Raw genomic sequence first — 244,536 nt, 5'->3', positions numbered from 1 at the left:
CAGATCTAGGCGGAATTAATCTTTTACTTAGATGTGATTTTGACATGAAAAAAACTCCCCATAAAGCCCTCTTCCTTTCACCAGCAAGTTTTATTATACTGGAAATTAATGTACAAACATAACTACAGCCCACACAACACTCCCCTATGGAACTGTCGCTACATAAACGTTGGAAACAAATCAATCTTTATAAAAAAAAATGGTACAATAAGGGCATCTGGTCAGTGATGCATTTGTTAAATGATAGAGGCAAAATTTTATTAGAAGATTTCACCACCAATTATAATCTGCAAATAAATAACAAAGAATTTCAAAAAATTACTAAGGCTATCCCTCAAAACATTCTATGTACAGCATATAATCTTTTTCAAAACCCTGACTATAGATCCCCTGACCTCCCTGAACTCTTGGTAAATGGGCATAACATTACAGCTAACAGTCTAAAAAACTCCCAAATTAGGGAATTATTTACTAATGTTTTTTTCCCTTATAGATCCAATCCAAATTCCATCTCACATCTGTTCTCCGGTGATCAAAAGAAAGAGATCAGAAAAAATTACCTAAAACTTCCCATTCCTCCCAAAGCTAAGGAGGTCCACTACAAAATCCTTTCTGGTATTTACCCTTCCAAAGAATTTCTCAGACGTCGCTTTGCTATTGATAATAATTCTTGCTCTTTTTGTGATGGGGATATTGAATCAACAGAACATTTATTTTATGATTGTATATTCTGTAAAGCCCTGTGGAACGATGTGCACTACTGGCTCTTTCCAAAGATTCCAAACTTACTTGAATTTTCTAAAAATGATATTATCTTTGGTTCTCTAAGAAAAGAAAAGAAGCTTGAAAATGTTTTAAATGTAATAATTATTATGGGGAAATTCTTCATTCACAAATGTTGTTTTCTGAAAACAAAGCCGTCCTTTTTTACTTTTCACAAAGAACTCTGCCTCTTCCTCTCATCTGTTAAATTTATGGACAAAAAACAAGCTCTGGTTCTGAATCATATGATTATTGAACTAGATCTGCTAGAAAACCCCTAAGGTATAATGTCTTTTTTTTCTTTGTTTGTTTTTTTTGTTGTTGTTTTGTTTTGTTTGTTTGCTTTGATTCTTTTTGGGGTTTGATTTTATTTATTTATTTGTTGTTGTTTGTACTTCCTGTTCATTATCTATCTTCTATATGCTGGAATTCAGCCTGTTCTGATACTATTTCATGTTGGAAAAATAGAATCTTTGTAGAGATTGCCATAATTGTTGTACATTTCTGTGCAAAAAAAAAAAAAGTTGGCAAAGAGAGGAAGTGCGCATGCGGGGTACCGATCTGACCCCCTCCCTCCTGGCTAACAGCTTCTTCTACTTCTTGGTTGGCAACCAATGTTAAGGCGCATTACCGCCCCCAGGCTCACATTTCAGTGGACATTTAGATGAGAAAATATATATTTAACACATTTAAGGAAAATACTAATAAAATAAAATAAAATAAAATAAATGTTTATTAAGCAATTTTGATAGGAAATTGCTTAATTTTAGAAATGTTTTTGCTCTTTTTTGCTCTATAAAATAGTTGCTTTCTTTTAGAATCATTCATCTTAGCAGTAGGATTTACATGAAAAGAGAAACAAATTAAGTTTGAGTGAAAATATACATTTTTTGTACTCTCTGGTCAACTGACTCAGTGAATCAAATGATTCAAAAAACCCGAGTCACTTTGGTGAGTGACTCATTAAAACTCGATTCAGTAAAAAGAATCAAATTTACCATCACTAATGACGACAGTTGGTCCAGTGATGGGTTAAAAACAGATGAGGCGTTCAGGTGGTGCTTGGAAATTTGAGCATTGAACATGTCTGTGTGTTGGTCTCTGTGTGTGAGAGATAGAGGGAAAAAATAAACTAGACTAGTGTACAAATTGGTACTTTTTGCCCGAGTATAAGCGAATGAGTGACATACAGAAAAACACGGCAACTGGCATTACATGAGCAAATAAGAAGTATTTCATCTTGAACTGTTTTGTGGGTTTCATTTTAAGACTACTTTAAGTGTGTTAGTGGGGAGATAAACTATACAGACTATAAACAGAGACATTAAATGAGATTAGATTAGTTAAACGTTAATTAAAATGTGGGAAAATCAACTACAGACAGGTAGATGCTGTGAGCTTTAATTATCCAGTCAGAAAGGATGATTTTAACGTCATCAACTGACTCCAACTGCCCAGATCTGAAAAACCTGTGTGCCAATCACAATGCTCTACTTAGTTGGCATATACTAACTACTAGGGGTGGGTTTTTATAATCAATTTATCGATTAAAATCGATTCTGGCTTGGATAACGTAAAATCGATTCATTAAAATCCTGAATCGATTTTTTAATATAAATTTATTTTGCCCGAAATGCCAGAATCTCTGGTGAAATCTCAACAACCACCAAACAGCTAAGACAGTAAATGAGAGCAGGAACATGGATTCTGCACAAAGATGTAAACACACAGCGCAACCCGCAGATCAGAATCAGTTAGATATCGCCTTTCTCACGGTCGGGGCTGAAAGCCGACAGCTCGTTGATTCTGATCTGTCGGCGGGTCCGCGCTTTGTGTTCACGCCCTTTATGCGCTGATTCTAAAGCTGTTAGTTTGATGTCTCTCCAAACAATATTGACCGAACCAGCAGCAAAAGAAGATCCAAACTACGCTTCACATAAACATCGTCATGTATTCACTCTGACTTTTACTGTTTTGCTTCCACCACGATGCACAGCTCTCTCTCTCTCTGTACTGTTTTCTTCATTATTTGCTTGCTTGTTACGCACAAGTCTACCGTTGTTTACAACGCTGTCGGCCAACGTTTTTTTTTTTTTCGTTTTATATACTTCCGAAAAGAAAACCTAATTTCTGCCGTTCAATACTGAACAAATTTAAACTTTTTAAAATTATGCAAAATGCAAAACGCTCAGCAGTGTCTCTAATAAAACCGCTGTAACTTCAGAGGTAATGTTCATATGTTGATTAATGGTTTTCTTTCGTTTTTGATGTACTGCAGAATATTTTTATAAAATCCCAGGCCAGGAAAATCGCCTTCATGTTTTTCTGTGTTTTATCCTCAGCTACTTTGACACAAAGGCATCTGCTGTGATGCTTACACCATTGATAAAGTCTTGCGTGTGTCAGCTTCCTTTTTATAGATACAAAAATATGTAAATGTACTGATCTGAATTATAATATTTCTGACTGTCAAAATTTCCCAGATTCAAATCGAAGTGAATCGAATCGAATCGAATTAAATCGAATCGTGGATCGAATCGATTCAGGACCTTGTGAATCGGAATTGAATCGATTCTAAAAATCAGTGACGATACCCAGCCCTACTAACTACTGACAAACTATTAATCTGTGGGAAAACCCTGGTCGTGTCCAAATTCATGGGCTGCATCCTCCTGAGGCCGCATTTGTAGACCGATTGCGTCACAGCGACGCGCCGAAGGCTGTCCAAATTCGTAGACTCCTCCGAATGCAGCCGACAAATGCGTCCCCCTTTTCCCCGAATTTGAAGGATGGGTCGGGTGTGTCCTTCGTGGCCTACCATATCCCAGAATTCATAGCGCGGCCCAGCCAAACTCCAGTTTCCAACAATGGCGGCCGCTACTAAGTTTTAAAATTACTCTTACTAATCTTTCTGGGTCACAAAATAAACTTTTAACATATTTTCAGGCGGGAAAGTAGCTGTGTAAACATCAAATATCTGCTCGGTTTATCAAGATATCGCATATTTGCAAAAGTGCTTCAACGTTTTCGGAGACGTCTGCCACCACCAGCTCGATAGCTAGCCGGGAGCTCGAGGGTCACTGATGCGGCCGAGAACGGCACAACTCCCGGCACATCATTTTCAGATCACCGCGGACTTTCGCTACTCAGGTTAAACGTAATATATAAGGCACTTAGACAACCTAAAAATGTTATTGTTGGGCTTTTTTCAGTGTTTTGTTTGTTCATGAGTAAATCGGCTTGGCTGAGATTAAAGTTATTAGATTAGATAAAATAAAACTTTATTAATCCCCCGGGTGGGTTCCTCCTTGGTTTTTACACAGCTGAATAAACGTCAAATAGAAAACTGATTAAACAGAAGTATGAGACGGTCAAGAATTTACGCCAGTGTCCTGTTATATTTTAGATAGCAAGGAGCAGACGGCTGAGACAGCGGTGACGCTAATCAGAAGGCTAGGCCGTCCAATTTCCCCAGCTGTTTACTTCTGGCCTACCCGACCTTCTGAGGACCCGGCCCAAGTAGACCGGCCGGGTCCTCAGGAGGATGCAGCCCATGAATTTGGACACGACACCTGTCAAATCTGTCTTATTGTACCTATTGAAAAAGTTAATCTTACTACAACTGCTTAGATGCAGCAGACATTTTTAGGTTTAACCTTGGCAGCGTGAGAGAGAGCTCGTTAAGCAGGCAGGTGTGAGCCTGGTTGCTATAGTGACTGCACCCAATGGCACGCACACAGACATGTGCCTCACTTCTACTGCTTAAAATGAACAGAAAAGTCAGCCCAAAACAAATCATTCCCAAATGAAAAGTACAAGTCGTATTGACAAAATTCTTTCACCGTGAGCACCAGCAATGTCTAGTCTACTGATTTCTCAGTTTTCATGCCTGTGGAGTTTATTATATGGACATGGTGACAGTGTAAAGACAGCCTGTACTTCTGATTTTCAAACAAACTTTCTGAGCCATTTTAACATTGGAGTCTATGGAAGAGTTGGAGGGAGGAGACTGTGCATTGGTGACATTTATGAAAGAACCATAACACCTATTACAATAATACACGCATTGGATGAAAGAGGACAGCGATGGCTACGGTTTGAGGGTAAAATGATGGCTGTAGAGCAAACATTGTGGACACAGCAGCAGTTTTAAGAAAAGATTTTAAGATTAATTCCCCCCCTCCTCTCACTCTGGCAGTTGAGCTGTCTCACTCTAGCGCCAACATTCCGTCCCATACACACCCATTATAAACTCTGAAACGGCTGAAAAAAAAGGATGAAACTTAAACTGGAACTGAAGAAAAAGTATAATAGATATTGAAAATATAAATGCAAGTTGAATAGTTGAATGTTTTGGCTTCGTTTTAAAGTTTGAATGGTGGCTCTATGTCAACGTATGTGGAAGTGGTAAGAGTTTAAAGAGGAGTAAGTTGAATGAGAATTTGAAGGGTCTTTCCACTGAAATACATGGGAAATTTTTGTTGAATAAAGTTGAATAATTTTAAAAATATAAATGTTAAAAATGAGAAAAATAGAAGCTAAAAGCTAAAAATAACAGAATAAAACTTGACTCACCTAAAAAAAAAGAATCCTCATTCAATTATGTCATGTGACAGCCTAACTCCTATGACATCATACTACGATGGTTCTATGCCTTTGATCTGAAAGCCTTAAATAGGGGTGCAATCCTAAACATTTAGTCAGTTTATACGCAGCACTCGTGTTCGCAGCATTCAAACGTACGCCTTAGAAACATTTTTAAACAGTTTTACACAGTCATTATATCAAGACTACAACATGTCTGAAAGAAAACACAGCTGTCTAGAGGACAGGATTAAACAAATCCAAGCAGAGAAGATTCAACTTGAAGAGCAGTGCAGACAAATGGAGACCCATAATAAACAGCTGGAAGAAAGGCACAATGGGTTTGTCAAGAACCAACAAGTCTTGCAAGTAAAGCTTAATGAAGCACTGCACAGAAATGCAGAAATGGTTCATGAGAATAAACAATTGGACACTAAATACAGAGAACTGGAGGCCCGAAATAAAGACTTGGAAGAAAGGCACAATGGGTTTGTCAAGAACCAACAAGTCTTGCAAGTAAAGCTTAATGAAGCACTGCACAGAAATGCAGAAATGGTTCATGAGAATAAACAATTGGACACTAAATACAGAGAACTGGAGGCCCGAAATAAAGACTTGGAAGAAAGGCACAAGGAAAGTCTCATGAACCAACAGAAGCAGCCCAACGTGGATAACATAAATGAGGGCTGGGGAATAATGTTTAATCAAGCAAAGCAGCGCATTGCAAGTTTGATGACAGAAAAGAAGCAGAACAGGCATGAGTTAAGAACAATGTCCTGCCAGCTTCAACAAGCACAAGCTGTTAATCTGGAGATCTATGGGAATCTCCAACACGCTGTCAACTTGAAACAGCAGCTGCAAGTACAGCTTGATGAATCCCTGGAGGAAAACCAAGAGCTTCTTCAAGAGAAGAAACAGCAGGACATAAAGGACAAAGACATGGAATGCAAACTTCACAACATGAAGAAACAAAATGATGTCTTGCAAGTAAAGATTAATGAAGCACTGCACAGAAATGCACAAGTGCTTCATGACAAGAAACAACTGGACACTAAATACAGAGAACTGGAGGCCCGAAATAAAGACTTGGAAGAAAGGCACAAGGAAATGCTGGTGAACCAACAGAAGCAGCCCAACGTGGATAACATAAATGAGGGCTGGGGAATAATGTTTAATCAAGCAAAGCAGCGCATTGCAAGTCTGATGACAGAAAAGAAGCAGAACAGGCATGAGTTAAGAACAATGTCCCGCCAGCTTCAACAAGCACAAGCTGTTAATCTGGAGATCTATGGGAAACTCCAAGACGCTGTCAACTTGAAACAGCAGCTGCAAGTACAGCTTGATGAAGCCCTGGAGGAAAACCAAGAGTTTCTTCAAGAGAAGAAACAGCAGGACACTAAATACAGAGAACTGGAAGGCCGAAATAAAGACTTGGAAGAAAGGCACAAGGAAATGCTGGTGAACCAACAGAATCTTCAACACGCTGTCAACCTGAATCAGCAGCTGCAAGTACAGCTTGATGAAGCCCTGGAGGAAAACCAAGAGTTTCTTCAAGAGAAGAAACAGCAGGACATAAAGGACAAAGACATGGAATGCAAACTTCACAACATGAAGAAACAAAATGATGTCTTGCAAGTAAAGATTAATGAAGCACTGCACAGAAATGCACAAGTGCTTCATGAAAAGAAACAACTGGAAACTAAATACAGAGAACTGGAAGGCCGAAATAAAGACTTGGAAGAAAGGCACAAGGAAATGCTGGTGAACCAACAGAAGCAGCCCAACGTGGATAACATAAATGAGGGCTGGGGAATAATGTTTAATCAAGCTAAGCAGCGCATTGCAAGCCTGATGACAGAAAAGAAGCACAACAGGCATGAGTTAAGAACAATGTCCTGCCAGCTTCAACAAGCACAAGCTGTTAATCTGGAGATCTATGGGAAACTCCAAGATGCTGTCAACTTGAAACAGCAGCTGCAAGTACAGCTTGATGAAGCCCTGGAGGAAAACCAAGAGCTTCTTCAAGAGAAGAAACAGCAGGACATAAAGGACAAAGACATGGAATGCAAGCTTCACAACATGAAGAAACAAAATGATGTCTTGCAAGTAAAGATTAATGAAGCACTGCACAGAAATGCACAAGTGCTTCATGAGAAGAAACAACTGGACACTAAGTACAGAGAACTGGAAGGCCGAAATAAAGACTTGGAAGAAAGGCACAATGGGTTTGTCAAGAACCAACAAGTCTTGCAAGTAAAGCTTAATGAAGCACTGCACAGAAATGCAGAAATGGTTCATGAGAATAAACAATTGGACACTAAATACAGAGAGCTGGAGGCCCGAAATAAAGACTTGGAAGAAAGGCACAAGGAAATTCTCATGAACCAACAGAAGCAGCCCAACGTGGATAACATAAATGAGGGCTGGGGAATAATGTTTAATCAAGCTAAGCAGCGCATTGCAAGCCTGATGACAGAAAAGAAGCAGAATAGGCATGAGTTAAGAACAATGTCCTGCCAGCTTCAACAAGCACAAGCTGTTAATCTGGAGATCTATGGGAAACTCCAAGACGCTGTCAACTTGAAACAGCAGCTGCAAGTACAGCTTGATGAAGCCCTGGAGGAAAACCAAGAGCTTCTTCAAGAGAAGAAACAGCAGGACATAAAGGAGAAAGACATGGAATGCAAGCTTCACAACATGAAGAAACAAAATGATGTCTTGCAAGTAAAGATTAATGAAGCACTGCACAGAAATGCACAAGTGCTTCATGAGAAGAAACAACTGGACACTAAGTACAGAGAACTGGAAGGCCAAAATAAAGACTTGGAAGAAAGGCACAAGGAAATGCTGGTGAACCAACAGAAGCAGCCCAACGTGGATAACATAAATGAGGGCTGGGGAATAATGTTTAATCAAGCAAAGCAGCGCATTGCAAGCCTGATGACAGAAAAGAAGCAGAACAGGCATGAGTTAAGAACAATGTCCTGCCAGCTTCAACAAGCGCAAGCTGTTAATCTGGAGATCTATGGGAATCTCCAACACGCTGTCAACTTGAAACAGCAGCTGCAAGTACAGCTTGATGAAGCCCTGGAGGAAAACCAAGAGCTTCTTCAGGAAAAAGAGCAACTGGAAAAAATACAGGAGAAGAAAAACAAGCACAATTAGAAGAACTGGAGAAAAAATGCAAGAAACTTGAGGAGGAAATTACAGTAACAACCGAAGAACTGAAAACCCTCATCCTACAGAAAAAAAAACGCTTTTCTCATCTCCTCACCCCTATACCTCCCGTCTTGCCCTTTCTCTCCTTCCACCTCTCCATCATTCTCCATTTTTTCTTTCTCCCCTCCCCTCTTCATCCTTTCCCCCCCCCCCCCCAACTAGTCAAGGCAGATGACCCTCCCTGAGCCTGGTTCTGCAATAGGTTTCTTCCTTTAAAGGGAGTTTTTCCTATCCACTGTCGCCAAGTGCTTGCTCAGAGGGGATTGTTGGGGTTTTCTCTCCTCCTTTCTATCCCTTTCTTTTCACCTCCCCTCTTCTCCCTTTCTCTCGTACCACCTCTCTCCATCACTCTCCATTTTTCTTTCTCCCCTCCCTTCTTCATCCTTTTTCTTTTCTTTTTTCCCCCCTCACCCCCGCAACTAGTCAAGGCAAATGACCCTCCCTGAGCCTGGTTCTGCAATAGGTTTCTTCCTTTAAAGGGAGTTTTTCCTATCCACCGTCGCCGAGTGGATTTAACCCGGATTTACGGTCAGATCCTGCTGTTTATGTCAGTGGAAAAATGACAACCACAAAAAACCTTCGACGCATGGTCTCTCTTGCAGCCTCGTGTTTGGAAAAATGTGCAGGTAAGCTACACACACACACACACACACACACACACACACACACACACACACACTACAATGCTTCTTTAAAGATCTCGAAGCATTCAATAATTTATTCAAAAACAATGTAATTGGCCAACAGAAGTATATTTCATCTTGTCTCCCTATATTGTCTCTCCATCACCCCCAACCGGTCGCAGCAGATGGCCGCCCCTTCTTGAGCCTGGTTCTGCTGGAGGTTTCTTCCTGTTAAAAGGGAGTTTTTCCTCCCCACTGTCGCCTAGTGCTTGCTCAAAGGGGATCTTTTGATTGTTGGGTATTTTCCTGCTAATACTGTAGGGTTTTCACCTTACATTATAAAGCACCTTGAGGAGACTCTTGTTTTGCTGCGATGCTATATAATCTTAGATTTAACTGAATTTTAAAATCATCTATTATAGCATCAAAGTAAAACAAAATGAAATGTAAAAAAACCTGACATAAAAAAATAGATTTACCATCCAATAAAAATCCTAATCTCAAACATATTCTGATATTTCTTGTGTTTTATTGTGTTGTCAAGTATGAGGATTTTTAGTAGATCAGACTCTACTGTATTAGAGAAAAGAGAAGCAGGTAGAACTGGGTTAATTTACTGTCATTGTCTTTGGCAAACGTAATTAAAAGTTAATTACAAAACTCTTACTGCCTATATTCTACTCAATAAAGTTTATCTTATCTTATTCTGTTTTCATTGCGCCATTCTCTCTATACAGTTTTTGAATTTACACACTATAACGTACACGGCAGTTTGTTTCTGTGCTTCTGCAACCTTTTCTTAGCTTTTCCTATAAGGTATTTGTAATTAATTAAAAAATATATATATTATTTTTTTGGCTTTAGTGGACACCCGCCTAGCCAGCCAGATCAGGCTTTAAAGTATCTGGTTGTTTGATCATTGTTGTCCTCTGAACACCGGAGGACCACAGGAGGACGGGGGTGTGCACATATTTTGTGGTTGTCATTGTGAAGAGTCAAAGATCTGAACACAAACAGGAATTGTTAAGTATTAAAAACACCAGGACAGATTACGTACTGTTTTATTTTCATTTTCCTGACTCGATTTGATATGATGTGAAAACGTGTGGAACAATGTGTGTTTTCTGTTTTTATTTCACTTTGTAAGACGAGTCAGTCAGAAACTAAATGAGACTAATGACAGCAATAAATGTTGCCATACACTCCTGTGTGTTTGAGTCTGTTACTAAGAACTTTGATGGCTTCACACTGTGAGAGGATGATAAAGGTGTCTCATTAGACTTTAACTTACATTGCAGCGCCATCTGCTGGCTGAGTCACTAATAAATATAATTTTTATTTTGCATTCTTTTTCTGAATATCCAGTTAACAAAGCTATAGTCATTTAGAAAGAACCTGAAATATGTGCACAGATGTGCAATAAAATAAAACAACTTTCTTGATACCCACACTCACTGGACCATAAATGCAACAGAAATTATTTTTACTACAGAGTAGCAGTTAAAAGAAAAAAAGGCCTGAAACACCTGCTGTCTGTACAATTTACTGATATTTAAATATGTCATTTGCAGGTTTTATAAATAAAATTTTAAAAAGAAAAACTAAAAATAAATAAATGGTTCTTTGATCATTCTTCTTCTCTGAACACCAGCCAGATCCGTTTGACAAAGGTGATGCCAGCATTACCTGCTTTATATTACCAAGAAATCCAAGTTATATTACAATGGTATTGTATAAACTGTTGTTTTCTTATGGATGTTATTTAATAAATCAACATTTTCTCAATTTTGAGTTAGAAATTCAGTGATAATTACTGGAAATATTGTGTTGTGAAGGGCAAAAAATGATTTGTTTGTTTTTTGTACTTTAGTGGCTTGCAAGCTTCAATAATAGAAGAAGTAGAACTGTGGCAGCTACTTATTTTCTACAAGTGTTTGTTTTCACCACTCAAAAAAACATGATTTTCTTTGTGAATGTAAAACAACAACAAAAAATATGCATTTCAAAAGAAAAATATTTGAAAAATATTTATTTTATATTCCAAAGTGGTTAGCATTTGAATTTGCCTTATTAAAACTATTAAATGATATCAAGTTGCTTTCATGATGCCACTTGGGAGAACCATACACCATTTATATTAGGCAAATACATGCAATGCCAATGAGCTGGCATATGAGAATTTGGGAGAAAATCAAGTTATTGTATTTTGAAAAAAAGGAAAAAAAGAGTCTATAATTTAGAATGGTGGGAAAATATTCTTAATATATATATTTTAAAAATTCCCCTCTCGCCCCTGCGTGTGGTCTATCCATTAAGCTCGGGTCCTCTACAAGAGGCCTGGGAGCTTGAGGGTATCTTAGCTGTTGCTAGGACTGGGCTCTTCTGGACAGAGATCTCCGATGTTGTTCCGGGAATCTGCTGGAGCTACTCGAAGAGCTTGGGAGTCACTGCACCTAGTGCTCCGATTACCACTGGGACCACCGTTACCTTCACCCTCCACATCTTCTTGAGCTCTTCTCTGAGCCCTTGGTATTTCTCGAGCTTCTCGTGTTCCTTCTTCCTGATGTTGCTGTTATTTGGAACCGCTACATCATTATTTCATCTTCTTCTGTTTGTCTACCACCACTGTGCCCAGTTGGTTAGCCACCACCATTTTCTCCACCTGTATCTGGAAGTCCCACAGGATCTTAGCTTGGTCAGTCTCCACCAATCTTGGGGCATCTCACATTTTGACCTCAGGACTTCCAGGCCATATTCGACACAGATGTTTCTGTATACTATGCACTTGGTTATGGCGTTCCATGTATGCCCTGCCTGCTAGCAAACATTTGCAAACACACATGGAAATACTGTATAAAGTAATACATAAAGTTTAGCTGACTCTGTCAGGTTTGCAATTCTAACAAGCTTGAAAGTCAGTTGAACATTATTCTTCATCACACTGTGGCGCTCAACTAACATGCCAAGTCCTGGGGAGGCCAATCCATGACTAAAGTAACATCTTTAGTGTGTGTTTTTCTATCTCGCATACCTTTGACTCCATTGCCATTGTGTTTGCTGTGTCATGCTGAAAAATGAAGCCATTACCAATCTGCTTTCCACATGGAATTGAATGGTGTATCAAAATCTAATGGTACATTTCTGTGTTCACAATTCCATCAGTTTTAACAAGATCTCCAACACCATTGACTGAAATGCAGCCTCACAATTTCATCACTACATCAGACCTGCCACTCATTTTCAGTCCAGTTCTGGGTAATCTGGGTAAGCTTCTTGACTCCCACTTAGACTATTTCAGATGGGATTTCATTGAAGAGTAGATGGATCCGCTGAAGGGCCAGATGCAATGCATAGACATTCTTGGAAACAAAATAAAACAAAATGAGATGTGACTATAGACGTTTATACAATATTGTACAGAAGAAAATAACTAAAAACTAACAGATTTTAATTGTATTGTTTATTTTCATTTTACTTTATGCGCATAGGTCTTCTGGATTGGCTTTTTACAAATCAAAACAAAAACCCTTTGAAGCGCCAGTTCCAAAATATTTTACTTTGAAAAGTTATTATTGTTTGAAAACGTGATCCGGAAACGCTGCGCTTCCGGTGGGCAAGTTGACGGCATCACTGCGATAACGAGGCGCAGCTGCGGTACTTGAAGACGTCTGAGCCGCGGACTGCACAGCAGACTGGGCCGTGAGGCGGTCAGCATCAATGGCTCCGGTGCTTGCGGAGTAAGGAATGGGCTCCACGGCATCGCAGCCATGGCCAGATCCACTAACAGAAGCGGCGAGGATAGGGACCCACGGGTGACCGCCCCCACGGACCGCGACGCTTCCCGGGACCTGGCGGAGCCCCGGGAACTGTCTCTGGAGGAGGTGCTGAAGTCCTACGAGCAGCCCATCAACGAGGAGCAGGCATGGGCGGTGTGCTACCAGTGCTGCAGCGGGCTCAGGGTGCCCCGCCCGCCGGCAGGGAGAGTCAGCCGGGTGAAGGACCCGTCCTCCATCCTCCTCCACAGGGACGGAACCGTATCGTTACAGCGGGAGCAAGGATATGACGGTAGGACAGACGGCCGCGGTTACTCCCAACTTTCCGCTATCTTGATAACTAAAAGCAAGTGCGGAAAAAGTGCACTTTAACAGGATAGACCAGTTGCCAGAAGCAGCATGGCCTTTGCAGGTTTACCTGTGGTTAGTTTTAAATATTAAAACCCACTTTTGAATTCGGCGTAGTTTAATTTCCATTTTTGTAAAAAATAAATAAATAAATAAATTACCGCTTTTTTTCATCCGCACCGCAATGATTTCTCCCAGTAAACTACTCCGCCTCAGTGAGCAGCGCTTGTGTTTATATCCAGAAGTGTCCTAAAGTGCTCCATGCTTTGTTCACAATAATAACGCGGAACTGAAGAGTGTCTAATATTGTTTCATATAGTATCATTATGTCGTATTTTATCTACCAGGAACACAAATCTAAAGCATTTTGTCCTAAGTTATTCGCATTTAATACAGAGTTTGGCTCACAACGTCTTGCTCAGTAACGGACGCCGCGGTGCTAACCTGTCCCGTCTCAAACAGCATCGATCCCTACACTGCTGACCCTCAGCTGGATTATTTGGTCATTTGCGCAACCCCGAGCTTCACTTACTCAAACTGCCTTTGTGTTTTTATATTTTACACCATCTAGATTTTGTCGCACTACTCGTGCCAGCAAGGATGACTCGTATTATGCCGGTAAATGATAAATTATTCATGGAGCACCGCTTTCCCCTAGCATCTCCTTATGCAAAGACTGTTTTGGAGACATCAAAGGGTGGCTAGAAGCCCAGAGGATTTTAGGCAGCCTTCCTCTTGTCCCCTCCGTGCTGAAATTAGCCCGTACCTGCATAATATCCTGCTGCATGTAAAGTATTTATGTCCTCACTGCAGCTCAAGAGGAGGCTGCACGGAGACACTTAAGTCAAAACTCAATTTAATCCGAAAAAAAGGCAAATTTGTGCTCAAACTTTTTTCACCTCTTACTCCAAAAATCTGATCTTAGGCAATGGCGACACAATATCTCCAGAAATTCATATTTTGTGCTTAAAGTCATGTCTGTAACCTGTTTATTTTGCAATTAGGCAAAATACAGCCAGGATATTTCTTGCCAGCAGCCCTGAGAGAAGATAGACTTTTACATTTTAAAATATGACTGAGAAATGTGGGCAAAAGAAAAGAATATTGTATATCAAATCTCAGGAAAAACTGTGAAATGCTGAGCTCCTTTTTTGATAAAGTCTCCAGGTGAATATACAGTAGCAGCTGTTGTAACAGCTGTTCAGAGATCAAACAGGAAGGGTCTGTGTGCATGTTTGAGGATGGCACTTTACTTTTCTTTCTGCCATTTGTTCACATGTCATATAACATGCTTATTAGTTAATCATGGGTCAGTCATGGTTCTCATGTTTACATGAGAAATGATCATAAAGAAAAAGTAAAGTTAATGTAACCTTTTTAAAAAACACAGCATTGATTTGCATAAAATGGTTACACTGTTTCAAGGAACACCTTTTAAATATGAGCTCATTACACATTACACCATCATCCTGAACTGTGACCTCGATAATAAACATAAAGTAGGATTATGGCTTTTTTATCAGATGTTATGACAGTGTTGTTGGAGTGAACTGCTTTAGATTTAGCAGCTGTCATACAGGTGTGGGGAACAGGCAATCAGCGGAATGTGTCATAAATAACAAATAGCAAGCCTTAAACTGGTTGAAAATTGACTTCTAATGATTGTTACTGTGGACAGATCTTGATGACGAGGCATTAGAAGATGTGACTGCAGTAAAACAATAAGGGAGAAAACTTTTTAAGACAAGATTCCTCCTGTTGCTAATGGAGCTAACAAAATGCAGTGTAGTTACTGTTAAGAGACACGTTTACGAAGCAGATTTCAAACTCCAGGCTGTCAGTCACGCAGTAGAAGTTGGGAACAGAGCAGCTGCAAAATCTGCCTTTGTTGTTATGCTCAGGGTCTGTTAGTTAACATTTTGACTGTACAATTGTGAGCTTTTTGTTATGCACAAAAACAACATTGTTTTCTTTTATTTATGGAGCATTATTATTTAATAAATGCTGATAATTTATTTTTCAGTAATTTCTTCATGTACATCGACGCTGTATGTTAATAAAAGTGCCTGTGTGACATCTGGGACACAGCTTTGACTAAGAACTCTTTTTGTTCTTACCTTACGGCTTAAAAAAATATCGAGATATAAATCGTATATCGCCATCCAGCTAAAAAATATCGAGATATGAATTTTGGGTCATATCGCCCAGCCCTATGTCTGACCCATCGTTAGTTTTAAGTTTGATGTTGCAAAGTACAGGATTTGGCAGGCAGTGGACCAAACTACTGATAGGCATATAATGCATTGTTTTACATCTCTAATCTACAATAAGCACATGACTTTTCAATATTGTTATTTAGCATTACACGGTTATATTTACAATAGTTCATTGAGGAGGAAAACTATGTTTTTAATCAGAATAAGGGAATAAGGAGTCTTTTGGCCACCCAATAACTTCCTCTCATTGCTTGACTCATATGACAGTGCAGCTTTTTGGCTTCAGGATAGACCAGCTAATCGAATCTCAAGGTGGGGCTGTTTTAGAAACTAAAGACGACCCGTGGCAACACTAGTCAGTCTAGAAGATTGTTAACTGTTGTTGTGATATGACGCTATATAAATACAATTAGATAAAATCTATGTCTGCAAAGGACAAAGCTGAAAATCGGTATTGGATATGATCCTTGAGGCCAACACTGCATCAAAAGCAGGCGTGATTCTGTCATGAAAATCACTGCCTCGGCTCATGAACACTTACAGAAATCACTGACCATGAACATGGTTCACCAAGCTGTGTACAATGCAGGTTAAGTTTCTGCCATGCAAAGAAGAAGCCATATGGGAACATGAAGTGAGACAAAATTTGAAATTCTCTTTGGAAAACATGGATACCACGTTCTCCAGACTAAAGGGAGAAAGGCCATCCGGCTTGTTATCAACAATCATTTCAAAAGTGCATTAGTGCCTATAGAATTGTCAGCTTGCATATCTGGATAGGCATCATCAATCCTGAAAGATATAAACACATTTTAGAGCAACATGTGCTCCCATCTAGATGATGTCAGGGAAGGCCCTGCATATTTCAGCAAGAAAATATTAAACTGCCTACAGCATCTACTGCAACAGCGTGGCTTTGTAGTAGGAAGGTCCAGGTGCTAAACTGGCCAGATGTTCACAGCCTGCTGCTAAAAGAAGAGAGGATGCTGCACAGTGGTAAACTTGACTTTTTAGAGTCTTTTCTTTTCTTGAAATGGGGAATTTTTCGGTTTAAACTTATGTTTTCTATGTTCTGTTTCTTTTAATAAAAATATGGGTTTATGAGATCTGCACATCACTTTATTTTGTTTTTATTTGACACAACAGCAGTTCCAACTTTGGCATCATGAACCCTCAGATGTTTAGCTCTCATTAACTGAGAGCTGGCTATCCTTGCAGCCTGTGTTGGTTTACGCTCTGCTAGTCCATAAGTAAACGGTCTAAATCAAAGCAGTGATGCAAATCCCTAAACCAGCATGAGGTGGTGAGTTTATTATAGTCTGTCTGCATTATTAATGCAGCTCATTGGCTACAGGGACATTTTCCTTTCTTTATGTGGCCGTATTCACCCAGAACAGCATACTGCACCATCTGAAGTCCAAACTTTACTTTGTAATACTGCCCTTCAGATATGGAAAGCTGCAGCAAAGCATCCTGACTACATTATAGTACCATCTCCATGCTTGGCAATTACTGCCATGTTGTTGTTGCTGCTGCTTTTGTTTTACTCCAGATGTGATGAGGCCTCTGACATCTAATCTGTTGCACTATTAACTCTTCTGTCAAAATTTAGATGACAAAATTTACTTGATATTCTTTTTTTTTCTTTCTGCAATATACAAGAAAATGTCAAAAACAAACTGCTTTGATTTCTGAGAGGTTTAGTTTGTTTTATGTATTTCAATAGTCACCTGATTCCTTGACTGTGAAAAGTGTTTGGTTTTAATTTGATGGGTAATTTATGTGGGCATAATTTAAGTAATCTACCCCTTTGCTTTTAGCAATGTCAAATTGTTTCCATTTTATTTCTTTCCGGTAAATGTCAGCCTGCTATTTGCTCGTTGAGTAAGTTGTGTATAAATGTCATTTTATACTTTGATATCAGATATTTGATATATACTTTGATATTCAGCTCTATATATCATTTACATTTATCTTTTGAAATACATTTTGAGAAGCAGTGACTGGGATGCCTACTGGTGAGGTGATTCGGGCATGCCCAGCTAAGAGCAGGCTACAAGCGAGACCGAGGGTGCACTTGAGAGATTATGTCTCTGGCTGGCTTTTATGACCTCGGTGTTCCCCAGAGGAACTAGAGGCGGTGACTGGGGAGAGGAGAGGTGTGGACATCTCTGCTAAGACTGCAGCCCTCGTGAATTATACTTGGATAAGCATGGATGGAACAGTGAAGAACACTGATCACTGAATGGTTTTCAGAGGCATTATTGTGCCTATGTGATGATTTCCTTGAAGAATTATGTATATTTTTTGTGCAGTGCTATCTGAGGGCCCAACCTTGTCTGCATTCCCTGTAGTTGAATGGGCAGTGTTGGGAAGGTTACTTTTAAAATGTATTCCATTACAGAATACAGAATACATGCCCCGTAACGTATTCCATTACGTTACTCAATGAGAGTAACGTATTCTGAATACTTTGGATTACTTAACATATTATCATGCTGTTTACAACTACGTGAATCTACTATTGCTGTGATTTATTACTGTTACTGAAGGTCCGCGGCTCCGAACCGTAGTAAAGGGACCTCTAGCTAATAAGTCGGGTTCTGTGTCGGCTCGTAGCCGAAAACTAGCTTTACTTTGTTGTCTGGGTCAACTTTGCTAGCGAGAGACAGAGAGAGGCGTTGAAAGGCTGCTCCAACAGAACTTATTGTTTCAGAGGAAAACACGAACACGGTGTACAGTCAAGTCTTAATAGCTTACTTACAACTGGGCTCGTCAGGCTCTCTTCTTGGCTGCAGTGGTTATTATTATATTTACATGCTTCCAGCTCCCGTTTCTGCTCGATGACAGCTCGTACTTTTCCTTTTTCTCCCTCCCTCGCTCACAGACACATAACGTGTATGGCAGTCCATTCTCCCTGCAGCACGGACTACACTGCCTATGATGCTACATTCTTTAGAGATATACCTGTAGCATTCTGCCTATTAGCTTAGCACAACAACAACAAAAATGCCTCTCTCACCCAGGAAACACGCAGAGAGAGCGTCACCCTGTAACCATGGCAACCGTAACGCTGCCGCCTGGAACAACAGAACGTAGCTGTCAAACAAAACCCAAACAGTCCTGACCCGCCACAATATGAAACAGGGAAGTACCGCCATGTAATCCATTTATTTCAACAAAGTAACTGTATTCTAAATACCACCTTTTTAAACGGTAACTGTAACGGAATACAGTTACTCATATTTTGTATTTTAAATACGTAACGGCGGTACATGTATTCCGTTACTCCCCAACACTGTTAATGGGACATAATTAAATAAATTATACAATCCTCAAATTGTTTGCAGTTGTACATTGAGACACATTACAACTAAAATGTGGCACTATTTACTCACACAGTCTTCCTGATCCCAAACCCTTCCTATTCCTTACCTGTCAAAGATGCTGTCTATCTGGAATTCTCTTTTTCTACGCAATAAAGTTTGCTTGTTTGTTAGTTTCTTTTTCTAACATTAAACTACTTTTCCAGTGTTCTTTCCTTTCCTACCTTTTCTGAAACCTATCACTGGATTCAATTTATTATGAGTAGTGTTTTTAGGAATAAAAAAAACAATAAAATACCTCTTTCAGCAGCTCATATGTGATCATCACCCCAACTTCTTGTAGTTTGTAGTTGAAATACTCTGCATTCCTTTCAACTAACCCCACACCCCACCCTGGGACCTAAAATTACACCTGGACTTAAGAACCACTGCCTTCAAATATTTGGCCCCAGTAAATGGAAATTGTGATTTTGTCATCTTCTCTGTGTTGCCTTGAAAACTTGAGGTTTGTTCTTGGCCTTAAACTCAATCACTTAAAAACAGGAATGTCAGTTTAGTAGCTGTTCGGGAGATTTTTATCTTCATTAGTCAAACTCTATTTTCAGAACTAGCTGATTCACCTTGAGACAGGAAAAACTGGTGAAATCCAATAGAAAGCTATTTGGATTTGATGAATCCGATGCCTGCCAGACACAAGAAAAAATAGTTGAGCTAAAGAACATTGTCTCTGAACGGATCTGCTTTGATAGTCAGACTGTTTTACCTGCTTCTGTGTGCTGGAAATATAAATGTACAGTACCGTTAGCATTCACGGCGCACGGCCTCAGCTGTCTCAAATAACAATTTCCTGGAAATCTAAACCCCATCAGGTAGTGCGGCAATCTGCAGAGGAGGAGGTTAATGTGAATCCTGATATGAACTCAGACTGATGTTGTGCTACACAGCATTTTAATGTAAACACGCACCTGATGTAAAAAAAACCTGAGACAGTGAGACTGCAACGGAGGAAAACATCCTCGCTGATATGCTGCAAATTCACTCTGTTTATCAAATTCAGTTCTGACATCTGATACGAACGGCGAGAGGAAAATTAAAACCCGCTTCCCTCTCCTGACCTCGACCTTTAGTTGAAACGTCATTGGTGGCTCCTGTTGGTGAGCTGTTGCACCGACTATCCCTGCAGAAGCACAAATGTAAAGTGAAACACCCAGAAGATGAACTGACTCATGGTACTGCAGCAAGCTGATGTCAGACTGAAATGTTCTTTTCCAAATGCATGAGGAGTGTTCATGAACCAGCTGCCATCTGGAACGCAATTATTGCTGACATGTTGGGGAGAGCTCTGCAGTTTGGGTGGAAAATCCTTGTTTGGCTTATTATAATTGTGCTGGCAGATATCTTAGTTACAGCTTGAAGTTCTTTTGAATTGAGTAGCAAGAGTGTGAGATTGTAAGAATATAAGTAGGTTTTTGGTAACTTCTGCATCTTATTCTGGTCAAATGCTTCTGCACTCTCCTCATGGACTCGTAGTCCTTGTCCATCGCCCAATCGACAGGAATCATCCATCCATCCATCCATCCATCTTCATCCGCTTTATCCGAGGCCGGGTCGCGGGGGCAGCAGCCTAAGCAGAGAGGCCCAGACCTCCCTCTCCCCAGCCACCTCCTCCAGCTTATCCGGGGGGACACCAAGGCGTTCCCAGGCCAGCCGAGAGATATAATCTCTCCAGCATGTCCTGGGTCTGCCCCGGGGCCTCCTCCCGGTGGGACATGCCCGGAACACCGCGCCCAAGAGGCGCCCAGGAGGCATCCTTGTCAGATGCCCGAACCACCTCAGCTGGCTCCTTTCAATGTGGAGCAGCAGCGGCTCTACTCTGAGCCCCTCCCTGATGGCTGAACTTCTCACCCTATCTCTAAGGGAGAGGCCAGCCACCCTTCGGAGGAAGCTCATTTCCGCCGCTTGTATCCGCGATCTCGTTCTTTCGGTCACTACCCACAGCTCGTGGCCATAGGTGAGGGTAGGGACGTAGATCGACCGGTAAATTGAGAGCTTCGCTTTTACACTCAGCTCCCTCTTCACCACGACGGACCGGTGCAGCGTCCGCATTACTGCAGCCGCAGCCCCAATCCGTCTGTCGATCTCCGGCTCCCTTCTCCCATCACTCGCGAACAAGACCCCGAGATACTTGAACTCCTCCACTTGGGGCAGGAACTCATCCCCGACCCGGAGTGGGCACTCCACCCTTTTCCGGCTGAGAACCATGGCCTCAGATTTGGAGGTCCTGATCCTCATTCCCGCTGCTTCACACTCGGCTGCGAACCGTTCCAGTGCGAGCTGGAGGCCATCACCCGATGAAGCCAACAGAACCACATCATCCTCAAAAAGCAGAGATGAGATTCTGAGGCCACCGAAGCAAAAGCCCTCCGCCACTTGGCTGCGCCTAGAAATCCTGTCCATAAAAATTATGAACAGAACCGGTGACAAAGGGCAGCCCTGGCGGAGCCCATCACCCACCGGGAACGAGTCCGACAGGAATCAAATGGGCATAATTTGCACTGGAGGCAACACAGCCCCAGAGCATGATGCTACCACCACTGTGCTTAAGAGTTTAACGGTGTAGTTTTTTCTAAACACACAGTGTATTTTTAACGTTTAAGGTAGTTTTAATGTCAATTTTAATTTTAATTGTAGTTTAACACACACATGTATATTTATACAGAGATGGGCAGTACTGTAATCCGATTACTTACTATTGCAAAAAAACTAATTAGATTACGGTTTCCCATAAGCAGGCTTCGTTACTGCTTCACTAAACTGTGATTTTGTTTGTTTGTGAGTGTCTCAAATAAGGCTGCCACGAATGATTATTTTGATAGTTGACTAGTCACCAATTATTTTTACGATTAGTCGACTAGTCAGATCATGCATCCATTGGACGTGAAACGTACCGCTTATTGACTATTAAATTAGTCGTCTACGATTTTGATAGTCGACATAATCGTGAGTAGTCGACTAATCGTGGCAGCCCTAATCTCATAACTATATATATGTATATATGTGTATGTGTATACATACAGTGTCTTGCAAAGTATTCGGCCCCCCCTAAATCAATTTTATTGGAATTCCACGTGAAAGACCAACACAAAGTGGTGCACACGTGAGAAGTGGAACAAAAATAATTCATGATTCCAAACATTTTTTACAAATAAATAACTGAAAAGTGGGGTGTCAATACTTTGTAGAACCACCTTTTGCTGCGATTACAGCTGCCAGTCTTTTAGGGTCTGTCTCTACCAGCTTTGCAAATCTAGAGACTGAAATCCTTGCCCATTCTTCTTTGCAAAACAGCTCCAGCTCAGTCAGATCAGATGGACAGCGTTTGTGAACAGCAGAATTCCAATAAAATTGATTCATGTTTGTGGCTGTAATGTGACAAAATGTGGAAAAGTTCAAGCGGGCCGAATACTTTTGCAAGCCACTGTATATATGTGCATGTGTGTGTGTGTGTGTGTGTGTGTGTGTGTATATAGTCAGAAGGTCTTCATATAATGGCTGTTGAAAGACATTCAAGGGTCAGGCTACAGGGTGAGATTAAGAGGGATTCACTAAGTGTACTTAAGGCCAGCTCATAGTCAAAGTCCACATATTGCTCTTGTCAGATAAAAAGGTTGCACCACTCAAATGTTTAACTACACTTTTCAAGAAGTGAAACAAAAGGCCGTTTTTCAGCTTTCTGACCATGCGCTGTTGAAACATGAAACACGCAGTCCTCCCATTATAGTGCTCACTCTGCCCTTCATGCTTTAGAGCATGCACCTGATATTACCTCAGTTCTTTGTACACATGTAGAGTTACTTCAGTGATTCATAAAGGGGCTTTATAAATAAAACAGAGTTGCACTGACGTGATTTTCCCGTGTTGGTTATTGTACTGTAATAAATCCACTTTTAATGATTTGAAAAGTACAAAGGACAACAGAGTGCTACACCCTACTACACCTGACAGCATTATAGTTGGTAGTCCTTGAAGACTGCTGGTCCTAATCAAAGTTAGGATTATACCATCTGGTTACCAGGCTCCAGGATGTAGTCGGTGTGTCTGGTCTGGCTCTGGAGTGGTTTCAGTTATACCTTTCCAATAGAAATTTTAGTATTTTTGAAAATCAGTTTATGTCATACTCTAAGGACCTGGCATACGGGGTGCCGCAGGGTTCAGTTCTGGGACCTATTCTTTTTCTCCTGTACATGTTACCTCTAGGACTTATAATTAAGCAGTTTCCCTTATCACTTCTATGCTGATGATATTCAGCTCTACTGCTCGTTTAAGCAGATGGAAGTCCAAAAACTTTTCTCTTTAATAAAATGTTTAGCTTCCATTGAACAGTGGCTTGGAGACAACTACTTGCAGCTGAACTCTGAGAAGTCAGAAACATTCATTATTGCCCCCGACAGCCAAATAGCTACAATCAAACAGCATCTTGGTTCTCTTGGCTCCTCTGTTCAGCCGAGTCTCGGGTATTTTGGTGTTATTTTTTTATTCCGCCAGGTCCCTAGAGCAACACTCTCGTCAGTTACTTAGGAACTGCCTTTTTCAGCTAAGAACTATCTCCAATCTACGAACTTTGTTGTCTAAATCAGTTAGAAATGGTTATTCATGCTTTTATTTTATCTTGCTTAGATTACTGTAACAGTCTTTTTCTCTGTTTGAGCAAAAAGAATCTTGATCGTTTCCAGTCAGTCCAGAATGCTGCTGCAAAGCTCTAAACAAAGACACGAAAAAGAGAGCACATTACACCAGTTTTATGCTCATTACATTGGCTTCCAGTAAATTTTAGAATTCAAAATCTTAGTATTGACTTTTAAAGCTCTGAATCATGATGCTCCTGCCTACATTTCTGATCTTTTAGAACCCCACGCCCCTCTCCGGAACCATGAGAACATCTAAGGCTGTTGGTAGTCCTACGAACACATTTTAAGACCAGAGGAAATAGATCTTTTAGATAGTCTTTTAGTGGTCTTAAATGCCATTAATCTGTTAGGCCTCGTCTTTTAACAGTTAACACTGTTAGAATGAGATTGTGGATACAAGCAAAAGAAATGAGCTTAGTATGAGGGGTGGGCAGGCTTTTCCTTAGCGATAAGGGGAGGAATTCAGTCATTTGGGAGGGGCTCAGAGTAGAGAACGCTAGTCCTTCACATCAAAAGGAGCCAGATGAGGCCGTCACCTTCTGGGTAAGGTGTTCCAGTCAGGTATGTCCTACCGGGAGGAGGCCTCAGTGTAGACCCAGGAGAGATTACATCTATCAGCTGGATGATTTATTATTTTTAATGTTATATTTTAACTTTTATTGAAATCGTTTCATTCATTTTCAAGCAATGTGCATCATTCATAATGCACGGCACAATGCACCACACTTTTCAGTCACGATTTAGTCGTTTTTCTAAAGTTATTTTTTGTCATATTTTAGTTATGCGTGAACATCTTTTGTAGTGGCTTGTTTTATTATGATATTTAACGTCAGTTTATTTTAAGTGTTTTTCTTCTTCTTCGCTGTCTGTCTGGAGTATGTTCATAATGCATGATGCGAGGTGAGGCATGATTAATTATTGAAGAATGTAATTAACGGTTCCAGTGCCTTTGGTCAAAGTAAACTTTATTGTTATCTCCGCTATATCCAATGCAGCATATAGAGAGACAAGATGACGAGGCTCCGGTTACATCAGTGCAAAAAGCCTAATAAATAGATATAAAAGAAGTAAGAAAATAAATATATTTGTTATTACAGAGGTGTGTTATTAGTTTTTGATGTTGTTCATTAAGTCGTTCTCAAATTTAACTTGATATCTAAGTATTTCTTAGCTTTAGACTAGTCAGTTAGTCTATTTTTCCCCCCACTTATTTAGTTGAATAAGAAATAAGTCGCCAGGAATATCCCTATTTATAATATACAGTATAAAATCATCACCATAAAAAAGGATGCAATGTTGGTCATAAAAGTTATAATCTAATAAAATTTGACAAGTGTTTTGGCGCTCCATTGTAGCCCTCCGTACAGCACAGGAACCATGTAATAAATAAAATTTGAATAATCAAATGTGTCATTAATTAATTAAAATTTGAAATACATAATTACCCAAGTTTTCCCCACGTTTGCATCGGTTCTCTCCAGGTACTCCGGCTTCCTCCCACAGTCCAAAGACATGCTGGTAGTGGGAGCCCACTACCCTGACAAAGATAAGTGGAAGAGAACGGATGAATAATTATCGAATTTATTTATATTTATTATTTAATTTGTTTTTCAATTTTAATTAACAATTGTCAGATTTAATTAATTATTCCAAATATGAAAAAAATGAAACTATGACAGTGAAACACTAACTCAGCTAATGTGTACAGAAACATTAGGTATTGGTGATTGCATCCATCTTTAATATACAGTCTGTTTTATGTCTAGTAGCAATCTTGGAAAAGATTCACGTCTAACGTAAACAGTTCTACATTAAATATCTCGACAATGATTCAGAGCTGCATGAGGACCAGGTGATAAACATGTGAGGACTGGTCAATAAGCTAACAGCTTCACTCCTGAGGTGACCAGCTGATCAGCGTCAGTTATCAGTTGTGCAAAATATAAGATTTATTAATGCCAAACATGTAGATATTGTGGTCTTTATGCAGTTTTACTATATAATCTTTACGCATTGGATAACAGGTATGTGGTGCGCGTTGTTTTGTTGTTTTGTTTTGGGGTTTTTTATTGCTGTCTGTTTTCCAAAAGCAAATTTTAGGCTGCATCTGTAAATTTCATATTTCAAATGTACTTTATGCATTTATAATAAGCCCTGCTCTTCCTAACCCAGCTGTCTTTCTGTCATTTTGTGGTTTCTTTTGAATTTGGTCTCTCAGACCTTATTTCTATGGCAACAGATGGCAAAGTCCATCTTTGCAGAGTGTGTGTGTTTGTGTGTGAGTGCATGTCTCTGTTTGTATGCGACTGGGAGTGTGGGTATCAGGCCTTTTTTTTAGGAGATATTTTCCATCATTAGCTATGAGACCATGTGTGACTTACAGCTAATGAGAAAGAACACTGTGGGTTCACCTTATGGCAGTTAGACACCACAATAACATGATCTAATAGTTGTGGTAGTTAACTGGAAATGTCTAGGATGTCGCGTGTAAGTATATCTGTTTGTCTAACATCTAATTATTGATTTCATGTGCTTTCACTAACTTTATTTATCCAGGTAAAAATCGCATTGAGATTAAAAATCTCATTTCCGAGAGAGTATGTATATATATATATATATATATGTATCAGTCATGTACTTGTTTTGAGGCTGTGGCTCAGGTGGTCGAGATGGTCTACGAAAGATTACCAGTGCCAAAGGAAAATCCCCAGCATCCCCTGATTCATCCATCAGAATGCGAGTGTGTGTGCATGAATCAAAGTTTGTTTTCCTTGACCACGAGCATTTGAACAAGCTTACAAATCCAGTAGCATTGCTGAAGACTGATGGTCTGAGTTTCAGCTGTCATGATGTGGCCATTAACTAACATGAACTTGTAGCTAAAGCCGTTCAGGTAAACATGGGAGGCAACGGGTTATTTGATTTGATTTGATATTAGTCCCACAAGGGGAAATTTCATAAGGCTGCCGACCTATTGCACGCAATGGCGGCGCCATCTTACCCTCCTACCGTACATACATTACACAAAACATCACATGGGGAAGACAGGTCAGAGAGGTATAACAATAGAAAATGCACCACATGAGGAAAGATAAGGAGAGAAAAAATAACTCCCCCCAGACTGAGCTCCAACAGGGAGATCAGTTTGAGAACAGAAAGAAACACCTCTGCACATGAAAAAACTCTTAATACACCAAAGAAACACACGACAAGCAACAGGGGTGGGCAAAGGGTGAGAGACAGCCGATTTAGACAGTGCATCCGGGCCTGCAGCCTGTGCTCTGGTCTCCTTGATCCACCGTCAGCATCGGAAGGGAATAAGCGTCGAAGGCGTTTGGAGGGGGGATGAGTGTCTGTCTGCATGTGTATATATGTCTGTGCGTGTGTGTGTATGTGTCCAGAGTTCAGCTGAGACAGTGTCCTTCGCCCTGCCAGGCTAAGTAAACAGTCTTCCAGCCAACCCAGGTGGCCTTGCATAGAATGGGAAGAACAGTCGAAACACAGTCGTTATCAGCAAGCCCAAACTTCTCATTGAGAAAGGGGTGTCAATTGCATTCAGAGACCAGTTGATCAAATCCATAATTCTCTTTTAGGTTTTAGAGAACAGACTGTGAGAGAGTGTTCCAGGGAAAAGTAACACAAAAAACACGACACTAGACAAGGACACAAGAGGCTAAGCAGGGAAGCTAAGGGAGATGAGGAGGAGGAGAAAAGTGCGACCGCCTTCGTCAAGAGCAAGAGCAAGAACCTATTGCATAACATATTGTTATGGCTAAAGCTGATGCTAACCATAACCAAGCCCCAGAGCCAAGAATTTGTAATGCCCCGTCTCTGCTATATGCATATGGCTAACTGGGTTATTGCATTTCCCTGAATCTAAGCTGGAGGGCTCTTGGAAGCGATTTCAATGCACAATTATCTCCCCTTTTGTGTTTATTGGGTTGTAACTGTGGGAAACAGATGGAGGTATCATTGGTTACACGGTGTGACCCCGGTCAAGTATTATGCAAACCTGTCTGACGGGTTTACTGGGCTTCGTGCTATCGTCTCACCCCTGCAGATAGGCGGTGGTGTGGGGTGTGCATCACAATGGAGAGTTTCTTTTGTCGCCAAATGGAAGCAGCATCTATGTCTGCTCAAAGGAACAGAGAAACTCTCTGTTTGTCTAAGGTTCACATCACGCTCTAAGGGCTCTTTGTTGTTGATATCAGTGGATGCTGTGGCATGCTGACTCGCCCCTCCCACGCATCGACGCCAATACTGCAAAAACATCCCTGAAAGTCGCGCCGTAAAATAAAAAGCTGAAAAGTTGGTTTTAATATTTTATAACAAAATAATAACTTCCAACCTTGACTTGAAACATGATTTAATAAACATTCACTGGGAAGAAAGCAGGGCTTGTTAAACCAGAAACAACAAAAACTATTGTGAGCACTACTACAATGTGCTCCTTTCAACCCATTAGGTTAAGCAATGGCTAGGTGGTGTAGTGCTTTTGGTGGCAATTGGCCATCCGTTTCCTATTTAACCTGTTTACAATGCACTTTTGTTACTTATTTTTATTTACATGTTGAAAATAAAGCCATCAAAAGACTTACAAGCCACTTTCTCCGACATTTAGGCTCATAAACATTTTTCTTTCAAAATTTTTTGGTGAACTTTAACCTAATTTTGCTCTTTAACAAAATATCTTCAGGAATAACATGCTCTCACTCACAGTTTAAAGAAAACCAGTGGAATTTATTCCTCGACCTGAGATGAATAAAAACAAGCTCCCTGGAAAGTAGTCTAACTGAATCCATCTGGATAATGGGAACTGTGGGTTCCATTACCAGCTTCATCATCTTTCATCTGCTCCATTTAGAAGTTACCACAGTGGCTCATTTGCCTCCACCTCACGCTATCTCCATCGTCCTCCTCTGTCACACCAGCGCTCTGCATGTCCTTCACTACATCCATGAACCTCCTCTGTGGCCTTCCTCTTTTCCTCCTGCCTGGAAGCTTCATCTTCAGCATCTTCCTCTGCACATGTCTAAAAAATCTCAGCTTTGTGTCTCCAAACTGCCCAACCTGAGTGGTCCCACTTATACTCTATCCTTATTGGTTCAGGAATCATTGGCGCTGGAAGCTAAAAAACCTTTCATGTTTCTTGCCATCGTACCTGCATGGAAAACAAAAGCTTATTGGGAAGTGTTTACAGCTTTCAATTATTTTGTGTTACAAACTCAAAGTATTCTTTGTTTGTAGTTTTCAAAAATTACTAATGTGCTCGACTATTATATCATTTTAGCACATTCACCCTTCATGCTGTCCTCAGCAGGGCGGAGGCACAAATAATGTTAGGGAGCTCCAGTCACCTGCTCAAAAAGCTCTTGGGGTAAACTATTGATGCTTTCAGGGTTGGTTAGTGTTTTTGTTCTATTAGGGTTCCCATTAGAATCAGCCTTAACTAAGCAGTGTTCAGTCTTTTTTGTTTCCTAGTCAGAAATGTGACGCTACAGTACTCTCAGTCAAACTGACCCTGCTTAAGAAAGCTCTTAACTGAATTTGTGTCTCTAAGTACTAAAGAAAGGTGCTTCTGTCAGGGTTCCTGGGTCGTTGACCCAGTGCTTTCAGTTTTGTTCATGTTCAGTTTATTTTGCCACTTCCATGTTCTCACTTCCTGCTTTTCCTGTGTCAGCTCGTCTCGTGTCATTAGCCAGATTATGTTCAGCTGTGTACTCACCGGTCTCTCATTATCATCCTCATCAGTCTGTGTATTTAAGTCTTCTGTTTCTACTCGTTCACTGTCGTGTCATCGATGTTGATGTCGTCTCTCCGTATGTATGTTCAGTTCAGTCAGTCAGTCAGCCAGTCCTTCGTTCCTGCCCTGTTCATCCACGATTCATAATAAACCATCTTCAGTTCTTCACTATCCACGAGTCCTGCGTTTGGGTCACTTCCTCGCCTCCACACACGACACTCCTGACAGCTTCAGTGTTTCCTTTATTGTCTCCTTCAGCAAAGGGGGTGCTTCACCATCCTTTATCAGAGGAAAAGCAATAAAGCCATCCCATCTTTTATGCAGCTCATCATGCAAACTGCTCTGCTGCTGTATTTCCCACCTTGTTTGAAACCATCACTAAACTTTGAAAAACTTGATAAACTCACATGGTAATGTTTCTACTATGTTACTTGTTCCCTCGTGTGAAGAGTGGGCGTGGTCTTATGTATTTTCTGTAAATAAAGATCCATCCATCCATCCATTCACTTCCGCTTATCCTTTTCAGGGTCGCGGGGGGCGCTGGAGCCTATCCCAGCTGTCATAGGGCGAGAGGCGGGGTACACCCTGGACAGGTCACCAGTCTGTCACAGGGCCAACACACAGGGACAGACAACCATTCACACTCACTTTCACTCGCACATTCACACCTAGTGGTAATTTGGATTTTCCAATTAACCTATCCCCACAAGCTGCATGTCTTTGGACGGTGGGAGGAAGCCGGAGTACCCGGAGGGAACCCACACAAACACGGGGAGAACATGCAAACTCCACACAGAAAGACCCCGGCCTGATGTTGGAATTGAACTCAGGACCTTCTTGCTGTGCTGCAACAGTGCTAACCACCGTGACACCGTGGTGCCTGTAAATAAAGATCATTAGAAAAAAAAAAATCAAGCTCTAGTGGAAGTCAGATTTCATTTCTTGTCTTAATTTTTGTATTTTCAGATTTCCGAATCATTAATTTTACTCAAAGACACTGGATGCCTTGATAAATGCAGCAGTTAACAGCATCGTCTCTTCAGTAGAAAGTGGACATTTCTTAATATTTTCATTCGCATTTTTGATTAATATATAATTGATAGATATTTTCTCAGGCTTCTCCACATTTCTGTAGTCTGAGAAACAGCTGGACCTTAAAATTGTGCTTTTTCGTAATCAATCTTTGTGACGGTGTAGTTTGAGCAAACTGAAGCAGGGACAGGTGTAAATTGCTTCATGTGCCCATTAACCATGTCTCTGGTGTGATACATGACAAGTGACGAGCATTAAATGGAAGTGAAACAGGGTGAAAAACGGCTGCTGCAGAAAAGAGTCCTATCCATCTCCGTAATCGTACAGCAGAGTGCTTTTAAATATTTATACTGGAAAGGGAAAATTACAAATAATAAGTGAGACTAGTTTGTCCTTTTTTCCTGCCTGAAGGATGTTCCAGAATACTCAAATTTATGTAAAACTAATTTAAATGATAAAATCTGTGCTTTGGGACATTTTAACGAGGCTACATCGGCAGGGGGGGAAACCTGAGGGGTGTATTAAAAAGTGAGATGCGAACTGCTCAGAACAAATCTTAGTTTGGATTCAAGTTTCAAAAGTTAAGCTCGGTCATTAAAGCTAAAAACTGGGGCAGCACCCGAGAAGAGAGGTGGGGGAAAAAGTTTGTAATAGCATAAATCAAATTAACAAATGAGCCAGATCCACGACGCAGAGGAGAATTAGGACAGAACGCCTTAATGTGAATTTACTGGTTTATTTGTTTTACATTTAGGTGGTATATGAGGTGATATTTTTATTTAGTTTGCTGTATATTAAAATATTGTACAAAGGATTTACTTTATACAATTTATTAGCATCTTTTTTTAATCATATTGGAAATGAAACTTTTTTAGATGGGTGAAGTGTATAAATCAATATTACATTTTTTCTCTGTTCTTTAGAGAAAAGGAGTAGATGTAAAAAATTGCAAAATCTTAACCTTTGCAGATTGGTTTTATTGATTTTATCTTTTTGTTTTTGTCTCTTTAGATGACACCGATGGGCCTCCTCGTTCTCCTGCTACAGAGTGCCAGGTGAGAAAGAAACTCTAGACATAAGTGACTGTCAGGCTTTTCAAAGATGTGCAGTACTTTTTTGTCCCTTGTCCTTGGGGTCAAAGTTGGTGTTACTGAAAACAATGGTAGATTCAATTCAAATCAGTTTTATTATATAGCACCAAATCACAACAACAGTCACCTCAAGGCGCTTTCATATTCCAAGGTAAAGGCTCTACAAAGTTAAAAAGAAATTGTAGTGGCAATTCCTTTTGTTTGACAAACCAAACATCCCACAATTAAAAGTCCACAAGCCACTGCTGCACTGAGATACTATTTCGTACGCAGGCAAAAGAAGTCCACTGTCCAAACTTGAAGTTGCATTTTTATGGTTTATTTATCCAGTTTGGCAAGCAATAACAAGATCCATTTTTTTTGTTACTTCCTGCTGCTTCTCCTGCTCTGGTAAAAAACCATAGGCCCACCCCAGTGCATGCTGGTCCTATACCAGTCGCTTTATTTCTAGAAAACAAAATGGCCCTACAGCTCTTCCTGACTAATTTAACAAAGTAACATCAAACAAACTTTGAAACAAAATATTAACCAACAAATAACTTGTAAATAAACCCCAAAATATAAGTAAACTAACAACAAACTTTAACTAATTTCAAAATAATAAAAAATAAGAACAAATAGCTCCAACAGAAATCCTAGCAGGTTGTCTGAATGTTATGGGCAAGCATTTGGCGACAGTGGAAGGGAAAAATCCCTTTCAACAGGAAGGCAGGGATTAGGACCGTGAGACAACATCGCCACCTTCAGGTGAAGTTGTAATCACAATTTTACAGTGGACCCACTGTAAAAAATAAATAAATAGATGATAATAATTACAAATCTATAGTAGTTGGTGGGGGAAAAAGGAAATTTTATTGTCATTAATTGTTTATTTAACACTTAAATAGTTTTGTATAGTATGAATAACACACTAGTGGGGGATGTCTTTACCACGAAAACTGTAAAACTTTAAAAACTGTAAAAAATTCAGTGAAAAGTCCAAAATTGATGCCCCTTTTCACATTTTCCAAAGTCATCCAGTGGGCCAGATTGAGTGTTTGTGGTGCTGCTTCTGGCCTCTGGGCCTTATGTTTGACATCCCAGCTTCACAACACCAACATGGTTGAAGAATGCTTAAAAGGGAGTCTTTTATGTGAATTAGATTATATTTATCTGGACCTGTAAAACAGTTATTAGCAAAACTTTTAACTGACTTTCTGTGGTTCCTCCTCATTCATCCCTCCAGCTGGTCCACCTGCTCGGCGTGGCTATCTACCGAGCCCTGGATTGGGGGCTGGATGACACTGAGGAGCGCGAGCTCAGCCCACAGCTGGAGCGCCTCATCGAACGCATGGCGGCAGGGGACCAAAGCGGAGGGGGCTACAGCACCGCCGGAAACGCGACAACAGATGAGGGGTACAGTGGACAGGAAGAGGAGGAGGAGGTAGAGGAAGAGGAGGACCGGGAGGGCATAATCAGGCCGGTGTGTACGTTCCGCCAGGTGATGGCGCTGTGTGCATCTCGGCTGGCAAACCCAAGTCTGGCTCCGGAGCACTACCAGGCCGTCTGCAGGGCTCTGTTTGTGGAGACCCTGGAGCTGCAGACCTTCCTCGTCAAGATCAGAGATGCAAAGGAGGTACGCTGAGTTTGTTATCATCTCGTCATTTTATGTTTTGTTTTTTGTATTCATAGGATAGACTGGAATGTTAAAAAGAAGGAAAACAATAAAGAGTTGACTCAGCAGCGTAATGCAAGCTCAGGTTTCAGCTGTCCTTGAAAGCATCGGGTATGTGCCACCTGTAAACAGGTGTAAACAAGAATAACTGACACGCCATAGCTGCTGCTTCAGTGGTGTGAACCGTGTAGTGTTTGTGTTTGCCCTCTAAATTTGAAATTCTTACAGCCTTTCTCCATTAATATTCCTGTTTACATCCTGCAGACTGATAAATGACTGAAGAAGCCGCCTCCACAGTTTCCTCCAACTACTCAACCTTAAATCTGACTTGCGGCGTGTCACTGCAATGTTTCTGCTTTTTGATCGATTTTTAGCAGAAACACGGCGCAGAAAACTGTTTACATGAGTAGACTGACACTGTGTCATTCTAGCAGATCCAGATGAGGCAGAGAGCCTTCACTCCAGAGTTGTTGTTAGTTAACGCCTTTCTGTTTCAGCAGCTGTATCTCCACCTGATTTTACTCTCCAACCCAACCCAAATTTTTAAAAAGGCAGGAGACAGGAGTCAGGCAGGAGTCTCCTTGAGCTGAGACTTTTGCAGATGACATTGTGATCTGTAGTGAGAGCAGGGTACGAGGCGCAGAGATGGTGAAGTTTAGATGAGTTTAAACACTTGGAGTTGACCATCCAAAGCAATGGACAGTGCACAAAAGAGGAGAAGAAGAGAGCATGAGAAAGGTGGATTTGGTGGAGTGTCAGGGATGACTTGTGACAGAGGGATATGAGCAAGAGTGAAAAGGGAGGAGGGTTGTCCAGAGAGGGACAGAGCAATAGTGGATATATTGAAAAAAGGGTGTTAAAATTGGAGCTTCCAGGCAGGAGGAAAATAAACCTCAGAGGAGATTCATGAATGTAGAGAAGGAGAACATGCAGAGGGTTGGTGTGCCCGAGGACGATGTGAGAGATGCTAGAATAAGATGGAGGCAGATGTTGCAACCCCTAAAGGGAGCAGCCAAATGAGGAAGAAGAAGAAAACAACTGTCTGAATAATTTACTCAGGCGGGGCAACAAAAATGATATGAATGGCTTCATATGTATTGTTAGCAGCTAACATTAGTGATGGTTTATTAATTATCATTCACCTAAAATGACATGCTCACAGCTGTCCCATCAAGAACATATGGGAACACTGATGAATGTAGACTTTATTCCGAGTCAGTGAGTGCAATATGCTGTAATTCTGGTTTCCACAACTTGATATATTATCAAGTTTTTGACTTGCTTACATCTTGATAGGTTTTTCTGAAAAATTCCCAAAACATCTCTATCACAAATACCTCAATTGATACTTTCATGTACACTTATTAGTACGGGTGCAACGATACACAAAATTCACGGTTCGGTTCGATATTTTTTCGATACAAAAAAAAAAGTTCATTCCTTTTTAATTTGTCATTTATTAAAATTATAAATATATATTTTAACTCAAAAGTACAGTTTTTAAATTTAATGTTGCTGAAACAACAAAGCAATAAAAATAAATCTATCTGATTGAGGAATCACTCATCTTTGGAAAAGAGAGTTTATTACAGAGAAATGTCTCTTTCCAAAATAAAAGCTATACTATACGCTTCTTCTGGGCTATATTCTCAGCAGCATATTAAACATATCAGGTCCCCATAAGGAGAATCATGTTCTAACGGCTGTCTAAATGACTCAGGTAAAGTTTGTAGCATGCGTGCTTGTTGTTTTTGTCTGCTTCCACTTGTCTTTGCACTAGGATGATGTCGGAGTAAATGTACAGTCATATTCGTCGTGTTCCCACTAGTGCTGTCGGCGTTAATCTGAAATGACGTTAAGGTCACAACACGGCAAATCTCCGTTAACGAGCTACCGCGGATCGCCCCGTGCGTGGGGCTGGACGGCGTCAACGTTAACGAGCTAACTGCGCTAACGCAGTAGTTCCCACCAATGTAATTGAGCATTGCGTGGCACATCCAACATACTGTTTTACTTTTGTCCATGACGCGCTTACCTTCAGGGTCATACTTCACATGAAGATGAAAATAGTTCCAAACGCCAGATCTGAATGAGGGTGGGGGAGGTTCAATTTGCCATGTTGCAAGGAGAGCTTAACTGTCTTGCTAGCTTGCCCTGCGCTCAGTGAATCTGTGTTCGACTACTCCGCCTAGGCTGCACTGTCGAGCGCAGATCCACTGAGCGCTCAACACAGACAGCATCGTAAGAAGAAAAGTTGATAAAATAAATTAAAAATGTTGTATTGTTCGATACATATGCGTACCGAACCGAAAGCACTGTATCGAACGGTTCAATATCAATATGAGTATTGTTGCACCCCTACTTACTAGGTGCTAAAACAGTTGAAGTATTAGTGGACTTGCAGATGCTGAAAGCAATTAAAATGTCACATCAGCAGCTGAAGTGTAAACACTTCTGACAAAACACTGACAAATTGATTTGTGGAGGCTTTTAAAATAAGTTAAAGTTATTCAAAGAATTCAGGAGGGGAAGAAGCAGGATGAGCTGGAACGTTTGGTTTTCATGGTCTTTATAAATGAATTTCTGTAAATAAGCTTTGGGTAACTGGATTTGTCTCCAGTGTCATATTTAACCATTTTATACCTTTTCTAAATTTGTAAAGTCAACAGAATCTCTGCAGTAATTTATGTTAGGGCAGGGCTATATGGCCAAAAATATTTATCACGACATACATGTGAAAATTTGCAATAACAATATAATTGATGCGAGACAAAATACAACTGCACAACTTTATTAGTGCAAAAAAAAAAAACCCATCAATGTATTTTCACTCAAACAAGCAGCTGTTTTTTATGTGCATTAAAGCTATATTAAAATTTAACAGTGCAAATGCAAATTCCTTGCCGACAGTTTAACCAAAAGGCATTTCCAGTGGAACTCGTCGACATATCCTCAGCATAACTAGGGCTGGGCGATATGACCCAAAATTCATATCTCGATATTTTTTAGCTGGATGGCGATATAAGATATATATCTCGATATTTTTTTTAAAGCCATAAAGTAAGAACAAAAAGAGAGTTCTTAGTCAAAGCTGTGTCCCAGATGTCACACGGGCACTTTTATTAACATACAGCATAGATGTACATGAAAAAAACTACTCAAAAATAAATTATGAGCATTTATTAAATAATCATGCTCCATAAATAAAAGAAAAGTATGTTGTTTTTGTCCATAACAAAAAGCTCACAACTGTGCAGTCAAAATGTAAACTAAAAGACGCTGAGCATAATAACAAAGACAGATTTCACAGCTGCTCTGTTCAAAACTTCTACTGCGTGACTGACAGCCTGGAGTTTGAAATCCGCTTCAGGTGCCATTTATGGTCCTTATACACACACAATACGGTAATATTACGTTGAAGCACAGTGCGTATTACTACGCGAGGCTCCTCGGTAGCCGTAATGCTCCGACAATCCATCAAGCGCTGCAGCTCCGTAGCTTACCAAAGTCGTACTATAACATTTTTTGACAGATTGCTGAGCGCCGTGTACCACATAAAATCGGTTCGCGGTCATCAAGCACAACCAGAATTCATACATAAGGCGCGCTGTCAACTTTTGAGAAAATGAAAGGGTTTTAGGCTGTGCAGCGCCTGTGGGCTGCATGGCGTTAGCGTGGTTAGCTCGTTAGCGTGGTTAGCTCGTTAACACGTTGACGCCGTCCAGCCCCACACACGAGACGATGCGCAGTAACTCGCTAACGGAGTTAACGTAAATTTATTTATTTATTTAATAACGTAAATTTGCCGTGTTCATCTTGTCGCTGCCTGCAGGTGAAGTGATGGGGGAGGAGGGGGAGTTGTGTTCAGCGAAGGAGAGAGGCGAGGCGGAGTAACGTCGCATAGAGGCAAAAGTGTACGAAAGAGAGTCAAACTTGTGGCTCCACAACTACAATTATAACGTATATATCGATATAAAGGATATGGTCACATCTTATATCTCGTATAAAAATATATCGATATTTTTTTTAAAAAAAACTCGATATATCGCCCAGCTCTAAGCATAACCATGTATAATATCCACAAAACTTAAAAAGAGGTTATACACACACAATACGGGAATATTATGTTGAAGCACAGCACAGGCTTTTTCCACCATGTGCATATGAAAAGAAAGGGACTGCGCATGCGCGTTTTACCCATATTCTATTGCGATATTTCATTTTCTTATTTCCTAACATTATACCGGTATTACCGTGAACGGTATAATATAGCCCAGCCCTAGTTTGTTATGGAAGAAATGATCAGAAACGCATCCAAATGTATTAAATCCACCGCAAAACAAAGACGAACAGTAAAATTATTACTCCAACTGTCTGTAGATGTCAATTAACAAAATCAAAATAAACAAATTAGACCTGCTTTACTTACTATAGGTGGATAGGGCATGTTTTAGAGATAAAAATCAGTCATCATGGACAACTGCTGCTGTTTACAAAAAAATGTTTTTGTTGCCCAGATGCTGAAGAAGATCTCATCAGAGGAATCTCTGGAAGACAGATCCACGGCTGAACTGGACACTCTGAAACACAGAGACTGGGTGAGGGGAGAATTCACTCTGTGACAGGGAGGACAGCAGTGTTGTTGCTCTGACACATGCACATGAGTGGTGTTGTTGTTTGCGTATTGCTTAATGCCAGGCCCGTCTGTGGGTGCAGCTGATGAAGGAGCTCAGGCAGGGAGTGAAGCTGAAGAAGGTGCAGGAGCAGCCGTTCAACCCGCTGCCCACCGAGTTCAGCCTCACGCCGTTCGAGATGCTCATGCAGGACATACGAGCTCGCAAGTTCCAGCTACGCAAAGTTATGGTGAGAGTTCGGACGTGAAAGGTGGTGAAATGTAAAGAAGCTGAAATCAGTGGAGGTGTTTTTGCAGAGTAAGCACTTAAAGCTCTGAAATGTTTTCACTGGAAACTTGATAGGAGTCATCTCAGGGCAGACAGACTAGAGGCCTTTTTCAGGCACCTTACTGCATCATGCATGTATTGTAAATTGGCTTCACTGCAGAAAGAAAATGCTGTATGGGAGGCATGCATGTGGCAGGGAATCATCTCGAGGCCTTCTCCACAGGCAGATGCATAATTCAGCTTTACAATGCAAATATTAATAAAGGCCTTTCTCAGCCTTCTGCTGTTTTGGCAGCAGCTGCAGTTTTTTTGAAAATACCAGCAGATTACAGCATGTGCTGTGATTGTGATTACAATTTCTATTTAACTTCTATACATTATAATGAGTATAGTATGGTGAGAGAGTCGGATATTTCTAATGTTCTGTTATAGTTTATAGGCAGCTTTGGATTCCAGAATATGCTCCTGGATGTGTGGAGTCTGTTTTATCTTTGACTATGTGATGTTTATAACGTGTTGCAATGCACGTGATCAAGAGGCCACAAAAGAGTCGCTGCTATCCATCTTAGCCTTCTTTCTATCTTGACAAAAGTTAGACTTAGGAAGTAAGCTCTGCATTGTTTCCTGGCTTATTCAGGTGGACGGTGATATTCCTACTAGAGTGAAGAGAAATGCTCATGAACTGATCCTGGATTTCATCAGATCAAGACCTCCACTTAAACCAGTAAGTGTGTTTAGGGGTTTTTCCTCTCTCTGCGTTCTTGGCTAGCTTAGTGTTAGCACGCTGTCTGTGCAGCTGCTTGAAGAGAGCCGAAGTAATAAAAATAAAAGTAAAGTTCATATCCACGCTGCAGACTGCGTCACTACTTTCCCTCTCCAACACACAAAATAAAATCAGATGATCGTGGCGCAACTGGAACTGATAAATGGGATCGACAGACAAGCAGACTAACAATTCCAAGGAACTGGACTACTGGGAACCAGGTCTCACTTCGCATCCCTAGTTGCGTCACACTATTGAGTTCCTGTTTCTCTTTATTCTTTATTATTCTGGTTGCTTCCGTACGATTTTTGCCGCTTAACTACTCCCTCAGTTTTCATGCTATTTGCACCGTTCAAACTTTGAAAAATTCTGCTCTTTCTGCTAATTATTGCTATGACTTTTGGTGCTCATAACTTCTATACTTTTTGAGATATTGAAATTTTTATGCAATATTTTTTGCCCATTTCTGCCACATTATCAGTGGGGTCACCAGTTTTCCTTGCCCGGTTGAGCTGTGTTTTAGCTCAGTGAGATGAGCAGCCGTTCTCAGAGCGGGAGGCCGGGGTTCAAATCCCGCTTATGGCAACAATATTTTCAGTTCACAGTTGAACTTTTTTAACTCTTTTCGGCACAGATTTTTGCTTGTTCACCCATTTTCAGCACAAATTCCAGTTCTTTCAGATGTTTTCAGCAAAAACCTATTTTCAGCAGAAATTCTGCTGATTTACCTCTTTTCTGCAAAATTTTCAACCATTTCACTTCTTATCAGCATAATTCTCAGCAGCTTCTGCTCATTTCAGCAGAATTGTCTCTCTCCAAAAGTCTCTCCATCTCTTTTCTTGAGAAAATGAGTTTGGCTCAGTGAGATGACTAGCCGCCTTCAGAACAGGAGGGCCGCGTTCAAATCCTGCTCATGGCAAAATTTCTTTTCAGTACAAATTTCAGCTTCTCTAGAATTTATTGCTTTTCACCACTTTTCAGCAAAAAAATTTCTGCTTCTTCACCTGTTTTCAGCAGAATTTTAAGTTTCTTCACCGCCATACAACTTTTTGCAAGTTTTCAACTTTTTCAGCTTTTTCAGCAGACAGCTTCAGCATTAAGGCATCCACACAGCATTTTCGCAGGAAATGCAAATTTTTCTAGTTCTAAAGTTGATTTTGCTGCACTTTTTGGAAAAAAATCATAGCGGTCCTGATCTCAGTGACCTCGTTTACCCCCAAATGATAAAACCATGACATTACCTGATGCATATCATCAGCCTCCTGTTCCTGCTAACTGTTTGTTTGTTTTTGCTGCATGCGAACAAGGCTGATTGGCTCCCCAACTGGTTTAGATGCACATTTCTTTCTCTTCGTGCTGAAAATTGGAGAAATCCTCTTAGTTTAAATTACTGTTGTCCAGTTTTGTGTGATTTGAGATGTTTTGTCGTTTAGTTATAGAAGTGTGTGTGTTACTCATGTCAGGATTTTTTTTAGGAATAATAAACCTCCTCCAGTGGACAATGTTTAGTTTAGGTTTTTTTTCTTAATGCTGCTCTCTTTGATACATGCTAATAAATAATACTTAGATGTCCAGTAAATGTCTTATTTTTGTTTGGAAGTTTATGAAGCCTCATTTCTAACATTCACTGATATCATAGCACAGTGCTGTTTTCTTCTTTGTGGTTGTGTCATGGTTTTTAAATTTCAACATCTGGACATGGACTGCATAAACTGTACTGAATAATCAAAATTTCTCTTCAAAGTACAAAACTAATATACTTCTATTTATTTCTCACTCGTGGATGTGACCTAATTGCCTCTCTTCTTTAGGTTTCAGAGCGCAGCCTCCCTCCTCCTCCCCCACAGCAGCAGTCGCTCCATGACCAGGTCCTGGCTGAGATCAAGCAGGAGAGGAAGCTTAGACCAGTAGTTCCATCCAGCTCGAGGCGTAAGGGAACAATCTTTGATCCCGGAGTGTCGATAGATAAAACGAAATAAACAGAACAAATCAAAAGGAGGTTCAAAAGCTCTGCGTAGATTTGCATTTAGAGATTGTTGTTAAGACACAAAGTGCCAAAGGAGCCCTGAGAGTCCTGGTTCACAGGCTTAAAGCGTGTGATACAAGTAAACCTAATTTCTGCTGTTTGGTATCCCTCCACTCAGTTTGGATAAGCTGGGAGAAGAGAGTTTGGACAGGTTTCATATTGCACATTTCACCATAGCATTTGCTTTTGCCCAAAAGAGATACCAGGTACCAAGAACTGGGTGATTAGATAAACTTTTATTTTCAGTTTGATGTTTAGCGAAAACCAAACACACGCCATCAGCACAAATACCTCAAACTAACTTCAAGCACGGGATGATTTGTGCTCATTTTGCATCCACATTTTGCCCGGGTACTCTAAAAGTAAAGAATCAAAGTGCTGCGGTGATGGGCAGCAGCAATGCTGTAAAGAAGATTGGGCCAAAATTCTCCCACAATGGTGTAAGAGACTGATAGTCACAAAGACAGCAATTACAGTTATTTGAAGAGGGAAATCCATGTTCTTATAATTAAGACGTAAAAGTAGTGACTGAGGTCAGAAACCAACCAGGAAAGTGCTTACAGGAAGGAGGTTATTGATCAAGTTTTTTCCTTTCCTCATGGAGGCCTGCATATTCTCTAGTTCTTTTTACGGCCACAAGAGTCGCCCCCTGCTGACCATCAGAAAGAATGCAGGTTTAAGGCCTGGACCGACCCAAGGCCTTCTGCAGGTCTTTCCCAACTTTATTTTTCACACTCCACCACCGCACTGTTTAATAAAGGCAATGGGCTGCATCCTCCTGAGGCCGCATTTGTAGACCGATTACGTCACAGCGACGCGCCGAAGGCTGTCCAAATTGGTAGACTCCTCCGAATGCAGCCGACAAATGCATCCTCCTTTTCCCCGAATTTGAAGGATGGGTCGGGTGTGTCCTTCGTGGCCTACCATATCCCAGAATTCATAGCGCGGCCCAGCCAAACTCCAGTTTCCAATAATGGCGGCTGCTACTAAGTTTTAAAATTACTCTTACTAATCTTTCTGGGTCACAAAATAAACTTTTAACATATTTTCAGGCGAGAAAGTAGCTGTGTAAACATCAAATATCTGCTCGGTTTATCGAGATATCGCATATTTGCAAAAGTGCTTCGACGTTTTCGGAGCATCTGCTACCCACCAGCTCGATAACAAGCCGGGAGCTCGAGGGTCACTGAAGCTGCTGAGAAAGGCACAACTCCCGGCACATCATTTTCAGATCACCGCGGAGTTTCGCTACTCAGGTTAAACGTAATATATAAGTCACTTAGACAACGTAAAAATGTTATTGTTGGGCTTTTTTCAGTGTTTTATCGGTTTGGCTGAGATTAAAGTTATTAGATTAGATAAAATAAAACTTTATTAGTCCATCGGGTGGGTTCCTCCGGGATTTTCACACAGCTGACTAAACGTCAAACAGAAAACTGATTAAACAGAAGTGTGAGACGGTCGAGAATTTACGCCAGTGTCCTGTTATATTTTAGACAGCAAGGAGCAGACGGCCGAGTTTATTAAACTCCACCGAGACAGCGGTGACGCTAATCAGAAGACTAGCCGTTTACTTCTGGCCTACCCGACCTTCTGAGGACCCGGCCCACGTAGACCGCGAAGGCTGGGTCCTCAGGAGGATGCAGCCCATGAATTTGGACACGACCATGGTTTAACTTTTTAGACCATCTTTTAGAAGCAATACACTGCTAATAGTCTTTAACAAGTATGTAAATATCATGGAGAGCAAGGGCGTAGATTTGGCATGGACGGAAGGGACATGTCCCCACCAATAATTTGATCTCTTCGAGTAAAGAAAATCAAACCCGATAGAAAGAAAAAAAAAACGATCTGTCAACGTCTCATTCACCTAACGGTGCAGAAAGAGTTAAATTACGTCCTCTACTGGAGTCCTACCTCATGTGACAAATATGGCCAGTGTGATTGGCTGTGCCTTTCAGGGAGCTCTGTTTAGTTTTAGCAGCGGCAAGCCTGCGTTGCGAAGAGGAGAGGAGGACGGCAGCAAAAAGGAAGAACCTGGATATTAGAAAGTCACTTAAAGCCAAGTTCACTCATAAAATGTGTCCGTCATAATAACGTTACAGGCTATGCTAGGCTTTGGCCCACATCAGTCTAAAATTGTATGTAACCACGAATAATGTGTTTTGGAAACTAACTGCACAACATGCAGCACTATTAGTTCTCTCAGTCTCAGAGCAGCATTTCTCATTTTGATTGAAAATGTCAGAGAAAACGGCAGCTTTGAGCAAGCCTGGATATTAGTTTACAGAGGCTGTTAAAATTATATGTCTAACATTAAAATGTTGGTGACACAATAATTTCATCCTAATGGTACTGACATATTCATAGGGTTATTTTTGAGACAAAATGTCATGAGGTAGTCATGATTTTGCAAATATCCACCTTGTAGTGCAGTTTGCACAAATTGTTTTAAAAATGCACTCACCCTACAAACAGTTGTTGTGTGGGACACCAGTAGTCCATGTCTGTTGCTGTAACAGTAGTTCATGTTTGGAATAAAAAATCCCAGCTCACTGATTTGATCGGGGCAACAGTGTGCCTAAACTGTTGGATAATTTTGCTGAGAGATCTTTTACTTTGTGGTAATCTTAGACGAGTAGTTTTATGGACAAAAACCACCAGGTCATTCAGTGTTCCCTTAGTGCCAAAATATAACAGATGTTGGTGTGTTATAACTGAAGTAATGATGTTAAGTCCTTACAGTCATATTCTTTTATTGTCATGACTGTATCTGAAGCTATTTTTATTTTTGGATGACACCTGATTTATATGGAATATGGCTGAAGTTAACTAAAGCCTAAAATACTTTGTTTAATTGACTATTTAATTTAATTACTATTTGTTTAATAGTAATTTAACATTATATAATTCACATATAAAACTATGAATTGTGATTTTAAATGGTTTAAAAGCATGCATAATAGCATATGTAGGCAAGTATATTCTCCTTTTTTTATTAAGAAGCAAAAACAAAACGGGAAAAAAAAAAAGAAACAGGGCAGGGTTCGGTGGTTGAATCATCCATCCCCACCAATGCCAAAACCAAATCTACGCCCTTGATGTAGAGAATGTACGGTCGGGTATTTTATTAGGCATCAGATACTTGATATAAAAAAGGGACCTGTGACTGGGTCATTCCAGCAGTAAAGATAAAACACAGATAGTTTTTACCATGTAAAGTGCCAACATTAAGTTAACTTTAACATTGAGTTTTAAAAAACATTCAAAGTCTCCTTGGACAGGGCTTTAATAACCTGCTGCTATTGTTGGGTCACTCCCTGAGTGTCACCATGAGCCTAAAACCAAGGCACCGAGCAAGTATCAGCTTCTCTGTCAAGCTGGCCCTATTTTCGTTATAAGGACCATCACAGGGGACGAGAGTTGGGACTCTGTAAGGGTTTTTAAACCCTGTCAATGACCTAAAAACTGAGCTCACTTGTGTAGAGTCCAGCTGTACCATGCAAGCTGCAAGCTGCTGAATAGAAAGACCTACAAAGTACTTCTTTGATAAAGTGGTTGCATATTGTGTTTTGTTGTTCTGACTGGATGCACTTGCAGAATAAAGCACTCACAAGTACATATTAAACTACAGCCTAATCTATTGTTTGTATATAGATTAAGTAGTGAAAGTTTATTTATATTGTCAGAAACCTTCTCATCAGTCCTTGCAAGTGCTCAATAATGTTCTCATTATAATGAATATTATATTTAAATTTAAGCCTGTCTACAGCGTGTGTTTGTTGATCTAGTTGCAGCTGCATGCAGTTGCCCTTTCAGAGGTGAATACAGTTGCATTAAATTGATGAAATAATTGCATCATAGTGAGTCTGGACATTCTGTACTTTAGCTTTTGAGAGTCACAACAATACTTTTCTATTTAGAGCTGCAGTACACATGAAGGTCATCTCACGTTTCATAAATATTGACCTGCTATTTTCAGATCAAGGTCAGCGTGTTTTAGTGTGCGGACTGTTTATAAAGCAAGCTGCCTTGCAGAGACTGAAATTAGTCAACTGGGACTGGCATGCTTTTATTCAGAAAGAGGAATCAAATGTCTTGACTTGTAGCTGAAGGGAGTTTTTTAGTAAGCCTCATATATGCTGATATGTCTGTGGGTAAAATACGATTTAAGAATTAAAGTCAATCACTTATGTAATCACGTATGTAAATGCAGACTTTAGAGTTATTTTAGAAACCATCAACCATCAAACCAATGAATTTAGCAGGTTTTGGCTGATCCACACACATTTATTATTATTTTTTTCCTTTAGTTTTTACTTATACCACCTTAAAAGTTTATGGAAGCATGGATTGACTGGCTACTTGGAAAAATCCAGTATTTGTGTTAATTTTTATCCTTTTTTTTGGTCTCCTCAAACTCCTACAGGATTTTTTCAGCCATTTAATAGTGGTCTGCTTCTGCAGGGACTTTGTAAAGAAGTTGTACTCTCAGTTTTGTGACAGAAAGGTGTTGATGCTGTTAATTGTTTTAGCTTGCTTTATTGTATATTTACCTTAAATGGACAACTGTTATGTTATGACAAATACGCATTAGACCTACCGGAGCTGTTTGGACATAAGATCCATGTAGTGAAGCTCCCAGTGGACAGCTTTTGTGCTGATGTTAATGCCACAGGAGGTAGGGCTGCTCAATTAATCGAATTTTAATCACGATTACGATCCGAGCTTTCAACGATCATTAAAAATGACTGAGCCGATTATTAGCACCTCCCTCGTGCTTTACTCTCGCGCTGCTCCGTGTGGCAAATCGAGCGCACCGCTCTGCATTTCGAACACGTGTCACAACAATTAAGAGCAGCGGTCCCCAACCTTTTTTGCGCCACGGACCGGTTTATGCCCGACAATATTTTCATGGACCGGCCTTAAAGGTGTCGCGGATAAATACAAAAAAATAAAACTAGTACAGGTACCGAAAAAAAGAAAATTTATTCATAATACACGTGAAAAGACCCAGGAAAACCGAGTAAACGATAAAAACGATAACAAAATAACGCTGAAAACCGATTAAAAAAACCCCCTGAAAACTATACATTTCACACCTGAGCCTCAACTCTCGCGGCCCGGTACCAAACGACTCACGGACCGGTACCGGTCCGAGGCCTGGTGGTTGGGGACCGCTGATTAAGAGGACCCGAGGGAAGCTCGGAAAGCTAAGCAGAAGTTATTTGGAGAGGAGAGTGACTGCTGTTGGTTGAAAAGAGAGGTAAAAAAAAAAAAAAAAAAAAAACTACTGTGGTGTGGAAACATTGTGGGTTCGCGGAGTAGACATAGTGTGTAAACTTTGCTACTTTGCTGCACCACAGAGCAACACTGCAAAGTTCACTAAACATAGATATTTACATTTTTCATTCATTTTTTATATTGCAAACATTTGCACTGTTATCAGTATTTGCACACTATTTTATATTATTTTTTGACAATCTTTAAAGTCATTATTCAACACATTGTTATTGTTAAATAAATATCGTCAAATAATCGAGATCTCAATTTCAGTGAAAATAATCGTGATTATCATTTTTGCCATAATCGAGCAGCCCTAACAGGAGGTATCTATGAGGGAATAAATCTGTTGCAAGTGTGACGTGCTGTTATAGTATTCAGTGAACTCTTTATAATAACCCATTCTTTCACAAATGGTTTTCAAAGGCAGACTGCAGGTGAGGTGTTTGATCTTATATGCCTGTGCCAATAAGGCTGAAAACACCTGAATTTAAAGATTAAGAGGTGAGGTCCATATAGTGTATTTGTAGGAATTTCAGTGTGAATAAATTTGGATAGGGCTAAAATTTAAATTAATCACATTTAACATGATTCACTGAGGTTTGTGGCAGGTGGTTTAGGGCAAATTGAGCCATAATATTACATCAGAACAGCACGTCTCATGTCATTGTTTGTAACCACTGGCTGTTTTTTTTTTTTTAAATTTTGTTGTTTTTTTGGGGGTTTTTTGTATTTTGAATCAAGGAAGAGCAATTTCAGAATTGGCTCAGAAGGGGACTGTCAAAATTATGAGTTTGGTGCCGGGGCTTTGCTCTGGCCTGGAGCTTTTCACTGAGTCCTCACCAAGAATTTGCTGTTCTTGGAAGTTCGTGATAGACTACCTGTGTGTAGGTAGTTTTTACGTTATTGCAAACACGCACAACACATCCGGAATTTCCCACCATATGCAGCATAGTAGGATGAGGAGAAAATATCAGTAACACTTTTAAATGTATCACAGTCATGTACACCATCATTGCCTATGAATATTAACCCTTTCTGACAATATGAACAAAACTGTGAACAGAACCTTTGTGCAACTTATGGAATAAGGCAGAGCTGCTTCATTGCACTGACTCCAAAGTGGTACACAGGGTGCGTCTGATTACTCCCTTCTGATCTCAGCACACCTGAGATTTTCTGGTTTCTGGTTTCTCTTCCCTCAGCATTTGGCTCTCTGCCCTGTCTGGCTCAGACGTGTCCCTGCAATGTCAAATCCACTTCATGCATCGACCTATCCGTGTCGGAGCCCGGACCCCGGCCACCATCCCGTCCTCGCATCCTGCTCAAGGCCCCAACCCTGGCCGAGATGGAGGAGATGAACATATCAGAGGTGAGCTGGAACTCTGTGATCTTGAAGGGGAATAGGAAAGGAAACTCTGGGAGTTTCTTCTCTGTGGGCTCAGTGTTGTTTTTAACAGCAGCACATGCGCTGTTTCCCAATCTAAGTGGGTTAAGATTCTTCTCTGAGGAGGAAAATGAAACAGTGACTGGGAAGAATTGCTTTCTCTTTTGCACAAAGACTCAGCAACTTGGGAAATTCTTTCTTTCTCTCTTCTTGCTCTTGCTGTGTTACATCAAACATTAAAGCTCCCCTACGCTTCAGCACTTTAAAAAATATCCTCACAAGTGCATGGGGGGAGATATCTGCAGGTCAAAACTGACTGCTGCTTAATCCAGAGGGAATGACATGTTTACAGTCTGCCTCCTCAGTGCTTTCTTTCATTTTCACCTTGCTTTCACATTTCATATTATACCACTGCTACGTGCTGCAAGTTTTTGGTTAGGAAATGTGGCATTGGGTATATGTCATAATCTCTCTCCTGCTTCTTTCCTTGCACCAAGTACATCTGTGACGGTTTAACGAGTCTCTCAAGCATTTTAAACCTCGTCTGTGGCCATCCTGTAAGGCACTGCAGACAGCAACTACTTACTGTAATATCTCAGCTGTTCCAAACTAATTTAAAGTGGATTATAGTTTAAGCTGTGCAAACATTTCCACAGGGGGTGATGTTTTCAATGTTACTCTGTTTGAATTAACCATGAAAATGAGTCAATTTGGATGGGATTAACATTAGCCCGGGATTCTAGGATTCCTGGAAATTTGACTTTTTGTCCAAATCCGGTCGTTAAGTCTGACGTCACTAGCCGTGTCTGGGCCTAAACTCTGCTGCAGGTCCATATATCAAACGATCACTATGGCATTACTGAGAGTTGAAAAACTGTCTAAAGTCTTTCATCTTTAATAAAATGATCAGCGTTCTGCTCTACCAGGTGTAACAATTGAGTTTAACATCCAGGCATCCATGAAAACAGAATTTATGACATTTAACGGAGTTAGAAGTTAGCAGGAAGTTAGCTCGCTAGCTTCTATCTAAATACAATATAGCATGTCCTGACTGCGGGGTTTTGGAAACAAATTCAAACGTACAGCTCTGTTATCACTTCCAACATAAATGAAGACAGAAAACTAAACAGCAGTGACGTTTGTAGGGTTACTGAAGTTTGGCTAGCTGCTATATAATGATGTGCTACGTGACCGCTAGCGACACAGCTATGTTAGCATAATATAAACAAGCTAACTTTTTTTTCCACTCGATAAAAGTTAACGTGAGTGTTCTCGGTGGTCAGGAACAAATGTAATCGCATCACAGGATGCTGTAAAAGGACCAAACTTCAGCCAGGAGAACAACTGAGATAATCCATCCACAATACGAGGTTAGTCATTCATATACTGCTGCATGGGCTGGGCTGTAGTTACATCCTAAGGTTTTAAAAACTGAGCTTAAATAAATGATTAGCGGTAATAAAAGCCGAGGGAGGTCAACAGTGATCACTGACTGTTTTAGGAGCTTTTTGAGATTAAATAGAAGAAAATACAAAATGTTAAACATGTTAACAACACAAAAGCCATATTAAACGCAGACTACTTTAGGCCCAGAAGTAGGTTTCGTCACGTCATCATCACTTAACGACCGGATAGGATTCTAATTTAAAACTACAGGATGTGCTTCAGAGGGGGGCCTCCAGAGGTTCATGCAGCTATTTTGCTCATTTCCAGTTTCTCCCTGTGGCTCTGACAAATGAATGTTTCTTTTTTTTTTTTTTTACTTCTACATTTTCTTAGATGCAGCAAAAATAATGATGTTACTGTAGTGAAAATTCAAAGTAAAAATAGCAAACAATCATAATTATAGCCCATAGTCTGTAGTGGGTTATTTATTGTTGTATTTATATGTTGTAGTGGTTGACACCTGTTTATAATGTTAAATGGTAAATGGCCTGTATTTGTATAGCGCTTTACTAGTCCCTAAGGACCCCATTCACACACACATTCACACACTGGTGACACTAATGTTGTCAGCCTAATTTATGAAAATGTGTTTTGTGGCTCCATGCAAATTGTGTTTTTTGGTCTGGATGTTTTTTTAATGGCAAGTAATTTGACAGTAAAGGTTACTGCCTGCTCTATAGTCTGCATGATCTATAGGAAGGCTAAGGTGGATGTAGCTTAGGCAGTAGTGCAGGGCATCTGCTAATCAGAAGGTTGGTAGTCCAATCTACTTGAGTCGGCATGCCAAAGTATCCTTGGGCAAGATATTAGTCAAAGTTGCTCTCTGGTGCATCCATCGGAGTGTGAATGTTGGCTAGAAAGCACTTGAATGCAGAGAAACATGCTTGTGTGAATGGGTGAATGTGGTATGTTGTATAGCGTGCTCAGGCAGAGAAGAAAAGAGTTACACAAGAACCACTCCATTTACCGTGCCATGATATTGTCCCATTACAGATATTTTTGGTATTATTTTATCTGACATCCTGACACATTGGATTTATTTATGCATGTCCACCAGAGGGCGCCCCAGCACTGTCTGCAGCAGATGTAGAAGCGTAGCATCACAGCTGAGCAGACACAGTTGACAAAGGAAACACCATCTCTTAAACAAGACAAAACCGGACACCAGCTGTATTTGTTATTGTTAAAAAAGGTCAAGTCCACTGTGATCGCTAAATAAGAGGAGTAGAACCTGAACAGAAATTCAGAACAAAGGGCCTCCACCAGCCCCCTGACTGCAGTTTGAGCACCCTGCCCTTAGAGGGAAGACTCACAAGTGTCCACACGATCTGCCAGTGCCACACATCCCATTTACTGTCTATTTAAGCAGTTGTGTTTAGAGCTCCTCCTTTAGCAGTGAGCTCTAGTTTGCAATACCTATATAAACGCATTTTTGTGGCATTGTTTTCCTAAAGTATCATGCTTGTTTGGCTTTAAAACCTGAGAGCAGAAATGTCCACATGACACTTCCATCCAATTACATCAATACATTCCATCATCCTATAATTAAATATTTTGTCCTGATGAAAGTGGAAGAGACCACTGACGCCCACAGGGTACAAGCACACGAGATCCTAACCTAATCAAAGCACCAACTATCAGAATATGTTTTGTAATAGTAGTTTTCCCTCTTTAAGACTTCCATAGACTTATGGCATTGTAGGATTTTGCTTTAATTTATCAAGTGTGTGTATATAAGGTGTGTCAGCTCAGACATTAATATCAGAATGCTTATTTAATCCCACAAAACTGGACCCAATCCTGGCAAGCTCTCTTATGGTCTGTAATTAATACTCAGATTCAGAGAGCAACATTATGTTATTAAATCTCCTTAAGTATATTTAAAAATCGTGTTTTTAGTAACCTGTTGTCAAACTTTAGGGTGCAGCTGTCCTCACAGCTTAAATTTCTTCCCACTCTGGGGTAAATTTCCCAGACAGGCCTGCATAGTGGTGTTAAATTTCTGTTTGACAGGCAAAAACTAATTTTCACTTCCTCCATTTTCACTCAAAAGCTAAATGTCACACTGAACTGATAAAATGCAGGAGAATGAAAGGGGATCCTCCTGCTTAAAAAAAACACAAAGAAAGAAAAAGCAGGTCATTTCAGGTGGAATTGCTACTGAGGAGTCTCCCATATTCCCATGCAATATCTGAGCTTAACGAATTGGTGATGTAAACCAGTACTAAGTTAATAACCCGCTCTTGTGGTGCGTCTATAAAACTTCGCAGACTGTATATTGCTTGGACCCAAATGGGGTCCTGACCTTTAGGTTGAGAAGCTTTGAGGAACACTAAAAGCTTCATAATTAAATTGAATGTTTGAAGGTTTTCGGAGAGAATCTGCTGTTCCTCCGTGTCAGCTGCTTCCTTTTTGGCGTTTTCCAGCCACATATCAAATTCAGTTTCCTAAAAACAGCAAATAACCTATTAGTTAGCTTAGTTTTGCAAGGTACTGGATTTATTCTGTCCTGGGAACACACAGGATCCTGCAGGAAGAGCTGGAAAACACTGCTCAGGATAGATGCATCCTAAACTGTGAAGAAAATTGAGAATTAAAGCTGATAGATCATTATTATCTGGTGACTTCTCTTTACTTTCTTCCTGCTCATCTCCCTGGTCCCTCACTTTTCCTTCCCACCCCGAATCTTTCCTCACCTGCCACCCTTCCACCAAAGGAGGAGGAGTCTCCAGATAACGGGGAGCTGCGGAGGACAGAGAGCTCCCCGATTCCTCTGAAAAGAGATCGGTCCTTCTCGGAGCACGACCTGGCTGTGCTCCGTGGGGAAATGCTTCCTTCGCTCTCTGAGTCGGCCCAGCTGAGCGGGGTGGTCAACCTGAGGGTCGACAGGCCTCGATCCAGGACTCTAACCAGCGTCGGTGCTCCTCCTCATCACAGAGGTCAGGATATCCCCTATGCTAGTACTCAAATGCGTAATTCTTTATATCTCTAGGTGCTCTCTGGGGTTTTTTCCAAGCTATGTTGGTTACACACTAGAAAAACACTAATTGAAATTAAACTTTAAATGAACAGGTGCGTCTGAGTTGACAGGTACTGAGCTGTTACCATATAACGATAGACCCTGACGAGTTGTGCTGTCTCATCCACAGGACTGAAAAGAAGCTGTAATCAGGAGGTTTTCAGTGCAGGACCACAGCTTGTTGTGTATTCAGCCTGCACTGAGCAGTGTGTCAGTGCTTCACAATCACCACCATTCAGAAGTTGTCTGTGGATCAATCCCAGCCAAGCACTGCAGCAGCTCATTTTAGGGGGTTAGAGCTTCCTGTTTGAAATAAAATCACTAGCGATATAAGCTGTTTTAAGAGTCTCCTTGTTATGAAAGTCTTCAGACTCTGATCCAGCCGTGGCTGATGATTCACCTGTCTGCAATGCTAAGTCTCCTCCCATAGGGGGAGACACAGGGCCAGTATTTGAGCCTTCAAGAAGAAGTGGTTGATCAGATATTCCCTTTGGTTTTCAGCAAGTGTCTAAACGTGACAGAGGACAAGTCCTGGGGTCTCATTTGTAAAAGAGTGAATTAGTATCCAGAATAAAAGCATACAAAAGTCAGATACGTGGAAACATTCAGGCAAATACTCCTTAATAAATGTGTGCACTCTAAACACCTACATTCAACCATAAACACCTCATGACTTTTGATACGTAAAAATGAGGCCGCTGATTGGTTCTTAAAATCACATTGACCTCTGGCACTCACCCACCCACGATATCATGTGATCAAAATCATCATTTGTAAATGTGATTTATTCATGTTTGGTTTAACTGTAAACTTAGCCTACGTTACTCATAGTGAGGACGTGAAGTGTAATGATGTGTGAGAACTGCCACTGGCTTTATTTTCAGACTGTGCATATGTGACGTGCTGATGATGAGCCAGGTGAGGATGGCCAGTCTCCACTCGGTCCTGTGGGTCTGTGGGCAGTCACGTCCCCTACAGAGAGTTTTGTTACTGAAGCTAAATGAAAATCTTTGAGTCATTCTAAATCACTCTAAAATACTTTAAAGTTGTGCAATGTTATCTTGCATTTAACCAGTGAAGGTAATTTGACTTGAGGTGAAAAGCACTCTGTGTATTGACATGTCAAGCTGCCAGACTTCCCTGAATCCTGCCATCGTTTCACCTGCTGTGAGCTACACGAGTACATGTGGAGAGCATGCTGTCCGATCAGCTCCTTTTTTTGTGGGATCCGTAGCAAAACATCACCAACTAAACTTCTAGGATTTTGAACTACAACAAGCACTGCTTACCTGGATCTTTTATCTGTTTTCTTATTGGCTAAACATTTAATGTAGGGATGCACCGATACCAATACTGGTATGGGGTATCGGGTCCGATACCAATACTGGTATGGGGTATCGGGTCCGATACCGATACTGGTATCGGGGCCGATACCGATACTGGTATCGGGTATCGGGGCCGATACCGATACTGGTATCGGGTATCGAGGCCGATCTAGGATTTTGAACTACAACAAGCACTGGTTACCTGGATCTTTTATCTGTTTTCTTATTGGCTAAACATTTAATGTAGGGATGCACCGATACCGATACTGGTATCGGGTATCGGGGCCGATACTGTAAAATGTGTGTGTACTCATACTCGTAAAAGTTAACCGATACCATGAACCGATACCAACTTATTTCATTAATCAGAGGGTGGCTTGTCATTTCTGTTGTAGTTTTTTAGATTGGCCACTAGGGGGACATCCCGCGCTAAACAGGCACAGGGTTAGATGAGTCAGACTGGCAGCTCCAGATAAAAGAAGAGAAACTGGAGGCTGCTGTAGCTAGGCTAAACAAAATGTCAGCAGTGTGGACCGGAACAGCCAACTTTAACTCAGGTTTTGGAAAAGCGAAGAAAAATGTCAAGAGAAAATCCACGGGCAGTTAAAATAACAGAGGCTCTGACTCATTTTATTTCTCTGGATGACCAGCCAATGCCGGTCATGGAAAACATAGGATTGCACCGTCTTCTCAGCAGACTCGAGCTGCGATATGAAATATAATAAATAAACAGAAGTGTTTATTTATTATTCTGAAAGCTCGAGACAGTGCCAATAGTTCAGTGATATTTTGTTAAATTACAATGTGGAGACTCCGCAATAATTTAACAGAAGTGCTTATTTTTTACTTGAAATTTTTTTGTGGTCATTTTTATTAAGATTTTATTTTTTATCGGCAGAGAATAAAATAAAACTTGTCTGCATTTGTGTGTGTGTGTGTGTGTGTGTGGTAGAAGTATCGGTTTTTGTACTCTGTATCGGCAAGTACTCAGATCCAAGTATCCGTATCGTATCGGTTTGAAAAAAATTGGTATCGTTGCATCCCTAATTTAATGTCATCATGTGGGATAGGTGGCTCATCAAAACAGGTTATACTATATGAAATTCTCAAACTGAAAACATTTTTCTGCAGTGAATCATCAGGAAACAGAATGCGTCCAAGGAAGCATTGTTTGTTTCTGTTACTCTTCGTCACAGGCATGAAATCTGTGCAGTCCTGCTGTTGAAAAAGACAACAAATCCCATGATATTGATGCTCGGAAAAAAAGTTCTGACCAAAACCTTAATCGTGACACAAATCTGAAAGAGTTTTTCAGCCCTGGAAACTCAATGTGGCTTTGTCTGCTCAATATCTGGCTCACCTCTCTGTATTATAACAATAATACTATATTCAACAATAGGGAACGTGTACACCATACAAGAAATATGAGTGAAGCAGTACAAAATAAGATGTAATTTTGCGTAGTTAAGCGGTTAACAAGCACGACAGAGTTTAGCGCATTGCACAGCGTGGTTGAAACCTGAGATATATCAGGCCTGCCTAACGTATCTGTATACACACGTTAATTTATACATGGGCTCTACTGCTGTTGGTCACCGTAGAGTCTGACCTCCTAAGTCTCTACTTCACACCGTGGGAGGACGTGTGTTGTCTGAAGTTAATATAAATGTATCAGATGGTATCGGATATATTGATAGCTTGTATTCAATTATTATAGTTTAGTTGGATTCACCGCCTCGACATCTGTGTCAGCAGGTTTCAAACGTCTCTGTGCATGGGTCAGATTTGTTGTACTGTACTATTCAATTCAATTAAATTTTATTTATATAGCGCCAAATCACAACAAAAGTCGCCTCAAGGCGCTTCATAGATACAGAGAAAAACCCAACAATCATATGACCCCCTATGAGCAAGCACTTTGGCGACAGTGGGAAGGAAAAACTCCCTTTTAACAGGAAGAAACCTCCGGCAGAACCAGGCTCAGGGAGGGGCGGGGCCATCTGCTGCGACCGGTTGGGGTGAGAGAAGAAAAACAGGATAAAAGACATGCTGTGGAAGAGAGACAGAGATTAATAACTGATATGATTCAATGCAGAGAGGTCTGTTAATACATAGTGAGTGAGAAAGGTGACTGGAATGGAAAAACTCAATGCATCATGGGAATCCCCCGGCAGCCTACGTCTATTGCAGCATAACTAAGGGAGGATTCAGGGTCACCTGGTCCAGCCCTAACTATATGCTTTAGCAAAAAGGAAAGTTTTAAGCCTAATCTTAAAAGTAGAGATAGTGTCTGTCTCCTGAATCCAAACTGGAAGCTGGTTCCACAGAAGAGGGGCCTGAAAACTGAAGGCTCTGCCTCCCATTCTACTTTTAAATACTCTAGGAACAACAAGTAGGCCTGCAGAGCAAGAGCAAAGTGCTCTAATAGGGTGATATGGTACTACAAGGTCATTAAGATAAGATGGGGCCTGATTATTTAAGACCTTGTATGTGAGGAGCAGGATTTTGAATTCAATTCTGGATTTAACAGGAAGCCAGAATTGGATTCCTGTTAAACTTGCATCAAGTTTGTCTTTATAAAAGACCCCGAGACCCTGGTCTGTAATAGATGTGTGAATTCAGAAGGACAAACCAAGCCAAAACCACAAACCTCCCTTGATCACCTTCTATCATTAAAAAAGTTTAAAACTTGGACATTTTTAATGTTTCTTTTAATGTGAATGTACAGACAGTAATAGCTGTCTGTACATTCACAGACATATGAAGAGCCGCAAAGAGATGTGTGTTGATGAGCCTCCTGATGGCTTTCTCTTCATCGCTGTATTTGAATGAAGAACGCCTCCGAGCAGACATCAGACCCAACAAACTGAGTGCAGGGGATACTGAAGTTTCCACCTCTTCTGCCTCGAGGCCTGGAAGGAAAGAAGCAGTAAGCAGTCATGACAAAACTCAGCATCTACTAATTACCGTTACGGCTACAAAACCAAAACTCTAGGAAGAAATGTTTATTCGATTCCCAACCCTCGGGGTAATGAAATGATTTAATGGTTTGGGAGACATTATGTCACCACTGCTTCCAATCTCCAACCTCGCTGAACCACCGTTACCTCACAGAACAGCTGTGTCAGTTCGCCGCAGCCTTGACTTGGATTCACGTCGGCCGTGGAACGGCTCAGAGACTGGTTATGGATTGTAATCAAATCAAGTGATTGGGTGAAGGAGGGTAGAAGCTAATGGCTTTGAATTGTGTGCTGCATGAAAGCCCCGGGAAGGATGTTATGTGTTTGATAGCCATGATTCGTGCATTAGCAGCCTCGGTGTCCATATCCAGAGGTAATTGTTTGAAAAACGATCCTGACTTTAATCCACTCTGCAAAGCCATCCACAGAGCTTATGTGCCATAAATGTTACACTCAGCTGGACGATAGCAGGATTTTTAGTTTGCAGTGCACAGCTCTGCCAATAGAGGACTCTCCGGCCTCAAGTGTGCCAGTGAGAGGAGGTAAGCCTATAAGCCGGCTGTCATCGGCAGCTGATCCAAATTCTATGCGCTGATCATGTTTACTGGCCTGTTCCAGCCCTCCCATTGCCCTGTTTACTTTCCATTAGAGACGAATTGACACCTTCCATTTGCAGGATCGAAGAGGCACCCAGTTTAAACTGTGTGAGGTCTGCTGTGTTAAGAGCAGACCTCTCACCGTGATCTGAGTTACAGATGTAGCAGCATGGGCCAATCACTCCACTGAAATCAGATTAATAATAGATGACGGCGTTCCAGTCGGATCGACAAACTCTCTGAAGGCCCGAGATCCGAGCCGGGCCTGAATGAAAGAGGCTGATGTGTAATTCATGGATTCTTCAGACCGCGACTCGTGGTGTTCTCTCATTCACTTTCTACTGTCCTCAGCTCATTATTCCCTCTCTGTCTCATTCACTTTTCATTCATGTCCACGTGCCAGCCTCCTTCCCGGTTCACGGCTGGGTGCCGCCCTCTCCGGCCCGCCTGTCTCTGAGCTCGGTCGACGAGACTACAGAGGGATCCGAGACCGCGTTCGAGTCCAGAGCTGGAGACGAGCACCAGTGGATGGTGAGATGAAAACACTGCAGAGGCAGAAGATGGTCCTCGGCTTCATGTGACATCACTGCAGAAATATTCATCCTGTCAAGCCAATTTTATCTGTTACTGAGCTTAGATTGGTGGGGTTATATCTCCATTTTTTTACTGTATAAAGTGCTGCAGTATTGATAATATTGATCTAAATCAACAGCAATTACTTTATTTTGAAAGTTGCCATATAATTTTTCAAATGAAGGCTAATCCGTGCAGAAAAATGCCCGCCCCAAAAAACCTTTGCATGGGCGTGCACTGCTCCCTTCACTACGGAGCCCCGCAGGGGACATGGGAGAAAAAAAAAATTAAGACGGACTTTTGCGAGATCTCGCAAAACAAACTCGGGATCTCGCAAAACTTTCGCGAGATCTCGCAAAACAAACTCGGGATCTCGCAAAACTTTTGCGAGATCTCGCAAAAGTTTTAGCCGCATTCTTCCCATTAGCTAGAAGCTAACGGGAGGTCGAGACCTCCCGTTAGCTTCGAGCTATCGGGATGTCGAGACCTACTACAGCCGGGAGGAACACCGCTTTCCCGGCACATCGTGCCTCGACCTCCCGGTCGGCTTCGAGCCAGCGTCCGAAGAATGCGGCTAAAATGTTTGCGAGATCTCACAAAAGTTTTGTGAGATCCCGAGTTTGTTTTGCGAGATCTCGCAAAAGTTTTGCGAGATCCCGAGTTTGTTTTGCGAGATCCCGAGTTTGTTTTGCGAGATCTCGCAAAACAAACTCGGATCTCGCAAAACTTTTGCAAGATCTCGCAAAACAAACTCGGATCTCGCAAAACTTTTGCAAGATCTCGCAAAACAAACTCGGATCTCGCAAAACTTTTGCAAGATCTCGCAAAACAAACTCGGATCTCGCAAAACTTTTGCAAGATCTCGCAAAACAAACTCGGGATCTCGCAAAACGTTTGCGAGATCTCGCAAACGTTTTAGCCGCATTCTTCGGACGCTGGCTCGAAGCCGACCGGGAGGTCGAGGCACGATGTTCCGGGAAAGCGGTGTTCCTCCCGGCTGTAGTAGGTCTTGACCTCCCGATAGCTCGAAGCCAACGGGAGGTCTCGACCTCCCGTTAGCTTCAAGCTAATGGGAAGAATGCGGCTAAAACTTTTGCGAGATCTTGCAAAAGTTTTGCGAGATCCGAGTTTGTTTTGCGAGATCTTGCAAAAGTTTTAGCCGCATTCTTCCCATTAGCTTGAAGCTAACGGGAGGTCGAGACCTCCCGTTAGCTTCGAGCTATCGGGAGGTCAAGACCTACTACAGCCGGGAGGAACACCGCTTTCCCGGCACATCGTGCCTCGACCTCCCGGTCGGCTTCGAGCCAGCGTCCGAAGAATGCGGCTAAAACGTTTGCGAGATCTCGCAAAAGTTTTGCGAGATCCCGAGTTTGTTTTGCGAGATCTTGCAAAAGTTTTGCGAGATCCGAGTTTGTTTTGCGAGATCTTGCAAAAGTTTTGCGAGATCCGAGTTTGTTTTGCGAGATCTCGCAAAACTTTTGCGAGATCTCTTAATTTTTTTTTCTCCCATGTCCCCTGCGGGGCTCCGTACTTCACAGATATGCACAACATGTATCCGTGCAGTAGAAAGGGAAGTTGGAGGCTCAGGTGCGAAACTGTGCAGGAGGACATGAGACTGGCAGATAGTTCAGTTTTGTAAAAGGAGTAGTACATACTCTTGTGTTGAAATTAGGGATGCACCGATACTGGTATCGGGTATCGGGGCCGATACTGTAAAATGTGCGTGTACTCATACTCGTAAAAGTTAACCGATACCATGAACCGATACTAGCTTATTTCATAAATCAGAGGGTGGCTTGTCATTTTTGTTGTAGTTTTTTAGATTGGCCACTAGGGGGACATCCCCTAGAGACAGTGCCAATAGTTCAGTGATATTCTGTTAAATTACAATGTGGAGACTCTGCAATAATTTAACAGAAGTGCTTATTTTTCACTAGAAATTTTTTTGTGGTCATTTTTATTAAGATATTATTTATTATCGGCAGAGAATAAAATAAAACCTGTCTTCCAATTCATTGCATTTGTGTGTGTGTGTGTGGTAGAAGTATCGGATTTGTACTCTGTATCGGCAACTACTCAGATCCAAGTATCGGTATCGTATCGGTTTGAAAAAATTGGTATCGTCGCATCCCTAGTTGAAATGTTACATTTCTGGCAATTTCCTGCAAGGTTTAGTTAATCTTTTGAACACAAGTCTTTCATGTGTATGAAAAGACTTGTGTTCAGGTGATTAAACTTTTCTTTGACTGTTTCACACAAGCATAAAACTGCAGGTGATAACATTTTGGTTTTAGTTTTCCTCTGTAATCTCTTATCTTTAGCTTTTTCTTTAAAATAAACCGTGGACAGGAGCTCAGACTGATGGGTTTCCTCTCTTTAACTGCTCTCGGTTGTGTTCAGGAGGAGTTCAGCCACCCTGTTGAGAGCCTCGCCTTAACCGTGGACGAGGTCATCAACGTGCGGCGAGTACTGGTCAAAGCGGAGATGGAAAAGTATCTCCAGAGCAAAGAGCTGTACAATAACCTGAAGCGGGGGAAGGTAACAGTGCAGAACTTCTCTCAGTGCAGTGTTTCTTTGTGCTGTCAACACTAACGGGATTCACTGACTGTGAGTGTGTGTTCTCAGGTTTGCTGCTGCTGCAGAGTGAAGTTCCCCCTCTTCTCGTGGCCATCTACCTGCTTACTGTGCAAAAGGTATGAAGGAAGTCTTTCATTCTCTTGTTGACGTTTAAACGTTTGTTCCAAGGTTGCAGCTGAAACACGAGTCTCCACAAATCAATACCCGGGCATATTTACAGTCCATGCGGAAAGTATTCACGGCACTTCACTTGTTCCGCATTTTGTCAAATTACAGGCTTATTCCAAAATGCGATTCATTTTTTACCTCAGAAATCTACTCACAATATCTCATAAAGAGAAAGTGAACAAAGTTTGCTGTGATGTATGAAAATAAAAAAACAAAATATAACATGTGCATAAGCATTCAGCCTTTGCGGTACTCAGTTACACGCTTAGCACACGTATATGTGGGCAGTTTCTAACATTCTGCTTTGCAGAGCCTCTCGTGCTCCATCAGGCTGGATGGGGCACGTCGGTGCGCGGTCTTTTTCAGATCTCGCCAACGATGTTCAATTGGCTTCAAGCCTGGGCTCTGACCAGGTCACTCAAGGACATTCACATAGCGGCCTTGAGGCAACTTCTTTGTCTTGGCTGTGTGTTTAGAATGGTTGTCCTGTCAGAACATGAAGCTTTGTCCCAGCCTGAGGTCCAGAGCGCTCTGGAGCTGCTTATCATCTGCTCATTCTTGCATTCATTCTTCTCTACTCTCCCAGTTCCTGCTTCCTGCCATGATGGAGACCACTGACTTTTTTCTGTACCCTTCACATTTATGCTCCCACTAATCACTACTGAATTCAAAGGTTTTCATGCAAGAGATTGGAACCAGGGACCGTGCTGTGACTGTGCTACACCTCCAAATGCTACAATTAGGGATTATTAGAACAAGTAGCATGAGAACAGGTCTTACCGGGGTGGGGGGTTTATAGCCATCAGAGCGGCCTGTTCCCGCTTAAGTAGTAGGAAAGTGTGCAGACATGTGTGCTGTAGGAAAGTGTGCAGACATGTGTGCTGTAGTAGTAAAATCTTTTCTTTTTCTCCCAGATCTGTCTGCAGCTCCTGCAGTGCAAAGGTAACTTTCTAACTTTCAAATCTTTTCTCTTGGCTCTGTTTTTATTCAGCTGTGTATGACTTTGTACTCAGCCTTTTTAGCCTCGCTTTTCATGTCATTACTGTTACTGCTGTAGAGTTTTTAATTTTTCTGTTCATACACGTTATGTCATTTGATACCAGGTGTTTTTAATTAAAGTATATAAAGTTCAACTTTTTCACATCTGAACTGTCATTCTTACACACTGTGAATTGTTAAGTTAAAAAATATTTCTACAAAAAATAAAAAACAGATTTTATTTTTAATATAAAACAGTGTAATAGATATAGATTTAACCGCTCTCTGCATCACTCTGGTGTGAGGACTCTGGCATCTGGACTCCCTTTAAAGCCGTTTTAGTCAACTTTCTTCTTATTGGCTGCTCCTCATAAACAGAAGGTTTTGGCACGGAGTGGGTGGAGCTTCTGCACTCACAGACAGTGCAGTGAGTGTCACCATTATTCATAATAAAATTTGTTGTAATTTTTTTTTCATATAAACACAAAAAGAAAGGCAATGTTAGTTTGGTCGATTACACTCTTGGTTGTATGCTTCTTCTTCTTGGCAAATCTTATGTCTTAAGTCTTAAAATCTTTATTGTTCCGGAGAAAACTTGAAAGAATTGGCTAAAATTATGGTTATTGAAATGAAAAACATTAAAAAATGGTTTGATGTAAATGAGCTATCGCTGAATTTGGAAAAAACAAAGTTTATGATATTCGGAAACCGTGTAAAGGAGGAAGAGATAGTATTATCTATAGAGGGAGTAATAATTGAAAGAGTGACAGAATTCCGTTTTCTGGGTGTAATAGTGGATGACAAGTTAACATGGAAATCACACATTGAACATGTTAAAAAAAAGTTGGCTAAAAGTATTTATGTCTTGGGTAATGTAAGATATATATTAGATTACAAGACACTGAGAATATAATATTTTTCATTGTTTCTACCCTATCTGAGTTATTGTGTTGAAGTATGGGGGAATACATATGTGACTAATATCAAACCATTATATTTATTACAGAAGAGAGCGATTCGAATTATGCATAATGTTAAATATAGAGAACACACTAATAGTTTGTTTATAAAATCAAAATTATTAAAACTAGAAGACATAGTGAAATTACAGACTTTAACTATTATGTTTAGGGCAAAAAATAAAACACTACCTCTTAAGTTACAAAGTTTATTTGTATTGTGTTCAGAAAATGGGGACGGCAGAAGGAAGTTTTATTTTAAGCACCGGTTTGCTCGAACCACACAAAGGCAAATGTGTCCAACAGTCACAGGCATAAGAAACTGGAATTCTCTCAGCGATCATCTTAAGTGTTGTACAAATGTTTCTCAATTTAAAATCTGCTATAAGAATAAAATGATGAACCGATATGTAGAAGTTGAAAATAATAGAATTTAGTTCTAGAAAAACGATCCTTTTAGTTTGAGATTTAGTGGTATTGCTCATTGTTGAGTATATTGTTCTGTTTGTTTTGTTTTGTTTTGTTATGTACAGAATATTGTCAGAGTGTAATTTTGGTTGTAAGTGCCTACTTGTATTATCACAGATAGGGGGCAGGTGTCAATAAGAATTTATTCTTCTTCCTGCTCCTTTTCATGCATGGAAACAGTTTTACTTTAATTGAAAGGAAGGTTGTGTATGGGAAATGAATTACGGCTGTACCATGTGTGAAACAAAAAAAAACAACAAAAAACTGTTGGAAACACGATTGTAGGTCGAGTAGCAGAGTAGAGTATGTGGGTTGGACCTATGAGAAACTTGCTAAATCTTCTCTGCCAATGCCAAACTGCTTATTCTGCCATTAGCTCTTGTTTTGAGCTTCTGGAGACCGTCAGATGTCTGACTGGCGCCTGATTAGTTCAGCATTGAGTTCAGACTCTGCCTACGGCCACTGGATCATCAGAGTGTGGAGTGGACTGATAGAGTAACAGCTTTTAATGGAGGCAGCGTAATGCTGTGGGGTAGTATCTCCCTCACTGGAAATACAAGGCTTGTCATCACTGCAGGCGATCTCAGTTCAGAGAGATATCTAGATGAGATTCTGCAACGTCTATGATGTCTGGGACTCTATGCTCTACAGAGCCGGTTCATCAGAGGCTACCTCTGATAGGGGAGTGGAGAGGATGAAAAGGCCATTTAAGGGGAAATAAGCATTGCCAAGAAGCATTGTTACAACAAAGAAGTTGTATTTAAAGCGCTACATTTTAATGAGAATAAACATATGAAGTCATTTATGCTTCAGGTTGACCTGTTAAGTAAAGCTATGTGGAGCTTTTACATGTAAAAAGAGAAAGAAAGAGGCTGCTGCAGAAAGGGGTTAAATGACATATTTTAGTGCTTATTAACGCATTATTTGAGCCTGGTTGTCATTTCTATTGACGTCACTTCTTCTTTTGTTCTTTTGCTGGTTTTGATTTGTTGCCTCAGTCCCGGGCCGTGTTGGATGTGTGGTTCTGTGCTCTGTAGGTTTGGATTTTGTGTGATTTGTGTGCTGTGGCTAATTTGTGTGTGTTGGGTTAGTTGTGGTTAGTTTTTATTAAAATATGTGCATTTGCTTATTGTTGCTCTGTGACTGTACGGCTCGTGGCCTTGATGTTCGCGTGTTTTGAATCTCTTTTGTCGTAGAGGCTAGAAATACTTGTGATGTGAAAGTCCTCTGCAGTGCCTCCCACCACAGGCTCTCTCGGTTCTCTTTCCTCTGCCTGATTGTTTTTCCTCTTGGTCTGCCTCTTCTGTGCTCCAGATGAAGATACCCTCAAAGAAGATGGCCCACATTCCTGTGTACACTGTGGGCTTTCACAGCACTCCAAAGAGCCATGGACAAAAAAGCCAAGTCTACAAGTGAGTCTGTGTTTGTCTTCAATAGCTGAGTCTGTTTATTGTAGAGAAGATTATAAAGCTGGCTGAAAATAAAACGACAGTTTTCTTCTGAAGTATGCACTGAGGACCAGGAGAAAGATCAAAAGAAATGTGAAAAGCATACCTAACATACCTTCCTTTCCAAATCTAGCTGATGAGTTTCCTATGGAGGCTGTGCCTGTTGCAGAGCTCTTAAAAAGGGGTGCAGTTTGCACCGTCGACAACCACTATCCCCTAAAATCTACATGAGAGGGGCATTTGGGAACGGCTATGATAGCCAAGCAGCAGAGCCCTGGCAGGGGCACACACCACCTCGATCTCTGCCAGAGATGGCCTTTTTTAATTAAAAGCTTCATTTTTCTAACATCAAACTCTCTAAAATGTCCCTAGATGTCGATCTCACATCTTTGGTGTCTGGCACCTTTCACTGGCAGTGACCTGATCTGCTCTTTTATTTATCTATTTATTTATTTATTTATTTATTTTGGAATGGCAGTTCAGACAGACCCGCTGACAGCCACACCATGTGGGGAGAAGAACAACAGGAACCTCTCAGGAACTTAACTCAAAATAGCGAGTCACTGTTTCTCCTTTGTTAGCACAGGGGCTTAATTCTCTTCAAACACTTTTGTGTTTTAGAAAGCAACTAAAATATGCTGCAGATGTTTGCAGCTGCTGCAGATGTTCAAATGTTTGCAGCTGTCGCAGATGTTTGCAGCTGTCGCAGATGTTTGCAGCTGTCACAGCCTTCCACATCTTTCATTTCAAAAAGTAGCATCAAGATGATTTTAGTAAACAAAAAATAAACCAAAAGCTAAAACTGGATGTGAAAAAAACCAAAATAAAAAATAAAAACTAGACTTAACAAGATGATTCCAGTTTGTTTTATTTTGTTAACTTTGAAAACTGACTAAAATAAAATAAAAAATATACCAAGGAAATGTTTTAGTATCTGTCTGATGATGGATGTGTTAATATAGACTCTGGATGTCTATACATGATTATATATATTATAAATATGCTCTTTGTTTTGATTGTGATACCTGCACTGATTTGCCCTCTGTACACGTATAATTAAAAAGACTAAAACTAACTGAAACAAGAAAATCTGCTGTGGCAGATAAACTGAACTTAAAACAAAAATTCTAAATAAAAATAAAAACTAATGAGAAAATTCAAAACTATAATAACTCTGGTTGCCATTTTCTGATAACATTAACTTAGAATTGGAACTTCAAGGCTCCCACTGTCCCAGGCAATGCCTGCTGCCCCTCTGCAGGCTTCAGGAAAGAAAGGAAAGGAAGCCCCGATTCAAATGAGGAGCTGGCAGAAGAGAAAAATGTGTTTCAGGTTTTGTTTTATTTTTAAATGTGAATAATGCAGTGCTACATAGAATACTAAAGGAGTAGAATAGGTCCTCTTTAACATGTTTACAGCCAAGCTGATAAGGAAGTTCAAAGGTTTAATCCCTGTAAGGCCTGGACCCTGAAACAATTGCCCCAAAATTCAAATTTTTAAAAAATAAATTAAATATTAATTTGCATATCTGAGGTTTAATTTGTATCATATCTGCTACTTCTGGCATTTTGGTACAACTTATTGCACAGACAGATACATGGGTCTCAAAAACCCATGTAGCAAATATGAAACACCTGGCGTAGCTAAGCTAGGTTAAATACTACCTTCTGAGCTGCACACCTTTTTGTTTCCAAACCTGAGGCTACCCTGACATTTGGACTCCAACACACCAGTTTCCCCACAGTGTTGTCATCCGCTCACTGCTCAGGTTCAATCCCGAGACAGTGGACACCTAGACGGAAAAACAGGTCAAATCTATTTAAGTCTGCCTCTAACTCGAGCCAATGACTGCTAACCTTCTGGAGCCTAAGCAGCACCAGCCTCTGTGCTTACCTCAACCAATCGCAGATTGCCTACTCAATCCAATCACCAACTTCCACCTACCTCCCCCTCGCTCTCTCTCTCTTTAGTTATGTAATCAGTGCAGTGCCTCTTCCAGGGCCTCTAAGCAGCCATTATGTAATAATTACCCAGCTGTCATCAAAATCCTCGCTGCTTTTGGCCCTGTGAAGACAGAAGTGGAAGAGAGAGTGGACAGAGAGAGCCAAACAGCGAGCTGACGAGAGAAATGGGCCACTGGCGTGGTGCTGTGCTGATCCGCTCTCTAACACCTGTCACCACGCGGCTCCGTGCACAGAAACACACAGAGTTTTGTAACAGCGAGTTGTTTTTGTTTTTGTTTTTTTCAATCAGAGAAGCTGACCTTAATCTCCTCGTTAGTGACTGTGATGCCCCAGCGCTGCTGCATGTCTGTGTTTATATTTCAGCCACTTTGGATAAGCTTGGAAAGATCGAGTGTAGCTCCATCTTTCCAGATGTTCAGCTGATGTGTCTCTGCTGAGCAGTCATTGTTTTCAGTTTGGTTTTAAAAGTGCTGCCAATAAATAGAGAAATAAAAAGAGAAATAAATTAGTGGCTTTTTCTGAAGAAGAAAAACTTAAAGTAGTACCGTAGCTTTTCCACAACATGTGTGATTTATTAAATATTTAAAAAAGAAACAACATTTTATTTTTGTAAGTCATAAGGGAGGGGGGGGGGGGGGGTCAGCCATCAGTTATTTATGGCTTTTGAACTAAAACATTTTTGTTTTGGGTTTTGGGGGTGTGAGGGATGGCCCTGAGTGCTTATTGGATGTGCAGTTAAATCAGGGGTGTCCAACTCCAGGCCTCGAGGACCGGTGTCCTGCAGGTTTTAGATGTGTCTTTGATCCATCACAGCTGATTTAAATGGCTAAGTTACTTCCTCAACATGTCTTGGGCTGTATCCCAATTCAGGGTCTGCAGCCTTAAAGTACGCAGCCTCAACGATCCTCAAGGGGCGCGTACTTAAAGACCGCTAAGGCCGGAAGTGCGAGGCTTGTGAAATGGGACGGTCTAGCCTCCGTTGCGCTGCCCAGGTTGCCTAGCAACCATGATACTAACAGCTGGAAACGTTTCATACAGCTTTGTTTGACAGAAATGAAGGAGAAAATCTTTTGTTCATTTGTTTGTTTGTTTCTACATGAGCTTTGATCATTCTCTGTAAGATTAAGCTCAGCTATTGAACGGCGTATATTTTAAAGTAAAGGCTTTAAAACCAAGTTAGTACAAACGTCACTAATGTCACATAACTTTGCCGACATGTGGCCAACAGCAATGTTTTAATGTTCTTCGTTATTAAACATTCACACATAAATAAGTGACATAATATTCAGTACTTACTTAAAGTTTACTCTTCGGCGCCCCTCATCCGCTGTTTTTTTTTCGGCAAAATTATCCACACCCACCGCCGCGCTATGCATTCTGGGATATGTTGGGCCACGAAGTCGACACCGCCACGTCCTTAAACTTCAGGGAAATGAAGGACGCATTTGAGGGCCGCATTTCGAGCAGCCTTCGAATTGGGACAGCCTTCGTCGCGTCGCTGTGACGTAATCGGCCTTAAAATGCGGCCTTTAAGGCTGCAGACCCTGAATTGGGATACAGCCTTGAAGTTCTCCTGGTAATGAACTCATCATGTGATTCAGGTGTGTTGACCCAGGGTGAGATCTAAAACCTGCAGGACACCGGCCCTCGAGGCCTGGAGTTGGACACCCCTGAGTTAAATTATTGTTAAAGAACCATGTAGTCATTATGGAAATCTCCCTTAGTTTTATATTCGTCTTTCTTTGAGTGCCTCACGTCTGCTCTAATAAAACTGTTCCACCCTCCTCTGCAGGTCGCTGCGCAGCTTATCCCGCCGCTCAGTGGAGGAGGAGTTCCCCCACCTGTACGCTCACGGCTGCACACTGCGGGACGTCTGTGCCGAATGCACCAAATTCGTCGCCGATGTCATTTCCTCCAGTCGCCGGAGCCTGGACATCCTCAACAATACTCCCAAGAGGGAGGCCAAAGCTGCTGCTGCTGCTGCTGCTGCTGCTCAGAGACCACAGCTGCAACGCCAGTCCCAAGTCGAGGCGTTCCCTCAAGCAAACTCTCACCCTCCACCTTTCCCTCAGCCACACTGTCTCCCTCCCCACTCCCAACATTAAGAGCAGCTCCACCATGCCGAGACGATCAACAATGCAAGCCAATGAGCAGACTGATGGACACTGTGCACACATTCACAGACAAACTAGGCTTCATGCACAGCAGTAACGACTCAGCGAGCCATCTGATTGGCTCCAATAAATCGTAATGAGAACACTCGATCCAGTGAGGTGCTTCAAGGTTCTTTAAATATTACTGGGTTGAACGGTTGTGCTATGATATATAAAGCTTAAAAAACGAATTTTCTCGGGCCTTTTTAGTAAGAAACTAGAGACTCCAACACACCACCGCCTCACCCGTCATACAGCTGCATTATCTTCCTTATCTTACCCATCACAAATGCACACATGCACAGAGCTCTTGACCTTTTAAGGTTTGAGTGAGTAGCTCTCTCTGTTTCTGCCTTATCAACAGCACTACGACACTCCCCGACGCTCACAGCTGCAGACTGAGGAGAGGGCAGATCGGGAGAGTGCCGGGGGGAGGGGAGGGGGGGGTGCTGTAAGAGAGAAGAGAGAGGCTGGAGGTGAGGTTGAAAGCTGCACAGCATAGAGTCAGCATCTCATTTTAGCGCTCTGTGGTTGCCTTGTTTTTGTCTTGAATGTAACTTAGAGAAACAGAACTGTAAATTTAAAGCTTGTACACGACCCTCAGCGTTTATGTATAATCATCCAAAAAGTCCCCGTTCCAGCTGGATGAGGCTCCGACGGCGGCGACACTGTGAATGTAACGGGGTGAAGCTGCAGGCTGCACCCTTAACTGACGCAGCGTGACGATGCTCGTGTGAAACTCCCGCCCCCCCCTCCTTCACTCCCCGTGGACGCTTGCAATCTGCTCTGGTTTTGTAAACACTAAGAAAACCTCAGCTGCAATAAAATCTAACGACAAACACGACCAGCGCTGCGTCTCCGAGTTTTTCTGTTTGACGTGTTCAGTAGAGCCGAGCTTCACGAATAAACGCAACACGCTGCTTCATAATTCAGGAGTAAAGTGCCTGTTCTTGAGCAGCAGGTGGGTAAAAAACCTTGTTGACGGATAATTTATACTTTAAAAAATTAAAAATTGACACATCTGTGGTTCTAATGCAGTACGTGAAAGGATTCTGCTGAGGCGCAGGTACTTAGGACTGCATCACCAGCTTGTAAATGCATCCAAACACACATCGTCAGTGTGAACTAACCCTTTTATGTTCAAGTAGTGCTTCCAAGAAATTTAATTTGAACCCATTTAGTGGACTAAAATTGCTACTCTGAGGAATAAATAAAGATCACAGAGCAACTTCACCGTCCTGTCATGTGACCTGAACATGTCCCTGTAAAGCAGTAAACGTCACATGGGTGGAGTTACTTTGATCATACTTAAGTATCAATTTATCTAACCAGCAGTGTTGGGAAGGTTACTTTTAAAATGTATTCCATTACAGATTACAGATTACATGCCCCAAAATGTATTCTGTAACGTATTCCATTACATTACTCAATGAGAGTAACGTATTCTGAATACTTTGATTACTTAATATATTATCATGCTGTTTACAACTACATGAATGTACTATTGCTGTGATTTATTACTGTTACTGAAGGTCCGCGGCTCCGAACCGTAGTAAAGGGACCTCTGGCTAATACGGTGGGTTCTGTGTCGGGCTCGTAGCCGAAAACTAGCTTTACTTTGTTGTCTGGGTCAACTTTGCTAGCAGAGACAGAGAGAGGCGTTGAAAGGCTGCTCCAACAGAACTTATTGTTTTCAGAGGAAAACACGAACACGGTGTACAGTCGAGTCTTAATAGCTTACTTACAACTGGGCTCGTCAGGCTCTCTTCTTGGCTGCAGTGGTTATTATTATATTTACATGCTTCCAGCTCCCGTTTTTGCTCGATGACAGCTCGTACTTTTCCTTTTTCTCCCTCCCTCGCTCACAGACACATAACGAGTATGGCAGTCCAGTCTCCCTGCAGCACGGACTACACTGCCCATGATGCTACATTCTTTAGGGCTATGCTTGTAGCATTCTGCCTATTAGCTTAGCACAACAACAACAACAGGCGCTCTCTCACCCAGGAAACACGCAGAGAGAGAGCGTCACCCTGTAACCATGGCAACCGTAACGCTGCCGCCTGGAACCAGTGTTGCCAAATTAGCGATTTTGTCGCTATATTTAGCGAGTTTTCAGACCCCTAGCGACTTTTTTTCTAAAAAAAAAGTCGCTAAAAAAGACGTAAAAGCGCATATCGCTTTTACTCTCAACAAGCAGCAGGTGCTGTAACGCAGTCAGTTCTTCTTTTACTCTTATGCTGTTTTGTGGATCAGGTTTAAAACTACTTATAAACACACACACACAAAGTAACTCCACCAGAGTGCCTATTTCGGGTCACTGTTGCCGGTCCAAGCCCGGGTAAAGGAGCAGGGTTGGAATTGTGACATTACAAAAAACAATAATTGCTAAAAGAAATTTAATTTGTAGTTCTAAATAAATTCTAAATGCATTTAGGACGTTTTTTGCTCACTTTATGTCTCGTCCACGATGTTATTTCTCTCTCCAACAATGTAGGTTACAATTACATTAGCATGACCAATTATACAAATTAGGTGATGACGTCATTTAGCGACTTCTAGCGACTTTTAGGACAACCAATAGCGATTTTCCTTACTGGGGAGTTGGCAACACTGCCTGGGACAACAGAACGTAGCTGTCAAACAAAACCCAAACAGTCCTGACCCGCCACAATATGAAACAGGGAAGTACCGCCGTGTAATCCATTTATTTCAACAAAGTAACTGTATTCTAAATACCACCTTTTTAAACGGTAACTGTAACAGAATACAGTTACTCATATTTTGTATTTTAAATACGTAACGGCGGTACATGTATTCCGTTAATCCCCAACACTGCTAACCAGTCATCCACTTCAATCCATTCACAGTCACATCCACACCATGAGTGTTTTGAGTCTGTGGGAAGAAACCAGCGCAGATGCAGGCAGACTGGCTGGCAGATGTGCTCCAAAGTTAAACTCTACAAAAAACAAATGCAAGCTACAAAGGAAAGAAAAAAAAATAAGGGCTCCATTGTGGCAGGTAGTTTTCCATTTTTTCTCACAGTTTTCTTTCACCTGCTCATGATGCTCAGCTGTTTACAGTACATACATGTAAATGCTGGCCTTAAAGTGCACCAACTCTCAGACTGCAGTGCATTTGTCTGATTATTCTATCAGACGTCACGAGGAAAAGCTGGAATTGTGGCAGAAGAATCACTGTTGGGGTAACAGAGGACGGGTGAAGCAGTTTGAAGCTGTTTCAATAGGATAATGTGACACGGCCGTGTAGATCTATGGGACAGAAATGAGGAAACAGCTTGTTTCACGACTTTGACGCTCCAGCTTGGAACATGTAAGGGAAAACAGATGGGCGGCTCTTCCTCAGATGCTGTAGAACAATCACTGCTCTTTACAGATGTGGAAAAACTGACAGTCAGCTGAGTCATCCTTCGCTATATTCTAATCAAGCGGGCAAGTGCATGTGAGGTGTACTTCCTGAGGACAGCACAGGCCGGATCCGGTGACTCTGCCGTGCTGTGGGAGGATTGTTCTGGCATGGTTTGGATCCAGCTTTGGGATTGGACAACTTCACCTTCAAACCTTCGGTCCACAGGTGGAGTGTCTCGGGAAAGTTGCAGAGACTCGAAGCTCTAAAAACCTTACCAGAAAACATTTTCTATGTAAGACAAATTTAAATCAAAAATTCAAATGAACAACTTTAGTATTACTTAGCTTTGTATTGTGATGTGTCATAAAGACTGGAACTGCTCAACAACCCACCTGCTAACTGCGGAGATCTCACTTGAATAGAATAACATGCCTGAAGGCAGTCGGTGCAGCAGTCCTACAATAAACCCTGTCTTCATGACGGCTATAATGTTGAACCCTTTTTTGAAAGCGAGCGTGTTGTTGTTTTATCTACACACAGAAAGATCTATGGAAACATGGCTGATGTAGCAGCTGAGCTTCTTTCATTCAAAATTGATGAAGGTAAATCGAGTCACAGATGTGACTCTGCTGGTGGCAAAGAGCACAGACACCAGGGTGGAGAAGTCATGTTGTGACACTGGAGGTCTCACCAACACAAATATTTTTGTATTTACCTACAGTTAGTCCAGCCTCTGCGAAACAGCTGGGAAACCTCATGTAATTTGTGATTATCTTAATAACCAGGAACATCTGATTACAGTAACCGGATTAGCTGCTGTAAAAGGAAAATGTCTTTAATGTACAAACATTAAGAATCCTGTCATACTATCACAAAATCACTCATCTCCATCAGGCCAGAGGGTAATAATGAGAACAGTTAAAATAATAATGATGACTTATCATACTGTGATCACAAGTGATGTGGATATGGAACATGAGAAACAAAAGGTTTTTCCTCCACAGCGCATTAAAAATGTCTTTATAATCGAAACTAATGATGCTCTAATGTGGAGGCCACTTTGGTTCAGATTACGGGTAAAACAGCAGATTGTAAATGAAAAAAGTAGCTATCAAGATAAAATGATGATCTTACCACAGTCTAATTTTAATAATAATAAACAGAGTGCTTTTTAAAAGATAATTAAATTAACGGATTAATAAAGTATTCTGATTCTGTGGGAACCGTAGCCTCAGTTTCCTGTTCTCAGCTGACAGCAGAGGAGTGTGGTCTTCTGTTTCTGTAGCCATCTCCTTCAAGGTTTGACATGTTGTGTCTTCAGGGATGCTCTTCTGCATACCTTGGTTGCAGAGATGGGCAGTAACGTGTAACCGATTACTTTTTTCAAGTAACGAGTAAAGTAAGGGATTACTATTGCAAAAACAGTAATTAGATTATCGTTACTTTAGCGTAAGCACGCTGCGTTACTGTGTTACTAAAACCGTGATTTTTTTTGCGAGAATGTCTCATGACAGTGACGTAAGCAAGTGCAATGTTTGTGACAACAGCTGTGTGCAGATCAACAATGGATCATATATCAAGTGCGGGAGAGAGTATGAGTGTGCAGCGTTTAAAGCGTGGAAGTACTGACCTTACTTTGAGTTTGATTCCATAAAAAGTGACAAAAACATTAGTGTCCGTTGTGCGTGGGAAGAAAACTTCTTTTTACAGCGAAAAAACCCCTAAACTTCCAAGCAAGCACCAAGTGCTCTACGAAGTAATGGGAAACTCACAGAGAAACTCGCGGATTCTTCCACTGACCGCGGCACACCTGCACCAGGGTAACCCTCCGCCTACCTCACTCCTGCTTTACAGGTGAAAATAGAGCAACAGGACCGCTAGTCTTTGACTTTATTTATTTTCTGCTGTGTTTTACTTGCATCTATTTGAAAGAGTGAGTGTAAACACACACACACAAAAAAAAAATTTATGTGCTGGAATGTGCAGAAAATAGGTTTAAGTGTTAAACAAATTTCTTCCAGTCAGAGAATGTTGCAGATAATTAAATTTTTGCTTGATGCATAAAGTTAAAAGATTAAAACTAATAAAACAAGTTTTAAAAAGAGACTTTTCCATTTGATTACATTTTGTATGATGATTATGCAGAAAAAGTAGAATTGGGCTGAAAGATCTATCGCTTTATCACCTATTCAGGTTGTAAATCGTGTTTTTAAAAAGTAACTAAGTAACTAAGTAACTAAATAAAAAAAAACATATCAGGTTTTGATGCATGTTATTTATTGGTGTTGGGGTTTATATAACTTAGTTATATTTTTGCTCCTTCTGTAGTTATGGCTATCTGACTATGTGAGGTAGTACTGGGACTGTCAAAGTAGACATTAGGCAGCAGGATCCATTAATAGAGTCACCGCAGTGAGTGAACTTAAGAAGGCTTTGTCCCCACTACTCAGTGGATCCATAATGGCTTTATGGACTCCCCGCCTCTGCCATCATGAATAAATAATCTACAGGTCTACGTGTCTATTGGCTGCGTGTGCCTGTCATCCAGCTCTGAGTTTACTCTGACAAGCCGCATGAGTCCAAGCTGCTTTATGGGGACTAAAAGAGGAAGGTGGGTGATTATACTTTCAGAATAAAAGCGTTCAAGTATGTGGTCCACCTAATGAAGGCTCTGGGTTTCAGGACACCTTTATTCCACTCTTATCACGACAAGTTTAAACTGTTTTACACGTTTTGTCTTCAGTGGCTTACATTTTTTTATATTTATATAATTCATGCAATTAATTTAAATTATTTTATCTTTCATATTGGCTCCAAAAGCTCCCAAAAAATAACTGAAAACTGACTTTGGACTTTTCAAAGTAAAAATATTAACTATTTTATATTCTGTGCTTATAGTAAAATTTTGAATTTATTGTCAGGTGTTTCTCTCACACAAACTTAAGCTGTAATTTTGACCTAGTAAGTCAGAAATTAGACTGTAAATGACTGATAACTAAATTTGGATTTTAAAAAGTAAAACATTTTTTTAATTCTTGGTTATTTATTATTTAATTATTGTCATGAATATTATTATTGTTAATATTAGTTCATTCAAAATAAAATAAAAATGTAACTTTATACATTAAAACCACCAGTTAAAACCAGTTAAAATACAACATATCAACATCCTCAGTCAAAATGGGACTTAAAATCTCACAGTTTTGACATTAAACACCCTGGGTTGTTTAAAATTGTTTAAAATTCACTTGAAAATCCTGATTTTTTCAATATCAAATAATCCTTTTTTTTAATGGCTCTGTCATGTAGTGGTTTACAAATTCACCTAACAAGTGTAAGATGCCTTGTTTGATCTCAGGTAGAGACACAAATCCCTTCAGAGCTCCATCAGGAAGGACAAATCCTTAGAACATTTGCCAAATCCAACATGCAGAGCTACCCACTGTGACGACCACCTTGTGAACAACGGAGCAGCCGAAAGTAGTTTTGTAAATAATTTCCAGATTTGCATCTAAAAACACCACAAAACCTCTGGATGAATTTCCTCTGGACTGATGAGACTGAGTGACCGGTGCACAGTGGAATTTGGAGAAATTGGAGAAAACCAAATTCAGCTTCTAGGCACAAACACCTCCTGCCAAGTATTAAGCAGGGTGATGGAGGAGTGATGATTTGGGCTTATTTTCCAGCCATGGGGGCCTGGGCTCCTGCCAGCCACAGAGTCGACCATAAACTCAGAGTCAAATGTGAAGCCCAAAGGCCCATCTGGGCCATACGACAGGACAATGACCCCAAACACAGCAGCAAGTATATAACAGGATGACTGAGGGAAAAAAGGGAAAAGAATCGAGGTGTTTCAATGGCCTAGTCCAGACCTCAACCTCAAATTCTATGGTAGGACGTTATGAGAGGTGTGCATAAATAAATGCCCACAAACCTCAATGAAATGAAGCAACACTGTAAAGAAGAGTGGGCTGAAATCTCCCACAATGACGTGACAGACTGAAAGTTATACGCAAAGTTATTTCTTCAAGTTATTAAAGCTAAAGGTGAATCTATGAACTGTGAACGATGGCGCGTTTTTACAAGCTGCTTCTGACATTGTTTCTGGGGTAAATAAATAATGACATCGTGTAGTAAGTCATGTGTTGATGTTCTCCTGCAGTTGTATGACCTGGTGAGGATTATTATTATTATTTAACATTTCCTGATATGCAAAATCTTAAAATTGTCAGTGGGTGTACTTTGTAAATCGTTTTGACTTCAATTTGTTATGTTTTCACTTGGGGTCTTAATTGTGTGATTTATTTTTATGTTTTATATATTTTATTTGAAGAAATATGATGAATTTTAATCTTAATTTCTTGCTTTTTCTTGTGGACTCCTGCCCTTTTTCCTTTATGTCAGTGTTTTTAGTCCATATTGAGCACCGTCTTCTCTTTCTTGGTTTCCTGCACTGGCAGGAGCCGTCTACTCTGACTGCTTTTTTTATTTTGAAAGGGTTGACAGGAAGCTTTCTCGTTTCAGTCGCTCTAACTTCCAGTGGAAGTTGGACACCCTCAGAGCCTGAACTCAACAACAAGCTGGCACATCACAGCCAGTTGTGCTTTTCCTCTTCTCTCCCTGTGTTCTGGGAGTCCTTCTGTCTCCCCCCACCTCTGCCTGCAGTCACGGCGGGAGTGGGTGTGTCAATGCGGGCCCGTGGAGCCTAGTCGCTGCTTGTGCGCACTCTGAAAAAGAGGAAAAAGTTGATGATGAGTTTAGTGTGAAAGCGGCCCGCCTCGGAGCAGGCTAACCGTCCCGGAATGGCAGTTTGGACCCGAGCAGACAAAAACGGACAGCTGGACCTTCTGCTCCGTGACCGCTGGATCCGAGTGACCGCCGAGCTCACCCGAGAAACGCTCACTTTGACGGCCGACGCGGAGGCAACCGGCCCCGGGACCAATCACTGGGACTACAGCAACTCTTCGGCGGGCCTGCGAAATGGCATGTCAAACGGAAACGACCCGGGAACGAGTCCCGGGAACCCCGGCCGCGGTCATTCCTCGGGTCAGGACCAACTCCAGAACCAGAGCCACGGGGGTCGGGGGCGCAGCGGCAGCCCGGGACGCGGGGGGGTCAGTCGGGGTCAGTACGACGGCGGTTACAGCATGAACAGCCCTGGAAAGTACCCGAATAACGGCACTAACTCAGACTTCGGGAGCCCCGGCTCCAGCTACGGCAGCCCCGGGTCCAGTTTCGGGTCGAGACCAGGCGACTTCCACGTCAGCCTGGACGGGTCTTCGGAAGCTGTGCGCAAAGTCCGGGTTGTCAAACAGGAGTCTGGCGGGCTGGGGATCAGCATTAAGGGGGGGCGCGAGAACAGGATGCCCATCCTCATCTCAAAGATCTTCCCGGGGCTCGCCGCAGACCAGAGCCGGGCTCTCCGGGTGGGCGACGCGATCCTGTCGGTGAACGGCAACGACCTCCGGGAGGCAACGCACGACCAGGCGGTCCAGGCGCTCAAGAAGGCAGGCAAAGAAGTCACGCTGGAGGGTAAGTTGGCCCACGCGAGAGCGGGGATTTGAAAGGGCCGAGATTAGAGTCCTGTGGTCAGGCTGCACACCTCTATCACATCTCCAGGAACTTTCACAGGTTTCAGTTCAGCTCCGGGACTTCGTATTCCAGCACGTGTTCGAAAGGTGAGCGCAGTTTCCATACTTGGATTAATAGCTTCAAACCATTTGTGGAAACACGTCACATGTTGGAGCACGCAAGTAAAAAGAAAAGTGCACAAGTCGCCAGTTACACAGCAGGACTGAGTTTTTAAAAAGCACTTCTGGAGTAATACTTTTAATTTAATCTGCACACCACATCGCTCCCTCATGGCACTGCGTGGTGCAGAGTGCCATAAACTCTTTTTGGATCGCTCCACACACGTCCTGTGGGTTTGTAACTTTCACCACACATAATTGTTTGCATAACACATTATAATATAGACATAAACACACACAATCCCAGTTGATCTATGACTAGGAGGCGTGGAGGAGGACGAGGCTGTGGAGGAGCAGGGCTTAAGTAATATCAACAGAACAGAGAGTCTTTGATTAGTGTAAACAGGAATGTAACCACAGCTGTGGTCACAGTCAGAGTTGGATACATTGTACTCTGTGTCTGAACAGTTGTGGATTACTAAAGGATGAGAAATCACAGTAAACACGAGCAGAGATTTGTCTGTGGTTGAAGGTGCTGGTCGGCAGAAAGTGATAAACAGACTTGATCTATATTATTATTATTATTGTAATGACCGCTGTTGCGATTTAGCGATATAAAAATAAAATTAAAAATAAATCAATATTCTATCTCATATAAATGAAAAAATGCATAAATGTAAAGTCTCACAAAGTGCACACACGTCCTCAAATTGGAACACTGAGGAATTTCTCAGTCTAATTCAATTTTTCCACATTTAAAATGTGGAAAACAGGAATAAGGAATTTTCCTAAAACACCATCTGCACCTGTACGAACATGTTATCTGTGCCCACCGAGGCACACGTGTCAGTTAGAAAAGAAAAGGCAAGTACTAGAAATAACATTTCGTGCACCTAAAATAAATACGAAGCTATAATGTATAGATCAGTTTTGATAGATTTGGAAAAATGTGAATAATTTGATGAATAAAATTATGGCAAAATAAATTAAAGGGTAGAAAAAATAAGCTATGTATACATATATTAAAAATAAATATATTTTTGTAGAAGTTTGAATTAAAACATAAAATGTGCATTTTTGGTTTGGCTTAGAAATTTAAATATTTGCATGTACTGTACTTTGCAAAAGTCTTGAGCCACCGTTCAGTTCTTTGTTTTTTGCTGGGAAAATAGGAAATACATGCAAACGTGCACAGTAACACAGTCTATAAGGCTGTGTTATACAATTCTAACAAGTTCGAAAGTCACCATTTTGTGTGACCACCTTTATTTTTCAGCACAGCCTGAACTCTCAGCCAAGCTTTCATGTAATTGCTTTAAGTAGTCTTCAGGAATAGTTCTCCGGGGGTCTCGAAGGACATTCAAAGCTCTTCTTTGGATGTTTGCTTCCTTTTAATTCTTCTGTTCTCCGTTAAGATGATACCACATTGGTTGCCATGCTGAAAAATGAAGCCGTTACCAATCAAATGCCTTCCAGGTCATATCGAATGATTCTTCAAAATTTGACAATGCTTTTTTCTTTTCAGCTGAAGGGTGTGATGCATCGTTCAGGTGCTGTGACAGGTGTTTGCAGGAAGTTTTCCCCTATTTCTTTAAGAACATCTGGTGTAAATTGTTTTTTTAGAACTACCACTTCTTCTTTTGTCCTTCACTTGTCCAGTTTCTTCAAAATCTTTGAGAACAGACTGCACACCATGTTGAGCTATACCAAGTTTTCAGGTTGTAGCTCTTTGGGAATCACCTCGTTGGTGCAAAAGTACAATTTTATGTGTGTCAGACTGTTATCTTGAAATGTTTTTCATAGCGTCAACTAAACAAATGTCACCAAACGATATGGTTTGTGGCGAATGACAAAGTGTCTAAACATACTATTTCAAATTAGTTCTGTGCTAAATAATTTCCCATGTCATTATTCTATCCACAGTTTACTAGGGATGGGTATCGGTATCCGGTTCTGACATAAACGGTAGTAACCAGACCGAAAAGCAGCGCACATTTCGGTGCTTTTTTTTTCCTGAGCTGTGATACACTTTAGATTCTAGCCAATCATTTTACGTTTCTGAGGATAGTAGGCGGGCCCAGGTACGTACGTTCTTTTAGAGCAGAGCTACAGATTAAAAATGCCCAAGGCGAAGCGGTCAAAAGTCTGGCTGTACTTCACAGCAAAAGATGCAAACTCAGCAGCTGCAACAAGTGCTTTAAGCTGATACTGTGATACTGTCAAAGGAGGTAACACCTCAAATCTGATGAAACACCTGGCGATGTATAGCATTTTGTTAAAAGCCGAGAAATGCACCGTATTTGATAGCTTTCTGCGAGACCTCACACCGAGCACATCTACTGTTATCGGACACGGAGTTAGCAACATCCCCCAAGAACTGGAGGAGTAGAGTCCTGGCCCCTAGCCCTGCCAGTGTAGCAGAAATGATAACGGATGATGATGGCAGCAGCTGTTCTTCTCTGCGTGAGTGGCTTAATGTTGTTTGTGTGTAATTTACATTGAGTAGGCTAACCACATTATTACATTAATGCACGTAAGGTGAACTAGCAAATAGAGCAGGGCAATATGACCAAAAATATTTATCACGATATACATTTGAAAATTTGCGATAACGATATAACTGATGATATAATTGACACTAGACAAAATACTTTACAACTCCACAACTTTATTAGTGCAAAAAAAACCATCAATGTATTTTCACTTAAACAAGCAGCTGTTTTTTTTTATGTGCATTAAAGTTATATAAAAATGTAACAGTGCAAATTCCTTGCTGACAGTTTAACCAAAAGGCATTTCCAGTGGAAACTGGCCGACATATCCTCAGCATAACCATGTATAATACCCACAAAACTTAAAAAGAGGTTAAACACACACAATACGGTAATATTATGTTGAAGCGCAGTACGTATCACTCCGCGAGGCGCCTGCCCACGATAGCCGTAATGCTCCGACAATCCATCAAGCGGTGCGGCTTCGTAGCTTAGCAAAGTCGCGCTAAAACATTTGACAGATTTTCGAGCACCGTGTACATAAAATTGTTTCGAGGTCAGTAAACACAACCAGAGTTCACACATAAGGCACACGGGATTATAAGGGGCACTGTCGATTTTCAGAAAAATCAAAGGATTGATTTTACGTGTGCCGTATTATCCAAACAACACGTTAATAACGACGGCCCGCTAGCATGCTCTACCAAAAATAGTGCTTTGTTGTGTATCTGACGGACGAAAGCTAAACCAGTTCCACACCACTGAAGTTGCAGCATTTTAACAAACCAATTCTGGTTCATCTGTTTCATTTAACGATCCGCTTTCGCTCTTCTCATTCTGCGTTGCCGCCATGTGCGTATGTAAACAAAGGCACTGCGCATGCGCGTTTTACCTATATTCTATTGCGATATTTCATTTTCCTATCATTGCCTAAAATTACACCGGTATTACCGTGAACGGTATGATATAGCCCAGCCCTACTAGCAAACACCGTCGTAGTTACATGCGGCTGTCTTCTTGTTTGATGGCAGATACTCCCTTCACCCTGGCAAAAAAGGCTAAAATGACCAAAGAAAAAGTGGAAAACAGCTAAACATGAGAGGTTTTTGGATAAAGTTTGTGTTTTTGTTTTTTTTTTCCATTGTTTAAGTGTTGCTTCCAGCCAAGAGTGATACCATATATGCCCTATAGCTGCAGAAAAGGCTAACATTGTTATCTTTTTACAAAAAACAGCTGAACATGAGAGGTTTTTGGACCAATTTTGTGTTCTCCATTCTTTAAGCACCAGTTCGAGCGCCGTTTCAAAAGTACCGGTTTGGTACTGGTATCGGATAAAACCTAAACGATACCCATCCCTACAGTTTACATACTTTATGTCATTTAATAGGCTGTTATTTTTATTTATATAGTGCACCAGAACAAAAAAAAATGTTTTTATTTAAAAAAAAAATGGTCTGAACCAGTTTCAAACTGCTCTGGCTTTGACTCAAAAGACTGTGTATTGTGACGTGCTGACCGCTGTGTCAGAATCAGAGAGAATTATCAGCTAACACTACAGCTCTGAGCAGCTTTTGTGTCTTTAATCTTTAATGCTTGTTTTAGATTGACAGCCCATTCGGTGTGTTCACTCGTCAGCCTCTGGCAGACAGCCAAAGGCTATAGAAGCTGCACAGCCAGATGTTTCTCCAAGTAGGAGGTGGAGACCAAAACAAAGCTAAAAGAAGAGTAAATGACATTCATTTACATTTGGCGGTCTACTAGAACAATGACTTCAAAGGTGTCAGGCTGCTAGGTGTATATTACGGCTGTGCAATTAATAGAAATGTTTATTCGATTACAATCATGGCTTCCAGATATTAAAAAAATGACATAAGCAGAACAAACCAATCACTGTGCGGGCTTCATTTTCACAGGGGGGGGTCTCATTTCGTTTTGTACTGCAAATCCAGCACACCCAAACTGACTTCCTAACAAGTTTTGGCAACAAGAGGAAGCACTTTAGTTTAGGAGTTAAGCGAGGATCAACAAATACAATTTCAACAAGCACACCACTTTTAAAAATTTTACATTACACTGATCTTAATATTGACCAAGATGATCGAGCTCATTGTCTTTACCATTAAAAAAATATAGGGGTCAGTAACGAGAGTTACATGTAAAATTTTTCTGGTAGTCATGTGACACACAACTCACATGATGTGTGATTTCTATTTGGAAATGTGCTCCCAAGACCAGACTGCAGGAAATAGAAGCATAAACATAGGTATTTGAGTTGCTATTTCATGAAATATGGCATAAAATCACAATTTGGTTATAAAGAGGATCTAAGAATCGTCATGGTGTAGATCACAGGTGTCGAACTCCATGTCCTGCAGGTTTTAGATGTGTCCTTGATCCAATACAGCTGATTTAAATCACTAAATTACCTCCTCAACATGTCTTGAAGTTCTCCAGAGGCCTGGTAATGAACTAATGATTTGTTTCAGGTGTGTTGACCCAGGGTGAGATCTAAAACCTGCAGGACACCGGCCCTCGAGGCCTGGAGTTTGACACCCCTGGTGTAGATGGACACCACTAAAATAGTGTCCTCTGGTGCTGATAAGCTAACAAGGAATAAACACATGTCGAGGAAAACCTAAAGCAGAGTTATTTTAACAAAGAAGTCCATGGCACTTGCAGTATTGGGAATCTAAATGGATTTTAATATGCAGCACGTCAGAACACGCAGATTTGTGTCCAAGCGCTCATTGAAATTAAACTTCTTTTATGCTTCAAACTAAGCGGCTAAAGCAGCACTTTTAATTTTATTTTATTTTCGAATTTAATTACGTTTGAAAACCGCACTTATTTAAAGACTAACCGGTGCCGTCTGATGTGGGAAACAGGTGGTTGAAAAGTTTTTGTATTTATAAGAATGCTTATCACACCTACAGTTTCACAAAAGGTAGGTCTGCTAAAGGTTAGGTGTGCAGACACGCTTTCCTAAAACCTACGCACTTTTCAGCAAGCCTGAACACCCACTAAACTCCAGATAAAAGAGCCTGAACGCACACTGTAGGCAAATGAGAGCTGAGTCAGTCAAACCAACTGACAGGAAATTAGTCTACAGCAATCATATCTGCCAGCTGCAATAGTCTTCAGTGACTCCTGGTTAGACTTCGTTAAACCTTAAAAACATAATTTGTGTAGATGGGGATTTATGGTGTGGGCTGAGAATGTGTTGTTTACTGGCTCATTATGTGGCTCCACAGAGCTTCATTGAGATGCATTCAGAGCCTAAAAGTGCACTGATGTTGAACTGTTCAATCTTTAGAAAAAATGGAAAAAGAATGGATTGCTGGCCACAGAGCCCTTGGGATACGGAAACTTCAAGTTGGGAATGGCTAAATGCAGTGTTTAATGGTTTGGAATGAACGCCGGGTGAATACTGACGAGCAGTGATTGTAGGAACTGATCAATGAGTGACACATTTCCACTAAAGTTAGAATGAGGCCTGTTTTTAAGCTCTCCGCTGTGCCGAATAAAAGCTTAGGCGTCTTTGTGAATGTGGTATCGGGATTTTCTGGTAACAGAAATAATTATTACTTCGAAACCTCTGGTGGAAACCAGCCTTTTGGATCTGATATCAGTATAGAAAGCATTTGCAGTCACCCTTGGGTGCACACAGGAAGATGTGCCGGATGCATGTACAGTCCAGACTGAGAGGTCTTTTTCTAGGAATGTGTCAGCCGCCTGTCACTGTTTGCCAGTTTGACGGCAGTGAGCTGTGTTGTTTGTGGCTCTGCCGCTGCAGCAGTGAGGCTCGAGTTTCCAGACTCTTTCTGCCATGTACACATTACACAAACCTCCAAAATGTTCAGACAATTAGCTCGGGAGCCCCACATTCCTGACCTCCGCTCGCATGTTTGCATGTAGGGCAAAGGTCAAAACTGGTGGGTCCGGCTTGCATGATTCGTGCTGCTCCACATGTTCCACCACACTTTATGTAAGTTGTATCATCTGCACTACAGGGGAGGATGTCCAACTGCATCAATTAGTCAATCAATGAGTAGTTAAATGATCATTTGGGCTATTTTTAAACAAAAACGCAGCACATTTAATGGCTTCCGGTTCTTCAAACATATGGATTTGATGCTTTTCTTTGAACTCTAATGGTTTTGTGTTTTAGACTTACTTTTTAGACAAAATAAGACATCTGATGTAAAACACAAAGTAATTATAACAGAACTATTCTCAATGACAGGAACTTATAGTTGAAGTGGCAATAGCAACCATGGCATTTATTTAACTGTACAAAGTATGCCATCCATCCATTTTTCCACTTATCCAGATTAGGCGGCCTTTCCCAGCCATCATAGGACAGGTAACCAGACTATCACAGGACTCTTGGGCTCTTGGAAAAATCTTGTTTGGTTACTTAGTAACCCCAGGATCCATGATGGAGAAGCTGATGGGACATCCACACAACACCTTAACATGAACTCAGTATACGCTTTCCACCAACAAAGTTTACAGACCACTCAGACACTCTTTTTGGATCACACTGAATATTTTGTAATTTTTTAGCATTCTAAGTGTCAGAATTGAGGATTATCCAGTAGAGGTGGGAATCACCATACATACCACGATACGATATTATCACAATACTTAACGCATGATACGATTATATTGCAATTTTTAAAAATATTTTGCGATATTCAGATTCTGTACATAAAGGTAAACTTTATCAATATTCATTTGATCTAATATCAAAGTCTCGCACTCAGTCTTTCTCTCATTTCAGTTTTATTGTTGACAAACTGAACGGTTTGTATTACAGTCTAGTCCAACTTAACTGAATCAACCATCTGGTACAATTATAGCTATTCTGAACTATGCAGTTTATGAAAACTATGCAGCCCCTTCAGCAACTGAAGAATTTGAAAGTAAATTAAAACAAAATATAATTTTACATTAAATAAAAAAGTTTTAAACTTAATTAAAATAAAACATGTCTTAAATTAAATTAAGTAAACTGTCATGTTTATTGCTGCCAAAACAAGTTAAACACATTTGGACAGTGAAGGAATGTCAGGATTCTTGCTCAGAAAAAGGATCAACATGCTCTGAAGTCAGAGCACAAAAACCTTTTTTGTAACAAAATATCGATTTCTGCTGTCCCTGTATCGATACATTATTAGCAAACAAAATATCACCATACTACACAGTATAGATTTAGATTTAGACCCCTATTATCCAGGGTGTACTCATGAGCGGCATCTTCACAGTCAGATCCGTCCCTCACTTGCCACACCTGGTTTCAAAACACCAAGCTGGCAACAGTGAAAACATTCAGCTTGTAGCTTCAAAACATGACTTGACAAACCTGTGGGTGGTGTCACAGTGGCTACATCCACTTTTAATAGTTTTTTCAGACACTCTTTTTCTACTCTTGGATCTGTGACATCATAGACAGCAGATATGCCTGGTATGGTCTTATGCTGCTGTAGCCTAAGGCTCAATGTGATATGGGTTCAGAGATGCCTTTCGGCATACCTTGGTTGTAATGTGGTTATCTCAGTTACTATCTTCCCATTCTCCTCCAATGCCTGACATCAAAAAGATATTTTCACCCTGAGAACTGGCACTCGCTGGATATTTTTCTCTTTTTTTGACCATTCTCTGTAAACCTCAGAGATGCTTGTGGTGGGAAAGCTCAAGAGACCAGCAGTTTCTAAAACTCTCAGATCGGCCTGTCTGACACCAACAACCATGCCACATTCAACGTCTTTTAAAGCAATTCTTCTTCCCCATTCTGATGCTCAGTTTGTCTTGGCCATGTCTGCATGCCTACATGCATTGAGTCGGTGCCATGCAATATGTGTGCTGTTGATCTGTTGAACGAGTGTTCCTAATAAAGCTCTAGACTACTTGTTCGTTTCTGAGTTTTTGGAAATTCTACTTTGCTTGCATTATTGAGGTCTAAGTGGATCGCAGTGAATTGGACTCCACTGTCACTGAAAATATTAAAGCTTTGTAAAGTAGAATTTATGGAAGAATTTACAATAAATCCTAAGCATCCTGCTTTTCCTTGCGCTGTAGTAACACAGGCTGCATGTGAGTACGAGTTGAGGCCATTTGCTGCACGAGGTTGAATTCACCCTCCAAGGCCACAGGTAGGGAGGTCTCGATAAGCACACTGAAGTTGCCTGACCTTTTAATGCATGACATACATAATCCAGATATGACACGCTGCTGATTAATCCCCCTCCCCTCTGCAGCAGACTGGAAGACACAACATCCCGTATGTCCAAATGATTAGTTGAAGCTTGCTGCAGCAGCCCCTTATTGGGTTAGCCTTCTGCTCGGTGGAAGGAGACACGAGATGAGCCTTTTGTGAGTAACTGAATGGAATAAAAAAAACAGACACAAAGGGCATTGATAAAACGAGGACAGCCTTGATGAGGAACGGTTCTTTTCTTTTCAGCCGACGGTGCGTTTACTGTCCTCACGGGGTGCGATCTGCCACGGAGCATGAGTCTGCACTGCCTGAAATAGGCCACCGCCACTTTCTCGGCTCTGAACTCTGCTGCCTTTGATACCAATCTGAGGATAAGTCTCTGGTTTCCAGCTGCCAAGGGAATTATAAATGACCTTAAAATTAAATTAGGAAGACATGTTTGTATTAGCACTGACAGAGCGACATTGTAAGACATGTTCGAGGCCCCTCACCCTTCCAAGACCCCCAGAGTGACACTAAATTACTACGCATAAGGCAGACATGGTTTCTATCTCTTTGTAGTCGTTGTAGCAGCCCTTGGCATCAAGAACGACAGAAGAGTCTCTAACGGGTGCGGCCATTTATTTCCTCACCACACACGGCTCATTCTCTGGACGTTGAGCACCGTGAAAACTATAAAATAAGAAAAAAATGATAACCGTACAGTCCTTCTGAACTATAACAATGAGCTTAAGTTAATTCAGGTCTGTTCAAAACAAGTAATTCTGAGATATACAGTCACAGATTAAATAAAACAAAAGGGGTTACTTCAAACAGCATCAAGGGGTTACACAGTTCAGTTAAATAAAATATAACAACAGATCACCTCTCATCACATACCTCAGTCCGCTTGCCAAGGGTGCAAACTCCGGTAAACACTTAAACACTTTGGCCCGTTTCTCATGGGGTGCTGCTAGCTTGGATGACACACATGGCTAGCTAAAAAATAGCACATGGATGTAAGTAACGTAAGTAAAGAATAAAAAGGTTTTCAGATAGCTCACAATACAAACGCAGCAACATACCTTACATTAGAAACCCACTTATCATACTTATCAAAGTATTATTGTAACTTACATGGACTTTGTACAACTTATTCCTGCCGCGACAGACCGCTCCGTACACGTTACGGGGCATGCCTCTGAGCACATCTGTCCTTAGTGCGACTGCGCATATGGTACAGACAGTGTTGGGAAGGTTACTTTTTAAATGTATTCCATTACAGAATACAGAATACATGCCCCAAAATGTATTCTGTAACGTATTCCGTTACGTTACTCAATGAGAGTAACGTATTCTGAATACTTTGGATTACTTAATATATTATCATGCTGTTTACAACTACATGAATGTACTATTGCTGTGATTTATTACTGTTACTGAAGGTCCGCGGCTCTGAACCGTAGTAAAGGGACCTCTGGCTAATACGGTGGGTTCTGTGTCGGGCTCGTAGCCGAAAACTAGCTTTACTTTGTTGTCTGGGTCAACTTTGCTAGCGAGAGACAGAGAGAGGCGTTGAAAGGCTGCTCCAACAGAACTTATTGTTTTTGGAGGAAAACACGAACACGGTGTACAGTCGAGTCTTAATAGCTTACTTACAACTGGGCTCGTCAGGCTCTCTTCTTGGCTGCAGTGGTTATTATTATATTTACATGCTTCCAGCTCCCGTTTTTGCTCGATGACAGCTCGTACTTTTCCTTTTTCTCCCTCCCTCGCTCACAGACACATAACGTGTATGGCAGTCCATTCTCCCTGCAGCACAGACTACACTGCCTATGATGCTACATTCTTTAGAGCTATACCTGTAGCATTCTGCCTATTAGCTTAGCACAACAACAACAACAGGCGCTCTCTCACCCAGGAAACACACACAGAGAGAGAGAGCGTCACCATGTAACCATGGCAACCGTAACGCTGCCGCCTGGAGCAACAGAACGTAGCTGTCAAACAAAACCCAAACAGTCCTGACCCGAAACAATATGAAACAGGAAAGTACCGCCGTGTAATCCATTTATTTCAACAAAGTAACTGTATTCTAAATACCACCTTTTTAAACGGTAACTGTAACGGAATACAGTTACTCATATTTTGTATTTTAAATACGTAACGGCGGTACATGTATTCCGTTACTCCCCAACACTGGGTACAGATCAGCGGTTCATTACAGTCGTTTTGCATTTATTTGTGTTTAATTTGTGTGCCTGTTTCTAGATGTTCTGTTTAGCATCCTTTTGAGTCTCACCAAGTGTTTTGGGTGCATTTGGATTGCATTATTTTGAGTCTTTGCAGGTGTTCAGAGTTTATTTGCAGCTCTTTGAATCTCTTTATAGTTGTTTAGAGTCACTTTGTAGCGATTGTTTTTCTTTTTGCAATTGATCAGAGTTTGTAGTTGTTCAGTCTTTGTTTCTTTGTTGTTGTTTTGTGTATTTGTTTTGTAATACTTTGCTTTAAAGTCTATTCTCTTGGCCGTGCAACAACCTGAACCTCTTGGTAACCACTTTTGATTGCAACTACTGATTTGTGTTTTTTGATATACGTAAGTCCCAACTTGGTCCCATTCAATTGTGAACTGGTAGCAGACTGACTCAGTCTTAACTAGGGCTGCACGATTAATCGTTAGAAAATCGCGATCTCAATTCATACTTATGTGCGATCTCGTTTCCAAATGACAACGATTTAAAAAAAAAAAAAAAAAAAAAAAAAAGCCGACGACGATTGTACCGCATTTTGATCCGGGACGTAATCTGCATGAAAACAAGCGCTCACTCTTCCTGCTCAACAAATGACAAGGGCGGAGCCTTATACCACGTGATACAGAAGCTGGCTGCTAAAATTGTCAGAGAAAAAACAACGGGGAGCACGTCAGGGATGACGAGAAAGTGACAGGAGAAAATCCGTCCCGGTCAACCACCCAAACATCAATAACGGGAACCTTATACAGCGCTTCCCTATACCCGTCGAACTCCCGCAGGCACAAAGAAATTACGGAGACTATTACTTATCACCTGACCAAAGATATGGCTCCATCAACACTGTGCACAATGAGGGATTTAGGAAAATGATCAACACCCTAGACAAACACTTTTTCTATTGTTTCACTACCTGCTCTATACACGCAGTGTCGAGCAACGGTGGAGATGGAATTTCAAGCAGTACAACATTTTGCGGCAACGACAAAATGTGAGACATTTGTTGTTTTTATGTTTATTTATTGTTTTTATGTTCAGTCTCAACTGTTACGAAGTTGATGTGCAGTTAGTAAGCGCAATAAATATTTATACTGGAAAAGAAAATCGTGAGAGAATCGTGATCTCAATTCTAAGCAAAAAAATCACGATTCTCATTCTATGCAAAATCGTGAAGCCCTAGTCTTAACGGCTCTTTATTGCAAAGTCCCTTAGAAGATAATATGGTTGCGAGTGATCACAGACATGTCTCCGTCTTCAGAGCAGCCATTTGAGCAGCAATAGGATCCCAAGTGACACACGGTCACAGTAACTTTGGTCATGCTGCAGCGTGACTGTGGCATTAGGACATAAGAGAGCAGCATTTGGTCTGAATGCTGAGCTTCTAACCATAAGCTCTGGTGTGTCTGGTCTCATTGCCCTGCCATTGTGGTTTTCATGCAATTACATCTGCTTTGACAGGCGTTCAATTTTTAGAAAGGTTAGACTTTTTTTCCTCATGTGTGACTGACTTGCATAGCCTAATGCTCCACTACACCAGAAAGCATCCTGCTTGTCCTCTGTAAGAACCTACTACAGCTAAACCAGCATCAGTCTGTGCCCCGCTGCAGCAATGACAGGTAGACATTTGTAATCTTTAGTAGTCGCAAACAATGGTGAATGTGATTATTTTTGTCCATAATCTGCTTTATCCTTGGTAGAAAGTTGACACAGATAAAAATACACTTTCATGCCATACACTGAATGCACTGATCTTTGGGTATGCCAAATAAATTGGAAAACCATTTATAGATAAAATGCCTTAATGGAATGTATTTTGGGATAATCCAGTGTGTTAAATATCCTGCGAATCACGTGATGGATAACACTGCTTTAAAAGAAAAATGCTGTAAATCCAGCATTAGCATAAATGATTGCTGTGTACTGGCAGCATTGCCTCCAATAGCTAAAGGCAACCTTAAATGTTAAAGCAGTACCTATCATCACTGTGGAAATGGCAAATTGAAATCAAAGACTCAAATGTTTCAAATAAACACTAATTCAAATGATTTATGATATAAAAAATTTTCTACTATAACATTTATTATGAGTTTGACTCTTTCATTGGCAAGAATGTGAGTAGGACATCAGCACTTTTGGGACTTTGTTGATATTACATTTTCGAACTCGCTCATCATGACTCTGTTTTTTTTATATTTTACTTGGGACGATTTGTTGGTCCTGACTTTCGCGATGTAATTTGGGCTTTATAGTTCCCCATGGACTAAACTTGTGACCTGTTGTCTTGACTTCACTTTAACTTTTGGTTTGATCGTAGGTTTGAATGGCTCTTTGAACTGTTGGTTTTAACTGTTACTTGACGTGGCACTCTTTCGTATTAGCTGAAGTTTTGGCGCTTTTGTAGTGGGAGTTGACTTGGAGCTTACTGGTTCTTAGCTTGATTTTAAACTTGGATTGTACTCTTAATATACGACTTGACTTCATACTGTTGGGTTTTTGATGTTTTGAAAGAATACTTGCTCTTGACTTGTTTTTTAACTCTGGACTTGACCGTAGATTTAGCTACGACCTTGTTGGTATTGACTTGTTCTTTTAACCCTTTGTACATAACCATCAGCAACTAGTTAAAAAAAAAAGGCCTGCGATAGAATTATTCATACATCAGGGCTCGCAAAATCGCTAGCCCGACGTCTAGCGATTTTTCCAGTCAGGCTACCAAAATCTAACTCAGCCCTGCTATCATAGGAAGGAAAATATATGTCTATGCTTTTGCATTCTTTCGCCAATGTAGCTGAGTAATTATGTCATTGGCATCGATGAGCCACTTTCAATGTGTGACATATTGAAATCGCGTTTGAATTTGCGCTTGCTTTTTGCTTTCACTTTCATTTTGCAATCGCACGAAGGGTGTGTAGAGAGCAGCAGCACTGATTGGTGAGTGACGATTAATTGCGCACCAATTCCTCTGACATCTTATCACTCATTAGCTTACTATTCAAACGCGACAAGTGAAATCTCTCGCAGCAAGCTTAAACACGTGAGAGGTTGAGTGCGCAAAGAATCGCTGACCGTTATGTAAGTACGTGTGTAAAAGCAGCAGGATATATATTTTAGTTCTGCTCAGCTAAATAAGACGGGTCAGGGTGAAGAAGGGGCAGCCAAAGAAAAGCTTACCACAAAACGGAAAAGTTATGACAAATCAGACTATGAGGCAAAAAGAAAGCGCAGGTTTTTTGGTTTCATGGACAAAAGAATTTCTGTGGCTGGAATATGACGAGCTAAATAACATGATGTTCTGCCAGGTGTGTTGTGAGTTTCATTTGATTTCTGAGTCGACAAGCGCCTTTGTTACTGGGACCAGTAATTTTAAGAAAGACCCCATCAGAACCCATGAGAAATGCATTATTGCCCAGTCTGCAGTATCTTTCCCAGAACAAACAGCAATTGCAAAAAAACATACTAAAAATAAACCAAGCACAACAAGAACTCCTGAAAAAGCTGTTTAGAACAGCGTGCTATGTTGCAAAGAGTGAACTACCACTGGCAAAATTTAGCAGTCTTTGCAAACTTCAAAAAGCAAATGGCCTAGATCTTGGTTCCACTTACTTCTTACCCGTGACTTCAGTGGAAATTTCAAATTCAGGATCTGACACAGACTGATTCATGTTCTACACAGTTCTTACAAGTTCATAGAAATTTCTGTTCAATTTGAACCAAGTATTTGAGTTGATGGTTGTAATTTTTATACAGTTGTGATTTGCATTTTAACAATTTTTTTGATTAATTTTTGTTTCCGTTACAATATTATACTTTAATGTATAATATTGTAAAGGAAACAAAACATAAAAAAATTGCTCTCTTTTTTATTCGGGCTACTTAAATTTATTTTGGGCTACCAAAAACTGAAGAATGCCTGCCCGAAGGGCTACCAGAGATTTTGAAATTTTGCGAGCCTTGCAATATTATACTTTAATGTATAATATTGTAAAGGAAAAAAAACATAAAAAAATTGCTCTCTTTTTTATTCGGGCTACTTAAATTTATTTTGGGCTACCAAAAACTGAAGAATGCCTGCCCGAAGGGCTACCAGAGATTTTGAAATTTTGCGAGCCTTGCAATATTATACTTTAATGTATAATATTGTAAAGGAAAAAAAACATAAAAAAATTGCTCTCTTTTTTATTTGGGCTACTTAAATTTATTTTGGGCTACCAAAAATTGAAGAATGCCTGCCCGAAGGGCTACCAGAGATTTTGAAATTTTGCGAGCCTTGTACATGTTAGTGTAACTGCAGCTGTGTGTTCTGGAGACGTGACTGCACGAGAACATCGTACACAGAAACACGCGTGTGCGCACACTCTTTGTTGGATCTGCTTTCTGACACATTGTTCTCATTATGTTTCTGGCAGAAACACTCGAGGGAAGAAATTGAGAGAGAGGGTGAAAGAGTGAGATTAAGAATGAAAAACTAGAGTTGGGACTGTGAAAGATGTGTGGAAAGGAGAATAAGACTGAGGAAAAAGGGACAGACAGAAAGGCAACTTAGCAGCGGAGTTTAGAGAGTAAGAGTGAGTGAGACAAAAGCGAGAGTGGAGAGGTTTTCTGGCCAAAACACAGGGGAATTTCTGGGCAGTTTGGGGGGAAAATCCAGAGGCTGGGGTCTGACTGAGTGACTTGCTGCTCTGTAAGCTATTATTTCAGCCATACCATGAGATGATTACTTTTGTGTGTGTGTGGTAAAGAAGAGTAGTTCTCTGGTAGCTTTGTACCACAACTATTGCCACAACCAAATATGTGTCGAGTCAGACTCTTTCTCTTCTACATGTTATTTTTTCCCGTGCATCCTCTTTCCTTGCAGGCAGCGAGGTATGAAGAGAGGCAGATGAGCCAGACTCACGGGGATGTTGGTCGGCATCTCCGGGGAATTTCCTTCACACACGTTAGTGTAGAAACATACAGACGCACCGATACATGAACAGAGGCGAGAGTCCTCTGTGCATAGGCCTAATTAAAAGCAGAAGTGGAGCTGAGCGACAGGTCTACAGAAGTAATGAGTTCATCCAACAGCACCGAAGCAGAGGCAGACAGCACTGAATCTGCCTGCCACGATAGAAAAGGAAGACTGTGTTTTATCACAAAGTTGCAGACTGTGAAGAGGAAGAGTGATTATTTCTGGCAGAAAAACAGAAGGAGGGGAAAATCTTTTTAACCAATCTATAACAGATACTTGGAAAACCCACCTGTCTCCGCCAAGAGTTTGTACTAGGTGGTCTTGACTTGGAACGTTGATTTAGGAGTTGCTGGTCTTTAATTGGTCTTGGCCATGGACTCTATATAAGGGGTGGAGGTAGCCAGGCTGACATCACCCATCGGTTAGTGAAGTCATAGAAGCTTCGAGCTGAGTGTTTTTGCAGTCACCATTAGGGCTGCCACAAACAATTATTTTGATAGTTGACTAGTCACCGATTATTTTTGCGATTAGTCGACTAATCAGATCATGTATCCATTGGACGTACAGCGTACAGCTTATTGCACCAGCAGCATCTGCTCTTATATAACTATCATTAGCTTATAGCTTTAAGTGTTTAAGGTATGTGCTAACTAAAAATAAAGACAAGATGATAGTTTGTTAAATTTTAATGAAATTTGCAGATTGTTTCGGTGAAGTTTAATAAACTCCTTGCTATCTAAAATATAACAGGACACCGGAGTATATTCTCGAGCATCTCACACTTCTGATAATCAGCTGTCTGTTTGATGTTTATTCAGCTGTGTAAAAACTATAACTTTAATCTCAGCCAAACCGATTTACTCAGGAACAAATAAAATACTAAAAAAAAGCCAAACAATAACATTTTTAAGTTATCTAAGTGACTTATATATCATGTTTAACCTGAGTAACGAAAGACAGCGGTGGGTTTGAAAACGATTTGCCGGGAGTCCGGTGTTCTCACGGCTCTAGTGAGCCTTGCCCCCGGCTAGCTATCGAGCTAGTGGGTAACAGACGTCTCCGAAAACGTCGGAGCGCTTTTGAAAATATGTGGTGTCTTGATAAACTGAGCAGATATTTGAGGTTTACACAGCTACATTCTCGCCTGAAAATATGTTAAATGTTTATTTTGTGACCCAGAAAGAATAATAAGAGTAATATTAAAACTAACTAGCTGCCGCCATTGTTGGAAACTGAGCTGGGCTGCGCTATGAATTCTGGGACACAGCTTCTTCTTCTTCGGGGTTTAACGGCAGTTGGCATCCTTGTACATGCAGTGCTGCCATCTTCTGTTTCAGTCCGGTATTACACTCTTAAATCCTACTACTTATTCCTGCGTCTTTCAGGATCTTACGAAGCTTTAAACGACGCGTCGACTATTAAATTAGTCATCGACGATTTTGATAGTCGACGTAATCGTGGCAGCCCTACTCACATCTTAATATTTTGTAACTGGACTTGCAGAGGTGGCTCACGCGCGCATATTGCAGTGACCTGTTAAAAGCACCATGATTTACAACACAACATTATCAGGACTTGTAATGCACGAGCTTCCACATACACAGTGTGCTGCAGAAAGCTCTCAAAAGATCTCTGAATCTGTTGTCATGCCTCATGTTCAGCTGTATAGTGGATTGCATAATTAGTAGTTCAGAGAAATATGTATCTGCCAGTAGGCTACAGCCAAGAGTAACAACGTGGTGACATCGCAGCAGCTGGAAACGGCACAAGAGGTAAAGCTTGTAGGGTTTGTGGCATCTCAGCTTTAAAGAGAGACAACAACCAGCGATGATGGATTTGATGTCTATGGCTACATCAAAGAGTGCAGCCACTGCAAGGCCTTTCATTTCGGCCAAAAACACACACAAACACACACACACACACAAGGAAAACTGAATAGAAGCAGATGTACAGTGGCCCACAGTGCCAACGTATTACACAACAGAGCATTCACAAGCTTCACTGCAGCCGGACAACAACTTAATTACACACAATGGAGACGGAGATCAGGATTTCAGGTCTATTCCATCGTCATCTATTCGTCCCTTAATATTTGCATGTTTTTCTTTTTCATTTCAAAAGTTCATGGAGAGTAGAGCTGCAACCATTAGTCAAAACAGAATTAAACCACAACTATTTTGGGAATTTGCTGCTTAACTGAATATCTTTGGCTTTGGGAGAGATGGTTGGTCAAAACCAGCATTTTAAGGATGTTGGATTGGGTTCTGGAAAAATATGTGGGGCTTAATGTCTCTTTTTTTGGATTAAACAAAAGTACAGATTCATTAAGACAAAAATTATTATTATTATCTATATAGTGGTTTGTTGCAGCTGAAACATAAGTATGGCTATCTCAGTTGCATTGCTATAATTTTGATGCTTTTTTTCTGTCTCAGAGTGTATCAGATACTCTCAAGTTTATTCCAATATAAAAAATGTGTTAAATTCCTGAAAACATTGGTTATCCTATCCCATCCTACCCTGTCCTGTTATGGCCAACGATCCATGCCCAACACAAGAAGTCTGTCAGAGTGGACTATCTTCAAGTATAAATTTTGGCCCCTGATTTAGTTTTTGATTTTTGGTCATTTGAGAAATTTTAGTCTCTTTTCAGCTTCTGTGTAATTTACGTCTTCTAAACATTTTGGCCGTAGCCGTTGCCATCTTTGTGTGAGGTTCCTGTGGGTAGAGAGTTCGGGTTTCAGGGTGTGTGCCAGCTATTACAAACCCAGCGGTCCGCCAGGTCTCTGCTTACGCACCATCAGCAACATCATTCGTTGCTGAATGGGAATGCCACATACATATATAGATGTAATATGTCAGTAAGTTCTTCAGCCGTTACCCCAGGAATCCACCGGGCACAGCTGCTCTATGCACCGCGTGGCTTAAATTAAAGGTCTATATCTCGTGGAAGTTTTATCAAGCTGCAGGGACAGGCTAGGAGGACAGGAGGGCAGACACACGAATGAGAATCTGGTCAGGTTTTTAAAACGGAGACCTCAAGCAGATTACACACTCTGCATCTAAAATGATTCTGATGGGTTTTTTGTTGTTGTCATTTTGTTTTTAAGCTGTGCTTAAGACAGAACAATACACTGGGGTTAAGCTATCCTAATGTTATGCATTTATATAGACTTTTTCTAATCTTACTGGACACTCAAAGGGCTTTAGACTACAAGCCACATTTTATACTGACTGTCTGATACATTGATTTTTACCAAGGATGTCAGTAATTGTTATTGTTTGTTGTTCATGAAAAATAAAAATGCAAAAAGATAATTAATAATAAGGGAAAATGTATCTGATTTGCATAAGCTGGCTGTCAGACACCTTAAATCCGCTGAAAAGATCAATATTTAGAAGTTCAAGAAAAAGAAAAATGGACAGATCTATTACGTGAACCTTGCTGGTTCTCATGCATAAAGAAGATAAAGATGAACCCTTTAACACAGAGTTGACATCTTTGTGAAACACTCTGATATTGCAAAGGAAACATTTGCTTTCATGTCCCCCATTTTCTTTGTTTGTTTAAAGAGCCAAGAGCAAGATTTTTTATTACTGACAGGGAAAATGGTCTCTGCTGGTCCACAGTACCTTAAACAAATATTGATAAATGAAATGAACTGATCTGAAGAACACTTGAGGTGCGCTGGTCTCGACTTGTTCTGGTCTCGTCTGGTCAACGTGTAGGATGAGTTGACATGACTGACTCGGACAGTTGAAGATATTCTGCCCGTTCGGGCCGAAAAGCTCTTTGGTGACTTTGCTGCGTGTTCTGATCGGATGTCGTCCGGTGTGTTGTTTGTTTGGCTGAATCTGCATTCATCCTGCTGCTTTGGTCTGGAGTGAAATCATTAATAAGAGTTAGTGTGCATGAAGAAGCAGCACCATTTAATTGATGAGATGGGACTTTGGCTTATAAGATTTTCCTCCTCCCGTCACAGAGATCGATGGAGCTGGACGTGAATATTTGCCGTTTGTTGATTAGGTAGTTTCCACCGGTTCGTTCTCTGTTGATTATCTGAGCCTGATTCATGGTGGCTGCAGTCTAAACAGAGATCCAGCACCTCCAGCTCTTCTGGGCTGAGACATGATCTCTCTGGTATGTCCTGGAGCCTTTTCTCTATTGGATATGCCTGAAACGCTTCACCTGGGACGATTCCAGGAGACATCGGGGTTAGATGATCAAACCTTCTGTAGTGGCTCTGTTTGATGTGGATGAGAAGAGGCTACCAAATCACCCAAAAACAAGCCAATTTCCACAGCTTGTATGCTTTCTGTCGCTGTCTACAGTTCAAGAAAGAAAGCTGCTGTTAGGAAACGGAGACGTTCACACAGACAATCACAGCCCGGTGATCCACAGTGAGATGTTCGCATGCAGAGATATAAACATGCAGAACCACAAAGAGACCAGGGTCTGCTGACGGAAAATATCTTGGCTGAACATCTCTGCACCAAATCTGATTATTAGTGTGAGAGTGGGGCTTTGCAGCAGAGACATGCATTTCTCTAGAACTCTCACACATAAACACTGGCATTCAGGAATGCTTTCACACTCCCTTACTTAGTCCAAACCACTTAGGTTTGCAGAAATGGCCCCAGACCGTGTTGGTGTGGGTGGTGTGGTTAGGATGGTTGGTCTTTGCTCTCGCCTTAGCATTACTCCCCACTCCACCCTTCCCTCTGACTCGTACGTGTAATGTACACAGTCACCGTGCAGCATGCTTTGCACCTACGTATCAGTCAATCTGTATCTCACCGAGTGATTCAGGGTCACACACAGGCACTCGAGTGGTTTTCCACCTTCAAGCTTCCGGTACCCCACCACTCTGAAACATGCAGTTTCACTGACAGTGTAAGATCATATCTGTGTTGTCATTTTATTTATTTATGTATTTATTTAGTTTGCAATAGCAGTGAGAGAAGCTGGACATTTTAGCCAGACGTCGAGAACAACTGAAACGACAACTTTAATGATTATTTATACACAACTTTAGCTTTTTCTTGAATATTTTAAGTACTTATTCATTACTTTTAACTTTTTCATAATGCATCCATAAATTTCAGTCATGTATTGCTTTTTAATCTGCAGTCAAACTGTATAACTTATTATTTAAGGTCTTTTGTGTTTATTCTTCAACATTTAAATCCACATCCATTTTTTAGCCAGCTTATTTAAATATCTGTCATACAGTTTTTGCTGCTCGTTTTCTCTTTCAGTTTCTTTTAATTTTTAATTATTTACTACCCATATCTTTAAGCCCATCAACAGTTTATACTTTTAGATAACCAAGTCAGCTGATTACTCTTTACCAGTGTTGGTCAAGTTACTTGAAAAAAGTAATCAGTAACTAATTACCGATTACTTCCCCAAAAAGGTAATCCCGTTACTTACTGATTACTTATTTTCAAAAGTAATTAATTACTTAGTTACTTTTTAAAAACACGATTTACAACCTGAATAGGTGATAAAGCGATAGATCTTTCAGCCCAATTCTACTTTTTCTACATAATCCATCATACAAAATGTAATCAAATGGAAAAGTCTCTTTTTAAAACTTGTTTTATTAGTTTTAATCTTTTAACTTTATGCATCAAGCAAAAATTTAATTATATGCAACATTCTCTGACTGGAAGAAATTTGTTTAACATTTAAACTTATTTTCTGCACATTCCAGCACATAAATTTTTTTTTTTTTGTGTGTGTGTTTAAACTCACTCTTTCAAATAGATGCAAGTAAAACACAGCAGAAAATAAATAAAGTCAAAGACTAGCGGTCCTGTTGCTCTATTTTCACCTGTAAAGCAGGAGTGGGGTAGGCGGAGGTTTACCCTGGTGCAGGTGTGCTGCAGCGGTCAGTGGAAGAATCCGCGAGTTTCTCTGTGAGTTTCCCATTACGTCGTAGCTACTCGGTGCTAGCTTGGAAGTTTAGGGGTTTTTTTCGGTGTAAAAATAAGTTTTCTTCCCACGCACAGCGGACACTAATGTTTTTGTCACTTTTTATGGAATCAAACTCAAAGTAAGGTCAGTACTTCCACGCTTTAAACGCTGCACGCTCATACTCTCTCTGCACTCGATATATGATCCATTGTTGATCTGCACACAGCTGTTGTCACGAACGTCGCACCCACTTACGTCACTGTCGGGAGACATTCTGCAAAAAATCACGGTTTTAGTAACGCAGTAACGCAGCGTTCCTACGGGAAAGTAACGGTAATCTAATTACCGTTTTTGCAATAGTAATCCCTTACTTTACTCGTTACCTGAAAAAAGTAATCAGATTACAGTAACTGCCCATCTCTGCTCTTTACATTTCCTAAAAATCGGACTCATTTATAAAGCTTAAATCTTTGGATGCCTTTCTTAGATGATTGCTAAATAGGTTTACCAGCTTCTCACTGTCAGTGTGTACTGTTCAAGTATTGAAGCTGCCATGAATATTTATTCATACCTCAGTTCATAATTTTGAGCCATTGGATTCACATTCTCTTGAACCGTTGTAGGTCTCTCTTGTGCATGCATACCTTCACAATCCTAATATCCTGGTCTACATTCAAGAATGACCTCACCTCCCGAGAGCCTCGTCTCAGGTTTCATGCAGAGCAGACCGACTCATTGTCCAACATACACACATACCCAGACTCTCTCTTTTAGCTCCCATACTCACTTATTTTGCACACAAATGGACTACGAGAGCATGCACAGGACTGAACACGGAGCAAACGTAGAGTTCATTCGCACAGGAGGATAAAACAGAAGAAGAATAAGTGAAGGCGAGGTGGGGGTGAGAAGGCGGCAAAAGTCCAAATTTGGAAAGCGAATCCATCACATCAGAGCAAAAGTGATTTTTTATTACAAACAGCTGAGCTCGAGGCCGTACGGCCGAGTCAGGTCCTGTTTTTCTAAGATAATTTCATGCAGGAGACCACTTTAAAGAATAAAGGCGGCCTCTGGGTTCTCCGCCAAAATATGATGTTATTATGTTCAAAACATCAGGTTGGATAAATACAGGACCAAACCTGAGGCTGAAAGAAGTGCTCTCCACGCGTGTTCAAAAAGTTCAAACATAACTGGCCCCAAAAGTGTTTTCAGAAGCAGATTAAAAGCTGACTTCTTTCAGAAAACATCCCAGAGATTCCTTATGGTCTGGTTTAAAGATGGCCACTCCAAATATCGCAACCAAGCATCTGTCTTATTTTTGCTTATTTTACATTCAGCTTCTCAAAAACAGCAACATGACTGGTTTATTCGATGATGAAAAAGAAGGGGTAAATGTCCATCTCATGTATTTGACTGAGATCAAGATGAAATAAATAAAAAATATTAAGTAAATGAAACTTAAAGCACAATTAAATCTACCTTAGATAACATAAAAATATAAATGTGCTGAAATAATGTAATAAAAGGGTTACATTTTATAAAAACAACCTCATTGGTTGATGTGCTTCTCCTATTGTTACTCCACAGTGAAGTACATCCGTGAGGTTTCTCCACTGTTCAAGAAGCCATCCCTGGTGGCTGACCTGCCGTGGGACGGCGTCCGCCCACAGTCACCCAGCTACAGCGGCAGCGATGACTCAGGGTCGCCCAAACACATCAGCAGCTCCTCCTCATCCAAAGACAGAAAGGTCATCAGTCTGAAGATGTGCTTCATCTGCAGAAACCTCACCATGCCAGATCTGGAGAACAGGTGTGTGTGTGTGTGTGTGTGAGTGTGAGGGAAATACCTGTGTATGTGGGAGGTTAGGTGTGGTTGGGTGTGTAATCGTTTTCAGTGCCTAACCTCTGTTCATTAGATTGGAATGTTTGTTTTATAAAGAGATAAAAAGCACGACACTCCTGTGTCTTTGTGAATATTCAAGTGTTCCTGCAATGCTTTTCCTTAGTTTTTGTCATATATTTAGCGAAAGGATTCACCATTATTCAGATATATATCAACAGCGGCGAATGCTTTCACCAAACATGGCCAAAGTTTCAAATAAGGAGACCTGCGTATATGCAGAATGCTCCTAACTCTGGCCAACAAGTTCTGTTTTTCTTTGTTGTGCTCCTGGGCCTGGTTAATGTCAAACAGAGGGCATTTCCTTTAGATGGTTATAGAAGGAGCTCAGCTCTCAGCACAGCGGCCTCCATCCACCTGCTCCGTGCGTCTCTGAATGCTTTCTACTCCGTTTGCAAATAGAAGGAAAGTGAAAAGTGAAGAAAAGTTCTAACTATGGATTTGCTGCAGTTTTGGCTGAGCTAATGCTAACACAGGGCTGGTCCATGTAATAAGGCCATTGTTGAGTCAGGTTGGGCAAGTTTAAAAACTAGAAGCCGCTAATATATGTGTGCATGCAGTGCCCCACCCCTGACACTCTTTACTGTATCTACTGAATTGTAAGAAATACATGTGTCAGATTTACAGAAGTAGTTCTGATAGCTGTCCTGTAATTATAAACCGTTTTATTTAATTCACATAAAGTATGGTTGGCAATGGGGGAAGTCTTTATCAGTAAGAAAAGCTGTAAAATTAATGAGTTAAAAGTCCAGAATTTAGTCTTTGATGGGCCAATTATGGCTGCCCAGCTGTTTGACAGCAACACTTGGGGATGAGGTTTGTCATTATACATGGGTAGGCGTCCTGCAGCGTGCAGCTAGTTCAGCGCGGGCTCTGGGATAGCTCGTTAGTTCAGAAAGTTCTCGGACATGGGAACGAGACTTGCACACTGGCTGTTTGTTCTGCATGACTTAGCATCCACCGTATAGTGCCAGTTTTCTGTGTCGCCGCATTCACTATTCATACTGATGAGAATCTCCCGCAACAAAAACTGAGGAGAGACTCTTCCCCGGTGCTGTTCAGCAATTACAATAAGAATTATTACCAGAGTTTAATTCCACAAAATTAGCAAAATAAAAAGTGACAAATCAAGTAACGGACTCACTAATTGTCCAAGAAAGAATGCAGAAATACAAATGTTTCTGTTTTTATCGCATAATAAATAGGACAATGGTGGAAAATGTCCAAGTAAAGCAGCGCCTGCAGAAAAGGCCTATTCCCTTTAAGCAGGTGGGTTATAGTTTAAAAATTGCACCTTAAAAAACACTCCCAGATTCAGCCGGTTACAGCTGCAAATCTGCAGGGCGAATGACAAACGTCTGTCTGTTTGGATAACAGACACTTGGGAGAAATTTGAAACACGATGAGCCTTCTTGGCCGCGTCACCAGGTCAGAGTGAGATGTGAAAACTGCCAAAGTGAAACCACAATGAGTCACTCACACTGATGTTATCGTGGCAGTTCTATAGAGCTCCACCACTACAGCTCCACAGCGTGACACAACAAGTGCTGCGTCCATTTGATTAGTTTGATATTTCAGAAGGACAGACAGGTCTGAGGAAATGGCACACAAGAGAGGCACTGAGGTACATGCACCTGTTACCAAATGCTAAAGGGTATTAGCAATGATAGCTGATTGATTACAAAAGGATTTTAGAGGTTAATGTAGTATCACCTTTCACTAAATGGAGTCACCAATAATAAGTTAATAAAGCATTAAAAAAAAGTCACAAGCGATATCAATCTTCCAAAGAGGACTGTTATCTTCATCTGTCATTTATATTTGGTGGCAGCACAAACAGAACAGTGAGAACAAAGCAAAAACAGACATCCCCTTGATTAGGTATGAAAAGGAGGAACTGAGGTGGAGGGTGCATTGCAAAGCAGCTTGCACATGTGCAGCTTGCAGCGTGCAGCACGGTGGGCAGGCTATAAGAAAGTGCCCAACCAATGAGGGATGGCATTGAGGTGCACTCATTCTCTGGGATTCCTGCTGATCTGTCACCTTCAGCCACATTATGATTCTGTTCAACGCTGTTTTTTAAGCTTGAACTATTCCTGCCACAAAGGTCTTAGCAGGCAAACATACAGGGGGAAGAATTATAATCTGAGTTTTAACAGTTAGTTTCCATAAAGACGATGCAAATCCTAATTGTTGCTCAGATAAACAGTGAGTCGCCCTTTTGCAAATCGGGTCTGCGGGAATCGATTGAAGCGTGTTTGTGAATATAACTGCTGAGTGGGTGGAATTTTATAGCGAGGAGTGAGTTGGATTTCTGAATCATCAGCTTGAAACACAAAACTAAGGAATGCCAGCTGCAGTTAAAAGCTCTAAACTGCAGCATGCAGCAGTTAAATCATTATTTACTGAGGAAATTCGATTTAACTTCATCATGAATAACCCACTAGAAGGTACTTGGTTTTAGTGGCTACCATCACTTCCTCCATTTCCAAACTGCACAGGGGGTTCTATTCTTTTACGGCTCGTTGTTAGGTCATTTTAAAGAAAGTGACCTTTACTTGTTATCATAATTATTGAAGTCTAATCTAGTTGATGATTCCCTTTTCTCTCATCCAGACTGTTAGAGCTCCATTCCCCAGACGGCCAGCACACGGTGGTGCTGCGATGTAAAGACGGCCCCACCGCCAACACCTGGTTCACTGCCATCCACACCAACATTGCCGCCCTGCTGCCACAGACCTTGGCTCACATCAGCGCCTACCTGGGGGCCTCGACCTCAGCCTCCACACACCCCCATCTCAAACACATCGGCTGGCTGGCTGAACAGGTATTTTTTGCGTGCTGTACTGTACATGAGTTACTACATTAAAAAAAGACCAAAAAGCCCCAAAACAACGACACACATGACCAGATGACTTTGAGCTGGAAGACAAGCGGAGAAGTTTTTGTTGCTTAATGGATGAACTGTTTGTTTTGAGGCTTTACTTTCACTTTCTATCACCCTCTCTTTTTGCCCGATGTGCAGCAGCGTGGCTCTTTAACAGGGCAGAATTTCCATAGTTACCCCAACTGTTTCACCACCCACCTTTTAGGTACCTGCGAAAAGCTACCAAAGGCCACTGTGTTGGGGGAAAAAAAATACACTGTTACCCGAGCCTTAGTTTTCCTGGGATATTTTTGTATCCAGCAGCAAAATTGCATCAAAGCTTAAGGAGACCCAGTGTAAATACAGATCCACAATGAATGCACAAAACACAGACTGCATAAGAGGGTAGACAATAGAGGCATGTAAGGAAGAAGAGGTGCTCATTGCATGATGGGAAGTCCCCCTGCAGTGGGAAACTATGTTAGCATAGCTAAAGGGGTCGTTCAGGGTGACAAGAACCAGTCCAAACTAGAAGATTTATCCAAAAAGAAATCATCCAGAGAGGGTGCCTGTCTCCTAAATCCAAATTGAGAGCTGGGCCCTCAGAAGAGGTACTTAATAGCTGAAGGCTCTGCCTCCTACTCTACGTTTAGAAACTCTAGAAATTCCAAATAAGCCTGCATCCTGGAAGCAAAGTGCTCCACAGGGGTAACATTATGCTGTGAAGTCTTTAAGAGCATTCAGGACTTTTTATGCAAGGATCAAAAATGTAATTTAAATTCTGGAATTAACAGGAAGCCAATCTAACTGAAATATTTTTGTATTCATCATCAGTATGTCTACATAGTAGAAAGTGGAAATCCAGTGTATTATTAGTACTGATGATGAGTTGAAGCACAAGTTGCCCTCAAGAGGAAATTGCATCTGTGGTTTTCTTTGTTGCTCGTATGTCACTAAACAAACCTGACGCTCAGACGTGGAGGCTGGCACTTCTGTATGTGAAGCAGCCACAGGAAGCGCGTGTTTTCTTTAATTAGCCTCAGTCCTAACCTCTCCACGTGGCCTCTGAAAGCAGGGCTATACTTTTATCGCACACAGGAACGGTGACTTCACTTTGAAGTGTCTAGTTCTGTATATTTTGACCTGGCTGGAACAGGAAGCACAGATAGAAGTTTCCCTTGTGTTACGTTATATCCTGCAGAGCCCACCTCTGCACCGCAGACACACTCTGTGTTTTAGTGTTGTTGCTTTGCACTGAAAAAACTCCAGTCTCGCAGTAATGACTCGGATGAACACATTGCCCTATTTTTACCACGCGGCTGGAAGAAAAATCAGGTCAGGTTGTCACGATGACCTGATTAACTCCTCTGCTACACCTGTACTCTGTAAAAACTACATCATTACATTAGCAAACTGCATCACAGCATCCATATCCTGTCAGACTACACCCCCTGTTATACTCTACGACAGCTCGGTGATGTAACGGCTGCAGCACTGTTGCCTCACAGCAAGAGGTTCCTGATCTGAACCCTGACTGGTGTAATTGATCTAATTTGCCAGATTTGTATCTACAGAAACATCATGAAACTTTCATAATTACACGCATACCTGTGTAAACAGCAGGATTGGAGAAAAGTCAGTGGAAGTGAAAAACAAAAAATGTCAGCTCTACCATCTCTACTCAACGTTCTCCTTCAGGTCCAGCTAGAAGGTGGACGCCAGCAGTTTAGACCAGTGGTCATGGCGCTGACCGAGAAGGACATCCTGCTATTTGAATCGGTGCCGTGGAGCCGAGAGTCCTGGTCCATGCCTGTGCTCACACACCCGCTGCTCGCCACCAGGTAAACACACCAGCAGTTACATTCAGTCTTTATTCACATCTTCACTGACAGCTCTGCTTTCAGATTTTTAGTTTTGTGACAATTTTTTCTTCGTCATATTTTATCAGATGTTGCAGGTTTTTAAAAGTCTTAAATCCTTAAGAAGAGCTTTATGCCATTGACAGTAATAAGTATATATATTGTATTGTATCTTTATTTATTTCAGACATATACAGAAAAAAAACAATATATACACAAGTACACATACTTGCATTTACAAATATGAATATATATGTAAATACACACACGTATGTGCTCAGATAAAACAAAAAAATAAAATAAAATAAATAAAACAGAGTCTAAATGACATGAAATGACAATTATTAGGTCTGAAATGGAGTAGGAAGAAGTATAACATACTTATTAATCCCTACCCCATGCTCAACATTCTATTGAATCCCACTATTCACCTAATTCCCATCATCACTTACCCCACACAATAAACAAGGAGAACATGTATAAACATAGCTACAGTGATAGATATAATTTAGATACAATTTAGCATAGTTATATATACAATGGGTGATCAACTTTATCAGTTTCATATTCTTCCAAAATCAGTTTTCGAAACATCTTTATAAACTGACTAATGCTTGAACATTGCTGTAGGTCCACAGTTTTACCCCATAAATAGTAACACAAAAGGTTTTAACCTTTGTCCGTGCTTTAAGAGTCTTCAGATTTAATTTTCCCCTCAATTCATAGTCCCCTTCTCTGTCAAAAAACATCCTCTGTACATTTCCTGGTAACATATTGTATCTGGCTTTGTACATAAGATCCATAAACTTCAGAATTTTTAATTTCAAGAACATGATGAACATATATGCTCTGTAATGTATTATATATAATAAATAAACCTTTGATATCATACGATTTTGGTAAAATTGGTTAAAAAAAATTAGTTTTTGAAAAGAGTCTGGCTGCTGAACAGAAATATTTATGATATTTAACCTCCAAGGACCTGGCGTCCACATATGTGGACATCACATTTTGGGTTGTCAAATTCAAATTCAAATTTTATTTGACACAGTCATACACAGTACGATATGCAGTGAAATGCTTAGACAACTGCTCGTGACCTCAAGAAAAAAGAAAAGGCTATGAATAAGATAGGAAATAAATATGAAAATTAGGGATGCACCGATACCGATACTGGTATCGGGTATCGGTTTTTGTACTCAGTATCGGCAAGTACTCAGATCCAAGTATCGGTATCGTATCGGTTTGAAAAAATTGGTATCATTGCATCCCTAATGAAAATTAAAAAGGGTAAATTTAACTTGGAAGGAATAAAATAAAATAAAATATAAAAATTAAGTTAAAAATGAGATAACTGTACAACACAAATTAGAATGAAGGGTAAATTTAACTGGGAAAGAATAAGATAAAATATATAAATTAAAGTTGAAAATAAAATAACTGTACAACAAAATACACAATACACAGTATAGAAATATATAAGAATGTATGAAGAAATATAAATATATATATATACACAATAACAGCAGCTGTACAAGTATTAACTGGAAATGAGGAATATAATGTCCAGTGTTGTGCAATCCACATTATTTAGTGTCTTGTGCAGTGCAAATATGCTTAAAGTGATTTAAGTGATGAAGTGAAAACAATGTCCAGAATGTCCAGTGTGTGTGTGAGAACTATATGTGTGGGTCAATCTAGACCAAAACACAAAATTTTGCTCTACAATGGCCTGATGTCCACTTACGAGGATGTTATACTGCCACTGTTTTATCGAAATTTAAAACGAATGTCCTCATGTGTGAATCTCTCTCTCTTTTTTCTTTTTGTTTAGAAACAAAAATCAGGTAAAAATCAGGTTTTTACCTTCATCAGGTCCTAATCAGCCCAAATAGCAAAGAGAAATTGAAAGTGCATGCCGTGAAAGACTTCGGGTCTTAGGAGGTTAAAGGTCCTTACATCCTGTCTGTTATTACATTTGTATTTGTAAAGTAGGTTTCATTTTCACTTTCATTGTGCAGATGTTTCTGCTTTTGCTAAAAATGAGAACTGTTGGCCTTTGAGCCTGAGCGTGAGTAAATATTCAACAGCAGATCAGCTGAGTGTCAAAAGAAACTTTCCTGGAACTGCTGACGAGCTGTAATTTTTGTGGTAAGTACCTGGAAGTTTCTAGTTGCCGGCATTAAAGGAACTCATCTCAACAGCAGCAACGAATCTTTTCCAAATCTCTACCGATGGGAGGGGGCAGTGACCCACAGAAACATCATAGATATGTTAACTGGAAGAACGGCAGGTTGGAAGAAACCAGAATTATCTTTGATTGCGATTACAGCAGAATACATTGTGTCTTTTTTCTTTATAATCAGGAAGTGCAACGTAATGATGTTAATGCTGCATTTCGTTGGGTTAAACTGACAAACACGGGCCTGACATGGTGGGAGACAAGCTGAAGATTTTTGCATGCTCTTGCAACATTACAGATATTGTGGTTTCCACATGTTGACCAGAAGAAGAAGTATATAGCACAGGGATGAGTTGGAGAATCGTTAAATATGTAGTTTGGGTTATGGGGAAGTAAAATGAACCCTCCTCTGTCTTTCTTCCTTCAATAATGTTCTCTTTGCCTGCATCGTCATGTCTCCCCAGACTGGTTCACTCAGGCAGCGCCCGCAGTTCTCCCGCCCAGGGTTCAGACCTGGTGTTTGCCACTCGGACTGGAACGGGCCGGGGCATCGAGTCCCACATCTTCCGAGTGGAGACCCACTGGGATCTGTCATCATGGACGCGAGCCCTCGTGCAGGGGACGCACACGGCCGCTGAGATCATCAAAGAAGTCTCCATTGGTGAGTGGGTGTCATTTATAGCAGCGGTCCCCAACCCCCGGGCCTCGGACCAGTACCGGTCCGTGAGTCGTTTGGTACCGGGCCGCGAGAGTTGAGGCTCAGGTGTGAAATGTATAGTTTTCAGGGTTTTTATCGGTTTTCAGCGTTATTTTGTTATCGTTTTTACCGTTTACTCTGTTTTCCTGGGTCTTTTCACGTGTGTTATGAATAAATCTTCTTTTTTTCGGTACCGGTACTAGTTTTATTTTGTAGTATTTATCCGCGACACTTTAAAGGCCGGTCCGTGAAACTATCGTCGGGCATAAACCGGTCCGTGGCGCAAAAAAGGTTGGAGACCACTGCTTTATAGTCTTTCGTTTGGAGATCACGAGCAAAGCTGAAAACACATCAAGCCAAACTCACAAGCTGTGGCCCACACCAGACTTGGAAGACAGTAATCTTGTCCACCGGAGTTTTCTAAGTCCAGTGTGGGCCACAGTGCATTTTTTGTTTATTTTGCAAAATCAAATCAGTTAGAAGTGTCAAACTGTGAGCATAACAGCTCACAGTTTCAGGTGCAGCTGAATTAAGTGCTTCATGGAAACCTAAATGTGTCGTCATAACTGGCATTAAGATAAGTGTGAACCTGCAGTCACCATCTTAGCATGTAGCAGAAAGAGACTACCACACGATAAAGTACTGACAGGGGTATCTGAGGTCAGGTGTACTAGCAGTATCTGCAGCTTTAAAGGCTAACTCTGCTAGCACACAATGGCTGATGAATAACAGGTGACGCACTGCTGTAACAGGTGGCGATATAATACAATCACAATAGTCTTTTGAAAATAGTCTATTGATAATATAAAATTAGTTTGGCTTTCTGATTCATTTACCGCACAGTCAGCCTAAATGGTTACAAAAAAAATCATAGGCCACTTTGTTAGGTACAAGTGTACATCACAGCTAGGGATGGGTATCGTTTAGGTTTTATCCGATACCGGTGCCAAACTGGTACTTTTGAAACGGTGCCGGTGCTTAAACGGTGCTCAAACCGGTGCTTAAAGAATGGAGAACACAAAATTGGTCCAAAAACCTCTCATGTTCAGCTGTTTTTTTGTAAAAAGATAACAATGTTAGTCTTTTCTGCAGCTATAGGGCATATATGATATCACTCTTGGCTGGAAGCAGCTTAAACAATGGAAAAAACACAAACTTTGTCCAAAAACCTCTCATGTTTAACTGTTTTCCACTTTTTCTTTGGTCATTTTAGCCTTTTTGGCCAGGGTGAAGGGAGTATCTGCCATCAAACAAGAAGACAGCCGCATGTAGCTATGATGATGTTTGCTAGTTCACCTTACATGCATTAATGTAATAACGTGGTTAGCCTACTCAACGTAAATTACACACGAACAACATTAAGCTACTCACGCAGAGAAGAATGGCTGCTGCTGCATCATCATCCGTCATCATTTCTGCTACACTGGCAGGGCTAGGGGCCAGGACTCTCCTCTTCGGGTTTTTGGGAGATGTTGCTAACTCCGGGTCCGATAACAGGCACCACACCCGCAGTAGATGTGCACGGTGTGAGGTCTCGCAGCAAGCTATCAAATACAGCGCATTTCTCGGCTTTTAAAAAAAACGCTATGCGTGTCAGGTGTCATCAAATTAATCATCAGATTTGAGGTGTTACCTCCTTTGACAGTATCACAGTATCAGCTTAAAGCACTTGTTGCAGCTGCTGAGTTTGCATATTTTGCTGTGAAGTACAGCCAGACTTTTGACCGCTTCGTCTTGGGCATTTTTAATCTGTAGCTCTGCTCTAAAAGAACGTACGTACCTGGACCCGCCTACTATCCTCAGAAACGTAAAATGATTGGCTAGAATCTAAAGTGTCTCATCTCAGGAAATAAAGCACCAAAATGTGCGCTGCTTTTCGGTCTGGTTACTACCGTTTATGACAGATGGCACCGGATACCGGTACCCATCCCTAATCACAGCTTAGGTCATTTTGACATGTGGATATGGCCAAGACCTGCTGAAGCTCAAACTGAGCATCAGAATGGAGAAGAGGGAGAGAAACTGCTGATCAACTGGATCGTGACCTCCACATGTCATGCTATCGTGACACAGTCATGTCATATGGACCAAAAGCTCCTAAAACCCGAACTCTTACATGGCATGCATTTTTAATTTCTCTTTGCTATTTTGACTTTATCGTGTTCTTTAGTATTTGGCGTCTGAACACAGCAGCATTTTTCCCGAGTACAAAAACAAAATGAGAAACAACAATTGTGCCCCTTTGAGCAACGTGGCTCATTTGAACGAGCAAAACTTAGTAGTGTGCTCCAGACCAGCAGTCGCTAACATTTCTTGTGCTACGGACCAGTTTATGTCCGACAATATTTTCACGGACCGTCTTGCGGATAAATACAACAAAATAAAACCAGCACCAAAAAAAGAACATTTATTCACAACACACGTGAAAAGACCCAGGTGACCCAAGTGTCCGATCTGTGTGTAAATCTGACAGTGTATCTAATTCCACGTTTACAATAGGTTGATGGTTTTGTGTCCACAGGATGCACTTTATAATGCTGTACAAACACAGTGGATTACGTCACTGTGGCATGTGTGCGCGTTTCGATGTGTGTGCCCTGTGTTAGTACACACATGTTAGCAGAGGCGTGTTGCAAGCAGACCTTGAACCAGAGGATGTGGGTTCACCTTTACCTCCTTCCAAGTAAATGTTAAGTGGAAATCAAGAAATATTAGTCAGTGAACTAAACCGTCTAAGAGCAGTAGAATAAAGAGATAAAATATTTCCTGTGTACTTTGGACTGCGACAGGAAGCTTCTGACAGCAGCTGACTCACAACAGTGTGCCATCGCTCAGAAAGAGCAGCTCTGTGTAGGAAAGGCAGACATGGGAGGCAGCAAAGGGGAATGTTTCCACTCTGTGCAGAACAATAGTTGGCTGCCGGAACAGCACTGGAAAGCCTCAGCCTTTTTTTTTTCCCTATTCTCCTTCCCTGTCCCGCTGCTACACAAACACACAGTTGTGCAGGAACATTTGGGCCGTTCAGGTTACAGTAATGCACATGGAAATGCTTTCAGATCAGATGACCTCACGGTCACGCTGCGGCAGGCTGCCTGGATTTTTATATAAAACACAAACTTGTCTTTGGACTGCAACTGTTAATCAGCACTGTTATTGTAAGAGCGGATTTGTTACAATAATAAATCTGAATTCATACTCGGTTTGATACAAAAGCTCGACGTTCATTTATGTGTAAACAAATCGGTTTCAGTTGTTTACTCTTTGTGTTTTCCTTAAATATTTTACTGCATTAAACTGTTTGATTTGTTGTGTTTTGAAAAGTTTAAAAGTTTAATTTAGTTTTAGAAAACTTCACATAATTGAGAAACTGGTAAAGTAATAATCGAATGAAAAACATTTTAGTTTCAGCCCAACGTTTTCCAGAACCAGCCTGCACATCGGCACTGTTACATTTCTCCCTGTGACTCACCTGTGCACTAGTTTTTCTTGAGCTCTTTCCCATGTCGCCCTCTCCGCTAGGTTGCACATTGAACAGACAGGAAGTTAGGCTGACTCTACACTATGAAAAAGGCTTCACCGTGACGAGGGAGCCAGCCGACCCGAGCGGGGGGGCGGTGCTGTACAGATACCCCTACGAGAAGCTTAAAATGTCTTCCGACGATGGAATACGCAACCTTTACCTTGACTTCGGAGGTCCAGAGGGAGAAATGGTAAATTGTAGTAAAGCAACTTGTCAGTTCATGAATGCATTGTGAGTGGAAAATCTTTTTAAACCTAAGACTGTCAAAAATATTCCTAAATCTCAGCTTTATTAAAACTTTTGCGTCATGCTGAAATATTTATGTACCAAATATACCATGTGTGTGTATATAAGAGATGGTCGTAGCTGCCATGTCGTCTCCGGTTAGTTTCTGAAGTTTGTTCTAAATTCACAACATTTCTGCTGTTTTGATTGAAACAAGCTGAATGTGACTGTTTCCTCTAAGCTGAGCGCGCACTGCTGACACAGTCTCCCCACACAGAAAATCTGCGATGCGCACAAAAAAAAATCCAGCCTGAATTGGAATTAAAGTAAGACTGTGTCAGCAGTGATTGCTCACGCACTCAGCTTAGAGGGAACAGTGGTGACAGGGGGGCGGGTCCAACCAACGACTCGTCTATCACAAGTGGTTAGCCAACGTTTGACCAATATTTAAATAACTGAATTTAATAGTTTAAAAAAATGACCCAAAGCACGTGACTGAGTCCATAAAGTCCTCAGCAAGATTGCTGTTTTCCGTAGACTTCAGTAGGATTGAAAGTGTGTTTGCAGCCCCTGCTATCGCCATCTGGTGGCTTTCAGGTAGAATGCAGGTTTAGGACTGGCTTCATTTTTTCAACGCAGAATCTCCATCAATGTTTTTTTTTTACCGTCTGCGTGTTGAAACGCTAAACCAGCCAAAATCATGTTGAGTTTTTCATTATGGGGGAAAAAAGAGAAAAAAATGTCAACAAGAAGGCAAACTGAAGCTAATGGGGCATGAATAATTACAGTTCATTTATCATAAAGATGTGAAAGCTCACTTACCCGTGCATTTACATTACAGCAGTCAAACTGACCGGAAGCTCACTTGCATATTTTAGTTTTCCGTCTACCAACTACCCTGAGAGAGCTGGTATGCCTAAAGAACCTCCACCACACAGCTGCTCCAGCTGTGCCGCACAGTATGCAGTAGTGGATAGTGTGCCGTTAATTCTGTTTTTTAATTGTATTATGATGTCAGACTTTTTGAGATACTGTCACTGGTTGTAACATACTCTGATTACGATCTTATTTATTTATTTATTGTGGACTATATTCCTTAGATTAAGAAATTAATTTCCATCCACAGAAGGCAAGTCAAAGTGCAAATAAAGATCAGTAAAATTAAATAATATGAAATAAAATTAAGGTAAAATGCAACCTGTCAGGGATCTGTAGAACAGGAATATTTCTGGTCAGTTTTATACAGTAAAATATTGAATGTATTTTTTTTTAACTGCAAAACTGTCTCTATTCAGCCCATTTCATTAAAGCTGGAATATTTTCCATTTTCCATAAAAGTGTTGAGGAACAAATAAAACAATAATCTGCATTTGAATAAGGGAATATCTTGGATATCTTGAATTTTTCGTTTCTCTAACGTCCTCCCTCCTTCCACCCTACAGGTGTTTGATCTCCACTCGGGTCCAAAGCCAGTGGTGTTCGTCCTGCACTCCTTCCTGTCAGCCAAACTCACTCGCATGGGTCTTCTGACGTGAAGCCCGCCAAATGCTGACAGCGTGGATGAGAGGATTCTTTTTTCTTTCTCGTTTTCATTTCTTTTTAATATCTTGTTCGTTTTTCCAACTTGTCCGCTCACAGCTGAAGTCAGGCCTGACGTGGTGCTGCAGGGGGGAACCTTAACCCAAGGAGGTGCTTTGTCTGATTGTCTCAAAAATGTGCCTTCTCTTCCAGCTTCTCCTCGGCCCCTTGTGGTCAGCTGCGTTGCGAGGCGAGGTACAAGGAAGGGGCACTTTGTTTTAAGTCACGAGGTGAAAGGAGACTGTTTCCACAGAAAACAAAAAGTGTGTATATATATATAGCAGTTAACAATCTCATAACATTCCACGTGATTGTGGGGCTTTTTCTTTTTAAATATATTTCATTATAAATATCCGATGAGATGTTGATGCAGCCGATGTGCTTATGAGATTGCAGCACCTGTGCGCTCTAAGAAACGTGTTAGTGAAGTGCATCGAAGAAAAAGGAAGGCTTTTTTTAACTGACCGAGCACAGATTGGTAAACGCTCCCAGTTTTTACTCTGCCTATCATTCCACGACAGCCTTCCGGTGTATTTTGGGCTCTTTTAAAAGCGTATTTGTCTTTGTGAGAGGGAGACGCTGCTTTAGAGTCGCGATGCAGTTACCCGAGCGGAGGTTGTGCGCTGCACGCTGCCGTTGGCTTGATAGTGTGCCTCATAGTTTTAGCACATTATCCCAAACTACTGTTGTAATCAGGATCACCAACTGTGCCTTGTTACTTGTAGTCAGAGACACTCTTTATAGTGTTCCCTTTTTTTTAATTCACACAATAAGAGAATTTTACGCTTCAGACATGCACAAGCAATAGTATTACTCTTATAGTGTAAACGATGTTACGATTTTTTAGTGTGTATCTCCTGAAAGCATGACTTCCTGATGTTGGACTCTGTATTAGACGATTATATATGACATGACCGTGCGTTACCTCCCCCACCCGCGACTCAGACACCTACACTACCACATCGTCTCATCTCATTCTGCTTCGCTTGTGATTACACCTCTCTGGTTGCCATGCCCACATCAGCTTTTAACAGGAGCGTCACATGACAGCGAGCTGACAGTGAATGTTCAAACTGCCTCACCTCCTAAAACACAAACAAAAAACAGATTCAGGAAAGTTGTAATATCTTATTTCTGGGTGATTGAATGTTCAAAGATCAGTGTTCCTCTGGAGTACCATGAATGGCTGAGTTTACCCAACAAGTTCTACAGTGAAATTTTGCTCATTTTAAGCACCGAAAGTGAAAAATATTAAACTTTAACAGAAGTTTAAAAAAAGTCTCTCATATTAGGTGGACCTGTTGCGCTTGCTTCCAGCTCTTTATTTTTCCTCTAGCAGTCAGTTTAGAGCAGGGGTCTCGAACTCCAGGCCTCGAGGGCCGGTGTCCTGCAGGTTATAGATCTCACCCTGGGTCAACACACCTGAATCAAATGATTAGTTCATTACCAGGAGAACTTCAAGACATCTTGAAGAGGTAACTTAGCCATTTAAATCTGCTGTGTTGGATCAAGGACACATCTAAAACCTGCAGGACAGCGGCCCTCGAGGCCTGGAGTTCGAGACCCCTGGTTTAGAGTTACTACTACTCTGCCCTCTTCTTTCAGCCAATCACACGTTTTGTCTCCTGTCTCTTTAAGGCTCCCCTCCCCATAAATCAAACTTTCTTCTCATAGGTCCAATCCTGGAAGCCTGAGGAAAGGCAGCACCTAGAAGCCAGCTATGAAAGCCCATGTAGCTTATTGAAAATCTTGTATGCAATCAGCTGGAATTGCCTTGTTTTTACAGTCACCTCAGTTTAGGAATTATTGTCTTGTAAACCTGTGATCCCAGTTTGAACCTAAAGCAGAGAGCAGTTTGAAGTCTCAGCCAAATTATGTGAAAATCTTTATTTTTTTGCCTTGAAGTCAGATTATTATTAATGGTAATGGCCTATATTTATATAGCGCTTTACTAGTCCCTAAGGACCCCAAAGCGCTTTACATATCCAGTCATCCACCCATTCACACACTATTATTAAACTAAAAGTACTGCACGCTGTTTGGTCGAGTTAATGAGCACAGAGGAAACGATGGGTCCAAGAATAGAAAGTGTCAATCCTTCCTCAGCTTCCTTGTTTGCTCGAAATAATCAGCCAGCTTAATGACTCATTCTGTAAAAACAGTTTCTTCATTTAACAAATATTGTGATTCTGCTGCCAAAGACCAACAAAGCCGACAAACGTCATTTCGATATTTCCAGTTTATCAGACTGACAGACTTCGTGTTAAGCAGCCAGGTGCACATGTGTGAGGGACCAAGCAGCCAAAGCAAAGAGGACACAGGCAAAAAAATATCTTCAAAAAGGTTTTTCTTTATTTTAACCCTCAAAAGGTCCAAAATTAACAAAATTCAAAAACATACTTAGCAGGCCCATAAAAGAGGTCAACTAAATATAACTCTACGAAAAGTAATTTCCAGAAACTTAAACAAAACAAAGTGAGACACAACTTAACTCACAAACTGACCTAATTACAAAGACACATGAGGGTAGCTTTTATAATGATTTGGCCAGACCATTTACACACAATAGGGGGGAAACGAAACACACACTAATATTAACTAAGCACAGAATAGCCTAACTAAACTTAAAACACCCCTGCTCCTGGTAAGCCCATGGTTGGTTCTGCTGAGCAGGCATCTTGTTCACAGAGTCCTCAGCCACGCCTTTTGCCCAGACAGGAAACAGCCACCGCCCAAACCAGGTAACTCAAAGAAAGAGAAACATAATTAATATAACAAAACATTTTAGAAAAAACACACAATGTTACTATGTGCGTGACTCATAATACCAGTGTTAGGTTTAACCAAATGATTAATGAAGAAAACAGCAAAGCAAACTAATAAAGTAAAAAATGGACTAATTTACCCCTGTGTGGCTGATGCCATCACAACATGTGGTGACCACATTTAAATTTCATTTTCACTCACTCATGGGTTGAGTTCAAGGAACAAAAAAAAACCAGGATGCAAGGTTAAGAAAAGAGTATATGTACACATGTAAAAAGCTCTATGTTCTAGTTTATAAGCGTGAATTAATAACAAGTTTGATATTCACCTAACAGAAACCTTCTGCTATAACCTGCTGCAGATGTTTGTCCTCCTCACTCCTTTTTTTCCCGATTAGATTTGATTGAGAGTTATGATTCTCAAACTTAAGCTCCTCCCCTCAGCAACCTTTCAGAAATCAACCAATCAGAATAAAGCCTTTACTGAAAGGGTGGTGGTGTCTTTAAGGGCCTGTGGCTAAAATGACCCATTTAAAGCAGATCAAGGCTCATCTGAGGGTCTAGTAGATAAATTATCTTCTTTTTTTTTTTAACTGTAAATCAAGCAGATCTACTCTGTGGAGTCTCAGAATAAAAATATCGAGTTGGAAAAGAGCAGCAGGTGTTCCCTTTAACATCAACAATACTGATTATAATGCAAAGTTAGCACAGGGAAAAAGAATGCCAGCCATTCGTTCTTGTTTACCCCTCCGATGTGCTAAAATTGTGTTAAATGTTGAGAAATGATGAGCGCTTGTAAGTCGTATTGGTCACTCGCAGCAGTGTTGGTGTTCATGTAGTCAGTGTGCTGACAGACACAATGTGATGCACGTGATATTTAACTGACTGAACCAGATTTTTTTTTTTTTTTTCCAATATTTGCAAGTTGACCATTCTTCCCCCTTCAGTTCATTTTGCCTGCGTTGGCTAGTTAATGAGTTCAACGTGACTGTAATAAACACATTTTAATCACTGTCAGCTTATTCATGGTACATGTAGCTAAAGTTACCCTTCAGTAGAGCCTCTGTCTGAGGTCCAAAAGAACACAATGTGCCATTGTGCGCACTGACTGCAACATAGGAAAACAAGATAACCCCGGTTCTCTGATACGAGCACAGTCACCCGCCTGAATGACCTCTGTCCCATTTGGGACATCGTGTCCTTGTGATGCTTTTTTTTTTTTTCTTTTAATGAATGTGAAAATTCATCACAGTACACTCACTTCCTGTTTAGCGATTTAAGCCTTTTCAAGCTACAGTTAATGTTGGCTGTGTTACAGCAGAAGTAAGCTTTGCTTCCCTTAAAACGTTACAGTTTGAGCTATGCTCAGCCTGGCATGAAGTCAGTTTCTGCAACATTTGAAGCATTAGTGAAAGGGATATGCTTTTACACCACACTTTTGCTTTCTTGTCACTCTAACTGCTCTAACCTGATCTGATTATGTGAAGTTTAAGAAGCTACGAGGCCGTCCTGTTCCTCTCTGAGCTCGATGCACTAACCTGTCAAACCCCTTTTAAACCTGTGAATGTACACCTTTTATCTCCTTCCTCTCTTTGTTCTCAAATCGTGGCTGTTCTGTCTATGCAACGCTTCAAAGAAGGGGTTTGTGGAACCAAAGGTATTATCTGTGGCAGCTTGCGTCCAACACAATCATGAAACTGAAAAGTCGCGAGGATAAATGCTGCTGCGACAACCTGTCATATGCAAAGTATTTTAGATTTCCTTCCAAGAGACGGTATACAATGTACGATAACAATGTAGTAATCTCAAATGTACATACCTACCAATAAAACTGTTGTAAGTTACAGAAACCAAGGTGTTGTTTTTCAGTGTTTTTCAGTGGTTTTCTGTGTGATGTGTGGCCCACAGCTCAGTCAGATGAACCAGAGCATCTTTGTGTTTATGATAACTGAACCTTTTTAATACTAAACACGCTATAAAAAATTTTTTGTTTCCATTCTAGTGAACTTTGACTAGACATCCAGATATTAGTGGCAGGTTAGTCTGAATGGCACAATTACATTGACTGGCTGGACTTTTAGACAGTTACTGATTACTTTTAGTACTTTTTTCAATACTTTTTTTTCTTTTATCATTTATTTATTATTTATAATGTGTTATTTATAATTTTTCAAAATTGCTGCTCAAAGAAGTACCCATAGATCTTTCAACGTGTTTGTGGAGGAAAAGCGTCAGGAAGATTTTTGGTGGGGGTCATAATTTGGTGCGTCTGTCAGGGATGACTGTGGATCAGGTGGAAGATCAACTGGAAGGCCGGTGCATCGATTCCTGACACCTCCAGGCTGCTTGCTGAAAAGCATCTTTGGGTAAGACACTGAAGCCCAAGTTGCCCCTGATGCATCCATCAGAGTGTGAGTGAACGTTACACTCAAAATCCAATTTTATATTGCTGTGTTCTGGGTTTATATAATACAGTCACAATATATGTACAGATTAAAACACACACACAAACATAATTTAACTATCCCATAATTTTTTCTTGCATGGTTCAGTTGGGCACTCTACAATGTTCTCAAATACTTGATTTCACATGAGCGCAGTGTTTCTCCAGCTACTCCGGCCTTTAAAGAAAGGCTTGTGGCTGTGGCCGCTAGGTGGCAGTAGTTGCAGGCCATTGAACATCTGCTAAGGTCCCTGAAGTTTGTCAAGTTTGTTAGTTTAGCTACAAAACCGGAAGTTGTTTTCCAAGTTAAATGGTCTCTATAGTCTCAGAAAAATATTACATTTATATATAAATGTAATTCTGAGAATATAATAACCTTGGTGTATTATTAATATTTCATGTGGTGACTACATGTTTGCTAATTATTTTTTTTTTAAGCCACGGCCCTTTGGAAGTCTTCGCCGGAAGCTGTCAGGTATGAGCTCCCCTGTTGGTTGACGTCTCGTTGGGTCGAGCTGTCATCTTTGCTAGCCGCCGCATTAGCCACTGTTTTGTTTTGTCATGACAGGAGCGTGCAGTCCTCGTACAGAACAGGGCTGGTAAAGACATCACTTCTTCAGGTGTCCACCTTTGGGGAGGAACAGAGGACAGAAATCTGCGCGTGTCACATTAAAGTGAGATGAAATGACAACGTCAACATTACAGGTAGGCTGTTGTTAGCTGGCTAATGTTAGCCCGCTTCAGTTTGGTCACAGAGCTAGCCTTTGGTTTTTGTGTAATTGGAGCAAAAAGCGGGTTTTTTTTACAACTCTGAATACACTGGGTTGCGTGCGGAAGAATTTTCTGGAAGCTACGAAGACTCTTCGAACCATTTGGTAGATAATTTATTTTTTTCCACTGAACGATTAAAGAAAGATTCTAATTCAAAACACAGTTTCCAGCCTGTCGGCTACCTACATACAAAATAACGGTTAGCTCTTAAACCCTAAGGTGGCTGGATGTACTGCAAGCTAAATTGCTAACAAAACAGCTGATAATAAGATTGTCTTGGTTTGGTGTTACAATAAATATGTCGTCTAGATTACATATTATAGAAACGATAGGCTTTGTTGCGGGTACTACTGGCTGTGCCTCGCCTGTAGGGTGTTTCTAACGGTATCTGCTGTCACCGTTAGCCGGCCCGTGTGGCCCTGCTCGCTCAGTTAAAAGGACAGAAAACAAAGCGTTGCTGTTTTGGGGGACTATTTCAGTCTGACGACTGGCTTTATAAGCAGCACAGTGAATATTTGTCTTAAGGAATAGCTTGTTCTTTGTTTTAATAATAATAACAACTTTTATTTGTTTATCACTTTTAAATAAATAGAGTTACAAAGTGTTTCACAGTTTAAATAAAACCACACATTAAAGACAAGTGAATATGTTCCAGCACATGGTCTTGCATTCATCGCAATATATATACGATATATATACGCAACTTTTATACACACATCAGATGTAAACCTAAAATAATAGGAGAAAGATTGTTTTTCTTTCTTTGCTTTTTGTTTCTCTTTTTTTTAAAGTAACTTATATAAAGTTCTCAGTAATCCTATAAAACAAACCACAGGTTCAGGTGACCTGAATTACTGAGAAATGCTGTTCCAGAGTTTAGGAGGTGTAACCTGAAAGCGTGGGCACCTCTGTTTTTAACAGTTAAGAGCGTGATTAGATGATCTGAGATCCTTAAAGCTGTTGTAAATTCTCAGTAGCTCTCCATGTTTATGCGAGAGCTAAGCCATGTAGGACTTTATGCTATTAATACAATTTTGAATTTCACTAAAATCAGTGAAGGGATGCAAAAATAAGTGGGAGACAGTTACAGTGTGTACTAAAAGTTCTGGATGATTGGGTGAAAAAAAAACAAAGGTTTCATGTTTGCAATGTTTCTTTAATGAAAGAAAGCTGGGCGAGCTTTGAAATGTGAGATTCAAATATACTAGATAATAACGAATGATGCTCAGGTTCTTAATTCAATTCAATTTTATTTATATTGCACCAAATCACAACAAAAGTCGCCTCAAGGCGCTTCATAGATTCAGAGAAAAACCCAACAATCATATGACCCCCTATGAGCAAGCACTTTGGCGACAGTGGGAAGGAAAAACTCCCTTTTAACAGGAAGAAACCTCCGGCAGAACCAGGCTCAGGGAGGGGCGGGGCCATCTGCTGCGACCGGTTGGGGTGAGAGAAGAAAAACAGGATAAAGACATGCTGTGGAAGAGAGACAGAGGTTAATAACAGATATGATTCAATGCAGAGAGGTCTATTAATACATAGTGAGTGAGAAAGGTGACTGGAAAGGAAAAACTCAATGCATCATGGGAATCCCCCGGCAGCCTACGTTTATTGCAGCATAACTAAGGGAGGATTCAGGGTCACCTGGTCCAGCCCTAACTATATGCTTTAGCAAAAAGGAAAGTTTGAAGCCTAATCTTAAAAGTAGAGATAGTGTCTGTCTCCCGAATCCAAACTGGAAGCTGGTTCCACAGAAGAGGGGCCTGAAAACTGAAGGCTCTCCCTCCCATTCTACTTTAAATACTCTAGGAACAACAAGTAGGCCTGCAGAGCGAGAGCGAAGTGCTCTAATAGGGTGATATGGTACTACAAGGTCATTAAGATAATTAATTAATTCTTAGCAGATGATTTGGTATTATCAGCGAGCAGGCTGGTGTAATGGCTGACTTCCTCAGTGAATCAGTCAGGGTCGGACACAAGAACCTTGGTTTTGTCAGGACTGAGATGAAAGAAATATTTTAAAGTTAGTAATGGCAGTGAAGCATTCCCTCGGGTACCAAAGGCTGTTGAGCTTGAACTAACAGAAAGGTACAGCTATGTATCGTGTGCATATCAATGATAGCAGGTACATTTAAAGCTATTAAGCAGATGGCCCAGGTATAATATACCCAGTGAAAACAAAACTGTTGAGATGATTGAGCCCTGGAGGAATCCACAGATGAAGACATAGTTCAGAATTCATATTCAGACAAGTAAAACCATTTGAGAGCTATTCCTGCGATTCCAGCCCAGTTCTGTAATCTGCTGGCTGAAGCTTTGGTTTTGAGTGACATAAGGATGACATTTGTTTATTGCCTGTTTTGACTCCATGGTTTAACATTGTATCTCTGCATCTGCAACAGAAAGCCATTGATCTTGTCACTAAAGCCACAGAGGAGGACAAGGCGAAGAATTATGAGGAGGCTCTGCGCCTGTACCAGCATGCTGTGGAATATTTCCTACATGCCATAAAATGTAAGTATCTTATCTTGACAGGTAGCTGAGCTGTTTGTGTCTTGCGTACACCTTGCTGATGGGAACATCTTCTCTTACTCCAGATGAGGCCCACAGCGACAAGGCGAAGGAGAGTATACGAGCAAAATGTATGCAGTACCTGGACAGAGCAGAGAAACTGAAGGACTATCTGAAGAATAAAGACAAACAGGGCAAGAAGCCTGTCAAAGAAGCACAGAGCAATGACAAGTATGATGTCCTTTTTTTGTATGTTTAAATGTAAAAAAAACAAACATTTTAGGCTTTATTGGATTTTTATGTTCTGTGTTCTAGGAGCGACAGTGACAGTGAGGGTGAAAACCCTGAGAAGAAAAAACTGCAGGAGCAGCTTATGGGTGAGTGGCCTTGGGGGGATTTAACCCCATCATGTGGAGCTTATGATATTATTTCTTACAATTTTCTTTGGTTTTGTCATAATCAACCAGCCTTGTCTATTAATTGCATCCCAGTAGGTGTGTCATTATTACTGTTTTTTTTTGTGTGTAGGTGCTATTGTAATGGAGAAACCCAATGTGAGGTGGAATGATGTTGCTGGGCTGGAAGGAGCTAAGGAAGCTTTGAAGGAAGCAGTCATCCTGCCCATCAAATTTCCTCACCTTTTCACAGGTACTGTAGGTCTCAAGTCTCTTCATTCTGTTTAAACCCAGTAAGCAGTCATACACTGATATCAACACTACTTTAAAGACAAACTTTTCTTCTGGGTCTTTTTGTTTCTCAGGCAAACGGACCCCATGGAGAGGCATCCTGCTCTTCGGTCCTCCGGGAACAGGGAAGTCATACCTGGCCAAGGCAGTGGCCACCGAGGCCAACAACTCCACCTTCTTCTCTGTCTCCTCCTCAGACCTCATGTCGAAGTGGCTGGGAGAGAGTGAGAAGTATGTGTTCAATGCGTCATTTCAATTCAGTGTAATTTACATAGAGCCAATTCCCAACAAGTCTCATCTCAACGTGCTATAAATTGTCATGTAAAGGCCGTACAATATTGGAGAGGGAAAATGGATGAACTAGTTTTTCAGCATCACTCTGAGTCAGGAGTGTTTCTAATTTTTAGTATTGTACACTTGTTTAAGCTAGGTAAAAAGGAAATATCAGAAATGCTTCTAAAGTTCCTCACAGCCTTGGGGACAGCTGTTTTCTTATCCTAGCAGAATATCAATTAAACAGCTCCATAAATAATCAACTGTACCAAAGTAGACACCTGAACTTATAAAGCTGAAACAGTTTTGTAAGTATCTTTTTAATAAACAGATTGATATGTGATTTAGCAAGTAGAAATACTGGAAAAAAACAACTTTGATAACTGAATATTTTGGAATTTTAATCTTTAAAGGTCTCATCTTAAATTGCATAAAGGTGATGAGCAATAATTACAACATTTGTTACTTCAAAGACTAAATCGATTTCTTAGTAATAAAAAACTAATGGTCTAATCTGGCTATCCCTCAGACATATTTACTCCGTCTCTGCTCGTCTCTGTCAGGCTGGTGAAAAACCTGTTTGATCTAGCTCGCCAGCACAAACCTTCAATCATCTTCATCGACGAGGTGGACTCTCTGTGCGGCTCAAGGAACGAGAATGAAAGCGAGGCTGCCCGCCGCATCAAGACAGAGTTTCTGGTCCAGATGCAGGGTGAGTCACACGAGTGCTATCGGATATATGAAGTGTGAAGAATATGCAGTATTAAATAATATTGTTGAAACTTGAGGCACAGCCATTTGGAAAAACACGGCGTCTGCAGTGTTTCAAGTAAGATTGATGATGTGAGCAAAGAGGGGCTTTTCTCAGCCTCACATCGGTGTCAGACTGAATGTGCGAATCTTGTTAACACTTTGTCAAACCTGGATCACATCACCATGATGGATTGAAATAAGGGACCTTAAGACCACAGCAGCCTTTTCAGAGTTCATAGAACCACAGAACCTCACTGTGCTTGCTCTGCACCACAAGAGGAACGCCTAAAAAACACAAATGTTTGGTGATTTTCTGGATGTAAGTGTATGTGGTGGCAGCACTGGTAACCATCATATGTGAAAAATCCTTTTATGTAAGTAAGTAAGTAAAATTTATTTATATAGCGCTTTTCACAGATAAAAATCCCAAAGTGCTTTACAACACAGGAAATGGGAATATAAAAACAATATAACAGTAAATAAAACAATGTAAAACAATAAAATTATAAAAACAGCATAAGAAGAAATTAATCAAATGCTTTTCTAAATAAAAATGTCTTCAGCTGTTTCTTTATAGAACCATTGGAGTCCGTGCAGCGAAGAGACAGTGGGAGAGAATTCCACAACCGTGGTGCCACAGTCTGAAAGGCCCAATCACCACGAGTTTTAAAATGAGTGCGCGGTACCACCAGCAGTCTCTGATCTAATTACCTTAAAGCCCGAGAAGATGTATGTGGTTTCAGCAGGTCAGATAAATATTGAGGAGCCTGACCATGTAGGGCCCTAAAGGTTAGAACTAAAATTTTAAAATGAAACCTAAAATTTACAGGCAACCAGTGAAGGGAGGCCAAGACTGGAGTGATATGTGATCTTCTCTTGGTGCCTGTTAAACATCAGCTTTGTAAACAACAGTATAGAAATTATAAGAGAGAGACATGGCACTGAAAGAAGCATGAACTGTGGGGAAAGTATAACCTCCAGGGGGATAAAAACTTCTAAAATGTTATTGTGGATCTGCAGAGATTTATCATATTTGAGTGCTGATTCTATACATGCAGTTTTATGTCATGGTGGTCACTGAAATTAATTTAGACCGTGTTTTAACATAAATGCCCAAAACATTTTAAGATGTGAGATTTACTCCTTTAAGGACTTTTTAGGGTGGCTAGCTCGAAAAAAATGGAGAAAAGGTATCGAACCCCATATTTTCAAATATTTGATAGTAAAAGTGCACATCCACTGTTTGTGTAAAGAGCTACAAAGAGCTGGTGTGTTTGTGCTTCATACGAGTTACACTGCAAAGTTTTCTGATTGTTTTCAACACATTTCTCAGTCTCAGTAGAAGACTTAGTTATTTGTCACTTATTTGTCTCTGGGTTGAATGATCTGTGGTGATGTCAGGCATTTTCTGTTTTCATAACTTTTCTTGTTATTACGGTATTCATTCCACACCATATAAACAATTTTATTGTGTGGCATCAGTAGCTCATCATTGTTTATATTGTATAAATAAATTACACTGACCATTATTCCTGCTACAATCGGTTAAGAGAGTTTTCCAGAGTTTCAAAAGAAGTGCTTGTGTAGATTGACACTCTGCTTTTGTAGGTGTCGGAAACAACAACGATGGCATTCTGGTGCTCGGAGCCACCAACATCCCCTGGGTGCTGGACGCCGCCATCCGCAGAAGGTCAGAGGTCATCTCAGATGTTTGTGTGTGTGTGTGTGTGTGTTTGTTTTGTTTATATTCTGTGGGGCTTTTTATTCAAAAAAATGTACTTTTACTGTAGCTGCACTGTTATTATTCATCACAATGGTGATTCTGTCATGTTCCGTGTTGGGTAAGTTACTTTAAATTAGTAACTTAGTTACTTTACTAGTTGCTTCTATCAAAAGTAACTCAGTAACTTCAAGTTACTCATTACTTTCAAAGTAACTAGTTACTAGGGAAAGTAACTTTGGTTTTGCTCAGAATTCTCTTGTTAATGTGTTGCTTCCATAACTGGATACCCAGCCAGATTGCCAGTCTTCTAGTTTGCTTACTTGCCACAAGTGCACTGTGCCACCTACCAATAGAAAGGAAAAAAAAAAAGTGCATATTTCCACGAGAGAAATCCCACGCCTGGACCGTCATTGACCTCCGCCATGATTCTAGCCTACGTCACAGCGTCACGTGCGCTTTTTACATCCAACACAAAAACTGCAGTCGTGGTGTTTTTGATTGTACTCAGAACTCGGAAATTCTGCCTTCTGAATAGGACGATGTCGGTAACACCAGACTGCAGATGAGCTGCATACAGGGCTGGACTGGGACAAAAAATCGGCCCAGGCATTTTGACTAGAGACCGGCCCACCATTATAGGAAAAATCATAAAGCCTTTGAATGAAAACAAACACTGTTGTAACAGTGATGTTCACTGTTTTGATGGTATATATGTATCAATCTATCAATCATTTGTTGTAAGACTCCGATAATTATTTTTTAAAAGCTAGACATTTTAAATGAGAATAAGAAAGAAAAGTATTTCTTTGTGCCCCCCTCTCCCTGTTAATGCCCTACCTGGCCCCCTGGTAACACTTTGCTAGACCCGCCCCTGCACAGTTACCAGCTGTCAGCTACATAAAAAAGGATCCTGGTGTTATTTGTCTCTCAGAAACAGTTCATAACTTCCCTTCAACTCATTCATGTCACCTAAAGGGTAAACCTGTTTCTCCATCACCTGTTCAGCTCTGATGATTCAGTAAGGACATCTCCTGGTTTCATCTTCATGTTTCCCTCTCACCACATATCCAAACCGAAACCGCTTTTACAGCTGTGGCTCCAGCAAACATCAGCTGATACTAGAAATTAATATTAAATAAATTCTAACAACAGCTGATCAAGCTTTAACGTGCTGCTGATGTTTAGCGCTACATCCACTGATTTCTTCTTTCTGGCGCGAAGTGGGCGATAAACAAACAAGAGAGAAAAGCCGATCAGCTGATCTTTGATCATTTTCATGATTGAAGTAGAAACGGGAGAGGGAGGGTGAGAGAATGAGAGAAGAAGAGGCAGCTGTGCAGCAAAAACACAGAATAACTCCAGCTTTGTGTCTTTTTCGTTGTAGCTGAAGTTCGGGACAAACTGTGTTCCTTATCACCTCAATACAAAACGTGTAATATTTTCTCTGAATACAGAACGATTCCGTTTTTTACGGGATGGTTGGAAACTCTAATAATTAACCTTATGAACAAAATAAAGTTCAAATCTGTTTGTCTAAACGCATGTTAATGTTAAGATTCATACTGCTTTTTGACTGCTGACTGCTGATGTCGTTTTTTTCTCCACCTTTAAACTTACTCAGCTGTTAACAAAGCATTTGTGTGGACACACACCTGAGCTCCAGCTCTCATTTTGAATGCTGACCATGTAAAACATTGTCCAAACTTCTTGTGAGTTGCTCTCTATGACGTTTAGAATTTAATGTTGGCTCCAGATATTTTTGGACAGTGGCATGATTATTGTCTTTTTACCTTTGTATCAAAACATACTTGGGTTACTGCTAAATGCTTTAAGCTTCAAGTGCAAACATTCAATTCTAAGTTGAGGGGTTAACCCATCATATTGCATTGACCACTGAAGTGTTGCATCTGTACTTTAACACTTTGGTCAGGAAGCGATTTCAAGTGTGCTGTGGCTGTTAATACAGAAAAAGAATTTAGTATGGATATTATTAAGATTGTGAGTGGCTAACTATTTTGTACATACTGAGAAAAGCACACATGGAAAGACCTGGAAAACCACAGACATGGGTGATGACAGGATCTTTTCTATAGTAAAGAAAAGCCCCTACAGAACATCCAGCAAAGAGTAGAGACCAACCTCCATGAGGTAATTATATAAAGTGTTAAATGAAGAAAAAGATTTCAGGAGACCTGCCCACAGGGAAAACAGGAAGGACCAGAGCTTGCTCGTTGACAGTGACTGAATTTTCAAAATAAGAGCGCATTACCTCGGCTGGATGAACAATTATGAAAAAAGTCTGTGCTTTGGAAACAGTGCACTGTGTGCGTGATTGGGCGACCGTGGCTCAGGGGGTTGGGAAGCGCATCTGTAACCGGAAGGTCGCCGGTTCGATCCCTGGGCTCTCTGTCCTGGTCGTTGTGTCCTTAGGGAAGACACAACCTACCGCCTACTGGTGTTAGCCAGAGGGGCCGATGGTGTGATATGGCAGCCTCGCTTCTGTCAGTCTGCCCCAGGGCAGCTGCTACAACTGTAGCTGCCTCCACCAGTGTGTGAATGCGAGAGTGAATGAATAGTGGCATTGTAAAGCGCTATATAAATCCAATCCATTATTATTAGAAGACGTTGGCTGAGGCTCATCATGTTGTTATGTTACCATGGGCACATTACAAACACAAGCTGCTGGGGGATAGTTCAGCTTATTTAGATGGCCGCAGAATCACAACTAAACAGAACTTGGAGAGACCAGCAGTACCCAACAACACGTTGATCAGCAGCTACACTTTGCCTCCATTTAAACACAAAAGCTGAATTTAATGTTAAATTAAAATGTGGAAAAAAGAAAAGTTTCACTTGAAATGAGAAAGATGTGGCTTCAAACAGGAGGTAGTTCCTTCTGTAATTGTTACTGAACAGAGAGAAATATCGCTCTGACAGGTCTCACCTCCCTGAGCAGGGCAGGCAGTATAAAAATCATCCTGCCTCCTCTTGGGAAATAGAGTTAAAGAGTTCCCAGCAGCTATCAGCTTTTCTGTCAGATCTGTACAGGCTTGCATTTTTTGGTGAATAGTGCTGGGAATGCAAAAAGAAGACAGCTCCTGTAAGAAGTGGCACTGAAATCCACAGCTGATTAATAACATCTTAAACTTGTAATTCACTCGGTGTCTTGTGGAAGCATAATCTTAAATGTATACCCAGTTAGAAGCATATGTAATACAAAGTGTAAGAATTATTAAACAAATCAGAGATTTGTTTAATAATATTAAACAAATAATATTATTATTAGATAATATTATTATAATATTATTATTAGATAATAATAATCTAATAATCTTGAACTCCACTAAAGGAGCTTTGTAGGATTCAGAGCTCGATATACTCGCCTTGGAGCAGCCCACCGAATCATCATGTGCCTGAAATAAAACATTTTAGCTCCTGTTTCTATAAGGCTACCCACATTTTAAGCCAACTTTGGTTATTATTCATCTGACTGGCTGCTATTTGCGTGCCTGAGACCTTATTAGGGATTCCATCCATCCATTCTTGATGATATCATATCGAGCCAAGCATATAAAAAATGTCTAAAACAAATTCTATATATAATCCTGAAGTCTGAGCTACATAGACTGATTATTTAAAACTTTGGTCGTGTTTAATATAAGCATCGACCAGTGGAGTGGGATTTATGGGAGAAATAAGGAAAAGCGGTCAATCTACAGCCAGTGAACCCAGCATCCGACTCCTGCTTCACTTCCTCTAAACTTTAATAGTAACGAGTTGATTTTAGAGCTACGCTTTGCTTTGTTATACCTTTTCTTGTGTGCTGTTTAAGTGTACGTGTGTTCATGTACGTATTGAGGAGCATCCGCTTGTTATTTTTGTTGTGCGTCAGATTTGAGAAGCGTATCTACATCCCTCTGCCAGAGGAGCCGGCTCGGGCTCAAATGTTTCGCCTCCATCTGGGCAACACGCCGCACAGCCTGAGCGAGGCCGACCTGCGGCAGCTCGCCCGCAAAACAGAAGGCTACTCCGGTGCCGACATCAGCATCATCGTCCGGGATGCTCTCATGCAGCCCGTTAGGAAGGTCCAGTCTGCCACACATTTCAAAAAGGTAAGAGAAAGAAACCTGTGAAATCTTCAATCTTGGATCTTTGTGATATAAACGAACTATTGAAAGTCCTGTTACTTTATCTGGACTTATAAGGTCTTATAAGTCTTGATTAAAGTTCAGTTCATCCTCTGTTAAAAATTAGCTGTTTTAAGCTTGTTTGTAAAAGAAATCACCCCAAAAAACCAAGCCTGTGAGCTCCAGTACCTGTGATCAGCTGCCCTGTGCTTCTGCTCACTCTCAGGTTTTAGTCAAATCTGTCCATGGTATGTAAGCAGATGTTGAGGAATGAGGAATTAGAGCTGCTTTTCAGCTACTAGACAGTATATTACTATTAAAGAGCATCATCACTCAGGCCTGCAGCAGTCTAACAGACTCCGTTACTGTAAATGTTATCAGAATACTGCAAACTAACCAGTTTAACATGAATTTAATTAGTTATTGTGTTTAGTATGTAGTTGAGATTGAGTTACTAATGTCTCAAAGATCGCCCATAGACTCAATTCAATTCAATTTTATTTATATAGCGCCAAATCACAACAAAAGTCGCCTCAAGGCGCTTCATAGATACAGAGAAAAACCCATCAATCATATGGCCCCCTGTGAGCAGCACTTTGGCGACAGTGGGAAGGAAAAACTCCCTTTTAACAGGAAGAAACCTCCGGCAGAACCAGGCTCAGGGAGGGGCGGGGCCATCTGCTGCGACCGGTTGGGGTGAGAGAAGGAAGACAGGATAAAGACATGCTGTGGAAGAGAGACAGAGGTTAATAACAGATATGATTCAATGCAGAGAGGTCTGTTAACACATAGTGAGTGAGAAAGGTGACTGGAAAGGAAAAACTCAATGCATCATGGGAATCCCCGGCAGCCTACGTCTATTGCAGCATAACTCAGCGGGGTTCGATGAAGCCTTCACGTGGAGGCTGCAGTGTTTGCTGTGATTAATCGGTGCTGCACAGGAGCTTTTTTCCCCCCTTACTCCTGCAGGTCCGCGGTCCATCCCGAAGCAACAACCAGGTGATGGTGGATGACCTCTTGACGCCATGTTCCCCTGGCGATCCTGGGGCCATAGAGATGACCTGGATGGACGTGCCTAGTGATAAGCTACTGGAGCCCATAGTCTGCATGGTAAGATGCAGGAACGTGAAGGAGAATCTGTTGTTTCACTAACAGCGGCTTTGATTTTCTTTTAAACTGTGACATATTACCATCTTCCTTTCCACCACCAATGAACAACAATGACATTATCAGCCAGATTCATTATATATGTAAAACTGCTGAAGGAAGGTTTATAAGACAAGACCTCCTGTGATGTTTGGTTTCAAGATGATGGCAATAGTGGAGGTGGTGGAGATGAAGATACTAAGATTTTCATTGGGATTATTGAGTAATATTACTATTAACCTTTTAAAACCGGTCGGAGCGTGCACGCTCTGTTTTGCGTAACTATTTTTAAATCCCGGTAGCTCTGCAACCACGTAAGCTAGCGCAATAATTTTTTTTGCATATGAAACCGGAGGAGTTGTACTTACATCTTATGCCATCAGCTTGTCCTCGGTCACAGTTTCCTTCCACATATAGCTTTGCAAAAACTGCATAAAAAGCGCTTGCAGCAACAAAAACATAATATTCCAGAAACACGCTTTGCCGATCCGATCAGCTGTTCATAACACTTCCTACATTAGAATAGACGTCAGCGCGAACTATCGCATGTCCGCCACGACCTTCCCAAAACTGGAATTGGCGTCATTTTCGCGGAAATGTAGTTTTTTCCATCAGGGCCTCATGAGCCTATACTGTTTTGTTTTGTTTTTTTAAAGTTATGTTTGACTTTATGACTTTCTGTGTGGTTTCTGGGATGCTTAGGACTCATATTGCACTGCTGGAAATAGTTTATTTTGATGCATATGCTGCTTTTTTGCAAATTTGCATTATAATATTTATTTTCGTTTTTCCTGCAGTATATAAAAATTGGTGTATTTCAAAAATAAAACTATGAAGACACTCAAAATAAATTTCCTGTAGTGGGAAACTATTTTGTGCAACTTTTTTGTATTTACAGTTTTGAGGGATAAGCCTCTTAAATTTCTCTAACTAGAAATATATGTTAAAAAACAAAAACGATTTTCAATTTTTTTGTAGTTTATTGCACTTTCTTGCAATTTATGTAATTTCTATGCACTTAATGCAGACATATTATTAAAATTTAGGCTATAATGGTTGTATTGATGTATAGCAACTTGAAATGCTCCCAAAAATGGCTCTACAGCATGTAAATATATAATATAAGCTCTGGCGGACTTGGTTCTATGGTAGGTCTTAAAGGGTTAACCAGTAATATCATAAGGACAGCTCATGGAGCAGTTTGGAGACAAAGTTGGAGAGGTGAGGCTGAGATGATTAGGCTGTGTGCAGAGAAGGGATAAAGGATATGTTGGACAGTTTTTCTGCATAAAGAAAGCTTCTGTTGGATTGAAAGGACCTCACAGTGATATACAGAATTCAAATATGCAGTATAACAGTAATGAAATAACAATAATGAACTGTGTGTGTGTCCGTGTCCCTACTTTGCAGTCGGACATGCTGCGCTCTCTGTCCACCACCCGCCCCACAGTTAACACCGAAGACCTTCTCAAAGTCAAGAAGTTCACAGAGGACTTTGGGATGGAGGGCTGAGAGACAGAGCCCCACGTCTCCTGCTCCATCCCCAAGTCCAGCAGAAGGGTCAGACTGCTCCCAGTACCAACACTCCACCCCTCTCCTCTGCACCATCCTGTAGGCTTTCATCTTCAGCTGAGCACTTGGTTCACTGCCTCTCCTGGATTTATAACATGGCGCCAGTCTGCATCTTCGTGTCTCGTCCAGGCCCGGATGTTTGAATCCCTGGAGGACATTGACCAAATGCAGAAGTAGAAAATCTCAGTGTGATTTGGTAGCTGGACTGTAGACTTCCTCCCCTGTCGCCTCTGCGTTTTTCCCCACCCTTTACAGACTGTGCTCCGTTACAGCATATTCACTACAAGAACTGTTCATCTGCGCCGCATTTAATGTGAGGAAACACATAAAGTTTGTCCCACTGTGAGCCTGTCTCGTCTCCGACCGAAGGGCCGTACATTCTGCTGCCGTCATGCAACTCCCTTTGGTATCGCCATGAAGGACAGTGAAGAAGAAGCGAAAAGAAGACGTCAGTTGTTCTGCCAGGCATGCGGAAGTGTGAAAGCATTTAAGTGTTTTTATTAAACTTGTTTCTGTTTAATGTTTCTGTCTAAATGTTATTTTGATATTTAATGCAGTTAAACCAAGTGAGCGTGTTTGGTTGAGCAGCAGTTCCTCAATCTGAAAATACTAAGAGTGATCATTTAAATCAGATGTGAAAAAAATCAGTATTTCCTGCTTTTCTCTGTCTTCTGTAACTTGAATGTCTTTTATTTTGAAAAGGATGTACACTCTGGGAGATGGATGATTGTCATTGAAAAGCCATTCATTAACACAGCATTTAATCAACATGAACAAAAAGCAATGAATACTTTAAAAAAAATAGATTTTTAAGAAAGCCCAAGTGCTGATGAATGGCTCTATTTTTTTTCATTTTTTTTCTTTTCGAAGCGAATAAACTGATAGATGATGCATCAACACTTCCTGTTTTGAAGCAGCAGTTGGTGGGATTGGTAGCTTTTCTGGAGCATGGACTGTACATAAATGATGGACACGGCCACGGTGATGTCATTCATTGGCTTTAGTCTTCACATATTGAAGCCCGAGTATTAGCTGCTAAAAGTTTGCGGTGTTTTTGAAGACACAGCTGCAGCACCCATAAGTTAAAATCCAATCAGATGAATAAAAAAAATTCACCTGCTATAGAAACCAAAGCTGGTTTTCTGTAACTGGCCATACTGGCGGTGCATTTAGAGCGTGGCTCAAGTGGCCATTAGTAATGCAGTTTTTGGATCTTTGCCATTGGCTTCCTTTTTTTCGGCTGTGGTCAGCGAGGCTTGTTCTGGAGTTTTCAAACTAAAACAGCTACCGTGGGGCAATCAATCACACTTTCGCTTCATGTTTATGAGGCCGTTACGTGTGGAAGAAAGCGTCCTTTTTAGTTTTTTCACTACATTTCCTAGAATGCACCTAGTCTTATTTAAGCTGCAAAGTCCTTCTTTTATAGATGTTCTGTTTTTGATGTTTGAGTTCTTGTTCTGGGTATTTTCCACTCTTCATTGAAAATATTCAAACTTAAGAAGAGCGGATACATGAGTGGGAGAAATATGCCACAAACTGCAGTGGAAAAATGAACAATGTCTCATTAAACATATGAAAATTGAGGACATCGGGTCTGTGGCACTTTAAGCAAACTAACCTCCCTCACTTGGTTTAACAGCACAAGCTAATTAACGCCGACTGCAATTAATCCACTAATATTCACACGTTAGTGGATTAAGAATCAGTCAAGCACATCTTTGTTTTGCCCTGCATTCATGGTCAATCAGTGTTATGGAACATTATTTATATAAATTACTGGTCACGTGTGATGTGTAACTAATCCAGCTACAGTATGTTTATTTATGTATTCATTTTCTGTGATTCATGATGGAGCACCAGTGAGAGGCCTGACCCCCCACCCACCCCTCTTTATTGGAGGCAAATGTACAGAGTTCTCCTCCAGGGGCGATGCTGCTGAACGTTTCATTGCTGTTGTCCTAATTTCAGCAGGGAGTTTAAGGAAAGCTGTCCTGCACAGACTCTGACCTCCTGCTGTTATGGCAGGATTGCAGGCGTGCCTGGTGGACTCACTGATGGACTTCTGGAAGCTACAGTAGAATCGCTGCGTGTTTGTGGAGGTACCTGTTGTTCAGGGGAGCTCAGTTATTAACGTCCCTGTACGGGGATTTAACCTGACGCTGGCCATGTTACCATTACTACTAATTTAACCTGAATAAATAAAAACTGAAATTTCAAATGGGAAAAAAAGACACTACTGCTGCTTTGACATGTTTTATTATGCTTGTGCATTTCACGTATTTGGTATTTAACACTTCCATCACCGTCACACAGTTAAGTGCACATCAATAAGAGTTTCCACAAAACCCGAGATCTCAAATATTTAGAAACTGAATCTGTCAAAGTGAAGCCTGAGAGGAGTTCACCACAATTAAAAGATTACGCAAACAAAATGTTCAACAATATACACTCACCAGACACTTTATTAGGTACACTCTCCGTGTACTGGGTTGGATCACATTTTGCTTTCTTCAGAGATTTAGGCCCATATTGAAATGACGGCATCACACTGCATTCATGATGCAAATCTCCTGTTTGCTGTATTGAATTGAGATCTTGTGACTTTGGAGGGCATTTGAGTGAACTCCTCATCATGTTGATTGAACCAGTTTGAAGCTTTGTGACATGGGTTAGACTGCTGGAAGGAGTTGCAAACAGGTTCTTAACGGATCTGCCTGCAGCCCCATCCTGTCACACATTTCAAAGAATTTGCAGCATGATGAAACAAAAAAATACCAGAAGTGGAGCAGTCAGTTTTCTGATTTTATTTAAATTTACACAGAGTCAACTTTGAGGCCACTGTTCATTTACTACAGTCATTTAAGCTGTTCCTTCTAAGGAAAATCTTCAAGATTCTGATAAAAAAACTCTTTCCTTTTACATTTACATCAATCTCATGTCTATACAGCAAATGTCAAGACTGGAAAGACCTAGAGCACAGGTGTCGAACTCCAGGCCCCGAGGGCCCGTGTCCTGCAGGTTTTAGATGCGTCCTTGACACAACACAGCTGATTTAAATGGCCAAATTACTTCCTTAACATGTGTTGAAGTTCTCCAGAAGCCTGGTAATAAACTAATCATGTGATTCAGGTGTGTTGTGACATATAAAACCTGCAGGACACCGGCTCTCGAGGCCTGGGGTTCGACACCCCTGACCTAGAGCAACCACCTCATTAGCTAAAAGTAGCTTGGAAATGAAGTCCAGTCCTAATCAGCTCCATACAACAAACATCATATGCACTGACAAATTTCATGAAGCAAAGCACTGTCTTAATGGCTCAGTCACACTAGATTAAAAATAGTGCAGAATGTTTTCAGAAGACCAGGAACCTCTGGATAACCACTTTCGATTGCAGTGCTTGCATGGATTGCCTTGTGGGAGGCGGGCTATGCAATGTTTATGTAGATGATTCACCATTTACACCAGTTTGCTGCAGTTTATTATTGATGTTTTATTGCCATCTTGATGAAGTCGCTTTGAAGACGCGGTTGACTGCGAGTGGTTACCATCTTGGTCGCCATCTTTGAAGCAACTTTTGAAATAGTTGCAAGTTCACTGTGTACGGTTGTGCAGTGGTCTCCAGCCCACTGTTTTCCTTGGTGTTACTCAGGCCTGATCAGGTAACTTAGCAGTCCATTTTCTTTTTACTTCATCAGCCACTATTACCAACCAACCATCACCAGAGTCCTGTATCACAGCTAAATTACAGCTAGCTAGCTAACCATATCTTCCTTGTCAGTATAGTCCAACTATAATTCATATAAGTAGAAAAGCTATTTGACTAGCTTTACAATTTATTCCACAGCTTAAGTGATTGATGTATAATGTAAAATAGCACCAAGTATGGGGTAAACTTTGCTTATTGCACATACTAAGACAAGCGGTACAGTTGCTACATCATATCACAGTTTTGGCCCTGCTGGCCTGTGCTGCATGCTAACACAGAGCTCCTTAATGTCTATCAAGCAAAATCAAGCATTCAATATTTTACTCAAGGACACTTGGACAGGACACACTGTCTGCTAGCTGTGAGGATCAAACCTGAGATCTTCTTTATTGTGCATCAAAGACTTTAAAGGCAGATATTCTTAAATTAATCCTAAATTCATCAACAAGAACAACATGGAGGCTATGAAGCTGTAGACAGCACTCAAGCAAAGACCCCAAAGCTCCTGGTGACAGAGCTGCAGAGATAATTATAACAGCACATCCACAGAGACTGATGTGTAATGTGTCAGGGTGTACACTATAGCACTACATTCACTGCTGGCAAAAATAGGAAAGCGAGGCCTCGTGCTTAATGTCATAATTACAAGAAAAGGTCACCACTATCTGAGAAGACAGAAGTGTTACACAGTCACAACATGCAGCTTTTATCTCCTTGGTTTGATAGAGTGAGGGCTAATATTGATGTCAGTGAGCAAAAGGACATTATTATAACAAGACAGTTTTTGTCCATCACAGGACCATTGCTGTCTGTGAGCATATATAAAATAGTGGCTAATGCTGTATGGATTATTTTGTCATTTTTAGATGAGATCAGAATGGATTAAATGGCTAAAATGTTTATATTTTTATACACTGTTCCTGTTCCAGACGTTTATTAAACTTTATTAGATTCAAATTAAACATTGTCAAAGTTTTAAATAAGAATATGCCAAAAGCTCAGGCTTCAAGCTGCTCTCAACAGGGACATTTATGATGTCAGAGAGGGAATATCCCCAATATGTTCGTCTAAGGCACAGCCGGCTTTTCAGGCCGCCTGTTAATGAAGGAAAGGCCAATCAGAGGACAGCTGCCTTAACTCTTTCCTCCTTGGATGCCTACTATGGGTAAACACTTGTTTTTTCTTTTTTGAACTCAGTGCTTTCTGTCATATTTTAAGGGTTGTGTGTAAATCAGAAGTTAATGAGGTTGATCGCCACCTATATAGCTTACTAAGGCTACTCACACCACATATTATATATTGAGGTGTCATTAACGGTCCAGAGAAGGTTGTCAAATGTTTTTACAGGTGAAAGAGTTAAAATTAGGAATTAAAACAGCTTGTTTCTGATAGAAGATGAACTGAGAGGATACACAAGGATGATTTTGAACTGGGAACCATGCAAAGCTACTCTAGAATTTGCGATTATGAAGTCTCTTCTCGTAACTGTAGCATCTTAAATGGTAACTCAAGACACAAAATCTAAAATGGGGCCGTTTCTCTTTCTTTGATGAATGTGCTGTGCTCTCAGACCACACCTCAGACCGCAGGTTGTACTTCCAGCCTTTTCTTGACTGCTTGCTGTAGACTCTGTGTCCCTTTTTTTAACAGTCCAGCAATAAGTTTGTCTGACTTTGTTTCACTACAGCTGAAGCTGATTCTGGTTTGGACTAGCTCAAAGCTCCACAGTAAAAGCTCTTCATGAGTGTGGCCATTTTCCCAGCAGAGGTGTGCCTGTAAGTCCAGTGTTTCTTCACACTTTGCTCCTCTTCGAGTGGCTTTCTGCTGGAGGAGCCGCTCGCTTGTTGCGATGGTGAGGGAATGTTGGCATCAGCTCTGGTTCGCAGGCTGGAAAGAGAAGCACAGAGACACACAGAATGACTCACGGCAGGTCAGAGGACAGACAGACGTCAGCTTGTGCATATCCGCAATCTTTATACTCACGTAGAGGTTTCTCTTTGAAGTACGAACTCTCCAAGCAATCTTTAGCAGTAGCTCTGAGAATCAGGAAAAATACAAGAAGTTAGTGATGCCTCGTATGCAAATTCATGCGACTCCTTCATTTTCCCCACAAAAGAAGCTTAGCTTTATCAGAGCTGTAGTCTAGATTCCAGCCAGAAACCAGTAGAGCTAAATGTACCTGCGCTGGGGGTTGTACATGAAGAGCAGGTTAAGCAGTCTGTGTCCAGCATCAGACAGCCAGGTGAATTTGTTCTTCAGGTTGTTGTATGGCTGCTTCCTCAGGCTGTACTGACCGATGAGGGGAAGCTGAGAGAAACCCTACAACACACACAACAGTAGGGCTGCTCAATTAATCGAATTTTAATCTCGATTACGATCTGGGCTTTCAACGATCATTAAAAATGACTGAGCCGATTATTAGCCCCTCCCTCGTGCTTTACTCTCGCGCTGCTCCGTGTGGCAAATCGAGCGCACCTCTCTGCATTTTGAACACGTGTCACAACAATTAAGAGCAGCGGTCTCCAACCTTTTTCGCTCCACGGACCGGTTTATGCCCGACAATATTTTCACGGACCGGCCTTTAAGGTGTCGCGGATAAATACAACAAAATAAAACTAGTACCGGTACCGAAAAAAGAAGATTTATTCATAACACACGTGAAAAGACCCAGGAAAACCGAGTTAACGATAAAAACGACAACAAAATAACGCTGAAAACCGATAAAAACCCTGAAAACTATACATTTCACGCCTGAGCCTCAACTCTCGTGGCCCGGCACCAAACGACTCACAGACCGGTACCGGTCCGAGGCCCGGGGGTTGGGGACCGCTGATTAAGAGGACCTGAGGGAAGCTCGGAAAGCTAAGCAGAAGTTATTTGGAGAGGAGAGTGACTGCTGTTGGTTGAAAAGAGAGGTAAAAAAACTTCAGTGGTGTGGAAACATTATGGGTTCAGAGTCAGACGTGGATCAAGTAGACACAGTGTGTAAACTTTGCTACAGTGTCGTAGCTGCACCACAGAGCAACACTGCAAAGTTCACTAAACATAGATGTTTACATTTTTCATTTATTTCTTATATTGCAAACATTTGCACACTATTTTTTATTCTTTTTTGACAATCTTTAAAGTCATTATTCAACACATTGTTATTGTTAAATAAATATCGTCAAATAATCGAGATCTCAATTTCAGTGAAAATAATCGTGATTATCATTTTTGCCATAATCGAGCTGCCCTACACAACAGATCTCATTTCTCAGCTTTGTGCAGACTGCAACCTATTATAGACTAAACGAATAACTGAGGATTTGTATCAATGTCACATGTCTAGATATTAGAGTATTAGATGGAAAGTCGGTTCTTGTAGTTGGAGGCAGAAGAAGGAAAGACCTGAGTGATTTTACCAAGGACCAGACACTGAGACAGTAAGGCCTTTGAGTTGTGCCAATCATCGGCTGCTTTTACCTTGTTTTCCCTTAATGGGTTACAAAAAAGTAGAAATATATCAGTTTAAGACTGCTTTAGCAAAAGCTAAATGCATCCAATTCAATAGTTTAACATCAGACAGTGTGAAAGCTGAGTCTTACCGGCCAGATGTTTTCATTGGGAGTTCCCAGCAGCTGAACGATCAGGTCGACCTGCTGGATCTCAGAGGTTCCAGGCAGCAGAGGTTTGTGGGCTAGCAGCTCAGCCAGGATACAGCCCACTGCCCTGTAAAGGAAACATCACGTCTGGTTTTAATTTCCTGACGGATCCTCAAGGGATATGAGGCCTTTTCCCTTTGGCACAGAATTTATTAACTTAGGACAATTATACATATCATATTCTGTTTCATTTTGTTTCATCTACTGGCAGACCACTTTAGTATGAGGGTAAACAAAGCTTCAACAAAAATAAGCACAGCCTCCATAAAGTGAGTGCTTTGATAGTACAGCTGTAATTACTATCCTATAATTAAACTTTCCTAAAGAGATTATGATAAGAACGCAGTGTCGGTAGAGTGGTTAAAAGCTGGTTATTAGATGCTTTTTCTCGCTATTAAAACCACCTTCCTTGTGCAGTATACTGATCCTAAGCGTATAGATTTCACGTGTATTTCCTCACCACATGTCCAGAGCCGTAGTCTGAGTCTTCGTCCCTAGGAGGAGCTCTGGTGCTCTATACCTGCACGAAGGAGAGCATATTAGGATAGCAGCCCGAGGTAATGGAGCTAATAAGGGAGGATTATTGTGAGGGGATTACAAGGGAGTTTCCACTGAGGCTGCACCAGCACAGCAGCACGAGGGTTATATGCAGGGCACAACACCCACACAGAATACCTCAAATGAGTTAGGCTAACTGGGTAAACACTCACCACAGCGTAACTACTCGTGGTGTCATGGGTTGCTGAGGAATGCCGTACATCCGGGCCAGACCGAAATCAGCTGTGTGCAGAAAATAACGAGTGCTGATCAGTTCAACATCAAGTAATCTGATTTTATCTGATTTCAGTTTATTTTTAATGGGTAATCAAAGGTAGAATGTCTAAATATCACTTCTCCTGATTACAGTGGGATTAAACAGCAGAAAAGTGCACGATGTTAGAGAGGCCGTTTTAATGTTGTGTCTGAGAGTCCAACACACATTGGGAACAAGTCTGGCTTATGATAGGCTATGCGAGACAAGCTATGGCAACGGTTGTATAAGGATCGAATGTGTCGTAGCAATGGGCCAGACACCCCATACTTCTGAAGCACCTCCCACAGGACGCTCCGAGGGACACAGTCGAATGCCTTCTCCAAGTCCATAAAACAGATGTAGGCTGGCTGGGCGAACTCCCATGACCCATCAAGTATCCTTGAGAGGATAAAAAGCTGGTCCAGTGTTCCACGACTGGGACGGAAACCTCATTGTTCCTCCTGTATCCGAGGCTCGACTAACGGATGGACTCTCCATTCCAGCACCCTGGTTTAGACTTTCCTGGGGATGCTGAGGAACTATAGGGGGTTGATGACCCCCTATAGTTGGAGCACACACTCCGTTCTCTCTTCTTGAAGATGGGAACCACCACCCGATCTGCTAATCTAGAGGTAATGCCCCTGATCTCCACACAACATTATAGAGGCGTGTCAACCAAGACCGCCGTACAACATCCAGAGTCGCCTGACGTTTTGCTAGAATCTCTTTTTGGAGTCCGTAAGATTTATTTAGTATGTATTTATAGTACCAAATCACATCAGAAGTTCCCTCAAGGGACCTATTATTATACGGTAAAGAAACCTGCAATAATACAATATTTAGATAATGTCTATATTAGAAAAATGCTTTCTACCATCAGTTCATTAATCAACAGTCAAACCTTTGTTGTCTAGTAAAATTTAGTAAAATTCTGATAAATAATAATAATAATGGATTGGAATTATAAAGCGCTTTACAATGCCACTATTCATTCACTCTCACATTCACACACTGGTGGAGGCAGCTACAGTTGTAGCCACAGCTGCCCTGGGGCAGACTGACAGAAGCGAGGCTGTCATATCGCGCCTCTGGCCAACACCAGTAGGCGGTAGGGTAAAGTGTCTTGCCCAAGGACACAACGACCAGGACAGAGAACCCGGGGATCGAACCGGCGACCTTCCGGTTACAGATGCGCTTCCCAACCCCCTGAGCGACGGTCGCCCCGTATAAATACTACTTCCTACTTTCATCTCCGTAATATTAACTGTCTTCGTCCCTCACTCACACCACACAGTACCGCCGTACTTGTCAATGCTCTTGTCACATCTCGTCTGGATTACTGTAATTCTCTTCTCTATGGTTTACCTCATGAATCCCTCCATAAACTGCAGTTGGTTCAAAGTACAGCTGCTCGTATTATTTCCAGAACTAGATCCACTGAACATATAACACCTGTTCTTAAACAGCTCCATTGGCTCCCAATTCACCTCCGTGTCAATTTCAAGATCCTGCTTCTCACTTTCAAAGCGCCTCATAACTTTGCTCCTCCATATCTATCCGATCTTCTCCACACATACTCACCCCTTCGTACACTCCGCTCTTCTTCAGCTTCCCTTCTGTCAGTTCCACCTGCTCGCCTGACTACCACGGGACTCAGAGCCTTTAGTTGTTCTGCCCCGACACTTTGGATGCACTTCCACTTGCATCACTACTCAAATCCCATCTGTTTAGAATTGCATACACCTGATCTGTCTTAGGCCATTTTTACCTTGCTCAGTTTTTATATTTGCTTTTATACTTTTATGACTGTTTATGTCTAAATTTTATCTACCATGTTTGCTATATATACATTTTTCTTATGTTTTTTATGGTATTGTTTACCTGCTACTGTAAGATGACCTTGAGGGTCTGAAAGGCGCCTATAAATAAAATGTATTGTTATTATTATTATTAAATAACATAATCTGACATTTGAGTCGGCAAATACACTTAGAGGCCACTTTTTTAAGAACACCTTGTTATTACTGGGTTGGACCCCGTTTCCCTTCAGAGCTGACATAAATCTAGCTCCGTCTCTTCTTCATTCTCTGTAAACTCCACAGATGTTTGTGTGGGAAATTCCCAGTAGGTCACCAGTTTCTGAAAAATACCCAGACCAGCATGGCACCAACAAGAATACATCATTAAAATTGTCTTTCTTCCCCATTATGGTGCCTGATTTTAACCCAGCAGGCCATCTTAAACTTGTCTACATGATTTAAAAAACACCTGTTATTACAGTTTTCCTTAAAACTGACAATGAAAAAAGTGTGTGTGTGTTTCTTTTTTAAATCATGGTGGCAACAACACTTCAGCCATCACTGTCACTGTGTGACAGGTCAAAGTTCAGCAGTGGCAGGGTTTGGGAGGCATGTCAGTAGGAGTATAAGGTGATTACAGTAAAAGCTGCAGAAGAGATATGATAACAGAGGTGACTCACCAATCTTTACGCAGCCTTTGTCTGTCATCAGCAGATTAGACACCTTCAGGTCTCTAATAACAAGATTAGAGGAAGATCATTACGCAGCACAGCTCTGCTCTAACTCGTCCTGCAGCAGGAGCATGTCTTTTCTCTTGGAAGATTTGTTCAGGCTTAGTCAAGCTGAATGGAGAGAGTCAGTAAATGGCTTCTTGCCTTTCACCTCAGTCTATGATCCCAACACTCTAACTGGTAAAGGAAGGGTCACATTCATTCTGACTTCACGGAGCAGGCTCATCTCAGCTGTAAAGACTGTTTTCTTATAGCTATTTTTCACTTGTCTTTAGCGTCAATTCATTTAAATTTCATCAGCAACAGTCATCCCAACAAAATCTATATTGTAAGGTTAAAACCCTACGATGTTAGTCAGTCAGCAAGGAGGAAGAGTTCCCTTTAACAGGAAGAGACTTCTAGCAGAACGAGGCACAGGGAAGGGCAGCCAATGACTGTTTGAAGTGAGCGTTTCTAATGGAGCTACATGTGCATATGAATGGGCACTATTTTTACCCAGGAAGCTCCTGAAAACAAGGTCTGTGTGACATCTGACTGTAGACACGACTTCAGGCAGAGCATCGCCAGTCTATAGGGGAAAGTAGCGGACATTTAAAGAGCTAGCTATGTAGCTCAAGCTTTCAGCATCTAACACAGCCAGGATGATCAAGGACTGTGGGCTCATTTGCTTGTGGCAGGAGGTGGCTCCTCAATGCCTCACCTTCCTCCCACCACTTAGCAATTTCTACCCCTTAACACTTATTTCTACTAGTTGGGACTAACAGCTGTGTGTGCAACTATAGACAGTAGGAAAGCTGACAATCAGGCACTCAGTTCGATCTGAACACACAAAAATCATGCAAACATTTTATCATTTTAATTAATACTTGCTTATAATATCATCATATAAAAAACAGACACGGCCACAGTGACACCACCGATTTTGAAGGTGCAATGTTATTGTTCTAGCTGTCACAATGCTGTGTTGTTGTTTTGAGGGGGGTTAAATTGAAAAGTGATCCCACGGAGTGAGGAGTGCTAGGATGTAACGAAATGCTAGCTAGCTTGGTTAGGAACCATAAAATTTACAGGTACAACAAAAATGTTAAATTCTCTGATTTCATTTACAAAACCCAAAAACTTGTTGGATGATCTGAACCTCGTAGCAAACCAGATTATTTGTCAGATAATTGTGTTAAAATACTCTAAAAGGCACCAACAGCACAAACACAGCCCAGTGGACAGAAGGCGAACTGCAGACACTGGCAGTTCTGCATTAGAGTAATCTTAAGTGTAAGGTCCACTACTTTACACTAGGGCTGCCACAAACGATTATTTTGATAGTCGACTAGTCACCGATTATTTTTGCGATTAGTCGACTAATCAGATCATCATCCATTGGACATAAAACGTACAGCTTATTGCACCAGCATGCATCTGCTCTTATATAACTATCATTAGCTTACAGCTTTAAGTGTTTAAGGTATGTGCTGACTAAAAATAAAGACAAGATGATAGTTTATTAAATTTTAATGAAATTTGCAGATTGTTTCGGTGAAGTTTAATAAACTCCTTGCTATCTAAAATATAACAGGACACCGGAGTATATTCTCCAGCATCTCACACTTCTGATAATCAGCTGTCTGCTTGACGTTTATTCAGCTGTGTAAAAACTATATTCAATCTCAGCCAAACCGATTTACTCAGGAACAAATAAAATACTAAAAAAAGCCAAACAATAACATTTTTAAGTTATCTAAGTGACTTATATCATGTTTAACCTGAGTAGTGAAAGACAGTGGTGGGTTTGAAAATGATTTGCAGGGAGTCCGGTGTTCTCACGGCTCTAATGAGCCTTGCTAGCTAGCTATCGAGCTAGTGGGTAATAGACGTCGGAGCGCTTTTGAAAATATGTGGTGTCTTGATAAACTGAGCAGATATTTGAGGTTTACACAGCTACATTCTCGCCTGAAAATACGTTAAACGTTTATTTTGTGACCCAGAAAGAATAATAAGAGTAATATTAAAACCAACTAGCTGCCGCCATTGTTGGAAACTGAGCTGGGCTGCGCTATGAATTCTGGGACAGAGCTTCTTCTTCTTCTTCGGGGTTTAACGGCAGCTGGCATCCTTGTACATGCAGTGCTGCCATCTTCTGTTTCAGTCCGTTATTACACTCTTAAATCCTACTACTTATTCCTGCGTCTTTTGTGATCTTACAAAGCTTCAAACGACGCATCGACTATCAAATCAGTCGTCGACGATTCTGATAGTCGACGTAATCGTGACTAGTCGACTAATCGTGGCAGCCCTACTTTACACTTAAGATTATTTAATTAAAATGTCAAATTTTAAACAATTATGATAATAACAAATTAAAACTTCAGCTGGTCCTCGTAATGGTGTGAGACCAACCTGTGAATAATGAAGTTGTGGTGGAGATACTCCAAACCTCTAAGCAACTGGAGAACGATGCACTTAACCTGGAACACAACAAACCAGAAAAAAAAACATAATGGAATAACTGGTTGCATCAACTTCTACTGAACATGAATATGGAGGCCATGTAAAAAGCAAAACATTTATTTATACACTCACATGCAGACACAAGAAAAGTATAGCAATCACTTTAGATAGAAATGAACTTGCAGGAATGTATGAGTGTGATTTACCTGCGCCTCTGAGAATGGCGTCTGCATGTTTTCCAGCAGACTGGCCAGATCTTGTTCACAGTAACTCATCACCAGAAATAGGCTGAAAAGATCCAAAAAGATTAAGAAAGTTTATGTTAGACAGTAAAACAATTAAATTAAATCCAATTTTATGTATACAGTGCCAAATCACAACCACAGTCGATTCAGGCGACTAAGGTCACAAAAACTGGGGAAACAAACAATGAGGATAATTCCTTATCTATATTATACACCAGTTTAACCACCTGAGCTTAAGTCTAACTTTTAGTTAAATCAGTGGCATCTTTCAGACATGAGTCTTCTTTTTTCAGGGACCTGATACAAAGTGGACATAAACTCAAACTGTACCAATGTCGCAGACCCTTCGAAAACGTGCAGACTTTTAGGATGACGCACAACGTGACGAGGAGAAAGGTTTCTTTGGACTGCTGGTTTGTGTGTGTGACCACAGTCCAGCAGCTTTCTATACCACCGCTCTGAAGTACGAAGCAGGATTTGGTAATCAGCAAGTTAACATCAGATTTAACCCTGGGTGTTAATTTATACTAAGGTGGTTTCCTTCTTACCTGGTTACATTGCCATGGTAACTTATTCTGCAAGATCTTCTTATACAAAGCCAGAGCCTACCGACCAATCTCTTTTCGTCACCATCTTAGAGAGCTAGACTTTTTTGCACAAATAATAAAGGTGTCCAAAGTGTTTAGAGACTGTCTAATGTTTTTGTCTTTCCTTGAAGAGCAACAATAAGAAAAACAGACCATTAACAAGAAAACGTATTACTCATTTTTATTCTTTTAGACTTTTTTAAAGCTATTTTGTTATTTTTATAAGCCTTAACACAGAAAGAAAATCCCAAAACTTGTGCTTGATAAAATTATATTAACTTTGTAAGTAAAGCTTCTTACTGGTTTTAACTCATTTAACACTGTCAGGGTTGAGAATCTATAAAGTGACACAGTTAATGAATCCTGCGTAACTAAGTCCTAATGGTCACTCAAAGCAATTTCCCCTGGAAGCCACATTCACACATTAATATAATGATTTTTCTGTCACACCCACTCACAGCCCTTCCTGAGTGGGTCCTGGGTATTTCCATCTCTTTCTGGTGTTATAGTTTCTCTTTGTTTGTAAGATAGTTCATTCTGCTGCCAGCAAACATGTCCATGTTTGTTATTTGTTACATGCCACGACACTACTCCCTTTTATGTGACTGTGAAAATGAGAAACATTGAATTCATCAGCTTAGCCTCATTAAAAAAGTCAAAGGTGGCTATGCTGAACTGGTTTGGCACCACAGGGCCCAGGCATAGTTAAGAATATGAGAAAGAGCAGCTGATGCAACTGGCCCCAAAGGCCACAAATTGCAAGATCAACAGAAGCAACAATAAGATTAGTATCAGATCAATCTATATACTAAAGCATTTATTGTGGGTGTGTCCATGCAGTACCTTTCTAGCTGAGTGCCGACAACCACCTCTTTCAGCTCCACTATGTTGGGATGTCTCAGCCTCAGCAGCAGTGTGATCTCTCTGAGGCTGCTGATGGGGACCCCTGACAGATGAGGAACAGATGTCACCGATCTTTTCAGTTGATGGTGGTGCAAAAATTTGATTTTTTAAAATTACATCTAGTTGTATGAATAAAGCTCTCGATCAGAGATACCCATAAAAAAAAAAAAAATAAAGCATGCGATGGTCTCACCATCTTTCTCTGCATCCATTCGCACCTTTTTCAGGGCGACAATCTCATCTGACTTGGTGTCGCGGGCACGGTCTGCAGTGAGAAAAGGGAATTGATTATTTACAGAGCATGTCACATGGACAAACTGAAGTGTTAGTCCTCAGTATTTCCTCTGCTGTCTAACTTACACACAATGCCGTATGTTCCTTCTCCTATTCGGTTGAGTTTCTCAAACTCTCTGACACTTCTGCAGCTCCCAAACTGAAGAGAGAAAAACAAGATAAAGAAACTGGGACTCAGTGAACACGTCACAGCTTTCAGTCCTGTCAAAAGAAGCAGTTTTTTATCAGGTTTGCCAAAATAAATTCATGAAACGGTTAAATGGATTGGCACTTCTCTACTCTGTCTTTGTGCTTTCTTGCTACAAGCCTCATTCAACCATTCACCTAACCATTCATTCACACTCTGATGAATGCATCAGGAGCAATTGAGGTTCAGTATTTTGCCCAAGGATATTTCTACAACCATTCATGAAGTGTGAAAATCCTTTAGATTTAATGATGCTAAACTAAAATAATTAACAAGAGACAAGTCAAGGGAGCTCCCACTGACTATCAAACCACACTGAGTCAACAAGAAGAATTGACTTTCAGGGCACTTTACCATTATCTATATGGGATAGGACGAAAAACAAAACAAAAACCCCACAAATTAACTAAAAGCCAACAGGCATTAGACGGCCATTCTTGGATGTCTTGAGATCACTTTTTCAATCAGACTCGAGCTCCTAAAAGGCATCCTGGATGCCGGGGGAATCAGTGGACGAGGTGGATTTGGGTGCTTGAGCTTGGAGGCTTATGTGCCATTTGAACCAAGTAATAAGATTGGCTGCTGTTGGAGACAAACGAGGCAACAATGTGCGCAGACTTCACCTTTAAAGGCGCTTCGCTAATTAATCAATTACGTCTATACAAAGTGCACACACAAGCGGTTTATTTACCGATAAAGTCTAGATGGGGAGCATGCCGCCTGCAGTTAGCGTTTAGTTAGCATTATTCAGTTTCAGGGCTAAAGTGTCGTAAATACTGACTGAAAGAAAGCTCTACAGCGAACTTTATTATTTTAAATGCATGCCGGGTTTTTTTTAACTGAAGAGCTAGACTTGTAAAATTGTGTCAGTTGGTATTCTGTATGTAAAATGTCGTGGCTGATGGCAAGAGTATAATTAAACAACCACGGTCATGAACGGACCCACACGGAAGGAGCTCGTTCTCTTACCCTGTAATTTTGAGGCACTGTGAAAGTTTTATTGTCCTTAAGAGACTTCAGCTTTATGGGGTCCGGTTCGTCCTCTCCAGCCGCGTCCATTGTTTTATTTAAATGCAGTTTTTGGACTAAAATAAGTCCCGAAGAGAGCACATCTACAAACAGCAGCACCTCATTCAGCCGCCATTGAGGTTTGTTTTGGTAAGGGGAGGACAACCAACAGCTTTCCCGGAGTTTGTGAACGGCTTCTGCGTCCCGTACCTGGACCGATATCTGTCAATTCCGGAAAAAATTATTTTTGGAAAACTGTAAAACAAGGAGGAAAGTGATATAATTGACACTTAAAGAAAAACAGGCCACATACAGCCAGCAAGAAACGTACAAAATATTAGTGAATTGAATATGCTATACGGCAATACTATCTGATGATTGCCCTTTTATTATAATATATAGTTTTAACTATATTTTATATTAAAAAAAAATATCGACATTGAAATATATTTATATAAAAAAACTGACTGAATGCTGTATTTCAGGACTGAACAATGCCGAAAATAGGCCTTTGGAGGTCGACTACACTTTATGACTAGACAACATGCAGAGGTCTTAGTAAACATTTTTTTTCTGGCTGCAGTACATTTAAACTATATTATTTTTTGTGGTGGATGCCCAGAAATATTTTATACAATCAGGTAAAAACAATTGATTAATAAATATTTTGGGATGTTAGATTGTTACAGAATCAACAAATTAACTCTCCTTCACAACAACAGTGTCACGAGATGAGGATGGGGGGACCCATGGATACACAATCTAATATCATCATGTTGGTATTGTTCCTGGATCAGTAAAACTAATGTTGGCCCATGTTCAATACTGCAGGTGGCTAATCATATTGTAGTGATGTCATATTTGTACGTTGTGGAAACACAATCACACACCAATCCGTAACTCTAACCCTATCAGATAGACCAAGCCCAGACACCCTGCAGAGGAAGATAATTTCCTCAACAGGTTAAAAATAAGCCTTTTGTATTCAGTAAACTTTGAACTGTTGGGCGTTTCCAGTCCCTGGCCAGTTACGTGTGTTGGTAGTAATCCAATCTTCTCAAGCTTGGCATGAGTAGCAGATTACAAGATATCCTGGCCTTTAGTACTTTGTCTAGGTCAAGACTTTTTCCACTTTCAATTAACAAACCAATTGTGTCTTTTTCCATTACACACTGTATTGTAAATACCCATATCTCTACTTCTACAACAAGATAACCCAGAAGTGCATCAGCAATAAGGAGCTCATAAGATCAGTTCCCCTTTGAGTCCAGTCTGTTGTAGATTGATAATAATAATAGTAATAGAACACTGTAAAACTCGCACAAAGGACAGTGGACTAAAGTCACCCTCTTTTGCAATTAACCTAATTACTGGATATGTTCACCTGACTGAATGTGACCACTACAAGCAACCAGAGAATAAGCTGCAAACACACAAAATGCCCATAAAATCAGAGTGCAACAAAGGAGCTGCAAAGAGTCTCAACACGACTGTGAAGCATCAAAAATAACCAAAGACAAAATGGCTCAACATAGTTCAAACATGCACTAAACCATCTCTTGTCCTCACAATTCTTCAAATAAGCACATTATTTAAGAAGTAAAAGTAAGTTGGGCTAGTGTAAAAGATTTGCCAGTAAAAATGATAAGCTCAATACTGTTCAGCACTTCATAGCTGCTCTCACACGCACACCAGTGTCATGATTCAGTTTCGGGGTGATTCTTCATCACACTCAGCAAATAATCAGTCATCTCTCCTTCCAGTTTACCTCTTGTGATAGACATTTGGAGTTACTGTCTGGTTGGTAGTTTCTTCCCCACTACGAAGGGTGCAGGCCCAGGCCGCTGTTCTTTGATGGCATCGGCTATCGTGATTTTGGATGGCGTGGCGTAGATGTCGTCCCGTGATGGAGCTGTGATGAGTATGATGGGCGTTCGCTGCGAGGAGTCAGTCGATTCTGTCTCAGTGTTTGGTTTTAAACTGGGGGGGCTCTCTGAAACTGGTAGGTAGAAAACCATTAACTTAGCCTCCTACCCTCGTAAATGCTCAAGTGAAGTGAGAGAATATTACTATAAAGCCTGGTAAACAGTCAGTAACAGTTTACGTTAGAGGCCCATTTAAGTCATATTTTTAGTCCTTGTCTTTGGATTTAAAGATGTCCAGATATTTCCAGGAGCTTCAGGAGTTGCTGATTTAGGTCTGTTTTCTTTGAAATGACAATTGCAGTAATTACACATTTGTTATGCAGTCGGATTTTGTTTTTATTGGACATCCAAGTGAAACCTTTAAAGATAAAACATCATTATTGGCTGTCATTGGCCTACTACCAGTCAGACCTGGTAATGACCTGCTCAGGTGACGTATACCTGCTGCCTAGAAGATATCCAGTGCGTTTGTTTGTATATATATGTCACACAGTGGAAATTTGTATTTGTCTTGTATATTGTTTTTATTCTGATTTTTAGTGTTTATTTATGAGTGTCATTTTATTTGCATGGCTGCACATGGGACGAATTAGCTGATAGGGACCACCTGCTGAGGCAGGGCTGTGTCCAGAGGTGGCCTATCAGCTGTGTAAAGACCTTTTAAAAGCAGGCTAGCTGAGCACTGAAGGTCTGGAAGGTTAATGCTAGATGGCCAGCGTGACACGGCGACCCAGTCCTGACCTCATGGAACGGCAACAGTAGGAGACAACGCGTGTGATTGGCAGCAGGGCAGGTTTACCTCTGCCTGCATTTGTGAGTAGGGTCTCTACTGTTGTTTACTGGGTGCAGCTGGGTTGGGAGAGGGTCGCCACGGCCATGAGCCAGGGCCGCTTCTGGGAACATTGTTCTGGCCCCTATTTGTTTGTTACAGGACACCGACGCAAGGGGAGCTGTGGCGGTGGTCGCATGATGGAGTCGGAGCTGGGATGTGATGGGCCAATGGAAGGACAAGAAGATGGGAGGCTCTTCCTTGGCTGCCGAAGACGAGGCTGGCGTGGACTCTGCTCTAAAGAAGGAACTCCTGGCCTGCTGATGGACCCATAATGAACATGTGAAACATGAAATCTTAAATAACACTGCCCCTAGCTATTTAACAGATCTTCTTCATTTGTATAATCCTATAAAAGCACTAAGATCTTCTAACCAGATGCTCTTAATGCAACCTAAGTCTAGGTTGAAAACCAGGGGCGACCGTGCCTTTGCTATTGTAGCTCCTAGACTGTGGAACAACCTCCCTGTTGCCATTCGCTCTTCTGAGACTGTTCAGTCTTTTAAATCTCGTTTAAAGACCCATCTTTTTACTCTGGCTTTGATGTAAGATAGTTTGATTATCATTTGGTTGGTTTCTATGTTTGTCTCGTCTTGCGTTGTATTTGTCTTATTTTATTTTATTTTATTTTATTTTTTAATTTGTGAAGCACTTTGAACAAAACTGTTGTTTTTAAATGTGCTATATAAATAAATTTTGATTGATTGACTGATGTGGCATAATTATAGCGGGGGGGGGGGGGGGGGGTATTTAGTTTTAGTAGATTGACAAACATTTTATTACGTACATTTTAAGGGTGTTTTTATTTGTGCTCCCTGGCCTAGTAATAAACTGTTTCTGATCAGACCTGCTTCCTCTCTCTGTATCTGACTCGCTTGCTCCCCCTTGTATTTTAAAGAGTCTTTCTTTTTAGCCCGACATTCTGGCGCGACTGCTTTAATGTTATCAGTTTGTTACATTATATACACTTACGCTAACAGCACCTTTTAAATTGGATTGTAATTATGGTACTTAGAGTTGGGTCTATGCCAGCAATTCAATTCAGTTGTTTTAATATCGCTCCAAATCAAAACAATAGTCACCTCAAGGTGCTAAAGATCATACAAATATAACACACAGGAACCACAATTAAAGCTACTGATGATCATCAACAAATATGTGGTACAGAACACCTTTGTCTCAACTCTTCTTTAACAATCTGTACACACACAGTCTTGTTAGATTAATCTAAGTACAAATACTTGAGCCACCTGCTGCTGTTTGTGTTTATTTGAAGAGTTTTCTGAACTGCTACAGATTAGATCAAAGCGGATGTCTTATAACTGTTTCTTTCAGTCAACCTGTCATAACTAAACTGTTATCACAGTTATCATAGACTTCGGACCACTGCACACAAAGACAGGTGATGTCACATTAAATACTACTGTCTACACATTCATCATACATTTGGAGAACATGGCTCCATAAATTTATCAGTCCTAACGCTGATGAGATGATCATGTCCCTTACCTGAATCTTGCCTCTGGCTTGCTCCAGACCCCATCAGTCTTCAGTCAGCTGAGGCACTGTTCGTCTACATCCACAGACATGATGCTTACAATTTAGCGAGTCTACACAAAAGCACATAAAGCACCAAAGCGCATTTACGTAGAGTCTACACCCGCGTGGCTTGGCTAATCAGCTTCTTTTCTTCTCCGTCATTCCCTCTGTCTGGTTGAGTGACACTAATCCTGTGCACTGGCTCAGAGCAGCAGTAAGGAGGGCTGGATTTAAAGGGAGCACAGGATTAAGGCTTATAAACTCTTATTTAATTATAATAAACAATGACAAAATTGTGCATTTAATTTAGGCTGTTATGAACAAGCCAGCACTAGCACTTTGATAAAAAAAATACTCAACAAGAAAATGGAAGATGCCGCTTTGATGCATTTTTTTCTGCTAGTTTATGGCAACACCAGCTTTGCACGACAACCTTTTATATGTTTAACTATAGTGCTGCTATACTACTTTTGATCAAGGTCTATTGCGCACTATCATGGCTCTATTATCTTTATTTATTTATTGTATACAGTAGAGAAGAAGGAGAGCAGGTGGGAAATGGGCTCTTCCAAGGACAGACTCAAACCCAGACCTTTGCTGTGGCCTTTGGATACATGTGGGTCGCCTTCTTAACCCAGCACCCCACTTTCCCTTTCTGAACCAAACAGGAAAATAATGTGGACATCAACACAGGTTGTGTTGTGCTAGAATCTACTGTATTAAATATTACTGTGAAGCCGCTAATGGACCAGGAGAAGACAGCCCAATTATGCTATGAGCGTAGCCCGTATGATAGATGGACATGATTGGTTTCTAAAGCCCTTTTTTTAAAGCCTCAAGTTGGGCATTTCTGCTGTTGCCATGTTTGTTACAAAAAACCCACATGAAACGAAGAAGGGTGAGTCTGACAGGCAACTTATTAACCAATCACTGTGTGTTTTCAAACCACAGATAAGCCTATATTTGGAAACATGGTAAGACCAAGACTAACAAAGCGGTCTTAAGTTTTTATTCACAACAGCCAAAACGACTGTATGACATCATAAATTCAGCAGGAAAATGTTTACAGAGGTCAAGACAGAAACCTGTTTTTTCATAGATTTCTATATACTCAGAAGACTTTTTGCAGACTGCAACTATCGCCATCTGGTGGCCTGCAGATAGAGGTTTTTAGGCATTTCTGTATTGGCTTAATTTTGTCTTGGAGGCTACCTCCATGTTTTGAGGGAATCTTCCAATCAATACATTGATGCGATAAAAGGATATAAACAAATCAAGCCAGTAAGATTTTGAAAATACTGGCAGCCATCCTCGTAGATACACCTATAGTATCCATCCATCCATTTGCTTCCGCTTATCCTTTTCAGGGTCGCGGGGGGCGCTGGAGCCTATCCCAGCTGTCATAGGGCGAGAGGCGGGGTACACCCTGGACAGGTCGCCACTCTGTCGCAGGGCCAACACACAGAGACAGACAACCATTCGCGCTCACATTCATACCTAGTGACAATTTGGATTATCCAATTAACCTATCCCCACAAGCTGCATGTCTTTGGACGGTGGGAGGAAGCCGGAGGGAACCCACGCAAACACGGGGAGAACATGCAAACTCCACACAGAAAGACCCCGGCCTGATGTTGGAATTGAACTCAGGACCTTCTTGCTGTGCGGCAACAGTGCTAACCACCGTGCCACCGTGCTGCCTACTGAAAGACAGGTCATCGATGGAGATTGATGGGTAACTGCAAGAGTCGATGGTGGAAAAGAGAGCTTGTACGGACTCAGGACGATCCCCAGCTCTGGAGACAACATGCATGCGTCTGCGCCTCATGACGTTACGCCGCCTCACGGCGCTACGGCGCTCCTCACCTACAGTATCGATTCCAAAATCCAACTTTGCCTTGTTCTCGATTTATCGCATTCAGAAAGCTTGACCTCTGACCTTGAGGTCAAGGTCGCCGGCATTCGACCTCGTCCAAGGTTTTTAGTAGATGACTTTGAAACTCCTACATCGTTTTGTTCTTGAGTTATTGCATTCGCAAACTTGGGTAATGACACCATCAGCCTATTATGCCTGAGGGGTAAAAATTAATGTTATTGGCTATAATGTTTTTAAGTCTTAAACCATAGGCAAATTTAATTTGCTTTTCATTAACATCTAAAGGACTGTTAGCCTCCTTGAGCTTAATTTTCCATTGTCTTAAGATCTTTTTAAGGGCCTGTGGAAAAAAACCCCTCCCCATTGGTGAAGTGTTTTATTTTTGAAACAGTCTTTGAAGAAGAGAACACAACAGGTAACAGAGTGAGACTCAAAGACAGCAAACACATGCAACACTTATGTGCTGGGAGCCACTGGTGAGTTTTGTTTTGTGTTTAAAGAAAGCAAAAGTAGCTTAGTTTCAGTGAGTTCAGATAACATCAAAGTCATAGCATCAATTAGTTATCAAGCCAGTAGTGTTGTACTAATGATGGTACTATAAGGATGTGTTCATAATACTTAATTTTACAATATGAATTCTGAAGTCTCTGTAGTGTCCTGTGTATAAACATCAACATGTTCACTGGCATCTCTGGAGTAGGTAGAAAGTCAAATGTCCATGAAAATTAAATTAAAAAAACAAACTCATGAACAAATACAATAAACTGCCCATTTATTCCTTTCTGTGCTTTCCTCGCCTCTTCTAAATGTTGTAACTGATGGTGCGTTCACGAGGTGCAGTCGCCCAACGTCGAAGATACTCTAAATCATCTTCAGTGTTTTCTTCGTCCGTGTTGACTTTGAGGAAGAAAAAACACAACAAAACAAAACCCTGAGCAACCTGCGTGAATTTCTAGACACCACAGCAAGCTGCAGGAATCATGAAAAAGCTCTCCTGAGAATTCTTACCAGGATGGGAATGTGATCCAGTGGTCAACACTTTGGGACAAAGGACCCCAGCTTCTTCTCCATCCGAATCATTGAAGCTTTCATCCAGATTCTTTTGGAGCTTCTCCAGCTCTTCCAGCAGCTCATCCTGCGATAGACAGAGAGAGAGAGACAGCAGTAGGCACACAGCAGCTCAGCAAGTGTCAAGAAGTGTCACAGAAGTGGAAAACCTGACTTAAAAATAATAATGATTTAGCTCAGCGGTCCCCAACCCCGGGCCTCAGACCGGTACCGGTCCGTGAGTCGTTTGGAACCGGGCCGCGAGAGTTGAGGCTCAGGTGTGAAATGTATAGTTTTCAGGGTTTTTATCGGTTTTCAGCATTATTTTGTTATCGTTTTTATCGTTTACTCGGTTTTCCTGGGTCTTTTCACGTGTGTTATGAATAAATCTTCTTTTTTCGGTACCGGTACTAGTTTTATTTTGTTGTATTTATCCGCGACACCTTAAAGGCCGGTCCGTGAAAATATTGTCGGGCATAAACCAGTCCGTGGTGCAAAAAAGGTTGGAGACCGCTGATTTAGCAAATCACACTAAGCAACATCAGGCAAATGCCAATAATGTAAGCAGACTCTAGATATCAGACAAACCAAGAATCACTGCAAAAACAAAACATTAAAATCATCCTTACCTCATTAAATTCCACGTCAAATCTCACAGCTGTGTAGAGGCTGTCTAGCAAGTCTTCGGTCACGTCCTGTTCCTCAATAATGTCCTTGATCGGGTCATTGACCTTGGTGATGATTTCTCTGCAAAACCCTGCAGACAGTAGTGGTCAACACATTCATCTATTCGCCGGAAACATCCACAGTTTGAGTTTGAGGTAAAACACCTTTCCTGACAGGTTTGTGTTATTTTTGTTCATCTTGGCTTTGGGGAAGAAAATAAATCCCTGCACAACCTCCATGAATTCACAGACGCCACAGCCAACTGCAAGAATAAAGTCAAAGCTCTCCCGACAAGTCTTACCACGATGGCAAGGCAAAGTAGTGGTCAGCACTTTGGGACAAGGGTTCCCGTCCTCTGCTTCATCCGCCTCAAAGAGGTTTTCGTCCACATTCTTTTCCAGTTTCTCCAGCTCTGCCAGCAGCTCATCCTGAGAAAAAAACATACAGAGACACAGCAACAGGCACACAACAAGTGACAACTGTGGTACACAGAATCAGTGCAATCGCAGAAGTCTTCAAAAAATTAAGATCATTCTTACCTCATTAAATTCCCCTTCAAAGCCCACAGGTGTGCAGAGGCTCTCTAGCATGCCTCCAGTCTCCTCCTCCTCCTCTGCAATATCCTTCATCAGGTCACTCACCTTGTTAATGATTTCTCTGCAACAGCCAGCAGACAGTTTCTTTGGTTTTTTCAATTATCTTAGTACTCAGCATTCAAAGGCCATGACAGACTTCTTTCTCATTCATGCATGGCGTTATTTCACACGTCCCTGTAGTGTTTCTCCTCACATGTGTTCGTAAATGGCTCTCATGGCTTTTAAAGCGCAGTCAATGTAATTGATGTGTTTCTCGTAGAACTTCTTTCTTCTTAGCGCCTGCAGAGCCGCTGGTAGGAGAGCACGGTGAAAGAAAAACAGCACATGAGCAGGAATAGATTTAACTTTGCTTTTTCAGTATTTTTTTAAACAGAAAACCCCCAAAATAGAGACTAAAACTGTGAGGTTAAGTTAATAGATGGATCTATGGTTCATAAACATTTTGCTCAAAGAAGTCCTACCATTAATTAATGCTTCAATCTTAAATATGATGAACCTAGCTCTAATAATCAGCTATGTACTACAGACCTTCAAGCTGGCAGTAGTCAAACCATTACTTTAAAAGCCAAACCCAGCAGTCTTAACTAATTATAGGCCACTAGCACAGACACTAACTCTAAATTCAAATTCAAATTCAAATGTTATTTGTCACATACACAGTCATACACAGTACGATATGCAGTGAAATGCTTAGACAACTGCTCGTGACCTAAAGAAAAAAAAAAAGAAAAGGCTATGAATAAGATAGGAAATAAATATGAAAATTAAAAAGGGTAAATTTAACTAGGAAGGAATAAAATAAAATAAAATATAAAAATTAAAGTTAAAAATGAGATAACTGTACAACACAAATTAGAATGAAGGGTAAATTTAACTGGGAAAGAATAAGATAAAATATATAAATTAAAGTTGAAAATAAAATAACTGTACAACAAAATACACAATACACAGTATAGAAATATATAAGAATGTATGAAGAAATATAAATATATATATATATATACACAATAACAGCAGCTGTACAAGTATTAACTGGAAATGAAGAATATAATGTCCAGTGGATGGCATTACCTTGGCCTCCACTAACACTTTGAGTAATCTTGGAGTCATTTTTGACCAGGATATGTCTTTCAATGCAACACATATGTAGGACTGCTTTCTAACATTTGCAAGATATCTCTAACATCCTGCATCCTGATGATGAAAAACTAGTTCATGCATTTTTTAATTCTAGGCTGGACTACTGTAATTCGGGATGTCCTAAAAACTCCCTGAAAAGCCTTCAGTTGAGCCAAAATGTTGCAGCAAGACAGCAATAGTACTGACAGGGACTAAAAAGAGTAGAGAGTGTGACTCAAGTATATGTGTTGAGGTATCTGCACAAACATGTAATTCATTTGAACCTTTCCAGTTATTTTTTTTTTACTACGTTCATCTTCTTTTACGTTACTTTTAACAAGTCAAAATAAATGTATAACCAGTTTTAGTTCTTGTTTCATGGTTGTGTGGCAGGTTGTTGGCTAACGATAGTTAGTTTAATAACTAGCTAATTAGCTTTTAGCTAGCTAAGACTGATGTTTTATTACTTGCCTACTCGTTTCTTTTCTTTCTTTCTTTAAATAAATATATTTTTCTGTAAAATAGCTCACCTCTTCTGTTTATTGTGCTGTTTTTCTTGGCAAAAAACTCTAGGTGGTCAATTTTCTTCTTCATAAATTCTTTCTTCTTCACCAGCAGCTCTCCTCTGGCTGGAAGCTTCTCCATCCACTCATTAACACAGGGCTCCTTCTCCACCTTTTCCCGCTATTGAAAACAAACAGAGACGTGCCTGTGAGCTTGACAGACGTGCAAAACAGCTTCAGGCTTTGACTCTGCAGTTCTTCGTGTCTTGATTATCTGCAATTTGAAACTGTAGTCAACTGAGTCCTTATGTGCCAAGTTGGAGACCTCTTTCAAAAGAAAACACATCCCTGTGCTGCAGAAACAGGTGATCACCATTGAATATCACTGTAGAAAAATATGAAGAAAATTAGGGGTGATACAATACATAATTATCATTAGTTTTCTCAGTTATTTTTATATTTTAATTTCAAATGTTCATCTTTGACTTTGAGCTTGTTTGCTATTTATTTATTTTTTATTTATCGACTTCTAGATAGCTATTTCACCTGTCTATAACTTGTTAGGAAAACCGATTTCCTTCGTTTTTCCACTGTAGATGGCTTACTATTACCCATTTCAACTGTATTTTAAATTTCTTTTAGCTTTGTATCCACTACCTTAAACTATTTGTTTTGTTGTTGTTTATTAGAGAGAATACATTTGATAAAACATATAACCATATACTTTTGAAATATGTAGATAGATAGATTTTGTTCTTTGAAATTGGTTCTTTGCTAAGTTATCTGATATGTGATAACAATGATTCATCTCTTGAGTCAGGTGCCTTTTTATGACTGAATGACTCACAGGTCAGTGTTAATATATTTTTATATATATTATATAAAAATATACAATATATATAATATAAAGATCTTCAGGTACAAGAACTGAAGTGAAAATGAGTGAAAAAGCAGAAAAGAAATGTAGAGAAACGAAGTGTGGCTAAAAACCTTTGCTCTATGCTATGCAGTTTGCTGTATCTAGTTATGATAATAGGTGGCAGCATTTCACTTGAGGCAAGATGCCACCTTCGAAGAATGGGCGAGGAAGGAGAAGAAGAAGAATTCGAATCACGTGACTACTGTTGAACCAGGAAGATCCACGGTGTTACCAAAACAACTCAGGACTACCTTGTAGAGGCGCTACAAATAACTTCTTAGTCGTCTCCTGGTATCATCTTCGCTTGGACATGGATGGTATGTCGTGTGTTAACTTCTGAATTGTCTGTCTGAGTAGCCTTTGGTTCTTTATTTTAGCCCAAGCGCCAGACTACGTTAGATAGCTAAAATTAGCGCTTTAGCTTGGGTGTGTGGTTAGCCGGGTTAGCTGTCTGACCTGTTTTTTGTTGGGGTTTTTTCCGTTTATCACATTTGACGTCCACTGAGTTTACGGACTCGTTATTAAATGGGCCTTTGGTTTTATTGGGCTGTGCCAGAGTCTTTTCTTAGCAGTGACTTCTACAGTATGAATGTGATACAGCAGCCAGAATTTGATTGGAACAACTTTGACAGACGGAGACACATTTCATCGTTCTCCCCCGGTTCTGTTAGATACAAGTCATCGCTATAAAAGAAAAAAAATAATAACACAAGAGCTTCCTCTTGCCTGCTTAAACGCTAAAAATGTGTTTCTTTAACTTATATTTATGCTTGTACCTGTTCTTACAGATATAAATATAACTCAGACATTTGGTTCAGTTGGCTTGATTTGGGGAAAAAATGAACTTAAAATAAATATATAAACGTATTTCCGGCATCTACAACCGTCCGCTGTTTTCTACATTATCAGTGTTGTTAAAGTAGACTTGTTATACTTGATACTTACTATACTTACTATGATTTATTATGTGACATCGGTTAAATAAAACTGCAGGCTGTTCTTGATGACATCATACAGATCCAAAGGTCGGAAAAAAAACCTGCCTGAATTTGAGTGTTTAATTAAAGCAATATGAAGCCTGAGCTTTTGGTTCATAGTGTGTAGCTGGACATATACTTACACTTATTTAAAACTTTGATCTTGTTTAATGTGAACATATGATAATTTATATAATATATGATAAGCACAATACCTTTTGTGGTGCTAAGCCAGAGACAGAAACTGCCCAACGTGATCGTTCTAAATAGCTCACTGAATTAGAGTGCATACTTTAACACAATGCCAGTTTGTGAAATTTCTTCTCTCTTAGATATTCCACGATCTGCTTGAAGTGGTATTTTTGTAAAATTGAAGTTTAGGAATCACAACAACTCAGTGGCAGACCACATAAATAATGGGTTTGCAGAGGGCTGTGGCCCATTGATGTAAAAGTAATCAACGCTCTGCTAACTAAATAACTATCTCCAGTGTCCCTCTGGCATTAACATTAGCACATAAACTGTTTTGGGAACTGCATGGTATGGGGTTCAATGGCAAGCAGCTCCTGTAGATGTAATGTGTAGTAAGTTGCCCAGCACGTTTGTCCATATAGTTTATGTGACAGTTTATGTTATATACACTCCAAATGTCTGACTCTGTCTCTCACCATCTCTTCACAGAAACACTCTTTCAGTTAAAGGTATGTTCCAGTGAAAATCTTAAACCTATATCAGACAACAGATAACTTAAAGTGGGATATTTATTAATGTATTCACATTTTTTCTCTGTGGCTCACAGTTCACTTCAAAGCAGCTGGAGAGGCTGGCCAAGAAAGCAGAGAAGGATTCTGAAAAAGAGCAGGCAAAGGTCAAGAAGGTAAGCAGGCCAATCAGCTGGGGTGACGTAAGGGCCAAATGGTCCCACAGTACACTGTATACATCTTTCTTGCTCCACACATGTCATCATTCTAATACAGACAAAATGAAATGTCTGTATGTCTGCTCTTTACTTTTATTGGCATCCGTGTACTAGTTCTTATTAAGTCATCATAAGGTGCTTTATTGTATTGTAAAGTAAACCCTATACAGTATTAGAGGGAGAACCCCAGCAGTCAGATTATTGCCTGTGAGCACCACTTGGTAAGGGTGGTGATGAAGAACTCCCTTTCAATAGCAAGTGACTTCCAGCAGACAACAATGTCAGTGTAAGTGGAAATTTGGATAGCACAGACAAAATAAACAGGAGCCTGTTTTACTGTTTGATTTGAAGTATGATAATCAGAAACACCATCTCTTCGTCATCAGCTCTATGTTTAGCAGATGTGAGCAATCTAAAACATCCAGACTGTTATCATCAACATTAAGGGAGCCTATCTGCATTTTTCTGCTTTCTTTTTTTGACAAGATATGAGGTAATGCTTGTGACGTAATGCTTTGTGCTTTGTGATCTGTGCAGTTGTGCAGTAGCGTCTGCTAATAAGCTTTGGGTGTGGCTGTGTGTTGTAGTAAATGGAAGATGATGAGTCAGTGAGTAGAAAGACTACTCCATGGAGGAGATTTATTTTTATTTTTATTTATTTTAACTGGACATCATTAGCACTTAACAAAAATGCGAATGATCCAGAAAATACTCACCAAGCTCTTTTTAGCAACCTGTGTACAGCGGCCTATTCATGCAGCAAATATCCAGCGACTTTTCATGCAATAAATAAAAATCTTCTGGTAAAGAATCAGCGCTTTAGTTGGTGTTTGCATCAAATGTGTGAGTTAAGAACTATGTGATCAGTCACTTTTAGTGTCAGATGAACTGATTTGTGTGTTTCTAAACTCGTTACTCTCCTAGATTTTTACCACAATGTTTGTGAGAACTTACTCAAAATCCATGAATTTAATATCAATTTCTGCACAAGTGAAATCCTCACTAATTACTGAAGACAGAGACCAAGTTATTTGCTGCCAATTCCAGTGGTTCAATTTAAGTGAAACTGCTTTGATTGATGGGTGACCCAGAAAAAGGAACTGTAGTTCGTAGCTTTTTGCTCAGGTGGTAAAACAGCTGGCAGACAGTGATGACGGGGTCCAATGAAAAGTATGAAAGTATAAAAAGTTTGTCCCTTAATTGTCTTATGGTTGCACAAAATGCTAGCATGGGATAAACACATGAATAAACTGCTTATTTCAGCTTTTTATTTTTATTTTTTTACCTTTTTAAAATATTTATTAGTTATTTTATGTTTTTAACTCAGTAGAGGCCATTATTATTAAACTTAAACTAAGCAATAACTAAAAATGTGAAGTGAGTTTAATTTAACTATAGACCTAAAGACAAGACTCAAGGAAAAAAAATAAAAAGTAAACATATTGTAGGTTCTTCTGATTATTAGTCAATGTAAATACATGCAGTTAATAAATGTAAATACAAATGATATTGAACTGAATAAAATAACATTCAACACTTACTAACTACTACTAACTACCTGACCTAATGAGTACTTTTTACTCCCTAACAACACCCCGAATCTAATAACAATCCAACAAAAAGAAACCTCGGACTCAGTCAAGAAAACTCAGTGAAACTAAACTGAAACTGGAAAAAACAGAAACACAATCTTACAATTCAATGATCGTGGTGTAGTTATGCTGATCATTTTACCAGTCTGCTGACACTTGAAGTGGCTCACGTGAACCAGCAGGTGGCAGTACAACACTAGCTCAGCTAGTTTTAGGTATTGGGCAGGTCTGTCCCAATTAGAATGTATGTTTGCTGTAGAGAATACAGAAGTGCTATTCAAACGCACTCTCTTGCAACACGAGCAACGGGGTTCTGACATGACAGAGCTTTTATTATCTGACACGTCAGAAATATTTCCCTGTTCAGTCATGACAGGTTTCCCTCCTGCTTTGCTTTGTTGAAAAGCTGACATGCATTTGAAATGAGGAAAGATGGAAGTTTGCTCTTTGATGCTGCTGCTGTTTCCTGTTATCACTGCTGAAAGAAATATGATTATTGCCAACTTCTGCTGTAAATTATTTATGTTTTAAATGAGGTGGATCACGTGTAAGGTTGGGTCACTCTAATCACAACAGAGACGCTACTGGTTGTTGTTTATTATACATTTCATAATTATACAACCAGGATCACAGTAACATCGTAAACATTTGGACTTTTAACAGACATTGGTATGAATTGACATTCCAAAGAAAAACAAATGCTAATTTATTGAGTTGTTAGTCATGGTGTATGAGGAAGAACACAGGAATACACAGTAAAGATGCAAGGTCATTGCTGATTATGTCTTTGATATTATTGAACCTGCAGCGTCTATGCTGTGCTAACACTGAGCCAAACTTGCAAAGCTAAGTATATTTTTTAGTAAACAGTTGTTTAGTTACATTTATGGCTGTAATTCCTGTAATTGTTCTAGTTCATTTGTCGCTTGTATGTGGAGTGTCTACAGTAAAATTTACGTAGTGATGTTCTGTGTATCAGTCCTATGATGTATGCACCCTGTCTGTGCACATAAACAAAGGATTATTCTGAAGGTGAAGAGTGTTAACAGCATCTTTGTCTCATCAACAGGCTTTGCAACAGAAAAATGTGGAATGTGCCAGAGTTTACGCGGAGAATGCCATCAGGAAAAAGAACGAAGGCCTTAACTGGCTGCGCATGGCGTCTCGAGTCGATGCCGTGGCCTCTAAAGTCCAGACCGCTGTTACCATGAAAGGCGTAAGTTACAGTGTTCAGTCAGCTCAACAGTATGAATCAAAGACATTTTTCTATGTTGAAATGAAAGATTCTAAATCAACTATTTTCATATCACAAAGCGTGTATGAGACGTATGTTACAAATGCCTTTTCTTTACTTTCCAACAGGTGACCAAAAGCATGGGTCAGGTCACCAAGGCGCTGGACAAAGCTCTGAACTCCATGGATCTCCAGAAGGTCTCTGCAGTCATGGATAAGTTTGAAAGCCAAGTCCAGAACCTCGATGTCCACACCTCAGTGAGTGCCTTCACTCTTTGTTTGTAGAGCACTTTTTCATGCTTTTTAAAATTCCACAGTAGCGCTAAAGGATGTAATAAGTCAAACCCAGCTTTGCACTCTCTGACCTCACATCCCCTTTGTTCTCTCCTCACCTCTTTTTTTGCGCACCAGGTCATGGAGGATTCCATGAGCTCAGCAATGACGCTGACCACGCCTCAGGAGCAGGTGGATGACCTGATCCACCAAATAGCAGAACAGAACGGCCTGGAGGTGATGGACCAGCTCAACCAGCTGCCTGCCGGGGCTACCTCAGTGGGCGCAGAGAGCTCACGGAGCCAGGAGAAGGAGGACCAGCTGTCTCGACGGTAGGAACCAGATTCTATAAGTTAAACATGTCCCCAGTAGCTATGGCTCTATGGACAAACCTCAAACATCTGTTTAAATACCAAAAAACACCACAGCAATGACTGCTTTTTAAATGTAAACAACACACACGGTGCAAATATCTTTTTGCAGTATTTCCTCTGCACTGTGATAGCACCATTTTAGCTCTTTTTATATTCTGTGACAAAATGGTGTCAGTCATCTGCAGACAGGAAGCTGGCCTGACAGTTTCTCCTAACCCATGCATTCTCCCATTAACCCACACACCTGATGCGTCTGGAACAAATCGTAGCATTATACAACAAATTAGAACCATATTTGGGCAGGAGCTGGGTATGGAGCTGTGCAACACCTGTTTGAAATTAAAAAAAGACATTACATGTGTCTTATTTCAGCCCCTGCAGCTGTGTTATAACTTCTGATAAGAAGAAACTTCAAAGTGTCCTCCACGTTTCCCTTACTCATTGAATCCTCCCCCTCCTCACCTGGTTTTCATACTCTGGCAAAAACTTAACAAGTTACACATGATCCCGCGCTTTTGTGTTTACAACAGAGCACGAGATCAGGAAATCAGATTACTCCTCAAGTCCCTGCCCCCACACTGAACACTGCTGTTGCAGTTGCAAAGTCACGAGGGAACAAGAAAGGCACAGTATGTTCAGTTCAGATATGACTCATCAGAATAATCAAATCAGCTGATGAAAGAAAATGGAATTCTGCTTTAAAGCTTCCAAGTGTAGCAAATTGTTGTCTCCTTGTTTTTAGTACTAGTTAGTTACTTAGTCATTACTGTAGGTCTGCAGATGGGCGATAATGTGGGCTGAAAAGTAAAAAAACAAGCAGATTTTTCTATTAAATTAACCAAAAGTGACCAGTAGTTGAACAGAGCAAGCAATTCAACATCGCTTCAACCTTTTAGATGGCATCTTTTTCTTTTTGTAAAGGAGTTAACTGAATCTCCCAACCCAGTAAAAGCTGCATAAAATAATTTGTTGACTTGAGTTTAAATGATTTCTCTGCGTGCTGTTGTGGCAGTCCTTGTATCTGACATCAAGTTATTCCGAGACAGCGTGATTAGGACACAACAGGAATAGTTTCACAAACCAGCCAGGCATTAAGTAGGTGTTATAAACATATAAAGGTGTTGCTGTCGTCCAGTGAGCGACAGGTTTCTGGCAGGAAAACGTGCAGCCAGGATGAAAGACTGTTTGTGCATCTTGTTAGTGAGAGTTGATTTAATGTTTGATTGTGGTATCATCCAAGTAATTGTTTCTGGGAAAAAAAGTCTTTTACAAGTGCTAACGCTCATTTTATCAGCTTTAACACAACGTTAGGTTTAATGTTCTAAGAAAAAATCATAAATTTCCAGAATTTAAGGTCAATTTTAAAGAAAATATTTTCTGATGTTAGATAGATTAATTTCCTGCTAGTGCTGGAATCAAATGACTTCACTTTGCTCTTTTGGACAAACTTCGTCACACCACTTCATAAACACGGAACGGCACACGAACATAACAATGAGAAGATGAAACTGTAATAATAAAAAACACAATCTTTATAATTTCTTTACAAGTGTGTAACTTCTCATGTTTTATTCCTGGTCAATATTTATTTTTGTATGCAACCATTATTTTAACCACTTATCCAGTTCTGCATTGCCCACCAGCCCATCACATTGCACGCACAGCCATTCACTTTAATATTCAGGATCCTGTGACACAGGAACATCATCATCTCCACACAGAGAGGCCTCAACTGACGGGTCAATTCACACCCAGAACCTTCCTCCATGCTGTACTGTGCAAATCATACACGAGTTACTGCAGACACCTGTTGGACGCAGCTAATTGTTTCACTCTCTGTTCACAGCAGAAGTCTCAGAACTTTCTGACTGGATATGATAAAAAGTATGCCGAGCAACGTTTGCCAAGCAGAAATGATATTTAAAGGTGTTACGGTGAAATAATGAGCGACCTTTGACCTGCAATGCACAATGAAAATAATTGTGCATTCCAGCATTACTTATAGTATATCTGTAGGTTTTTCCCTGTCAGTGGTGCGAGCGCTGAACCACTCACAGGGAAACATGTTTTTAAGGCTTCTATATGTTACAAAGACCTTTAACCTTAATCATATTTTTCTTCCAGGTTGGCGGCTCTACGGAACTAAAAAGCTGCTGCAGGAGAGGCGACGTGGCTGCGTGGAAACAGACAACTTCAAAGATGGCGACAACGAGAGCTGTGTGTGTTTCTATTGAACTGTTCCTACTGGGAGGACTTAATGAGCCTATTGATTTACCAACCTTCCCCCGTCTGCTCTATAAATAAGTACACACAAACACACAGCAGAAGAAGCAGCACCTGAGAAGGCACGGGCGTCTCTCTCTGGCTCACCTTCCCTTTTCGATCCATCTTCCTCTGTTATTCCCCGCTGGAATCTCATTTTACCTTCACCCTTCTTCCTTCCCCTTTTCATCCCCTTTGTCGAATCACGGGCTTTCAGGTTGAAGATTTATAAAGAACAAACAAAAACACCTTTTACAAAATGATGAGTTTTAAAGAGTAGTTGTATTGATTATATGGGGGTTGGGTGGGGGTCAGAAAGGGTTTAAATTCTTTGGAAGTGATAGGAAAGGAAATATCAGTTGACAATAGACTTTGGAAACACTACCCCACTGAACTCCTTCCTTTGTCAGATTTTCCAATCTTCATTTGTGTAACACAACAAAGGACAATCTTTGTTTCAGGGTGATATTTTCCTATTTTATTTTTATTCAAGATTTATTTTGGATTGTTTCTCATGCCTGTATTCAGACTTTTTTTTGCTTTGAACGCCTTATTTGGAATGCTGATGCTTGCATAGGTGCTCCCCCGCCAGTGCCTGATGGACAGTCTGTTGTTTAGAAGGCGAGAGAGGAATTTTCCGTTGCTCTTCCTGCCAGCAGAGCCTGAGATTCTTTTGTCCTGTTCCAGCCAACTTCTACGCTGTCTGTGAACAGCAGGGCCTCAGGTTTACATTTATTATCTGCGTCTCTGTAGCCAGATCTCTTTTGTGGTTTTTAAGGCTGAGCTTTTGATTTTTAGTGGCATTGAGATATTTTCGTGCGCTTCTGTGTTTCAAAATAACACGATCGTCTCCTATCTGTCTCCGTTCCACCCTGGATGGTTTCAGGAGAGTAGTCACATCAGATGTGCAGGGATGTGCTGAACTCCTAATTTGCCTTGCAAACCACACATTTGCTTTTTGGTTACGCAGGAAATGAACTGGAGGAGGATTTAGATTAGGAGCCGTTTTAAAATAAAATGTACAACAGCGTCAGAATGTGTTAACAAGATATCAGGAGACTGCTTCCCATTTTTTGCTTTGAACGCTCGTAGCTCAGCGTTGACTTGTTGAGGGTTTTGGTTTGTTTTGGTGTTTCCTTCTTTGAGTGTAGACGTCACGCGGGCGAACTGGAAGAAGCCAGACCTCCACCTATAACAGAGAAGCTTCACCCTCGGGATAATGTTTTCAGTTTCTTCTCCATTTTAACACGAGGGTTTATTTATACTCTGGTTCCTCATACTCTGCAGCACTTTTGTTTTGTATATTTATCTTGTGAAAATAAAGTCATACCCTATTACGCCGACCCATGCTTGTTGTTTGTGGTGATGTGTTAGCATGAAGGTCAGAGGTTTCTTTCCACTGCACAAACTTTACTTATCTGCCTGCTTATCAAGGGACGTACTTTGAACCTCAAAGTCGATTGTGAAAATGTTTATCATTCTGTGTCAGCGCACCAAACTGCAAAATTGAGAACTGTAGTGAGGAGGGCACGTCAGCATTACTCAAGTCTTCTCTTCCAAACACAGCCACTGATAAAGGTTTGCTGCGTGCCGACATGTAAAAACCAAAAGTGTAACGGCAGCTATGTCCAGTGTTGGGAAGGTTACTTTTAAAATGTATTCCATTACAGAATACAGAATACATGCCCCAAAATGTATTCTGTAATGTATTCCGTTACGTTACTTAATGAGAGTAACGTATTCTGAATACTTTGGATTACTAAATATATTATCATGCTGTTTACAACTACGTGAATGTACTATTGCTGTGATTTATTACTGTTACTGAAGGTCCGCGGCTCCGAACCGTAGTAAAGGGACCTCTGGCTAATACGGTGGGTTCTGTGTCAGGCTCGTAGCCGAAAACTAGCTTTACTTTGTTGTCTGGGTCAACTTTGCGGGTGAGAGACAGAGAGAGGCGTTGAAAGGCTGCTCCAACGGAACTTATTGTTTTTGGAGGAAAACACGAACACGGTGTACAGTCGAGTCTTAATAGCTTACTTACAACTGGGCTCGTCAGGCTCTCTTCTTGGCTGCAGTGGTTATTATTATATTTACATGCTTCCAGCTCCCGTTTTTGCTCGATGACAGCTCGTACTTTTCCTTTTTCTCCCTCCCTCGCTCACAGACACATAACGTGTATGGCAGTCCATTCTCCCTGCAGCACGGACTACACTGCCTATGATGCTACATTCTTTAGAGCTATACCTGTAGCATTCTGCCTATTAGCTTAGCACAACAACAAAAAGGCCTCTCTCACCCAGGAAACATGCAGAGAGAGCGTCACCCTGTAACCATGGCAACCGTAACGCTGCCGCCTGGAACAACAGAACGTAGCTGTCAAACAAAACCCAAACAGTCCTGACCCGCCACAATATGAAACAGGGAAGTACCGCTGTGTAATCCATTTATTTCAACAAAGTAACTGTATTCTAAATACCACCTTTTTAAACGGTAACTGTAACGGAATACAGTTACTCATATTTTTGTATTTTAAATACGTAACGGCGGTACATGTATTCCCTTACTCCCCAACACTGTGTATGTCCCTCTTTTATGTGGTGTCTGTGGTTTAAAAAAAAATAAAGAAGATATGTTTTCATATATTTATTTTTAACTTAAAGAAAATTATTCCAAAATCATGAGCATGCCTAGTCTGTAATGAAGCAAAAATACTGAATTTCTAGTGAGATGTCTGAAAACCTTTTCACAAGGCACTGAGGATTTAAGGAGCTTGGAAAGAAAAGCGACTGGACTTGTTTAAGTTTCTGGAGGACGTTTCACCTGTCATCTGAGAAGTTTTTTAAGTTCTAGGATCAAACTGATCAAATCCAATCCTAGGTATTTAAACACAAGTGGGAGTTGTCCCGTTAGAGGGTTGTTGACCTATTATTGATCGTGAGCCAAGGTGTGAAAAAGGGTGTTGGTCATTAGCAGCAGAGGTTTCGTGTGAAACCATTGTGAGATTTTGCCTCACCCTGTGACCTATAAAGCTCAACTGAAGTTGTGAGTGGGCGTTAAGGCCTCTGGGAAGGGATCTTAAAACGGGATTATAGATGGCAGACCGTTTATGTTGTAAGCCCCGCCCTCTGTTCAAAGATGGTCGTTCACAATGTACATAGATGGCTTCTTTCATTCCTCTTTCAAACATTTGTCTTCTTGGTCCAAAATGTGAGCATTGGCATCCTTGAAAGAGTGACTTTTGACCTTTAGGTGCAGATGTACAGTTGTTGTTGGCTCTGCAGTACACTGGGATGTGCTTGGTGAAGAATCACCTGAGTTTCTCTGATAAACCTGCTACATAAAGGATGACAGTGTTGTTTTGTTTGAATTCAATTCAATTTTATTTATATAGCGCCAAATCACAACAAAAGTCGCCTCAAGGCGCTTCATAGGTACAGAGAAAAACCCAACAATCATATGACCCCCTATGAGCAGCACTTTGGCGACAGTGGGAAGGAAAAACTCCCTTTTAACAGGAAGAAACCTCCGGCAGAACCAGGCTCAGGGAGGGGCGGGGCCATCTGCTGCGACCGGTTGGGGTGAGAGAAGGAAAACAGGATAAAGACATGCTGTGGAAGAGAGACAGAGGTTAATAACAGATATGATTCAATGCAGAGAGGTCTATTAATACGTTCCTATTCTCCCTGGTTGGTGTCTGATCTTCTGTACAGTGATGAAAGCCCAGTTAGGATAACTACGTGTTTTAAGAGCTTTCTTTACATGTGCGTGTTCCTTTTCTTTCTCTTTCGGGAACACTTTCTGCCCGGTCAAACAGTAGGTACTGGTCTGTGTGTGTGGGCTCATGATAAACTTCAGTGTTGAGGTTTCCATTCTCCTCACTGCACACAGCACAGTCCAGAAATTTCAAACTATTACCTTTTGCATCCTCCCTGGTCAAAGTTTCTACTTCTTTGTTTGGATTTTGACCCAGGTGTCATTCGTGTATCTGTGACAGTAGCTGGGTGCTGTCCCTTTGAAAGATTCAAGAGCCTTACTTTCCACTTCCTCCATGTAAAGGTTGGCTACAATAGGCAACACCGGGAGGCCCGTGGCACATACATGTTTTTGTCTGTATAAGACCCTTAAAATATATGGTGTTAAGGCAGAGGTCCAACAGTGTGCAAATGGGATCGGGAGAAAAGCTGGTTCTGTTTTCTAAGCAGCTGTTTTGCTGTAGTCGTTTTCTGACAGTCTCCACTGCTTTTCTTTGCAAGCTCCTTAGATTACCATGACCTGGATGACTGAGAACCTACACAGACACACTGAGGATTTCTTCTTTTGAAGTCGCCATTCATGATGTTCAAAGATGCACTCGAGTGGGATCTCAGTCCTCCATTTGATGTATCCATTTTTCTTGTATCCCACCTCTGCCCTCACGGTTTCCTTTGATACCATTGGCTTTATGCTCCAGCTGTCCTGCAACATACTGGCTGCTTTTTCCCAGTTGTTTCTGTCTTTAGTTGATTTTCACTTTACTTTAAAAAGTAATTGATTAGCTTTAGATACCCAAAACTGCTTGGATTTGTTTAGGAAATACAAACAACTTGATTAGTTTTAGGTATTAAAAAGTACTTGATCAGGTTTAGGCACTACAAAATACTACAACTATTAAATTAGGTTCAAATAACACGTATGATTATCTAGAGACTGGTGGTGGATCACCTTACCCCGTTGTCCTCTACTTGATAACCATCAAGTAACCTTGCACAGAGAAAAATGATGAGTTTGAAAGGACAGTGTGTGTGCAGCCTAACCACCAAAGGACACCTTAGAAAAGCCAGATTGAAACTTATTAGCCAAAGGACACGTCTACTTCTTTGGATGAAAATCTGATAGCTCACCTCCACCTGACCTCTATGGGTTGAGATGAGATGAGATAGCCTTTATTTGTCAGTTGCAGGTCTTTTGCCCACAACCGAGATGACAGACCTTGCCGACCGTACATACAATACACAAACATCACATTGGGGAGACAGGTCAGGCTAGGTAGCGAGGAAAAAAACTTCGAAATGTGTAACACAGAAGGATAATACAGGAATGCACAGATATCAACACACCATAGCACAATAAACACAGACAGCAACATGGGAAAGAGTTCCAGTGTTTACATCTGATCTGGGACCGCTGCAATCTTTCGACTGCGCCTCCAACTGACCCGATGTCCACATCAGAGGGAAGGTAAGCGTTGGAGGTGGCGTTGGATCCGGGGTAGGGAGGGTGATGCGTCGGTGAGTGCTTATCAGTATCAGTATATGTATGTGTGTGCGTGTCTATAGTTCAGCTTAGACAGTGTCCTTCACCCTGCCAGGCTAAGTAAACAGTCTTCCAGCCAACCCAGGTGGCCTTGCATGGAATGGGAAGGAACAGACTAAACACAGTCGTTATCAGGGTTCTGAATATACAGTGCAGGAAGTGACTCTCTTAGTTCATAACGGTGGGGAGGTACTTAGAATGTCCACCAAAGCTAAAAGGGGAGAAACCTGGGACTAAAACATCACAGAGGAAGGTGACTTCATTCTCTGCTAAGGATGCATTACCCCTCCGTAATAACAGCAAATGGTTACTTGCTGCTAGGAAAATGAATAATGGCTGCATTTCACTTAAAGTGCTGGTATTTTACATACAGAGAAAACCTCTTTCTATCACTATTGCAGGAAACCTCATGTTAAAGTTCATTTTTGTATTTTTTGTAGGTCAAAATACTGAATGTAACTTGTACTTCATACTCAGCATCCAATCATTTCTTCGCACTTTACATGCTTTTTGCATTGAGTTTACCTTAGGAGAACTGTTCTGCTAGCATAAGAACAAGTTCGTGATGTTAATGGGACAGACAGCTTCAGATGTTAATAAACCAACTGACACAAAAGCTTTATTGTTAAAGAGATGAATACCAGAGCAGCGCAGTAAAACATCACCTGTAACGGATATGATAACATGTAAATGATATCAGGCTGTAAATTCTGCAGCAACCTCAACACTCGAAGATGCTGTTATATGGGTTAAATGAGAGTTAATAGTCAGACAGCCTTAGCCAGGCATTTACCAACCAGAGGTTATCAAATCTGAGCAATGTGAAATGCAATCAAGTACATCTACATGAAGTGCTCTGGGAGTACCTTAAGGATGGGTTCAGTCAAACAGTTGGACTGTAAAGCACTGTGCACTCTGTACACTGAGCTACAATGATGGAAAGACAATTACAAATATCTGGTGACAATAAAACAATGTAAAGCCAGTAAATAGAGGACAGGCATGTAGGCACTGCAAGTCAAACTGCATGCCATAGTGTTGGTTGGTGTTTGTGTGTTTGTCACAGAAGAAGAATGTACTGTGTTATTATAATACCAATAGCCCAAGCAAGACAAATACAGTATCAATGTTATAAGAATGTATAAAATTATTATTATATAACATAAATAAAAGAGGAAACAGTAAAACCTTAAACCTAAAATGAACATCCACATTTTTCCAGATGATTTTTTTAATGTCCTGATATGTAAAAGAAAGAGAGTGCACTTTATGCTTTATACTTTTATACAGTTAGCTTGATGTCCAATATTTAGGCCTGTGTGCATTAAAGGCTTGCAGTGCTGTAACTTCTGCTGGCAGTACGTTGCTCGTAGTAGGATTACTGTTGTGTTGCCTGGTGCAAATTTGGCATTTCAGGACAATGCTTTTCGATTAGTCATCATGGCTGCTTGTGATCTAATTTGCAGCACAAGGCAGATCACGACAGTGGCTTTATGAATATTCATACACCGTGCAAATACAGGCGTCTGTGCTCTCTGGGTAAACTGATGAAACCACATCAGGAACAGAAAATGTAATTTCCCTCTGAAGAGTAAAGATGGGTGGCGTTTTTCAATTCCTCTTCCTTTATTTCCTCCTTCTCTGCCTGGGTGTCTCCTTCTCTGTGTTTGTGAAATAAAGTAATGAGGTAAGTGATCATACCATGGATAAATAATTAGACAGCTCGGGGGAGCGGCACAAATGCCAGGCAGGAAATGTGCGTGCCTGGCAGCTCTACAACAAACTGGCTGTCACTCCATGAAATGTCAAAGTGTAGGCCACGGCGATCACCCCAGCAGGTTGTCTGGGCGTACGCCGCGTGTTCTGCTGAGGACTCCCCCGCCTTTTCTTTTTTTGGAAGCCTTGACTTAGCCGTGGTGACAGAAGGAGGACGCACAGCTCATGAAAACACAATAGATGATGAGCAAGCCCTCCCAGAAGTGACTTGACCACAGTGAGAGAGATGAGCCTGTGGTGACATTGCTCACCTTCCACAGGGAAGCAAAACTGGAGGTTATGAATTGAAAATGGCTTTTAAATATGTGAGTGAGTCCCAGCAGGAGCCGGTTACTATAAAAAGACATGCAGGCAGGGTTATGTCGACAGCAGGGATTTCCTCTTTCATGCCAGAGTCCTGCAATGTGCGCCCGTGTCAGGTTTCTGCCGTGTGTGTAGGACAAATAAGCACTAACCTGTTTGACTGCAGGTTTGAATGAGCATAATTGATCAGTGTCACGATATACTCCTGGAATAAAAGGTGAGGAGGCAACCTTGAATGAAACTCTGGGTGAAAGTTTAGAATAGAAGCATAGCCCTTTATTGTCAGTGTGGATTAGACCCGGGCCGATCAAAGGTTTACAGTAAACTAAGAGCATTACAGGGAGTGGGGCACTTCAGCATGACTCCCTTGTTATGAAAAAAATAAGAGAGGCGTTGACGTGTGAAATGTCACTGTTTTGGTCAGTTTTTTTTCTTCCAGCAAACCTCATGGTGAACTGGGCAGCAACTAAACCTTCTGTTCGAACGGCAAACGACAGAATGTATTCCACTTTTCAACAATTTTTTAATTTTAGTGCATTAAAGTATGCAAAAGCATTGTCCCATCTCAACACAGGGGGATGGTGACACGGACCTCAGCAGCACAGACTTCCTACGCCAGGAAGCATTATTCAAAGAGAGATAGCAGATTTTCTTCATTATTTGTATCTGCCGTTTGTATCTTTTTAATACATTTTATTTTATGCATATTTGTAATCAAATTAAATGCCTTTAGTAGTCGTTTTGTGTCTCTTTCTTTAATGTTTTGCATGTCATGTTGCATCCTTTTGTGGTTGTTTATTATAATTCCGCTGTTTTTGACCGGTTTTGGTAATTTTATAATTGTTTAGCAAATTTTTCTAGTTATTTTGTGCCTTTTTTAAGTCATTTTGCATCCCTTTGTAGTCCTTTTTTGTATCCATTTTCATTTTGCATTGCTTTGAAGCTGTTTTATGTGTCATGGATATTTTTGGGAGTGTTTTGTCTTTTCTTTGTAGACATTTTGCACCTCATGAGTTGCTTTGTGTCTCTTTGTTTCTTTTTCATGCATTTGTAGACACGTCACATCTACTTTTTTGTCACTTTGCTGCACTGTGTTTTTCAAATCTTTGTAGTCCTTTTTGCCACAAGCCAGTTACTTAAAATGCAGTAACTTGGCAGGACCTGTTGATTAATTTTAATTACCTTCAGTAAATATGTAATGATATACAAAAAATTTAAATGTACAAGTCATTCATGTTGTATGTTAACTCCTTTACAGGAAATGAAAAGCACAGTTTAATGTAGGGAGTGTTGGGTGGGGAGGAAGGCTTAGTGAATAATGTTAGCACTCTACAGAGATTTTATAATGGGAGAAATTTCTTCTTAATAATCGAATCGATTTTAAAATCTTATTGTTGACTTATAAAATCCTAAATAATATGGCACCCGATTACTTAGCAGATCTCCTCTGTCTGTGTAGCCCTAAGAGAGCTCTGAGATCATCGGGTCAACATTCTTTGGTGCAACCTAGGTCTCGGCTGAAGACCAGAGGGGACCGTGCCTTTGCCACTGCCGCACCCAAATTATGGAAAAATCTTCCTCTTGACATTCACGCATCAGATTCAATCCAATCTTTTAAATCACGTTTAAAAACGTTCTTGTTTAACCTGGCATTTAAGGCTAATTAGTGTGGTTTTTATCTGGCTCTGCATTTATATTATGTAATTATTTTATACAATACAATACAATTTTATTTATATAGCACATTTAAAAAACCACAGGTATGCCAAAGTGCTTCACAGAATGAGTTAAGAGCAATAATAAATACAAATATAAAGCACAAAATACAAAAAAAATATACTAACAGGCGGGTGACATAACTAACCAATAATACACCAGGCATAGTAGGCACTAGTGAAGTCCACACACAATGCTAAAGGTTAAAACATTCTAAACATTAACAAAGTGATAAAGATAAGTTCCAGTACACTAAAATGTGGGCTCTAGGAGGCGGGGAAAGCAGGCTAAACAAATAAGTTTTTAATCGAGATTTAAAAGATTGAATTGAATCAGACGCCCGAATAGCTAGGGGGAGGTTATTCCAGAGGTAGGGTGCGACAGCGGCGAATGCGCGGTCACCTCTGGTCTTGAGCCGAGATCTAGGTCGCACCACGAGCATTTGGCTTGCATGAGATTTTATCTGTATCATGGTTTTACTGGAAAGCACTTTGGTGTACTTAGGTTTTTAAATGTGCTAAACAAATAAATTTGATATGATATGACAATAATAAAAGAAGCTTGTACTAAAAGGCCTGATTCATTATATTTACTACCTTGATTGCTGAAAAGCATGATTAAGTTCAATAAATGCATCAATAATGTGTGAATTAAATAATATAGTATATTTGTATGATTGATTCCATCATAAGTTGTTAATATTAATACCTGGATTTCAAGATGTTTTCTTAATTTGATTTGACTGGGTGGACTTTAAGGAGGATCCCGTTACCTGAATACAGATACCAGCAGGTCAGCTGTTTTGGTCTGAATGCCTCCTTTGCTTGTGTTTAGTGGGTAATCCCTGGCTGCCCCTCCAGTGGATACAAATCACGATGTTCTCTTTCCCATGTGACCGCCCCTGTTTGTCTGAGCAGGGAGAGCTGAAGCTGAAGACCGCTCTGATTGGATTAATGAAGGACTGCGCTAAGGTAAACACACTCACCCAAACACTAACAGGAAGTGCTGGGATTTTTCTTTACAAAATAAATGCACGTGTTAAATGGGCCGATTACTACAGCAACACCTATTACAAACAACAATTCAATTCAGTTTTCCATTCAGATTTATTTATATAGCGCAAAATCACAACAACAGTCACCTCAAGGTGCTTTATATTATAACACACCTGTGAACTGGCAGAATTTGGTTAGTATGTTATGTTATCATTGTTAATTATTCATTTTGCTTGAGCTAAGCATAAAATTGACACTAACATAGTTCTTTTTTTTTTTTAAAAGTTGCTGATTAACTAATATTTTCAGATGACAAAGAATTTTTAACATGTAACATAAAGCAATTTAACAGGCACACAAAATTCTGTCTTTCAGTAGGAAAATTTCTCATCAAGTCTTTCACCCAAAATCAAACTGCTCAACCTGAGCTGTGCCACTGATGTACTGTACTCATTTCTAACCCTATCCATCCTGGTCGCTCCTAATGGAAATCTTATCATTTTTATCTGTTCGTCCCACCATACATCATAGCAGGTTTGACCGTCATCTCGTAAACCTTCCTTTTCACTCTTGCTGCCATCCTTCTGTCACAAATCCTCCCTGATACTTGTCTCCACCTGCCTACACTTTCTTCTTCACGTCTCGTGTGGACTGTGCACTGCTTTGGCTGGTTGATACTCATGTTCACTGCCTCTGCTCCTTGCAGCTTCACTGCTACACACCTGTATTCTGTCTTGCATTCATCTACCTCCATTTCTCCTGGCTCTCTTCCACCTGCTCCCTACTCCCACTATGAAGAACAATGTCATCTGCGAACATCATAGTGAGCAGAAATGTCTGCCTGGCCTCCTCTGTCAGTCTGTCGTTATAAACAAAAAGGGGGTCAGAACAGATCCCTAATACACCCCCAACTACAACAGTAGTGTGTTTATTTGATATAATTCAGATGGATTTTAATTCCAAATTTTTGCTTTATGTTTACTAAGGGTGAAAGTGAAGTTTTCTTTTTTTAGCTTTTATTTTGACATCCCTTGCCCGGAAGTACACCCTGTTCGTGCACGTTCGCTTCACCAAAACATCATTGAGCAGCAAACAAACGGCTGCGAAGCTACGATGTTTTCTGTTTTCACCAACCGGAGAGACAAAAAGGACGGAAGAAAACGGTGCGGGTGTGCCTCAGCGTGACCGACATCTTAGCAGCGAGTAGCCAAAAGGAGACCTGTGCGAGTGTTTTCTTCCCGGGGCTGCCGCCGGAGAGCTGTGCCCCGACAAGGCTGGGCGGGGTGATGTTTAGGTTCCGGTATAAAGGCAGCGACAAAATGGGAACCAGACGAGATGTGAAGCCGGCAGCCCGCGCTGTGCTCTTATCTCGGAGACTAGAATGAGAAGTTGGTCGCCCGGGTGTGAAAGGGCGGCGGTATAACCGTCTGGGGAGGCCACTGGCGGGGGAGAAGCGTGTCGCTGCCGCGTCCCTCCGCCCCTCATCCGCCAGTACCATGAGGACGATCTTTACATTCTGCTGTCTTTTCCTTATTACCGGCGGATCGGACCGGGCGTGGGCCACCGGAAACCTCACTGTCGATGGCAGCAACAGGACCAACGTGACGGCCGACAGCAGCAGCAGGTATATCACAATCGGGGACGGGTCATTGCAGGAGTTCGACTTCCCCGAATACACCAACGGCGTGATTGTAATCTCCAGCCGATACCGGAGCGCCGCGGCCGCCAGGACGGGCCGCCAGAGCTTAAAGCAGACTGTGAGAGTTCACTCCTTGGAACCAGAGGTGCTCTCGATAATCAACGTGACGGACGGCGGCCACGGAGGACAGGCTCAGAGCTACATTATCAACATCCGCTCTGGGCTGCCGGGCAGGGCTCAGCTGCAGATCCAGCTGCTGGACCTGGACCAGGGCTCGGTGCCGGTTCTGATTGAGGAGAGGACAGATTACTGCATCAAAGTGGAGCCCAGTGATGATGACCCGGCCACCCGGCTCATCCAGTCGGGTGGTCTGTCCCATTTCTCTGAGAACCCCGTGCTTTTTGCCTTGCTGCCCCTCATCTTTGTCAACAAGTGTGCCTTTGGGTGCAAGGTGGAGGTGGAGGTGCTGCGGGGCCTGCTGAAGAGCCCCATGCCGTTGCTCCTAGGTGCGCTGGGTCAGTTCCTGGTGATGCCTTTATATGCCTACTGTGTGTCCCAGTTGGCCTCACTGCCCAAGGCACTCGCTCTGGGGTTGGTCATCACCTGTTCTGCCCCAGGTGGAGGGGGAGGATACCTGTACAGCCTGCTGCTCGGAGGCGACGTCACCCTAGCCATCTCCATGACGCTGGTCTCCACAGTGGTGGCGGCGGCAGCCATGCCTTTGTCGTCAGCCCTGTACGGTTGGCTTCTGGGTGTCCATGCTGCCCTGCACGTGCCCTTTGTGAAGATCCTGGGCACCTTGCTGTTCATCGCTATCCCCATCTCACTGGGCATGCTGGTGAAGCTGCGGCTGCCTGCCCTCACTCGCGTCCTGCTGGCGCTCATCCAACCTTTCAGCTTCGTGCTCATTGTGGGCGGCATCTTCATGGCCTACCAAATGGGAGCGTCCATCCTGGCTAACGTGCAGCCCCAAATCGTGGTCGTTGGGATTACGGTGCCTTTGCTGGGCCTGGTGGTCGGGGCTGTCCTGGCCAAGCTGGCGGGCCTTTCTCCACCACAGAGGAAGACGGTCAGCATCGAGGTGGGCGTCCAGAACAGCCTGCTGGCTCTCGCGGTCATGCAGCTGTCTTTCCGGCGACTGGAGGCAGACTTTGCGTCGCAGGCGCCCTTCATCGTGGCCCTCAGCAGCACCTCGGAGATGCTGCTCATCGTGCTGGGATACGTCACCCAGCGGAGGCTGTGCCGCTCGGCCGTCCCCAGGAGCGACGCCTGATTGTAGCTGCAGTTTTGCTCTTAACGTTTTTTGAAGAATGAACCCTTTGAATCCTGTGGAAAGCTGGTGTCCCTCTGTCTCAGCCTCAAGACGCCCAACAATCACCAACCCAACATCACTGTTGTTGTACACAGGACAGTGAATGGACTTTTTATGGGACTTTTGTTGTCGTTTTGGTATTTTTTTCATGAAAACCAAAGGCCTTTTACCCCTTTTTGTGTTTATTTTCCAGTATGTACTTTTTCAGATAAGATTATACTGTGAGGTAAATGTAAATATTCTTAAGAAGACAAATCCCTATTAAAAGAAAAGATATTTTTCTACCAGATTACTTTTTTTTTGTGATCAAAAAGCAAAGACTGATATTTGTATCATGTTTACAAGCGGTCCATGTGTCTTAGCCTGTGGAGGGGGACGTTTTGGGGGGTGGGGTTAAAGTGGAAACTTTTGTGACTCAAACAGGAACATGGTGAAATTATTTTGAAAGTATTTGCCTCTGATTGTGTGTCCGGGATCTTTAAATCCATGTACTTGAATATTTGCAAGGAGAAATTCAGAAAAAGTCAATAAAAAAAATTCTTGTTAAAGCAGAACTTGGTTTGTTGAGTGTGTGTATGCATGCATGTGAGCATGTGCCAGAGAAAACCTACCAAACAGGTCAGTGCTCTCTGAGGCCCAACAGGCTGTTTGTTGAAGCTAACGGAAGCCAGGCTGCTTTCACACAGTCACGACCTTTATAAATGTTTGGTTTCGCTTTGACGTGAAGATGGTGAAGCTAACTGTTGAGTGTTTTAATACTGAAACTTTCGTTTTTGCCTCTTTCAAATTGTGTAATCAACCACACAGTGAGGGGCTTTCTTTGGGCTAAGCCATTCATATGTAATTAGGACAAAGTGTGGTACATTGATGTGCTTAGAGGAAGCAAATATATTTGAAACCACTGAACGCTACACCAGATGGCTCCAGTAGCACCTTGGTGTTAGTGCACCAGGATTTCACAGACTGTAACTCACCTTCAAGCACATATGAGTGATATTCTTCATATAAGTGCAAGTGTGACAGTAAGATTTTTACTTTTACAAACAGTGTTTACTTATATTCAGTTTTATTGCTACAGTGGGGTCAACAGGGTTTAGTTTGTCTTGCTTTTAGTGTTAAAACAATTTAATCATCTACTATAATAAGCGATTGATAAAATCGAGGAATCTGTGACCATGTTATATTATCCAAAAACATCAAGTTTGAAGTTTGAGGTCCCAGCTGTGCCAAAATTCACATTCACTCCATGTCGACTGCATAAGCGACCAAACATTTGTCTGTATTTCACCTTTGATGAAACGGTTTTGACAAATATACCGTCGTGCTGTGATTTTGCTTTCCTAAAAAAGTATTTGTGTGTGTCAATCCATCATGTTACACTTCCTCTAATTTCCCCGTGTTGTTTGTCCAGTGAAGTTCCACATAGCCAGGCTTTCTGTGTCACAGCTGAAGCGAACCGAAGCTGAAAAGACGACACGCGTTTGCCACGTCTGTACATAATTTTGACACAATTGCAACATCATATAAAAAGCTTTAGTGTTTACCCTACGGGTGGCTGTTTTTGAAAAACGTGCTGCTGGGAGGTTTTCCAAATGATTGTTGTGTTTTTTTAGTGCTTGAAGCACAACACGCCTCACTTGGGCTGATGATAAAACCAGTATTCTGAACTGTTGTATTGTTACAGGTGAGCTTGGATTTTTTTGTGTGTGACTTCCCGAAACCTCAAAAAACTCACTCTGGTTGACTAAAGTATTGAATGCAAGCTCGAAATTCAGAGTTTGCACAGCACCACAGAAACTCCCCTTCCTGCAGCTCTTTTGCAAAACATGCAAGTTTAGATGTGCACTTCCTGTTTACAGCACCAGGCTTTTATGTGCCTTCATTAGGAAACTTTCTGGGAGTGATTTGTGGTGGAAAAACAAAAGCCAGGCCTGCTTCAGATTTCAGAGAGCTCTCAGGAGGGAGGTGCAGCTGTAAAACTGCCAGACCTCTGCTTCAACTTGCAGAGGAGCACGAGGCCAAGAGATCCACGTTTCTTACAGAACAACCAACAAAAGAAGAAGAAGAGAAACATGGGATGTCTGAGTCACGACTGCTTTTTTCTTCCCTCTAATATTAAAACATGTTTTGTTTAGCCAGCAGAGGCCAAATGTGACCCAGATAAGTGTAAATGCAATTATGCGGTCAATGAAAATGAACCTTTGTCACAATATAAGCCTCTTTGACTGTTACGCATTCAGAGAATGGAGGGGGGGGGGGGTTGGCCTTTAACTGATTTGTAAACATTCATAAAATTTTTTTTAAAAGTAATATTTGTTTTGAAAAATATTAAATTAAAAATATATAAGGAAATAATAATTATTAATAGAATTAAATATTAAATGTGTTTTTATTTATTTTTTTATTATTTAATTGATTTATATTTTTACTTTTGTATTGCTTTTGAGTAACAACAATAAAACTTTTACCACTACTACTAGTAAATTTAATTTTATTTCTGTAGAACAATTAGCAAAGATTGCTGCATGTATAGTAGCACAAGGATAATTTCATTTTATTAAAACTAATAAATTAAATCACATTTCAAGAACAGTTTAATTTAATTATTACTGAACTGAATAATAATTCATACCTTATAATTAATTAATATAATTTGTCAGCTCTAAAGGATTGATTATCTTAACTGTAGTTGCATGCACAACTGCATTTTTAGACAAAAAGCAAATACTAAATACGTAATAGAACTGCAAATAAATCTAGTAAAAAGTAAAGTATTGTTTCCTGAAATGTTTTAGTGTAAAAGTATTATAGTACTGGATTACTTCGGTAAAGATAAGATAAGATAATAATAATATAATATAATAATAACTCTTTATTGCCATTGCACAGTCATACATAGTACAATAGTACAATGAAATTGGAAAACTGTCCTACGTCGGCACTACATATAACACAACACGACATGATATGACACATCACAACGCAACACAAACAACAACACAGTATAATAACTTAGTAATAAAAAAAAGAAGAAGAAGTGTATTTGTATTGCACACTGTTATTATTGCACCTTAATTATTACTGCACCTTGTTATAAATATAAATATTATTATTGTTATTGTTGTTTTAAACATTGTTACCTCCCCCCTAAAAAAGTCCAGGGAGGTAGCCAATCAGGTCAGCTATTGGCATTGATCAGGGCTGTTGCCCTGTTGTAAAAGCTGTCCTTGAGTCTGTTTGTCCGGGATCTCAGCAGCCTGAACCTCCTGCCGGACGGCAGCAGCTTAAACACCCGGTGTCCTGGGTGTGTGCAGTCCCGTAGGATGCTGTGTGCCCTCTTGAGACAGCGAGTGCTGTACAGGTCCTTCAGGGAGGGAAGAGGATGTCCAATGATTTTTTGGGCCATATTGATGACCCTCTGGAGTGCCTTTCTGTGTGCTGTGGTGCAGCTGGAGAACCACACACCGATGCAATATGTCAGCACACTTTCAGTTGAGCAGCGGTAGAAGACGGTCAGCAGCTCCTTCTTCAGGCCCATTTTTCTGAGGATTCTCAGAAAGTGGAGACGCTGTTGGGCCTTCTTTAAGACTGCAGAGGTGTTAGAGCTCCATTGGAGGTCTGTGTCTATGTGCACACCCAGAAACTTGAAACTGGAGACCCTTTCCACGCACTCCCCGTTGATGCTGACAGGCTGCAGCTCGGACTTCCTCCTTCTGAAGTCAACTACCAGTTCTTTTGTCTTGGTGGTATTAAGGTCCAGGTTGTTATCTACACACCAATCTGACAGCCTCTGAACTTCAGCTCTGTACTCCGTCTCATCTCCCCCAGAGATGAGCCCCACCACGGTGGTATCATCTGCAAACTTGATGACAGTGTTGTCTGGGTGGGTACTAACACAGTCATGTGTGTACAGAGTGTACAGTAGGGGACTCAGTACACAGCCTTGTGGAGAGCCGGTGTTGAGGCTGAGGGCTGAGGAAAGATGAGGCCCCACTCTAACTCTCTGTACACGGTCTGAGAGGAAGTCTCTGATCCAGCGGTAGGTGGTAGAAGGAAGTCCGATTTCCATCAGTTTAACTATTAGTCTGTCCGGGAGTATCGTGTTGAAAGCAGAGCTAAAGTCAACAAAGAGCAGCCTGGCGTAACGGCCCTGCACTTCCAGGTGAGAGATGGTGGTGTGGAGCGTTGTAGCAATGGCTACAAGTAAAGTACAAGTATGCCAAAAAGTGTTAATTTACTTCTCACTTAGCTTAACATGTGAGCTAAAAAGCAAAACTGGGAAAAAATAAAATGTAAGTACATTAAAATGCAGGTAATCCTGACACGGGAACACACCAGCATCATGTTTTAGTACTAAGATGACAACAAAACCAAGTGGATCAGGTCAACAGATTTATTTACAAATAGAGTGATTTCAGCAGTTTACCAGGTTTGTATATGTAACCCTTTTACTCTGATGCAGGCAGGTAAATATACAAAAGTACTGGAAGTAAGTAAGTGCAGGTTAAAGCAACAAATGTTTTTCCAAGAGCATGAAGTTACCACACACAGGTGAAATAAACTGACAAAAGTGAAAGAAAAACAACACGTTTCTGCTCTGCAGGAGAGTTGGAATGATGTTAGACAGGTGTTTAACGAGGTCACAGGTGCAGCAGGTGACCACACCTCCACAGTATTCAGAGAGAGATAGCATCAAATATGTCTGTCACAATCATCTGTGACAGATGTGGTGTTTTTGTGGCGTGTTGTCACCTTTGTTTCAAATTGATAAGAGTAACTGATTCTCAGAGCTGAGGGGACTGGGCAGCATAAGGTGTTAGGACATTTGATAATTCAATTCAATTCAATTCAATTTTATTTATATAGCGCCAAATCACAACAAAAGTCGCCTCAAGGCGCTTCATAGATACAGAGAAAAACCCAACAATCATATGACCCCCTATGAGCAGCACTTTGGCGACAGTGGGAAGGAAAAACTCCCTTTTAACAGGAAGAAACCTCCGGCAGAACCAGGCTCAGGGAGGGGCGGGGCCATCTGCTGCGACCGGTTGGGGTGAGAGAAGGAAGACAGGATAAAGACATGCTGTGGAAGAGAGACAGAGGTTAATAACAGATATGATTCAATACAGAGAGGTCTGTTAACACATAGTGAGTGAGAAAGGTGACTGGAAAGGAAAAACTCAATGCATCATGGGAATCCCCCGGCAGCCTACATCTATTGCAGCATAACTAAGGGAGGATTCAGGGTCACCTGGTCCAGCCCTAACTATATGCTTTAGCAAAAAGGAAAGTTTGAAGCCTAATCTTAAAAGTAGAGATAGTGTCTGTCTCCCGAATCCAAACTGGAAGCTGGTTCCACAGAAGAGGGGCCTGAAAACTGAAGGCTCTCCCTCCCATTCTACTTTTAAATATAAGGAATTTGAAATATGCTATAGCATGAAGTGAATTTGAAATATGCTATAGCATGAAGTGATCTGAAAACAATGAGTATGATGTTTAACTGGATTCTGTAGCGAATGGGCTGGAGTGATGCATTTCCTGCGCTGAGTGTGGACAGGAAACGGCTGCATCATTCAGGCCTGTACACAATGAATTGCAATAATCTAATGAGGAGCAAATGAGGGTGTGGATACATGTTCAGCTGTATTATTCTGAAGCATTGATCGTACACTGGTAGTATTTCTAATCTGTATAAAGCAGGACTGCACGAGACCTGACATGCTGGTTGAAACTGAGATGGTGATGGGAAATAATGCTCAGATTTCTAGCTAACTCATTTGTGTTGGGTATCTAAAGGGAATCTGGATTTGTGTTTTTCTAAAAAATGCAGCTGGCAATAATTGACGTAGCAATATCAGGACGCTTGTAATGTGCATAAAACAGGTGAAAAGACTGAGCCCGATAGGACCCTACACGAGGTCATGAGGGCAGCTGATGAGGTAAGTGATCACTCTGATAAGTAGGAGCATTAGAGAGCCATTCAGCGTAGGCCAAACTAATCAGTGTGGAAGTAAAAAAGCTACAGTTGGATCTAGTAAAATAAGAACGCTTTAGTAACTCATTAAAAGTTCCTAAAGTGTTTTCTGTTCTGTCTTTTCTAACGTGAGATGGAAACGTATCAAATAAATAGTTCTCTTTCATGATCTCTTATGATTAATAGTTCCATAGTTTACAACAACAATATCTGTTATGGCTGGTAGTAATAACGTAGAACACATAAAAATAACTTAAAGTCTGTGAGAAAATCTGCAGATGGCACCAGAACATTCTCTGTCACATGATGTTAGCTAACATTAACGTCATGTGATCCCTTTCCCTCCTCACACAGGAAGTCCAGATCCAGTCAGTCATTGGACCTTCAGTGACAGCTTCTGTCTGAATCAGAGGTGAGCCACCATCTCTGAATGTGTGTGTGTTACTCATAAGGTAGCACAGCCACACTGAGCAAGATTTAACTTCCTTTAGTGGACTCTGGTAAGCATAATACAGGTTATTTCCTGTTTTTATTATTATGTATAATGTGTTATTCTTGGACTCAGAGTACCAGTACATAAAATAATGCTCATATATCTTAGTGTCTCCTTTTAACCCAGCTTTATTTTGATTGGCTGCCCCTTGCAAACAGAAGATCTGGGCAGCAAATAGAGCTTCTGTGCTCAGAGCTGCATCTCTTTGCCTGAAATGGCAATTTTAGGGATACAGATCATAGGTAGGAAGTTTTAGCTCACAGGGATATTGATACATATGCTGAAACTTTGAGCATGCTTAACATGGGTATCTAATATCGACAGAAAATAATAAAAATCAGAATAGGTTGACTCTAAGGTCAGCTTTAGGTGTGTGGTATATTAAGGTCAGCTTCGGGTCAGGAAAGCTTTAGGTTCATGTTAGGATTTAGTCGTGACTGACAGGCCTAGTGCTGCGTGTGTGTTTGTGCCCTGAGGTATCGGTTGGGGCTGCTCTTAAGGAGGCTGACAGGTGATGACGCTCAGTCTTGCTGCCTTGCTGCTGCTGTTGCAGATAAACCCCTCTCTGAACATCAGCACTACTGTTTATATTCCTATCCTGCACATTAGCGCCACAATGGGAAGAGAGGGCTCTTAAAAATTCATGAGGAACCACTGCATTAAGTTTTCATGAGTTCCTTTCACCGGCTCCCATGGGATGGTTTTCCTGCTGCTTGCTCTGCAGCAATAAAACTGGGAAATCCAGAAAAGACATGAGTGGCTGAGGGGAAAGGAAGTGAGGTAGATCTAAACCGAAGACTAGATGGAGCCTGCTGCTGTACAGTCATTGTTACAGCGCGATTTGGTAAGGTGTGGCACTCAGCAGGCCACTCCTGATGTGAGTGAAAATCATATTTGTTTAACTATTAACCCTGTGGAGTCTCTGCCATTTTAATCTTCCCCTTCCCTCTCGTGCCTTCCCCCCCCTTTTAACTAAATTATGTTCTGTGTATTCAAAAATGTAACTGATGTCATGTTTATAGTTTATGGTATCTGTTTTTAGACCATAGTGTGAAATGAAGTTATAACATGGCCTGCTGTGGGGTACAGGTCAACCTGTCAGTTTTTAAAGTGACACTCGATTACAGGATTGAGACCATAGAGTCATTGGGTAAGTAAATACTGAGGTCACAGATCAAGGGTCATTCCCTGATACACTTCCAAATAATTAGAGCTCTTTTTAAAGGAACAAGAGTTGCCCCCTGCTGGCCATTACAAAAACTTAAGCACTGGCTTCCCATTTTTAGACCTTGGCAGTAAATCAATTTTTTATATACAGCCTATGAGAGAAACCAGGAAACATACACATTGGAGAAGCATGCCACCTTTGACTGATCTGGACAGGGACCGATCAGTCCCTACATCTAGCTGGTGTTGCCCAAAAGCAGGTTGCAGCGTTATTTGGAGCAAGCCATGGTACCATCTCCAGAGTAAATGCCAGGTTCTACATAAAGGGGGATGTCCGACAGGCCTCTCAAGAAGGCAACACCACAAGAAGACAGTTTCTTCGCCCTGTCAGCACTTAGGAACTGTAGGCTTTCTTCTACATATTTACAATCGAGGTTTGCAGAACGATATGGCTGACAGCTCTACACCCAGACAATCCAGAAAGGACTGCAGCCAGTCTCCAGCCTTACAGGGCTACTAGGATCCCACTGAACACTTGTGGGATCAGCTCGAACATGCTCTTTGTGGTAGAGTGACCAACACAACCGCATTGGTTGAAAAAATGGGATGCACCCAACTGCAGTGTGTGAACAAGCAGGTGACCAGCAGGCTGTTCTAGCAGTGTATGGTTCTTCCACATGCCTCTGTGGTCCTTGTCTGTTAAATTAAGAACTTGTTAAATGACCTGTATGTATTGTTTGTTCAGACTTTAATCATCCAAATCAATAAACAACAACAAATAAAGATCAATAGCAGAATAAGGTGTTTGGCACTGGTAGAGAAGATTTGGCAGAGTTTGTCATGGGCGCAACCTGCATACTCAACTCTGCTTCTCAACCCACAAATGCATTTTTCTTATAAATGTGGCACCACTGATGAGGAAATAAACAGGCTTTCCAACGCCATAAGGTCATTACAACAAAGAAATAACTGCTAAGCTTATATTGAACGATATTGCAGTACCTTGGGAAATATTGAACATGTAACTCTCACAGTACACTGACAAAAATGCTGTATGAAAACAAAGATAACGCCTCTCCTTTTACGCTGTGTGCCCTGATTAGTGTAAATACCAGTCTGGTAATAGTATAACTGTACAGCTTCATTAAGCATAAACATGCAAAAAGAGTTTTCTTTACTTAAGTCACCTTTTTATGCTTTTAATAAATGAAAAGCTTTCGGTTTGTTTGTTTGTTTGTTTGTTTTTTACCTCTTTAATTCATCATCCTGAAATAGAATAATTGTTTTATTCTGTTTTAAAGTTCTCTGTGAAGAAGAAGAATGTAACACCTGACAGATCAGAATAGAATAGAATAGAATAGAATGGAATAGCCCTTTATTTTCATTCTACATAAACAATTAAAATGTGTATATGTATACTTTAAATGTGGAGTACTTTTACTCAAGTACAGCCTTTGAACATTTCTTCAAGTACTGAACTTCGCAGCTGAAATCTGGCAAAGAGGAAATGGAGGAAAAGTCAATGCTTTGTGACATGTTGTATTCACTTCACTTCTGCTGCTTTGTGCACGAGTGGATTAAACTCATTCAAAAAAAAAAAAAATTAAAAAAAATACAGAGTTTGTAACCATATCATTAGAAGGTGCAGGTGAAGTGAGATTTACAATGCACAGTCAGAAGTTATTGGAAAATAGCATCATAATAAGATTTTTTCTACCATATTTTCTACCATATATACAGTTCCAACAATGTATGTTCATATTAAACCTGGCTAAAGCTTCAAATAATGAGGTCAGTTTATGTGTAAGTGATAGTATAGCCTCAGATTGGCTGGATTTAGACAGCTTTTTAAAAAACTTGTGGCTCTGTCATGTCAGAGATAGCAGATATCCCACAGAAGAAGCTAGATAACATCTAAATACTCAAGAACGCTCAGTGCTTCCAGTTTCATAGGGGGGCTCCTGAGATCACCCAGAATAAATGATGCCTGAAAATGTAAAGTCTGTGGAAGTTTTTTAAACACAATTTTTATTGAAGACGTAGCGCCGCTTTACAAAACAAACAGTAATAGACAAGAAGGCGGGAGGTGGCCTTATGGAAAGAGAAGCTATAACAGCTTATTTCAGACAGAGAAAAAAGCTCAAGGACTGAACCAAGGACCAGTGAAGGATTATTTTAAACCGCTCTAGTATATGGCAAGCGTTAATAACCTGATAAAAACTTGTTAACATTTATGCAGAAGAACCCATAAAATTTAAAAATAGCATTCATAAAGAGTACAGAATAACAATACATTGTTCTGACTATTACAGAATAATAATACAGATACTATCATGAAATCAATATCCTTAGTATCCTTATTTTCTTATTATATTGTTTTATGTACTTTAATAATGAAGGCTTGTAGAGCAAGGCCACTTTTGACTCACAAACTAAGTGCTCAGCCAGACTAAAAAACAGGAAGTTTTAGTGCACAGGCATATTAATATATAAGAACTTTCCATATAAGCAATGTTTGAAACTGTGTGTGACGTCTGAAGTACAGAAATAACACCATATAAGACACATGTTGAGCTAAAAATGTTAGAGCTCTTGCAACTGGCGTTTGAGCTGTGCAGGGGTCTCTCTCTTCCGGAAGATGATTGAATAAAAAGAAATATAGATGTTTTAACACACTATGAGTCGGTTTTCTCTGTTCTATCATGGGGACAAAAGAATCGGGGTTAATAATACAGAGCGCTATGATAAATTGGAGCCACTCAGGGTGTTGTTGAGCAAGTATCAGAGCGACACAGAACCGACTTGCTTTTTGAATCACGCAGGTTCAAAAATACTTCACTGAACTGGGATCATGGAGTCAGGATCATCTAATGCAGTCAGGTTATTTACTAAAAAGGTTAATGGCACAAAATAAAAGACTCTATAGTGGTGTGATACGCTCTGAATGAAGGCAACGATCACACTGCTCCTCTTTGTCTGACTCCTGCATGGTAAACATCTCGAGGCCAAGAAGCGAGAGCAATGACCTGCGCTCTGTGTCAATTATTTATTGTATTCTTAACCCAACACTAACAGCTCTCCTAAATGGCAAGAAAAGTTCCTTGCTTAGAGTTCTCCGTTGAAAGGTTTGGGCAAATAGTGATAATAGTAAATGGCAGTACTGCTGTGCTGTCTCTGATTGAAAACTTAAATGGAAAAGAAGGTTGCGTGGCTATTTGAATGTTTGTGGTCATGATACATGGTAGCAGGCAGGTTTCAAGGACCTTTAAAAACCCTTTTTGTTTAATTTCCAACAGCTGAAAATATCAGAGGGACAACTCAGGGTGAGCCATATGGAGAGGCAAGGTTTGGATAGTTTGGGAATGTGCAGAGGAGGGACGATGATAAATATTAATTAATATTTTTTGTAATGAAAAAATATACCTCAAACGTTCTTTATGAAATGAGTGACTCTTTTGTACTGACTGTCATTTCTATTTTATTCACAGCCTATAGAACATTTAAACAACAGAAGCAGACCCAAAGTGCTTTAGAGACAAGAACATTATCATTCCAGGTGGTTAAAAGTATTGATAATGGTATTCGTAATACTGGCCCTGTAATTACTTCGTATCAGATCTATACAATAATTTGTAGTATTGCACAGCACCAGTTCTTGGATGTTGTGAACGAGGACATACAGGGGGGTGAAATTAGAGCAGTGGAGACACCTATAGGAAGCAACTGAAAGAAAAAGACACAGTAATATGTACACAGTTCAACCTTTTGGTTTTCATATTATTTATATCTTTAAAAAATAATAATGATAAATAAAATAACGAAACAAAATCATTAAAATAAACGAAAAGACTAAAGAAATAAAGCAAACCTTTATAAACTCACTCCGGCATATTTTCTGTTTGGCCCACAGTTGGAGGGATCTGATTGGCTGCAGTCCGGACCAATGAGAGAGAAGAGCGGCAGGCGCGTGAAAAATGGAGGAAAGCTTGAACCAAAACAGAGATTTTGCCTACTGTAAAAGCTGAAAAATGCGATTTAAGACGATTTATTTCGCCGCTATTACTGAGTGAAGGTTCTGTGAAGGCGTTTTGTGAGCGGACAGTGAGAGTGAAATGTCTCTGAGTGCTACGTGTGAGTCGGTGTCTCAGAAAAGGACTCTGTCGAGCCTCCTCGGTGAGTTTGACAGCTGCACCCACCGTCAACACTGAACACGGAGATAATAGAAAATTTTTGAAACAAGCCTCATGCAGCATTATTTTGTTTTTTTTATTGTTGTCTTCCTAGCTGGTCGTGAGCTGAAGAGGCCTAAGCTGACAGATGCCCAGAGGCTGCTGGAGGCAGCGATCCAGCTGTTGGAGCAGCAGCAGAACATCTGCAGCCTGTTCAGAGAGGTCGGGGTGAGTGAGGGGAGAGAAGCTAAGGGCCTACACTGAGTCATTTCATTAAGATTTTATTCTGTAGACTGAACATGTAACAACGCACAGGTTTGTCAGGAGTTTAAAAGAGAAACGATAACCTTCAACTTGGAAACACAAGCACAGAGTGATTGCAGGAAGTGCATGAAATGCTTTTAGAGATAAAAAAAAAAAAACAAACAGTTTCACTCTGCACTATTTTGCAAATATCACATATATGTTTTTTCAACTTTTTGTAGCAATCTGAGACATGCAACCTGTCCTCTCATCAGGATGGAGAGAAGAATCTAGTGGCGTCCGAAGGTCTCTCATCCACCATCACTGGGTCACTGCTGGGTGAGTGTTGGAGACGAGCAATCTGAAATGCTCTCTGAGCTGTGCGCCGCTTTTGTTAAATGTGTGGAAAGCTGCTGCTTAACACAGAGTAACTGACTAATAAAATTCTACAATTTCACTCTCCAAAACTGAAGCACTAACCTTTTTAGATGGCCTGTACACGACAATAAGCCATAATACCAGTCAGATAATTCATTTAAAAGTTCTCCGGTGAGCACCAACAGCTTAAACATAATCAAGACGTCTTATTCACTGACTCCAGGTATTACAGGTGATCCCAGGTTGTAGTGCTTAATATATTGCCTTGGCAAGCTCAAGGATGCTGGTTTGATTCCAGCTGGAGGCATAAATCCCCTCTGGGGTTGCGTCAGGAACGCGTTCAGTGTAAAAAACTGACAAATCAAACATGCATTTTCCTGCTGGGGTGACCCCTCGTGACACCTTACTAGGTAAAGTGTTTTCATTTCTCTAATACAGCTATTGTCACTTTAATCAGTTATGTTTGTGTCTGCTGAAAGCAAAACATCTGAATTTGTCTTGATTATACTGTACTGTAGTGCACAGCTCTCATCAATGATGGGATTCAATGGCTGAAATAAGCTCATTGCTGCAGTTACCAGTGAATCTGTCTTGAAACATTTGCGCAAACACATGAGGTGATGTGGCGCACCCAACATTTCTTTGTACATGTACAATGACTATAAAGGGCTATTCTATAGCTCTATTTCATGGAAGGGCAAAAATGCCAAAATGCTTTTGCATGAAAGTGATTATTATGAATGGAACCTGTGGTCCTTCAGTTGCGTGCAAAAATATCAGAAATTCAGTTTTGTTGTCTTCTTCAGATGTCTCTTTTTTGTTTTGTGCTTTTATATCCCTTAATGTGACTTGTGGAATTTGAGTGCCACCTAAAACCAGCATAAAGTTAATGTTTTGTGTTGCACTGCGTGGATAGCGAGTGAGCTGAGGCGTCAAGCTGTGCAGCTGGGTGTCCCAGTGGCAGTGCTGTCGGTGAAGACGGTGTTGGAGAGACTGAAGGAGATCACAGAGGAAACCAGCGAAAGGGAGGAAGAGGAGGAGGAGACAAAGAGAGAGATGCTCACTTCCTCTCAGAGAGTGAGTAACTGCCAGAGCATCTGACCATCTAATGCACATGTGTCGAACTCCAGGCCTTTAGGGCCGCTGTCTTGCTTGTTTTCCAACTAACCTGCCCTTGTAGCTTCTTATTGGCAAAACACACCTGATCCAGGTAATCAGCAGCAGGTAGGGCAGGGAAATCTCAAAAACAAGCACGAGGCTGGCCCTCAAGGACTGGTGTTTGACACCCCTGATCTAATGTGATTATGGTGGAAGCATCTGAGGCAGTGGTGGATTCATCTGTTAATAGCTGCCAAACTTTCATATCTACATGCTGATCTGCACGGTTTGCTCAAAAACAAGCAACAAAAAAGACAAATATTGTTGGATATAATGTCTGGAACTTTCTGGCTAAAGAAGCAACAGTCTGTTCCTTCTTGTTTTAAATTTTGAAATTTCTCTTTATCATGCCCATTCCAGCTATCCCTTTTCCCCCGAATTAAGTCTTTTCCTGTCCTCCTTCCAGGTCCAGCTGTGTGTTCTGTTGGAATCCAGCAGAGAATTGCTGTCACAAGGAGCCATCTGCCCCAAACTGCTTTGGCAGGAGTACATGAGAGATCAGGTGTGTGTACACACAGGAGCTTGTATACTGTAAATAAGCAGTTATATCACCCATTGAGAAGATAGGTGTAGCTCTTTGAAACCACATACTCACAATCCCTGGACAGGTTGTGCGATCAAGGGACTCTGCAGCTGACTTGATAAAGTCATATGACTTCTTTTTGAGCGGAGAGTTGCTGCCATCTATGCAGTCAGTCAGTCACACTTTGGACCCCTTAGGACCAACTGGGCATCATTTAAAAACACCACAGCTTACCTGTGTCTGGTAGTTGAACTTGTCCATCCCTTTATAACCACGGTGTACCCATCTTCTGACGGCTGCTTCCAGCAGGACAACACACCATGTCACAAAGCTCAAATGATCTCAAACTGGTTTTTTAAACATGACAATGACCTCACTGTACTCAGATCGCTTCTAGAGTCACCGGATCTCCATTAGAGCACCTTTGGGATGTGTTGGAATGGGAGAATAAAATTAAAATGTTTCCAGCACATTGTTGAATTTGTGGCACAAAGAATTAAAGAAGTTCTGAGAGACAAAGGGGGTCTAACCCGATACGACCAAGGTGAACCTGAAAAAGAGTCGGGTGAGTGTAGTTTGAATGAAGCAACAGTGAGAAAAGAGAAACTTTGACTTTGACACAGAACAACCGTCCACATATGTTTAATTTATTTTGCTTTTCTAGACTTTGCCCAGTGTTGTTGGTGGAATATTAACCAACTTTCTGTTGGACTCAAAAAAAGAATCAATATTTGGATCCATCCCTTTCTGCTTTCTGCGTCCAAGCCACAGTAGTTTATTTAGCTGTATCTCTGCATCAGAAAGATTAAAAAACAAGTTGGAGAGTTACATGAAACTTGGTGGAGAAGCTCTGTCTGTAACCTTCTAGTTGTTGCACACAGCTGCAAAAGCGAGATGATGTAGTTCATGATAACCTTCCTGGTTTCCATTAATATTTCTACACTCAGGACTGAATTATATTTAACCTCCTAAGACCCGAACTCCTCCACGGCATGCAATTTTAATTTCTCTTTGATATTTGAGCTGATTGATGTGATAAATGTAAAAACAACGAATTACCAGATTTTTTTTTACCTTATTTTTGTTTTTATGAAAAATCAGAGCCACATATGAGGATATTCGTTTAAAATTTTGATAGAACAGTAGCAGTATAATGTCCTCGTAAGTGGATATCAGGCCCTTGAAGAGCAAAATTGAGTATTTTGGTCTAAATAACCCAAAATGTGATGTCCACATATCACATTTTGACTCACGCCAGGTCCTAGGAGGTTAATAAAAATTGAAACTGTGTTCTTGTTTTTTGTAAAAATGTCTTTCACTTGGTGAACGCTGCTAAATTAAAGAATTTGGTGGGTTTTTCAGAAGCTACCCAAACTGGAGATGGTCTACTATCTTCACTCTTACAACATCCTCAATCTGAAGTACATTTTAGAGAGGTAAGAAATATCAGTTAATGATTTTCTTTCTGTGCAGTCTCACAGAGAGGAAGATCAAAACAGGGTGTAACTGTATCTGGGCTGTACTGACAGATTAAATACCCCCACTCCTCACACACAGTCATTGTTTTGTTTTTTTTACCTTTGTTTAGTGATGAAGAGGTGAGATCATGGCTGGTGTCCCAGTTGAGGCTTCTGTGTGGATGGAGGCCTCCACAGGAAGAAGAGGAGACCAAACAGCTTCAGCACAAAGTGTTGTCAAGTAGGAGACGCTCATACGTTTGTAGCTGTCACTCTTTCATTGAAAGAAATCGTTCAGCTCTTAATGCTGCTTCAGGTTTTAGAGATTCAGTTATTAGCTTCAGTCTGGAAACTAGTTCCCTTGGTAACAGCCCTGTTGATTCCCTCTTTATTATGCTGATTTAATATTTAATATTAATATATTTTTAGTCATAGTTCAGAATAATCCTTATTTTTCCTTACATGACATTCGTGCAACCCCGCAGTTCATCCACTGTCTGAAACAAAATGTTCTGATTGGCAGCCCCTCATAAACAAAAGGTTTGAGCGGCAGGTGGGTGGGGCTTCTTTGCTCACAGCCAGAGCTATATGCATGATATGAGAGCATTAGGGACATCTTCTCTGTCTCACATTAAATGTAGAGTAAGTTTATTTCAAAGAGAGCGTGTCTGGAAATAATGTAGGTCATTATACTAAAGAAGGTCTTCTGTGTTTCAGGTGTGGTTGGCGTCTTAGTGGGAGCAGGTTTTGAGCTGAGGCGCGATCCGGCGGCTGCAGACAGAAAGCTCTCCCTGCTCTGCTGCTCGATTCTAGACGACATGCTCTTCTGTGAGTCTGCGTGTCCTTGTCCCACTTCGTCTGTCCTGTGTCGATAAAATATTAACTAAAGCACTTTGATTCACACTTCTGCATGCGGAAAACATCTTTTTTGACTTCTTCGATTGTCAATTGTTGTCTTGGTGTAAAGGTAGTACTTTCTTTTCTTTATTTTTAGCCACACTTTTTATTGCTTTCTGTCGTCTTTCAGGGGTTCTCGATATTGTGGACGAGAGTCTGACGCCGGAGTCTGCTGGAGCAGGAGCTGAGCTTTGGTTCTGGGTTTTTAAAAATTTATTTCTTATTTACCTTTCATGCAATCAGACAGCACTGTTGGGATTGAGGTCTCTGTCTGAGAAAGGAGACCTGCGTTTATATATATGTCACTGCAAGATCAGAGAAGAAAACTAAATTTCCTAAAAAACACAGGAATCAAAGGCAGGAGAGCAGGCAAAGGGATTTATACTTACCTACAAATAGTCACACTAACATAACCTCCAGGTTTCGGCTCATTTTTTTATTTGCAGGAGAAATCGTGATCTTCTGGATGTCAAATGCTGAGCTTGATTTATATAAACTTTATTGAAACCACGGTGCTTGACACCAGTTTTAGTCTTGGTGTTACACGCAGTGTGTAATTTCTCGCTCCGTGTCTTCTGCAGGATTCAGATTTTTGATGCCTCACTGTGTGGAGTTTCAGTGTCAGCTGATTGCCTTCAGCGTTTCTTCAAACACTCCCTCACGCAGACTCTCACCTACAAGCCCCGACTGAAAGGTAAAGACTTGTCACGGGCCCTTTCAAACAGACTGAGGCTGTAGTTTTTTTAAATGTTGAAAATTAGCTGGAACCTATCCACCTTTATTCATCTGTCAAGACCTTTAAGAGGGAACTGAGAGTTCAGTTTCAGAAAGATTTTCTTGATCTACACAGTAAAAAAATCGTTGCTGAGATTTGATCACAATGTAAAAATCTGTGTTTTTGTCTGTTTATGCCTTTTGTGCAGGTGACGTTTAAACTGTCATCAATAGTACTAAGGAAAGTGATTACTTTACTTTAATTGGTTAATTAATACCCATTTAGCTATCAGTTTATATTATTTAGCTATAAATGATCAATGACTATTTAAAGGTCACACCACCCTGAGCGCGCCCGATCTCGTCTGATTTTGGAAGCTAAGCAGGATCAAGCCTGGTTACCTGGAGCAGGTCATCTACTCACTGGAAGGTTGATGGTTCAATCCCAGCTGCTTCAGACATGACAGATCTGCAAACATCTATAAAACATCTGTCTTTGCAAGAATTATTTAACTCTCCATGTGGTATAAATATTGCACAATAAGTTTAATTCAATTCAATTCAATTCAATTTTATTTATATAGCGCCAAATCACAACAAAAGTCGCCTCAAGGCGCTTTATAGATACAGAGAAAAACCCAACAATCATATGACCCCCTATGAACAGCACTTTGGCGACAGTGGGAAGGAAAAACTCCCTTTTAACAGGAAGAAACCTCCGGAAGAACCAGGCTCAGGGAGGGACGGCCATCTGCTGCAACCGGTTGGAGTGAGAGAAGGAAGACAGGATAAAAGACATGCTGTGGAAGAGAGACAGAGGTTAATAACAGATATGATTCAATGCAGAGAGGTCTGTTAATACATAGTGAGTGAGAAAGGTGACTGGAAAGGAAAAACTCAATGCATCATGGGAATCCCCCGGCAGCCTACATCTATTGCAGCATAACTAAGGGAGGATTCAGGGTCACCTGGTCCAGCCCTAACTATATGCTTTAGCAAAAAGGAAAGTTTTAAGCCTAATCTTAAAAGCAGAGATAGTGTCTGTCTCCCGAATCCAAACTGGAAGCTGGTTCCACAGAAGAGGGGCCTGAAGACTGAAGGCTCTGCCTCCCATTCTACTTTTAAATACTCTAGGAACAACAAGTAGGCCTGCAGAGTGAGAGCAAAGTGCTCTAATAGGGTGATATGGTACTACAAGGTCATTAAGATAAGATGGGGCCTGATTATTTAAGACCTTGTATGTGAGTTTAATAAAAACTCTTTTAGGAAACATCACAAAAAGCATCAAATTAAGGTCTAAGCAACTCAAATCACTTGTAGGTCCAGCGATATTTGATGTGGTATAAATAAATCTTTAAAAGTCATTTTTATGCTGCAGAAATGACATAACTGATGTGTTCTCAGTGTCAGATGCAATCACCCTGCAGAATGAGTGGACCTTTGCAAAAGCCAGCCGCCTGCTGACTTCTCTCTTCCGTCAGGTAAATGTGTAACTGTAACTGGGTTTGTCAGTTTGTCGCATGTAATTAAGATTAAGAAGAAGAAAACATCTTCTGTATTGTATCTGTTTTCTTTCTGTGTCTGAATTGAAGCTAAATGTGAATTTCTTATTATTAATTTCTTAACTAAAAATAGGTGGAAATACTTTTGAACTTTTTGTCAACTTTATGTGAGACTATTCCCGAGGCTGGGGGAACAACCGAGAACGATCAGCCACATTTGGTTTTTAAGTGAGGAGGGGAAGTAAAGAAACTACTGATTTGATTGTTAGAAGTCAGGTTTTAGCTCCTTTCCTTCTCCCTTTAAGCACACTTTCTTCAGATCGATCTCCTCATCACAAGTTAAAGCAAAGCTTTGCACTGCAATATGATCAATTGTAAAGGTGCAGCAGGACGCTGGTTTCACTATGACTTTTAGGTATTAAGTTGCTTTTAACTTTGAGATCTTCATTTGTATGATATTGTCTCTTTCACATTTTGCCAGCTCACAAGCGCTTATCTACCAACATCAGTGGTTTCCTCTTCAGGATTAACGCTTTCACTAAAAAGCTAAAAAAGACCCACAGTTTACAAATCAGTGGTTGGCAGGGACAGTTGAGTAACTGCTCTGTGCTGTTTTGTTCCTCTAACAGCTGGCTGTGGTCTTCAGCGTGGAGCAGCTGCTGCGTCACCTGCAGCAGGTTTTGGAAACCCATGAAGTCAACTGGAAACATGTCCTGTGCTTCCTCTCTACCCTGCTGGTGTACTACCACTGTGCCCAGCCCAGCCTCAAAGGTAGGCGTGCTGATGGTCTATCAGCACAGGCAGGTTGAAGTCTTATGTGTGAAAGGAAAAAGAAAAAACTAATTTAAAGAAAAATCATGTTTCTGTAGCAGTAAACTAGTATTTCAGAGACAGAGGAGCACAGTGATATCTGTCCTGTTCTGTGTCTCCGATAGAGCTGCTGTCCAGACTGCTGAACTCTGCATTCGAAGGCTATGACCTTGAGAACCTCATAACCGCCTTCTTATTGGCTCGACAGGGTGGACTGGAAGGACCCGGCATCTTCCCCTCGTACAGCGACTGGTTCAAGGTTTCGCCTTTTAACATCCATTAATAGTTTCTAGTTTATTAATAGTTTTGGGAATTACATTTTCTGCCATAGACTGAAACACTGAGAGCTTTATACCTTTTATTTTAATATTTTTAATGCTTTTTCTACCTTTCCAGATGTCGTTCGGTGGTGGCAGTAGCTATCATGCGAGCAGTAAGAAGTCGCTGGTGTTCCTGCTGAAGTTCCTCTCCGACCTCGTGCCTTTTGAACCTCCACAGTACCTCAAGGTGACATCCACACGTCTCTGAGTTTACACTTAGTAGGAATGCACAGGGTATTAATATGCTTATATTCCCTTATTTGTTTTGCTAGTGCAGACTGCTTTGATTTGCAGCACTAATGTTGCTGGTTTTGTTACTGTGAGTGCATCTTGTCAGTCTTTTCAACTCACTTGACTTGTCTGAATCCTGAGCGCTGTAGCTGCAGTGTTTGTTAAATCTGAAGCTACTTCAGTCGCTGTTGCACTGAAATCTTAATGCTTATCGGAGTGCATTAATGCAGCAATATTTTGCTTGTGGAAAATAAGATTATTCATCATTTGTTTACACACGGCAAATGTATTAATTCTTAGATTTAAGACTTCATTTCTACTCAAGGTTAAGCAGAAGCAGGTCCGACCACATATTTTGAGGAATTATTGAAGTTGAAACATTAAATTCAATGGACACGGTGATATGAAAACTTCATGTACAGAAGATAAAAGCTTTTATTTGCTATTTGTAGAAAGATTAAAAAACAATATGTCAAAACATTTATTAGAATATTTCTGACTATGTTTTCAACTTTAACCAAATACTTTCACTGAACATTGAACATCATTATTTTTACATGGAAAGAATAACCACTTAAATATCTTAAATATTAAAAAAGTTTTACTTATTTAAACCTCTCGACAAAGCATTTCCATTTCCACGTGAAAGTCCCCTCTGGTTCTGGGGATGCTAATCGCTCCAGGAGGTTTTCTGTGTTGCCTGCTCGTTGCTGTCAACAGCCGCTATCCTGAGCTCTCATGCTGCTTGCTTGTTTTGCTTGTTAATGATCATTTTCAGCTGCTATTTTCTACTTTTTGTAACATATCTGCTATGAAAAATAGATCGCCCATGAATACTTTTATATATTCATAACTACATGTCTGCTGGGAACAAATGCTAGCAGAATTATGGCATTTCCTGGAGAGTGTACACTATAAGAAAACGCTAGAAACTGAGAGGAATAGCTCAGCTCTGACAGCTCACTGTCATTTTCCCCTGCTAGGTTCACATCCTCCACCCTCCATATGTGCCTGTGAAACACCGCAGCCTCCTAATGGAGTACGTCTCACTGGCTAAGACCAGACTGGCTGACCTCAAGGTAAGAAGAAAAAGGAAAGAAGAAGGTCGTTATCACCGTGTTAATACAATAAAAACAACACTGTGAGTGGATTGTGGTTAATAGTGTAGCACACATGAATTAAATATCATGGTGTGTGTGTGTGTGTGTGTGTGTGCAGGAGTCAGTGGAGGACATGGGTTTATATGAGGATGTTTCGGCTGCAGGTACATCGGTGCAGGTAACAGTGACACGCAGTGGATATTCTATTATAATTTTAATTTTTGATACATATTCTATTCCATGCTGTGCCCTCCTTCTGTTTTCTATGCTCTGTTATTCTATTCTGTAACCCGCAAACTGGCATCAGAACCCAAACTATCTTCTACGTCTTAAGTAACAAGCAACACAAAACTTTGTGTGGACACTAGGGCTGCCACAAATGATTATTTTGATAGTCGACTAGTCACCGATTATTTTTGAGATTAGTCGACTAATCAGATCCATTGGACGTAAAACGTACAGCTTATTGCACCAGCAGCATCTGCTCTTATATACCTATCATTAGCTTACAGCTTTAAGTGTTTAAGGTATGTGCTAATTAAAAATAAAGACAAGTTGATGGTTTATTAAATTTTAATGAAATTTGCAGATTGTTTCGGTGAAGTTTAATAAACTCCTTGCTATCTAAAATATAACAGGACACCGGAGTATATTCTCGAGCATCTCACACTTCTGATAATCAGTTGTCTGCTTGATGTTTATTCAGCTGTGTAAAAACTATAACTTTAATCTCAGCCAAACAGATTTACTCAGGAACAAATAAAATACTGAAAAAAGCCAAACAATAACATTTTTAAGTTATCTAAGTCACTTATATATGTTTGACCTGAGTAGCGAAAGACGGCAGTGGGTTTGAAAATGTTTTGCCGGAGTCCGGTGTTCTCACGGCTCTAGTGAGCCTTGACCCCGGTTAGCTATCAAGCTAGTGGGTAACAGACGTCTCCGAAAATGTCAGAGCGCTTTTGAAAATTTGTGGTGTCTTGATAAACTGAGCAGATATTTGAGGTTTACACAGCTACATTCTCGCCTGAAAATATGTTAAACGTTTATTTTGTGACCCAGAAAGAATAATAAGAGTAATATTAAAACTAACTAGCTGCCGCCATTGTTGGAAACTGAGCTGGGCTGCGCTATGAATTCTGGGACACAGCTTCTTCTTCTTCTTCGGGGTTTAACGGCAGCTGGCATCCTTGTACATGCAGTGCTGCCATCTTCTGTTTCAGTCCGTTATTACACTCTTAAATCCTACTACTTATTCCTGCGGCTTTTGTGATCTTACAAAGCTTCAAACGACGCATCGACTATTAAATCAGTCGTCGATGATTTTGATAGTCGACTAATCGTGGCAGCCCTAGTGGACACAGGATTGCTGAGTCCTGGGTTGACATAAGACTAATAGTCCAATGTTTGTGTGTCTGCAGCCTCAGTGTCAGGCTGCCCAGGATGTGGACAAAGCTGTGTCTCTGTTTGAGAGCACAGGCAGAATCTCTGCCACAGTCATGGAGGCCAGGTAAACTCCAGCACATTTATACCAGACACAGGGCTGAGGAGCCAGGGCCCCCAACCCTCGGCTTAAGAGAGCTTTAAGATGTTTTCTTTAAAAGAATTTAGCAGCTACAGAAAGGTGTTATTCGAAAGCAGGACAACCACGAAGAGACTTTAATGGTCCGAAAGTGAGACAAGACATTAAAGGGATAGAAAATACAAAAGTATGAGAACAGACTTCACAGAATGATCTGGATTACTTTGTGATGTTTTCTTGAGAAGATCTGAATGGTATAACTCAATTTTACATGTATTTTTAATACACATGAAGCAACCAACCAGTCAGCCTGTCAGTGCCCAGGAGGCCCTTTTCTCATAATCTGTTTTAGATATAAAATACATGTTATTTGAAGGTCCTCTCTGGTCTTCTCACAGTATTTTCCGGAGGCCGTATTTCCTGACTCGGTTCCTTCCCGCACTGCTCGCTCCGAGAGTGGTAAGCGCTTCCTGTTATCCCTCCCGATATTCTTCTGTGCATTCTCACGTGTGAGGTTGTGTTTGTTGTATGACATGCAGGAACTGTCATTTATTTGCAGCTTCCTGTGAAAGTCGATGCTCGAATGAGTTTCATCGAAGCGCTGAAAAAGTGAGTTTCTATCAGAGAGATGAAAATGTCATCAGAGTTTCTTCTTTAATTAAGTTTCTAGTTGTTTTAAGTGATAACATTGATCATCATCACCACAATATGATTATTTGTTACTTTTTGTGTGTGTTTAGAGCTGATAAGATCCCTGCTGCACAGTATTCATCCTACATGGAGTCCTGCCAGAAGCAGAGACAACAGAATAGTGGGTATTCTTTTAAAGGACCGTTGACATTATTATTATTTATTTTAAAGATCAACATTATTTGTTTGATTATTAGCACAGTGCAGTGAAAAAGTATTCAAGGCCTCCTGGTTTCTTCTGTTTTGTGTGCATCTCAAAATTGAAAGTTAAAACAAACCCTGATTAAACACAACAAAGTTCAGATTGTGAGGTCATGGTGGTCTTGAGTGCTCAGATCATACAGAGGGAGATGCTGCAACAGTTTGAAAGATGAGAGGTCAAACAGGAGAATTGCTTTCCTTTTACGCACTCAAGACTTCAGATTGTGTTGATTATTTTGGGTCTAAAATGTTTGTCGTGTTATTAAATCACCAGTATAAGAAAGTGATCTCCCCCATTGACCTAAATGGTTAATAATGCCACCTTTTCTTAACATTGCTGTGGTAGAAGTTCAACCCAGTGATCTTTGAAATACTCGCACGTTGGAGGTCCTGCCTCAGCATCTCACTGGGATGCATGTCTGAGCTCTTTGAAAGTCTAAAATGTTTCCTTTAAAGTCATTCAGACATGGATTTATCCTTGTTCTGGCACTAGATTTCCAACTTTATTTGACAATCCGATAACTTGATGTTCTCCTTTTGGGATTTCTGTCAGAAGCCAGAATCCAAGTTTCTCCGACAGGTCACCTTGTCCCTGAAGCAGCAAAGCACCTCTGTAAGATAAAATAGTGCCTAATAGATATAATTTGGAATTCTTTATTTGGTTTACCAGACAGAGAGACATTCAACAGATGTACTTTCAATTCAATTTTATTTATATAGCGCCAAATCACAACAAAAGTCGCCTCAAGGCGCTTCATAGATACAGAGAAAAACCCAACAATCATATGACCCCCTATGAGCAAGCACTTTGGCGACAGTGGGAAGGAAAAACTCCCTTTTAACAGGAAGAAACCTCCGGCAGAACCAGGCTCAGGGAGGGGCGGGGCCATCTGCTGCGACCGGTTGGGGTGAGAGAAGGAAGACAGGATAAAGACATGCTGTGGAAGAGAGACAGAGGTTAATAACAGATATGATTCAATGCAGAGAGGTCTGTTAATACATAGTGAGTGAGAAAGGTGACTGGAAAGGAAAAACTCAATGCATCATGGGAATCCCCCGGCAGCCTACATCTATTGCAGCATAACTAAGGGAGGATTCAGGGTCACCTGGTCCAGCCCTAACTATATGCTTTAGCAAAAAGGAAAGTTTGAAGCCTAATCTTAAAAGTAGAGATAGTGTCTGTCTCCCGAATCCAAACTGGAAGCTGGTTCCACAGAAGAGGGGCCTGAAAACTGAAGGCTCTGCCTCCCATTCTACTTTTAAATACTCTAGGAACAACAAGTAGGCCTGCAGAGCGGGAGCGAAGTGCTCTAATAGGGTGATATGGTACTACAAGGTCATTAAGATAAGATGGGGCCTGATTATTTAAGACCTTGTATGTGAGGAGCAGGATTTTGAATTCAATTCTTACTTCTTAGTAGAAAGTAAGAGAGCACAGAATGACTGGTAATGTCTTTCACGGGAAGTGATCAGTGATTAGAGTTTATAAGTGGAGATATATCAGCAACAACTACAGGTAAATTGGATTAATGCAGTGCATTCTGCCTGCTATAGCTCTACTTGCTATTGATGTGCTGGCTCAGACAGAACGGCAGGGTTGCTGATCTGCACGTCCAAACCAGAGACAGACGCTGGAGACTTTCTTCATTTCCCAATTTAATATATATTTAATATATATATATATATATAGATATGGTGACTTGTCTTTTATTTGACTACAATATAATAAATAAATCAATAACATCAATGAAAACATACTTTCATGACAGCAAGTGGAGTCTCCCTCTGCTGGGCATTCGGAGAATGCACGTTTTAAACGCTGCTTCATCAGCTTTCGTCTTCAGACTCTGAAGGGTTTGGGTGTGCATGTACACCTCTGTGTTGAGTCGATTTTATCCCTGCAGCCTCCTGAAGGAAGCAAAGCACTCATGATCTGAGAAGTGCTGCATCAGAGAGGCGTGTCATCACTGCACTGCACTCATCAGACTGACTCACTGATGACTCAGTGTGATGAGTTTATGTGGGGAAAGTCAGATTAGATGTAAGATGAGGTTTCACTCTGTGATGAGTGAAAACCGGTGCGATAAATTCTGTCGCCTTTTGACAGATTTGTGTTTTTCAGTCTACGCGTGGGTATAATTTTGCAGAGACTCTGTTAGTTGAGCTGCTGTGCTTGAGACTGATTGATGATTGTATTTAATTGTCACCACACTCTCAGCCCTGAGAGCCCTGTACATATACAGCTGACCTGTGCAGCCTCAGCTTTCATATAATACAACAATCTCATAGTCAGAAACTGATCCTCATCTCCTGTTTTCAGTGAATGCCACGTGTTCAGACGGCAATGATGAGCCCCTGGAGGTCCTGAAGATTCAGCTGCAGGAGTTTGCAGAACTTGTCGTTGATGGAAATGATGGAGGTGGGAAGGTGTTCATGCGCTCACTCACACGTTTTATATTCTGTCAAGGAAAACCCTTCATCAGTCTATAATAGAGATTCACACAGAGACCAGAATCGGTTAAGAATCTCTATTTATTTATATATACTTTTCATTTGTGGCATTTAAACTTAAGCAACATGCGTACAAACCTCACTTTCAGGTCTGTACTTTCATTTGGTTAGTAATATTGTCAAGTGTTCTCTGTCTGTGAGGTGCCCACACTTGAAAAAGACCAGACTTTGAATTTCACTCAAATTTATTTTGACCAGCTAGTTTGATAGCTGATAGGTAGATGGATAGGTAGGTAGGTGAAAAACCTTTCAACACAAAAAATAAAGAACATTTCATTAATCATTCAGATAAATTAAGTGCATTATACAGAATACAAATGAAATAACAAAAATATATACACGTCAGTAAAGCCATTTAACATAGCTAAAGCTAAATACTTTTGTCTAGACTATCATTTAACCCAGTTTGTTAGTTACGGAGCCCCGCAGGGGACATGGGAGAAAAAAAATTTAAGACGGACTTTTGCGAGATCTCGCAAAACTAACTCGGGATCTCGTAAAACAAACTCGGGATCTCGCAAAACAAACTCGGGATCTCGCAAAACAAACTCGGGATCTCGCAAAACAAACTCGGGATCTCGCAAAAGTTTTGCGAGATCTCGCAAAACAAACTCGGGATCTTGCAAAACTTTTGCGAGATCTCGCAAACGTTTTAACCGCATTCTTCGGACGCTGGCTCGAAGCCGACCGGGAGGTCGAGGCACGATGTGCCGGGAAAGCGGTGTTCCTCCCGGCTGTAGTAGGTCTCGACCTCCCGTTAGCTTCGAGCTAATGGGAAGAATGCGGCTAAAACTTTTGCGAGATCTCGCAAAAGTTTTGCGAGATCCCGAGTTTGTTTTGCGAGATCCCGAGTTAGTTTTGCGAGATCTCGCAAAAGTTTTGCGAGATCCCGGCCCTTTCTCAATTCTCAAGTACACGAGTACGTACTCGCGTTCTCGGCGGGTACGTACTCGCCGAGAACGCACGGGAGTACGGACTCGCCGAGAATGCGAGCACGGACTCGCGATTTGTACAATTGGAACACCAGCGTACTTGATGATGTCACAGGTCCGGAGTTTTTACTGCCGTCCTTAATTTAACTGTGAGTAATATGTTATGAAGCTTAACTTTAATCACAGCCAAACCGGTTTACTCAGGAACAAATAAAAAGCCGAAATAAGCCAAACATTAACATTTAGAAGTGATCTAAGTGACTTATATATCATGTTTAACCTCAGTAGTGAAATCTCTATTAATTATTATTTTTATTTTAGTGGACACTCAATACAATAGACAACTACTGGGGTTTGGGGTTTGTTTAACCTGAGTAGCGAAAAGACCGCGGGGGGGTTGAAAACGATCTGCCGGGAGTCGGCTGTTCTCGCCGGCTGTAATAATCCTCGACCTCGCTGTCTGCTATGGAGCTGGCGGGTCACAGACATCTCCGAAAACGTCGGACCTCGTTTGGAAATATATGATATCTTGATAAACTGAGCAGATATTCGAAGTTTACACAGCTACATTCTCGCTTGAAAAGAACTTAAAAGTTTATTTTGTGACCCAGAAAGAGTAATATTTAAAAGTTTTTAGACCCGCTCGTCCGCCATTGCCGCGTTTGAGTTTTGGACGAAATGCATTCTGGGATATTTAGCTGTACCAAGTCCACACAAGTCACCACCGATGCATGCTCGATAAAATGGGCGGAGCGAGAACACATCCGGGACTTTTTCGCGTTCTCGGCTTGATGCGTACTTTGAATTGGAACAGTACTTGGTCTCCGACTGATGACGTATCACGAGTACACGAGAACGCAAGTACGCACAAGTACGCATATTGAGAAAGGCCCCCCGAGTTTGTTTTGCGAGATCTCGCAAAAGTTTTGCGAGATCTCGCAAAAGTCCGTCTTAATTTTTTTTTTTCTCCCATGTCCCCTGCGGGGCTCCGTACCGTAGTTAGTTTTACATTCATTGGTTTTTAATCACAGAGCTGAGTAATTTCAAACAACGAAGATGAAATAAACTGTGGTTCTTAAATACACAAAATGTGTCTACCTTGCATTTTACACTTTTTATAAACAATTAAATTTTCAAAGTATACATTTTAGAGTTTGCAAATATTTTAATAGAAACTTTAACCAAGGATTTTCTTTTACAAAGAATTTAGCTGATAGTTTAAACTCCTTGATGTAGTTGCTAAACATCAAATTAAACGAATTTGACCCTAATTATAGGGTCACTTATATATAATACTTCAGATTTACAAAAAGAAGAAGGCTAAAAAGAAGAGGTCCCCAACCTTTTTTGCGCCACGGACCGGTTTATGCCCGACAATATTTTCACGGACCGGCCTTTAAGGTGTCGCGGATAAATACAACAAAATAAAACTAGAAAAAAATAAGATTTATTCATAACACACGTGAAAAGACCCAGGAAAACCGAGTTAACGATAAAAACGATAACAAAATAACGCTGAAAACCGATAAAAACCCTGAAAACTATACATTTCACACCTGAGCCTCAACTCTCACGGCCCGGTACCAAACAACTCACGGACCGGTCCGAGGCCCGGGGGTTGGGGACCGCTGGGCTAAACAACAAGTACACATTCTGTACATAAGAAATGGGCGTAGCCAAAATAATGTTGCCCACTGGTTAATAATGTCCCACTGTGAAGCCTCCAGATGCCTCACCGTGCAGTCAGAAGGCAGGCCCCACATTATTCCACCTTTTTCACTCTAATAAAGAGTTTTTTTGTTTTGTTTGCTGCTTTTGGCTTGTTGTGTTGTGAACCACAAGATGGCGCCACAGTATGTGAATCAAAGACTCTCAGGAATAGAGTGTCTGTTATAAAGGCTCAGCTACTGAACGATGTGTACGTTTGAAAAAGTATACAAAATAGTTTTGATGAAGGCTTAGCCTGTGTTAGGCGTTCAGGTTCCTCCGCAGTTTGTTCAACACTCACGTGTCCTCAGACATGTCGGCCCAGCTGTCCAGGATCTCACACACGCTCGGTGTTATCTTCCCTGGTCGTCCCGATGATCCGATTGGACAAAAGGTCATCAGTCTTCACACTGACGCTCCTCCATCCTCCGAGCTGCATGTCAAAGTACGCACTGATGAAAGTCTATAAATCGGCAGCCCTCTCGCTGTATGTGTGTGCTAACTAGTATGCATTTTTTACTGACTCTCTCTCAGGTTGTCAATATGATCCTAAGAAACTTCTGCCAGTGCTTGCTGAATTCTTCCAAATCAAACCCTCCGAATAAGTGAGTAGGAACCTTCAGGAAAAGTTGCAAATCGTATATTTAAATAATCCTGAGCTCTTTTTAAATGCCCTGCCAGACTCGAAGCCTTTAATAGAGCTTTGCAATAACAGATAACAAGTTTCTAAATAGTTTCGAATCATCAACACCGAATCTGGAATCCTGATTCTGACTGATTTGAAGGTGTGATAAAACCAACATGTGTCTCCTTTGTGTTGTCCAATTAAAAGGCCAAAATATTAACTAGTGCCTGTAAAATGAAAGTTGACCTCTGCAAGATGTAAATCAGAGTCTTCTTATATAAAGAGCTATAGAAAACAATAAATTAAAGTTATATTTGATCGTCAAATTACATCCTAATCAGTTTCCTTTCAGTCGACTAATTGCTGCTGCTCTAATTGTTTGCGTCTTTAGACAAAGCCCATGGGCCTCGAGGTTTGTGAGCGCTCTGCTTGGTAACACACAGCTCCTCTCCAGCCTCATGCACAGACTCTGGGACCTGCTTCACAACCAGGTGCATAAACCCACATTTATTCCCTCTATTTATATCTGACTTTCACTTTGTGTCGTGGACTTTTAATTTTATTCTCATGCTTAAGAAAAAAAAAATACGTATTTTTATTCTTCTATATGAAGTGGCTGTCGCTGAATGCTGCCCATATACTCGGCCTGGCAGCATTCCTGGTCCACCTGTATTCCTTGGGGTCTCGCGGTCCTCTGGTTCAGTTGGTGCCGCCCATTCGGCTTGAGCCAGTGCCGGCTGAAGAGGCTCTGAGCTCGGCGCTGTCCTGCAGCACACACGCCAACATGCTGTTCTGTGCCAGGTGACTTTTAATGGAGCGTTTTAATGATTGCATGCTCTCTTTATGTGCCTACAGCAGAGAAAGTTTACTGGTTAACGTGTGTGGATATCATCTTTAATTCCTTTGTTAATGATAATGCCCTGCACCTGTAACTAACAAGGATTGGCCATGCATACAATCCACATCTTTACATCTACAATATATATTCAGTAATAGTGATTTGGCTCATTGTGGATGTCCAGGTTGTGTGTAGCAGCTGTCTGTTATGGGATCTGCAGAGAGGACTCACTGCCTCAACAGCAGGACTGTATCCCCCATAGTCTCTATAAGAAGGTAACCTTTTTTATCTGACATGTGATTAAGTAATGAGGTTTGCTTATTGCTTTTCTTTCCAGAATTTATGCAAACCTTTCCAGAATAATTTCTTGGTGGCCGTTTGTTTGTCTTATGCTTTTTCTTATTTCCTGTCATATACATACTGCGACAAATGTGGACCCCAACCAATCACAGCAGATGGCCCCGCCCCTCCCTGAGCCTGGTTCTGCCGGAGGTTTCTTCCTGTTAAAAGGGAGTTTTTCCTTCCCACTGTCGCCAAAGTGCTGCTCATAGGGGGTCATATGATTGTTGGGTTTTTCTCTGTATCTATGAAGCGCCTTGAGGCGACTTTTGTTGTGATTTGGCGCTATATAAATAAAATTGAATTGAATTGAATGCTCATATTCTTGGAAACTTTTAATTAAAGATTTCTGTGTATGTAAAGTAATCTATGTGAACTTTTACTGTTAAATATTAGATATCCCTAATTTGCCCATTTTAGACTCACAGCTCTGACTGTGAGCACAGAAGCTCCACCCACTGAGCCAATCAGCCAATCAAAGCTGTCTTAACTCTTTCCCCCATAAAGATGACATTTGATGACTTTGCCTAGTAGCCTTAATGACAAGTTTTGACACCTCAGTATATATCAATAAAGATGTGGTTTGATGGCTATTAGAATAAAGTACACGCTCTCGTTTCTGATGCAAACCTGAACATTTCGTTCTATAAGCAGGTATGAAATATGACAGAAATCACTCTTTTCAGAAAAAGAGCTTTGATGATAATTCATTATAGGCTATCACTGGGTAAAGAGTCAAAGGTGTCCTTAATGGGTGTAAAGCAGCTGGTTTCTGGCAGAGTGTGACCAAAGGGGCTGCACAAAGTCACAGAAAAGAGACAAATAAGGAATTTTTCTTTTAACTGTAACCAACACAAAGCAATTCTAGTGCAGCACAGGAATAAAAATATTGCTGGTAATGAGCATAATGGGTCACCTTTAAGCACAGGGTTAAATTTGAGGGCTAAATCTAGAAAACAGATGTGTCCAAAACTGAGACTTGCAATAAAATAAAACAGAAACGCAGAACTACCTCGCACCCTGCCTTTGAGAAGCTGAAATAAAAGCATGTGATCAAATTGTTTATAATGAGCTTATGTTTCCTGCACACTTGCTCGGCCTTGGCTATGAAAGGAGGGCGGTGCAAAGTTTTGATTTTATTGTGTAAAAAGAAGCGGAACAAATGCAAATATCATGACAGACGCTGCACAGTCACAGTGCAAACCACTTCTTTGCTCAGTGCTTAAAGCCAAACAAACAGCCCGAATAAACAAAGTGCGGTATAGAATAAAGTCTTAAAACTCATTAAAAACACCTCCTGCCTTTATTACATCATTCTGTGTATCGTCAGTCTTAACCAGCTTTCTGGGCCTTCCCTCCTTTCATTACTTAAAACTACTTATACTATTGTGTGTTTGTGTTTAGCTTCTGTACCTCATCCCACGACTGTTACCTGAAGCCAGAGGGACTGTAGCTGATGCTGGGCTAAGTGAACAACTGGAGGAGAAACAGACCGGGCTGTGGAGCAGCATCACTGACTCCAACAACACCTGGAGGAAGACGGCCTGGCATCTGTGGAGGAACGCTGCCTTCCAACAGCTCGGACAGATACCACAGTATCAGGTCTGTGCTGGGTCCCCTGTTTCTCCATTTAACACACACCTGTGCAAACATTGTTTGCATTAATGAGCACAGGTGATTCATGCTGTATTGATGTAATAATCATGAAGTCTCCTTATGTCTGTCTAGTTGTTGTTCTCAGAATGGTTAGCTAATGAGCTGAGAGTACTGAGGAGTGAGGACGCCCTGTCTGACGCTGAACGGTAAGACGGCAAACACACCGTGTGAGTTTAGAAAATAAAATCTTAAAAAGTTTAATCTAAAGTTTAGAAACTCTCCTTAAAATGAAAAAAGGCAAAAAAACATGCCCTACTGGCCCAGCCTCCACTTCCAGGATGAATCCTTATGCACGTACAGATCGGTTGAAGCGGTGCTGCAGATTTTATGATCCTGTTGCAAATCAGCTGTTTCACCGCAGACCTCGAACTTGTGCAGAGGACTTCCAAGCAGAAATACTGAAGCTGTGGTGGTCTAGAGGTGCAGAAGAGGACTTTGAAGGAGAGATTGGTCAACTTAAAATCTGAAATACTTCTTTCTGTGATGAAATTTCTTCCCCTGCAACTCTAAAGAAAAAAAAAGTTGTTTGGGTTCCTTTTATTTATTTGTTCCTCTCTGCAGTCAGGAGTATCAGCAGTGGGCCTGCATGGAGCTCTACCTGACTCGTCCAGAGAAGCAGGGAGGCTGCGGAGGAGACATGAAAAGCCTCTGTTCTCATTTGCTTAATGCCATCATGGACCAGCAGTTCAGGTACTAGTAGTTAACATTAATGTGCAAAGTCCTTAAAATGAACCTGTCAGATATTTGACAAGAACCCAAATAAAAATGTTTCTTCAAGTCAGGAAGTGCGCGGTGGGAGAGGCAAAGTGTTCGTGGTAACTTAAAAACCTCTTTTAGAGCCTGGAAAAGTTCAGTTAACCTGACAAACTGTTTGTGGATTTGTGTCCATGTGTGCATATTTGATGTCAGCAGTTGGCAGAGCCTGGAAGCACAACAGCACAGAGTGCCAGGAAGAGGAACCTGCTCACCAGACATCCTGTCCCGACTCCAGGTGCGTGTACACTAACTGCACCACTCTGAAAAGCTTCTTTATTATAAACCTGGTAAAAAAAAATGAAAAAGAATCTAATGTAATATTTAAGAAATTATTACATATGGAAAAAAAGAAGGCGGTTTTGCTTTGTTTCTGTATAACAGTCAAACTGCTGTAGATCAATAACACCATCTGGACTTTTATATGCTAATTTTTATCATTGTTTCTGCAGTTTTATCAATTGCTGAAACAGGAAGTAAAATTTTAAAACGTGCTGCACAATAATGTTTAATATTTAGTATTTACTGTTATATTCCCATAGATAATTGTGATGTTGTTTATTGTGTTGCTCTTGTTTTCTTCTGCTTGTTTTCTTTTTTCTTTCTCAACAGGTGATCCAGGTGATTAATATATGTATTTATTTTTGTCTGCTTATTTAGTTGTTTTTTTTTTGTTTTTTTTTTGCCCTTTATCCCCGTCCCTCTTCTCCGCTGTTTTTTCCCCCTCTTCCTTTCTCCCTTTTCTTTTCCTCATTCAAGTCTGTCCCGTATCTAGCAAGTGAAAATAAAAAAATAAATAAAATAAACAATAAAAGGTGAATCAAATGGACCATTACGGCAAGGCTGGGATGGTCAATTTGGTAAAGTAAACTCGTTGGGCATCTTTTTAGACAATAATTCTGATGGCAAAAGAACCAAACGGGACAGGCAAAATAAAAAAAAAAAAAAGTAAAATTTTAAAAAGTATTCATGACTATAAAAAAATGATACGTAACTTTGAAAGTTCCTTTTTCCCCTCATTTCTGCAGCAATGGCATATGGATGGGCTGTATAGACATTATAGTTAATAAAGTGTGGTAAAAATAATGTTTATATTGAGGTATATTATATTAAAGCAAGCAACTTCACACAAAACATTTTGTGATCAAGAAAAATATTTAAGTGAAGTGATCTTCTTACATATATATTCTTATAATAAAATAATATAATCTTAGCCTTTTAATTTTTTTTTTTTTTTTTTTTTTTGCCTGTCCCATTTGGTTCTTTAGCCGTCAGAATTGTTGTCTGAAGACCAACAAGGATACCCAATGGATTTATTTTGCCAAATGGATCATCATGGCATTGCCGTATTGGTCCATTTGATCGACCTTTGTTTTTATTATTTATTTTATTTTATTTTCAGTTGTTACAGACGGGACAGACATGAGTGAGGGATAGGAAAGGGAGAAAGAAAGAGGAAGGAAAAGAAAAACAGAAGGGGAGAGGGACAGTGAGAAAGGGGGGAAAAAAATTATCTCCTGGATCACCTGTTGAGAGAATTAGCCTTTTAATTTGATTTAAAAAACATGCAACAAAAATTCTGAATCCTCAATGAATAAAAAAAAAAAGCCCTGAAAATTAAAGAGCGTGGATTTGTGAAAAATGGCTACAGAATGGGTAAAAATTCCTTAAGTGTCACACTTCACTCTGCAGAACAAGCAGAAATATCAGTAGTAGTAAAGTTTGTCTTTTTTTAGACGTAAAAACAGAAAAAATAAAAGCCCTCGTACACAGAAGTTGCACAGCAGCTTCTGGAGCGTCAGCTTCCACGTTGTTTTTTACTCATTAGTGTACAGTCTGTGTGACTTGAGTTAAACTAGTGAATAACACTTACGTGCTTGTGTATGTGCAGGAGCTTGTGTATGAGATGGACATGATGGAGCGGTCTGGCAGCCGTGGCAGCAGAGCTGGTGTGGGTGACTTCCTGTTTGAGGTGTTGTTTCAGAGATGCTCCTCTACAGTGACCTCACAGAGCATCAGCACTGACGTCAGCCTGCAGCGCTTGCTGCATGCATGGAACAGGTACGCTGTTAAATATGAGAAGGGAGGCATTGCAAAGGAGGGGCTGTAAAAGGCTGATGGGGTATTGCTGGCACACTCGTTCTGTGATGTTTTGGCTCATTGCGATTGTTAATCCGCTGAATTGCTGTTTGTGTGTGTGTCAGAGTGCTCCTGGCTCTTCCAGCTGTGTTGTTGATTAAAGTAAACACTGATGGAGGGGGAACAACACTGAGCTGCAACAAGCTAATAGAACACATCAACCAGCATCAGGTGAGCAGCTCATTTAATGTCTCTTATTAATCTGATTTAGATGTTTGGCTGGAAAAAGTACTTTTTATGCTCCTCTCTGTTCATGCACTAGAGGAAAGCGTGTTCTCCAGCAGGCGTGCTGTCCTGCAAGATAACTGCACACTTCCTGAGAGTAAGAATCTTTCTGAAATCTAAAGTTCATACAGTTTGTACCTTTAGGTGAGCTTGTGAGATTATTGAGAGTTGTGCTTTCTCTCCAGGGTCTGTTAGGTGCCAGTGTACGTTGTGGACAACCAAGATATGAAGTCAACAAAGCCTGGTCTCAGATCAGCGTGCAATGTCCTGTTTTGTTGATCTCCACAGTGGTACTGTCTGTTCATTCTGACTAAAATGCCTTTGAACACATTTGGCACCTTCAATATTTAGAAAGTCCTAAAATCTTTTATCACTGGAATCACAGATCAGTGATCTATTAGCGCCTGTGTGAAGCCTGCGATGTTGTGTAGAGACATGACAGTAATATAGCGTCTTTGTTGTGTGTCCGTGTGCAGCACTGGTGGCAGCGTCTCCGTCCGGTCCTGTTGTCACTGTGGCGTCGTCTGTGTGATGAACAGACGCTGCCGGAGCAGCTGCAGCTCCTCGCAGAATGTCAGCACTGGGCCTGCAGGTAACGCCTCCTTCATGAACCACTGTCAGCAAATTATGTACACCTCCTCACAGCTGCTCACAGTCACATGACATATGTTCACATCTTAGACTGCCTTGATGTCTGTAACAGCTTTACACACTTTTCTTCGTATCAGCCACCTTCATGAGCTTCATGGGGTTTGTTGTGGCTGCATTAGTGTAGAGTAGTCCTGCAAATGTGATGCAGACATAAATGCTTGTTGCTTTTCACTTATGGTGAAACATATTAAATGAATCCTCCCTTGGTTCTAATAGTTCTCAAATGTGTCTAATTATCTTGGTGTTCAAGTTTTTCTTTCTATCTGCTCTGCAGTTTGGAGAAAGGCCAGCTGCTGCAGATGCCTCCAGCTGCAGCTCTGCTGCTGGCGGCCAGCCTTCATCGTGTCTGGCGAGGCTGTGAGGCAAACAAGCCGAGCTTCAAAGCTGCTTTGAATTTCCTGCGACCAGACAGAGACGCCAAATACAGACAGGTAAGAGCATAAAACTAATTCTACATGCTGTCCATTTTTTCACCGTTAGAATTAGATGGTGCACTATCTAATGGGCAAAAGACTGAATTCTTCAGAAGCACCACCCACCACCAGCCACTCAGACGAAAGCTGGCTTAAAACAAGTGTAGCCTTCAAGTGAGAGAAGCTGAAAGGGTTTGTTTAATAATCTTTTGAACAGAGCATCCAAAGTTAGCCAATCAACAGCAACAAAAGACTTGCAGCTGCTGCCCTTTTCTGAAAAAACGTTGGATGGTTTTATGGAGTCATTCTCAGCCGCTGTTAATTCAGCTCCTATATTTAAATTTATTATATACAGTTCACATACAGGCAGTTTGATTGCAACATAATAGAACATAATAAAAGTCTAATAATGTGGATAAAAGTTATATAAATCTAAACTTCTGATTAAGGGAAGAAAAGGTAGAGCAGAACAAAAGTATCACACTGAGAGGTTCACTGTCTGACTGAGCCCATCTCCATCCTGCTTATTTGGTCTCCAAAGCTTTCAGTCACTTTTTCAAAAATGCTGTTGTGTTTCTGCTTCCAGGTGCTCGTTTTCCTTCTTTTCCTGTGCGTTAACGACCACCTGACAACACTGCTATATCCTCAGGTAACTGACCACCTAAACAACAACGCTGGAATTTAGAACTGTGCAACATTCACACTCATAAACAAGTTCTCAGAGTGGAAACAGGTCTTTCCAAATCATTTGTCTAGTCTGTTTTTGTTCCACGAATCCTACACAGAAACAGTCCAGGAACACAGGAACTGACTGTGAAGACACGCACAACTTATATGAACATAACATTAGCAATTTATATATGATAATTGCTTATTTTATTTCAATTTGTAGGATAACAGTATTTTATTAGCAGTATGGTCTTGACTAGGGATGCACCGATACTGATACTGTAAAATGTGTGTGTACTCATACTCGTAAAAGTTAACTGATACCATGAACCGATACTAACTTATTTCATTAATCAGAGGGTGGCTGGTCATTTCTGTTGTAGTTCTTTAGATTGGCCACTAGGGGGACATCCCGCGCTAAACAGGCACAGGGTTAGGCGAGTGAGACTGGCGGCTCCAGATAAAAAAGAGAAACTGGAGGCTGCTGTAGCTAGGCTAAACAAAATGTCAGCAGTGTGGAACAGCCAACTTTAACTCAGGTTTTGGAAAAGCGATAAAAAAAATGTCAAGAGAAAATCCACGGGCAGTTAAAATAACAGAGGCTCTGACTCATTTTATCGCTCTGGATGACCAGCCAATGCCAGTCGTGGAAAACATAGGATTGCACCGTCTTCTCAGCATACTCGAGCTGCGATATGAAATTCCCAACCGCCCACACATCAGGGAGATAATGGTGCCAAAACTTTCTGAAGAGGTAAAGACAAGCAGTGTGTGCGCGATGTCAGTCCTTGGTTTAACGGCGCAGTGGACTGATGATCCACGGGCAGATGAGGAGTTTGTTCTCAATGCCAAATACTTTTGTTATTTTGTTTGTTTGTTTACAATATGGACACTCTGCAATAATTTAAAAGTTTATTTTATTCTCAAACCTAATTTGTATTTATTTTATTCCAAACAGAAGTGTTTATTTATTATTCCGAAAGCTCGAGACAGTGCCAATAGTTCAGTGGTATTTTGTAAAATTACAATGTGGAGACTCTGCAATAATTTAACAGAAGTGCTTATTTTTCACTTGAAATTTTTTTTGTGGTCATTTTTATTAAGATATTATTTATTATCGGCAGAGAATAAAATAAATGTGTGTGTGTGTGTGTGGTAGAAGTATCGGTTTTTGTACTCTGTATCGGCAAGTAATATGATCCAAGTATCGGTATCGTATCGGTTTGAAAAAATTGGTATCGTTGCATCCCTAGTTTTGACCCCAACCTCTGGACTCTGGTGCTGCTTTTGATATTCTGCGTGTATAAAAGTCCTTTTTATGGATTTGTGTCCATGTGAGCACCTGCCCGTCAACCAATGAGAGCTGGGATAGGAAGGAAACGGATATGAATGGAAAATAATGCAAAATAAATTGAAGAGGAAAAGACAAGACTGTATTGTTATTTCTGTCTGTGTTTTATAACGTGCATGGTTTTTTTTTTCCCTCTAGGAGAGGAGCTATGAAGAAGGCCGGGCTTTATGCACAGAGCTCCTGGCTGTGTTGATGGACTCTCCTGATTGGCTGCTCATCTTTAAGTCCAGCGGTAATGTGAACAGCAGCTCGGCGCTCCGGTCATCATTTAAATCTGATTTGAATTTGATGTGGTTGAACTGATGTGCTGCGTTTTTGTTTTTCACTCAATTCTAGAGAAAAGCATTTATCAGTCGGTTACCATGGTGACGTCAGATGACTTTACAAAACTAATGCCGTGGGCTTTCTGCAGGTGAGTGTTGCAGCTGCTTAGTGGAGGTGGGGCCTTGCAAACAGCTAGGTTGATTCATGAATGCCACATGAATTAAATGCTGCTCTGCACTAAAGGCCAAAACACACAAACGTGACAAGATGGAAGTTCCAACCTCACCTCTTATCAATATTTGTACCTGTCGTACCTTCTAAATTTCCTTGTGTTCATGGCCAATCAGTTTGCTGCTCCTGCAAAGCGCCGAGCTCCTACAGAGAGCTGTGCGTTGTCCAGGGTTCCTCCATACTGCCATCGTCTGCTACCTGAGCATGCTGCAGCTCTTCCTGGAAGGAGACACTCAATCACCGGACACTGAATCCTCTAAGAAGCAGCTGGTGGTTTGTACTCTAACTTCTAACTGGTCATATGGCAGTATTGGAGTTGGCACACTGCTCTGGACTCACGTTCATCATCTGTTTTGGTAGGCGGAGCCTTCCCACATCCTTGGCCGCACCAAGCAGTTTCTTCTGAGAGCCATCTTGCAAACACCTCTGACTTTACTCTCTTCGGGGCAGCTCCGACAGGTGAGCAGAAGGTGCATCAGCATGTATATTACCCGTTGCCTCCTTCACACCTGCCTCACACCTTCATATCTCCTTCCTGTCCTGCCTATCTGCTTGTGGTTTTCTCGGTCCAGCTGGAATCCTTGAGTGCAGAACTGGACCCGGAGCTGGCAGCGGCGCTGTCTGTGCAGCTCGAGCCTTCCAGCCCAGAGATGGACTTCCTCTAATCGAGATCTCTCCACGCTAATATTCCAACCCTCCCTCCAACAGAAACACGTTGAAACACTGCACTGTTCAGACTCGGCTTTGTAAAAAGAAAACCTGTTTTATTCACACTGGGGTTTTTTTTTCTTCTTTTTTTTAACACATTACACGCTTTCTTACACACATGTACATCTGAAGCCCTTTCAATGCTACAATTCAAAAGAAGACTTTGATTTGTAATAACTTAATAAAAGCAGTGAGCCGATAAGAAAACTTCCTGGAATTGCAGCACATACAGATGCTTTACTTGGATCAGGCAAAGAGTAGGTCTCAGTATTACAGCTGCATTTAAGCCGGTTACACAGTCAGTAATGTGAATGTCAGATATTAAATGAAGGTATTCAAGATTAACAACACGGTGGTCTTAACAGCTGATTACTCACAAAGCCTACAAAATCAGTTATTGTCTGACTCTGAGCAGCAGTGCAAAACATCTGATTTAACTTACTGTAAAATTTTATTTTAGTTCATATTCTAATATTTCTGTGAGAAGGTCAGCTTCAGTAACACCCATCATGACTGAGCTGTATTTTAGTTGGAGTCTGATCTACTTGGCAGCATCTTTTTCAGTATTTGTAATTTTTGGTTGTTTTATCTATCAAGAGTCAGCGTGATGAGTGCGTTGAGCTCTCAGGGCCACCGTACTGTTATCCTCAGATTTCACAGAGTCATAATTGTACTAACTTTTAATATGATATATTGTGAACCTGCTGCTGCTGCTGTTTCACAATAAAAGCAAATAAACAATCCGTTTTATTCTGGAGACAGTTACAGGAAGCAATGTGTTTGTTGCAGAAGATGGACGATTTGTCCTTTTGGCCTCTCAGTTAGAGAATACCAGGTGATCAATATAATTCATGAATTGTTATATTAATTGCACAATGTACAGAAACATTGCTTTGACACTGAACTCTTACCTAATGTCTTTTCTGCTGTGTCGTCAACAAATCGGCTGAAAAGTCTTAAGTGTGAAGGAACACTGGATGAACTCAACTGCTGATGCTAAAATGAAACTCCGTGCTACATTGCTGTTTTGTTTCTGGGTCCTGTGCCACAGTTCAAGTATCTCTGCCTTGAATCAAGACTTCCTTCTGTCATCTGTCTTGCTCTTGCTGAACCACCTCCCCGGTCAGCGTGATGGTGTGTAGGTCCGGGTATGTCTGCTGCTGCCCGCTGCCCCTCTGAGCCTCAGCCTGTGTCAGCGGGTGCACCATGGACATGTGCACGTTCAGGTTGTGGGCCTTCTCGAAACGCTTGCTGCACATCAAGCACTCGAACTCCAGGTCGGCCTCGGCTTTGTGTTTGGTCATGTGGTATTTCAGTGATGCTCGCTGGCGACACTGGAAGCCACAAACCTCACATCTGATAGGAGGAAAAAACAAAAGCATTTATAATTTCTCCTGACTGGGATTCTGGCTTTTAAACTGGGAAACATGGGTTAGTTTCATTCCTCTCACTCTCTCAAAAAAAGTGAATTTCTGTTTGTCCTCTTATCAGTTCACTTATGGAGTTCCTCAGGGCTCAGTTCTTGTGCCACTATTTTTCTCTATTTTATTTTGACTTTTCAAAGTCTCGTTTCAAAGATTTATTTCCGTTACAGAAGACGACTTTGGTCTCTAGGCTCCGAGATCATCACTTTCTATACATATTCTGCATATAAAATTGTAGTGACTAAACATTTGAAATACTGTTAAATACAGTTCCAGAAAAACGATGATGAGGCCCGTTTTCTGATATCAGTCAAAAAGTGTGTTTACTGATCTTGTTGTTCTATCGATGTTTTCCAAATCCCTGAATTTGACCTGAGGAGGAGAAATAAATAGGCTGACTTGACTATCAAACTCTTGATCCCAGTATGACCGTCTGTCAGCAGGATGCACCGGAGCAAGATGATCTCCCAACTTGGAGATACATAAATCTATGTGCATACATTTGATGGTATATATGACTTGTTCAGTTGAAAGCATATTCTGTGGTTCTGTGATGAAAACAGGAAGCAATTAAAGGTTTATAAAATCAATCTGAAGCCACCAAAAGAGTTTGACGGCTCATGAGCTACAGGACTTACTGTAGTGGCTTGGCCCCTGAATGCCTCATCTGGTGAACTGATAGGTGTTTTCTTTGTTTGAAGGTTTGACCGCACTGGTCACAAATGTAATTCCTCTCCTCTGGAAGCACACAGACACGACGAGCATGAGCCACAAATTCAGACATTAAAGTAAGGTAAAAAAACATCTTTATAAACATTAATTTATGCAATGCTAACAATAAATGCTTAGAAATGGAAATGACTGATTTAGGCTACGTTCACACTGCAGGCAAAAGCGCATCAAATCCGATTTTTTTGACCCTATGCGACCCATATCCGATCATGGTGTGACAGTGTGAACGGCACAAATCCCATATTTTCAAATCCGATCTGGGTCACTTTCGTATGTGGTACTGAATCCGATACATATCCGATGTTTCAGAAAGTGACTGCTGTTTGAACGGTCAAGTCGCATTAAATCCGTCTTTTACGTCACTGACACAAGACAGACACCAATTATCAGCGCCCGATAAGACATTGTGAACGCTTCCTGGGCATCCCGTGTAGATGTCAGTGAAACTGTTGGGAAGACAACGTTGGAGAAACGTGAACATTTTATTTGTACTGTATAATCTGCAGATTCTGACAGAAATCTGCAACTATCCTTTGAAGCACCGCTCCTCTAAAACAGCAATAAGGATCATTATTAGGTTATTTACATTATTATGTAAATAACAAAATAACTTCCGAAGTCCGAAGTCTTTATATTAACGGCCATCAGGCAAACAATACTGTTTGCTCTGGGTCTAAACAGAGCGCGTTGTGTGTGACGTCTTCTTTTGCACATGCGGGCCGCTTTGAGCGTTCACACTAGAGCGCGTTTGCTGTCGCATTTTATTCGTAGCGTGAACGAGCAGACAAAAAAATCAGATTTGATCAAAAAATCGGAATTGAGCATTAAGACCTGCAGTGTGAACGTAGCCTTTGTAACATCAGTACTGCGTTCCACGTGTCTGAGGAAACTTTTAGATTCGTGTATCATTCTTCAGAAACAGCCTAAATGTGAAAAGCATGCATAAAAACAGCTATAAAGAATTATTTCTCACTCAAAGCTGGAAAGCCAGAAAGTCAGTCAAACCTGACATCTCACCTGTGTGGATGAGCTTGACATGCCGCTGCAGGTAGCGGTCGATCATGAAAACCTTGTTGCAGCCAGGGTGAGGGCACGGTCGCTCCCTCACCTCCTCGTGATGTTCCTTGATGTGTTTCTAAAAAGTCAGCAAACAGCAACACAATCAGTCGTATATACAGATGAAGGCAAAGCACGTGTGCTCTCATTCATTTTAACTGCTTTCAGTCAAGGACAATTCATTTTAAATGGAAATAACTCATTATTATTCTTTGTTGTTGTTTTAACATTAGAGAATGTTCATCTCTGATACTATTACCAATCTGCAACAATCAATCCCATCTGTTATTATTTCATTCATACATATTTAATTCATTTCACTTTATAGTTAGCAGTAAACAGACCTCTGACAGCGCTATGTTCAGGAATTGTTTCACCTTGCTGAAAACAGTTAACCAATATTTAATAAAGAAACATTTCTCCAGTCACCTGAGACCGCTATCCCAAGTTTTTAAAGAAAAGCAAGCCACGATTATTCATACAGGAGATCAAAACTAGTGCACGGAAACATGCGCAACTGAAGGTGGCTTCATTTAACAGTGAACAGTGAATTCTGACCTTGAGTCCATCGGGAGCTCTGTAGACAGCCGTACAACCCTGATATGGACACTTGTAGATGTTGGGGAGCTCCTCCCTTTGAAAAAGAAACACACAGATTGTTAATCTGCATTTCTTCTAAAAATAAACTGACTAATGTTAACTTAAGCAAAGAATAAACTACACCCAAGCTGAAAATGACCTTAACCCTTTAAGACCTACCATAGAACCAAGTCCACCAGAGCTTATATTATATTTTTACATGCTGTGGAGCCATTTTTGGGAGTATTTCAAGTTGCTATACATCAATACAACCATTATAGCCCAAATTGTAATAATATGTCTGCATTAAGTGCATAGTAATTAAATAAATTGCAAAAACGTGCAATAAACTACAAAAAAATTTAAAATCGTTTTTGCTTTTTTAACATATATTTCTAGTTAGAGAGATTTAAGAGGCTTATCCCTCAAAACTGTAAATACAAAAAAGTTGCACAAAATAGTTTCCCACCACAGGAAATTTATTTTGAGTGTCTTCATAGTTTTATTTTTGAAATACACCAATTTTTATATACTGCAGGAAAAACGAAAATAAATATTATAGTGCAAAAGTTCGCGCTGATGGACGTAGGAAGTGTTACAAACAGCTGATCGGATCGACAAAGCGTGTTTCTGGAATATTATGTTTGTGTTCCTGTAAGCGCTTTTTATGCAGTTTTTGCAAAGCTTTATGTGGAAGGAAACTGTGACCGAGGACAAGCTGATGGCATAAGATGTAAGTACAACTCCTCAGGTTTCATATGCAAAAAACATTATTGTGCTAGCTTACGCGGTTGCAGAGCTACCGGGATTTAAGAATAGTTACGCAAAACAGAGCGTGCCCGCTCTGACCGGCTTTAAAGGGTTAATGGAAGCTGCATCACGTACCCCTTAGGTTTGAACTTATTCTTCCAGCCTGGCTTGGGTCCAGGCTTCTTTCTGATTTTGGGCTCCTCTGGGGCCTTTGAGCTTTTTCTTCTCTTGTTTGGGACGTTGACCCTGTGGGCTCTAGAAGGATGAGAGAAAGACATGGAACATATTCTGTAACTGCACAGATGCTCACTGTCTCATCCAAAGAGCAAATTAACAGCTCAACCAGGAAACATGAGCCTGTTGCCCTGATGTTTGTGCACAGCTGAGGTTCATTATAGAGCAGCTGTGTGGTAACAGGCACAGGCTTCTAATTTTTACTGTAGTAAAGGTTTTTTCTTTCTTTTACCCTTTATTGTCAGAGTGTAACTGTGACTGTGGCCAGTCAGCAAACCTTTTAAAGACTTGTGATTCTTTACATGCTGCTTTTATATCAATGGAGACCCATACTTAGAGGCTTCATAATAACAGCCTGCACAGCTGCTGACTGGCAAGACTTAACACTAAACTAATCAAATCTACATCGGTCGTTATTGTGTTACATTCACAGGCCGATCTACACTACTTCACCATAGCAGGTCTTTTCTATTTGCACCCACCTCTTCTCCGAGTATGGCTCAAACTCCTCATCAGACAGCCCTCCTTTTCTACCCTCATCAAACTCATCTTCAGAGATGACCCTGGACACACACAAACACAACATTTAAAACATTTCAATTTCTAATAATTGACAAACCACCAGTAAATATGAACTGTGGGACCGACCTGTCAGAAAGATCACTGCCAGCAGTTCTGTCCTCCAGCTGACCCGGAGCAGGAGACAAGGCCTCCTCGTGACCTGTGTAATCTGAAGGAGAGAGGAGGAGAAGAAAATGTTAATCTGAGCAATGATGAGGTCTTAACGCGGGTTTCAGTATGTGCAGAAGAAGAAAAAGGTATTTTCTATATTTCAGCTGGAATGTCTGTGCACATCAGTCTCGAGTCTCCAAAAATGAATACACATCTTTAATAGTTTATCTTCCTGGAAACACTCGTGATATTTAGACACGCTGATGTGAATCAATCATATATTTTTATTTGATGAAAATAAAAAATATGAACTTTTAAGTGCAGATGGTCTGCAAGATCTTCAACAGCATCCCGAGGGAGACTGGGGACACTGAGTCCAAATGCGCCTCGAGGCAACTGTTGGTATGATTTGGTGCTATATAAATTAAATAAATTTGAATTGAATGGACCATGTTCAGCCGTTGCACTCAGCTGCGGCTGCAAGGTGGTTGGTGCCTGTTGTGGTGGTAATCCCCGAACCAACTGGTGGACACCAGAGGCGAAGGGAGCCATGAGGCTGAAGAAGGAGTCCTATCAGGCTTGGTTAGCTTGTGGGACATGTACCGACAGGCCAGGCGGAACACAGCTCGAGCAGTGGATGAAGGAAAACTTTGAGTGTGGGAGTGGTTCAGCGAGGCCGTGGAAAAAGACTTTTGGACAGCCTCGAAGAGATTCTGGTGAACCGTCAGGCGACTCAGGAGGGGAAAGCATCATCATCATCATCAACTTTATTTATAAAGCACTTTAAAACAACCACAGCTGACACAAAGTGCTGTACATTGGAACTGTAAAATAAAATTACATAAGATATAAGTAAAAACCAAATAAAAGAAGAGTGAAATCACTAAATAACTACTTCAATTAAAAGAGAAACTAAGTCTCGCTGAGGTTAAAAGCCAAGGAATAAAAGTGTGTTTTAAGACGTGTTTTAAAAGTGGACAGTGAAGGGGCCTCTCTAACGTGCATGGGCAAATTATTCCATAATTTTGGAGCCACAATAGAGAAGGCCCTGTCCCCTCTGAGCTTCCTCCTGGATCTCGGTACCTCCAGGAGCAGCTGGTCAGCTGACCTGAGAGACCGACAGGGTATGTGGGGATGAAGAAGCTCAGAGAGGTAAGGCGGGGCAAGACTGTGGAGGCATTTAAAAACAAACATAAAAACAAACAAACAAAGCAGTGCTCTACCTGCGCTGTGTATAGTGCTGGTGGAGCGCTGCTGACTTTGACTGAGAACATTGTCGAGTGCTAGAAGGAATACTTCTAGGAACTCCTTAATCCCACCGGCAAGTCTTCCATGGAGGAAGCAGAGTCTGGTGACAAGGGGGACGACTCACCTATCTCTGAGGGCGAGGTCACTGAGGGAGTTAAAAAAAACTCCTGACCGGGCTGGTGGTCCCCAGTTTTAAGAAGGGGGACCGGAGGTTGTGTTCCAACTACAGTGGGGCAAAAAAGTATTTAGTCAGCCACCGATTGTGCAAGTTCCCCCACTTAAAATGATGACAGAGGTCAGTAATTTGCACCAGAGGTACACTTCAACTGTGAGAGACAGAATGTGAAAAAAAAATCCATGAATTCACATGGTAGGATTTGTAAAGAATTTATTCGTAAATCAGGGTGGAAAATAAGTATTTGGTCAATAACAAAAATACAACTCAATACTTTGTAACATAACCTTTGTTGGCAATAACAGAGGTCAAACGTTTACTATAGGTCTTTACCAGGTTTGCACACACAGTAGCTGGTATTTTGGCCCATTCCTCCATGCAGATCTTCTCAAGAGCAGTGATGTTTTGGGGCTGTCGCCGAGCAACACGGACTTTCAACTCCCGCCACAGATTTTCTATGGGGTTGAGGTCTGGAGACTGGCTAGGCCACTCCAGGACTTTCAAATGCTTCTTACGGAGCCACTCCTTTGTTGCCCGGGCGGTGTGTTTTGGATCATTGTCATGTTGGAAGACCCAGCCTCGTTTCATCTTCAAAGTTCTCACTGATGGAAGGAGGTTTTGGCTCAAAATCTCACGATACTTGGCCCCATTCATTCTGTCCTTAACACGGATCAGTCGTCCTGTCCCCTTGGCAGAAAAACAGCCCCATAGCATGATGTTTCCACCCCCATGCTTCACAGTAGGTATGGTGTTCTTGGGATGCAACTCAGTATTCTTCTTCCTCCAAACACGACGAGTTGAGTTTATACCAAAAAGTTCTACTTTGGTTTCATCTGACCACATGACATTCTCCCAATCCTCTGCTGTATCATCCATGTGCTCTCTGGCAAACTTCAGACGGGCCTGGACATGCACTGGCTTCAGCAGCGGAACACGTCTGGCACTGCGGGATTTGATTCCCTGCCGTTGTAGTGTGTTACTGATGGTGACCTTTGTTACTTTGGTCCCAGCTCTCTGCAGGTCATTCACCAGGTCCCCCCGTGTGGTTCTGGGTTGCCATTCATACAGGTAACGAGTGGGGGACAGAAAAGCTTCTTACAGAAGACGTTACAGGTCTGTGAGAGCCAGGGATTTTCCTTGTTTGAGGTGACCAAATACTTATTTTCCACCCTGATTTACGAATAAATTCTTTACAAATCCTACCATGTGAATTCATGGATTTTTTTTTCACATTCTGTCTCTCACAGTTGAAGTGTACCTCTGGTGCAAATTACTGACCTCTGTCATCATTTTAAGTGGGGGAACTTGCACAATCGGTGGCTGACTAAATACTTTTTTGCCCCACTGTATAGGGGGATCATACTCCTCAGCCTCTTCAGCCTTGTGGTGAAGAGAGAGCTGAATGTAAAAACGAAGCTCGATCTACGTCCCACCCTCACCTATGGTCACGAGCTGTGGGTAGTGACCGAAAGAATGAGATTGCGGATACAAGCAGCAGAAATGAGCTTCCCCTGAAGGGTGACTGGCATCTCCCTTAGATCGGGTGAGAAGTTCAGCCATCCGGGAGGTGCTCAGAGTAAAGCTGCTGCTCCTACACATCGAAAGGAGGTGGCTGCCCATCACTGAGCACAGTGATTATCTGATTGTTGGGGTTTTATCTCTGATCTTGTGCGAGTCTTTTATTGTACAACATAAAACATCTTGAAACAACTGAAGAGGGCTGATACACCGGTAGTCCCAGTGTTATGACTGTAAGCATTCCCACCTTCGTTGTCGCCCGTCCAGTCATCAGGCGCCGAGCTCTGCGTCTGAGCCGTTGCTGCAGGTGGACTGCGCTGAACCACAGTACTAGTACTTCTCGACGAGGTCATTCCGTTCCCGCCGGATTGCTCCTCTTCGTCTTCCTCGCCGTCTTGTTCTTGTTCCTCCTCCTCTGACATCGCTCCATCACCCCTCCCACTCCCTAATGCTCTGTCGCTCGAGCACTGGTTGGAGGTAGTGCTGCGGTGAGTGTCCATGATGTATCTGTGACCATCGACGCAGCCCCAAACAGCCTTAATGGCGCCCAGGCACTGGCCCTCCAGCACCTCCTTCAGGTCGGGGCAGGAGCGGCAGGCCTCTCCGTGGTGATGAGCCCAGGACACCAGACTGTGGAGGCACTTTGTGTCTGAGGTAAAGGATGAGGGGGCTGAAGAAAACAGAAGAGCCTGTTAGAACAGTTCAACTTATGGAACTTCAGCAAGATGGAGCGAGGAAGTAATGTTTTACTTACTTGATGAGCAATGGTTTACAGAGGACTCTGGACCCTTTGCATTCTTCCTGAAACAGACACAAACACTTCCCCATGTTTTTCTGCAGTAAAAACACTTTACAGTCACCCTCAGGGAGATATATTTGTTTTTTTATTGACTCACTGATTTTTCAGGTTCTCCTTCCCCACAGGCGGGAGATTGACTCTCTGCAGAAACCGGATCAGGATGCTTTGGCACTTGTAAAACTTTGCATGGCATTTCTTGCAAATAAATTCCGACAGCCGAGGGTCACGGTCCACCTGGACCCCGACCAGCCTTTGGAAGTCTGCGTGGAACAGAAGCGGTGACTGGGCCACGGCGTCTGACTCCTCGTCTACAATACTGAGGGAATCCCGAGGCCATTTGTGGAAGGCGTGCCGCAAGCTGCGCGGAGAAAACTTCCCGTGACAAAGCCGGCAGACGGCAGCAGAGAGTCTACCTGAGGGGGCATCACAACTTGATTTCATCTTACAGTGCTCCAATAATGCAATTTACTAGTGTCCACATTAACAGAGAAATATATAGAATACTCTGTTTTACTTGGTTTGTGCCAAACACACAGGATCGACCTCTGGTTAGAGGCCCGTAACATTGTTTTTTCTGCACTCGATGTCAGCACTGGCTTTGCTAAGTTAAATAGTTTGAGAATCACATGACAAATATCCAACAACAGCTTACACTAACATCAACTTTGTGTGTTTAAAACGTGCGTAGTGAGCCACTAACCTGAAGATCTGGACTTAGTCTCTGGATGTTTCTGGGCGTCTTCAACTGTCGTCACATTGAAGTCTGCACCGGTGGTCTTTTCTGTTGCACAGTCATTCAGGTAGAAACTGTCTGCGTTTACGGCGGCAGTCTTCCGAGGTCGCCCTCTGTTTCCAGGTGACCTCCTCTCACTGGGGACGTCCACTGGCATCGGCGTCCTGCTGAGCTTTTGCGGCGTCTCAGAAGACCTTGTATGTCTACTTTTCTTCTTCATCATTTATTGTTATTTTTGTCAGCAGCTGATTTCGTGAAGGCTGCCTGTGTCAGTGTAATAAACAATAAAATATTTAAAATATTTAGCATTTCTGAGTTTTAGTTCCATTTAAACACAACCACAGATACATATCAGGGGTTTTTTGTGCATATTTTGTGCTCACCAAAGAATTTTGGCTTTTTCTAAAAAAGCAAAATCATCAGGATTGTGATAGAAATATTTAACCCATTTCCTATTTTTAATGAGATTTTATTTACTAAAGATGAAATTACATTTTGTTATGGCCAACAACAGAAAAATTAATACGTTCTGTCAAGTAAGGTACCGCAGACTATTTACTTTAACTACAAATTGATCAATCCTGTTTATTATGTTGCTCCAAAGTTTCATTTAGAACCAGAACCAGTTGTAAAATGTAAACACTTATGAAATGTTGCCATCATTCAAACAAGGAGGAAGGAGGAAGGAGGCAGGAAGCGTGGATCAACGTGTACATACACTCACCAAGCACTTTATTATTTTATTATTATTAAGTACACCATGTTAGTAGCTGGTTGGACCTCTTTGTCCTTCAGTTGCCATAATTCTTCTTGCTATAGATTCAACAAGGTGCTGGAAACTTTACTCAGAGATTTTGGTTCATACTGACATGCAACCATCACACAGTTGCTGCAGACTGTTGGCTACATACCCATCATGTGAATCTACTGTTCCACCACGTCCCAAAAGTACTCTGTGACTGTGGATGTAATTTTAGTCCAGTTCAAGAAACTAGTTTGAGATCGTTTGAGCTTTGTGACATGGTGCATTATCCTATTAGAAGCAGGCATCAGAAGATGCACTATGGTCATAAAGAAATGGACATGGTCAGCAGAAATACTCAGGTAGGCTGTGGTATTTCAGTGATATTCAGCTGCTATTAAGGGGCACAAAGAGTGCCAAGAAAATATCTCCTACACCTTTACGCCATCACCAGCAGCCTGAACTTTTGATACAAAGTAGGACAGAGCCATTTCATGTTTTTCTATGTCAAATTCAGACCAGGAAATGTTTTTTCACTCCTCTGTTGTCCAGTTCTAGTGAGCCTGTACAAATTGTAGCCTCTTCTGCTGCTATAGCCCATCTGCTTCAACGTTCAGAGATGCTTTTCTGCATACTTTGGCTGTAGCGAGTGGGTGTTTGAGTTACTATCAGCCTGAAGCAGTCTGGCCAATCTCTTCTGACATCTGACATAAGGTGTTTTCACCTGGAGAACTGCTGTTCACTTAATATTTTCACTTTTTTGAACCCTTCTCTGTAAACTTTAGCAATGGTTCTGTGGAAAAATCCAACAATTTCTGAAATACTCAGACCAGCCGATCTGCCGCCAACAGCCATGTCACTGATGCTCAGTTTGAACGTCCTCTTGGCCATGTCTACATGCCTAAGTGTACTATGTTGCTGCCACGTGATTGGCTGATTACATATCTGTCAACGACCAGCTATACCTAATGAAGTGGTCGGTGAGTCCATGGGGCAGAACGAGGTTTTTTCCCTCATAAAAAAAACAGCTTTATAATAAATACAACATTTTTTAACCTCATTTAATATTCTCCGAAACCTTCGTTTTACTTTAAAGAACATAATCAGTCCATCTGTGCATTTAATCTTTTTTTCTAAGAAATCTTTAACATTGATGACACAGGAACTCCCTCCATGGATAAAGTTAACAGGACACTAATGCCAATCAAGCCGTAGCACCTTTGATTTAAGCCTCCGATAAAACAAAAACCGTGACAATGGTCCCGGATATTGTTTTTACACTCCAACATGATTTTGTTTACAGATTAATTCAACTAGCGTTAGCTGGTTAGCATGAGTGAGCCTGCTACATTTGTTAGCTGACGTGTTAAAACACAACACACGTGACATAATAATTACAGCACTCGTCGTGGAGGGCCTACCGTGACTGTGCACAGATCCTAGCACTTGGAAAACATGCTGTTCTTAACGTGCAAGAAGGTTTTCATTAGCCGGGAAAACAAACTGTGTGCTTTGTAGCTGCTCCCAGATGTAAACATTAGAACCCGGAAGCGCTACCGGAACAAAACACAGAGTGGTGATACCCGAGAGCGCCACCTGCCGTCCACAGAGAAGAGTCCGGAGGTAGAAGTCTACATCTTTTTTTTTAAGAAAAAAATATATTTTGTCTGTTTCTTTTTTCGCCTCAAAAGTTAAAACAATTTTCCAGAAATTGTGGCTCAGTTTCTCAAAACAAAAATTGCTTTTTCAAAACTCCACACACAAAACTTCACACACAGACTCACTGCCAAAATGAAAAACAGCACTCAAAACATGTTTTCACATCAGTACACACGGCTGTTATACCGTTTACAAGACTTCCACGTCAGAGTAAAAATGTAACTGACCCCTGAACCTAATAACTGCTTGTGTCACCCTTGGAAACAAGAACTGCAGTCAAGTGTTTGCAATAACTAGCAACGAGTCTTTCACATCACTGTGGAGGACTTTTGGTCAACTCCTCTTTGCATAATTATTTTAATTCAGCCACATTAGGGGGTTTTCAAGCATGAACAGCACTCACTTCCAACTGGTGCCTGTTTAAGGTCTCTCTAAGTAAGACGATCACATAAAAAATTGTGAAATAGAGTGGTCTTCATTCTCAAATATACACTAGGAAAGACTCTGCATGAAACAAAGACAGTGCCAGAGCCCAATAGGACGGCAGTGACTCTGTGATAGACATTAAGTCCGCTTTAAAGCTGCCCAGGCTGTCTGCAATCACATATTTTAAAATGGCAAGGAAGCCTCATCCTGATAGTCTATTGTATATAATTGTATTGTTTCCAGAGGTGGTAAGTAACAAAGCACAAATATTTTGGTACTGTACTTAAGTACAATTTTCAGATATCTGTTCTTTACTTGAGTAGGGTTTTTTTTTTTACTACTTTTTACTTGTACTCCCTGCATTTTTAAACAAATATCTGTACTTTCTACTCTTTACATTTTCAAAACAGGCATGTAAACGTTTGATTTAACGCATTTGGGGGGAGATACTATTTCCTCATTGCGAGCATCCAAACTTTAAACCGATTTGAGCCTGAACAGAAACACATAAAAGACAGTCCTGTTCATTTATTAATCACCAGAGGATGTGGCATAAAAAGAGATGACGTGTGTACCAAACTCAGGGGTTAAAAGTGTGAAGGTGCTTTTTGTTGTTGTTGTTGTTGTTGTTGCCACAACACTTAGTTCTACTGAATAAATAAATAAATATTACATAAATAAATAAAGAGAGTGATTTTTTTAAGCGTTAAGATAAGATAAGATAAGATAACCTTTATTAGTCCCACACGTGGGAAATTTGTTTTGTCACAGCAGGAAGTGGACAGTGCAAAGTTATGAAGCAAAAATTAGAATACAATAAGAATAAATACAGTACACAACTGTACAGAATAGAATAAAATAAAATACTATATACAGTAGAATAAAATAGAATAAAATATACAATAAGATAAGAATAGAATACAAATGCTGTATACAACTGAGTAAAAATACAACGATGCCAGAAAAGATTATTGCACTTAGTGTTATTGCACATTTGTGGATGTGTGTTAGGTCTTTCAAATGAACGTTTCTATCAGTGACAGCAACACACAAACTGCTTGTGTGGCGTTTGTCTCACAGTGTGTTGCTGGCTAAAGGTCCAGCTGCTCTGTTTAACAGGGAGAGAGAAAAAAGAGCTAAAGTCACTCAGAGATGGAGAAAGATAAAGAAGACAGGATGGGAGAGAAAGAAGAGAGCTTAGCTTTCAAGGTAAGGACTGCTCAATGGGGTTTAATAAACTGGTAATTTAAAGTCTTTATGTTTTAAATCAGATATTGGCTCTGTAGGAAACAGAAAATAAAGATTTTTTTTCTTCTGGTTCAAGCTGAGGATAAGTAGAATTAAAAATAGCCTAAAGTTTGTATTCCCATCTATTTTATCTATCTATCCTAATCTATTTTATTTTATCATTATGTTAATATAGCACAAAGTTCAGCCAATCCTCCAAAGAGCAACTTTTTACTTTCTTACTTTTAGTACATTTGAGAGCCTGTACTTTTTTGCTTTTACTCGAGTAAAGACGTTGAATCAGTACTTCAGCTTTTACTGAAGAACTTTTTACTAATAGCATTTGTACTTCCACTTAAGTACAGGATGTCTGCACTTTTGCCAACTCTGGTTATTTCTCTTCATTGGCTCCCTGTTAAATCCAGAATCAAATTTAAAGTCTTTCTCACATATAAGCTTGAATAATCAGCTCATCTTATGTCACAGACCTCAGAGGACCTTATCACTCCAGCAGAACACTTTGGTCTCAGACTGCGGGGTTAGTTGTGGTCCCTAGGGTTTTTAACTGTTTTTTTTTTAGCTTTTATTTTCCAGCTTTCAGGCCCCTCTTCTGTGGAAGCAGCTCCCAGTTTGGATTCAGGAGACAGACACTATCTCTACCTTTAAGATTAAGCTTAAAAGTTTCCTTTTTGACAAAACATATAGTTAGGGCTGCATCAGGTGACCCTGAATCCTTCCTTAGTTGTGCTGCAATAGTTGTAGGCTGCTGGGGGATTCCCATGATGCACTGTGTCTTTATACACCACTCTGCATTTAATTATTTGTTAATACTTATCTCTGACTTTCTCTTTTCAAACTACTTTCTCAAAACCTCCGACTCGTCAGACAAAACCTCATGATTGCATGGGAACAGTTTTATCAGCAATAAAAACCACACAGTGTCTTCAGATCACATACACAACCAGTCAAGATAATAACTCCACTGAGCATCCGTTTCACACCACAGCGAGTGATGTACCAAAACACGAGTATCGTGTAAAGATTCAAGATTATGGTAGCATTGTACTTCCCTCATTTACAGGTGATACGTGCTGTATATAGCTCCAGTCTTAGACTTCACATTCTCTCATCCTGCTTGGTTTTGAGACGCATAAGTCAAGGAAACATTATAGTAAACAATGAATTATGTAGATTACTTTTATAAGTAAAGTATAAGTAAAATTATGGTCTTCTGCTTTCTTTCATTTGGGTTGTTACAGTTTTATCACAGAGAATCAAATTTCATTATGATTATTAGAAGTGATTTATTGTGCTAGATCTCACTCCTCCTCATCTTTCCTCCCATTCTTGGTATCAAACCTTCAGCTCACTGGAACTCGCCGGTCGCTTTATTAGCAATCAGTGTGAACGATTTTGAGTTGTCGCGTTCACGGAATGACAACAGAGCTGTAGTCGTGTTGTGTTTCCTGTTGTTACCAATGAGTGAGAATTTGTTTGGAGCTTTTTGAAAAGAATTTAAATAAGAATTGAAAATTGATTGAACTAGATGACAACAATTTAAGGTTTTGCCAAAAGAGTGATTGATTCAGGAAGTTTTGGAGAATCAGAGTTTGTGTTTTAGCAATACAAAAAAAATAAATAAAAAAATGCTGAACACACAGGACGAGAAAACGTGTGAAGCTGCCCTCTTTCATAAGCATCATCATCATCATCATTATAGTTTATTTATATAGCACTTTAAAAACACACAAGGCTGACCAAAGTGCTGAACAATAGAAACATAACAGATACCATAAGAATAATAAATACGATAAAATAATAAACATAGCGAAAACAATAAAATACAAGTCAGTCAACCACTGAGTCAAAAGCCAGTGAATAAAAATGCGTTTTCAATCTGGATTTAAAAACCAGCGCTGATGTCGATTGCCTAATGTGAAGAGGAAGATTATTCCAAAGCTTAGGAGCCACAATAGAGAACGCTCGGTCAAATAAGCAAACTGCAGTATGAGACATAGACCTTGTGTATATGTAAATATATCTCTGAAGGTACTCCTTTGCCACCGCAATCTAGAATCTTTAGTGTATATTGATGTTTCTATGCATTCATTTCCTGCACATTTTTGGAGATGACGACGTGTGAAGCTGGAAAGGCTTGAGTTACATGTCCCGACTCTGTTTTTGTAACCAGTGCTGAGCTCTGGTATTATCCTGACGTTTTATGAGTGCAATCTGATAACATGCGGTTCTCAGCACTGATAAAATTGTTTTGATGTGATTGTGCGGTGTAGCCATGAGACTCAGAGGTGAATGTAGTTTGTGTTCAAAGTGTAAAAGAATTCATATTTAGTTTAGTCTTGCACTCAAAAAAATAATTCATTTTTATCTTGCCACGTATATTCCATCTAAACAAATCATGTTATGTTAATCTATCTTGACTGTGTTGTTTCAACACAATATATGTTTGTAGGTTTAACATAATATTAACATTAACATTCAATTAATTTGACTTTTATTCAATCAACATGTTTGCACCAAGTTAGTCTAATTAAATTTAGTTAAATTCATGTTATATTGTGCAAACACTTCGGCACATCAAAAGTCAGTCTTGTTACATGCACTAGTAAAATATTTGTTTGTTACACCAATCTTGTTGGCAGAACAAATGTAACTTATGTCTGTAGTACATGTTTTATTCATACTACATAATGTCCAACAAAAAATGCAACGGATTTACAGCAACTTCCAATCCACCCATCTTCTTATCTAGGCTGTGGAAGTGATAGGGCAAGAGGGACAGGTTGCCAGTCTATCATATAGAGACAAACAACCATTTGCACTTTAACACCTTTGGGTAATTTAGAATCACCAGTTACCCGTACGACTGCATGACTTTTAACTGTGGAGGAAGCCAGAGTACGCAGAGGGAAGCCACTGCAAACTTGGCCAGATTGTGGATTTGAACCCCGGACCTTCTTGCTCCGAGGCAACAACGCAAACCACCATGGCATTAATCTGGCAATACAGACTTAACAAAAGTAGGAAAGCTATGCTTGATGATGCTTTATGTTTTTGATGAGTTAAACCATAATAAATAGTAACAACATACTATTTGTATGGTTGTCTGCCTCTTGTAACCCCAGTGATTTTCCTGTGGTTTGACAGCTAATGTGATCTTGTGAATTTCGTGAGTTGACTCAAAAAAATGAAATTGGGTGGTTGCTACATGCACAAGATCCAAACTTGTAATTTGAGCTAAATAATTCCATGTTTCTATCATGTAGCATCTGTCAGCCTGTATCACGTCATCTTGTTGAGATGACATGATACAATCTAGTAAGAGCGGTTAGTTGCCTGGATCCAGCCACTCTTACTAGATGGTATCATGTCATCTCAACAAGAAGAAATTAAGTTGCTGAATTTCATGCAGATGCCACAAGATTTAATTACGGTCACCATAGAAACATGGAATTATTTAGTTCAAATTACAAGTTTGGATTTTGTGCATGTAGCAACCACCCAATTTCATTTTTCTTTGAGTGATTTGGTCACATTATAAGAAGTGGGTAGCTTCTGAGAAAATAAACAGGCCTTAGCAAGTGTGAAAAAGTGTAAAGAACTTGAGGAAATAAGAATGAAGTCACCTAAAAGTGATCTTGTACGTCACTGAAATACAATGTTGTGTTGTTTTGTTTAACATAGAACATGTTTTTTCATGTGTTTTTATCTATTATCATACACACACACACACACACACACACACAAAACTAAATAAAAAACTAAATCAAGGTGACAGAATGATCATGAAGAAAGGGTTGCAGATGCATGCACGGAAGTGATTTGGATGCACACTTGCTCCTTTACACCACTGAACACAGATAAGATCTTGTGTGCATGAAGTTACAATTACGTCACTTCACCACACACACATCTTCATTAAAATGGGGGAATGACTCATGACAAACATGTTTTTGTGGTTTTGTTTGTGCATTTATAATGCAATAGTCATTATACAGTCTAAAGCACCTCCATATCTTATCTTTATCTTTGAATACTGGTTTTTACAGTAATATAAAGAATAAACAACACATACAGTCAAAACTATTCCTTTAGCGAACAGTCAAACTGACTAGAATGTGAGTATCCAAATGTGAGGAACAATACTGAAGACCAGTGTTGGGGAGTAACGGAATACATGTACCGCCGTTACGTATTTAAAATACAAAATATGAGTAACTGTATTCCGTTACAGTTACCGTTTAAAAGGTGGTATTTAGAATACAGTTACTTTGTTGAAATAAATGGATTACACGGTGGTACTTCCCTGTTTCATATTGTGGCGGGTCAGGACTGTTTGGGTTTTGTTTGACAGCTACGTTCTGTTGTTCCAGGCGGCAGTGTTACGGTTGCCATGGTTACAGGGTGACGCTCTCTCTCTGCGTGTTTCCTGGGTGAGAGAGGCCTTTCTGTTGTTGTTGTGCTAAGCTAATAGGCAGAATGCTACAGGCATAGCTCTAAAGAATGTAGCATCATGGGCAGTGTAGTCCGTGCTGCAGGGAGAATGGACTGCCATACCCGTTATGTGTCTGTGAGCGTGAGGAGGGAGAAAAAGGAAAAGTAGGAGCTGTCATCGAGCAAAAACGGGAGCTGGAAGCATGTAAATATAATAATAACCACTGCAGCCAAGAAGAGAGCCTGACGAGCCCAGTTGTAAGTAAGCTATTAAGACTCGACTGTACACCGTGTTCGTGTTTTCCTCCAAAAACAATAAGTTCCGTTGGAGCAGCCTTTCAACGCCTCTCTGTCTCTAGCAAGAAAACTTGACCCAGACAACAAAGTAAAGCTAGTTTTCGGCTACGAGCCCGACACAGAACCCACCGTATTAGCCAGAGGTCCCTTTACTACGGTTCGGAGCCGCGGACCTTCAGTAACAGTAATAAATCACAGCAATAGTACATTCATGTAGTTGTAAACAGCATGATAATATATTAAGTAATCCAAAGTATTCAGAATACGTTACTCTCATCGAGTAACGTAACGGAATACGTTACAGAATACATTTCGGGGCATGTATTCTGTATTCTGTAATGGAATACATTTTAAAAGTAACCTTCCCAACACTGCTGAAGACTACACGTGAGGCTGAAATGAAAAGAAAATATTCAGCTGTGGAAATCAGCAAAAATGTATGAACGACTATATAGAGTTCTATAAACAGTGTAAACTGTATGTAAACAGATAGACATGTGCTTTCTGTAAGATGCTGTGTTCCTGTAGACCAGAGGTGTCCAACTCCAGGCCTCGACCTGTCCTACAGGTTTTAGACGTGTGCTTGATCCAACACAGCTGATTTAAACGGCTAAATGACCTCCTCAGCATATCCTGAAGTTCTCCAGAGGCCTGGTAATGAACTAATCATTTGATTCAGGTGTATTGACCCAGGGTGAGATCTAAACCCTGCAGGACACCGGCCCTCGAGGCCTGGAGTTGGACACCCCTGCTGTAGACTGACTCATCATTGTTAGTAATCAGTCCACGACTGTTGTGTCATCTCCATCTAATGGAGTTTTTCACATGGACGGTTTCGTGGTTGAAGACAGCATACAGGCGAGGGAACAGCATACATCCATGGGGAATGCCAATGTTCAGGGTGACAGTGTGTGCTTTGCAAACATGACACTCAGGGGACATTTCACGTGGACCAGAGTCATCCTTTCACTATGGCCAAAGTGAGTGAAACTGGCCTGTGGTCATTTAGACTACTCACATGTTTCTGCTCAGGTATGGGCTCAGTGGTTTTGGATTTGAGGCAGGAAGGCATGATTGCTTCAGTCAGGCTGAGGTTGAAGATTTCCCTGAATACCTCAGCTAGCTGGTCTGCACATGCCTCAAGTACACGTTCTGGGACACTGTCAGGCCCTGATGCTTTCCAGTTTGTGACTCCACGCAGTGCACTCCTCATCTTGCTTCTGTTCGGTCTCAGCTCCAGGTGATCCGGCTCCAACAGAGCCGTGTTTCTAGTGCCAGTGTTAAAACGAGCAAAGAACACGGTTAAGGTCCTCGGCCTGCGTGTAATTTGTTGTTGCAGTGCTGCATTATTTTTATCTGTGTGAACCTCCAAGTATCTGCTTCCCCAGATCATCACTAACACATGGTCACACTGGTCAGAAACGCCTCTTGGGTTGATGCTCTTCTACAGGCGTGTCTGGCTCTCCTTCTTTGACAGTGGTGGGAGACATAGTAAACATTCCAGTGGACTACCTCTGCAACCTGAATGAGCTCTTTTCCGGGGAATTAAGCACCCAATTAAAAGAAAAGGTTGCATAAGTCATCAAGATGCACAGCACCATGTAAGTTAGTACTTCATTATTTAGATACTTTTTAAATGAAACCGATGACAAAATGAAAGATGAATAATTTATGACCCACAGAAAACTAAAGAAAGAAGTGAGTAAACAGATTTGTACTTATTTTTTCCGTCTGCATGTTTATCAGAATCCACACAGGAAAAGATCTGCTGCAAACAAACTTTCCCGTGGGCTCAGGAGCTCTATCAGCGCTACAAAACTGAAGGCAGCTGCTAGCCACCATGAAGATACATGTCTATTAACCCATAACAACTTAATATACTATTAGTACATAATTGTTATAAAATATATTATTGTGTACATCAGTCTTGCGTTTTCTTCCTGACCCTTGTGCTGCTGTAACAAACGAATTTCCCCAATGTGGTATTAATAACATCTATATCAGTCTTTGTGTTAAAGCTCTTTTACTACATAATAATTTGATAAGCTGCTGTCTGGTTTTAGAATCTCAAAGGTGTGAAGATTTGTTTGTTGTCAGTTATTGGTTATGAGCATGCCTGTGTCAGGGACAGTTACGTTTCATTAGATTTATTTTCACTAAAGGAGACTCCTTACACTGAGGGGTTTATGTCCAGTTCTTTTATGTATGATGTGACTTTTTCTCCTGCCTAATATGTTTTTATTTTCTTATAACACACATTTAAACACAGCCAAGTTCTTCCTAATGGTCAGAAAATACAAAAGTCTGAGGTAACTAGTAAACATATCTGTTTAAATAAAAGACTTTATGGCAGGCTTCATGCACAGTGATTTCTATTTTTTTTTTTTTTTTACATATCCATCATTTTCAAACATCTGGATGTTTGAAACTCCACCAGTCCCCCAGCCTGACCTAAATAATCACTTTCCTGATGAGTTTATGGGCTCAATCACTTTTTTGGGACATACTGAATAAAACTTTAAAAGTATTTTCTATATTTTATTCATTCTAAGTCCAAAGAAGAATTACCCAGGGTATGCTCAGTGACCATGCAGTCAGCTCCACCTTTTCTTAAGTCGTTTGGTTTCAGAAAACCAAGATGACGACTTTGGAAACACTGACTTCAAGGCTTCCAAAACAAGACTTCACACAACGGGGAACAATGTCAGGGTATGAACTGCACATCATCCTCTGATTCTGGACTGTATTTTATGAATATGTTAATGACATACAGTGAAGAGGTCCAGTATTGTGCAGAGATGAGACCACCGATTGGCTCCAGCTGCCTGTCAGAACAAGCCATTCAGGCTTGTTATGAGGGGGAAACTCCACAGAGGCCCAAACTGTGTTATATACCAAGCTATAAATAAGCTTTTTAATGCTGTAAAGTAATGAGTCTGTGGGGATTAGCTGCCTTTTTGGAAGCCGCCTCATGTGTTGCTGAAAGTAACTGTAACTGCTTTAGGCTAGCCACTTATCAATCAAAAGGTAGTTACACCCTAAAGCTTGTTATTTCTTATTTTACATTTAAAAAAGAGCCATAATTTACAAACACACTTAATTAAAGACTGAAATCTGTTGACTGATGACATCAGCTCATCAGGAAAGTTTTTCTGAGTCATTTCCTCATCAGCTTCCAGACACCAACTTTCCTCCTGCTGATCATTAGAAAAAAACCTAGAGACTAACTTTTACTTACAGTCTATGTTGCAGACATTTCCATCTAATGGCATGTTCCCAACCATCACAGCACAGTGTTACTTTATCATCAATGTTCTGCTGGAAACTTTCACTGGAACAGATTCAAGCATGTTATCTGATCGTTGAGGTTCTCTGACTAATAGAAAATCTTTATTCAAATCAATAAAAAGCACCTTGAGGTGAACCGATGCTATTTTGTGTACACCCGAATTGAACCAAGTGTCACATGACCAATTTTAAACATGATCAGTGCATCAAATCTGCTGGAGTTACACAGCTGAGTGAGAAACAGTTGGCACGTAAAAACATCTTGTAATTCAATATTTCTGATGCATTTGGGGTTCACATGGAAACATGAATCAAATGATGAGACAAAATAGAACAAAAAGCTGCTGCTAATATTTTACTAATATTTTATCACGGATTAATTTGCTAAATATTACAAAACATTTACAAATCAGAATAATGCTCTTATAGTTATCCAGAGACAAAAGCTGCTTTTCTTTGTGTTAATGTGTTAAATGTGTTAAAATAATTCATAGAAAATAGTGATTTTTTCATGTGTCATATTGCAACTACTAAAAAACCTAAAATGAATCATTGCAGTCTTGTTTCCTGTTCATTAAGTGCTTGTTATTAGCTGTATTTAAGCATTAATAGTGATTTCTTACTACAGGCTCATTCACTCAGGCTCTTTTTCAAACACACATTCACACACTCTGATCCACGCATCGGGGTCGGCTCCGGGTTCAGCTTCGTCACCATGTTTGGAGTGCAAAACTATTTATAAACAAAATGAAGAAATGTTGTCAGACAAATTTTGTGAGGTGAGAAAGTGCAGCGTTTCCTGTTGAGACGCTCGGTGGACTTGATGCTGGAACCAAAAAGTTCCTGAATCTGATAAACATGACATTAAACTGTATCACCATGCATAGACTGTGCAACTGTTGACTGATAAATGTGAGCTGAAACCACAGAATCACTGCTAATTTCACAGAACTACAGCACATTGTCTCTAAAAACAGATTCTCATGTGAGAACATGCAGCACTGAGTCAGCTAGCAAAGGGCACATAGTTCATGCAGTTTATATCGACACTGTACGATCAGGGCACAGGACTGCACATGAGCCCGAAATAATTTGACTAATTGGTTTAGAGACTCCGAGCAAGTCAGAGCTGCACCGAGGGGGCAAAGTGCTTTGCATGTGTAAGAACTCTGACTGCTGATGATTTGGACAATCCTCCAAATAGAGCGTTACGAGTAACCAAGAACCGAGGCTCGAGGAACCCCTGACTGGTTTTTTGCTTGTGCGGATCTAAAGCTACTGATTGAAACTGAATAATGAAGCCTTTGAATTTAAATATTATGACACGCAGTCAAAGGAAACGGCGATCGAGCTCAGACTGAAACTCCGTGTGAGTCACTGTTGATCTACAGGTCACTTTTATCTTTAGTAAGAGCTATTTCTGTGCTATGATTGGTTAGAAACCTGATTGGTACTTATCACAAAGACCATGAGATAAAAGGTATTCTTTCAGCTGATTAAAAATAAAAATGTTTTCAAATATTTTGCTGATATAAAGAAAGATTAGAAAAAAAATCTATAATTAGATTAATGAGAGAAAGAGGGAAAACTCCTGTCTGTTGATAATATTTATTACATGATTTATAAAACACACACACAACCACACACGCGCAGAGGTAACATAAAGAAAATGCATAAATAAATATGAATAATATTATAAATACAAATAAATAAAATAAATAACAGCAGCCCATCCACGTGAGCTTTTTTCCTCACTTTGCTGAAGCAACATGTTCAACAATGATTATGTGAAACCAAAGGCCAATCCGGTCTCATGATCAAATACAAAGAAAAAACACAATAAATAACTTCACTCTGAATTATGCTTAAAAAAGACAGATATGTGTATTTGTGTATTAAGGTTGGAGGCTTTTACTTTGAATAACCTTTAGCTTTACTTTTTATTTAAAACTGTGTAGGTGAGACCAGAGCTGAGAATCATAGCTGTAATTTTATGCTGATCTGTGGAATTTCACACACGCAAATGTGTGAAATTACAGACGCACCACGCACATTACCCAGACCCATGCGTTGTGTTATGGGTATTATATTTGACAATTTTACAATACCCAGATATGCAGTCGTTGTGTGGATTCCTCTCTGAACCACAAGCTGCTTCCTTGTGATAAGATCAGGGGCAACAGGCTTACAATGGAACACACAAATAGCAATCTCACACAATCGTTTCTGTTTGTCGCTGTCAGCTATATCAGTTGAGATGGTATCGCGAAAGGTGCTGGGCTGTGGTTAAAAGAGTACATTCTAATTTCTCAGATCTGCCTCTCATTTACTGGGGCTGCTAGAAGGTTAGAGACACTTTACTGCAACTTTTTACTTCATCATTGTTTCAGTTTTCTCGTAATAATGATTC

General features: G+C 40.8%; 10 protein-coding genes across 12 annotated transcripts; 7 read left to right on the top strand and 3 right to left on the bottom strand.

Moving 5' to 3' along the window:
* The first annotated feature begins 5,374 nt into the window (after positions 1–5,374).
* LOC148102298 (uncharacterized) lies at positions 5,375–9,892 on the top strand. The gene has a single exon (XM_087844128.1). It carries the CDS (start codon positions 5,560–5,562, stop codon positions 8,509–8,511), a length of 2,952 nt encoding a protein of 983 aa, XP_087700254.1. The 5' UTR covers positions 5,375–5,559; the 3' UTR covers positions 8,512–9,892.
* A 2,851-nt stretch (positions 9,893–12,743) lies between these two features.
* spire2 (spire-type actin nucleation factor 2) lies at positions 12,744–68,892 on the top strand. 2 transcript variants are annotated; one of them, XM_087844127.1, is made up of 15 exons: positions 12,744–13,253; positions 31,326–31,369; positions 32,631–33,020; positions 37,577–37,657; positions 37,776–37,922; positions 38,598–38,684; positions 40,535–40,652; positions 47,238–47,404; positions 51,582–51,804; positions 57,169–57,296; positions 59,739–59,876; positions 59,964–60,031; positions 60,998–61,025; positions 63,803–63,900; positions 67,693–68,892. In XM_087844127.1, exons 1-15 carry the CDS (start codon positions 12,956–12,958, stop codon positions 68,003–68,005), a joined length of 2,328 nt encoding a protein of 775 aa, XP_087700253.1. In that variant the 5' UTR covers positions 12,744–12,955; the 3' UTR covers positions 68,006–68,892. The 2 variants fall into 2 exon arrangements, with proteins under 2 accessions (XP_087700253.1, XP_087700252.1); XM_087844126.1 differs by having other exon boundaries at positions 12,745–13,253; positions 37,758–37,922.
* A 7,075-nt stretch (positions 68,893–75,967) lies between these two features.
* sntb2 (syntrophin, beta 2) lies at positions 75,968–116,451 on the top strand. The gene is made up of 7 exons (XM_087844124.1): positions 75,968–76,960; positions 100,514–100,736; positions 103,443–103,653; positions 105,391–105,533; positions 108,198–108,394; positions 111,950–112,140; positions 113,618–116,451. Exons 1-7 carry the CDS (start codon positions 76,231–76,233, stop codon positions 113,708–113,710), a joined length of 1,788 nt encoding a protein of 595 aa, XP_087700250.1. The 5' UTR covers positions 75,968–76,230; the 3' UTR covers positions 113,711–116,451.
* A 2,998-nt stretch (positions 116,452–119,449) lies between these two features.
* On the top strand, positions 119,450–134,755 carry vps4a (vacuolar protein sorting 4 homolog A). The gene is made up of 11 exons (XM_087844125.1): positions 119,450–119,666; positions 122,138–122,249; positions 122,333–122,477; positions 122,562–122,623; positions 122,775–122,894; positions 123,007–123,163; positions 123,769–123,917; positions 125,567–125,648; positions 129,574–129,793; positions 130,778–130,918; positions 132,365–134,755. Exons 1-11 carry the CDS (start codon positions 119,646–119,648, stop codon positions 132,464–132,466), a joined length of 1,311 nt encoding a protein of 436 aa, XP_087700251.1. The 5' UTR covers positions 119,450–119,645; the 3' UTR covers positions 132,467–134,755.
* Positions 134,756–137,513: 2,758 nt separating this feature from the next.
* On the bottom strand, positions 137,514–149,024 carry cdk10 (cyclin dependent kinase 10). The gene is made up of 13 exons (XM_087844123.1): positions 148,831–149,024; positions 147,741–147,813; positions 147,574–147,645; positions 147,321–147,423; positions 145,852–145,933; positions 145,595–145,662; positions 143,150–143,202; positions 140,588–140,657; positions 140,338–140,397; positions 139,821–139,944; positions 138,413–138,552; positions 138,217–138,269; positions 137,514–138,120 (listed from the first exon to the last, which is right to left on the bottom strand). Exons 1-13 carry the CDS (start codon positions 148,918–148,920, stop codon positions 138,026–138,028), a joined length of 1,083 nt encoding a protein of 360 aa, XP_087700249.1. The 5' UTR covers positions 148,921–149,024; the 3' UTR covers positions 137,514–138,025.
* A 6,379-nt stretch (positions 149,025–155,403) lies between these two features.
* On the bottom strand, positions 155,404–159,322 carry LOC102778555 (charged multivesicular body protein 4b-like). Its single transcript, XM_087844540.1, has 7 exons — positions 158,997–159,322; positions 157,541–157,637; positions 157,291–157,408; positions 157,053–157,179; positions 156,715–156,842; positions 156,047–156,173; positions 155,404–155,935 (listed from the first exon to the last, which is right to left on the bottom strand). The coding sequence occupies exons 1-7, from the start codon at positions 159,109–159,111 to the stop codon at positions 155,841–155,843; spliced, it is 807 nt and encodes a 268-aa protein (XP_087700666.1). The 5' UTR covers positions 159,112–159,322; the 3' UTR covers positions 155,404–155,840.
* Positions 159,323–160,086: 764 nt separating this feature from the next.
* On the top strand, positions 160,087–168,861 carry chmp1a (charged multivesicular body protein 1A). The gene is made up of 7 exons (XM_006804784.3): positions 160,087–160,205; positions 161,547–161,566; positions 161,665–161,742; positions 164,446–164,592; positions 164,739–164,867; positions 165,021–165,214; positions 167,381–168,861. Exons 1-7 carry the CDS (start codon positions 160,199–160,201, stop codon positions 167,400–167,402), a joined length of 597 nt encoding a protein of 198 aa, XP_006804847.1. The 5' UTR covers positions 160,087–160,198; the 3' UTR covers positions 167,403–168,861.
* A 9,783-nt stretch (positions 168,862–178,644) lies between these two features.
* Positions 178,645–181,102, top strand: slc10a3 (solute carrier family 10 member 3). The gene has a single exon (XM_087844122.1). The coding sequence runs from the start codon at positions 179,100–179,102 to the stop codon at positions 180,513–180,515; it is 1,416 nt and encodes a 471-aa protein (XP_087700248.1). The 5' UTR covers positions 178,645–179,099; the 3' UTR covers positions 180,516–181,102.
* Positions 181,103–192,156: 11,054 nt separating this feature from the next.
* Positions 192,157–220,907, top strand: fanca (FA complementation group A). Of its 2 annotated transcripts, none has more exons than XM_087844120.1 (42): positions 192,157–192,361; positions 192,473–192,585; positions 192,843–192,939; positions 193,895–194,055; positions 194,543–194,638; positions 196,022–196,095; positions 196,248–196,357; positions 196,834–196,944; positions 197,144–197,207; positions 197,595–197,707; positions 199,132–199,208; positions 199,859–200,000; positions 200,165–200,298; positions 200,436–200,546; positions 201,574–201,669; positions 201,809–201,868; positions 203,112–203,200; positions 203,611–203,671; positions 203,772–203,821; positions 203,953–204,023; positions 206,424–206,522; positions 209,565–209,698; positions 209,788–209,858; positions 210,270–210,369; positions 210,492–210,679; positions 210,901–210,991; positions 212,460–212,657; positions 212,784–212,857; positions 213,273–213,401; positions 213,624–213,702; positions 215,356–215,525; positions 215,669–215,774; positions 215,866–215,925; positions 216,014–216,118; positions 216,305–216,420; positions 216,754–216,910; positions 217,479–217,541; positions 219,051–219,144; positions 219,249–219,324; positions 219,524–219,680; positions 219,768–219,866; positions 219,980–220,907. In XM_087844120.1, exons 1-42 carry the CDS (start codon positions 192,301–192,303, stop codon positions 220,070–220,072), a joined length of 4,350 nt encoding a protein of 1,449 aa, XP_087700246.1. In that variant the 5' UTR covers positions 192,157–192,300; the 3' UTR covers positions 220,073–220,907. The 2 variants fall into 2 exon arrangements, with proteins under 2 accessions (XP_087700246.1, XP_087700245.1); XM_087844119.1 differs by having other exon boundaries at positions 213,621–213,702.
* On the bottom strand, positions 220,128–232,618 carry znf276 (zinc finger protein 276). The gene is made up of 12 exons (XM_087844121.1): positions 232,199–232,618; positions 230,003–230,299; positions 229,400–229,715; positions 229,258–229,304; positions 228,751–229,173; positions 225,539–225,620; positions 225,373–225,453; positions 224,792–224,911; positions 223,886–223,961; positions 223,289–223,406; positions 222,178–222,277; positions 220,128–221,471 (listed from the first exon to the last, which is right to left on the bottom strand). The coding sequence occupies exons 2-12, from the start codon at positions 230,256–230,258 to the stop codon at positions 221,204–221,206; spliced, it is 1,887 nt and encodes a 628-aa protein (XP_087700247.1). The 5' UTR covers positions 230,259–230,299; positions 232,199–232,618; the 3' UTR covers positions 220,128–221,203.
* Positions 232,619–244,536: the final 11,918 nt, after the last annotated feature.

This window comes from Neolamprologus brichardi, chromosome 7 (genome assembly GCF_056152115.1).
Source record: "Neolamprologus brichardi isolate AB-2024 chromosome 7, ASM5615211v1, whole genome shotgun sequence".
Lineage (NCBI taxonomy): Eukaryota > Metazoa > Chordata > Actinopteri > Cichliformes > Cichlidae > Neolamprologus > Neolamprologus brichardi.
This window is presented reverse-complemented; position numbering and strand designations above follow the sequence as displayed.

Bases quoted from the DNA above. Each gene is read 5' to 3' on its own strand.
- LOC148102298 (XM_087844128.1), top strand. From the start codon at position 5,560: ATGTCTGAAAGAAAACACAGCTGTCTAGAGGACAGGATTAAACAAATC.
- spire2 (XM_087844126.1), top strand. From the start codon at position 12,956: ATGGCCAGATCCACTAACAGAAGCGGCGAGGATAGGGACCCACGGGTG. The intron at 59,877-59,963 runs GTAACAGTGCAG...GTGTGTTCTCAG, and splicing joins ATAACCTGAAGCGGGGGAAG to GTTTGCTGCTGCTGCAGAGT. The intron at 63,901-67,692 runs GTGAGTCTGTGT...CCTCCTCTGCAG, and splicing joins CAAAAAAGCCAAGTCTACAA to GTCGCTGCGCAGCTTATCCC.
- sntb2 (XM_087844124.1), top strand. From the start codon at position 76,231: ATGGCAGTTTGGACCCGAGCAGACAAAAACGGACAGCTGGACCTTCTG. The intron at 108,395-111,949 runs GTGAGTGGGTGT...CCTCTCCGCTAG, and splicing joins CATCAAAGAAGTCTCCATTG to GTTGCACATTGAACAGACAG. The intron at 112,141-113,617 runs GTAAATTGTAGT...TCCACCCTACAG, and splicing joins GAGGTCCAGAGGGAGAAATG to GTGTTTGATCTCCACTCGGG.
- vps4a (XM_087844125.1), top strand. From the start codon at position 119,646: ATGACAACGTCAACATTACAG. The intron at 122,478-122,561 runs GTATGATGTCCT...TCTGTGTTCTAG, and splicing joins GAAGCACAGAGCAATGACAA to GAGCGACAGTGACAGTGAGG. The intron at 122,624-122,774 runs GTGAGTGGCCTT...TTTTGTGTGTAG, and splicing joins ACTGCAGGAGCAGCTTATGG to GTGCTATTGTAATGGAGAAA.
- cdk10 (XM_087844123.1), bottom strand. From the start codon at position 148,920: ATGGACGCGGCTGGAGAGGACGAACCGGACCCCATAAAGCTGAAGTCT. The intron at 147,646-147,740 runs GTAAGTTAGACA...TTCTCACTGCAG, and splicing joins AGGAACATACGGCATTGTGT to ACCGTGCCCGCGACACCAAG. The intron at 140,398-140,587 runs GTGAGTGTTTAC...TCCTTCGTGCAG, and splicing joins CCACGAGTAGTTACGCTGTG to GTATAGAGCACCAGAGCTCC.
- LOC102778555 (XM_087844540.1), bottom strand. From the start codon at position 159,111: ATGGAGAAGCTTCCAGCCAGAGGAGAGCTGCTGGTGAAGAAGAAAGAA. The intron at 157,638-158,996 runs GTGAGCTATTTT...CTCTCCTACCAG, and splicing joins CAGCACAATAAACAGAAGAG to CGGCTCTGCAGGCGCTAAGA. The intron at 156,174-156,714 runs GTAAGGATGATT...TGTCTATCGCAG, and splicing joins TTGACGTGGAATTTAATGAG to GATGAGCTGCTGGAAGAGCT.
- chmp1a (XM_006804784.3), top strand. The intron at 164,868-165,020 runs GTGAGTGCCTTC...TTTGCGCACCAG, and splicing joins ACCTCGATGTCCACACCTCA to GTCATGGAGGATTCCATGAG. The intron at 165,215-167,380 runs GTAGGAACCAGA...TTTTTCTTCCAG, and splicing joins GAGGACCAGCTGTCTCGACG to GTTGGCGGCTCTACGGAACT.
- slc10a3 (XM_087844122.1), top strand. From the start codon at position 179,100: ATGAGGACGATCTTTACATTCTGCTGTCTTTTCCTTATTACCGGCGGA.
- fanca (XM_087844119.1), top strand. From the start codon at position 192,301: ATGTCTCTGAGTGCTACGTGTGAGTCGGTGTCTCAGAAAAGGACTCTG. The intron at 194,056-194,542 runs GTGAGTAACTGC...TCCTCCTTCCAG, and splicing joins TGCTCACTTCCTCTCAGAGA to GTCCAGCTGTGTGTTCTGTT. The intron at 219,145-219,248 runs GTAATGTGAACA...ACTCAATTCTAG, and splicing joins GCTCATCTTTAAGTCCAGCG to AGAAAAGCATTTATCAGTCG.
- znf276 (XM_087844121.1), bottom strand. From the start codon at position 230,258: ATGATGAAGAAGAAAAGTAGACATACAAGGTCTTCTGAGACGCCGCAA. The intron at 223,962-224,791 runs GTACGTGATGCA...TCTTTTTCAAAG, and splicing joins AATAAGTTCAAACCTAAGGG to GGAGGAGCTCCCCAACATCT. The intron at 223,407-223,885 runs GTCAGAATTCAC...CTGACTTTTTAG, and splicing joins GAGCTCCCGATGGACTCAAG to AAACACATCAAGGAACATCA.